At 40.1% G+C, this 288,358-nt stretch overlaps 3 protein-coding genes and 2 long non-coding RNA genes across 14 annotated transcripts in view; 2 read left to right on the forward strand and 3 right to left on the reverse strand.

Annotated features, from left to right (window-relative positions):
- Nucleotides 1-612: 612 nt before the first annotated feature.
- On the reverse strand, nt 613-7,151 carry LOC138067640 (uncharacterized). Of its 2 annotated transcripts, none has more exons than XR_011141892.1 (3): nt 7,085-7,151; nt 3,763-3,987; nt 613-1,486 (listed from the first exon to the last, which is right to left on the reverse strand). It is a non-coding gene; the product is annotated as an uncharacterized lncRNA (long non-coding RNA). The 2 variants fall into 2 exon arrangements; XR_011141891.1 differs by lacking the exon at nt 7,085-7,151 and adding an exon at nt 5,838-6,094.
- A 29-nt stretch (nt 7,152-7,180) lies between these two features.
- PDE11A (phosphodiesterase 11A) lies at nt 7,181-154,351 on the forward strand. Of its 5 annotated transcripts, XM_068948430.1 has the most exons (22): nt 7,181-7,411; nt 27,171-27,329; nt 70,124-70,213; nt 71,951-72,091; nt 75,246-75,310; nt 80,270-80,405; nt 82,914-82,989; nt 84,504-84,571; nt 88,447-88,539; nt 91,920-91,970; nt 112,673-112,819; nt 112,925-113,032; nt 119,027-119,136; nt 121,602-121,692; nt 123,987-124,087; nt 127,649-127,726; nt 129,088-129,155; nt 132,234-132,304; nt 135,169-135,252; nt 144,676-144,823; nt 149,144-149,204; nt 152,076-154,351. In XM_068948430.1, the coding sequence occupies exons 1-22, from the start codon at nt 7,193-7,195 to the stop codon at nt 152,209-152,211; spliced, it is 2,301 nt and encodes a 766-aa protein (XP_068804531.1). In that variant the 5' UTR covers nt 7,181-7,192; the 3' UTR covers nt 152,212-154,351. The 5 variants fall into 5 exon arrangements, with proteins under 5 accessions (XP_068804531.1, XP_068804533.1, XP_068804532.1 ...); XM_068948432.1 differs by lacking the exon at nt 144,676-144,823 and having other exon boundaries at nt 152,076-152,215; XM_068948431.1 differs by lacking the exon at nt 144,676-144,823 and having other exon boundaries at nt 149,144-152,210.
- Nucleotides 127,370-163,885, reverse strand: LOC138067641 (uncharacterized). The gene is made up of 6 exons (XR_011141893.1): nt 163,603-163,885; nt 159,813-159,893; nt 134,535-134,829; nt 132,921-133,025; nt 131,559-131,706; nt 127,370-127,793 (listed from the first exon to the last, which is right to left on the reverse strand). It is a non-coding gene; the product is annotated as an uncharacterized lncRNA (long non-coding RNA).
- IFT70B (intraflagellar transport 70B) lies at nt 156,225-158,822 on the forward strand. Its single transcript, XM_009672756.2, has one exon. The coding sequence runs from the start codon at nt 156,291-156,293 to the stop codon at nt 158,286-158,288; it is 1,998 nt and encodes a 665-aa protein (XP_009671051.2). The 5' UTR covers nt 156,225-156,290; the 3' UTR covers nt 158,289-158,822.
- Nucleotides 163,886-205,106: 41,221 nt separating the features above from the next.
- The window catches only part of AGPS (alkylglycerone phosphate synthase), a 101,220-nt gene continuing 17,968 nt past the window's right edge, over nt 205,107-288,358 (reverse strand). For 2 of the 5 annotated variants that reach the window (XM_009672648.2, XM_068948438.1), the window contains exons 3-22: nt 275,937-276,148; nt 258,235-258,324; nt 252,777-252,867; nt 247,938-248,058; nt 247,787-247,861; nt 246,007-246,078; nt 244,064-244,143; nt 239,975-240,055; nt 236,077-236,202; nt 233,878-233,986; nt 233,325-233,452; nt 228,843-228,894; nt 226,354-226,430; nt 222,993-223,105; nt 220,094-220,163; nt 219,047-219,108; nt 217,489-217,578; nt 216,919-217,018; nt 215,372-215,429; nt 205,107-208,608 (exon numbers count right to left, since the gene is read on the reverse strand). In XM_009672648.2, coding sequence (XP_009670943.1) covers nt 208,487-208,608; nt 215,372-215,429; nt 216,919-217,018; nt 217,489-217,578; nt 219,047-219,108; nt 220,094-220,163; nt 222,993-223,105; nt 226,354-226,430; nt 228,843-228,894; nt 233,325-233,452; nt 233,878-233,986; nt 236,077-236,202; nt 239,975-240,055; nt 244,064-244,143; nt 246,007-246,078; nt 247,787-247,861; nt 247,938-248,058; nt 252,777-252,851 — 1,611 coding nt within the window. In that variant the 5' untranslated portion in view covers nt 252,852-252,867; nt 258,235-258,324; nt 275,937-276,148 and the 3' untranslated portion in view covers nt 205,107-208,486. Of the gene's footprint in view, nt 208,609-215,371; nt 215,430-216,918; nt 217,019-217,488; nt 217,579-219,046; nt 219,109-220,093; nt 220,164-222,992; nt 223,106-226,353; nt 226,431-228,842; nt 228,895-233,324; nt 233,453-233,877; nt 233,987-236,076; nt 236,203-239,974; nt 240,056-244,063; nt 244,144-246,006; nt 246,079-247,786; nt 247,862-247,937; nt 248,059-252,776; nt 252,868-258,234; nt 258,325-271,956; nt 272,430-275,936; nt 276,149-288,358 lie in introns of those variants that run through there. The other 3 variants (XM_009672641.2, XM_068948436.1, XM_068948435.1) reach the window with 2 other exon arrangements.

Genomic DNA, 288,358 nt, shown 5'->3' on the forward strand with positions numbered 1-288,358 from the left:
AGTAGCTCTGGAAAAGAAATAAAGTGACTTAAAGCTACCTTAACCTCTGCAGTTAGGATGCAAATTCTGTAATTCTGCACCTCTCGGAGATGCAGCAAAAAAACTCATGGTACTTTTTCATAATTCTATCTTGGCCAACTTTGTAAAGAATTAATTCGTGACCATCAACAATCACATGAATTCAAGAGATTGTGCAGCTTAACAAAGTCTTATCCAAGCTTAGGTTTATAATTAAGTCCCAATCAAATTTTCATTTGTTTGAGAAACTTAGTTTTTATTGCTGTGCAAGACAAACATTTTCTAAAACTGTTGAAGGAGATGATAAATGTGACCAATAACAGTGATCTGTTCTATGTCGTGCAAATTGCTCTCTCTTATTTTTTCTCATAGGTGAAAATGGGTGATATTGAAAAAGGCAAGAAGCTCTTTATTCAGAAATGTTCTCAGTGCCACACAGTTGAAAAAGGTGGAAAGCACAAGACAGGCCCAAATCTTTGGGGTTTGTTTGGCCGCAAAACAGGACAAGCTGTGGGATTTTCCTACTCAGATTCTAACAAGAACAAAGGTAAAACTAACAGGTGACATGGATGAGGCGCAGTGCTAGAGGGAAAGTATATGGAAAGTAGCCTTTTTCTTCAGAGGTACAATAGAAAACCGTAAGAATTACTCTTGCAACCATCTACATTGCAGTACTGTAGATGAATCTGAACTGTAGTTTCAGAAGCAAAATTACTCAGTCCTTAAATTAAAAAGAAACTTTAGGAATATCTAGCATGTCGGGTCAGAACGTATGCATCTTTTACGTAATTTTGTAGTATTAATGCACAGATTTTCATTTCTGTTTAAGACCGCTTTTAGATTTTGTTTGCTGGTCACTACCCTCTACTGGCATTGTGCTGTGCTGCAGTTTTACTCAGCAGCACTTGACAAAATACTGTCATTGATTAAAACGTTATTACTTGTTTGTGTACTTTTAATACAGACAATCCTGAAAGGCAATGAGACATCTAAAAATAATTCTGTATGTTCATTTTGGGGGTTTCCTTAGTTGGGATTTTGGTTTGTTCATTTTTATTTATAGTTTTTGAATCAAGCTGTTAATTGCAAATACAGTCCTGGGGTTTTTTTTCAGTTACTGAGGTGTTTTAAGAATTCACTGACTCTGATTTTGCTATGATTTCTAGGAGATATTTTTGTAACATTCACTTTACCCTGGATCTTCTCTCATACAAAAAGCCATACACTTCAACATACGCAGACTGCTTTTTTTCTCTTGAAATATTTAATGAACAAATAATACAGATGATAGTACAAGTATTTAAAAGAGAGACAACAATGTGATATCTAAATCCACATTAGACAATGGGAAGAGTCCACTCTTGAGAACAGAGGATGAACTTGGGCATGTTGTTACTGTTAGATACTTCAGTAGTCCTCAGTACTATAGGTGGTAGGCTTCTGTTGATAGAGACAGGATTTAGCAGGGCTAGAAGGAAGCAATAATGTTTTCTTTAATCTTCTGGCAAAAGATTCCAGAAAGTGGCCACTGACAACCCTTTTTCTAAGGCCCTTTGGTTAAGTACAGCCTTGATGAACTTAATGTTAATATGCAGGTTCTCATTTTCAGCGCTTTGAAAGTGTTTTATTTGAAGTTTTATTTGAAATGGTACAAAGAATTGCAACTCTTCACGATGCAAAAAGTATTATGTTATTTATATGATCAAGCTATGAAAGTGACTCCAAGGCAATGTATAAATTGTGCATTAAATGGATGCTGAAATATGAATTAAAGGTTGAAAACTTTGTTATGTATCATTCACTCTCACATGCCTCTTGGATTCTAGGCATATTTTGATATATAAAAGGTTCGGGGCGAGTCTTGCATTTTATTGTGCTTGTTTTTTTAGGTATTATCTGGAGTGAAAATACACTGATGGAGTATTTGGAAAACCCTAAGAAATACATTCCTGGAACAAAAATGATTTTTGCTGGCATTAAAAAGCAGAATGAGAGAGCTGATCTTATTGCATACTTGAAAAAAGCAACCTCATCTTGAAACATTGCAGCAGCAGCTGTAATGTCAGTGAAAAATGTTCTGAAGTTTGACTACCTCTTGATCTCAAGTTTTAGTATTTTATTGTTAATTGTTCATTAGGGACTGGCCTTAGCAAAATCAAATAAAGGTATGTTTTAACATGCTAAGTCCTCCTAACAAACACAACCAGGAGGTGAGCATTATTTATATGGTGTTACATATTTTATAAATCTTTGTGGAGTGTACTATAGAAAATACCGTTCCTTTCTCTAAGGAGATCTGAGAGCTCGATTCTGCAACTAGCTATTACAACACTCATTGAAACGATTGTGATTGTTCAGTTATGGCTATGTATATAGTTATGCAAATAGGAAACTGCCTGTAAGTATTAGGGCTGACAGCTAAATGAAGAGGGTTTTTTGGGAGGAGGGGGGGGAGCCCCTCAGCATATCAGCTGGGAATAAAGGTATTCAGTAGATGACAGACAACGGTCTTATTTTAAGAGAACACTACATAAGGATGATGGGACTGGGATACCAGGAATATCAGGTATTTTTAGGGGACAAGTAACCTTTCAGCAATGATGGTCTGAAAGAATCATGAGGAGGTATTTGAATACCTATGACCTTTTTGTTTTAAACATACAAGACCACTCACTGTATTATTAGCGTTCCTTTGTGTATTGAAACAGCATCTGCCAGCCAGGAGTCTTTTATAGTTTTGGATTTTTTTCACCAGTTGAGTCAAATATATTCAGGTATCCATATCCTTTTAGGTGTAGAATGAATGAGGGCTGACTAGCTTAAGCAACCGATATTAGTAATAGATATTTTCACCACGGCTTGATGAAGGTGATTATAGTCCTCCTAAAACCTCCTCATAAATCTCTCCTCTACCACTTGAACTGTGATTTACAAGTAAATTCTCCGTTTCACAAATGTTATAGGTTGAAATATACTTCACTCAACCAAGGTTTCCTTAAGTCATTGCAGAAAGGAGCACTGCTACAAAACTGATTTGCTGTACTGTCATATCCCAGGTACTCATTTTACCTGTATTGTTCCAATGCTTACCCACTAGGGGTTGTAACAAATTGTGTCTTACCGTGCTCCATAGAGGTGAACTTCTGTTTTTAAATAAGGGAATAAGTGAAAGTCAGGTAAAAAGTTATGTGATACAACTGGATGGTTACCTGCTTTTTTTCTTCTGTGCTGAGGCTATAAGCTGTTTTCCCCTTTCAGTTTTCTAGTTAGGACCTGTTCTATAGACTGTTTTAGACAGTTGAAGTAAAGCATCTGCCTGAATGACGTTAACATTTTCTCAAGTGCTTGTAAATATATTGCTTAAGTTGCATTTTGAAGAGAGCTATGCCACTGCCTTCCTGAATAAAGTAGACTGCCTGCGAAATGCATTGACATTTCTGCTTGTGTTACTCTATGACATTGTCTAGGTATGTTTTATGACTTAGGAGACCAGCTAAGTCTGACTAAAGCTTGCCTTGCTCTCTGAGTTGGCATTGCGCATCCGCACAGATATAAGGTGCCTCATATATAAGACGCATCGAATACGAGCTGCCTGTACCTCAGTGCAGCGTACCTGTAGAATTATGAAGGTAATGCAGAATCCATCTGCCTCTGGCCCTCCCACAAAGGACTGCAGCTAATCTATCTCACGCTCACGCATGAAGCTGCAGCCCAGAGTACATATAGCGTACTTGGTGTACTCACCCTGCAGACAGAGGTAGGCTCTGACGTGTGGCAGAACGCAGGCAGACCTGTTTTCTCCTTGCAGCATCCCTTGAAGCACACCTGAAGCCCAGGCTTCTGAGGCAGGTTTAACTCTGACTGTGTGTCGTGGCCATGCTGAGTGCCCAGAACAGGCAAATCACTAAGATCATCTTTGTCATGTTTTATCTTTAAAAAAAGGATTATGGTTTGAACACAGACTGGGAGCTGTTGAGGGAAATAAGTAAGTAAGGCGTTACATCAAAACGTTCAGTATATACTTTATACAATAGAGACAAGTGTTTTTTTATTTCCTTCAGTCTTGATTCTGCTATTTGAGAGACTGTCAATATGCAGATTTTTGCTGTCATGAAAGCCTGTGCTTATAAAATGCAGCAAATAAACTGTAAAGCTGTCATAAGACTTTATGATGAAATTATAAGGGAAAAGCTTGTTTATACCTAAGCTTACAGAGAAAAAAAACTAAATTGCTTTGTCTACAAACAGAATTGCAGCACAGTAACCATTTTGGAGTAAAGCGCTGGTGTGAATGCTAAGGCCAAACCTTACTGCAGTGAGATGGTAGAAATTATTTCAGGTAACAGTAAGTGTAGATGACCAAGATCCTTGCATGAGAGATTGGGGTCTGTGCCTGCCTGGCATTCTGGAGTTTATGCGATTTCTTTGTGGAAGTGCAATGTTGCAAAAAAAAAAAAAAAAAAACACCAAATACCAGGGGAAAGGCCAGGCAGCGAGCAGAGACCCTGGGCGCGCCGGCGAGCGGCCGCTGCCGCGGAGGGCGCGGGGGCGAGGTGGCGGGCGAGGCGGCCGCAGGCACGGGGCGAGGGCGCACCGCGGCCGCGTCCCCCGAGAGCGTGGGCCGAAGGGGCCTGTGGCTGCTGCCGTGCGGGAAATCCCTGTGCCGCACAGACCTGGCAGCGCGGCAGCAACGCAGCTGAGAGAAGCGCCCCAAAGATTAGTGTTTCAGCCGCCCTCGCTCTCATCAGGAATCATCCTGCCCTTTCTCGTTCGCAGGAGCCGGGCGGAAGCAGCCAGGCTCCCGCAGAGGCGCGAGCGGCTCCGCGACCACCCCTGACGGGCGCCTTCTGCTGCCGCCCCCTCCGCGCGGAGCTGCGCGCCCCCGCCGGGAGAGCCCCGCCCTGCGGCGGCGCGGAGCGGCGCGGCTGCCGCGCGGGGAGCGCAGCGCGCCGCAGCGGCGAGTGTGCAGAGGGCTGCCCGGGCCCTTGCCGGGCTGCGGGAGGCGCTGCACCTGCACAGCGCTACGCCGGTGCGGGCGAGCGCTGCCGGGGAGCCCCCTGCGCGGCCGGCACCCGCTCCCCTTTCCGCGCGGCGGGCGCGCGTCTGCAGCATCGCTCCCTCTTGCGGGCTGCCGGCCCCGCCCCGGCAGCGCGGGGAAGGGCTGCCGCGGGGACGGGGTCCGTGGCCGCTGCGATTCTCGTTGGGTTGAAGATTCGCCCGTGGGTTTTCCCAGCCACCAAAGCTCCCATTCATGAATTTCGGAAGCCGCCTCCATTCAGTCTTTCGTTAGCGCATGAAAGACGTTTTTCACGTGTTGGGATCCATGACTCCGGGTTTTTCAATCGCTTACGCGAAGGCATCGATTTAGCAATGAAACGTGCTCCACGTGCGCATAAAAATATCCCCGGCCCGTCTGCCTCGCTGGATGCGGCCCGTCTCCGTCTGGCGGCTCGTACCGCAGGAGGAGGCGCCGCGCCGCGCGTCGGCGCTCCCGCCCGCCGCAAACCCGCCCGCTGCCGCGGAGCTGCGCGGGGCTCCCCGCCGGCGCGCACCGCGCCGCCCCCTGCCGAAAGCGGCTTTCCTCCACCCGGCCCGGGGTGGCGGGAGGCGGCCCGCTCCCCGCCCCTCGGTCCGCCACGGCGGGCAGACGGGGCACGGCCGGCTCACCGCACGGGAGAGGCAGCAAGCGGCAACTCAAAGATTCAAGAAACGGGATGTACTTGGTTTGGGTCTCCCCCCCCCAAAAAAAAAAGGGGGTGCGTTTATTCCTTCTGTCTTCTAAAGTGGTAAAGTAGCCCAAATAATGCTGTAAATCATACCGCTTCAGTAGCGACGCCGATGTTGCCTCCCCGATCCTCTCTGGCAGACACCCCGCGATGGCGACCCGCGCCGCGCAAGCCCCACGCGCAGCGCAGCGCCGCGGCCCGCTCCCCTCGCATGCACCAGGCAGACGAAGCCCCCCCCCCCCCCAGCAGGCGCCCTCCCCCGAGGGTCTTCACCGAGGAGCCTGCCAGCACGCAGCCTGCTCTGCCGGAGCCGCCCGCGACGCCCCACGCGGCCCCCGCTCCCCGCCGTCCTCCCGGCGCGGACACGCGCCCCCGTCGGGGCGGCTGCCCCCCCGCCAGCGGCACTTGCGAGCCCTCCCTCCCTCCTTCCTCCTCCTTCTCCTCCTCCTCCCTGCTGCCTCCCCGCGCGGCTCACGCGTCCTCCCTCCTCCCCCGTGTCCGCGGCTGGCTACGCAGCCGCCAGCGGCAGCGGCACTTGGCAGGAGGCGCTGCCCGAGCGCTCCCCGCGCATCTCCGGCGGCGGAGCGGGGGGGCTGGCCGGCAGCGGAGAAGGACGCAGAGCCGCGAAGCAGAAAAACACCTCGAATAATAGTAATAAAAGAGTGGGGCCGGGGGGCAGGAAAAGGAGGACACGGGGGAAAGTCGGGGGCGAGGAGAAGGCGCGCCCCGGGGCGGGCTCGGGCGCGGGGCGGCGGCGGTACCTCGCGGGGGCTGCGGGGCAGCCCCCCGCCGCGGGCGGCCGTCGGGGCGGGCGGCGGCACGTGGCGCCGGCGGGGCATGCCTCCCTAAGCCGGCCCCCCCCGGCTCCCCCCCCCCGCACCATGGCGGCCGACGCCGACCTCGACGTGGCGGCGGTGGAAAGTTTCCTAGAGAGGCACCCAGAGCTGGTGGAGAAGTGGCTGAAGAGGAGAAACCCGCTGCCGCCAGCGGCCGCCAGCTCCGGGAGCGCGGCCAGCCCCGCGCCCGGCCCGTCGGAGGAGCAGCGCGGCGGCGGCTGGGCCAGCGCGGGCGGCCCCGGCGGCGGGGGGCTGCAGCGGCGAGCCTCGCAGAAGGAGCTGCGCAAGAGCTTCGCCCGCTCCAAGGCCATCCCCGTCAACCGGACCTACGACGAGCATGTGCACGCCCGGGCGCAGGAGCCGCTGAGCAGCGTGCGGCGGCGGGCGCTGCTGCGCAAGGCCAGCTCCTTGCCGCCCACGACGGCGCACATCCTCAGCGCCCTGCTCGAGTCCCGCGTCAGCCTGCCCCAGTACCCCCCCACCGCCCTGGACTACAAGCGCTACCTCAAGGAGCACAACGAGCGCCAGTTCTTCCTGGAGCTGGTCAAGGACATCTCCAACGACCTGGACCTCACTAGCCTCAGCTACAAGATCCTCATCTTCGTCTGCCTCATGGTGGACGCCGACCGGGGCTCGCTCTTCCTGGTGGAGGGCGCCGCCGCCGGCAAGAAGAGCCTCGTCTCCAAGTTCTTCGACGTGCACGCCGGCACCCCGCTGCTGCCCTGCGGCTCCACCGAGAACAGCAACGAGGTGCAGGTGCCCTGGGGCAAGGGCATCATCGGATACGTGGCCGAGCACGGCGAGACGGTCAACATCCCCGACGCCTACCAGGTAGGAGCCGTGCGCGGGGCGGGAGGGAGGCGGCTGCCAGCCGCCGGGGTGGGAGCCCGCTCCTGGGCGGCTGGCAAGGCTGCAGCGGCGGTAAGGTCAGTGCCGTTGGGCTTCTGGGTTGCAGCGGCAGCGTTAGGCGGCTTCATTCGCTTTCGGAAAGTGCTTTGGAATCCGCTGAAGAAAAGTTTAAAGACGGCTCCCGACAGTGCCGGGACTACTGCTGCTAAATCTTTGTCTCGCCTAACGTTGCCTGCCTGCTGCCGAAATACTCCCGGTGTTTTCAGAAGAGCGTGTGTTTCCAACTTCGCACGTGCCCACTCAGACCACATGGCAAGTATTTTCAAACCTTTTCCCAGGAGCCATGTAACCAGTACTTCTCTTCTCCTAGAAGGACTTTCTGCAACCTCAGCTTTTATATAGGCTTCAGCTTGAATTGTGAAAGTGTGACCCTGGCTCCAGAGCAAAAAATCTCTTGGACTTCAGCAGGGACAGGAGTTCCTTCCTTCTTCTGAGCGCGTGCTAATGCAAAACAGTGCATTCACTTCGTTAGCTCGAAATTTACCACTCTGTCTCAATCTTAGGGATTATTTCTAGTGTTTATTAGTGTGAGACGCTATCATCCATTTAAGGTTCTTTAGAAAAATAAGAACCGCAGAACTCCAGATTTTGTACATTAGGGTCTTGGAAAGACGTAGAAAACTGGGATATATGTGTCTTTAAGAAGTCTAGGAATAACCGTTGTCTTATTTTGCTCTAGAATAGTAACAACAACAATAATGATCATCAACATTAAAAAGTTTATAACTGTTCATAACGCAACCATGCAAGGAAGACACTTGAAAATTAGGATTGGGTTGTTTTTTGTTTTAAATGCAGGAAAGCCAGGCTAAGTGTTTTGTGGGCAGAATATTTATTTATTTGTCAACCTGTGAAAAACGATAGGCACCTCGCAGATCTAGACTGAGGGAGGTTTCCACCACACAGAGTTCAAAGGGAAAGAACAGGGCTTGGCGAAAAGGGTGTAATATTCGGAGTAAAATGTTTGCGTGTTGGCTCACTTTTAATAAATTCTAAACTTACTTTCTTCTTTTCTCATTTCCTCCTCTCCACTATATGTTTTCTTTACCATCTTTTTTTTTTTTACATGACTTTCCCTTCTAAAATAGTACTCTTCCCAAAGTAAATGCTGGTGGTGGTCGAGCAGAAGATGTTCTCAGGAGTCTCAAGTGGCTAAACAGATTGAGGGTATTTGAGTTTGGTTGTGCAAGAGTTTGTTCTCTCCTTATAACTGCTGCCTTTTTCTTGTTTCCAGATACTTTTATTTCTTGTTGCCAGATCCTTTTTTTTTTTTTATTTTTGGAGGCGAGAAGGCCGCTGGAATGGCAGGGCATTTTCTAGTCCTAGGGGATTGTATTATTTTTTTCTAAAGTGTTTGTTTTCTTGTGTTCACTTCCCTGTAAAAAAAACCAGCTACTTTAAACAGGTTATTCTCTGTTTCCCCAGCAGAGAATAGTGAAAAAAGAATCCTTGCAGTTGCCATTCCCAGTACTATTTAGATTATACTTTTGTCTGGCTTCTATTCTTCATTAGATTAAAATACTATAAATAATAGACTTCATTGTATATTTAAGCCCTAAGTACACTCGTTGCACTAGAGGGAAAGGTCCTAAGCCAAGTTTACCCTGTAATTAGATCAGCTGCAACTTTGCTGCCTTCAGTGGAGTTGCTTGTGATTAATTCTAGTGCAAAAGAAACTTTAGACCTTGTAACTTTAATGAACATTTTACTTGACAATAAAATGAAGGATCTGCTTTCTGTTATGTTTCTGACTTAGTACAGTTTATCTTCTGTTACCTGGCATGTATATAACTATTGTGCATCATTAAAAGGAGACCTTTCTAATTTAATAGTCTAGAGTAAAGAGCCCTAAGGAAGCTTAGCTGTGTGTGCGTAATGAAGGGACAGCTGTTCCATTCATTCCAGATTATTGTCGTTCTCACAATACAGTACTTTAAAAATTAATAAATATGGTGATATGATTTCTGTCAGCATTGCCACCGATGATGGAAGTGTTTAATCAACCATCAGGTAAAAAAAAGCACCACCAGCAGACTTTGTCAGGCTGACAGATGGAGTTGGAGGAAAAGGGGTGGCTCTTTTCTCTGTTGAAGAGAATGTTTACAGCGATGCTTCTCATTTGGTCAGAAAAGGCCTTTTATTATGTTAGGTCAGACAAACATCTCTAGCTTAATCTAAAGGCTTTCTGCTTATTTTTGAAATTAACAAACTTTAAACAAAAAGAGGTAAAGATATTTCCCAGTTATCGACTAGCTTACAGGAAAGATAACAGGATTGGGAAATTTATTTTACTGTCTTCCAACCATCTTTATTTTCCTTGAGCCACATCAAATACCAGCTGAAATTACTGGAAGTCTTTCTACCAACTAGTACAAATTGGATTGCCTGCTTGTACGCAAAGTACGGTTAGCCACTCGTAACGTTAATGGGAGTTTAGTGCATTCAGTGCTACATGTAAATCAGGTAATGTCCGGTAATGTGCTTTGTGCGGGCAGTCCCCTGCTCTCATACAAAGCCCCGTCGTTTTGGAAAGTTTGTAAATGACTTGCAGTGGCATCATTTTCAGAGGTAGTATCAGATTTCAATTGCACGTTTATTTTTCTAAAGAGAAAAACAGTGTTAAAAATGAAATCCTATAATGGGTTGGGGCTTTTCCATGGTTCTGGTGACTACTGTTGTCAGGTCTGACTTTCAAAACCTTGCTCATGTGAACAATCTTACTTAATTAAATGAGCTGACTTAGATGTGAGGCTTGGAATTAATGCTAAGTATTGAGGATTGTATAATAATCAGTTGTTGTTAATACGACACACTTGAATAGAAGGCATATGACATGTACCTAAAACATTCCATCAACTAAATATTTTTTAATTCTCTGATGCTCTAAGCATCCAGAATGCTTGTTCAGTCACTGCTAGACTTCATAAATAAAATTACCTTGAGACACTATAGTCCTTGTGCTTAGTATTAACAAGTTGCACAATTTCAAACATGAGATAAAAAGCATTATTAATTACATTGCAAAGTCACCTGATGAAAGTGAGTTTTTATAACTATATGACAGTTTGTAAAATATAGGAGTTTCGTATTAAATATTTTAAGTCATTTGCAAATCTCTGGTGAGTTAGTGCTGCTGAGGATTTGAAACCATGAATGAAATATGTGGGGATACATACTTTCCGTTTAGGAGCCAGTCTGAAACTCTTCTTCCTGTAAGTATAATACACTTGACTTATAAATTGAACTTTTAGTCAGATTAAGTTTTAAAATATGGCCTTGGGGCTTCTTCCATCAGCAAAACATGTCAGGGTTACTTCAATAGTGATACTCCCTGTTTTTGAAAGAAGAATCAGTATTTTATATATTAATTTGGGGGAACATTATTACCTTCCTATTCTTCATGCAAGTTACGCTGTATGTCTTAATCATGAGTGTCTGAAGGATCGGCTCATACGGGCCAGGAAATCGGGACCAAAGCGTCCTTTGAGGCTACTTTTAATAGAGCCTATGTGTAGCTTTTGCAGTAATGTATTAAGAGTATTGACGGAGCACATTGTAAGAACATAGGCAGAGGGCTCATTAAACATTTACCTGCTCTTATCAGTTGTTTAAAACATTTCACTTTTTTCTGACTGTTTTAAACTATGGATTTTTTTTTGTCATCCTTTTTTCTTGTAGCTCTTCCCAGCTGTTTAGCTGAAGCTACTGGTCATTTCAACGTTGTCCCTTCTTGTAGAGCAGTATTTAAGTAATAAAATTTTTAAATCACAAGGAACTTTAGGTTACAATATGTTATTACTTCAGTTGTACAAGATTTGGAAGATAATTTAATAGCGCCCCAAGTCTTTCTAGCCAATAAAGAAGCTTACTCTTTAGGACAGTAAACATACATCAGAAAGTGTTGAAATATATCTTCTGCCATTTGCCAGTGTCAGTTGGAAAAAAAAGTATACCTTCTGTTAAATTTGGAATTTAAAAGTAACTTTAAAAGACAGAAGAAAAACAGCTTATCAGTTGGATAAATGTTTTAATGAAGTGGGGAGGAAGGAAAGAAAAATATTAGGAGGAGTCATGCTAAGATATGTGTTCTGGTAAGGTGGAGAAAGTGTAGTACAGGATGGTCAGAAATGCTTTTTTAATACAATTCAGTCCTTAAAAAGCAAATTTAACCAAATTACTGGAATTAAAATCAAGCAAAACAAAAGACAAATTGAACTCTCCTTGCTCTTCTGGCCTCTCCTCTGTAATAACTTTCCAAGTTTAGGCCAACTGTACTACAACTAATGCAAACACAAGCCCTTAGACTAAACTTAAAAAATCCTTGAACACCTAGGAATAGGTATTAATTTTTTTTTTAAACAAGAACTCTTACTAAATTATGAGTATCCATTTTCTCCTACTGTTACATTGTAATATTGCAAAGTTTCCTGCTTACTGGTGTAAACATTTTAGTCTGGGAGTTCCCTTGTGGGAAGGGCTGTTTATATAGAAGGTCATGAACAGATGGGAGCCAAATATTATTACACAGGGCAACTGTTTGTTACCATCAATATTAACAGCGTGTCTCTTTCAATTTTAAAGAGCAGTTAAAGCATTGAAACTGAGAGTCCTGGGAGGTTCAGTTCTGCCAGTAGGAAGCACTTAAGACCTGTTTTATTCAGCAGCACTTGAGAAGGAGACACCAAACAATTGCTGTGTTCATTTTAGTACTACCTCTTAGCAAGGACAGAGTTTGCTTTTTAAAGAGCAGAGATGAAAAATGGCAAGTGAAAATAATAATTTTTAAAAAGATAGTTCTATGTAATACAGAAGAAATGAGTTAAAACAATTTTTGCTGTGCACTAAACATGGCTAGAAAGTACCACAGGGAATGCAATGGTAATTAAAATAATAAAGAAATATGGACTGCTTTAACGTGCTTTCCACAAAAGGACACTCTATTCCATGATGCAAAAATTAGGGTAACTTAAAATTGTGAGTATGAATCAGCAAATTAATACAAAAAGAATAGTGACACATGAACGAATGTTATACTTAATCCCCAAATCCAGTGCCCAGAACAGACTTGTCCCCAACGTAGTGGGTTGTGCTGGGCTCCCCACCAAAGGCACGGCTCTGCAGGGGGCTTCCGGTCTGGGTCTGGGATCAGCCTGCCTGAGTGCCCACGTCTGCTCCCTGCCCAGCAGGGACTCATCAAAGGCAAGAGCTGAACTTTCGAGGCATGGCTGGCACCTGCACCTCCTTGTCAACAGGCTACCTCTGCTGCGGGGTGCTTGAGGTCCCCTCACCTCTTGTCGTTTCCCATTTGTGATCAGTCCTCTTCCAAGGGAACAGTTTCTGACGGAGGTGTAAGATTTCCTCAGACCTTCTTAGGTAACGCTGCTTCTGCTCGCATCTTGGGAGCGTGCATTAGAAACAGAAATTCCTGTAGCAGGTCAGAATTGCGGAGGAGGGTGTTTGTCCAAAGTCAGCCAAAGTGGTGTTTGTCCATATTCCCCATTTCACATCCCTCTATGCTGCTTTTCCTGGGCGGTACCAGGAGAAAGGCCAGAGCTGCAAAACACAATATAAATTGCTGGTGACAGCCCACAGGTCTCATGAGGGAACGTAACTACCTCTCTGCATCTGTGCTGAGGTCAGGGCTGGGCCTGTGAGGTTACCTTGCTGACCACGTAACCAGGCTGCCTGTCCTCCACAGCACTGGTCAGAAGCTCTTGCTCACGGCAGGAGGGATTGCCATGCTGTTGTCCCATGGATGCACAACACCTGGTGCCTATTCCAGGTGCACCTGCTGTAGCTGTTTTGTCAGTTTTAAGTGAGCACTAGGTGTGCTGGGCTCCTGCTGGGTGTAGGGTGCCCAGGTGGGAGCCATTTGCTGCAGAGCTGCGTTGTGGCAAACGAGAGCCACCTGAGGGAGCACAAAAGAGGCATGCTTTCAAGGACTGACTGCAAAGGGAATCTGCTCAGGTCCTTTCAGGAGGGGCCGTACTGACGTATGAGGAGCTTTCTGTACTTTCCACTTGTGCTGTTGGGTAATTATCAGATGTGGGGGCTTATACACTTAAAATTGGTGCCAAACCACACAGTCCTGCATGACTTCAGCATTAGTGTGAGGGTGTGCTTAAAATGTGTAGGTTACTCTATGGAAGAGATAATCAGAAGGGCTTCATGGTGTTAACAGGTTGGTAGTTCTTTCTTTCTAGTATCAAAAAATGCACTGGACTATACTCTCAGCACTCTTATAGAACAAGTGCTTAGTATCCCAACCCCTTTGACTATCAAAAAGGGGTAACAGCAAGTCTGGTCTTCTGTTTCTTTTTAGCTATCTTGTTTTTTTTTTTTTTTTCTGGGCAGTTAGTTGTTCAACAGTCTAGATAACAACAGTTTTTTTGAGACTTGGGATAGTTTCCCTCTCCTATAAGAGTATCCTTTGTTAAGGTGGGTAGGCTTCATTTGAACTGGATAATCACTCAGCTAATCCATCTCTGTGAAGTTTATGGATAAACAAACACTTTCAGCTTCCTTTCTTCAGCTATTTGTAAGTACCCCTCATACCCTGTGCTGAGATGGGCATGAAAGTGGTGGTTCCATGGCTTATAATTTCCTTGTGAGTTCTAATATACTGCTGGGAAAAGAAGTTTCAGGTTCTCCAGTCATTGTTTTGGTACTGCTAAAGTGTGAGAATAATAGGATAAGAAGGGGTGCAGTTGTACATAATGTGGATTCGAACACTTTGATCTGGTTTGTATTATATCCCTCATAGTTTTTATCATGGAAAATAAAACTAGGGTGATTCCAGAAAACACTTGGAAATGTTCATTTGACAGAACATCTTTATTGCAGCAAGTCTACAATGATTTAAAGGACAGCAAGCTGTTTTGGTTTCCTTCTGTCCTAACTAGCCTGAATGAGACACTTTATGTACAAGTCTTGTTGTATTTTCTGAAATATATTCTGGAAACTAACTGCTGCACCAGTGTTGCCCTGGTTTCGGGGTAATCCAGTACGAGTCTTTACAGATGGCCAAGTGCAGATACTGATACGATCTAGAGGGGATAGAAATCCAGATCCTTCCCATCCACAGCTGTCTCTGCCCTGTGACCCATGGTGTTGCCTTCTGTGATTTCTGGCTGAAGCTCACGGCCTTGGCTATAGAGCTAGTTCAGGATCCCTTCAGGTTTTAAGGGATGGGGAAGAGGTTTTTGGAAATGCCTACTTTTGAAAGGGCCTTTCTGGTTATACTGTGGAAAAGTCAGGACCTACAAAAGGGGAAGCTGCTGCCATATATGCTCTTTTTCTCTCTGCCCTCCCTGGTGGAACTGATGACACAGGTGAGCTTGTGTTTCCTATTGCTAATTTAAAGTTGCTGCCCTTCTTAATTTAGTGTTAGGATTTGGGATGCTGTTATACAAACATCGTAGAAAATGAAATTCGTTCCAGGTTAGAATATTCAAACATGTTAGTACGTAAAAATGCAGTCAAAGCACTCAGCAGTCTCAACTGTATGCCATGGCATAATACGTGCTACTGTATGCACGTGTTACTCGCAGACATGCTTTTTTCCTGGTGTTACTATACCTGAATGACTTCACTATGGATCTAGATACCTGTTTTTAGAAGTAGTGAGCAAGAACTCCAGCCAAAGGAAAAGTAGACTTTCTTTCCCATCAGTATAGCTCAGCATTTCTGCATATCAGACACACTTTTTCTCCCAATCCTTGCACTCCTATTAAGCTACGGAATTGTCTGTGTGTTAAAAAATATACATATATATATATATATATGACCTCATGCAAAATAAGAAGATAACACACAGGTCAGTAAAGGAATCGGGACCAAAGAGGAGACAAAACTAAAAGAATTAACATATAGATAAATTGTAAATGTTAAATGGCAATAACTTTTAAAGGACATGAGAATAACTTCAAGAAATGGGACTTTAAAGGAAAAGTCATCTCTTGCCCACTGCTAGACCAGTGCAGAAAAGACTTGGAGGAAGAAAGCTGATGCCGTGTGATCAGATAGGCAGAATGCTAAGCACTTTTTCCAGGAAGTTGGCTGCCCTCGACTCAATGAGCTGTGTTGATATGCATGTATAATGTTCGTGCACACTGTCTAAGTGAAGGACGCTCAAAGTTCCCATTCAGGTGCTTAATACCTTGCAGGAATTTCATTAATTTTGCCACTGAAAGCAACAAGAACTTTTAAGTCTAAAAGACAAATGTATATGGATACTGTAGATGCTCATTTATGACTCCTCTTTTTCTGAAACCCCCTATTAGCCGCATTTGCTTTCAGTTGTTTTCATGCGCTATTGCTATGAAAATCACTCATTTGTCTAAGTATATCTGTGCTTTTAATCTTATCTAAATAAGTGAATGTCTAGTGTATACTTACTACTTGGTTAAGCTTCTTTCATATATAAAATCCTATTTTTTTCAGTCCTTTTATTTTATCATTGAGCCTAACAGAAAGATATTCTGGAAGATAATGCTTCCTTAGGAAAATAAGAACATTATTTAAAAAGCGTGACTTCATTATAAACTCCCAGGAAAAAAAATGAGGTATTTTCTCACTGTATGGTGCTCTGTGTGATGTGACAATGTAGTATGGCATAGTTCAATTATATATTTGATTAGAGTATGTCAGTGATAAGGTGAACAAAGGGCCCAATCCTGCACTTCTAATTTTAGCACAAATTCCATCAAGTGTAAGACTGAATAAAGTTTTAATTTGGCTTGGTCTTGGATTATGTTATCTTTAATGTTTGCTTGGTTTTCAGTTTTCCAAAACAAATGGACGTTTCATTGTAGTTAGTTGCAATTCTATGTTACTATGTATTTTTCTGTAGCATAACAAAGTTAATATAACGTACAAGTGTATTTACATTATTATACAAGTTAATTGGTTTTACTTTTCTACAGAATCTTACTTGACAAAGTACTGAAAATATAACCATCTCAGGCTAATGGTTCAGCCTCACCTTTTAAATATAGGAGCAGACTACTGTTAATAGGACAGTGTCAACTACACAATCTGAGTATAATAACTTGACAGTGCACCTTTAAAAATGAGTGTGATTCTGTTAATAATACTATTGTTTTATCACTAGAAAATATTTTAAATTTTAGGAGTGCAAGACTCTTGAATAATACTTGAAGGCATGTGTAACTTTAGGAAAGCAGCAAGACCCAATGAATACACTGCAACTTGCAAAATTGCTCACATGGGTAATCATTAGGCTAGATTTAAACCCATAGATTTTGTTGAAACATGCAGGAGTTCTGGTTGATTTGGTCAGAGAAGCTTTAGTTTTAAAGCCATGCAGTGCTTTTATAGAAATGATCATGAATCTTTAGAACAGTTTTAGGAACTGGCTCAAACTGAGGTTGGAATGAGAGGGGAACACAGATGTGGCTGCAGCTAGCTCCCAGGAGAACTTCAGTCAGGCCCAGTGCAGAAAGGCATGGAGACCCACTGTGCTGGAAAAAACCTAGTGAATGTAATCAGTATACGTTTAAAATTAGAAAACTGTGATAATTTTCGGTAAAATTCTGCTTCTTTGATAAAGATCTGAGCAAAGCAAACATTTACAGACATAATTATGCTTATTGTCTTGATATTCATGTGTACAAGTTTGTTTATGCTCTTGAAGTTCACTCCTTTTTAAAATTTAGCTTTATTGTTTTTCATTAATTTTTTGCAAAGTTACAAGAAAATACGTAATAGACAACACACATTGCTGCTTATATCCATTGCCTAACTAATAAACAAAACAGTACTCAGAACAGGGCATATATATCATACCTTCCTCCCCCCTGCCCCAAATTAAACAAAAAGCCTCAAACTACTGACCTACTTTTAAAAAAAAGAAAGAAAGAAAAGAGAAAAGAAGAAAAACTTTATTATTCTATCAGAAAAACATTGCTTTTGATAATAAAGAACAAACACAGCTTTTCAAAGTCACTTTTTTAATGGGAAGTAAGTCTTTATATTCCTTGAAATCTGGAAATGGAGAGTTGTGAGGATAAAAGTTCCCTGCTGCTTGGAGAATTGTTTTGGGAATCAAGGAATAGGGTTGGCTAAGCTGTTTTATGCATTATTGCCAGTTTTATTTGCTTCACCTTATAAGAAATACTGCTGTCACTATATAAGTAGTCACTAGATAAATGGACTGTATTTATTATTTATTTACTTGAGAGAGTTAGGTTTGAGATGAAGAATGGTACTAGTTTGTTCTCCTCTTGTCTTCATCTCTGGAGCTTGAAGGATTTTTTTTTTTTTGGGAGGCAACAGGCATGGCTGCAGCAATCCTTACAAGGAAGTCTCTTCGGAGAGTACTTTATTTGGTTACTTGTCTCTTGTGTGCATGCTTCTTTTATATAAGGTTCTGTCCATATCTGTTGTAGTGATTACTGCTTGGTTTCTGTTTCTTTTTTATGCGTAGTATGATTTATACCATACATGATTTTTATAGAGAAGAGTATCTAGAGCAGACCTGATGCCTTCATTTATTTTTCAAATTTGTGTTTAGTTGTCTTTAATGTTATGCTTTGAGCCTGCATAGCTTACTGTCATTTAGATTGCCTTTTTTTGTTTTCTATTGAAGTCAATAGAACGTAAATTCATAAATTGAATAGGTCTTTTCCAATTAAAATTTCCCTGCTTCTGCAGATCTCAAGGCTCCTGCAGCATGGCTATTTGTAAAGTCAATCAAAACGATCTTAAATCAAATTGGCCTGTCTCATGCAGGTCAGTAATACAATAATATTCAGCTTAACAAAGCTGTCAAATATATTTTACTCTTTCATTACCGGTCTTTGACACTACTTCAGCTAACTTGATCTTGATCCATAATTTAAGTATGGTGTATTCAAAGAAAACTTGCCTTAAGGTGGATGTGTGTGTGGGGGGGGGGTGGTGTTGGGTTTTTTTTGTTTGTTTTGTTTTTTTAATCATAGGCCAGGCCTGTTATATAAGGACCACCTTGTATTCTTCTGTTCTGTATGATTTAAGAAAAAGTACTTCCAAAAAAAAAAAAGAGAGAAATAGCTTTTGCTTGTAGTTCTGTGACTTTAGTTCTGTCACTTAGTCCATTTCACTAAACCTTTCAGTGTCTTTAGGTTTTGGAGAGAGAAAAATGTCTCTTTGTCATGAAGGTTTCATTGCTGGAAATGTATCCAGACAAGGTGTTCATCCTGCATTACACTGTTTGACTCTTAGCTAACTTGTTTTAGGATTACTCTCTTTTTGGTCTAAATCATGTCAATAGTACTCATTTGATAAGGATATGAAAAGGACAGATTTTCTTTTCCATGTTTATAAAGATTATACCTTTCTCTCCTAGCAGTGTGTGGACTTATATTGAAAATCAACCTTGAAATCTAGTTGGTGGAACTTCACCTAGAAATTCAACTGCCTTCATTTCTGTCATAACCCCTTACATTACTTCAGTTATCTTGAGGAAAGAAGAACGTAGATTTAAATTACATAAAACAAGAAGAAAATACTTGCTTTGAGCGTTGTTTCATGGGAATTTCGGAGACATTCTGTGGTCTTCTGGTGAATAGTACATCTCACTAGAATTTTTTGAGAAGAGATTTTTTTGTTGTTGTTGTAAATGAACAGGAAATGTCTAGACTCTTAGTAAGTGATAGAAATAGTAGTCTCTCCATGATGTTTTACTACTTCTTCATGGTCGTCGTGATTTTTGTTGTTGTTTTTGCTTCGTCTAAATGTAGCTGTTAAATTTCGAGGATGTTCAGTGATTGTTATTTAGCAACTCCAGACCCAAAGATACTAACGCCAAGGTAATTGTTATTGATGCCAAAGAAAGGAAGAATAGGCCCTAATGGACTTTTTTCTTATTTTCTAGTTGAAACCAGCTCTAAGGAGATTAGAGGAGATCCTTACTAAATATGCAGTCCAATTTTTACCAATAATACAGCTGATCAACTTTTTCAGTTCTCACCCAATTTCTTTATCGTCTCATGGTCAGATTTACAAACTAATTTTATGAATAAAAGGATAAACCCAGAGGACTTGGCATAGAGGAGTTGAGCATTATATGATTAGGTCCTGATACAAGCAATCTGAAGCTCGAGGCACATCAGAAGACTTTATACTGCTAACAGCTGCTGTTCCAGATTGCAGCATTTCTGATTCTTATGTTCTTGAGCACTTTCAGGTCATGCTTTGAAGATCATCTTCACAGCCAAAAGAACTAGAAACTTCTTTCTTTTAAAATTTTCTTAATGAAAGTCAAGATTCTGATATCATCACATGGTTCCAGAACCCTAGGAAAAAAACTTTTGTGTCTGTGCCTTGATTTGGCCTTTTATAGAATAAAAGCACAAAGATGTTTGGTTTTACGTAAAGATTGTCAATAAGTGAGAAAAGACAAAGGAACTGGGACTGCAGTGTCATTGCTCCTGCAGCTGAAATACCAGCACTTGGATTGATGAATCAAGCCTGCTCTCTTCTGTGTGTTTCCTTGATTGAACACTGTATTTTACAGGGTGATATTTCTCCAAAGAAGAATTTACAATCAATAAATAATTTCAGACGAGACACAGTTTATCCTCTAGAATAACTCTTCCTTATTGGCAGTTCTGAAATTCTGGTTGAAAGTGCCTCAGTCATTACATTTTTGAATGGGTCTCTGACATCTGGAGATGTCATTATACAGAACCAAAACAATAAAAACAATTATGTTTGGTTTTGGTAATGTTTTAATCGGTCAGTGGAAGATTTTTGCATTGGATTTCCTCAGCTATTATTGTATGAAAATACTGCCAGTACAGTTTATAACTGTTGAGGTTTCTTGAAAAAGAAAGAGTGTATTTTGTATCTGTTCTATCCCTAATTTCTGAATGCAAATCTCAACTCTAAAAGATAAACTTGAAAGCAAACGCTCATTTGTATTATCAACATTAATATTCCTTAGCACCCAGACATGCAGTGCAGATGAGGACCCTGTTGTGCCACAGGCTGTCCTAAGAAATGGGATAATACTGTTTGCATCACAAAATGTTTGCAGGTTTATGGCCCTGACAGAGGGCCGCTCTGATTTAGCAGCTTTGTTATCAGCTGCTAAACAGGTCTCCTTGCTCAAGGTTACTACCCTGTAAGTAGAGGTAGATGTAAATTTGTACAAGCTCCTCAGCCTTCACAGTTCACACTTGAACACTTGAGGTTTTTATTGGTGCTGTTAAATCCAGCAGAACCTGTCAGCTTGATCCTGCTGTGTACATCCTGTTGTGATATAAGTGATGCAGCAAAGGGGGGGGGGGGGAAGAAGACCCAAAAAATTAGAATTGGTATATCATATGGGTCAACCAGCCATTCAGCTTTCTTATGCTCATTTTGTATCATTCAGCAATATTAATGCTGGTAGAAGGAGTATTTTGTTTTGTTCACTTCTCTCTTTCCTCGTCACTTTCCCCTAATGCCACTGAAATGAAATTCTTGACTGCTTTTCCACCAAAGCTTGTAGAAAAGGTTTCATTTCATGTTTTGATAAATTTTATTTGTACCCAGTTTTTATTGAAGTCTGATTTTTTTTTCCAAGAATTCCCCCCCCCCTTTCCAGTTAAATGACTGAATTCTCTATAGTATACTTGTGCTACCTATACTATAAACTTGTGCTACCTATACTATACTCTGAAGTCTCTGCTTCAAAGGTGCAATGCCCTTCAGCAAAGGGTGGTCCAGTTCTCTAGCATAAATGGATAATCTGATATTATCAGAGGGCAGGAAGACTGAATTAGGTTGTTGCATCGGTGTCTAATGGGACTAAGGCTTCTGGGACTAAGGCTGTCTGATTGTTCCAGGTTCCCTATGCTTCCCTTATCCTATGTAGAGGTCCCAGCAAGAGATACAAGCAGGGAATTTCCAAAATCTACTTGTAAAGGAGGTGCAGCGGTAGCAGGAATGAGTTGTACTTTAAAACACAGGTTCCAGTTTGCTAGTCTCTCTATTGTAGAGAGCAGCAAACCAGTACAACACCCGCTAAGGAACACAGGATGGACATTTGTGTCATCAAATCTGTTCCTAGCATGGACAGCTGTACCGTATATATCCAATTCAGACAGGTTCACAAGGCTCTGTCCCATGTGCCACCTTTTACTGTGGGTCAAACAACACTCCTGACTGTACGCTAATCTGGAGGCTTGTTGTAAAGGCCATGACTATGTATGTCACAGGAAGACAGAAGCAGAAAACAGGGCCCTTGCCTTGATTTCTGTATCTTCATAGGTAAATTTATTATCCCAGGAAGCTGATCACGGCAGACTTGTTCTGATCATGATGGTTGAGTCAATGGGGACTTTATGGAAGAATTGGAGAGAATATAGTCTGTTCAGCCCCAGAGAGAGTATCAGTGTCTCTTGTCCTGGGCAATGCAAAGTTTGCCATCTTACTGTGTGGTACTGCCGAGAGACAGAGGATCTCTAAACTTAAAGTAGCTATTGATGGTGAGAAGCCATTTATATAGTGGGATAATTTCCTTTTTTTTTTTTTTTTTTTAAAAAAGGGCAGGGGGAAGAGGGGTGGAAACATTAAGTGCCCTATATCTGGACCCAAAATGTGAAGTGGTAGATAATCTTAGTAAACCTAAAATGCTATTTTGGGCTGAACAAAATCAGAGTGGGATCTGTCTCTCTAATGATACAAAGCATGTTAGCAGTATGTCAGAAGTAACTAATTCTAAATAATTCAGACATTAGCAAGAAGTAGCTGAAGAAATAATGTCTAATTTAATCATTGGTGAGACCTACTGTGTGATAATTGCATTGCATCTCACTTTACGTGGACCATTGTGGAAGACAAATATCCTTCTAAGCATGGTCCTCTATGGTGCAAAATGCTTCAGCTCCTAGTGAAGTTAATATGAAAGTGTTCAGAAGCATGTGGAAAGCTCACAGGATCAAGCGGGTCTGGGCCCCGGATGCCATTATTAAAAACCATTCATCATGGGGGTTCTGGGTCTCCTAAAGAAATTGTTAGGCACAAATAACTCAAGGAAATCTCTTTGCTTTATCAAAGAGCGCACGCTGGTAATCTGCCCTTTGTGGAAGCAAAGGCTGTTTAATACACTCCAGAGGCACAAATGGGTCCAAGGAAGAGCAGATCCTAATAAAATTACAGAATTAAACCAAGCAATCAAAAAATTTTATAATTTAAAAAAAAACCCACAAAGTTCAATTATTTTGTCACAGTAGAACACTATAATCTATATGTGAATAACAGACTCGGTATTAATTCTTTGCTTTTTTTTTTTTAAATTTTCTTCAATGGTAAAAAGCAACGTAATAGAGATGAAGATACACATTTGGCTATGCTAAGTGAATGTTGACCATGTCTAAAGCATGCCCCTTTTGAGGTGACAAAAACAGTCTGTTTCCATAGTATTTGCAATGCACAACAGGGAAATAAAAATGAAAGTAAGATTTCTAGAAGGGGGGGGGAGGGGGAAATCCATATCTCCGTTTGTAGTATAGGTGAAGATTTAATTAATCTTCCTCATCACAATCGAATCTTATTGTAGATTAAGGATCGTAAGGGTTGTTCTTTTATCACCTGGGTCAAATGACAATATTTCCCAACTGATACTGTCTCGACTTTTGAAAGACTTGCTTGTTCTTGTACAACAGCTCAGTTTCCTCACATTAAGGAAGTCAGAACGGGCTATAGCTACTGGCTTCAGTGGAATGCTAACTTAACCTTGGAGGATCGGAGCTGCTGCCGGTTAATAGCAGTGATTCCTTGGCTAATGGAACAGGTACAGCTAGTAAAGGTAATTCACTGATAAGATGAACATCTTAGCACTGCCTTTTCTGAACTTTGCAACCTCCTTTGAATCTCTTTGTGATCTGTAATTTGAGTTGCACTCTTCCAGAGAAGAATGATTTTTAAGCCTGTAACCAGTGATCCATTTACGTCACGTTAAGGCTCTCACTAAGGATGGTAGGAAACCTTGGGGCAGTCAAAGCTGTCAGCTGCAGACAGATGTCTTCCTAGTTATAGATCTATTTATTGACTGAGTTTCCAGAAAGTGTAGCTTGTGCTTGGTATTTCAGGAACCCATTTGTTTTGGGAATATAGAGAAAGAATCAAGCCTCCTTCCAATACACAATTCCTATTTAAATGGCCACTTAAAACAAACAAACCATGTTCAGTTCCCTTTAGTTTTTGTCAATCTATATTGAAAGACATTTTCTACTAAAATCTGTAGTTTGTTCTCAGCTGTTTGCTTATTTCAAATGTTAATATATTTATAAAAAGAAAAATTTCAGACTGTTCTATGATCAAAAGTACTTTAAGCTCCACTTACAACTTCTATGGTTACTGGAATAGCATGAGAAGATATTTAAGGAATCTTTTAAACTTTTCTGTTTGCATATACAGTAGTCTTTCTCCAGTGGCAACTAGCTGTATGTATCCTGCACAGGAGACGTAAAATACAAACTGCAAATGCAGTCAGTATGCTGTAGGAGTCAAGTTTTCAGCTAAGGTATACAGTAAAAATATGTAGCAGCACTGGAAGGGACATATATATATTTTTATTAGGGACATTCCTATGTTTAATTTGCTGGAGAGAACCGAAGTTTTTATTATAGATTCTTGAAAAAGCATTTATACCCCATTGGAAACTAGCTCCCGTGCTAGACCCTAGTAGACTTCTTAAATTTAAATGCAACAAGCAGAGAACTGGGACCAAAAAGAGTCTTTGTCTGATCGACGTTGAAATCGTGACCCTCTATAAAACACAGTTGTGAAGTGGCAGCACAGCCTTAGCATAAGTGCGTGTATATATGATGACATTGCTAGCACTAGACATCAGTCTTCAGTAAAAGTGGTAGTATTATTTTTTTTAACAATGATCAAATTTAATTATAGGGAGACTTAACATTTTCTCTCTATGGATATGTTTTGCACTACTAACTATATTCATGAAGACCGCACGCTCCGTCCCGTTGTCCTCACTTACGGTAGCGTTCTGAAGTTCCTACAACTGTGGAAGTACCTGGGCTTTCATCAGGACATGAAGCACTACCTGTAGTGCTTTAGTGTAAAATACGCCATTTGCCCAAAACCAGGGTTAAAACCTGAAGTGAGGTCTGTCTAAACACAGCTCAAATCAGTCAATTTTTCAATGCCTTGGTATTAGTACTACTTCTGAGTCTTCAGTGCCTGAAGTATCTGACCTTTGGGAATAGAAGTATACAGAACGCTTTATGCTCAACGCTGACCCCACATGGGACAGGAATGTATGAAGCAATTGTAGTTTTAGTAAATTATTTGAATGTTGTGTCAAAAAGTAGAATTTTATTTTACAGAGCTGCAAGCATTTATTTCTTATCCATATTTATGAAGATGTGTATGTAACCTTGGACACATTGCCGTAGAAAAATTTTAAATAACAAAACGCTAGTGTTTCTTCAAAGATCATTTTGTTATTAGTATCTTTACTCTTCAACATGTTATGCTACTCTTACTCTTCAACATGTTATGCTACTAACGTTTTTGTTAGCTCCTGAAGAAATTGATTTGTCATTCTTTTGTATGAATTTAAGTTCATAGTATATGTTTTGTTTTTCTCTTGAGGAAAATATGTTTTATGACATGGGAATTGCACTATACACTTATTCTATCATGATTTAAATGCATTACTATAGTCAAAAAAATTTTAGTGTGCAAAGCCTAAATGAAAGCGGATACAAAAGTGCATGAAGTAACTGTGCTAAGAAAATGTTCTTCATATTTGGTGTAATAGCAATAAAAACTGTTCATAATATTCTTGACCAGCAAAATTTTAAAATAAATATAACTGCAAGAACTTAAACTTGCAAAATTCTTCAATAAATAATTACTACTTGCCATGTAAAGCTTACAGGTGAGCTTTCATCTTGGAGATCCAGTCCCTCTGTCCCCATTAACGTTAATGAGTGTTATGCTGTTAAGTCCCTGTACGCTATACTGAAATCCTGCCCCTTAGACTGCTCCGGATCACTGAAAAATTGCTCTGGTTGGCGGATGCTACGTTTTAGGAACTTTCAGGCTACCCAGGTGTTTGCCCCTCCATTTTCAGTGTGCTGCATGGTGATTTACTTGGGAGACTGGGGTTACTGTTGTGGCTGCCTCTCTCCCGGTTCAGAACGGGCCCTTCCAGATGGTCTCTGAAATCTTTCGTTGTTCCGTAGCTTGTGTGGTTTGAGTATAGCAGCTTGACAAACATAACTCTAAAGCATGTGGCACTTTGGACTGAAGCGTTGCAATTCTTCCTGGTATTTTTCATGTGTAGGGTGATATAACATATAACTTAACAATGTGAGAGACATGCTTCTGAAGCTCTTGTGTTCTGAGGCTCGCCGCACCAGGCAGCGAACAGTGAGTTTGGATCCCAAGAGCGACTTGTAGCTGAGCACGCTTGGATCCCTCACCGAACTGAACCAAATGCTCCCTGGACACCGCTGAAAAAACAGAGACTTAGGATGCCTACATAGCATCATGTTGGTACGCTCCCTATTTCATGTTAGGGTCCTAATCCTGCAGCTGCCCATACAGTATACAGCTAATTCACACCCTCGGGCGCCTCTGGGGTAACGCAGTAATTTCCTAGCCAGGGATGGTCTAAGTTAGTACATACTAGAGCTGGCTCCTTCTCTGTGTCCCCAACCGAAGTGTCGCAGCAGTCCTTGCAGCTTGTTAAATCCCTCACGCAAACCTCGCCGCGCTTTGCGTGCGTCGCGCTACGCAAGGGTGTGCGTGGTGAGCTGCAATTAGCTCTGGCCTTTGCATGCGCCTTGGAGGAGCCACGGCCTGTGCGCGGGGGCAGAGCATCTCGCCAGCCTCTGCCAGGACCCTGCTCCTCCCCATGGCTTGCTTCACGGGCGGCAAGATGGAGAGAGCGAAGTGAGCAGTGTTGGTTGAGACTGAAGAAACTGAAAACTGCCCGTGAGCACGTGGTGGGCAGGAGCAAGATCACAGCTTTAGCCCCTGCTAGTTTCCTTATCTTTGAGCTGTGTGAAATTTATGTGGAAGGCAAGAGGTTGAGAGAGGTGGCCTCTGCTTTTGGGAGAAGCCCTGGAGGAGCTGACGAGCCCGGAGCAGGCTTGTAGCTCGGCCGAGGAGCCTGGTGCAGTGCTGCGGCCTGGGCTCTGGAGCCGGGGCAGAGGGCCGTGGCCTGCGCTGGGGCTGGCGGGTGTCCCACCCCGGCACAGCGGGCCTGAGGGAGGGAACCTTCCAGAAGCATCCAGCCTCTTCTCCTCTTTTCCCTCTGGTGCGTGAGGCAAATTGCTGAATCTGTCTCTGCTCGAGTACGGCCGTTGAGCCAGCGCAGCAAGGGCTGCTGAGGGTCTGTTGACGGCCGCAGCCGCTGCGGCGGGCGTGAGGGTCTCCTGTTTTGTCTAGGCCCCGAGCGCGCGATGCAGCATCCCTCGCACCAGCAGATACTGCTGTTTGTGCTTCCTAAGCCTTGCGCTGGTCCTCGGAGAAAGAAAGGTTTCTTTCAGTATCATAACTGAGAAAAACAGATAGGAGGGAATAGGGTAATAACGGAGAAGTGACCACACAATACTGCTGAAATACTATGTAAGACATTGAGAGAAGACAGTACTTTGCCTGAAGAAAACTGAGATGTACGATATGCACGTTAATGCTTCCTTATCTCCTTTTGAAGGATCGTCGCTTTAACGATGAGATTGACAAGCTGACGGGATACAAGACAAAGTCACTGTTGTGCATGCCCATAAGAAACAGCGATGGAGAGATTATTGGTGTTGCCCAAGCAATAAATAAGACTCCTGGAGGTGCCCCTTTTTCTGATGATGATGAAAAAGTAAGATCGCTTCTATCTTCCTATATGTTTTATTTCTATTGTAGCTGGGGAGACTCTTTCAGAGATATTCACTCAAATGTTATGAATATACATTATTAAGGAGTAAATTATCTTGCAGATTTTGTAATCAAGTTGTTAGTTAATTGGTTAACTACTTAGGGATGATACCGTCTCAGAGTCACAGTGGCTTGCAATACGTATTTTATTTTTGTGCCCCTGTTGGTGGGGAGGGAAAGGTTTGGTACTTAATTCTGCGTGTCCAGTTTATATCTTGTATTATCACTTCAGGTTCTCATCTTTACTTGAATCTGTTACTGATCTATTTTCTCATATTTTGTCAAATTAAAAAAAAAAAAAGTCAGTAGAACGAAGGTTTTATGAAGATATTTTTGCAGGTCCAAAGCAGAAGAGCTGAGTCTTGTTTCATGAGATTGAGGCTAATGGTCTACTATTATTCTGTTCTTTACCTCCTGTTAAAAACACTGCCCGCTTCCATATTAGCAGAGTCACTGTTAAGAGGCATCGTTAACCTTAGATTAGTGAGATCTGGTGCTGAAAATCACTTCTGCTACCCTCTTTTCTTAAACAATTGTCAGGCCTTCCATCTTTCCCCTTCCTTACCTGACCTGGAGTCTGTTACTTGTGTTGTAAATTCCTGGTTTTTGTATTAGCTCCTCATTACGTAGTCCCTTTTATATAGGTTAAGGCTTTAGAGGCAGTGTCTTGCAGTGCAGCAGCTAGAGTTTCTAAGGCCATGTCCTCTAATACACTTAAAAGTGATGAACTAAATGTAAGGGCTCACGGTGGGGGAGGGGAGCAAAAAACCATGATATCACTGTGGGGTGTCAGATGTCACTGAGGGGTAGCCTGAAGAAAACGTCTCGCAGAAAGATGTTAGATTGCTGTAAGAAGCAAAGCAAAGACTTTAGAGTTATCAGAATCATACCTTGAACACTTTCCATTTTGAGTAACTTCAGTAAATATTGAAGAAATAAAAGATACTGAGAAGAGAGCAACCAACATAAAGAAGAACGTATTTGTCAAAGATGAAATAGATGTTAGAGAAGAACCTGATCCAAAATCTAATGAAGTCAGTAGAAATTGTTACTTTGAGTTCAGATGACTTTGTGTCAGCCTATAAACTGTTCTATAAAGATCAGATGCATTTGGGAGTCTCTTGTTATTACTAACGCGTAGGGGGCAGTTCTTGAGTTATGATGTATGTTTTGTGCTGAGCACTTTTTAAAATATGCTGAAGCAGTAGTTCCTTCTTTTTATTAAATACAGGTACTCTTCCAACAAAACATTTGGAGAAAAACTGTAGTAGAACAATGCAATGTTTTGTTTGGGAAAGAAATATTTTGTAGTGATAGTAAATTTGCTGATTTTTTTCACTTTGTTCTTGAAAATTTATCTATAAGAATAAATTCACAGGGAAAACTGTCGTAGAGAAGCTCCTAAGCTTGCTGAGTTAAAAATTGTCATCTTGTCCTAATGTTCTCAATGTGATAAATACCTGTAGCGTATGCAGAAGAAACTGTAGTTTCTTTTAGAGCAGATGACATCCCTTTATGTTATCATAAAATACAGGAGAAAATACAAGGTACCTATGCAAGAACAAAGAGGGCAGGAAGGGGGAACTGAGTGTGTACATGAAGTGGTGTTTGGAGAGTAAAGGGAGTTAAAAGGACAGGAGAATAGAGGGAGCAGAAAGGAGGGAACCTGAATGAAAAGGAAGTTGCAGAGGGAAAATGAGGAGTGGTGGTGCTGAAGGCAGATGCATACAAGTTGAGCGTATAGCAGCAATGTGAATGAAGCCAGATGACGACTGGGGAAAAAGAAGGATAAAGGGTAGCAAACTGTAGAGAAATAGAAAAGCAACTCACTCTGCCCAGCCTGTAGGGCAGGGGAATGGAGTTTCCATCAAGCACGTAATGGGAAAAATTACTTCTCTTTGTGTATTAAAACACTGCTGAATCCCATTTGTGCAGAGATGTAGTTAGGCTTTGCCCCTAAGGGCTGCTTGTTTTGATTCAAAAGCAGTTAACAGAGAGCCACTGTTTGTATTATATGTATGCTGAGATTTCTATGCTTTGACAAAAAGAGGTGTTAAGTAATGTCTATCATAAAGGGAAATTCCTGCCTCATTGATCCATCTAAATGGATGGAGTTAACTTTCAGAATCAAGGTAGTATGATGTGAATGAAATACCTTAAAGAAACTAAACTAACAGCAATTGATAAGGACTGTGAGATATTGCATGGATTGAACTTGTCTTCCACAGGAACAACAGTAATTGTATGAGTCCTTTCTGAAGTTGATATTACATGATTATTTTTACTGATAACATATATGGGAGAGTGAATTTAGAGCATAGCGCGTAGCTATTAAATAGTCATTGGAAAAACTTGTTTGACTGGTGTAAGTAATAATATGAATCTTAATATGAATAATATCTGTTAATAGCATCACGCTCTCTGGTTTGCTGTGCAGTGGGAGTAATTCAAAATGGATTGCCTTTTTGAAATTTCATTATGTGATGGGATCTTTTTCAGCAGTACAGGTGGGAAAATGCTTGCCAGATGAAATACTAATAAGCGGGTACACATTAAAGTTGAGAGAGGGGAAGGAGGAGTAATGATTATTTTTACACCTCACGTTAGTTATCAGATGTCTTCAATAGAAACAGTTACAAGCAGGTATTTCTTTATATTTGATATGGTACACTCTTATCATCAAGTGGAGATCTTTGAGGAGTTATTCTTATCTACACCTACTTATACATGAGGAGCTAGCTTGCTTGCCATGTAACACTTTGCTTTCGGGTTTTTTCCTAAATCTGTTTCAGTGATATGTTCTGATCAGCGCATGAGCTGACGGTTAACTCATTTGTTAAGCTTCAAGCTTCTGATTCTCATTAAGTCACAGTTGTTTGGATCCAGTTTGAAAGATTAGACTTAGATTTGGACTACAATGTTATTTAAAGTGCTTTCAACAAATAAAAGGAGTGAAGGAGAAATTAAGTAAGTAAGGACATCTATGGTATGCAAGACTAACAATACAGACAGCTCATAGCTCCCTAATTATTCTGCAGTACTGTTTGAGCTTGAAAATTTTTTAATAAACGTCAACTAGCTGTAGTTATTCTTCACACCAACGCTACGAGTAATTTTATTATTTTATAATCGAATTAGTTACAAGGACAATATTCATTGCAGCGTGTGTATATATCTGACATCCCCTTTCGGTTAGACACTTTCTATACTGTGTCTTGGAATAACAAAGAAAGTCACAGTCCTATCCCTGACAGCAGTATCAGGTATTCTAGCATCACATTAAAGATAATTTCTCTCATGTGAGAGCATATACAAACTTGATATTTTTCTTTGAAAATAATTAATTTTTAATATTTCTTTCTATGAAGAGTCTGAGTAACTGATGGTGCACAGTGATTTAGTTTAAATTTTTTATTTAATTAAGAGAATAACTCACAATTTTCAGGTGCTACCCATTCAGACTTTGGAAAAGACCATAAAGTTCTTGAAAATTGTTTCTTATTAAGTTATCTCAAGTTGTGTAACCATGAGTTTCCTTTTGAATTACTTTTGATTCTTCAAAACTTTCGATGCTCTATATTAATACATTAAACATACATCACAAATCTAGCAGTACGTGCTATGACGCCAACCACAAATGCCAGATGTAAATTAAAGAGAAAGAATGAGACCTTCTCTAAACAGACTTTCTTCTACGTTTCTTTTTCAGAGTATGCAATGCGTCTGCATAAAGGGAATTTTGTATTTAAAATATGGCCTTAATCTTGTATCCTACGTTTGATCTTTAACGCTACATCTGATTATCATATATTCAGCTAGCAAAGCAAGTGCTTATGTGTGACTTGTGAATTTCATGAACGTAGTATGTAAAATTTGATGCCACTACGGAGGTTGTGGCATTTGCTCCCTTTTAGTGGCTACTAAGTATTATATAAGATCAGAGCAAGTTGCCCAAATCTTAATTGTCATTTTATTTTTACTAGTCATTTACAATATTATTATAATTATAAACCAGTATATTGGAACTCTTCAAGAACGTAATAGAGGGTTTTTTTCACATGTACATTTTATGGAAAAATAAATGAGAACGTAACCAGTCTTGTGCTGTATAAGAGATGTTAGATTTAATGAGGTCTGGCAGTCTCTGGGCTGTTCTCTTCAAATCTTTGCTTTTAAGCTTCTTCACTCGCTGATAACCTAGAAAGCATGACATATCTTTGGGAAGCCAGAGAGGACATGCAATTTCAGAAGAGTATATTGCAAGATTAACAGACTGGAAAAGAGACCTATGAAATCCTTTCCAGAACAAGCAAAGAGCTACTTGAGTGTTGAGATGGCTTGTATAGAAAAGACTAATGAGTAGCTAGCAGATGAAGTAAATCCTGCTTTATGCTGATGTTGCAATTTTTGACAATTTGCAGTTTCAGAACAGTTAGAAAATGAAAAGGTAAACTACTCCTCTTCCTTCCCCTCAAACCCTCCCAAACAAATCTCAGTATCGTTTAAGTTTGACTTTTGCTTGCAAGCGTGTCTTTCTGTTCTCTCTCAGCATTGTGCAAAGCAATTGAAATAATCTGTTGGGTTTTTTACAAAACCAGAAAACTATATTGTATAATGAAATGTCACTTGGGGGCACTAGTGTTTTGAGTCAATAGGAAACAAAGAATTATGTTTTCAATTAGAATTAAGTAGATGCTAGCATTGTTTTTATGCATTTTTTAAGTTATTTTCAGGAAGTTGTTAACAGCAAATAAAATATTTAAGATCTGAGGAGTTTTTAATGCTCCCAAGCTGTAACCAAGTTTATATTTTGCTATATGTGAAGTGTAGGAGTATTAGATTAGAAAGTTTTCATACTTTTGTATTTTTCACAGCAAACATTCAGTGTGTGGTGGGTTATTTATTTATTTATTTTTCTTTTAAATCTCTGGCCACTGTGATACTAACATGACACTAATAATGAACATAAGTGAATTTTCTGCATGTAGCAATTGCTTCCCACTGCCAAATAAATTTCTTTTCTCCTTTTTAGTGTAGAGGACACTTTAGTCTTTTCACTATTTGAGGATAAAACTAGACCTGCAAGGCACTGGCATGAGAGAAAGTGCTCTATCTCCCAATTTGTTTTGCCTTGTGATGTTGCTCCGTTAAACTGACTAATTTCAGAGATTTCTAACCTGATACAGACAACAGTGGAATATTTTATTACTTTAGTATAACTTTAGAGGCAGACATCACTTTATTAAATTGAATAACTGATGATTTTTCAGAAAAACAGGTTGGTGATATACTTTGATGTGTATTTTGCAAATGAGGACACCAGCTCATATGAGAAGACATAGACTAGGAAAATTAACCAAACCTTTAGAAAACAACTGTACGTGCTGCTTGTGTTCCCAGTACTGTCCTGAAGATTTATGTAAGTACTTGTGGTGTTTTCCTGTTAGTCATACTTGTTTCTCACCAGTCATGAAGCAACCTTACAAGAACTTGGCTGTCTGTGGCTTAGATTACTGCATGCCCTTTCAGAGTCTTCTGAGATGTGGTGCCAAAAATCCAGTCTTCCGTCGGAGGGGTTTATGGGACAGCAGCAACTCCACAGTCATTTAAACTGCAGACCTGATTCTCTCTAGCTTTGGCATCCTCCTAGCCTGAAATAAGTGAATCAGCTGCAGGAAAATTACACAGGGCAGCCAGTTTGAACTAAATCCTACTTGATTTACTGAAAAGCAGTAGTTTGAATGCAGTGGGGTTCCTCATAGAGGAAAGGAGAGCATGGTTTGGTGTTCTGTGCTCTGTGAATAGTTTTATTAAGAGCTATATATCCAGATTCCAAGACTAAACTAATGAACTTTGTGGTTTGTGGGGGCTTGAAGATACGGTTCTCTCATGCCTCAACGTTTCTATTGCCTATATTCCTGTTAGCAGCCTAGTGGTTCTAAATTGCCCAATTTAATGTGCTCTTCTTGGCCTATATTAGCTAAGACCTTAATGTATTCTATACCAGGGGCTGCTATAGGGACAAATGATTTGAAGAGATTTTGCTATACCTGCTAATTTATCTTCTGTGAATTTTTGCATGATGGGCTTCTTAAAGTCATGCTGGGAGGTGGTAATCTCTAAATCAACTTTGACTGTTTCTTTAGCTTATGGAAGTAATCAACCATAAATAGAACCATCAGGAAAGGGAGTGATCCAGAACAGGCTACCATCTCTTAGTGTAGTGAAAAGGATGAACCCAGCTTGATGAATGTGGTAAACATGCATCTGAAAATGAATTTGATGGGTGTGCTAGAAAGGTGCATAAGAAACAAATCAGTTAAAGAATTTTTTGCATATTTTACATATTGCAGTGCATGATGCTCTTGGCCTTGAATGTTTCTGCTAACATCTACTTTGGTTCTCTGATAAATCTGCATGGCAGTGAGACTCTAAAATATATTATTTAAAATTGGCGTAATCCTCAAAGGAGGTATTGCCTGCACAGTATGTCACTTGCATCCCAAGGTAAGAGACAAACTTGCTGAAGGAAGGCAGAAAATAAGAAAGATGTGAAGGATCAGGGTGCTGAAGCGCTACAACTATCTGGGAAAACTCTAATGGTTTATTAGGCACAACTCTTGAAAAGTACTTTTACACAAATCTATGTGAAAATAAGCCACAGTAACTGAATTCTCTTGCTGGGGGAATCTAAAACTATTTGTCACTAGAAATTGGCTATATCAAGTCAGCTTCACACCAGTGGTTTGCAAGCAACAGCACCAAATGGTTGCACTGACAAATATTTGAGTGGACTGTGCCCGGTCTTGCATGCATTCAGTCATGATTTCAAGTTAAAGTGAGTGCCTAGATTTCTTTTCAATTTCAGAACCCTATACAATATAACAATATATACAATATAACAATACCTTTGTTTCGAGTCTGGCAGTTAATATTTGAATCTGGCATATTCACCTCTAAGGAACGGAAACCTATGTCTGAAAGTGTTTTACATTGTTGATATTTTAGTGAAATATTTACTTTTTTTCACAAACATAAAGATGTATTTTCTAGGGGCAGGATTTATTTTGATGCTATGTGTATTTATGATATGTAGTACACTAGATCCTTGATACCTGTTCTGAGGCCTTTCAGTGCTACCATAAAGCAAGTGCATAGAGGTTTAAAAAGAGGTTTAAACCATGAGGTTTAGCATCAGAAATGGTTTTGGTTTTTTTGTTTTTGTTTTTTGTTTTTTTTTTTTTTTTTACACAGAACAGCTCAGTAAAGATTTTGGGGGCAGGGGAAACTGGGTTTTTATTCTTGTTTTGTACTGTGGTGAGAATGGGGAAGGTAATCTACTGTGTGATTGCTGGTAGGAATCTGAATCTAGTGGTTATTCCTGTGTTTCCTGTGCTTGTATCTCCCTAAATAATACACAGAGAACTGAACAAATACAAGCTCTTTTCTGTAAATCTAGATTGTGATTTGGCAAACACTTGTAGTATTTGTTTCAGAGCCTGACTCAAAGCTCAGTAAACTAAATAGAAGAACCTCTGCTGACTTCATTGGTCTTTGGCTGAGCCCCTAGAACCTCTGTCTATTTCTACTGTAGGAGTATTTCATTAAATTCAGATCTAAGGCTTTCTTTATGAAGCTTAAATTCATTTGAGTCAGAGCACTAAAATAAAATCAATTCAGGATCAATTTCAGCTTCTGTTTTCTTCCATTGGCTGCAAATGGGCCCCAGTAGGCTGGCCACAGTTTCTGTGGAAGACTGTGCTGTTAATAAACAGATCTATGAGACTCCTTGATTCACTGGACATAAAAGATAACTGCTTAATACATTTCATGAACACTCAGAAAATTTGAGAGGTTACTATGCTGAAAAACTTCTAACGGAAAACAAAGTTTGGGATTTCCCTCAAGTTATATATTTTTCTCTAGGTAATATTTTGTCAGCTACTGAGAGTGTAAAGTTGCCTCTGAACTTGAAAAAGGTGATCAGTTTTAGAAACAGTAGCTAGTCCTGGAAACGGAGTCATACAAAGAGCCCTAAGACGGAATGAAAATTTCTTAGCACTTGTTGCTTGCTTGTTGTCAAAACAAGCGGGTTAGCACACTGAAGAACTCCATGTGCCTTCCTTCCCACCGTGGGCCTCATCCCTACTCAGCTCTGGAAGAACAGTGTCGAATCTAAGCACAGTATAGGAGCAGCCTTTTTGTACCGAAAGCTTACGCAGGTGATGTTAAACCTGTCCAGTAGACATGTTAGCAAGATCTTTCTCCTTTAAAACCTTTAAAACAACCGAAAAAAAAAACAAACCAGTAAGAGCTGCTAAAGTTGATACTTAACTGTTGGTGCTGTGCTTTAGAGCTAACGCTCCAGCGAGTGAGGAAATTCGGGTCTGTTTTGGATCAACTGTTTCAAGGTGATTAGGGAATCATCTAGATAGCATTATACTGGTTGAGAAGGCCTTTCCCACAACCCTGTGAGGACTTAAGATGTTAAGTTTTGATTTAAAACCTACTACAACACACAGACATAAAAGGCCCTGAATCTTCTATTGGCTGACAGTAATGGATAGTGCTTATACCTTGAGATGATATTAAGACTTTTTACTGTTATGTTCGGCAATTTGTGGAAACAGCCTAGCTGTTGTTATACATGTTACACAGCATTATGGAGTGCTAAACACAGGAAATCGGAGTCTAGAATGTGACAGCATTAAATGTTTGTTTCCTCTACAACATTTAGGAATACAAACAGATTACTGCTTTGCTTCATTCTTAATCCAGCATTGGTCATTTAATCAAAATTACACTTGCAGTGATTTTTATTAATTATGCCCTTGTTTGAGAGTTATGAAGATAAGCAATCCATGAGAGAGAGAGAGCTGTTACAGTTTTAATTATGAAGTATTCAGTTGCACCTCAGGTTTCGATCATGCTAAGAGACTTTTGGGTCTTCCTGCAAATTCCAAAGCATTAAAATAGCTCTAGTGCTTGCGTTCAGTTCCCTGTTCTTTGGTATTCAGAGGGTTGCAGCAGATCTGGAGAAAGGAGTCCAGATCTCTGCCAGATCTCTACTGGCAGAATGCTTGAACAGTCTGCACAGAAACACTGGTAAGGTAATAGTAGTTTGAACAAAATGTTATCAATGCCAAAAGTAAAGTTCTGTAATCGTAGACTCTTTTGCCTTATCTTTGTGCAGCCATACGTCCACTCTTCAAATGAACAGCAAAATAGTATAAAGTTTTCAACAAAAAGATCAAAAGCCTGAAATTCTGGAGTGCTGATAGTAATCTTTAGACACTGCAGTGACTAAGAAAACAACATCATGGTTCCTAATTTTTTTATTTATGAAATGATATTATTTTTATCATTCTTGTATATTAATAGAATTTTTATTTATAAAATGCTTTAGATAGGAAAACAACATTAACACAAGGGCTCAATAGGATAAGAGGTGTATTTTGTTTGGCTCATTCTGTCAGCAGAAAGGCAGCCTGTCACAAAATAATATGAGGGCTATGATGTGTATTTGAGTTGTATAAGTCCTATCAATATACAGAATTGACTAGAAGCTGTTATTCTGGAGAGGATTCATGTGTGGTTTTGTCCTGAAATAATAATAATCCCTTTCATGTTATTCTGCAGTAGCTTACTATGATCAATTAGTGTGCCTAAAGAAGCCTCTGCGGTTAAGAGGTGCCACTTACCAAGGTGAAAGGCAAATAATATGTACAGATAGATGGTAGTAGCCCAACAGTAGAAAACTTGACTATAGATGAGGCCTTCAGTCTTCCCAAAAAAAAAAAAATTTATTACCTTACCTAAGGAACAGAGTTGTTTTACCTCCAACTGTCTTCCTTTTGGCTGACAAACCAACTAAGTTATTTTGGTCAGGCCATTCATAATAGGAAAATCTTCTTCACTTCAAGCGAAACCTACATCACGGCATAGTTATGGAAGCCTGTAAAAGGGGACCTTTCTGGTCTGCCACTGACGAAGCCTTCATTTCTGACAGTTACTTGAGATGTGCCCTGTAGGCTGGATGGGAGGACTTTGTCCCTAGTGAAGTATTTTTCTGAACTTCTGTCAGCCTGTTCTGTTCCCCATAGCTGCTCTTCATAATAACTGCAAGGCTTGATATACTTTTAGAAAATAGTATTTCCCGTCTCCTGTGAATTGCTTCTCTTTCCTGAAGCATAATGAAATGGTTGTACAGCAGTTTCTGCCATCAAAAGGATTCCCACTGGAATAGTGATGCTGAGCCTGTCTGTAGCTATAGATTCAATGAGGAGATATTGAAAACCGCTTAGCAAATCATTTTGCTAAACAACTAAGTCAGCCTCTAACCTTCAACTTGTTATTACAGATTTCGTAAGAAGCTGTAATTAAAACAGTACTCCATTGTTCTAGCACTGATTTATGGTATGCTCTTGGGCAAAGCACTTACAGGGTGACTCTGTTCTGAAACATAACTCTAAAAATGACATTAGATGGTTCCATACTTACTATCTATCAAAATGTCTGTTTTAGGTGGTCTCACTTTATAATATAAGGAAATGATTTTCCCTGCTTTTTAAGCTCAGCCTGGGGTTTTGAAGTCTATTTGAATGCTTTCTCTCATGCACAGTAGCTGTAATCTGGACAGATCTGGATACAAAATAGCAAAAAAATTCACAAAAAATTCAGCCTAATGTTTCTGTTTTGTTTAATGTTCCCAGCTTTATGTATGATATTTTACATCACAGTGAAAGTTGTGCAGCGTTATTGTCCGTGATTTGTTTGCAGAAGTGTAATTGATCTAACATTGGTGAACTCCTGATTGTACATCAGAAGGAATTCAGTACATCTCCATGTTGCCTTTGTAGTTGTCAGCTGGAGAAATTAACGTCTGCAGTCCTAGCAGTTGGAATATGTAAGCAGTAACGTAGTATAATGCCTGCTAGGAGCGTCTACGGCGATGTGTTTCCCTTATATGTAGGAAAATGGCCATTTAACTTTGAGACCACAAATGAACAAAACTCTTGTCCTCTTCTTTCACAGAAATGTCAGAAAAGATTAACCAGATCAGAGGGAAGGTCCGTTTAACCCAGTGACTTTTCTCTGCCAGCAGCCAAAATCAGATTCCTGGGGTGAGGCAAGCACAGAGTGATATTTCTCCCATATACTCCCACAGTTTTCTGTGGCTTGCAGCTCAGGGCCAGAGGTGGGTGGTATCTTTCTATTTAATACCTCCCCAAGGATTTTCTACCCCTGAATGTTTATCAGGCATTTATTGAACCAAGATGAACGTCTGTCTGTCACAACTTCCTGCACGTTATGTGAAGAATCGCCATCTGACATTCAACAGTTTCGTATTATTCCTCCATGTGCTGCTTTTAGAGAACATACTGAGAAGTTGTTCCTTATGCATCTGATCATGCCAGTCATTTTACCCCCAGAACCTTCAGCCTTCAAAAGCTATGAAGCTCTCACCTGGAATAATGGTCCTCACAGCTGTGACCTGTCGGCTTTGGGGGGGTTCTGCTCCCCAGTGCTCCGGTTTCTGCTTTGGCAGTGCCTTGGGTCTGCCCTGCCAGTCAGTGGTAGCCTCCCTTTCTGGAGGAAAGGAAGGATTTGAACTGATAGTGTTTTTTTTTTTCTTTTGTAAGTTCTAGACTGCAAAAGCAAGTGTCACGTTTTTCTTGTTCCAGCGCTAATTGTCATGTGTGTCTAGAACTATTTTAGAAAGTCGGGGCAAAACTTCAGGGCTTATTTACATTTTGATGCCACTGCATTGCTGGCACATGAAAGAAGTTTTTGTTTTGTTCAGCTTCCAATGTAATTGGTCTGCTTTGCTGATTGTTAATTTTTGGCAAAAACTGTTATTGTCCTTATGAAACATTTCAGAGCTCTCTAAATTGCTGTGGATTTTGGGAAATGTCATATTATTAATAAAAGACTTCAGAACAAAGCGTAAAACACGTCAGGTCACCAATGAAAGTTAGGCAACAAGGATGACAATTGCTGTGCAGCAAGATTACATATTCCAGAGTAAAGCTGATTAGAATTACGAAAGCTGAAGTAATTTAATCAGTTAATGAAAATGATTTCATCTTTCTCCCCTAGCTGGAAAACACTGAACTAGAGTTAAAACAATCAATGTTATGATAATTTCCTCAGTCAGAACATTGTTGGAGCTGTCAGAGATAATTGAGCCCCATTGTTCATAATCATGAATGTGGTCAGAGATTTCAGCAAGGAAAGAATGCTGCACGCTTCGGGCAACTCTTCACAGAGTAAGCAAACTGTGTTTAGAAAAATATTTCCTGTGAACAGCATAGTGATACAGGCAGGGGCACTAGGAAGAACACTTAATTTAACAGTGCTTTGTGAAAGCTATGAGTAAGCACCTTAATTGTCAATTCAGTCTGTGGGGAAACCTTTTACTTAGACTATTTACCCCATATGTTTTTCTGCCAAACAAAAAGTGTTTATAGTGGCAGCCGTCAAGGCTACAGTCTTTGCACTAAACTTGACAGGAATTTAACCTTAGTGTTAATTTTCTGGCAATTTGCTATCTGTGTGGTAGTATTGAATGAATACAAACAAATCTTGTTTTTCTTTCTTGTTTTAAAAAAAAAAAAAAAGAACTAATTTGCAGTATGAAAATGGACTAGTTGAATTTTGCAATGCTGGTGTCATGGTTACAAGGCAAATTCAATGATACTAGCTCTCTGGTGTGACAATAGCTCTCTAACGTTGTGGCATGCTTTTACCCAAGAGATTAGTGCAAATGCTGTGAGCTGTAGTGGACAGGGTGCAGTAGGTAGGGCTGGGTGGTAGGGTCCCATGGCGGCATGGAACAGACCAGTGTGGAGTCGCAAAGGGTCCTTGGCACGATGCCCGAGGATGTTGCATCTGTCATGCACTCAGGTGTCTGGGGGGTGCTCTGGACATGCTCTGCAGTACCAAGGGGCTGTGGCATCGCAGGCTGAGCTGGAGCAGACCTCTGGGCTTGTTTAACAGAGCAGAATAGCTGCAAATATGACACTCCTTCCTACTAAGGAGAGGAGGGCTTGAAAGCAGGATGATTGCCAAGACACGTTACCATAAACACAGTCTGAATTTTCCTTTTCTGTCACACGCAGTGGAAACCATGGTTCACGTGGTTAGCAGGGGCAACATATTCATTTTGCTGCTTGAATCACAAACATTTTTAATCTGTTATAGCCAGAGGTTTCAGTGTTTGTTCCTTAACTTGAGATGTAAAGTCTTGAGCTCTTAATCCTGAACGTCTGGAGGTTTTATTTCTTGGTGATGGCCAAGACAGTTGCTACCATGCAAGACATGCACAGCGGTTGAAATGTGACCTAACAAATACCACTGTCGCAAGAAGGATAAATTCTGCTCTTTAGTCTCTTAAAGAGTATCAAATAATTCTAAACTTCAGAAAGTCAGCAAGGTTTGGCAGAGCAGTACGGTTGTGGATGACTTGCAAAAGCTGAAGTCTGCCTGCAGGAGTGTTAAACCGTCAGGTTGGCAAGACACTTTTCACTAACAAATTATTGCAACAAAAAATTGTATCTGATTGAAGTTTCTGAAAAGTTGACAATGTACAGGCTACATTTTTCCTTATAAACAAAGAGGTGATCTCATGAGTGATTTCATGAGCATGTGACAAAATCTGACTGTGGCATGATAAAATCAATAGTTGCTGCCTTCCCAAACAGTTCATATACAGATGAAAGCATTTAGTTTTTTTGAACTGTGTTTTGGGAAATCACTCTAAGCGGGGAGCAGAGGCCATTGCAGTGAGAAGCAGAAAGGCATAAGCCATTGTAAGAACCTGTTCAAATGGGAGGCTTGAGCTCATTCCACATGCCAGTCTGAGGCTGAAGTTGCTGCATTGATGTTTATATCTGGAAGAATAAATACTTTTTTTCTCAAGCTCTTGTAGTTTCTTGCATATTCTCTAAAAATTAGGTTGAGTTTTCAGACAACAGTGGAAAAAATGGTGAGAAACTTATTTTCTAAGCCCATATAGTCTATGTATAAATAAGATTTAACGTATGTTAATTAATAAAATTATTATTCCATTGAGGAACTATTCAGTGATTGTCTTCCTCATTGTAAATATTAAATTACTACCTTCTGAACATTAAATCGGAATACTTCAATTATTTTTCATCGGATGCTTAGACTTTTTATTTTAATAACTGAATTATGAGAAACAATTTGGAACGTTGATTATAATGTAACAGCATAAGCTAGTTTGTTTTACATTTACTTGGCCATGTTTTGCTTTTGCTGTCAGTTTTATGGATTTTTATGAGAATGGATATGTCAGTTAGGTGTGAAGATCTATTTTCTGCTTACATACAAAGATTAATTTGAATGTTGATGCTTGTAATGGCATGTGATGTTGAAACTGGAAATACCTAACTAACTTAAAAATGTCCACGAGATACTATTTTAAACAGAACCTCCTTTTCTGGTATCTCTGCCGTAATTCTGACAAAAAAGGTGGTGTGATTTTAGGTGAGCATGATTATTAAAGCCATGAAAGTGAACATCAGGAATAGTAACAAGAATATTGCATAGCAGTATGTGTATATTGCTGTAGCAGAGTTAGAGCAGGAGAACTGGGCTGCTGTTGTTGTTTGTTTTTCTTAATAGAAGTATTCTGCATTAACCCTTCTCTCAAGGAGAGCATGTGTAGTTTTTTGAGTCACCCTGCATTCTGCTTTTCTTGGAAGACGGAGGTGTCTCATTGGCTGCTGTTACTGATGGAACAGGGAGTATCTCTTGCCATGCCTGATTGTATGGGTATCTTATCTTTGTTAGACTGCCATTGTGAATACCGAATTAATGCTCAGTTAGGTTTTGATCTCCTCATTCCTATGTTGCATTAATCCAAGCTTCACATTGGTGCTTTATCACTTCCGCTTGCAGTTACCATCACCAAACCCCAAGAATGGGTTAATTCTAAAATAGCATTGAGAAGCACATGTACGAATGCCAGAACCGTTGTGCTTTTAAGCCAGCTTTTTGCAGTGATTTCCTTCTGCAGAGGAGCAGAAGTGGAGGCAGAAAAAGGTAGGGTTAGAGGAGTGAATAGCTGGAGGCAGATCTAGGCTGAGGGCATGGCAACAGGTAACGGTGAAAGCATGTGCTCCCGCACTCCGCTCTGGAGGCTCAACATCCATTTGCCACCAGAAAAGGGGTCTCACCCCCCTCTAGTGGCTTGCTTTCTGACTTTTATTGTGGTATTAATATAAAATTAAATGATCAAGTATAGTTAGAAAGCAATGCCTTTCAGTAGTTTGTTGTGACTCTCCTTTAGCTTAGTGTTTCTGCTAGTTAGTGCTTTTTTTTTGGCACTGCAAGATGGCAACATATTTTGTAAATGTAAATCTAGTTAGCCATATTTATGCTTTTTCCATTTGTTCGATAGACTTTTACTCCACGTCAGTGCAGCTCAGCTCTAGCTTGAGAATGCTACAAGTGTTTGCAGCTCTGACATGCCAACCCAGTGTTTTACACTTCTGCAAGAGCATTCAAACCCTTCCGTGCTTCAAAATCACATTACATAAGCAGAACTAGCCTATTCACACTGCCATCAAGTGGATGCAAGGTATTATAACACCAGCATTATGTTTGGTTTGAACAGCTTTCTCAGGCCTTCTGCGTTACATCCAGATCTTAATAGATCTAACTTCACTTACTTGCATATCAACTGATTCTGACAAAACCTATAGGGGCATCTCCTTTCTTCCTGCGATACTGAAAAAGCAGAGTTAGTTCTTTGAAACCGTGTATTTTACTGAATTATGAAAGCATACAAAAAGCTCTGTAGTTTAACTCTGCAGCTGACTTTACATATGATGTTGAATTTATATCCTTATGAGTATGTATTAATAACTGTGAGACGTCAGTTAATGTAGACTGAAATACTCAAGTGTTAGTACCTGCCAGAATTTAAGTTGCCTTTAAAGCTCTTTTCTGAACCTTCAAGGGGTAGTGTTTGCTTTCTTGGCAATATTTTGCTATGTCTTCTCCTTTGGTTTTGCTGTATAACCTCAGACCTTATTTGCCTCGCACTCTTCAACAACATTCTGAAGATGACGGGATGAGGAGGTGATCAGATCCAAAAATGGATTCAGGCACCTAAAGCAAGACTTGTATATGCTTCATGCATCTTCATTCAAAATTGCAGTTCTGAAAACCTCCACCTTATGGCTACCTACCACAAGAAGTGCCTTCAGCTCACTAGCTACCTCCCTGTTCATCCACAAAGTTCTTCAGTGTGTCTGCATGAGTTGAAGAGACTTCAGTCTGTCTCGGCTTTTATCTGGCAGCATCTTCAATAATTCTAACTGAACAACCTTTTCCTTTATTAGACACTGAATATAACTGAACGTTGTCTAATAAGGTAATTTTTAAGTTATAGCTTTACCACACTTTCAAGGTTTAAATTTTCCATACTGGATTTTTTTCCTCAGGCAGAAGCCTTTTGTATTTTGCCTGTTGTTTTAAAATAGTTTTAGATAAAAATATATTATTTTACCTAGCTTAAAAAATATTTTTCCTTTGTCAAGCTTTTATACACCAAGGTTTTGGCATGGCAGCCTTGAGATTTGACTGTGAGCTGGGCTTGGATACATGTGTGTCGCAGGTACTGTGAGGAGCCCATTGCTTTCCGTGTGTGCGTTTTTTTTTTTTTTTTTAAAAAGTACCGAAGTGCACCCTGAGATAATTTTATTGCTTTGCTGTCTTAGTTTATAGATCTTTGTACATCTTTCAACTTTTCTTCTCTCACTTAAGCAGCTTATATCATTCTCTGTCAAAAGGCGTTATATCCCAGTGCTGTATATAAAGTCTTTCTTCACTCAGTGAGTTCCCTTTTTCTTATCTTGTTGTTTGTTTGTTTGCTTATGTATGTTCTCTCCCTACCCTTTGTGCAAATATGTGTGTACTTAGTGAAGGGGTAGAGTTCTCAATAGACTTGGTATTCAGTAAAGTTCAGCATGTTACTGTTTCATGCTGAAACATGTCAGTGACAGAAAAGGTCATCCCGTAAAATGGGTTTTGGTGTTAAAGGAGTTTCTGCACAGTCAAAGGGCTGTTGTACGTCAAACCAATGAAAACTGCTACTTGAGGTTATCACAAGCTGGTGCTGTTTGTAATACAGAATTGTATGTGACACGGAGCATATGGCTCCACTTTCAGATGTTACAAAAAATAAATATGCTTAGTCTCCACTAAATTTTTTGCAGATTGGGACAAGCAAGTTATAATTCATCTGTATAATGTACATGTCAATAACTCCTTTCTTCTTGAGTCTTTTATTTATTAACCTTTTTTGCCATTTTGTTTTAGTACTGTTTATAATTTTCCTTTATTTCACTATCCTAACTCTGTTGGAATTTATTTTTTATTCATTGAGTACCATTTTATTTCTAAACTTATTTTTCTGTAATACAAAGGGATTTTTTCCTCATTTTCTGTTTTACTGATCCTTTTGTATGTAAATAGTATTCTTTTTTTCTTTTTTAATTGTCCTTTTAGTGGTTTACCTTTTTCTTCTTTACTCTCAACCCTTCTTTTTTATTTTTTCCAAATTAGGAATATTATATCCTTAATATCTACGTTAAGAAAGAAATCTGCTGGTTTCTAGCATTGATTAGAGAAATAGTATTGAGCAGAAAAAGAACATTAGTTAGAGGTTGGTTGCATATTAGTTGATCTTGTGCGGTGGTTCGTTCTGGTATGTACCGGCGGTTTGGATAGAGCTGCAAACATACCCATTTATTTTCTGTTTTTGCAAGATGATTTTTTTTAATAGTTGAAAAGTTGAAGCAGTAGAGCAACAGTTGAAATAACAGAAATGGACAAAGGAAGCCACACAAAACCCCAAACGAAGCAATGCAAATGAAAGCTCTAGCAGTAAAAAAAACAAAAACAAAAACAAAAAAACCCTGTAGGTACAGTATCTCAAAAAGGTGGAAAAAATTAAGAAAAATAAAGAGGAAAATCAATGCAGGAAGAATGGGAGTAGTGACTATTCTTTGCCAAGACAAATTGGAGCACTTTTAAAGACAGATCAGCAAAAGGGCAGCCCATCTCTTAACCAAAAAAAGGGAAAGGGAGTACCAGGCAGAAAGAAGGGAAAAGCATTTTTGATCATGGTTGCCGTAGTGGAGAACATACATCCCAACAAATGTTGGGCAGATAGAGAACCCAAAATGGTACTCCATCTTCTGTTTGCCAGTCTAAATATTGCCAGTCTAAATAAATATTCAGCCAGCCCTCAGCTGGCTAAAATATGCTGAAGTATCCTGGGAGAAGGAATGTAACTTGAAAAAACCCTGAAACCAATTGACTTTCGTGTACAAGGAAATTTAAAAATTGTTGAAAAATACTTAGGGTAATTGCTTCTTTGAACTAGAGTAGTAACAAATTTGTTTTTAACAAAACTTACTTCTCATCTGCTCTGTTATTTTGACCTCTCATCACCCAGCCCAAGTTATCTTCAACGGTCTGCAAAGTCTGAACATTATTGCACACAACAGTGGTGTAAAAATGTTTCATGCAAGTTTATAAAACTCTGTAGGAAGTCACCTTTTCACTCTTTCTTTTTGTATGTAGCTGACAGCTTTGATTAACAGACTGTTAATGCTTTCTCTGGAGCCCTAAATTTGTTCTGTGTTTGTTGTGAAGATGAGAACACTTCCTGCCCTAGGTTACATTGGACAAAAAGAAGTATATGACAGGGAGGGAGATTAAATAGTTGTCAAAAAGAGGCCATAATCCATAAAACAAAGTGGTACATTGGTCTGTTTAACTAGGTTGTCAAAGCGCTCTTGGGTATTATATCATCTGTTTAAAAGAGCGAAATAAAAGGTGATAGTTCTTTAAACAAAAGAGTTTCAAGGATCATAATAAGGAAGTGTTTTTTTGTTTTTGTTTAAACTTAATTAAAACGGTTTACCAAGTACTTAGGACTGACACTGTTGTTTCTCTGACAGAAATGAAAAGAATGTCATTTATTTCTTATGCAGGATCTCTAGTTTGTTTTTCCCTGGTTGTCTTCTGAACTCTTGCTATTAACCCCCGTCTTTTCTCTTGCAAAGGGTTGCCACAAGAAGATCCTGAATTTAACGCTGTGTTTAGACATACTCACTATGTCCATATGGGCTTCTTAGCGTGCTCTTGAGTTCCAAAAGGAGATCCAGGTAAAATTTACTCTAGATAAAATGCATCAGTTCACTAAAAACTTGAAATCCAGGGCCTGGACTTTGGTGTTTGTTTAGCTGTGGCAGCATTCAAGCTGGGATCTGGCATCCCCCTGCTGCGCTAAGGTTACAAGGACAGGGGCAAAACCTCACAACCCGGCTCCTCCCTGGACTTTTTGTGGGAACGTTCCAGAGGCCAAACGTGTAAATAAAGATACTGTATGTTTTGCATCACCATTAATATGCGCTGGTCTTGACTAGTCCTGAATGAAGTTCTATTAGATTTTTTAGTTTCTCTTTAAGAAATTTTAAGTAATACATTGTCTGATTCAGACACAATATTTTACATTCTCTCAAAAGAACAAAAGAGCTAGTAAATCTAATGAGAACGTTTTCAATACAAGGGGTACGGAGATGATGCACCTCCTGCTTTTTTTTAGGGACATCATTGGTTTATTTTTTTGAAAGTGTACCTTCATTATTTCATATATCTATAGATTTTTACCTAGAAGCCCCTTCAGGGGCCCAAGACCCCAGTACAGTAGGCGCTGTACAAGAGCAGAAGGCAAAGAGAAGATAGTAACTACTACAAAAAATGACAAATGGGATGTAGTAAATATGTCTGTTGATATTTTGGCAGACTTCTGTAGACCTTTTTGGGCATTTGGTGGAAATTTAATTTTTGTGCTTTATAAATTCTTTGGCTGAAAGTAGGCCATAAAAAGAAATGTCAAGGGAAGAAGTAGAATTGAATAATAGTCGAGTAACTGTAGAAGTGGAAGCTTGTTACCTCTACCAATTAGAATATAGGCTGGCTCAAGTAATCACAGGTAATACTAAGTCAAAATTTGGATCTAGTCTTTCCAGGGACAGGGAGATGATTAGGTACCTCTGTGATATTATCATTAATGCAGTTGTATTTTAGTGGTTGGAATATAAAAGAAGGGTCCTGATACAGTGTTCTTGTTGCATTAAACGTGTATCTATCTGGGGGTTCTCAGCTGCAGGTGCATTTCTTTGCAAATCAGCCTCTGAGATTTGGATGATAGTCTAACAAGCTGATGCCTCAGTGTTTTCTAGTTCTATTATCTAGTTTTCTAGTATCTTAGAATTGTAAATTCCTTTCTTTCCATCAAATCTGTTTTTTAAAAAAAAAAAAATACCATGCGCTTCCCTTATGTAATACCTGTACTACATGGTTACAGGAAGTAGTCTTAAAACCAAGGCATTTCAAAGAATGATTTTTTTTTTTTTGGAGTAGGTTCCTTTAATTCTGTTTGTTCCCAGTTCATATTTTTGGGCATACTTTAGTATGCCTTTCATCTCTGTACCCCTGTTAGCATACTAGGTTTCATCACAGGCAAGAAGTATCCTGTAACATAGACATAGATTGACATTGTTTTTCCTTTCTTTTGTGGCATTATGTGGATTCTTTTGGGTAGGAAATTTAATTTGACTCTAGCTGGACAAATGCAACTGTACTCTATGGGCAACTAAAGGTAGAAGGAAAAAGGCACTGTTGATAAATTATGCACTGTTAGCTGTAGTAATAAAATTATTAAAATACTATTCAGTGCTGCACATAGGCATAAATATATATGTGCCCTATTGACGTTAGTAGGAATCCAAGATTAAATCCATATGCATTATCTAAAGAAGCTTTCACTGAGATCTTTCACTATCATTTGTTTTCCCTTGTTATTGTACAAACAGATATTAACTTTCTAAAATTAGTGAAGGGAATGAATAGGTATACCTCCATCAGTCACTTTATATTAGTTTGTTAGTAAAGCCATAATAATTAATTAGTTTTGAAGTCATGTTCAAGGTATCATGCTACTGAGGGTTATAAAACACATCAGAGTTGTAGGGGACAAGGTTTCATTGGTGGTTGTAAGCCACGATTATAAATAGCCTATTTACCTGTAACTTCCACTGACTTCAGAGCGTACTGAGGACAGAGTTTGGCTCAAATTGGTAGTCTTCAGCTGAGAATCTGTGCTGTACCTGGCAGAAGCATTGCTAGGAGGTAGAAGAAGGAGAGACTGTTTTAAATTTTCAAGATGGTTTCCTACTCAGGAGGTCATTGAGGACTTTAGCAGACATAAGAGCAGTCAAACCAGCTCTAATGTATTGTGGCTTCTTTGGGCTATCTCTGCAGCTTGTAAGAGCTCTGAATGCCACTTTGCTGTCTGGTGGCATTCTTACTGCCCCTATCCATGTACACATGCAATTCTCACCCATTCTCAACTGCTTTGCAATTATATGCATCTTGTCCTTTGACTTATGAAGAAGAGGAGGTGTCAGTGGTCTTCTGACCGCTCTTTCTGTGACTGGGGAGAAAAGGTCAGAATCTGTCCATTTTAACTAAACATTCCTCTTTTAATTTACAGGGAACACTCCGTTACTCTTTGTGAGGAATGCAATCTGTTTTCCAGATGAGGGTTTAATTCTCTACATGTCTTTTAATGCTATTGAAGTAGGGACCCCAATTATATTTTGTATTATAGAGGATAGCACAAATAATTGGGGTTAATACGGTTCCCCATTTGTATTAACAACTGTAAGAATGCGCACAGCCTACATCCGAAGAGCTCTCAGGCGTTCGGATTATAGACTTCGATGCAGTTGGAAGTAAATGAATGTGTTGTTCTGCTGTATAATTGAAATCAAGAGACTTTTTGTCTCCCTGTGTTTTATGGTGTGAGTCATCTGCACAATCACAACAGTGTTCTTATTCATACCTAAAACAAGGAGAGTGCTTTCCCTTTTATTAGTTAATGGAATAGTAAGTATGTGATAAATGTGCATATTGGTATTGCCAAGTATTGGTTTAAACCTTCTTAAAGTTGGTAGCTTTAACCACTGCTTTTCATTTTTTTGATAGCCACATGAAGCAATTGGGCTCCTTTGTGGAACATAAGCCTTAAGACAGAGGATGTTCCCAAACGGGCATGCACTTACCACCGCTCAGAACAAAGATGCATGCATTGAACATGCCTGGCTGTTTTGAGAAGCCCTGTGTAAACAGAAATAACAGAGACGTTCGTGGGACTAGTGAGGTGGCCCTGAGTAAGAGAGGAAAATAATTTTTAGTCCAAAGCCTTAGCTGAAAGAGGCTTAGCGCCTAGAGCAAAGAAACCTTCTCCTGCTCATTTCCTGCTTGGTTCATGGTGATGAGACTTAATACACTCTTTATATATAATAATTTTGCTTCAAAACAACACTTACTTCTTTCATCTACTCCTCCTTTTAATGAAACCAGCTTGCAACCACAATTAGGCTGAGTAAATGGGTATTAAAAAGGAGGGAGAATCAGTGTATAAAATTTAGACCTTCTATCTGTCTAGATAAAAACAGTAAATGAATACCTGCTACCTCAGTGTTACTTTTTCCCTGGTCAGAAATAGCTCTTTCTTCTCGGTGAAACAAGGCCTTTCCCAACTTTGGAACATCAGAAGACTCAGGCGTTTGATGAAAAGTTTCACTATGTCTTTCTAGAAATTGCAAAGATATTTATAATAGCCATTCATCACCTGACTTGTACTTTTTGGGTTTCAGTACAAGATGACTGATGGCTTCCCCCTTTACGTTTTCCTTGTTTATGGGAACATCCAAAATAAGCACAAAGTATCGGTTTGCTGCTGGTATTGTTATTAATTGTATTATTAATATTATGGTATTATTACTGGTAATGCTGTTCCAGTTGTCTGTCTTCATATACTGCATGGGGAAGGAAAGTTTATTAAAAAATAAGAATTGCTTACAAATTCAAGTGTAGCTTTCCCTCAGTATTCTCCAACAGTCACTTAAACTTCATTGTTTACCTGGAATATTTTCGCTGGTAAACTTGGTTGCAAGAACATCAGTGGAGGCTGAACACTCTGAAGGAAATTGGTTTTATACTCGGAATCAAACTTACCAATGTTTGTGTATATATTTACTGCAGTTAGTCTCCTGGCTTTAATGTAGCCACTAGTGAAAAGTCAAGTGACTATTTTGCTATGGTGGGAAGCACAACATTTGTCATCACGTAAATACATACTTGCAGAATGACTGTGGAAGTGTTAGTTTTCAAAACACTCATCCACATAGTTTGCAAAATTTTGGCATGGAAAGCTACGGTTTCTGTTTCCTTGACTTTAGGTGGACTTTATGGCACTTCACTTGCCAACTGTTACCATCTGAATACAGCTTGTGTTTACAGAGACATTTCCTCCCAAGAAGATCATGGAGCCTTGTCACTGCTACTCAGAGCCCTAGAGAAGGGGAAACTTTAATGTTTTTTTCTCAATTGCAGAACAGTGAAAAGGTCTGGCACTTCTGAAGCCCTAAGCTGTGATCTGCAGTGGTAACTAACAGAGAAAATAAGCAGTGCTTATCCACGGACTTGGATGTTCCTCAGCCTTAGAACAACTGGAGGAGAAAAGGAGGAGCTTCTTCGGGGAAATGGGGAAAAAATACATCATTCACGCAGACAACTTTATCAATGGGAAAATTTGAGTTCTTAAGACACATGGAAGCAGAGAAAAAAATCTGTTTTTTTCAGGGAAGATTACCTGGGAAATGACATTTTGTTCCCTGTACTCTGTGGTATTTTAGTAGTACTTTGAAATCTTACGGTGACTTTCACTTAGCAGTAGCTCACAATAACCCAGTGAGTTAGGTAAAGGTAATTATCCTTTGCTTTACAGAGTAGGTTGTTGTTTTGATTATGGTCATGCAAAAAGTTAGTGGGAGAGCTGCGAAAGAAATCAGAATTCTGTTTACTTCCTTTGTGTCCTAGTCACTAGAATTAATCCTCTTTTCCATGAATAAGACAAAATAAATGTATGATAATTATATTCTCAAATGCGACCGTCTCAGCATAAGTACAGCTTAAGAAGAAAAGTGAATGATTGAATTCAGTTGAAGGGAATGCATCTGTGCTAATTTTGACTTGCTGAGGATCTGGGACAGAAGCTTTTTGGGTTATGTTTGCCCTTATGCATTTTTCCCTATTAAAAAAATTATATATATATTAGCACAACCATGGTCTAGGTCAGCCTGTGGTACTCATATTTCATCTTCTGTGATTATGTGTATGTAAGTAACTGTATTTCTAAATAAAATGTTTAGAGAACCAGAAGTAGCAATGTTGAATGCAGTGGTTTGATTCATTAATTGTCTAGGTGATCCTAGGAAACTGAATGAGAAAAGGAACATTTGGAAAAAATTGTTATCAGCTGATGTATTTATATGTTGCCTTAGATGTCTTTGAGAATTCCACAAAATAGAGTAGAGGCGCTAGGCTCAGTGATATATCAGTTTGTTTCAGAGAGCTAAAACATATGCGATAGCCTAACCTCTTTGATTCAGAATTGATTTTTCTTACTTAGCAAGTGTTTTAAGTCTCTTGTTGCAATGAGATGTTGCTTTTGACAGCAATTAGTTCTGGCCTTGGAGAGCCTTTGAGTAAAGTTTGTCCTTAGTTTGGAAATAATATTATATTTCAACTTTAATCAGAAAATATGAAAACTACTCACTTTTTCTGTATTTTCTTTTACCTCCTGTTTATTTCCTTTCTGTTTTATATGCAGGGTAACAGCAGATGGTATCGTGTAATTACTTGACTTATCATGAAACAGGTATCATCTATATAAATTTGCAAAATAGCAACTAATGTTACATTTGTCTTTATAAAATAATCCTAACTATAATATGTAGTACTGCATTGCCAGCTTACGGATGGAATAACTGAGAGGTTCTGTTCCTGTCTGGAACGCTGTTCAAGCACAGATGCTAAAGGATTGTAGGTGATGCAACAGTTTTGTCAAGTAAGGTTCCTTGACTTAACTTGCTGTTTGCGTATGGTTTAATATTTGACACTGTTGCCATTCTCTACATTTGATTCTTCTCCCTCTTAGATAATCATGGTAAAATAAGGGTGACAACAGCTTACTCGAATCTGAAAAAACGTGTTTAATTACAGCCGTCAGGTGCTCTTTCCAGTTCTATTGATGATCCTCTGATAAACACAGAGGTGTGCGTTAAATGAAATCTGAAGATCTACTGTATTACTTTTAATTCGTACTGATTGTGAGGTTACAGAATCTCCTCATTCTTGGTTTTTCCAGCCTAGTTTTCTGATCGAGGAATTTCTCTTCTATTTAGGTGTTCGTAAAAGTCTTTTAGCACAAGCCGCTAGAAGCTTCAAAGGCCTTGTAAAATCAAAGAGACCTCAAGAGCAGCGTACAAGAAAGCCTGTGCGATGCCTAAGGATAGGAAGTGGTACCGAGCTTAGGGTGGCATGGAGCCGCACATTGTCACGTCTGCTTGCCTCTTTTGTGAACTCCATACTGAAGTGCATAGAAACACTGAATCTGATCGTGGTGTAAATCACAACATTTGATTTTGTGTTTACTTTTTTTTTTGTTACTTCTAGCATAAAATCCATCAATGATCACTTTAACATCCATTTGCTATATGAAGTAGTCGTGAGCAACACAGTAACAGCACGAAAATATGTATTATTTATATTCTTTATAACTATTTTGTGTTTAGCACATAGTGGGTGCCATGATTAGTTGAGCACACAACTTGTCTGTGATACAGGCTTTGACGAGTGAGCTGGAAGTCAACTCTGTAAATTTCTTTGCAAAGTCTTTTATTACTCATGAGCCAAAGTAGCATCTTATAACCCAAAATTCAGCCTGAGATGCTCTTGCGTGAGACAAAAGACCCTTTGACTTGAATTTTGTATAAAATTTCAGTTAGAAATCAATTTCAAGAAGCTTTTAATGCAGAACTTGGTGTAATTGAACTTGCTTATTGGAGAACTATCACATTTTCAATTACTTTGCTAATTAGTACATATGTGCACTGAGGAAACATTGGTCATCGATATATTGTGTTTTATATGCACATGCAGCTTTGAAACGTAGTTCTCTTTTGGTATTTTTACATTCCTAAAGTCCGTGTAAGGTTTTCCTTTATCAGGTCAGCAGCTATATTTGCTAATGTTATCTTATTGGTATATTGGTAGCAGCTTGATGCAAGATCCTACTTGGAGTTACTTCAAAACAAAATGTAACATCTATATGTATTTCAAAATGAATATACTTAGCTACTGATTCCATTTAGAGTGCTTTTGTTAACAAGGCGAGAATAGAAGGGTTTAAAAGATCATCTGAATTCTTACTTGGAAAATGAAGTACTTTAAATAGGGTAGGAGGAAATGCATAAAATTGAGTCATTAAAAAAGAAAGCATGAACACAGACTTTGGCAGAAGTGCAAAATTTTGCATGCTTCATCCATGCAAACCATGCCGCTGAGTTTAAGAAGTCACTTACAGGAATAAAGCAAACAAATTTTAGAAGGGCGGGTGAGGGAGGGAACAGAAAGAAAAACCGTGCTGAGAGCTAAATTGCAATAGTCTTCCTTGCCTGAGAAGGAGGAATTAAACTGTTATTGTACTCTGAGCCCTGCTCAGACTTTGTATCCAGTTTACAGCAAGGCCTGCTTTCTCACTACTTCTTGCTCAAAGCGTAGGTAAGGAGGGAATAGAAAAAGAAGATTGCTCTGGTTTTGCACAAGGTTTTGTACTGTAGATAGCTCGGTGCTTGGGGGTAAGTAAAGCAGTAAGGAAATTTTGACCTGCAAGGTTTCTTGGGGGGGAGTCCATTAAAGGCAGCCCCATGAGAGGTCTCAGGTGAGTTTGTTCACAGTGCGTGTTGCAGGCACAGTGGCAATGTTCCCTCTAGTGAAAGTGGGGCTGTGTCCCTGCACCGTCTGTTACTGCTCTGGCACCAGTGAGACAGGCACCTGGGGGGACAGGGGTTGCCTGTTAGCCGTATGGGTGAAAAGCACATAAAGTCAGAATTACCCCCATACTCTGGAGCCTGCTTTCTCTGGTCAGTACAGATTTAGTCTCTGACTCTCTCACTGAATTTGCATGGGGGTAGAGATGGAGGGAGAGGCAACGCTGATAGAAGAGTGGCTAATGTGTTTTTTTTTTTTTTGGTTAGACCATCAGCTGTAAGAAATAGGCAAATGAAAAGTGTTTTTCCAGCAACTGCAATCTGATTTATAGTTGCTAATTAAAACTGAGTTGTTTTCAGATTCAGCAATCTCTTTGCCCAAAAAAGAAGCAGCAACATTTTTTTGTAAACGCCTGATGCAATTTGTATAAGGATATAGAGCTTTTTAGTACTTCAGATTTGATAGTACTGGCACCATCTATTGGTCTTTTCCAGTGAAATCAATTTATGCTGTGAATTCAGGTACTCAGAAACATCATAAAACCCACCTTCACATAGATATTGGTAAAAATATTGTCACTTTCAATGAAAAAAGTACCAAGAATGAATAATATTTACCACCTACGAAATATTTCAAGACTATTGATGGGCTTGAGTGCAAAATTCACCTGTTGTTTTTTTGGCCTGTTCCTTTATCTATGGATAAAGAGAGGACTTTCTTTTCTGAGGTAGTGAGTCTCTTACCATAAAAATTCAGGAAATCAAATGTATTAAAAATGAAATTAAGATGTGGCTTGGTTTGCTTGTTTTCCCCTTTCAGAGAAGTGGTAGCTAAATTAAAACTCATTTCTTATGTAAAGAGTGATTTGGAGATCAGAATTTTGAGAGAAGAGAGTAAACCGATACTGGGAAAAGAAGACAGAAAAGATGGAAAAAATGAGTTAGTGGGAGGACTGCCACAGGGTTGAATGCCTATGAGAAGAGAATCTAAGCTAAGACTTGATGGTTTCTTAGGCAGATAAAGTTAAGATAAAGACACTGGGCATTGGGAAAATGTTTAAACTCATCTGGAAAAGAAGTAAAAGCAGAAGGAGAGCAAACATGGGCAGATGCGTAGTGAGCCGAATCTCAATTTCTCTCTGTGTGTACCTCTGTTGTGGTTGTACGTGGCCGTAAGAAGCAAAGGTATGTGAGTTGGGGCACTTCCCTGGTTATTGAGGCTCTCCTTGGTTATTCTACCCAAACAGATAGTGTTCATTGCTTTTTTTTTAATAACAACTTTTACAGTCCAAAGTTACAGAGACAAAGGAAGAGCAATCCTACTCAACTCTTACTGAACACTGTTTTTTTCCTGCATTTTTTTAGTAATATGTCTGGGAGGGAAGAATACCTTGTACAATGACAGCACAAACTGTTTCTATTGTTTCTGTAACTTAAAGACCAGACATCCATGCTTGCTTTGGAAGGTGATTTATTCTTTGGTGCCATGGAATCAATTTAAGGCTGAGTGAACTGTGATGCTACTTAAAGGTTACAACTGGAAGCGAAGCATGGTTTTGCTGAGTGCTGTATAAATATTTAAAATAATTTAGCCCTAGATTGAACTGTTAAGGGTTTACTTTAGCCTACGCTATTAACATCAGTAGATTTGCACCAAAAAGACGACACTGGTATATTGATTTGTGAACACAACCTGAAATCAAATGCCCTCCAGTCTGCAGTTCAACAGCCACATTAATATTAATACCTCATCATTTTTCTTTTGAAGTAAACAATGAAGTATACATAAGTTTATGGGCAGAAGAATCTTGAGCTGCTGGAAGCAAAATGCATGTCTGTATAAATAACTGTTGTGGGCTTGCTTCCTTACCCAGTTTTCTATAGAACAGCTTTCTTCTTCTTTTAAACAGAGCTTTGTTTAGATACACGATCACCTTAATCTGAGATCCAAGACGCAGTATGGTTTTTGGCATTAAGATGCAGCAGGCTGTGTTCTTACTAGGTGCGAGTTTAACATCTTTCAAAATTTACACTGCAACAAATCACTGCTTTATTCTCTGAGGATGTAACTCATTGTATGTGAAAGCAGCATTATGAACCAAAGAGGTCATTCCTACAGTTGTTTTGAACTGGTTTTTTTTTTTTTTTTCCCCACCAAATTATCCCAAAGAAGGAAAGGAAGACAAATGGCCTCATCCGAAGCTGTAGTAAAAACACTTCATGGCCACTTGCAGAGGAAGGATAAAAGAAGAGATAGGTAATTGCTACCAAAGGCTGATGCTTCTGCAATCTTAACTAGCAAAAGACTCTGAACACTGGGGAAGCGTCTGAAAGCAGAGATTGTAGTGCCGAGATGTGAATGCTTCTCTGGATCAGTGAATGAAAGACTTCACCAAGGCTGCAATCGCAAACCTTGGAGTGACAGTATTTTTATTTGAATAAAATATCATTTTGTCTGCAGTGGTCGGCAACAGATAAGTCTCCAGGTATAAATAGCCTGTATTGGAAAATAACTTCTTAGCCTGCTGTGAGAGAAGATAGCAGTATGTTCTGCTGTGTCAGATGGAACTCACAGGTCTGTGATTGCCTTTATCAAGTAGCCAGAGAAAGTAGTGCTTCACCACATGCAGATGCCTACAGATCTGAGATAAAATTGCAATGCAGATTTTATCAAAAGAGAAAATGCATCAATTTTCATGGCACCTGAAAGGAGAGGACTTCAATGTCCCCCAAATCCTCTGTGCTTCACAGGCAGATGCTTTAGGTAAATCATGATCTGTGTAGTTATACCATCAGGATTTGGCCCTGCAGTATATAAACATCTTTGCCTAGAAATCAGATGGCAGCATGTGCAGGTGTGAGTCATTAGTACAGAAGACACAATGATGTGTGGAAAAAACATGGCTCACATCCAAACCAGCCCACATGCTTTCATCAGCCCCTTGAAGTCTGCAGCACAGAAAAAATGAAATTTGAAAAGTCAGACTGCTACAGCCCACCCAGTCCTAAGCCTCAAAGGTGCAGTAATATGGAATGCAGTGCTTTTCCTGGTGATCTGTCAATCAGCGGTGCTCAAAAGGCAGGGTTTTTTTTACTGAGTTCATTACCACAATTTCAATTGAACAGATTATACACAAAATAATTGTGTATGCTTACACTGATCTTTAATTAGAAATTTTATAAATGGAAGATGATATTCTTTGTTACCATCTTTCAATAAGAAAAGCTTTTGAAACTTCTCAATGTTATCGGTGCCAGTAATGCCTCTTGAATTATTAGAAAGAAGAGGTTTGCAAAGCAGGGTATCACGCTTTAAGTGTGATAAAGATGTTAACTTTCCTTACAAATCTTGCTCATGTTATTAGACCATCCATATTGTAGTATAACTATTATTAGGACAATGATGTTGAATATGCAGAACATAAGTATTTCTTTATAATCAGAGGAAAGTATTCTAACTATTAAGAGCTATACAATTTGTCCTTCAGTACGTTTAAACAGTTGCAATATCTATGTCATTCTTAATTTCTGAGATTTAGAAATTTATCGTGACTTCTGACCTCAGCTGATTTTTAGGCACGCGTTCCTAGTCGTGTTGCAGCAGGGATTCCAACTCTTGGAATAACTCACTTGGAGCTAAAGCATTCCTCCATATTAAGGATGCAGTAGAGAACCCAGAAAAAGATGTGGAAAGACTCAAATGAACTACATTGTGTTTTGGTACATTTTTTTGAAGACACAAGAATCCAAGAGATGAGAGCAATGTTTGGTTCGTGTTTTCTACTGCTGTTTTTTTTTTTTTTTTTAAGCTGTGCTCATAATGAAGAGGAGAGGTAATGTAGTAAGGCTTACTCAACACACTGATTTTTGAATAGTTGTATTTAAGTAAGCAGTTACGGAACTCTTCTGTAATTTGTTACAGTCTTTCAAAATCCCTTTTTATTGAAAACCAGTTAAGAATGAGCATTATTGTTCTTTTTTTGTAGTTTAAGAAATTGTTCCGTTGCCTTGGTATGACGTTAATTTTCGTCTGTCTCTAGTTCAGTAGTTACTAGCTTTGGAGGACTAAGAGTGATGCTATCTAGCTTTATAGATACATTTGCCTCCAGGAAATTCGCTGTCACTTTGGATGAAAACTATTCTAAAGAGGCTATTATAAACTTACACTTCTCTTTAATATATGCAAATACAACATGAGGGTTTGTGAGCCATTTTCTTAAAGACGAAGGTTGAAGGGTTTTTCCCCCCACTTCCTCATGCGCAACTTTGATACTAGCGATGTGATGGGTAGAAATTACAGCACATGTTGGAATTGTTAAATGTGTTTCTTATCGGATCTGAAAATGCCATAAGAGAAATCAGTTCAGATAATCTAATTGATATACTCAGGTTCAAATCACTGCATTGTCAAGTGTGTCCAGTTCCATCATCAATTCTGCTAGAATAAAAGATATTGCATTTTTGCTTTATGACAAAAGCTAGAAGCATTGCATTTCTAATAAATTTATGGATAAAACCAATACACTGAGAATATGCTGTGTTCCTTACAGTTATTTTTCATCCTAAAAAATGCAAAGGAGAATAGAACCAGCTTTCTCTGGAGAAACGACTGAAGAGCAGATAAGCGTCACCAGCATAAAGTGCCATGACATTCAACTATGGTATTAGTCACCAAGTATACGTGAACTCAAAACAGGCAAGTGTAGAACACCACTGACAAAATTCACCATGTCCTGGAGAAAGTTAGCAAAATGACATGAGGATATATGTCAAAAATATGATGTGATTTAGTGGTAGTGATGCTTTAGCAGTAGTATTACAGAAGAAAGGGTCAATTAGAGCAATAGGTACAGGTGCATCCCAGAGAGAAAAGAGCAATAAAATAACATGCTAAAGGTCAGGTGTGCTATCTGTTGTCCTTTGTTTGTTATTTCCATTCCATTTAAGACTTTTTCTGTTTGGGTGTAAAGTTTCTCTAGCCAAAGAAACACTAGAAATGCTTTGGTTGACAGATAGTAATGTAAGGGAATACAAAAAGATGTTGGTGTACTGAATCCCTGGATTTCTTTCAGACTGTCACCCGCATTCTAGATCTTGCTTACCTAAGAAAATTTGATTTCAGATTTCAGTAGAAATCTGAACCCTTTCCATCCCCTTTGGATTAATGGTGCAAACAGTGGGCAGTCAGGGGAGCTAAACTGGCTTATATCAGCCAAAAACGTAACCCAGGAAATCTGGGTGGTTTAAGCGTTAGTCAGGCGTTCACTATTCCAGTTTCAGCTAAGAAGGAAGCCCTTATTGACGTTAACTTTAGTCAGAGCTGAGATTGCATAGCTCTATGAAAGAGGTGCTTAGCATGGCAAAGGATCAGGCCTCTGCGGTAAGCTGTTCCAGAAAATGTATCTCTCTGTTAAATAAAGAAGTCTAATATGAAAAAAGGTTCCTGTGCAAATATTTTTTTTCTTTGTAAATCACAATACACCTTTTTGAAGTATATGAGAGAAGAACCTGAGGAGAAACTTAGAAATATCACACTGATCTCAATGCAGACTGTTATATATAGATGAACTAAATTCTTCTTGGTTAAACTGCACACAGTAGTTATACAACTTCAGGATTAAGTATCGCTCACAACTGATGCTAATGCATGCCTACGCTCCGTCTCTAAAGCCGAAATGCAATTGGTAGAAGAAAATGAAAGAAGATGTCTTCATTCAGTCCTGGTAAAAGCCAGGAATCGTAGAAATGGTTATATGTTTAATGCTCTAATGCTTTAAGTTTGCAGCAAGGAGAAGTCTACAAATAAATCTAGTTCTCATTGTTGACAAGGATTGGGAGTTGGTAACTGAACTGTAAGTGTAATTGTGACTTGAAAATTTCGTTTCGGATGTATGTATGCATATGACATTCATTCTTTTTTTCAGTATGGTCAATTAGCATGGTTAGTACCTGCCAAAAATCAGATGTGGTGCAACCTGAAAAGATAGAACACAGGAGATTGCAAATGGGAATAATCAACTTTAAAGTTATATTTATTGATTCTTCTATACTAATTTGAAGTTCTGATCCCAGCTCTTTTTTGGCAATGATAGCGTCAGTCTTTACTATGCTCTGTAGTAGAGATGTCCCAGTCTCATGCAGTGGCATTTATAAAGCTTTTATAATAGTGTCATTGGGCAGGCCTGGTCCAATGATTCTTGCATAGTGGGACCCAGGAGCTCTGATGCTTTTCCCTAATTTGACAAAGTCTTCCTTTGTGGCCTTCACCCTCCCCTCAGATAAATCATTTAATCTTTCATTGGTTCAGTTTTCCTATCTCTAGAAAAAAATTGTGATGTGATATTGCTGCTGTAAAACTTAGCCCATGCTATGCCTATATGCTTTGGAATACTGAGATTTAAGGTATTGCAGAGCTGCCTACTGGTGTTCTTACACAATAGCTGCAGACTCCGGTGTCTGGGGACTGGCCTCTAGCGGTTTATCTTCAAATAAGAGAGAGCAGCCAGGCGGTAACAGATCCTTCTTCAATACCAAGGTAGAGTTTACTTGGTCTCGCTGAAATATGTTATACAACTGTAACATCCCCTGTGAACTCTGTCAGCTTGATTTCTATCAAAATGGAGGATTTCGGTGATACAATTAATTTGGGTGAGTCAAAGATTACTGACATTCAGTCTTAGAAAGACAGAAAGTTTAACTGATCAGTAGGTGTTGTGGTTCTGAGGGCGTTTGCATCTCTTTCATGACGCTGCTCATTCATGTTATTTTAGATGGACTAATAATGCTTAAAAGCTGCCTAGCGCTTCTCTGCAAGGCTTTGCCACAAAGGAAGGCGCCCTGCCAATTTTCAAAACCAAAGGATGGAAACACTAGACCTGACAAAGAAAGGTCACCTGTAATTGTCAGGTGGATGTAACGGCCCTCCGACTGCGTGTGGTCGTGCAGATATGATGCATACTGCCGTGATCCAAATTTTGGGGTCCCCAGGAGCCCTTTCAGTGGAGAGTTGCCATGGCTTACAGTCGGCTTGTAATGCAGAAGCATAGTGGTTTGCTGGTTTGATCACATTGCTTCAGCTTTGCTGTTCTCTCTCAGGCTGCCTGCAAGGTGACTTATTTCCTTACTTTCAAGCTGTTCATCTGTTTGACATACTTTTGCTAGACCCCCCGCCCCCCAGGACTGAAAGCTGAATGCTAGGTGTTAGGCTTACAGGTGACTACGCTCCCACTGTGATGTGCTCTTGCGGCAACATTTTTTCGTCTTGGATTTCCACCTCTACTCTTCCTTATTGCTACTTTTCAACACGTCTCATTTTAATAGAACCACTGCTGTTCCTTGTGTAACTTCTTTCTTCTATCCTTGCCCCCCATCACCCTCTTCCTGCTGGAAATCTTGGCTTAATACCACATTTTGAGTAGCTGAGTGACAGCTTGAATTACTTGGTGGGAAGGGGCTTATTAGTACTGCATCGTTGATTTGAATGTGAGTCAAATAAGGAGAAATTTCCAATGACAGTAGTAGGAATTTTAAGATGTTTAGATGTGTTCTATAGAATGTTGTTAAAAACAAGTTTAATGGATCCTACCAGTGTTTTTGTGTGTATGACAGTATAATTCATAATCTAGCTTGTTCAGATATGTCAGGCTTCATCTCCTGTTGGTGATGGCAGATATGAATAATGTTTAACTGTAAAGTGACCGAAGCAAGAAACCTCCAAATATCTGCCAGAAGAATGAAATAGGATTAGCGCATGTGTGTGTAGTTCTGACGGTATGAACAATTTTATAAGTCTGTTTCTATAAATCAAAATCAAATTTGATGTGTTTATTTGTTTTCCCGTAAGATCTTAAATCTTTTCTCTTAGGAAAAAAAAAAAAAGACTGATTTTGTGCTGTAGCAACTGGAAAGCAGTGAGGAAGGCCAGAAGAGGGTCAGAGGCTGAGGGTGAAGCTGTTAAAGTTGTGCTCATGCCCTCCTGCACAGAATAGTCTCCCAGTATCGTGGCTCCTGAGGACAGCGACCTACATAGGAGACAGTTTTTAAAACTGTAATAAATCTCTTCCTACAGGAGGTGTGTCTGTCTGATGACGCAATTACATGGTTTGAACGTGTGCCAGTAATTATATAAGGCAGCCAAGCGCAGTGTGCGTGCTGAAGAAATGTGCCCACGGTCATTTTTAGGCTCTTTGCAGTCACCAAAGGCTTCCACAGTTCAGATAGCCAGCTTTACTGAACTAAGATGTTGCCTTGTATTTGTGAGCATTAGTGCGTTTTTACAGCACTGCACAAATAATAACCACATGCAAATGACAATTTAAAAAAACGTGTCAGAACTAGTAGAAAATTGTTCCAGAAGCCTCGGTAGGTTCACTGAAGTAAGTTATGTGCCCAGCTTGCATGCCCGTAATTCCCGGGGTGTCTCTACAAAGCAATGGTTTGGTCTGTAGGTGGGAGAGAAAAATAATTGTGGACGGTCTTTCTGGGAATTGCAGACCTAGGTAATGATCAGATTTTATCAGAGGCGTGACAGGGGCTGAGGCTGCCAGACGCTGCGCAGCTGGCAGAACGTAATGGAATTGGATGAGCGGTTGTGCTTAACCGTTTTGCAATTGATTTTGGTTTCTCATTTTAGAATTCAGTAAAATATTTCATGCACTGAACCTATTTTTAGCAACTCGGGAAGTGTTTGAAGGGGTAGCTGGCTTGGTTTTGAGTATGTTCATAAAACATTTATGATGTCAAACTGTTGCAAAATCCTTACTTTAAAAAAAAAAAAAAAAAGGTTTTTTTCTGTTTCTAGGAAGCCTGTAGCACTTCTCTTTCCCCACCACCTTACCAAGGGGGCATAAGTGGCTCCTGCTGCCATGAAAGACAGCAGTTGAACGAGATAACAATTTGCTGAGAGGTTAACTGGGAGTTTGTGCCGGTGTAGGTATGCCAGTCTTGCTGAGAGGCACCTTACTTCCATCGCACATGAAAATTGGTGTCTTTGGTGACTGCAGGCAGGGGGATGCTTGAAGTATGTTGGTAGCCATGAGTTAGGCTGTATCTACCAGCTAGTAATGGTAGCAGGTGCTATCCAAGGCATGCCAGGAGAATGCTTAGTGCAGGCTAAAATGCGTGCTGAAGAGGCAGCGTAAATGTCGAGTCGTTTAGCTGAAGCTGAGCTCAGCACTGCTTTCCAGCCAGCGAGCGTGAAGTTCACATTTTACCTCTGCAGTGTGCGGCCATTGCAGCACTGGCTGTCTTTTACAAGTAGCTAATAACTTTCTGCATTGCGGGTCTGCATGCTTGCAGCTTCATTGCTTATATCATTACGTGCCACAAAAAAAATCAGGACGTATTGAGATATTGCAAATATTAAAGCCTGCATTCCTGTGTAGGGTAAGAAAAGTAGTATTTTTAATGCTTTTGTGGTGATGTCCTATTTGTACTGTTTGTGAGGATAAAACAACACCAAGGCTAGGAAGCTAATGGCTTTTGTACCTTCTTCTTTTGAAGTGAAAATGTCCAGACTTAGATTATTTCCCATGAGACACCCAATTCTAGAAAACAGCCTTCTTTTGAACAGTGAAAGTAGGAGCCAGCAGGCTCCCAAGACGACGCTGACGTGGGCAGCAGAAAGAGAGAATTTGCAGGTTAGTAAAGCGCTGTGGTCCCCAGGCTGTGAGACATAGGTACAGGCGGTATCCCCTGAGCCAAGCACTCATCAGAAAGAGCTTAGGCAGAGAACTGATCCTGCCTGATTCTGTGGCAAAAAGATTTATATCACGTATGAAATTATTGTGGAACAGGGTATGGCACTTTTGGCCTGTGAAATTGCGATAATGAGCAGTGGAAACATGAAAGATTGTCCTCTGAAGTTCGGAGGGTGAACTAGTGTGCTCCGTCTGGATTTCAGAACGGATAGCATAAAAAACCAATGAAACAAGTGCAAGTTTTTTTGCAGCTTTCTTGTCTTAGCAGTTAACCCGGTGGAATTCGGGAGTGCTTTGTACTTCCGAATATCCAGCTACTGCTTGGATACTTATTCGTGGATTTAAAGGTCTGACGTTGGTATATACGTAGATAATAAAGCAACAGGTATTTATTTTCCTGCAGGAAGGAGAAAGTAGCTGTGGTCGACACAATCGTTTGCTCTCACTGTTTTAGTTCTGCAGAGAAGGTGCGTCATCTTTCAGCCCTTAGTTGAAAATTTAAGTGGTCACGTAATTGAATATTGCGGCTTCTAGTACTTATCCTGTTCGTTCTGGTGGTAGTTGTGTTTCAGTACTCCTCACGTAAAATAATCCTAAAACAAAATAATAGAATTGAGAAGTGAAGAGAATGAGATATTGAATTGGTGCTCATCACTTCATCTTCTTTGTAGAAGTTTCCTCCTCTGATAAAAAAACATTGAACAGTTTGTAAGTGAGCACAGCTTTTTGGCTTTTATATACCACTGTGAATTTATGAGAAGGGTGGTCACTACCCCAGGATGCTGTAGTCCTTTTTGGAGGGTTAGGTAAGAGAAACCACGTCCAGCTACCTAGACCCTGTCTGCCAACTAATTCAAAGTATAATCTTGCTAACTTGCATTTATCTTATCTGAATGCCTTATAGCTGAAAACAAAACAAACGATGGTCTCTTCCAACATTTCAGCATATTCATTAGATTAGATGAATATTATTTTTCTAAAATATACTATGACATATTTCCCGATTCATTTGTTAACATACTGTGAGGTGGCATGATGAATTGTTACACCTGATCTGTTTGCCGCAATAAACAAGGTGTATCTGGTAAAGCTCTATGCTTGATGTTTTCATATTATGCTTATTTGCTTTCTTAGCAGTTTGCATTGTTTAATAAATCTGCTGACTTTCTTGCTGTCATTAGTGAAAATTAGATATGGAAAGAAATTTTCCTCCCTTCAGATATTTTGCTTCAAAATTATTCTTAAAAGCTGGCCTTCAATATAGCGAGGGGAAATTGTTTTCTGTCTTTTGGAAGGGTATATCAGCTGTAGTTTTTCCACGAGTGTCACCAAAATATTTTGTGCATTGGTCTAATGGAAGCATACTGCTTACCCAATCAGTATTCAGTTGTTGCTCTGCAAGTAACAGCATCAGGTGGGGTTTATTATGCAGTAAAACTATTTGGTAAAACCTGTACAGACCTTGACTGGTAGAGAGAAACTGGCCTTGCCTGTTCAGTGCTGCAGAAGGACAGCAGACAGGGAAGAAGAAAACAGCTCCTTCTTAGCAAGATCCTGTCTCGCTGAGCAGATTAAAATAACCATGTAATTTATATCTGTGTCCTTTACCGTCATCTGCTGCTTAGCAGTGTATCTATGACCAAGCACAAGCGCTCTCCTTTTATACAGTGTATTCTTCCTGCCTGATTTACTTATTGTTACCAAAAATCAGTAGTTTATTACCAAAGTATTTCTGTGCTGGAGAATTCAGATGTTAAAAAACGATCTGTGCTTTATGCTTTGTTTTATAAATTAGATGCTTCTATTTAAGGAGAAATAGTAATAATCATCAGGAATAGGAATAGAATTACAGTGTATTATGGTTCAGTGATGCAGTACTCTCTTACCTTGGAGCACCACAGGGTCTATAATTATATACGTCTCACTTAAAAGGAGGGAGAAGTGAAGTAGCCAGTTAATGGTAAGATGTACCATTTCCACAACTCTTTGTTTATGTTTCCTTTGGAGAGAAGACCCCTAAAGCGTACCTGGCACAACAGTAGTAGCTGCTTACATTAAGTGACTCAGATAGATAAGAATTAAGGACTATGTTACTTCATATTTGTATGGAGTGTCAGTTGCCATAGTGCCAATGTGGAGGTGCTTTAAAGGCCTCTTTTCTCTTAAAATATTACAATATAAACTAGGAAGCAATCTTGAGTACTGCAGATTTCATTTAGCAATTTGAAGTCAAAATGTGATAACTGCTTTCTGCTTCATTCTGCAATTCTGGATTAAAAAGCTTATTTGAAACTCAGTTACTGTTAGAGATGCCTTTATTCTTCATTTCTTTTAGTGTTGCAATTTGCCAAAGGCTGTTTAAGGAGCAGTTGTCCTTGCAGTTCAGAAGGTACAAAAGAGGAATGACAATAGGCTTTTATTTTGTCAGTTGTTCTTTTGTAAACTGGGATAACTGATTTATTTATTAATAGAGGGTGGTTCATCTCCACCTGACACTTGATTTTTTTTTTTTTCCTTAAAAACTGTGGACATTTATTCATTTATTCTACTGATGAATTCTAACTATTCTGTTTGGTAAACAACTTGATACTTGCTGACCATTTGTTAATTGCCCTGTACCTTACACAATTAGTTTGGGTAGTGAAAGGTATGATGCAAGTCAACAGCTTTCCAGACTTTTGGCGTTTTATAAAGCCGTGTTTTATGGTTGTAAATTTCCTTACAGAGTCAGTGCCTTGCAGTCTGGGTTCTGGAGAGGCATGTTTTTCAGTATCGCAAAACTGTATTTTCTTTTTGCTAAAAAAGGTAATCTTGGCTAGCTTTTTTTGTGGTGGTTGAAGGTTCACAAGGTTCTCATATACTTTCCATTGCTATGATGTCACATTACTTTAGGGATAAGAGGTTCCAGTGTGGGGGCAGGATTAGTTTTTGTATTAGTCCCTAGTATTTATACAAGTGAAAACGTATTCAGTCTCAGTATCATACTTATAATTACATTAAAAGTCAGATTTTTTTCAGATGCACATTCTGTTCTGCATCTCTTACTTAGCTATGGCATTTAGTGCTATTACAAGTTAAAATAGGATTTTGTTTCATTTTGAAAATAAAATGTAAACTGAAATATGCAAATTCTCTCAGAGAAATTCTTGTGATAAAGAATGATCCCCCCTTGGGGATTTGTTACACTCCTACTTTTCATTTCTTTCTTACTGAAGTGGTGCAATATTTGACTAGCTTAATTACTGCCTCTCCACAAAGACCAAGTCTTTGATGAGTCTAATATGTGCCATTTTCCTTTAAAGGGAACCCTGGTGCAAGAGGACAAAAGGTAAAGCGTTTGCAAATTAGCAGTATAGGTGTATTGTGTGTATCCTTAAAAGCTGCAGTTACTGTGACCGAATGGTAGCTGTGAAGGTGCAAAATTCTGAGGATTTCAAGATCATCTTTGAAAGCTTGTCTTTAGGCAAAGGCAAATTAAATGACATTGGACCAACAGACAGTTTAAGGAAGATAAGGTAGGACAGCAGTTGCAGCACAGTGTTTTGGTTCCTTCGCATGCTTAAAATTCTTTTTTTTTTCCTTGAATAGTCTCAATAGCCCCCTGTTCTGGATTAGCAGTAATTTTCTAATTGAATGGACTTTCCAAGGGAAATGCCACTTCCGCAAAGCCAAAAATTCTTATGGAGGAGGATAGTTCAAGTGGAAAACGTTTGGGGAGAAGAAAGGTCTGCTGCTGCAGCATTCTTTCATTTAAGATTCAAAGGGACTTTCCGTTTAGAAAATGAATTTGTTTTATACCGGAAAAAGAGGAGGTCACATACCTGTATGATGATAATGATGGTGATACTAAAAATGATTAAATTGTTTTAAAAGTTAGAATGATATCCTTCAGTGGACTTAACTGAAATTGTTTTCAGATCCTACACATTGTTATTACGTAGTTTTCACCCAGTAAAGGATGAAAGGTTTGGGGGGGGGGTTGTTTTTGTTTTTTGTTGTTTTTCCCCCTGAAATCTCAGAATTGCTTATAGGACAGAAAATGGCCCCTATCTGTGGAAAAACACAGTTCAGTATTCCCCATGGCAGTCCTGCCCAGTGCCCTCGCAGACTGCCTGTATGCCATGTTGCCTGCACGTCACAGCCTGCAAGTCCACCTTCCTCCACCCTGGCTTTGGCCGGGTTTGGACAGCCGTCCCAGCGCCTCCGTGGCGGCGCCCAGGCGGTTCTGTAGGCAGGGACATCTGGGATTTCTTTGAGCATGTTCGGTGGTGCAAACATGACACAGGCATGGCACTGGAGGTGCCAATCTTGGCGTCTCTCCTTCTGCGGCAACGGCCTCTGAGGGGAAGCAACCACCCGTGGCTCACTGGCGTCCTGCAGCAGCTCGGTCCTGGCCCATGGCTCCCGCTACTGGTTGCTCGCACCACCCATGTGGGATTGCAGCCTACAGACCGCATGGAAGGAGCGAGTGAGGCCCACCTAAGCAACCTCCGAGGGCTTCTGGCAGTAGCATGCAGTTAACTTACTGTGGAAATCAGGCTTTCTAGTGATTTTGGTTTTACTGCTGCCGTCCTTACTAAGCCCAGAATTGCCCAGAATGTACTCAGGAATTCTTGAATCGATTAGATGCAGCATTCAAAAGTTACTGCTACATGGACAGGCAAATGTTATCAGGCTATCAATATGTAATGTGTATCAGTATGTAATATCAAGCCTGCCAAATCCAAAGTTTTACTGTTGCTGTGACTTGTGTGTAGCTCCATACATTGTAGGACCTTCTCTAAGATGCCAAGATTTCAGTCTACATTTTCAGGAGCTTATTATTTTTATTAAGCCTTTACTTCATAAACAAGGCTGACGCTGGCGTTAACCTTTTTGTCAGCTTCTAGGGCCAGTGAGTTCTCTTGTTGGTGATGTTTATTTCATTGCTTATCATCAAGTATTTCGTTCAAAGATGTCAAAATGGATTGAAGCTTTTTCCATTTACCTTTTCAAATGTTCCAGTAATCACCTGATTAGCTTCTCTCCTCCTGTATCGCTGTAGGCACGCCGAAGAGCTGGCTCTGTAAATGGCAGAGTGCCCTCAACTCTCACTGACGTTGCAAATGTCAGCACATACAAAATTTGCTTAATGCCTCAGAAACCTAAGCTTGGAACTACTCAGTGGTAGCCGTATGTTACAGACTTGTTATCAGTATGTAGCTTTAAAACGCTGATATTGTTGGATTTCAGTCCCCTCTTGTCCTTGTGAAAGTGTCTTGCCCACTGTCCTGCAGGTAGTCAAATATATGACTAGTTTGTTCATTTCACACCCAGAGCCAGCCTAAAGTATGGTCGACTTGTGCCTCTCAAAGTATTTTACCAGTCTTTACTCTCCCATCTCTGTCTTTCTTAATGCATACTGGTACACTCCTTAAGGCGCAGTTTGGTCCTCCAAAAGATTAGATGAGTATGAAAGCTGTAATTCCTTCCCCTCTTCATTCATTTCAACTTAATTTACCTTTCTTCTCTCTGCTGTGGTGCTTTCTCAAGCATGTTTTTTAACCTCCTCTTTTTTTCTCCTTGAGAAGACAATCAGCTCTCTGATCAGTCGTTCAGATTCATGTATTGTCTTCCACTGTGCTCATATTCTGCAAAATAAGTGCCCCTAGAAATCAGCAGGAATGCAACTCTGCCTCAAGCTAGCTGTTCTCTGTTGTTATTTACTTTAGGTCTTAGAACAGGAGCAGTCTAGAAAATTAAAAGAGTTCTTTTACTGGAGAAAGTGCAGTGTCTACAGTAATTTAATAGAGTCCTCAGCAGACAGAGTTTTTAAACTTGAGAATCTTTGCAGTTTTCTTGACAGGTCATTGAAGAACCTCACTGCAGGGATCTGTGAACTCAAATGTGTTTGTACTCTCCTTTCTAGTCTATCTCTTCCATCCATTTTCTGTGCTTTGTGCATGATATTTTTGCTTTGTTTCGTGTTCTGCTGAAGAATGAGTGGGCTGAGATTTTCCTGTGAGATGCCACCGAAGTTTAGGTGCATTGCTAAAAACAAGAGTGTCTAAGTGCACTTGTTTTTAATGACTGGGAGTTTCTTTTGTTACTAGGTGATGCAGATGTACCTCCCGTTCTGTGGGATTGCCATAGCTAATGCCCAGTTATTTGCAGCTTCAAGGAAGGAATATGACAGAAGCAGGGTAAGTAAAAAAAATGTATATTGGACCAATATGAAACATCTTTTTTTCCATTCCTTCAGATTCTAGCTCTGCGTACGTATTTGTTAAGCAGACGTTTTTTAATTAAGTATGTTTCATTGCAAAACAATGCATTTACAACAGGCAATGCGCTTGATTCAGGCAGCAAGCAGAGAAGGTAGGAGGTAAATACGCTCTTACTGGTAGCTGTTGTTTTCTGATGTCAACTTTTTGTTTTATAGTGGTGAGACAATTTGTGTTTTGTAGCACAGACCGTGCAGTAGAAAGAGTTTCGTGGCCACAGATTCAAAATCTCTTAAAATTCCAGAAGGATCAAACCTCTAGCACCCAGGATTTGTAATATTCATGTGCAAATAATGTGGATATATCTTTCTAAAAGTAAGCAAGCAAAAACCTTGTACGTGAAAAAGGTTTTGACAGCATGTGTCTGCATAGATACATTACTCATGATTGCTGATGCCATGCATGAGTTGGGCAGGTGGCTGTGAAGAAGTGAAAATAATACTGACCTCGCATGCCATTTACTTCTCAACTTTTTTTTTTTCAATAAAATGGAGTGTTGGAGGGTTTTTTTTTCCCCTCATTCTTGGATTTTGTTTTAAATCACCTTTCCTGCAATGACAGATACTACTTTTGTTATTATGTGTTGTATCTCACCAAAGCTTCAGTAGAACTGTAGATCTGTAGTGTCTGATTAGTCTTCCTTCATAACCTGGACAAACGGCAGTGGATGGGTTGTAGCAGCTAGCCACTCGCTGTCTTAGCCTCTCTGTATAGATCGCTGCCATTTTCAGATTCAGGATTTTGGTGCCTTGCATGTATAGAAGCCTAGTGCCTTCCATTAATTCAAAACTAAGAACAGCAGTACAGTGTATAGATTTGATGCTCATAAAAAGTTTTACCTTGTCTTCTGTCCAAGTCTGACTACAGACCACTATATTTCAGGGTGGGAGGTAGGGGGGAATGGAAGAAACATTTTTCCTGCCAAAGATTTTTCATTTGTTTGATACTAAAACAAAGTAATTGTTTGACTACTCAGAGACTTAAAATTTGCTAATTTGCTACCGAGTCTCAGCCTTCAGGGAACATAGACAGACCTTGGAGGAGTCGGCATTTAATCTTCTGAGGGAGGCATTCAGCAGAAAAATATTAAGGACATTCTCCTTCTTCATTAGAAAATGCTAAATTCTGGAGGGTGGACACCTCAGGAAATTGGGTTAGAGATACAGGTTCTTTGTTCTTGTTCCTTCAGCTATGGGAGACACAACAAACGTCATTGCCACTTGACAGCTATGTGGCGGCCTGTGGCATACCAGAGCAGCCAGTGGTCTTTGGCTTTGGGTAGTCCATGGTTGGAAATATGTAGTAAGTAACACATTATGGACAGGCCGTAATTTGCCCTCCCTGTCAACCTGGACACCAATGGTGATGTTTCATTTTTGGACCACACTGAAACAGTTTGGGAGATTCCCATTGTTTGCTAGGATTGTGCCCAGTGTTGAGCTAATAAATGCTTACTTCCATTTCTTTCTCAGGAGAACTGCCACACACACACACCCCGATTCAATTGCCATAATCATTAAGAACTGTATTTGAATGAAGATGAATGAATGGATCACTCATATTAAAATCAAGCCCAAAGACTACCCCTCCTTTGCAATGCTCCATGTATTCATTACTTCTGCAACCAATACAAGAGTTTTCTGTCCCTGTATACAGGCTTTGTTGGAAGTAGTGAATGACCTCTTTGAGGAACAGACTGACTTAGAGAAAATTGTCAAGAAAATTATGCATCGGGCCCAGACTCTGCTGAAGTGTGAACGGTGCTCAGTGTTACTTCTGGAAGATATCGAATCGCCAGTAAGTGTGTCTCCACATTTTACAGACGGTCTAGTACAAGAATGGTGTAACAGCTGTTTTTATTGTGGGGAAGCTGTCACATATCATATGTAAGCAGTGGACAGCGAGTATTCTTTCAGCGTATAATTCTTAAATATAAATTAGGTACAGGTCAAATCTTAATCAACATTACTTTTTAAAAGGAAACTGGAACTTATATTTATGATTCCTTTTGCTCGTTTAAGGGCGTTTAACAGAAAATCTGTAAGTTCCTGCTGGATCTGACAATCAGTGGAGTGATCCAGCTGGTGTGCTGTGTGGTTCTTGAGTGCCTGTGTGATACAAGTAGTGCTTACAGAGCAGTTAGGGACAGCTTAACTGAGAAACAAGCTTCTCCTCTGGTCAGCTTAAAATAGAAAAATTGCCTAAATTGTTATCAAATACTTATTTTCTAGGTTCCTTTCTTTCATAGTATAGCCACTAGAAGAAAAGAAATATCCCTTCTGTAGCTTCAATTATATTTACCTGGAACTTACAACTAACTTACAACTAGCTAACGTTTTCAGGCTAACGCCATATAAAATCAGCGTTGCTTGCAGGTGGTTTCAAAACCAAAAACCAAGTTGCATCATCAACAAATCTTTAATGCTTATTTTTAGAATTAATCGTTTCAGTGTACGTTCCAATAAATAATCATCAGCCGCCTTTGTTAATATTTCTACAACGTTCATACTTTTGCGTCTGTTATTATTTCAATGTAGCACACTGAAATAATGATGTAGTTTCTATTCTAGTATATAACGTTTTGGTTTCACATAAAAATCTTTAATTAGATTGCTGGCCTCTCAGAAATAACCGATAAAAATAAACTCATCAAGGCATTCTTACCTGACCATCCTGTGTATTCAGCAACTTGGTGAGCTTTAAAGCAATCTAACCAGTGTTTTTGAAGCGATCAGTTTGTGAACTCATCTCATGAACGTTTCGTGTGAAATCCAGCGTTTTATTGTGGATGAAAAGCAAGACGGTAAAGGTTGAACCTGCAACGCAATGAGTTTTCTCAGCAGCTTCTGGTGGCCAGTGCTCCATGGGATTTGCTCCTTCCTGAAAGATTTCTGTTCACTCTAGCTACTGGGATATGATTGGGAGCAGCTCTATTTATGTTTGCTCATTTTAACAAGTTCCTTTAATATCTTAGGGAAATGCTCTGCAAACTAAATAATGAGAACAGATCTCAGTTCCTAAATGATGAAAATGCTGTGAAAAAATCAGTTATCTTGTTATTTTGACCTAGTAATTCTTCTCTGAGGTGACAGAAAATCCACTGAAAACAACATTTGAATACAAAAGTCTAGTCAGTCACATATTTGTTCCTGTGATAGGAGCAAACTTTTGCATTGAGCAGGCAAAGTGAAAACATGACTTTCAGCATTATTTGACGTGTGCTTGTTTTTTTCCAATTACTCTGTCCACTTGACCAAGGAATAATTATTTTGTTGCAGAGCTCAGTTAAGTGAACAGATTGAGGTAAGCTATATGCAAGTATTTGTGAAGAGTTGGATTTCATGCACCATTTGGACAAGGGCTTTTGCTGGGACTCTGTAATACTACCATTCATAGCGTATTGAGCTTCTTTAAGAATCTTTAACATTGTTGTTATGATTGTCATTATTGTTAATAAAATAAATGAGTGCCTTTACATCTGTAGCCCCTGTTAGTGTTTTGAGGCTGTTCAACACAAATAAACTGTCAGGATTTCTACTGATTGAAGAAACAGTTGAAGGATAAAAAAACATTACTTGTAATACAATGTTTTTCCTCTCCAAATATCTTTGGATTCAATGACTCTGTAACTGGTTATTTGTTGCAGCGCTGTGTGTCTAAACGATTATCAGAGAGACAATCACAAGTGGATGTGTCTGCATGTAGGGCAGAAAAACTATTGCATTGTTTCCTGGAGGAAAGATACGATTCTCATTTCATTTACACTACTAGAAATTAATTAATTTTAGTGGAGTATGCCCTAAATTATACGAGCATTGCACAAGCTTTGTATTTCTTGTATGTATGCTCTGTTATAGAATTTAAATATTTCTGGTTTATTTTCCCATTTTAGACCCCCTACGATGATTTTATAATTATACGATGTAGTTCTACTATGTTTCTATGGAACGTTATTATGGTTGCAAGTATAATATGATTTTTATTTTTAAAGAAGAGTACATTATTTTGGTAGTAAGCTGTAGGTGAGATTGTTCATTTCATTTTTTCCGCTGTTAATATTATTTCTGCCTTTGAGCAGAGAGGTTTTTTCCAGACCACAGGCAATGAGACCTCAGGCCTCATTACTCTAGACCAAATCCTGAAATATGGGCAGCCGAGGTATTCAGTTAAGCCCTTTTCAGGGTCAACACCGTTTCTTTTTTTTCTTTAATTTGAAGTAGGATTGAAGTAGGAGAATAGCATCTTGCCACCCACTTGGGCATTTTTACAATTTATAATATTTTACAATTTATAATACAATACAATAATTTACAATTATTTTCCTGATTCTACCGATTTTGGGGGTGAACCTATATATCAAAATGTATCTGCATAGAGTTACTCAGTTTTAAGCCATGTCTAAAATGTTCATCATTTGTACATCGCATTAAAATATTTTATAATGCAGATTTGAAATGGAAGATGGAGAATCACACTAGCAGCCAAAAACATTAGCTGGGTTCTGTGTCACATCAGCCGGTCTTAGTTACGTGTGGATGCTGTTGGCAGATATGCCGATGCCACACATTCCAGGAAAACTGGTTACCATTAGTCCTGGAAATAGACAATTCTGTGTATTTTCCTATTTAAAAAAAATGTGACGATGCGGATAAAGTTCCATCGTTTATGTTCCAAAGTCCTCTGAAGGCAAGTATACCGTTGCAAAAAAGTTTCGTGAAGGAGTCTTGAAAATACAATTTGATTTGATATTGTTTGCTTATGAATTGTGAGTAGCGTATAGTTCGAACGTGAATTCTCCACTGCAACAATACACATTAAATTTTTATTCTACGATCACAGGATAAAGTTATCATAAAAATACAGGAACCTTATACTACTATTTTTGTATAGATGTAGCATTTTCAGTAACAGTTTTAAGTTCCCTTTTTTTTTTTTTTTTTTAACGTGACAGGTGGTGAAATTTACCAAGTCCTTTGAGTTGTTATCCCCGAAATGCAGCGCGGACGCTGAGAGCAGGTGAGCCCTCGTGTCTTCTGTGGCAGCCGACTTGGGGGGGGGGGGTGTTTCCACCTAGTTTTAAAGTTGCTTGATCTTGGTTATATTTTCATATGGAACTTTATAAGTAGATTTGATTAAAGAAGCCTGAGCCTAAAGCTTTTACTTATGTAAAACTCCTGTTCACTTCCAGTGGAGCATGGCCTGAGAAAACATGCATGCTAGTATTGGTATTTACATATTAACAGCATATCAGTATCTCAGAGGAGAAACCATGAAACAACTGATATCTTTTTATGGTTGATTTCATGGAGAGTATGCGAATGTTGTTTTGTGTGGTTAGTACTGAAATAAAAATAACAAAATTATTTTCGATTGTTGTTTGTTGCTCTCTTACAAAATGCCTCCTTAACAGTTGTGTTGAAAAGTTTCCAATAAGAACTGATTTTTGCTCTAGTCCTCAAGTTGGAAAGCCTACAAACCTCAGAGAACATGCATTTTCTAGCAATTGTGTTCCTGTAACTAAGTCTTGGGTGGGAGACCATTCAAATATATATATATATATATATATATATTTTTTTTTTTTTTTTTTTTTTTGCTTAGCAGGATCTGTACTTAAACATTGATAAAAAGCTAACTGTAAGAGGTGTAGTACAAAGAGCTTTTTCTCCGTGTGGGGTTACTGTCTTAGTTCCTACAAGGTAATGTAACTGGTTCATATAAAAGGTCCTACGTACCAGATGAGCAGATGAAGATTCAGGGCTATTATTGAAAGGTTTCTCTCATCTGTTAGGTCTCAGACTCAGTTATCATATACATATTACATGCAAACCAGGTCATACTGATTTTGAATCAGAATTTTCCACGTAGAATCATTGCTGTAATGATAAACCTAGCTTTCGGTCCATGCTGTTATCAGTAACTTAGCAAGCTTGAAAATTACTTTGTGCCTCTCCGTAGTTAAGCTGAGCCCTTTAAGCAGTAGTATTTTAAAAATACTTCAAGGAAAATTTGCCTTCTTTAGTGCTTTATTTCTTCACCTCCAGTGTAGTAAGAAGCTACCAATTGCTTACTTCATTAAGGTGAATATGTGCATTGTACACCAGGTTATGATAACTCATAATTCTTGATGCTGTTCATGAATAGATCTCACAGCGTTACAAAAATGGATAGCATTGTTTTTAAGATGTGCAACCTGTGAGCAGAGTCCAGGGCCACACAGAAAGACAGGAGTAGAGCAGAATGTGCCCTATCCCCCAGTGAAGAGAGACAAAGTGGAAAAGGAAAACGAGTGATAAAAAATATGACAGTTTAAATATGAATAAGTAATCTACTGATTCATCTGGGAATCACAAGTTACTGCTTTTGACAGAGAGCTTCAGAGTAGCAATTGCTCTTTCCTGGGTCAATTAAAGGGGTGAAAATATGTTCCTGTTGTTCAGGGACAGGAGTATGAATCAAGGGATGTTAGTTGTTGTTTCTGTTTTTCACAAACTTGATCTGTAGCCAGATTAGTCAATGCAATGTAGAGTGATGTCAAGATAACCAAGCTGGCTCATTTCTTGTTACCATAGTTATATTAGCATGTTACCAAAAAGCAGTTTATAGTAGCCTGCTGTGCATGTGGTCAACTTGAGATTGTTCTGAGATGTGAATAAACATATGCAACCAGGTTGCCAGTCTTACAAGATTTATTAAATTATATTTCTGTGCATCTTGGTATAAAGATATATTGCTTTTCTTTCATTTCTCATTCAGTGGAGAACAAAGTTGGTTTTACAGAAATCAAGTTTAGACTGGCAGATATGATGTCACATTTGGATCTAGCGCAGGCACAGCTTGTGTTATTGGCACTATAGTGGGAAAATAAAGGTTATTTAGGATACAGAATAACGCCTGGAGCCCTTGACATTTGAGCATTTTTGTCTAGTGAGTTGTGCCCTTTTCACTCTAGATTCTGCAACCCCAACTGATGTAAAGTCATGAGATGTTTCATGTGAATGAAAATGGCACAATGAGTGCCATTTCTTCATCATTACTCCAGTTAAGATAGATATTATTTCTTTGAATTTGTAGTGGAAATCCAAGGAGATTATAGGCTGAGAATAGTATAAGTTTCTTTCTAGGGATAAGTTTTACCTGAAAGAGAAAAAGCTTTAAGGACAGTATATCCTTCCATGTCCTAACGCATTTCTCTCTTGATTTTCTCTAACCTCTGTCTAATAGCAGTTTGCCTGATAATTCCCTGAATATTACAATGAATACTCATATCTTTTTTTTCTTTTCTGTTTGTTATAAAGAAATACCTTGCAAGACCATACTTGGATTTATATGTGCAATTTGTCCCTTTCCAGCACACCCCATGATTGAGTTCAGTTCTTATTCACGTTGGTACACTGATGCTCTCATTTTTGCCAGCCGTTTTGTTCTACAAGTATGGTTTTGCCAAATCTTTCTTAAATTTGTCCCCTCTTTGAAAAAATACAACACTTCATTTTATTCATGTTAACCTTAGTAGTCTTGAAGATTCATTTCTGATGTATTCTGGGTGCGTATGAGCTAGGGTGAAGTTGTCATGGGCTATGTCTTTCCTGCACAGTAGAAGTCATCTCAGTGGATGCCAGACCAGGATCAGTGTACTCTAACCTGAGTGTCAGTGGCAGAGAAAAGGTCAGCTGCCTCAGCCCCAGCATAGGTTGCTTGCAGAGAAAATACCTGTGCTCCCTCCCAGTTAGGCTGGTAGAGAAAGCACTGAAATCCTGGCTACAGCTGTTGCACTGTCACCTGGGTGAGCTACACTGGTGCTCCCTCCCTGGTATTGCCTCGTACGCTGCAGTCATACCCCTGACTGCAGTGTACTTATGCTTTTTAAGGCATCCCTGTGCTCTTCTGATCCGAGAGCTGAGAAGGGTCATGTCACTGTTTAGAGAGGGCTGAAAATACCGGTGACCGAGTTGGCTGTTACGGTCCCAAACTGCGCCACGCACCTCCTGCCACCTCTGCCAGGGACAGGGTGCTGGCAAGGGGAAGTGGCAAGGGGGGGAAGTGGCAAGGCGCATATTTGGGCAGGGGGAATGCAGCAGCCCTGGAGACCCTTGAGCTAGCTTTTGTGTCCTGTCTGGCGCCCGTTATTCCTGCTCTTGTGTAGGCAAGACAGGGAGGAGGTGGCATAAAGCTGCCTGCATCAATCCGGCAGTACTCATGGCTTTCCATAGTATGGAAGAATTGTTGCTTGCGATTTTTGCAGTAGCTTCTGTTTCTTCAGAGCTGCCGGGGATGGAGAATGAACCAGCTGGCTCTAATTTACATCAGAATTAAACATTGATATTTCCTCCTGGCGAAAGTTGAGAGCGTCTCTCCACAGTGCAGTTTTACAGCGCTTATTAGGAATGTAGATGACCCAGTAGAACATACTTTTAAAACTTCTTCCTGAATTATATCTGGTTTCTTTAACTTGAATTAATTTGCTGCTTAAAATGCTTGACACCCATAATCCAGTCCTGATTTAAGTAGTCTCTCATATAATAAAATCATTCAGATTTCAATCTTTGCTGTACATTTTATATCTCTTACAATTTTATGGTTGGTTTTTCTAAGATATGCACTGAGATCTATGCATCTGTAAATAAAATCCTACCTTTAAAGATTTTTTTTCAAGTACACTGATGTCCTAAAATAATTCTTAAATTATACAAAGAATTTTTATTCTTAGTTCAAGAATACTATATTTAGTATAGGTTCCTGTCAAAGTATATGCATAACATTTACTTCACTCACTCAAAGTTCTTACCTTAAATGAAATTTGATGCACTGAGATTTCTTTTTGTAAATCATTAGTATCATCTTTATTTATAATCTTCTAAGAACATTGAGTTTTCTTTTAAATGAGTGACTTAGTTTGAATTAGTCTTCAGAAAAAGAATACAGCCAACAGAAATCAATCCTTTCACCTTGACTGAGTCCTCTAACCATTCTACTTGCATCCTTCTTTCATTCCTGTGCATTGCCTTGAAGTTTCTAGCCGTTGTAGTCTTCTCCATGGCTGCTCAGAGGCATTTTCTTCTAAACTGATGTTTCTCAGGCATTGAAAATGAATGAAATTTCTCCTCAAAACTAAGATGCCATTAATTCATTTATTCAAGCATAAATAACTACCCCTTGCCAAGGTCATAAACGTGTTTGCAATAAGTCAATGAGAATTTTCCTGCTGACTACATAAAGTATAAGATGAGGATCTTTAGAGTCTGTACAGACATTAAGTTTTCCGCAGAAGGTGCAATAGACTGTGCTGAGTCAAGCCTATAATGCTGGTGTCTTATGCTAGTCCACTGACAGCTTTGTAGCCCTTCAGGAGTTGTGACATAAGTTCAGCCAGGAGAAAGAGGAAGCATTCATGTATGGTATGTCTACCTGAGTCCTCCTGCTGCAACACATGTTATTGATTCCAGTACTTACTTCATGATCCCTTCTTCAGCTGCTTGGGTCCAGAATTACAGAGCAAAACCAAACAATTGGCATTTCACATGACAAAAAATCATATAAGGTATGAATTAAAAATACCTCCAAATTATTAGACTAATTTGAAAAAATAAAGTCTAGAAGTATATCTTTCAGGTAGCTCTAAAAAAATTATCGTTTAGAATGGGTTGCTCGTTTAGAATGGGAGCCGGTCTATAACACGCAGGAACGTAGAAGATAATCCCACTCTTGATTCATATGTAACTGCATTTCATTACTGAATGTTGTATTCAATTTACACAGTAGACCAATGCTATTTTCAGAAAAAAGAATAGTGAAAAGGAAAGCATTTGTGATGTACCATTCTGAAAATATCAAATTATTGTTCCATAAATAGTTCTTAGTAACCATTGATAACTATGACCGATTGTGCTTTTGATATGATTATGCGTATAAGACATATTGGAATTTAAAGCAACATTGATTGTATTATTTTCTTCCCATTACTGTGCTGCATGATAGTTTCAAAGACAGCGTGGAGAAATCATCATCTTACTCTGACTGGCTAATAAATAATAGCATTGCTGAACTTGTAGCTTCCACGGGTCTCCCAGTGAATGTCAGTGATGCCTATCAGGATCCTCGCTTTGATGCTGAAGTAAGAGTTTTTTAGATATGTAAATATACATCATATTTTTGGCATTGTAACTAACAAAGTGCAATTTTTATTATCAAATCCAAGGGGCTGTAAAACATGTGAATGTTTGCTTTGAATTATTTTTTCTCTCCAGTGTATCCTCCTCCTTTTGGTGTTGGCATGGCTTTATAGAGTAAACATAGGGCACTGAATTCGTGTATAACTATAGGCAGTTACCTAGTCTATCCGTCATTCATTTTTTTCTATTTAAATGATGTCTTCCTGTATCAAGTGCTTTGAGCTTTATGCAAACTATTTTTTATTGCTGAAAACGCTGAAATTTTATTGCTGTTGGTGTTCTGTGTTGGTGGAAACATCGTTGTTCCCTGTCAGGGTGACGGGGACTGTACACACACAGATTATAAACAGAATCAGTATCTAAAGAGACAAATGTTGTTTGTAGTCTGATTTAGCCAACTACCCTTTTAATTCAGTAATTTTGCACAAATAAAATGTACACGCTGGACTAGTTATTTCTCCAAGTTGCATATCACTCCTAATAAGTTGTGTGAATATCCTAAGGTGCTCATTCCAGTCTCAGCTAGAATGCTGTAGATATAGATAAAAATGTATACATATACATAGCACCTAAATAGCTGTTGGAGGCATATGGAAGGACAAAGTCTTCACTGAATTCTGTCTGGTGAAACAGAATTACTACAGCAGACTTGGGCAGCCCATTAATCAGTGGACAGAACTGGTCAGTGAGCTTGCCAGACTGCATTACTACAATAAGTATGCTTAGAAGTGTTTTCATGTCGAGAGTTGCCTTGGTTCCAGTTTTATTGCCTATGTCATTATAGGGAATAGCTCTCAAACCAGCAGAATTTGTCAAAACAGAAGAAAAACAACAGGGGCCTGCTGGAGACGTGTATGGGAAAACTGTGTTGAGGCTCATTTATTCAGAACTTCAGAAAGTACAGTTAATGCCTGGGGACTATTTCCTGCCAAAGAGATATGCTGAAATAAAGCATGCCAATCCTTGATATGTTTGCAGTTGTACTTTTAATATGTCATGTCCTGAATAATTCAGCCTTCTCGTATCTGTTTCACAGTTAGTCCCTTCCAAGTTAGAGAGACAGTCCAATTTATATAGAGAAAGAAAAATCACCTAATACACAGGGCAATAATTATTTTCTGTAGGTAAGTTCATATGAAAATTTAATTCTCAATTCAGTTGTTGGTCAATGATTTCAACAGACAGTCGGGTGTAGTAAAAGAGGAGCATATTATCCCTTCTGTCTTAGCTACACTAGACGTACATTTGTAGTTATGAACACCTGCTGCTGTTCTGTGCCTATGTTAAAAATACTCTCCTTCGGCTCTTTTCTCTCCGCTAATTGTCATTTTAAAGTTTTGATGCTTGATTTTTCAATTCATTCATTGAGAATGTAATGCCAAAATATTGTCATTAAGTTTATTTAAAAATATGCATCTGGGGCAATTATCTCCCCCACTCCCATGAATTTTTGGGGGCATTCCACACTGATTTCAGTGTCAAGTTCTGTGTAGGCATGGATAAGCAGTACTCTCAGAAAACCTGAGTTGTAACTTTTACTAGCAAGGAGATGGCAGTAGTTTCATCCTGCCTTGATTGAGTATATGAATTACCGCTGATCTTTTACTTTTCTTCTGTTATCTGTTGCCTTTAGCATCAGCAGTTTTAGTAAGAGAAAAATCTCCTGACGTTTTCCTTTGAGTGGGCTCATCTCACTCTCTTAATTTCTCTTATAATCTTTTGTGAAAAAATATTTTCTTTCTTGAGATTTTGCAGAAATAACCCCAAAGAATAAAGCTTATTCACCATAGAAAATAAAGAATCAATGAAACTTATAATAAATTGCAGAGCTTTATACTATATTATTTTAGTTCACAGCCAACAAAGGAGACAAAGTTCTCTTCCAAACTACAACTCCAGTTAGCATCTACATAGAAAATCTAAAATCTTGGTTTTGATCACATGCTACAATTTCTTCCCAGTTTGCACTTCTACACGGTTCCCTGCTTACTCTTTCCTTCATTCTGCAAATGCTTGTTTCCTGCAAGCTCCCTTTATAGCTGCTTTGCAAACTCAACTTTAGGTTGACAATTGGGAAGAGTCATACTGCGGCACGCTTATCGGATGGAGATTCCCTCTACTAATCCACCAGCATATGTAATCCAGGAATTCATCTGGATGTTTCCCCAGTCACAGTTTGCCTTTCATTTCACATCAAAGTCAAATAGTGTAAGATCTCAGCACCAAAGATGGTGATATTTTATTTGCTTTGACAGTTTTTAAACACGTCCTCGTGGCTTTGAGCTAATCCTACTATGAATGAGGTATGAGTGAGAGCTAATCTATATGGCATGACATGAATTTGTAAATGTAAACTTACTGACGCTCTGCTTGACGTTTCTATTACTAGAATGTAAAAGGCTGTAAATGGAACCCTACCATTAATGGAAGCTCTCGTTTCTACATTTTAGGCTGACCAGATTTCTGGCTTTCACATAAGGTCTGTTCTGTGTGTTCCTATATGGAACAGCAATCACCAGATAATAGGTAAGTTGTTCCTCGTAGTTGCACCATTTTTGTGCTAATGTAAATTTAATTCTATCTTTTTAATTCTATGTTCCTTTTTCTTCTTTTTCCCAGCTGAATATTGTTAAGAAGTTACGGTACCTAGGATGCATGCTAAGTATCCAAGAAGGGATGTTTTGACTTGGATACTGTATGGACTTTTTCAGCTTTCCCGTTGTTCCATTATTGAGTTATATATTGTATTGAAGACTAATGAGAAGAAAACTGAAATTCTAACCACATTAGTGAAAAATACGTAGTGTGCTTTGATAGTTTTCCTGGTTCTTTTTTTTTTTTTTTATGCACAGGTCAGGCAACTGTTTCTGCAGTCCAGCAAAGTGGTCATTTCTCTCTATGATGATAAAAAGACAGAGTCAGGGAAAATTTGCTGGAGAGGCTATGGCAGCCGTGAGAGCTGCCTGTGGCAGAGGTGCATGCTGCATCAGGATGTGACAGGGTATTGCCTGTTTGATATGATGCTTCCCAGCTACGATGCAGCTGCATTTGAACCTGCCTTATTATACAATTTTGCTACCAAAAAAAGCACCATCTGTAAATAACAGCACCAGATTCCTCTGTATCTTTCCACAGAAGACTTCAAGGCAAAGCCATAGCAATAAATAAATCCAGTGGGGTTGGGGGCAAGACTTATATCTTTATTTGGTATAGCAGTCAGTGAATGCTGAGATTAGTAGCGCTTTGCTGAAGGTGCTCAGTGCCATGCAGGATCAGGACGTTTGAGCTTAATCAGCAGAGAAGATGTGGGAACTGAGCCTTTCAGAAATGTGGCACGTTGTTTGTGGTGAAGCATATATCAGCTTAAAGAAGCAGAAGAGAAACTCAGCTTGACTGCTTATAATTCTTACAGTATTTTTCTAAGAGTATATCGTAGCGAAATGAAATAGAAATGGTTGTATTGCAGTGGAGCTCGGCATTAACTCAGCTATGGCCAATAGCTTTGAAGGTTTTTTTTTTTTCTCCCCTCTCCAAGTTATTTAAAGAAATTGCATTTTTTTCACTGGTTCAATAAATTCTTGGATTAGCCATAAAAGCAAAAAGGGACTTATGTACCCAGATTATGCTAAATTAACTAAGATTTAGGAACGAAGGTACTGATTCTGCAAATTATATAAGTAACTTGAAATTATGAGGATGACTTATGTGCTTGCTGCTAGCAAGCGCTTAAGCAAGCGCTTAAGTTCTTTGCAGAATCAGATATCTAAACATTTGTGGAAAGCGTTGTGATTAACTTTGTTTAGATTACCAATCTTATGCTTACAGAACAAAGAATAACAGTTGAAAGTCATAAACTGAGTCCTGGTATCAAAACAATCAAACTTTGAGATATTGATGTCCGTTTAATATATTTCAGAATAGATAGTTGCAATTTTGCCTTTCAGTTTTAAAAATATATTTTAAATATTACTAATGAATAAAATATTCTGCATTATGAATTAATGAATGAAGATTATAATTTATATTAACTCTTTCTAAAGGGGTAGCTCAAGTGTTGAACAGGCTTGATGGGAAACCCTTTGATGATGCTGACCAGCGACTGTTTGAGGTAAGAGGCACTCGGTTTTGTAGCAGCATCTTACTTCTACAGGATTTGGTATTTCTGGGCAGTCCTGCTTCATCCTCCTTTGGGGAGAAGAATACCTGACCTGTATTTGTGATCAACACCTGCATCTTTAATGCGTTTTAGTACTAATTGATTATGACAGCAGATGTTCTGGGGAAGAAGTTAGGAAACTTTCACAGTACTAATCAGCAACAATCACAAAATCTTGTTCGTTCCTTAACCAGGATTGATTTAGAATGAACAGGATATATTTAAACAAAGAAGTTCCATTCTTGATTTGACTTTTTCCAGGCTTTTGAGGTTTTCAGACATAGCAGTATAGTATATCTATAAACAAAAGCAAGCAGTAAAACGTGTTAAATAAGTTTGTGATTTACTAACAACAGTTAAACATTCCAAGTATCCTCTTTAGCAACTCAAGATTTACTTTCTGTGTCAGAAATGTTTTATAATAACTGCTAGTAGGGCTGTTGTACTGTACCTACCATCAGGGTATCAGAAAGAAACCATTTTTACAAGGAGGCTTCACCTTTTATTAAACCTGCTGAGATAGTTGGAAAAAATCCACTAAGCTTTTGACTACACAGAACGTGAAGAAAGACCTTGCTGTATTACTACATTTTTGTTGCTGTAGAAGCGTCATTTATTAGTGTTCAAGTGTTTGTGCTTACCATTGCTTAACTGAAAGATGATATAGTTGATAATCTGTTTTGCCTTACCACCTAAATGCAGAATACTGGTGTGTTTGTCACTAAATATATGTGTGCAAGCACACAGGTACACGCATACTTCATTAGTATGTCTTTTCTTAATTATGCAATTTCACTACACATGAGTTGATCATATTATTACCATTCTTTTATTTGTGATAGTATGTTATGCATGCAGCATGATAAAAGAACTTTGTGTTTGTCTTCAACCTCTGTATGACTTTTGGAGATATCATAATGGTTAAAATTGCTGCAGTTCCAAGTGTAAATAAAGAACTATGGCATTCATTCTGGGTTGCACGCAATCTTATTTGTTGCAGGTCTGCCAGTCATCTGTTTGCATAAGGTAAAACTTTGGTCCATGGACTGCCAAGTTCCAGATAGAGCAAGGATTGTATGTCAAGGGATTTCTCATTTTAGTTTTTGAAACTTATAGGTACTATGCTTAGAGTCTCACTGGAAAGCAGGTTGCTTGAAATATAGGGACATTACATGAAAAGGTTCTTTCAATAACCCTTTTTTCTTGTAAAACAGGTGTATTGACCTGTATTTCCAAGATAACATGCTTCTAAATTTGTATAATTTATGATTTCTAGTTTACTGATCCTCCTAATGTTCTTTAATAAATTAAGCTAGCATTTTCTTTTTGTTTTTTTCCAGAAAAGAAAGGGCATCAGCAGCCTCAATATTAGACAGGTCTTTACTGCTATGACTGGGCATCTCCCTGCCTCCCAGTTCTATGAATCACCTTGCCAGTTCTTAATTGCATTTTTAAAATTGTTAAGAGTCAGAGTATGCGAATATTCCCTCACCATTGCGTTCTCCTAAATTACAGAACCCTACCCATGTTACAAAGCCTTTTCTGTGCTAAGCTATTTATTCAGCCTGCCCCTACAGAGAAACTCCCCCGACAGTATTCATACTGACAGCCTACGGTAACGGCTAATTTTGAAAGGGCAAGTTTCTACATTGATTAGTACTTGCTCGGGATTATGCAAACAGGTTGCGGGAGTAAGTGGCTGTTTGCAGGCAAAATACACGAGCCAGTTTTGAGTTGGCATGAATTAAAAGCCTTGAGAGGGAATAACTCGGAGGGTCAGGCTGAGACAAACCATGCAGTGAGGTGCCCTTTCTCCTCCTCCTCCTCCTCCTCCTCCTTCTGCAGAGCCCACCGCCCCAGTGCAGGAGCGGGCAGCCCTGTGGACAGGGTGCTGGTGGCACCAGCAGGGAAGTCAGAGACAGAGGACTAACTCCTCCAAGACCTTCCCTAGCAAGTCATTTAAAGTAGGTTAGGTACATGCGACAGGGCCTCTCTGGACCGGACAGAATATTGGGAATGAGGAAGTAAGTATCTACCAAAATATCACAGCTGTTGCCCAGGTTGTTCAAGAATAGGTGGCTTGTTGTTCAGGCAGTGGACATAAGTCATAGACACCCTGAACTGCCCACAATGTCAAAAAGTCTAACTGGCAGTATTTTGTGAAAAGTTAGCGAGAGTCAGAAGCACAAACAGTGATTTGATCCAGTCAAAAAGGCCTCTTGAAACACTACCTAAGGATATTTTCCAATTGTGTCTTTTAAGCAGGAAAAACATAAGCCTGAAAGCAAGAGCACAGGCACACCAAATACTAGGTTTAATTTATCGTTAAAATAAATGGCAAGGTGAACTCTTCTCCTGACCAGCCCCTGGGGAAGTGTAGTGTGGCACAGAGCCTGCAGCAGGCGAGCTGGAAACTTCTAGCCTGATGGAAGTAAGTTTAGTTATTGTGGCAGGTTAAACCTCTGCTTCTTGCGGCTTTTCATGGCATTGTGGATCTTTTACTGCATCCTGAGGGATGACGTGACCAGACCAAATGAGAGAGAGCCTCAGGGGAAATCATCATTTACATTGGCTCTAGTAAAGCTTGAAATGATTTTACTCTTTCACTTGTATCACCTATTCCTTCTTTACCTTATTACTTTATCTTTTATATCCTTTTTTAGTGCCTGTTCAATAAGAATCTGGTTTGGATGTTTATTTTGTAATGGCAGATTTTCGTCTTACGTGACTTGTCACTGGGACAAGTTTGCTCGGTCACAGAATAGCTAAGCTTATGCGGTGAGAGTCATGAGGATGAAAATGAGAGGGAGCACCAGAAACAGAAGCTGTTACCTGTTTTGCTGTTTGTCTTCTCTCAGTTTCTCTGCCTACTTGTCTCTTTCTGTTACCAGAAGAGGAGAACTAGAATTAAAGAACAAGTACTGCTTACTAACTTTTTCTTTTTTCCACAAAAAGGACAGTTGTCAGCATCTTAGATATGTTTAAAAAGAAATTGGTGCTCCCAGTGGAAAGCCTTTAGTTAAAGGGAAGTCTAACGAAAGGTACTTTTAAAATGAACACTTACATAATATTTTAGTTTCGAATCCTTCATCTGTTTGGTTTGTTGTGGGATTTAGCAAGTTGAGATTCTTATACTTGGGGCCAAATCTTGTTTAACTGTTTAAAGTTGAAAAGAACATTTTTAACTTTTTGACCTGCCTTTTCCATGAAAATTAACATAACAGAGTGCAATTCTCCAGCCAGAGCATGATGACTGGGTTTTGCTTGAAATTCAGGAACTGCCTGGTTGTGGGAAGAGAAAAAAGCAAAGTTTTTACAAATATGTCTTTGTGGAAGTCATACTTTGTAGATAGTTATTCTCTGTGGGGCCTGGTTCTCTGACAAACTGAAATGAGAAATGCAAGCCAAATCCTACAGAAACTACAAAACATGGCTAGGAACATTAGCATTTGGGAGATGTTCTCCTGGCCTCCTAATCCCCAACCAAGTGAAAAGATGGCAAGGGAGCACCTTGCTCTGGAAAAAATTTGTCCCCAAGAACATGGATTGAACAAGGAAGGATTGAAGAGCTGATTTGTACAGATTATTGCCATTAGTCCTGAGAAGAATTCACTTAATAAAATTGCATCCTAATTAAAACCCATTTCTTGCATCTGATCTTTCTCGTCTTGCTCAGGACAGTGACCTACCTACGTTTCCTAGATAACCTGTCCAAAGAAAATTATTCCTAGAATTTGCATCCACTTTCTTTTCAGTGATTAGGACAGCATGCATTCATCTTGGTGTTCCTATTATAATCAAATTCGTTTTCTTTTTTCCCTTTTTAGGCTTTTGTTATTTTTTGTGGCCTAGGCATTAACAACACGATAATGTATGACCAAGTGAAGAAATCCTGGGCAAAGCAGTCTGTGGCTCTTGATGTAAGTGTACATCTTAATATAACCTTTTCTTGCTCATAAGCATCACATGTAAAGGAACCTACTGCTTCTGAATTTATTGTAGATAGCATCATTTTCTGTATCTACCTTTCTACACCTTAGAACGTTGTTTTACTGACGTATTACTGAAGGGAAACTTTCTCAGGGTGCATTTAGCTGTGGAGCTCACCCACAGCTTAAGCAGTTTTGAACCTGGCTATCTCATTTGATGCCTCTGGTTGTTATATAAAGAGAGGAGAGTGATGATGGAGAAGCTAGTTCCTTACACAAGCATGTGTAGGAATGAATCTAGCTGCTATATGTATTTTCTTGCCCATCAATAACTGCAAATTCCTAGGATTTGGTTATTTTACAAAGCTTATTGTTTTTATTTTCTAGTATTGTAAAAAAATAAGCAAAACATGCAGTGAGCAGGGCAAAATCTGAAAAAAGACTGCAAGCATGATTGTCATTGCAGTTTGTTTTAGTATCAAAAGCAACATCTGCTGGACCCTTCTCAGATGTATCTGTTGCTAGAATAAAGTCAGAGCTGGATGACTGGCAGCTCACTAAGAACTCCGCTAGAGGTCGAGGCCAATACATAATGAAAGATCCTGGCATTCCAGCACACCACGTTTCTATGTAAAATGCGTAGACTAGACAGCCTAAATGGATGGAAAAGTTTCTTTTCCTTTTTTTGCCCATTACTTTTGTAGGAATTTCTATTCTTTCCTTTCCTGTGTTGTGAAACCTGCTAGCTCCTGTAAAATTAACTCTAAAATGCAGAACATTTTTAAAAGTTTATGACACTTCTATAACATGATTCAACAATTAACCAATATTCTTTATTCTGTAGATTTTAAATGTAATTATACTAAAAACAACCTTGGTGAAAGCAAAGCTTTAAACTTTGAGGATAGCCCTACGGATTTACCTTATTCTTACTAATTCAATAGTTGAGAATAGTTTGAATAAAAGTTAGGATCTTTTTGAAACTGTTATGCTAGACGTTTTAAAACATACCTTCAATGAAAGGGTAACTACTGTGTTTTCAGTGTGGCTTTAAATTTCCTATGTGATAACAGAAGAAGGTGATCTAGATATTCATGATGGTTTTTTTGTGTAACTCCGTTGACTTTATATATAGAGTATTCACCATTACTGTAAGAACGGCCAAAATAACATTAGTCTGAACAGAAATAAGAATCTCCCTATTAAAGTGTAATCAGACCAAACTGGATTGCTGTGAAGATGGAATATTTTTGTTGCTTTCCTTAAGGGCTGGAGATATTTATCTGTATATTGGTGATCAATTCTGTAAAGCCTGCAGGCATGTTATTTTAGGTCTTTTTGAAGTCAATAGGACTGTTCGTGTTAGAAAACATTCTAAGCAAAAGTGGGTTTTTTTGGTTATGTCAGTTTATCTATTCACGTAAGAGGACAAACCTTCCTTTTTAGGCCTGTCGCAAGACTTCTTATTCTTTACATATCATAGTCATGAATTACTATATGCCCCAATTATTTGTGCAATATTAAGTTTAGATTGACTGCTCTTCCTGGCAAGAAAAACAAGCAATGCCAGCTATCATTCTCAGGTATACAGGTATGAAAGTTAAGATTGAAAATAGTTATTTGCTACTGAAATCAAGGAAATTTGAATTTCTTGGTTTAAAATACAGCTTCTTTCTTAGATCTAAAAAAGACTAATAGGCATGTTATATGAATGTAGATTATGGATTTAATAAAGGGCCACTCTGCTTCAGTGAGGAGTAATTCTTTCTATAAATGAGCAACAAGTCATGATAATGTTTGTGTAAATTGATTGAAGATATAGCAGAGAAATACTGAACAAAAGAATGGTATATGCTGAAGGACTGTGAGTCCATTCTTCAGTAATAGAGTACTTTATTAATATTTGTGTATTTAGGTAGGATGACAGTGAGTGGCCTTTCAAAGTTCTGATGCATTGGTATCAGATATAAAATAAATCAATGTGATTTATTCTATAATAAGATTTTTAATCCAAATATAGAGATACTGTTTTTCTGATAGAATTCTCATAAGATTAACTAATAAACAGAGGACCAAGATATAAATAAATGATGGGGACTGGATGCGACAAAGGTTGGCGGTAGTATGCCCTATGTTTCTATACCAGGACAAATACTATTGTGTTTTCTAATGATGCAAAAATTGCAAATGATTAAAGAATTAGAATAAGCAACATTAGGGAAGACTGTCTAGGGGAACAAAATGGATGCAGATAAAGTAGAAGCTTGACAGAAGAACTTCAGTATTGTGTAATCTATTTTAGCAGAAGAAATAATTTTTACTGATAGGTTTCTGAGAGAAACTGCAGTGTGGTTGGACAGAAAAATTGATGCTGTTCGAGGAGGGACATGATGTATACTTACTGAAAGTAAAATGTGGGAGAGAACAAGTAAATTGGGGTTTGTTATTTATTCTTTCATAGTACAGGAATGATGCTTTATTACTGTAAAAGGCAACACATCTAAAACTGATATGAGTAAATACATTTTGGGACTTATTGCCACAAGATATTGCAAGCCAAGGGCATTTGAAATGGAGATTGGATATTTGTATGAGTAACGGTAACATTCATAGATGAAAACAATTTCCAAATGAAAAATACATATCAAAGCTTTAGAGCATAGGCAGGACACTTGTTGCTGAGCGGTTAGGAAGACGTGTCTTTGCTAGGAGTGCTCTGGTTCTGCCAGACTCCTGTGGTCCAGCGCCTCATCCCTCGCACAGTAAAACTTTGCTGGGTCCAGTACACAGGACACCTTTTGCAGATGCTAGACTGCTTGTTGAATGTTAGTATCTTCCTATAAGGACGTATTATATTCCTTGTAAGTTTATGCCTACTCATATGTAAGAACGAAGCGTGTGGTAAATTATATTTTAATGTGCTCAGCTCCAGAATGGTACTGAAGAGAATGTCAGGCATAGCATAGAGGTACTAATTTGCATGCAGTGATGTGCCACTAGAAAAGACGTTAAAGCTCAACATTATAGCAAGCAAAAGGCATTATTTAAAGTCTATAAATCTGCAGATTTTTTTACACTAAATTCTTTCTCTGTTAATTGTAGAACTCCAGGAGAACAATGTAGGAATGCTTATAATATTAAATTACTTACTGTCCATGGTTCCCTATAAAATTACCTGTAATGTAAATGCCAAATGTGTACCTGATAACCTGCAATTAGTTATTATATGCTGACATTCAGAACTAAATTATCATGCATAAATATTAACTAAAATTTGTTTTAAGGATTATTGATTAGACTGCACTGTAGGGGCCTATTATTTCTACCTGTCAGGTCTACAAAAATGTTTTTTATCTTTTGTTCTGGGGCAGGTGTTATCTTATCATGCAACATGTTCGAAGGCAGAAGTTGACAAATTTAAGGTAAGGATTTAACTTTTAGCTATTTCTGGAAATATAACAGTAAATTAAAATCAACATAGATTATCTGAGCGAAAAGTTTACTCTTCTATTAAAAGCAGAAAATCATAATTAGCAACATTTTACAAAGGCTGGATATTGCGTATTAGGCTGTCAGGCAGGGAAGATGGAAAAAATCCTTCAAGGTATGAAGAGCTGCAGTGGTAGCTGCACAGCAGAAAAACACCCTGGTCCCACCAGCAGCTGTGGGAACTGTGCATTAACATGCATTTTGTGGCCTCCTTGGCAAGAACCCCAGAGGCAGGTGAGGAGGAGACTCAAGAAGGCAGGAGGGACTTTGTACACTTACAATGTGGAATTTGTCCTAAGGAATGCTAAGAAACTTGGTGGCCTTTTCCTTGCCTGTGAGGATTCTGCATCCTAGAGGGCTTCTCAAAGTTGTTTGGGAAGCTCCTGTGAGGGTTAGTGTTACTCCCCTGTGTACAAAGGGTGTAAGAGACTGGCCAGGGTTGGTAAGGACATGTAGAGATCCCATACTGCTAGCCCTCCCTTGCGTGACTCCCTGGCACTAGTCTGGCTGATAGCTAGCTCATCGATGATCCTTTGACACTTGGCTAGTTGGCTGCAACTTAATCTGTGCACCACAGAGGAGATCTTAGTGGAAGGGGAAGCCATGGGGGGCTTAGCAGAACTGATACTGATGAGTTACCTGGGCTGAGGAAGAGCAGCTATTGCTAGTTAGTTGATTAGCTTTGTAGTTTATTGCCCAGACAACGGCTGTGCCTTAGAACTCTGTTTGCGTCTATAACTGCAGTAAGGATATAATGGTCTCCCTCCACTGCAGTTATTGCTGCAGTTACCCACCCGTATGTAAAATGAAGATTAGATTACTGGATTATTGCTGGAAATAAATATACTTGAAGATCATCCCAACACTGCAGCCAAGAGAAAATACTTTCATATGCTTAATAAATTGTATTTTATGTCTGGCGAGCAGAACGCTGAGGTCTGTTTGATAGAGAGGGGAGAGAAAGGGACAAAGGACCGCAAATATTGCATTATATTTTTTGTATTTTAATTTATGTTGGAATAGGTACCTGTAATATAGTTTCTGTGACTGTCAGGATTCAACCAATATCTTGCCAGATGGCTGGCCTTTTTGGCTGCTGTCAGCCACTGGAAGACAATGCTGTCTCTATCTGATCCGCGTACCTGCAACAGAGGGCCACTCTGTTACGCTTTGGACTCGGCTGCTAGCTTGCTGAGGATCTATGCTACTTGTTTTCCCAAGTGTCCTCGTTAATGGATTTGCCGGCCTCCAGTAAGGGAACATCTTGTCGTTATCCATTTACATTGGAGGCATGCAACTATCCCTTTGACTGTAAAATATAAGGTGAAGGGAGACTAACAGCATTTATTCATATCATCCATAATAGATACATTTTTATAAATGACGTAGGTGAGGAAACGGGGAATATAACCAAACTATGCTTAAACTAATTACATGGAGATTTTTGCGGAAAATTTTCCCTCGCTTTTATCTAGGTGTCCTGTTTTCAGTTCATGACAAAATGTCAGTCGAGTAGTCTTTGTGCATGTTTGACATCACTAGTTATATCTGTTGGAGAGGTCCTACTTGCCTCGCGAGCCTCTGACAGAGAGCGTGCCCTGGAGAGGGCCGCTCTGCGGGATGGCTCCTGATCCCGCTTTGCAGAGCCCTGGCAGCCGGCCTCCTCTCTGAGGCCTCTCTGAGGCATCCAAACAAGCAATCTCCTACCCTGAAATAATTTTTTTCTCTTTGTTATATTTTTATATTTTGTATAACCCCTGTGTTATATGATGATCATCATATAGACTTGACTGGCTAATAAACAATTCCTCCCTTTGGGGGGTGTGGGTTGGATAAAACTCTCCCTCTTCCTTTTGGTGATTTATTGGCACATTTCCAATGAAATGCCTGTTACAATTTACCTTATGTTCTGTGTCAGTCAGAACATTAACAAATATACTTGATAGAAATATCTGGAGGAGATTAATGCAAATTGTTCACTACTGGCTCTTGACTGACACTGGACCTAACAGTAATTAAAGACTTTGGAGTGGCAGTGCATTTGATTTGTTTGCTCCTAAACAATTTTCAACCTTGCTTTTTTTTTTTTTTAAATTTAAATTATGACGACTTCCTAATAAAACTTCAAAACAGGTATGTTGCTTAGTTCATTTAAACCACATAATACTCTTTATATTTTCTGATAGGTGATAGGTATTTTCTAATTGAGATAGGTAGGTTTCTGATGCCGTTGCTCTAGATCCAGGGAGAAAATTTAAACCTAGCTTTTTGTGGGTATTTGTAAACAAAAAAATCCACCTTGAGTGCAAACATTTTATGCACATCTAAGAGTGTCTGAAGTCTTGAGCCTGATTCATCACTGTACTGTTCCTAGCTTACATCTATGTAACTCTACTAGATTCAAACTGAATTTTGGCAGGATAAGTTAAAATAATGCACCACTGAATCATACCCATATCAATCTGCCTTTATTTTTAATGAGCAGGTAGAAATAAAGTTTGTTGCCACAAAGTTTTTAATTTCTCTTTTGTATTTTGAGTTAAAATAAGAGAGAATTCTTTTATTTCTAGTCATATACTAATGCTAGTGTTTAGCTAAAAGCCTCTATGTTATTGGAATAGACAAGATTAATGAAGTCCAATTAATCTAAGATTGATGCTATTCTGTACAGTTTTCCTGTATAGCCACATTTCTTCTCATTGAAATGCAGGCTATCCAAGCCTAAAAATAGTAATTAGACAAATATAGAAAGCCAGGGTGCATGAATAAAGAATTCAGAACTGGGTCCAGGACAGCATATTTATAGCAAGAGTTACTGTGCTGTGAGACAGTAATGAATAAGTCCAATGACTTAGACAGCAAGCAGTTCGGCAAACACACATCACCTTTAAATTCAACTAATGTAGTTTCCAAAGAGAATATGTAAACACCGCCCTATGATGTGTAATATACAAGAAGCTATTTTTAAAAAGCTAACCTAATTGTGCAGCCGTGAATGGTATAAACCAGATCAATATTTAATGACTGATGCATTATTTATAGCCTTGTGAGAGATTCCCATTTTCTAGGGCAAACAGCACACAGGAGAGCCACACAACAGAAAAATAATCAATTCAAAATGGAGTGTTAATAATAATTCCTGTGTTTTTCAATTCTATGGACTGACCTGTGGCTAGTTAAGACCTACCTACGCACAGGTAGGCTTTTATCTCTTAAAATTACAGATATTTAACGAAATAAAGATGAATAGAGTTGAGCCAGACAGGGAAACAACTTTTAGTACTGCTGCTGTATATGACATTGTAAACGGTCAGATACGTGAAAGATGAATGCTTTAAGTGCAATTGATACTGGGAGCGCACTACATGTGTGCTATAAAATGAGTTTGGTAGACATGTTATATGCTGTTACAATTTTATACCCACCTCTAAAAGCCTAAGAGTGGACTACACAAAGAAAAATAGTTATATGTATTTTATCGCTAATCTCTGTAAGGATTGGGTTCCTACACTACATTATTCTCTCTCTGCTGTGTCTCCATCTTTCACTTTGGAACTGTTTTAGTTACTCTTATGGTTCTGGTAATTAAATCGTTTATAGGGGTTTATAATAATGTCGTCATAGTCTTACTCGCTAATTACATTTCAGAAAGCCAAGCAGGCCTTTGTATTTTGGACCAGTGGTGAAATGTTACCAGCATTTAAATATGTATAGCTAGAAGATGAGTTTCTTTACACGTGGCTGTAATGATGCTGCTGCTCTCTCAGTCCATCTGGTAACACAGATTTAACAAGGGCTGAAGGCACCTCATCACACTGTGAAGTCCGAATCTCAAGCCACATGGTCCGAGTCATGCATGCAGTTAAGCACATACAATCCCTTAGAGACCTAGAGTTCTGTATAAGCGCATGACGTTACTCACGTTTGAGTGTTTCCAAGATTGTTACCCAGAAGACTAGTCACACGGTTTGGCTGTGACAGGAGGGTCTGTGCCTGCACTGCGCTTTTTCCCAATGCTAATTCTAACTGCTCAAGGTCTACTGCAAATAGTGACAATGGGAAAAAACAAGGAGAAACCTTGAGGGGTATACAAGGCTTAAGTGTTAATATTGAACTGTGCGTCCTTTTCCTTTTGAGACATGCATGTGGACGCAAGATGGAAAGTAGTTTATTTTCTCTGCTTTTCCACGTACGCTGCCTGCATGAAACAAGACTAGAGCACAAGAGTCTCTCTGCATAAGAGTCTCGTAATTCATGAAACTGAGGTCTTTATTGTATTATATGATTTCATACCCTTTTACATGTGCCTGTGTCTTCAGTTGTCATAGAAACGAGAAGTCAGAAACACATTGAATACAAGGAAAATGATTAAGAATAATAATATTTAAAAAATAAAATACTGATTTTTTTTAATTCCTGTTTCTGGAATGTAAGGCTCTTGCTTGTAGACATCAGACTAATGCTGTGTAATTCCAAGATACATAAGACTGAAAAAACATTTTAAATTTCAGTGAAGAAAGGGAATGGCAAGGCATGGAGGAGTAGGGAAAGATTGTTTATGATCTCTTCTCGTAACAGTGTTTAGGTTTAGGGACATTTAATGAATTTATGAAATATGAAGTTATCAAGGTACAGATTTTAATCTGACAAAAGATCTTTTCAAAAACCATGTACTTAAATTTTATGTGACCTATCATCATAGATATTACCGAGTTAACAGATGATGAATTAACAGAAGGAAAAGTCCAATGAGACCTATTGTACAAAGACAGTCCTCTGGCACAGGAAGTCTCTGAAGCAGCGAAGAGTATAGCAAGGAAGTATGTTTTCTCAGTTCTGATGTTCTTCCCTGAGCACCCTGTCAAGCCCAGTCACAGCTAAAGCACACGGCTTAGATGGACCTTTGATATAACGTGGTACAACCATTCCAATGTGATTAATCAAAGTGTTCCAGTAGCATTGTTTGGGAAAATTCCAGAAGCAATGAGAAACTGCATTCAAGTAACTCTTCTTTGCATCACACACTGTCATTCAGAAAAGGGCTCTTACCTTCTGTCTTTGAGCTGCAGTGGAGTGCTCTATTTTGACTTGGTAATTATGGTCATAAATCTCAGAAATTATGGATACAGAATTTGGAGAAAACCCCTAAGTTTGTTGAATTCTCTTTGTTTTATGCAGTAAGAGCTTTCTCCCCTTCTTTCTGAAGCTCTTGAAGTATTTCTTGATTGGCCTGCTAAGCAATTCAGCTCTTCAGTGCCAGGGTCGGTGATTCTCAGGTGTGTTTCTTCTAACACAACAGCCACTTTCATATAGACGATGTTACCATCGTGAAGTCTGAAGCAGTGTGATAGGTTTTATTGAGAATAAGGCATATAAAAGAGCAACATGACATTTCATTAAGGAAAAACCTGGGGTGGAGGTTGTTTTAATTTGTTCCATGGGGAATTTAATGAGAAATAAGGAAAGTGGGAAGACTTTAGATGTGTCAGAGACATCAGAGACACCTGTTTATGAATTACTGTTAAAGCAATGGTGCCCTACGAGAGGACCGTTCTAATTCTAGGGATGATTAATAGGAAAAAATAATGGGAATTGTGAATTCCCTTTCCAAAATGTAAACACTTAATTTTATTGAAATTTCAAAATTAAAATTAAAATTTTTACTAGCACTGTGGTTGATCAAGTTAAGATTAAATTTTTGCGAAAGGGTCACTGAAATTGTTCCTTTTCTCTTTTTTTAATCACCATCTTCATTATTTCCAGGTGAAAATATCGAGGTTGCAGGGTAAAGGGTTCCCTTCCCTCCAGGGCAGATGAAATATGGAGCTCCCAGGGTGTTGTGGAGGGAGAGTTTGCAAGGAGTAGTTTAACATGGTGAGGCCCGAGTGCTGAACCGCCCTCTGGAGGGGGTCTAGCTCACTTTGGTGGCTGTAGAGGAGTACAGAGAGGTTATGGTAGTCATGAGGAATACATCCGCTCTGTCTGTCCATGTTGTTTTAGTATTTGTAGTCTAACTGGGTAGGTTCCTTGCCCTGACACTGTCGTATCATCTCAGGAGGGCAAGGTACTGCTTTGCTTTGTTTTCTCATCTGCAAAGAGGGGATAGAAATATTTAAAAACCTCAGTGAAGTATTTCAGCGCTTCTGTGAGAGCCTTTGGTAAGGAGATGCTTTAGGACTATGAAAGGTTGTGCTCAGTTTGTGTAAGAAGCCTGCACAAAAAGTTTATTTTGGAGTGTAGGATTCTTGGGTTTTCTTAGACCATAAGTAAGTCCTGTTTTTAAAAGTTTTTCTCTTGAGAAAAAAAACCTTCAGAATTTGAGAGAGTTAAGGCAAAGGTGAGAAACCTGTGGCCTGGACGCTGGATAAAGGCCACAATTTAATCGTGTGCCTATGCCCAGACAATTTTTTCCTGTTAGTGTGTAGGTTAGCACAGGTCACCAGATTAACTTCAAGGGATATTCTTCCTTCAGCAAGGAATAGGTTCAGGTTTGCATATTTAACCAGGGCAAGGGGGTACTACAGGTGTCGATAAGACACTTCCTGTGGAAAATATTTTTTTAAACCTAAATGCAAAATGTATTTATGTATCTATCTTATACAGAATAATCTCTGTGTAAGTTTACATTGTAGGTAAAAACAAGGGATTTTAAAGGTCAGTGTTAAAAACAAATTGGAAAACTCGATATTCAGACTGTGGAGTAAAGGCACACCATAACTAGAAATGTTAAATAATGGAAAAGTACTTCTAAGATCAACTACTTCACATGCAGACTGAAGCTTAAAACTCCCTGTTTTAAAAATACCTTAACAAATAATAAACTTCTTTCTATCACTGAAAATAATAAGAAAAAATTGAAATTACTTTCATGGTCAAACCGGTCTTTTGTACTACTTTTTTAAAAAGCATTCTTCACTTCTTAAAGCTGATTTTAATAAAATGCAAAGCATCTCTGCTATACTGTAATATCCTTTTACAGTCTTAAAAACAATTCTAAGTAGTGTAAAATATTACTGACTTATTGCCTTTAATAGTGGCTATTTTTCAGTTTCTTAGTAATTATGCACACTAATGTAGTGGTACTTCAACAACAGAAATTTTCAGCAGAGGAGTGAGTAATAAAGCAGTTATGGTTATTAATTTACTCATACTTAAAGACAGTGTGTGCTATTCTTTTGCTGCTCTCAAATGCTATATTTTATGTTGTTATTTACATGGGAAGCTTCTTATTTGTTGCATCTTTTCTCATATCCGAAAGCACAATTGCTCCAGGACTTGAGAATCTTAGAAAAAAAATTAGAAACAGCAGTCACTGAGGACATAGCATTGTTCATAATCGAAGGTAAAATGATTCATTATCCTACAGACCTACTGTCCGTCCTTCAATCTGATCAGTCATCATACTGTACAAGAATCTCCTGTCAACTGGAAGGCGCGGAGGAATAAATGCAGTTTAACATTGCTACCGCATTCAACCAACGACCATGCAAAAAGCGATAAGGCATAGAATACATTTAAAATGTCATGCAAACCTGAGCAATATCTGATGAATGGTTAAAAGAAATCAACGCTTGTCAAATGATAACGTAGTATGCCTCAGTCAGTCACAGGCTTGGGTGTTTACATGGGGAAGGGTTTCAAACAGGAAGAAAAATGTGTCTAACAAAGACTTGTGCACTTAAATTGGATCAGAATAATTGAAAAAATTAGAGTCTTTTCAGGTGGTACTTTAGGAAGACTTTGTTATGGGTCTGTTGCGGTTGACAGTCTGTCACTGTCAATAAGGAGCAAGTTATTCCTCAGACAGTTAATTGGCGTCCCTGGGGCTAGCTGTGTATGTAACAGCCTGGCGTTCGGAGCCCTTTATTCCCAAGTTGGCCTAGTAAGACCATTTTACTATTTATTTTAACTTGTGGAAGAAAGAATTCTTCAAAGCAACCCAGCAAAATAGTATGTTATTTCACATTTAAAGATGTATTTATTTAGCTGTGCTTAGATTTGTTTTGTAGGCCTAACAGATTGAAAGTTACAACTGGAAATTGTCTGTAAATTATTATTTTTTAACTAAACTTTATTTGGATAGCAATTTGAAGATTGGCATTAATATTATCAACATCGTTTTAAAAATTAAACAAATTCCTTAATAATGGTACTGATTTTAAAACCAGGAGAGAAGCTATTCTTTTCTCCAGCATATTTGTAATATGAAAAGACAAAATATTTTTCTTTGTTAACAGTCTCTTTCTGGCTATATATAGTGTTTTGGCTGCAAACAGTTTTTTTTTTTTTTTATCATAAATGCTTACTGTTATGATTTTATTAGATTATTAATGGCAATATTTCTATAGGCTTTTTTTTACTAAATGTTTTGCAAAAGAAGAACTACATACGTCCCCTAAATGAACAAGACATTGTCCTTTAAAAGTTTTTGGACATACTGAGCAGTTTATGTTAGAGCTAGTACCTTTTTCTGATTAAAGAGCTTTAGAAGGTGAGGAATGGAAATACATGAGAAACGTTTGTCTGAGATGAATCTGTTTGGCCACTGGGTGCCATCCTTGCTCCATTTTAAAGCTGACTAGTGAGCAGTATTTCTGTTAAGCTGTAAAATCCTGAAAAAGGTAATACCTAGTGCAATATTACACCATTGTAATGTTTATGTGTGTATGCATGGACTGGAATACGTTAGCAGCATTGGCAGGGTGCCCCGTTTGCACAGGTAACTTGAGAAGAGACGCGGGAGAAATACCCTCTCTGGTTCAGCCATGTTCAGCCTGTAGTCCCCTATCCAGCAATTTTTTTTGCAGTCCTCCCTCAGGTGATGCCAAATGAGGCAGTGCTGCAAGACCTGGTCCTGCACACCGGCGTGTGAGTGCGTGACTGTGCTCCTGTGCAGTATTAATTCAGACTCTGTTGGGACCACCTGAAGGAAAAAATTACATGGGTGCACAGTTGTTTTCTGTTTCAGTTCATATATGGTGCCGTATGGGCCTGTGTCATCCACACAGATCTGTATCTAGTATATATTATGTAAAAAAAAAAAAAATTTGTGATTACAACTTTTTTAAGCGTTATTTATGACATTGCTTCATTATCTACCTGGGAGAATTCTGAATTGTTTTAGTCCTCAGAGCTCACAGAATTGCATCTTTTCCTGCTGGCAAAATCCCAAGCAGAGTGAATGCATTTTCTAACAGGAAAATTATCTCAGTAGCTCTGCATTTTTAGTCTTTTAAATTGTAAACACTTTAAGTGTATGAGAAATAGACTTTAGCACTTCTTCTAGCTCCAACTGTATGGAAATTGTACAGATTGCACCCCAGGCCAAAACAGGAAACTGAATATTTTATGAGACCATTTCTGTGAAGTGTTCCATCATCTTTTGCTTTGCAGCAAGCTATACCAAGATTTGAACACAAAAAAACAGCTGAGAGCATCAGATATCATTGTTTTCCTGTGCCTTTGTGATCTCCCTGCACATATACTGCTCTACTTGGCGTGCCTAAATGTAGCAGAACTGACTCCACTTTTTGTGCTGCCATGAGCAGCAGTGCAAGTGCACATGTTATAGCCCAGGCACACAACAAGCTTATGGCCACCAAAAAAAAAAAAAAGCTTTAGGCCTTCATAAATGCTTCTGTTAAACTAATTCCAGATATCTGCTTGTGCATCTGCACTTTACCTGTAAGAGATTTGTTCCTCGGGGTGGGGGCTAAGGGCAAGCTGCAGACTGCGTGGTCACAGCACGGACACAGCAAGCGGTGGGAGGACCTGGGCTGCGGGCAGCGCCTGCCTCCGGGGCCAGGCAGCCACCTCGGGGACACCCTCGCAAGCGTCCTCTGGGTTGGAAGCTGTGTAGTGCAGGGGCTAATTTCTGTTTGCACATTAAGGCAACTATCCTACTTCTCTCCCTCTCTGAGTCGGGGTAGCTCAGGTATTTGTACAGTCCTCGGTGTCCCTAAAACAGCGTCAGGCAGACAGACCTCTTCAGTGGAGGAACTGCCTGAAACTCATACCTCCTCGGCTGATATTATGCCTTATCTGTGCATCAAACCCACCATTTATGGCATACAGCAAGGGAAAGCCCCTCCACTGCACCTTCTGAGTGCATTAGTCTCATTTTACTGGCGCTGTTTCGGAGATAAATGGTGTTAGGCTTTGTTCCTTGAATCCAGTCTGTCGTTACCTGGGCTGCAGTAGCACCTACGGTTATCCTGGATGAGTCTTCTCAGTCAAAATTCTATTTCTCAGTAAAAGCACCTCCAGCTGATCAAAACGCTTGGTGAAACTGAAATTTAAATGTACTGCACTGTTTTGGTTAGGAGAGATCTGTAAAAGAAACGTCCGTGTGTTACGTTTCTCAGGATGAAACATTTTGATTCTTATTTCAGCCAGTGTTTCCTCTTGAAAATTTACCTTAGTATAATTTTAAATAGGGTAGAACAAACCTGGAAATAGAATATTTTATCTGCTGTGAAACAGTTTTAATGCAGCTCAGCTCTAGAAATGCTGTTGTGCTGGGTGCAAAAGAGGCAGCTAATAAAGACAGTCCTTGCCCTGAAAAACGACCAATTCAGATCAGAAGTTTCACCTCCCCAGTGGGAGACGGTGGGCATTTCCCATTAGGCCATGCCTCTCCGGCAGTTATCTCAAAGCAGTCCAGAGCAAAGTGTTTGCGTTCCCTCCCTGCTTGACCTGTCTTTGCCTCTGTCTATGAGAGAAGAAACAACTTCTACTGTTGCTGCAATATTGCTGCAATTGAGTTGACATTTAATTTTAGTAACTAATATGATAGGTGACAATAGGTCCTCAGATCAACTCAGTGAGAATTATCTTCTGAGAAACTGCTTACTGAATCCAGCATGTCTTTTCCATTGCTTAGACGGAGTCTCGAATATTTGTGGCATACGAGAAACAGTTTGATCATGTGAATGGGAACTACAAAACTAAAATTCAATAGTGTGTTTATATTGTGTAGAATTTGGGTATCCCATATCACTAGGCACAATATGTAGGATTAACTAACTCTTCTGAAATTTTAGTAAGTTGTTTTCTTCTAGTGCAATTTCTTGGGGAGTAGAATATGAGGCAGCCAGTAATATGCATGGAAACAGACTGCTACCATAAAGGAGAATTATGCCTATACAGCATCAGCTAAATGTAAAAGTTTTCTGGGGGTAGGAGCAAACTTTTTTATAAAAGAAATAACTGAAGGCATAGCAAGGAGAATATATAAATTACTGGGTTTTAGTTTGAAATCATCTTTATGTTGCCCCACTGTGAAAGGGATTTTTAGCAGTAAATACAGACAGTCAAGTTCTGGCATTGCCATTTGATTAAAATGAGTGAAGGAAGTATCTATCACCGGAGGGACTTTTGCCAGCTTGCTGATTCATTGGGACAGTCGAGCACTGGATAGTGAAGAAAGAATCTTCACAACTAAAGGGGCAAGAAAAGGCTTCTGGAAGAATTATGAAAGAATTTTGTTGCAGCAAAATGGCATCGGATTAAATTGCTGCCTGACTAAAATACTGTAGGATGAGACAGTATAGTCAAATTGCTAATTTGGCAGATCCAAGGTATATACTGAAAATCCCTCAGTAAAAAAAATGTTTACTTTTTACTGCCAATCAGCTGTTTTTCACTGTGCTCAAAGGAAGTGCTCAAAGAATAATAAGGACAATAAGGAGAGGAGGAATGTTATGTGAAGGGCAGCAGAAAAGGAGCAGTAAGACCAGTCAGATGTCGTAAGTATCTTGTGATAGGGGCCATGTAGGACATACTTATAAGACCTTTGTCAAGAACAGCAAAAAACAAATATTTAAGCTGTGTTGCAAGATAGTTGCAGCCTTCCACCTCAAAGTATTCTAGTGGTAGATAAAAGCGACTTCTTTTGGTTAAAAAACATTAATAAAGATAGAGTAAAGTTAGTAAGAAAAGAGCTACGTAACTATAAGGTTAAGTACTGATTAGAAAGAGCAAGACCTGTAAATTTTTTCAATTTCTCCAGAAAAAGGTTGTGATTAGACTGTCAGTCACGTGTGAAATAGAGCTCTGTGCTCTGCAGGTTGGGTGTTAGGATGTGCTGTGCTGGTGTGCGCTGTGCAGACCAAAGGATGCTCTAGAGGAAGGGGAGAGGAGAGGAGTTTGGCTTTGTGTCACTGTGCAGTGTTTGCAGTCAGCTCCTGAAAGCCTTGCACAGGGAAACCTTCCTGGCTTGCTAAAGCTGTAGCAGGATGAGGCTCTGTTTTTTGTTTGTTTGATTTAAGAAGCCTGTGTCGGGCAGCCCTGCCCTGTGTGTCTAGGGAGTGATTTATTGATTCAGAATAGAAGGGGTGTGGTGGTTTTTTGGTTGTTTTTTTTTTTCAATCTGCAGCTGAAATTTGATGAAAACTACGGAGAAAAAGACAAAGATAAAACATACTGCAAACATATTGAACCATTGTAAGGTTCTCCATAGCTTTTCTATAAATGTATGTTCTAAGTGTGAAGGCATTTTCAATATTATTTATTATCTACCTAGCAATATTCTGCTATAGCTGTCACTCTAGCACATCTGAAATAGGACTTTCTCCCCAGTGGAGCAGTAGCCCACTCATATATTTGCATAACTTCCTCCACCTGTCACTGTTCTGCCAGCCTGATTTGTTGCAAGTGCTTACTTAGAAAGCAAGCTTTGGTGGCCAACAGGAACTTCATCGAGCATCTCTGCTGCGCACTCTTCCAGCCCCCGAAGGCCCAGCTGCGACGACAGCATCGGGCTGGCTAGCTCTGCTCTGGGCCCGGCTAGCAGAGGTCCGTGCTGCTGAGGGTCATCACCAGGCACCTGTGCAGTCAGTGCTGCTGAAGTGCCTTGGGGCAGAAGAAATAGTGTAATACCAGCACACACGCGATTGTAATGCCTTTGGTGGGTTTTCTTGGTTTTGGGGTTTTTTTTAATGTCTCTTTGAGGTGTCTTCACTTCTTTCTCCCTCGCACACTCACACACGCTGTGTTTGCTTCTGAGAATTGGGCCGTTTCTCACCAAAGGAACGGGTTCCTCCCCTCTCCCTCACATTATGTTCTGTTTCAGGGGAATCCTGACCTTGTTCTTTCTTTAATCAGCCTTTTCCTCTTCTGGGTCTTCTAGGACCTTTCTTCCCCCTTCCTAGGTCTTCTGGAGAAGGAGAAGACTACCTTATATTCCTCACCCTTCTCCCTTCCAAATTTACAGGCATGAGGAGGTCAGTCCTCACTACCCGTTCTGCTCTTCATGGGAGCAACAAAGTTAATTTTCTGCTGACCGAAACCAAATTAAGACTGTTGTGGGAAATGGCAGCCTGTATGCCTAAGACCTATTTTGTACCATGGAGAGAGACTGGAGCTAGGTTTGCTGCTTGTATCTGTTTAAAATTCTGGGACAGAGACTGAATAGATCCTTTTGTACGAGCTTCTTATTTGCACCCATAGTCATAAAAAAAAAAAAAAAAAAAAGTCAACAGTTGTTACTCTGTAGCATGCGACATACTGGTTATTCCTAATTACCTTCAAAAATAAGCCAAAAGAACATGAAGACTCCCCTGTGCGCCTGGGGAGATCATTGCTTAGAATGTGCATGCCCTGTAAAAGTCCAGTCCTAAGCTGCCGTGGTTCTGTACTTTTGGCCTTAAGAATAATAGATGCTCAGGCCATTAATTGCTTTTATTGTATGTCTCTGTTCTTTTAAAATGGAATTTTCTTGTTCCTTTTATAGGCTGCCATATATTTTGTTCCTATGTGCTAGGAAATAACTTTAACACTGAGGATTGATTTTAGCAACATAAATAATGTGTTTTGTGCCTTTTCTATTATAGTTTGTAACAAAATTTTAAATGTAATATTTTTATCATAGTAGCCTGTGAAATTTATTATTCCTTTTCCTGGGTCCTATTTTGAAAAAGTGACATGTTCAGAAAAGATAGATTGACTGATCAAGAACGTTCAGGATACTTTCAGCTTTTTAACCACAGTTCTGGGCTACCTTTGGAAACAGCATGTGAAAAGCTGTAATGACGTATCTTCCCTTGCCATTTTAAAAATAAAATTATGAAAAGGCAAATCCCTTTCCCACACGCACTTTTATGCCAAAAGCAAAAAGTAAAGACTGTATTTTTGTCCTAAGTCCACTGTGCATGATAATCAAAAAATTACCTAAATGCTATAACTGATAGGTGATGCATTGCTTAATGACTTTGCTCATTCTTATAGAAGGAGCTGAATGAATAGCTTTCTTAATGCCATGAGGTTTCTCTTTTAATTAAAGCAAATACCAGTATTCATGCTAAATGGTAATTATATTCAGCTTAACCATTAACGAAACATAACTTTTTGAAACAAGACTAAATGCACCTTTTTGTTCCACGTTCCCTGTTTAAATGACATGCTACGCTATTAATTTGGTAGCTGGGGAGGAGGTAGTATACACACACGTACGTGTACTTCATCTGCAGATTTCAAAGCGGAATGCAAGAGTAGCAGTATTCTGAGTTTACAGATGTGAAATTTGGACATAAAGGAATGAATGGCCTTTTCCAGTAAAGGGCTCAGTTACCTGCCGTGGACTTTGGGTAGAGCTTAGACATTCAGTTACACGATTGTAACTCTGCTAATCTGCTGGTTTATTCTGGAGGGGCTTAAAATCTGTAAGTCCTGTTCCATGGACTGCTGGTGCCTTTGACTTCTGAACAGTTGTTGAACAAAACCTTGACACAGTCTGGGATGTGGAATTGGGGTTCTGGTAGATTTGAGGCAATCGTGTGAATGGGAGGGTGAGGTCTCCTCATCTCCTGTTTTCATCCAGCTGCCTTCAACTCATGCCAAAGCCCTGCTCTTATTTCCTTCTGCTCTCCAATTCCAGTTACTTGAATATCCCTTCATACGGTGACCTCATTCAGAGAATCAAAATTTGATGAAAGTTGTTGAAGGGCAAATAAGTCGTTACTTTCACTCTACAAGAAAGCAAGGTTACTGTGATAATCCTATTAAAAAGTCAATAGAATTGAAATCCAGAGGAGAATTCACGTATGCGCTTTGAGTTTCTGCCACACCCGCTTCCCTTTATGGTAAATATGCCATAAAAGCTCCCTTGAAATGCCACTGTCCTACTTCTGCTGCGGTTGGTCATTGGAAAAGACGTGCTGACTCAGCATTGTGAAGGGCAGAGAGATGCCGTCCACAGTCTGCAGTAACAGATGGAGGCCTTTAAAACCCAGGCTGCTCTGGACATTAACATGTCCCTGAGCTGAAACATTTAGCTCTTCCCCTTTGGAGAGAGTAAGAAATGTGTCAGACTCTGGAAGATAAAAGCTTTGGTCTTGCACAGCTGTGAATAAGTGTAAAATATTTCCGCTACTGCTAATAATAACAAACGATTATAAAGATTATAAAGAGATCTATTTTAAAAGATGCTTGAAGATAAAAATATAAGCAAGTATTTTTAGAAGCCTTTACACATAAAAGGAACCCCTTGCGAATAAATGTCTGTGCCATCAGCAATTACAGTCTCCCACACGATTTGATAGAAGATGAAGTGTGAGATAAAGAATGCATCGTATTTAAATATTCTTCGCTTTGATGGTTCCTGTGCAGTTTTTGATGATCAGGCTTCAAGGATTTTCAGTTTCTAATCTTCTGAGAAGGACTCAAGGCAGAGGAACACTCAGCCTAGAAAGCTTTAAGTTGAAAGAGGTTTATCACTTTTTTGTGTAAGTTCTGTTGTCTGAAACTCCAGTTTCATTGTTTAACTTTTCACCTGAAAATAATTTACCAACATAAAGTATGCATGAGATCAGGTCTTGGTCCTCTATTGAAATCATAGTGCATGGAGTCTGGTTCAAACAGAGCCCCTGGGAGTTAAGAGGAATGCCGTGTTGTTTTGCCATTCTTTTGATACATTGGCATATGTATTTCATGAGATATCTGTCTATTTGTTATATATATTCAGGTTTCTTGCTATTTTTTCTTGTCTAGCTGGCAGTATTTTCTACTTAGGAAATGCTGTTACCTACTGCAATGTTATTGCCCATAGTGCTGTATAGAAAGTAGACCGTATTCTGTAGGGGAAGTTACTGTTATGGAATAGCTCTGATATCACGTGAAAGAAATTGAGCTGAGCATACCAAATAGCGGAGTGTAGTATTTTCCAAACAAGGAAGGACTGGTAATGTGTTTCCAGATCCTAAAACAGAAAGGCACCTGCCAGGAGCCAATGGCAGCTACTATCTACAAATTATTCAGGAGAGGAAATTTGCCCCCTTTTCCTTTCACCCATCTCAAAGTAGCATTCTTGTACTGTTTATAACTATAAACTGATTTAAAGCCAAAGTGTTTTTCTCCATGGCATTAATGAATGTAAAAGAGCATTTAATGGTATGTTTTGCATATATTTTCTCAATAGCACTTTTGGCCCTTATGAGGTTACTGGGGTAATACATGACAGAAATTGAAAGTAATGCTAAAAGTAAAGTTATCTGCAGTAACATTAACTAAGCTATATGTAAAACCTGTATCTTTCTTGTTCAGGAAACGTGCCCACTAAGAGCAGCAGTTTTCCTTTTGCTTGTGTTGATTGATTGCTGTTCCTGGCAAGTAATTGTTTTATTCAGCCCTTACAGTAAGAACATTTTAAAATGCTCTGTGTATGTCTGTGTATGTATTATACTGCATTTTCTTGACATACATATACAAACATACACGTGCTATCTGGAAGAAAAAAAAAAAAGAGCATGAATCCTTATCTTTATTCTGATTTAGTTCCATGCTAACAATATAAAGAAACTATTTTTATACAGCATACATTTTATGCATACTTTCGAAGAATGATGTGAAATATTTGTATGCAGCAGCACTGACACGAAAACATCAAGTATTAGCTTTTGGTTGAAGTACTTAACCTCCCAGTGCTTCCCTAAAGCTTTGACTGCTTGATTTTGTAGTTTTCCTTCTCAGTTTTTGTGGTTCTGCAGCAGCCCAGAGGCTTATTAGTGCTGACCCAGAACCATGATTTATCTGTTCCCATGTGCTGTCTCTGACAGCAGCCAAAATCAGGACTGTGTTTTTAGTAGCAGCCACTTCGTTGTTCTATGTGATTTGAAGTATGATGATCGCTAATGACGGTAAGCCCTTCAGTGACCACTGATCTAGATTTGATAAGGCTCAAGCAGTCGCTCATCTCTGAGCTGTTCACGTGTACCAAATAGGCTGCAAAGCAATTGCATGCTACCAGAGAGCAACGAGGAAATAAGAATCCGCCTCCAATAAAGAATCAAGCACAAGGCGCTTTCCCTCCTTCCTGTATCCATCCCACCCCCAGCCCACGGATGCCTGAGTGTGGGGCAGCCCCAGCCCTCGTCCCCACGCTCTCGTTCGGGGCCAGGACGTCCGCTTTCTCAAGCTGCCTGCAAATAGTGAGGTGGTTCTCCAGCCTGGGAGTTGCTGAGTTTGTAGTTTAGAAACCTCAACTTGTTTTCATGGCTCCTTTCAAGACAAATTTTTTTTTTAATGCCAAGGGTACTGGGACGTGACCAAAGGAGGCATGTCCAGCTTTAATTTACAGTAAGCTCACACAAGTCATATGAATTTTTCGCAAGGATGAAGAGCCTTGAAAATTACTTGGCCTGCAGGGTAAAAAGACTTCAGTGTATAATGCTCCTAATTGTTTTTAGAAAGAGGAAATTGAACTTCAAAACATTCAAAAGGAAGCAAGCCTTTTAAGTGATCCTAAATCACTGGGGTCCTTTAAAAAATAATTTCAGTGTAAGTTGAATTTTAATTGCCTGCCCCTTCCTCTTATTGTCCTGGTACTTTCATCCCCTCTGTTTTCCCGGAAGAGAGTATTATTGCTGTTTATTTTAAGAAATCCAGTGGAATTTCTCCTGCAGTGCAGCAAAATTTCAGGGCTGGATATGTTTTAATAGTCTGTATTATGAATATTTTTTATATCTTTGTAATTAAAAAAATGAAGTTTTAATGACCGCTCTCCTATAAACCCTGGACGGCTGCATTTCCAGTATAAGAATCTGAGGACAGACAATGCCAGGTGCAGCCAGAATATTGCTGCAGCCCCACAACATATCATTTTTTTTAACATTATTCAAATTAGTCTCAGCACTCATAATTCTGTTGTTTCCTTTATTGCTGTTGTAAAGCAAATGGTTCTTTTATACAAATGTTATCTCCTGGCTATTAATTCAGCAGTTATTTTGGATTATGGCACTCCTGTTAAATTTAGGAATGTTAAACCTCATAAATATTTAAAAGTTTCAGACTGACACGGGAAGGAATTGTTTTTGACTTGCTTTGTTAATATCCTGTTGTTCAATTTATAATAGATTTGGAATATATTGTTATTTCTGCATTGTTCGACAAAGAGGAAAGCAATTGCTGTCGAGCAACTGCTTTGAGTGTTTTCCCTTGAGTTGTAACAGGTTGGTAAGTGTTTGTTTCCAGTGAAAAATAGCAAGGAAAATAACTGTTCTCATTTTCCTTCAAGAGGAGAAAACATACATGAAAATTTTAATCAGAGCTCCCACCCACTTCAAAGTTCATGAAAATGCCACAGGTGGTTTGCAGAATGGTTTGTGAAATATTTTTAGTAAGACAATTTCAAGCAGACCTACTTGTAACGAAGTACTTCTGTCTCAGGACCTTTGTTCCTTAAGCTTCGTCCTAAGGAACAGGTAAGTAAAATGGGCAAATGTGCTTCTTCTGTCAGAGCATTTTATAGAGAATGCGTTTACTACACATAATGAATGTGTTCATAGACTGAATATCAGTATGCATCTCGAGTATCCCCAAAACCTCTGAAGATAACTGAATGATTTTTAAAAAGTCACAATTTTTGTAAGACTGATGAAGGTTTAGACAGCAGAGTCTCTGGGCCAGTGTTTCTTTTTCATCTCTAACAGCATTGCTTTCTTTTCTTTAGCTCAGAAGCAAATATACCGCTTTTCACCTTTCGGGTTGTTAAAGGGGTATTAAGCTGTAACTCCTGTTGGTGTCATTTAGCACTATTGAGGAGTTTTCAATAATTGTTCCAAAAAGATGCTGAATCAATTAGACCTGGACAAATATGCTGGTAGACAAAGTAAGCATGCAGGTGGATCTTGCTTCTCCACCTGCACGTTGCAGAAGTGCTTCAGCTCTATCCTGGGATGACACTTGAATTGGATGGTTTGTTTTGTTTGCCATGTCGGTTAACCTCTCTGGGGTAGGGTAGCACCATGACTTTTTTGTGGTATTGGCATGCTTTGCTGGGCACTGAACTGAAAAGACAGTTTCCTTCAAGCTAGCAAATAAGTTAACACTGCGGCGTTAATACTATTTTATGGCAGGTTTGCACCATCTTGTCTTATGTGGTATGGTGGAACCAGGTTAATCCTAGTGTAAAGTAATAATCAAGGAGGCACTTTTCCTTTGGCTAGAAAAAGATTTGTGCATGTCAGTGACTTGTCGTATTTATGGATACTATTTTAAAATATGGATTTTCAAGAAGGAGACCATAAGGTAATCACACAGAAGCTGTAACTACGAAGGTGAACTTATAACTGCATGAATAAATGGATGCTTTTATGTGCAAAAGACTAGCTGGGTGTGCCACACCATCTGGGTCCATTTAAGTTTGATTCAGCAAGGTCCAGCCCACGGCCTGTGGGCTGGGTCTGGCGCCTGTGTGCGGTTTCTACCTGACCCGTCACCTTCTCTCTGCAGGAGACAAGGAGCAGATGCTCCTTCAGCAAATATGGCCTCCTGCACCTGCCCTCTCCAGGGAGAGGAGAGGTGTCTCTGGCAGCGTGTAAGGAAGGGCAGAGAAGCCCGTGAGGGTTGTCAGCACCTCTGTCTGGCTCCCACAGATGCTACCACTGGGCCATGTGTGTGCACAGCTGTATTAATTAGGCAGGCTTGCACCTTCGTTTGTATGGTTTTGTGTGCTCGTTCTTCTGTTACAAACAAAAAAAAAAATCCACTCTTATATGGACGAGGTAAAACGTAAGGTTTTTGCTATAGTATGCTTGCTTACTAAAGGATCAGGACATTTAAAATGATATTTATATTACTTTGAAAAGTATTTCTGCTAGATGTTTATTACTCTTTTTTGGCTGTACAGTGAATGTAAAGCAAATGTATATAATGTACAGGAAACAATGTAAAGCAAAGAGCACTTGTATACTTGTGGATGTAAAGACATTTGGATGGAGAAATTCTGCAGAGTGGTATATTTACTTTGCATTTCTGAATGGCGACAATTAAAATTCACAGCTGCTGGCTATCCAGATGTTTCTTGCATCCGAGCATTGTAATTTGCATTGGAATATATTGTGTTAGTGCGGTAGCTGTAAAGTGGTCAGCTCTCTGTCTAAATACTGTGTATGGGCTCCATTTGGGATGGTAAGCATATTTCCTACTCTCATCAGATTCCTCTCCTTCCCACTGCTTCCCTGCTCTATTGCTTGGCCTGTTTGTATTTCTCAGGCGAAGGCTTTTGTTGCTCGGCATTCGGATGAAGCAGGGGATGTACTGGTCAGAGCTGAGGTGTGGGAGGTTTCCCTTAAGAGACTGACAAAGAAAAAAAGATCCAAGTTTTGAATCAGAAGTTTCCCTTTCCCTTTGGCATTTTCAGGCAGCAAACATTCCTCTGGTGTCAGAGCTCGGCATTGATGATATCCATTTCGATGACTTCTCACTTGATGTGGATGCCATGATTACTGCAGCCCTCCGGATGTTCATGGAACTTGGAATGGTTCAGAAATTTAAAATTGACTATGAGGTAACCATCTGCTCTGCAGAGATATCTGCTGCTTTTGTCTTGGCACTGCTCTGTCCATTTGTACACATTTAGTAGCCTTGATACAATTTGTACTTTTCATTTCAGACGCTGTGTAGGTGGCTTTTGACAGTTAGGAAGAATTATCGAATGGTTTTGTATCACAACTGGAGGCATGCTTTCAACGTGTGCCAGCTGATGTTTGCAATGTTAACTGTAAGTATCCGGCTACAGACACAATCCCATAAGAGCTTTTATTGTCACGTTGTCTTACCTGCCTAAACACTTTTCCAACCTTTGTTTTCTTTTCTAGTTATTATGAAATTCGTTTATTTTAGATAGAAATGCACACAGAATTAGGATATTCAACTTAAGGCGGCATATATTTGGCAAAACTTTATGGTGTTTTAGTGACAGTGATATCACAGGCACATTAAAGTGACTGAAAACAGATGGCAGTCTTGGAGTGAGCTTATTATAATACATCTTGATCTTACAATAATGTTTTTCTTTTGGAACTCTTTGTTTTGGCATTTATTTCAGTCTCTTAAATTGGAAGCTACAAAAACGTGGAAGATTAGAATCCCAGAAGTAGTACTATTTATTAAGTTTATATTCATCACTTTCTTTTCTTTTCTAGCATCTAAATAGTTGTAGAAGGTATTGCCTTAAAACATTTTAAGATCATCTTCCAACAGAGTCATCTGAGTGAATCTTGTGTCTTCATTGGACCCTGTAGGACTGCTGGTTTTACTAACATCTGTCTCCATCAGGAGCTTTATCTCATCTCCGCCAAGTAACTCCTGTTGAAAGTAACAGTGCTTTATGCTCTCTCGCGCGCTCTGTCTCCCTACACGATAGCAACCTCACCACATGAAAGAATCCATGTTTGTTAGGTGGTTAGTTAATTCCTGTAAGTGTATCAATAAAAAGACTGGGGGTCCTGTAACATTTAAGATTCTGGTTCATACGGCTTGATAGAAGGAATATGGCTGTATGCACACACTACTTTATTTTTCATTTTGGTTTTGCCTTATCTCCAGATAAAAATAGAAATTCAACTTCAAATTTTTTCATTTTTTCTTCATTTTCAATGTTGATGTCAGTTCTGATGTTTTTAGTCACCTGTTGTGAATCTTAGGAAGGTCTTATGACAGGATTTGTGCAGGCATTTCTGCATCTGTTTGAAATTAAAGTTTATGAAAACTTGATAATTTTAAATACATTCTGTGAAAAAGTAAATAGTTTTAAAGATTTGCCTTTGCCCCATGGCGTTCGTTTTAAAACAATTTTTTTAAGTCATACCAGTACCAACGTGGCCATGATTAAAAACTCTTCGTTCATCATTTTCCATGTTTGCACACATTTATCAGGCAGATGCCTTTAACTCTCTAGAGCCCAAGCTTATGCCTGTGGGTCAGTAAGAGATGTGACAATTTTACAGTTTTTTAATCTTGTGAAAAGTGGAAAAGGCTTTTGAAGCTTTTTTCCCCCTTTTGATGGTTTTCCTTGTTTAAAATTGTCATGGATTTTTAATGCTTTAGGGAGTTGAAAGCAATACTCTAATATTCGTGAGTAGATACTAAACAAAAAGAGTAGGTGGCAGATAAGCCTATTTTTTCCAGTTAGAAAGAGTATTTACCACTAAAAAACTATCTCAGATTTTCTTTGTGAGGAACTAACAAATGGAGGCACCCAAAAACGAAGGCTGCATTTGCAAATACTAGAGTATATTTCCTTTCCCAGGGACAGAGAGGAAGCATGTGACACAGCTAGGAATAAAATCCAAAACTTCTGACTTAAAGGTTAATGTGGTTTCAGGTGGACAGTTCCAAAATTCTCACATCTCAACAGAGATGTTGAAGGAGAAACAAGTTTTTCTGCAAATTATTTGGGAGCTGGCATTTTGCTGACAAGAAGAATACCACTGGGCTCCCATTGCTGGGGAGCTGTGTTTTGAAGACACCTCGGTCTGTGGAAATTACCAAGGAAGGCCTTACTGATGCAAAGGATATCGTGTGCTTGTTCCTTAATTTTTAAACACTGAATTTCTAAATTCTCATGGCTAGCCAGTCTATGAGGCATGAATAGCATTCGGGCACTGTCAGCAGTGGTGTTATCCGCAGAGACGGTGCGGCCTGTCCCGTTAGCCGGGCAGCGCAGATCGGTGCTGCATCTGTTGCTCACTGAAATATTTCCACTCTGTTAAATGGACTTCAGACTAAGCCCGTGGCACGTTACACGTTCTTAGCGCACCGCTATCTGTAACGTGTGTTCTCACCTGTCCTCCTCAGTCTGCCTCATCTCTGTGACGCAGCTGTGTACGTCAGTTAAGAAAACACAGGGTATGACGTCACCCAACAGGTAAATGACGTTAGTTCTCGACCTGTCCTGTGAGCTACAGGGTTAGTTGCTGTGAGCTTTTACCAAGATGTAATAGGTTGTATCCATTACCCTGAGGCAAAGTGAACAGAGATGTTAAATAAGAGACAAAGTAAGTGGGAGTGAGGTTGTTCAGCTGAACAGAATTAAAATTGTTTCTGTCTTCCAGCAAACGCTGATCTTTAATGAAATCTCGTGATAATGTGTGACCACTGGTAATTTTTGAAGTTTACAGTCTTCACTTTTTTAACATAGTAGTAAATATAAAAAAATTTTTACTCTAAGAAATAAAAGCAAATCCAGGAGATGGTGTGTAACTAGGAACTATGTTAATTTCTGGCAAACGCTATCACTAGGTGAGTGAAGAGCTACGGTCCCCCAGCTTTGCAAATCTCATTTGTGTGACAAAACGTCCTCTAGATGGAGCTCTGAGGCCAAGTTTTCCGCAGGTTGTTATTTTGGGTGGGAGACATTCCTTCCTCCCAGGCAGCTCCATCTCCTCTAGAGATGACTGCACTGGCAGCCAGCAGAGAGAAAAGAGACCTCAGAATTTCTTTAACAGCCGACAGCAGGCCTGGTAGGCCTAAATCTTAAACTGCTTTTACTGTGGTTTTGCAAAGCATAATTTTAGAATCGCCTTCGCAAGCAGTAGCTGGACAAATCCTGCTGGAGGTGAGCTAGAGTTTTCAACCAAGCTCATTTTACTATCTGCGCATCTGCTAAGTGCAGCAGTGACGGTGCGGTGAGTTTGAAGTGGGCATACGTGCCACGGGGATTTGACTTAGCAGAAGTCTTATTCTGCTTTGCTGCTGTCTTTTGTGAGAACCGAATTAAGTTTAGTGTGTGACCTACTTTGGCTGCTGTCACTACCAGAGACAGGGCGACTGGTCTTGGGGAAAAAAACCACACAAAAGTGATAGTCAAGCAGCTACTAATAGCACAAGGCTTGCTCTTACTGTTGCATGAACCATCATAATAGATATGTACCTCAGTTTTTTTCTCTATAAAAAAGAGAAAAGTAGATCTGATAGTAGTGGAGTGATGTCTAATTTGTATTGTGGTAACCAAGTTCCCATTTAAAGCAGTAGCAAAATTCAGATGGGTTGAACATGCAACAAATCTTGAGCCAGCTGTTTCACTCCTGTATCAGGTTTCCGTATACCTAAACATATATTTTCTCTCTCCAGATAGACACTGGAGAATTATTAGCCCCATCCTGCGAGCCGTACTTCTCTCTTTCAGACTCGCCCAGATATTCCAAAGACAAGCACTGAAGCAAGACCGCTCCTGCGAGAGAATAAACCGCAGGATCAAGCCCTGGCTGGCTTATTACCGATGACTTTGTCTGACACGTTTCATTTAAATACTTATTTTAAAAAGTAAAAATAAAAAAACTAAGTAGTATAAAATTAAAATCCCATCTGGTGTGCTAACAACAAAACGTATAAATGTGGGGCAAGATATAACGAATGCAATTCATTTCCTCCCATGAAGGAATGACCTCCATAACTCACTGGAGACTCTGCCACTCATGAGTTATGGGTCATTCCTTTTCTGGTGAAAATAAATTCTGCTGCACCATCGTCTATCGTTATGTATTTTTTCTCTCTATGCATAAATTGAGAAAATGAGGAAACGTAATCTTCTTTCTTACGTTGTGTACGAAAAAAGATATCCTCTTAGCGTAACCCTGTTTTTAAATTAAATATTTTTATTAAATGAAATACACTATATTTCTCTCTCTGTCTCTCTCCCTCTCTATATATACATATATATGTTCCATGAGAGGATTTTTGATTAAATAAAATGTTGAATTTATTCTTGAGATATTGTTACTGTTAATAAATTCCTTAATCTGTTTTCCTATGTTTATAATACAGGTTGAATCCTTGAGTTCAATCAAAGCTTGTGTTATGCTAAGGACCATTTATTACAGCATCAATTTTCTATTATAAAACTTCTATTTTCAGCGGTTTATAATTCAGCCATGAACATTTTCTCTGGACTGAAGCACGGCAAATGACATGCCGTCAGTTATAAGGTTTCTTTTATTATTTTTAAAGAGACTTTGATTATTATTGTTTGTTATATGACAGCACTATTTACAAAATCAAAACAGAAAACACCATATTTTTCAGATATTTCTTCTGCCTGTGTAGCTGTTACTGAAATTAAAATTTTAAAAGCAATGCAGCTAGTAACGAGAAGTCTTTTCGTAATATTGAAGTTACTCTGTAGACGTGTGGATTCTGTATGAGTGAAACCTTTTTCCCTCATTTTTGATTATCATTTTGGTATGTAAATTTTGAGTCCTGTTATAAAGCTTTCTTAGCAAGTTCTTGTACTTCCTCAATTTCTGCTAACATGTGTTCCTGAGCGCTTGGGGGATCTTGGCCCCCTATACTGCCTAAACATTAATAGTCACATAGCAGACTATAGAGGCAGAAGATATTTGGATTTGAATATGAATTTATTGAAGTGGAATTTATGGTCTTCAGGGTCACAAGCATAGTTTTCACTTGGTGTTTCAAGAATTGACTTGCATCTCTGAGTGGGCTGGACGTTCCTAAAGGAGAGTGAGGACATGAAATCGCGCTGATACTCACTGTCTTTGAACCACCTAACCGTCCCCTTGGCAGTGGGTGAAATTATGCTCCACTGAAAATCAGTTGGAATTTGGGATTTCTTACAATCTAGTGTTCAGCCTAGGCTTAGTCTTCCAATATAAATGTATACTGTATTTCTTTTGCGTGCTTCTTTCATAGTAACTGGATCTTGGCGCTAGTTAAAGAGTGTGGTTGGGGACTGGCACTGTGGAAAGACGAATGTTATGTGACTTTCTAGCTCAGCCAGTCACTTTTATAGGCAGTGCTGCCTTACATTTATGAAAAGTTGAAGAACCAGGTTGTTTCTGCCCTGGGTAAGATGCACGAACCAGTGAGGTGGTATCTCTCACACGCTCCAGCACCTCACTCAGACGTAACCTGCTCAGGATGCTTGAGATTATCGGTAACAGTAGTGTCTCTTCTCTGGCATGAGACAGTTCAGGCAGAAAAACTGCTATGGCAACTATCTGCGAGGAGAAGTAGAGTGACCAAAAAGTGTTTTCTAAGATCAGCTTGCCCGTTCACACAGGCATATCTGGTCCGAGCCAGTCATGGGGAATTTCAGTACATTAAATTTTAAAATTTTATCTCAAATTCAAGGAGATATCTGCAGCAGAATTATGTCATTTGAGACAAAATCTCCTCAAATTATGTCACTTTTTTTCTAATTCCTGTGTCCCAGAGAACAAATCTCTTAATAGATCATCATGGTTACATAAAATATATTTTAGCTAGTTTCTTTTATAGGTCTTTTGATTTAATAACATTTCAAATATTTCCTGTAGTAGGAATTAACTAAGATGGTCACCTCAGGATTGAAGAAATCTTTGTCAAAGGACTTCTCTTGATAATTTCAAAATTGAATCAATTTTGTTTTGTATTGGTCTCGTATGAAATTCCAGTTCCTGTCTTAGTATATAGTTACTGGTTTTTACTTTCAGTTCTTTTCCCCTCTGGTGCCTTCTGGGTAGTTGGAAATGGTAGTGGCTTCTGGCATGTTGGAAATGCAACAGAGAGGTAATAATAGATCACTCCAAGGACATTATCTATTCTGCTAACCATCTAACATACTGCAGGGAATATAATATGACAATAAAGCATTTATCTTCTCCTTACTGAAAGGTTCATGGTATCAAAACAAAGTTGACTGTTGCTCAATGGACCCACATTACTTATCCCTTCTGCTTCTGATAGTTACAGCTGCTATTTTTTCTGTTGTCAGACAGGAGGATTTCAGGAGATTCTAACTGAAATTGAAATCCTTGCTTTGATTGTGGGATGCTTATGTCACGACCTTGACCACAGGGGAACCAACAATGCCTTCCAAGCCAAGTAAGTTTTCTAATTCTTATTACTTTAATTTGTTTTCCTTCCACAGAAGAGCAAAAGGTGACCAGGATAAAGCATGATATGTTAATTTCAGGCCTCCTGGGCCAAGGTCACATATTCTTATTTTTGTATGTAGTGAGGGACTGTCCGTCTTTATGATTCTCTGTTCTTTGAGGTAATTACTGACTTGTCCTTTGTATCAGGCTGTTGATTGCGTTACCCTGATGCACTGAGACCACATGTAGAAATACCAAAGTCTGGTGTTCGTCAGGCTCAGGTATGAACTCTGGTATTAGACACAGGAAACTGAGACTGCCTGGGTTGCTCTTGCTGGCTGGAATGTATGAACTTAAACAAAACCTTGTTAAGCTAGAAAAAGAAAAGAAAATAGGTAAGACTGAAATCGGGCACATAGGGCCATTGGTTTGTATAAATGACTCCTCTGTGGCCTGTCTCGCACGCTGGAGTACACAGAGCCTGTTTGGTGCACAGGGGTGGCCTGGCCACCCAGTGAAATGGTGAGTACCCCCCAGAACATGATGCTGGGTTTTGCATTCAGATTCTTGCATCCCCTAAATGAAATCTTGCTCTCTGGATCTTTTTCAATTCCAAAAATGAATTTTATTCTAGTCAAGGTGCTTAGGACCTGATCTAGCAGCCCGACTTGCACATTTTTTTACTCTCTGGGGTATTGCACTCAGACACATTAGTGAGGTAGAAGCAGGTTAGTGGAAGGTTTAGTGGTACTCCTCCTTACTGGAAGGTGAGCGAACTCCCTTGACCAAGGTCAAGTTGTGCCCAAAATCTGCATTTGAAAGGCAGCAAGAAATGTCCCTTGACAACATCCTGGCTCAGCTCTTAAATGGAGCTGTCAGTCACACAGACTACTTCTCCATATCCCATGTTGTTTTGTTGACTCCCTAGGTCATCTTAAGAGATCTGGGGAGACCTTGCAGCTCTGTTGCCCTGCAGATCCCAGGGTGTTTGCAGCTTTGTCTGTTCTGCATCGCTGCTACTCCTGTAGTCTGAGGAGGAAGTGGCCAAATGGTTGTCCAAAGATGTTTGAAAGATAGGGTGATGTTGTATTAGCCTTCTCTATTCTACGCTTTTATGTGCAAAAGAGGGCCCCATTTGCTGCAACTTGTGTATGCATGGACTGCTGCGTTTCTGGGACAAACTGCCTCACTGAACGTCACTCAAACTGATGTTTCCGATGTTCTCTAAGCTGCCATGTCCTCAGCTATTGGTGTTGCTCTACAGTCTCAATGAAACAATGACACTGTCTGGATCTTCAGTCGTCATAGCCAGGAAAATCAATTGCAGTGTTCAAAAGACAGAGCTGCTGGTGCGAAGGTTACTAAGCACTGCTAGATGTCTTTTTGCAGCAGAGTCTTGAAGAGAATCAGAAAAGATGAGGCAAATAGGAAGCTCAGCTGATTGATGTTTATGTTCCTGATTCGCAAAATTGAGACATAAGATTTGCATCTCCACAAGTTAACCACTTCTCTACTGTAATGTTACACAGCAATATCTCTTGAGCAGAGGGATGGGTGAGTTAAAGGTAGAGGTTTCAGCATTAGAGTGCTCTCAGTTATCCCTGTTGTTTGACAACTGAGTACAAAGAAGAGGCTACCATTTTACGGCTCTATAAAGAAAATGCAAAAAATATTCACAAAAGACAAACATTATCACACATGTATAAAATAACCCTGAAAGCAGAAAGGTGAGGTCCCAGAAGGGAAGTAGTGGTGAACATTAATTGCCCTGACAATCCAGTCCTATTCCCTCTGCTTCCCAACAGTGCTCAGTTTCATAATTATAGTCTATATTTTTTTGTCCTTTAAACTCAGAAAAACCACCTGCTCTATGCATTTTGAAGCTAATTTTATTTGAGACAATAAATGTGATTAGCAAATACATTCTAAGGAGATGTTAAACTTTCCTTTTATATTCATAGCTTTCATTTCTGATTTTCTGTTTACCTTAGTAGTTTTTAACTGCCTAGTTTTATGGACTGTAAAGACAGGAGCTCAGCTGCATTTGCAGGATTTTTTTTAAAAGTGTTTGTAAACGTTCATTTTAAGCTGCTGTTATTATATCTACTAGGAATTGAAAAGACAAAGCAGTAGCAGAGGAGGTGGCCCCTGCCCCAAGGACATGACATTTTGTCCTCCCTGTGCAACCTGGTGTGTCTGTGCTGCAGAGTCACTGCGGCGTTTCTGAAAGTTCCATTCCAAAATTTCATGTTGTTCCAGAATAATCTTTAGTTCGCCGATGATATTTAGCAAGGTCTGGAACATAAATGCCTACTGTCTAGCTTTAAATGAATATTTTGAAATTACCAACTCTCTCAAGTATGGTTACTGAAATAGAGAGCGTGACTGTATGATTACCTGACTAAATTGTGTCTGAAATCTGCTTCGTAAGCAGACGAGCAGCATTTGTTGACTCCCCGTGTTCTGTTCCAGGAGCGGATCAGCCTTAGCTCAGCTCTACGGCACCTCTGCTACCTTGGAGCACCACCATTTCAATCATGCTGTCATGATTCTCCAGAGTGAGGTACAAAAGCATTACTATTAATCTCACTGTAAGCTGTTGGGCAGTTTGAGCCAGGGAGAGGAAATACCACACACAGTACCTTTTTAATGCCCTCTCCTTGAGGAATTATTTATTGGTTACCACAAAGGTCACAACTAGCACAAAATTAAACAACTACGAATGCTGTTCGTATAGCCCAGAGGTTATATCTGTCTCAATCAGCTAGCGGCAAGGAGAACATACCCTAATCACGTGGTCAGCTTTTACTCAGTCTTCTTACATATATCCTGCTCAGTGGCGTGATAGGTAGAGGAGCTCTTACCTTTTCCATAGGTGGTGTGTGCAGTATATCACATTCATCCTTTCCTGGACCAATTCAATATTTTGACAGTTCTTTTGTAATCAGTATTTTCGTAACGGTTTTGAATTATTTTGTTAAATGACTTTTTTTACAATTACTCTCAGTGATATTGTACTGTCCAAAGTATACTAGCTGCTTTGCCAATATGTATAAAGATACAGTTCTTGCCTAGAATATCCTTTGAGTAATGGTACACAGCATGCACTAGCCAAGAGATGGAGTAAGTAGGGGAAGTAGAACGATGGACGCACGTTCCTTACAAAACAATGGTCGCGTTTTGTTAATTCTACAGAAAACTTATTACAAAATGTGTTCAGTATATAGAAAACGAAACTATTGTGCACATTTGCACAACTGGAGACTATATGCTACTCTGCAGTAACTTTTGAAGAGCATTTGGGAGTGTCCTGTGATCACAGGCAAATGGGAACAAGGTGATAACTTTACCTCTGTGTTCAGTGTTGCAGAGATCTGTCATGCGATACTGCTCTAGTATTCAGTTTCTTGATATTAGGTTAAAAATGTAGAGCTTAAAAATGTAGATATGGGAAAGGAAAGCCCCAACATCTCAAATAATCAGCATTTTAAATAATCAGCTCAATCCACATAGCTTAAGCTAACTTATTTGGAGGGTGATAACTGGAATTAAACAGCTCTTTATACTAGCAGAGAAAGGCATAACAAAAAGCTAAAAGTTGAGAGTTAAGCAAATCAATTCAAAACAGGGAAAAGGGAACTTTTTTTTTTTAAAAAACTAATGAGACTTCAACCTTTCTTGGGAAGTGGTGAATTTTCTGGTTCTTGAAATCTTCACCATAGCAGGATGTCTTCCTGGAGACAGACTCAAGACAGGGCTAATTGGATGAAAGTTTATACCTCATATCAGAATAGATGTTTTTTTAACCTTTACCAGTTTTAAAATCAAGAAACTTATGGGGGCGGGGGGTCTGAAATATATTCCAGCTTCTTTCCTAGATATAAAATACTACCTCCCTGAAATGCAAGTCCCCCTCTTTGATCATCAAGCGTCTCGTTCTCCAGGTCCTTATTTCTAGACCAGAAAATTAATCCCATTGGGATTTTTATTCAATATTTATTAATGAAACACAGCACCCATCAGTTTGGAGTAAGTGTAGTGTTTTTTTTATGTGAATTTAGTCATATGTGACTGATGTTACAGCTAGAATTCTCCATTAATTTTGATTCTTACAGCTTGTTTTCGGCAGGATTTTATGGAGAAATTATAGAATCTCTGTCCCTCTTACTTTTCAGAAGTTGAGTTACAAAAGCACCTTCCTGCTCCCAAATATCAATATTAAATAATTTGTTTCCTTTCATTCTGTTTATGGAGCATCTTCCAAGACCTTAATCCATGACTCTGAAAAGTAATGTATTGGGCCTTCAAAGGGCCTTCAGGCTGCATAAGATTGCTGTTCTTCCGGCTGGGTAGCGAGGGCTTGTAAGACAACCTCGTAATAGTCAGAGTGAGCAAAGATACTGTTTTGAATGAAAAACTGATTTAGTGTCTTTGACTGCTCTACAAGCAGTTTGTGTGCCTGCAAGCAGCAGCAGAGATAAATCTATTAGGAGCACAACTCAAAAGCTGCAATGCACAGCTCCCAAAAACATTTAATAAGAGGAAAGATTGAGTTGTATCCATAGTTTTTCTCCATAAACTGAATCTGTGCAGAGTCAGATCAAAGAGTAAATCTTTTCTCGAGAGGCTATAATTTCAGCAGAGTTTGGAAAACCATCCCGGGTGCTTGATTACAATGGTCAACTCTTCCACCCCAATGTAATCTCAATAGCATTAACATTATTATTTTGTCACAGTTTTGCCATGAATCAGAAAAAGCCTCTGTTACAGAGAAGTAGTAGACGAAAGAGTTAGAAAACCCTTTAAAAACCTATATTGATTGCTAGCCCTTTACCTCCTTTATCTCTTTCATTATAGGGTCACAACATCTTTGCTAACTTGTCCTCTAAGGACTACAGTGACCTTATGCAGCTTCTGAAGCAATCGATATTGGCAACAGACCTGACTCTGTATTTTGAGTAAGTATTGGCATTTTTTGTACTTGACAAATGAAAATTCGAAGAACATTCTCTAATGACCTATTAAATACCAATAAGGATATATAATATGAGAAATTAGTGTTTAGCTGTGGTTGAAGAGATTTAGTCTAATACGTAGTATATCTAAGCCTAATAGAAATATCTCAAGTGTCTAAATAAGTTTTGCTTCAATGCATAGCGTGTTTGTATCAACAAAAGGCAAGTGAAGTCATAGGCTGATACTTCAGAGCAGTCCTAGGAATCAGCTACAGCTCAGCTCTGTAATCCCTCTGTTCCTTCTGTAATAATTTCTTTGGGCGTTTAGAAAATCAAGGGTGTTTCGTAATTTTTCCACCATTTCAAATCTACAGTAGTATACACACCTGTGCTAACAAAAAAAAAAAAAAGTATATTTAATTACAGAGCCAGATGCTGAGTTAGTGAAAGTACATGTAGCTTCTCTGAAGACAAATTATGCCAATTTGCATCAGATGAGGGTGTCTGGCAAAGTTAATCTTTAGAATATTTAGTTAACTTTTATCATACTTAGAAGTATGATGGGATATTTCTCATAAAGTTTTCTTTATCTTCCTTGTTTGCATATCAAGTCTCCAGGTAGTCTTCAAGTTCGTGCTATTTCTTTTCCAAATTAATTAATAATTACAAAATATTCACAGAGAGAATGCATGCAAGTGTTCCTATGGTTGGAGGAGTTGAAGTGTCATGGTGACATTATGCTTTTGGAATCCCACTCTCTAGCGCATGCGTGTGGCTGACTTCCAGAGAGAAGTGCTGTAGGTGTGCAGTTTTGTGTCCTACCGTCCCAGGCTTGACGTTTCATTCTTAGGAATTGCTATGCATTAAGAAATAGCTTGATTGCCATTAGCATCCTGCTTTGTACAATGCTGCATTGTAACACTGTAGCATTTAGTTACAATTTCTTAACTTTTAGGGGAGGAAACATGGATTTTTTTTTCTTCCATCCTGAGTGCTGATGGTTTCCAGAACATTTCCAGAAAACTTTAGGCAAAGTCCTTAGCTTGTAATCTGTTCATCTATCTATACTAAAAGTGTATCTTTAACTGAGTGCTAAGGGGAATGGTGCAACGTGTCAGTTTGCTCAGTATTTGATTACAGTGTTAAGGGCTCTTTCCTAATAATAGGTGCAGTAACTGAGACGCTGCTGTTCTTTATTTCCTGTAAGTCTTTTCTCACAAAAGCTGTATTAAGAAAGTATTTTAATCAATAGTGTTATTATAAATGACTTCTAAAGACTAGTCTATTAAGTGCTGCTTATAATTTAGCATAAAAATCTGGAGCAGGAAAAATAAACCCTTTTCAAAATACTCTTTCTGACGCTGTCTGTTAAGATTGCTTGTGATTTTGAGGAGTAATATGACAGTGGAAATTGCTGACAGCTTTTCATAAGAAACGAGGACCACAGTGAGGTTTCAGTATGGATTCTCTTGTCTAAACACAAATCACAAGGGCTGCAGAATTGGTTTGTGCAGCTGGTTGTGAGGGTTTCCTCTTCGTGGGAGGGATCTTCTGCAGCTCTTGGAAGAGCAGGAAGCCCTCTCTTAGAGAGGGCGTGTTGCAGTGCCTCAGGAGGAAACCCAGTCCAGACTGAGATGTGACAGAGCTTTCTCTCCTGCCTTTCTTTGGCTGAAAAACTACATGACTGAGTGGTTTTTTTTTTTTTAGTTTTTAATGCAGAGAAATAATCTTCGAAAAGAGATATCAGCTGAATTTCAGGATTATTCTTCCCTGGCTTGCCTAATTGATTTTTATGTGCTACATAAATCAGAAAACTTTTAGCAAACAAAGCCTCTTTACTTAGAAGTCTGCAGATAAGTTATCTTTTCTTCTCGTGGTGTTATGATTCATTAATCAGGCCATTGTTGTGCTACTGTACTTCCAAATGTCAATGAAAATCATTTGCCAGAAACAATGATTTACACCTGTAAGAGACACCCTGTGTGAATAGATATTTCCATGCAAATGCCTTGCTACCCAGACTTGTTCTTTCCGTTTGGTACCTGTTAAATGTTTTTGCAGAGAAGGAAATTTTCATATCGGCATTCTTAGAATGCCTAAAACTAATGATCACAAAGTCCGGCTAGCACCCAGGATAGCAATCAAACTCCAGGCACAGCAAGACCTTTATGACCTTCTCAGGGTGCTGCTTTTCTACACAAATTTCTAGCAAATTTTGTAATGTGAAACCATTTTATATCACGTTTCATGAAACATAAAGGAATTAGATCTCATCATGTAGCCTCTGTGTCTCTCAATTCTAGTGTCATCATGAAATCCATTATAGAAGGACCCTAGAGTAGGAGTGACTAGTCATATAATGCACGACACTCAAGGACCAGAATAATGCAACATGGGCCGTGTTAAATTTTGTCCAGTGGTAGTGAGCAGTGTTCCCAAAGGTATGCATCTCCTCATGTGTAAAACCTGAACTCACTGCCATCACACTGCACTTTCAAATTTATATGTCACACATTGAATATGAATGGAAAACAGGGTATGTTTGCACTGAAGCAATGTGCAGTTGAAGTAATTACTGTTTCAGTACTTCAGTCCAGCTGAAGTAAATGTAGAAAATACAAAACTCTCAGCTCTCTCCTGTTAGAAATCTGTCTACGTTTCCACTTGGCACAGACCCCTGTGAGATGGGGCTCTGGACTGTCACTCAGAAAATAGGTATTCTGTGTCCAGCTTTGATGTTAGTATGTTGCGTCACCCTGGGCAAGTCACTTCATATTTTTTCCCCATTTATTCCCCTCTGCTAGGACAGGATCTGTTTCAGACTATGTGTGTAGTCACAGTGTGTGCAGTAAGAGCCCCTTGGATTCTCAGTGTGCGTTACCATAAAAAACTATAAACCATGATAAGTCAAAATTTTGATACTTAAAGACTCCAAACAATTGTTAACGTGTACTGACTCATATTTTATCAGTCTTTGAGGAAGTAGGTGAGATCTTCCAGAGGACAAAGCATGGGACCAAGCAGGGTGACCTAGTTTCTAGTTGATAATAACTACTAACTCGCTGTGACATCTGCAACCTCTGTGTCTCAGTGTTATCTTCCATATGTTGGAAATAACACTGCTTAGACATCTCTGAAAAACCCTTCAGTATCCAGAGGTTAAAAACAAAAAAAAAAAAAAAAAAAGGGGGCATTTTGCAAGGACAAGTAAAGACAAGTGTGTCTGTTTCAGGGGTATTGCTACTGTCTGTCTGTCCACTGCTGTAGTCAAATATTTCATGCTTCCATGGAAGACTGAACATTTTGATATCCTTTATTTCCTTATCTGTGGAGACCATAAATACAATATCATCTCTTTTATCAGGCAGCTCTGACATTGATGACAGACATTTATAGAACATGTTCGGAAATTAGTATGTTTCGCTTAAATGGCCTGACAGCGTAACATCTTTAACAATAATGCATGGGGTGTGATGATTTCGAATTGTCAAGAGAACAGTGTTTCTGCTGCAGCGCTGCCCTGAAAGCGTCTGTTTCCTTCTCTGATGATCTGTTTTGCTGCAGGAGGAGAACTGAGTTTTTTGAACTTGTCAGTAAATGTGGTTATGACTGGAACATAAAAGACCATCGAGAAATATTTCGGTGAGCGCCATTATTTCTTGTTTTCTGGTTATTCCAAGTTGTAGCCGTATTTGTCAGGGAGAGAAGACTGCAGTAACAAGAAAAGGTAGCTTGTTTTAAAATAAGCAGGTGATTTCTAAACATTATGAAACCAGAAATTAGCAGAAAAGGAATCAGTATGCTCACCTTTTCCATTCCTATTTCTGCCTTCACATTCTCCATCATGTTTTCTTCCCTTTCTCCCAGCTTCACCAATTACCTCTCAGCCCTTGCACTCTCTCCAGAAAGCACCAATACTCTGGCCTCAGGGCTCAAGGACCCTTCCTGCCCATTTCTCTTTCCTTCCTCATCTCAACTGTTTATTTTCATTGGCCGAGTGTCTCTCTTTTCTAGTCTGTACCTGAGAATTTGCATATGCACTGTACTCCTCTAGCCCTCGAGAATGATCTGGACATGCATACTGTAGGAAACCTCAGACATTGTGGGTGGTTTGGGTACGCCCCACTTTTGAGACACTAAAATCCATGTGTTTGCATATGGATGTCTGATTAGGTCTCGATTTAGTTAAAATTTCACAGTTTCATTAAAACTGTGTTTCCTTTTGATCCTTTGGCTGAAATATTCCCCATTTTCTATTTTCCGTATCATTTCACCCATCCTTAATTTTAGATTTGGGCAATGTATTTGATGCTTCATTTTCAGTGCCCTTGTTCTTCATTTAAACTTTCTCAGACTTTTATCTGCATCATGTACTGTACATAAACGCTTTCTACAGCTGAATGGTTTCTTTCTTCTAATGCATATAAAACATGGTTGCAGCCTGGTATTAAACTACAGTGCAACAGTATAGCTCATATAGTAAATCTTAAATTTTTATTGCAGATGAGCAGTAGAAACTGCTTAAACAGTGTCTGGGATGCCTCTTATGATTATAGGTTCGCTTGCTACAGCAGTCACTTACAAATAGGCAAATAAATTAATCCAGTTTTCAGGTATTATTATATAATAATGCCCTTACTTATATCATGTGAAGCACATGCTTTCTGGTATATTGTATAAATTAATATAAATAGTGTTAGGAGTACTGCAAAATTAGCAGTTACTCTCTTGCAATACCGTTTCTTTTCTAGTGTGCAGTGCACAATGCCAAAAATTCGTCTTCTGATGACCTGCAATACATTAGGCTTCCTAGGCACAATTGTGATGTAAAAGTAACGCTGATGGCTGAGATTTCAAACATGTCATCCTTTTTTTCTGGAGGAAAAGGAGGTGCCAGGGCTGACATTTTATATATGTATTATTTATTTATGCATCCAGAACAGAGTTGTTTAGAAAGCCAACAAAGGTTGATTCAGCCTGTATTGTTCATTTCTGTTTTTCAGATCAATGCTAATGACAGCCTGTGACCTTGGAGCTGTGACCAAACCGTGGGAGATTTCGAGACAGGCAAGTCATGATTAATAGCAGGGCTGGGAAGAGGTGGGACTGGTGGGACAATATTCCCAGGGCCCTGTCTTACAAGGGACCAAAACTGGAATCAATTTACAGCAGTATTAATGCTGTAAAAAAATAGCAGGAGGTTTCTGCAAGGAATGCTTTATTGCATAATCTGTTCATTTGCACATGCTGGTGAGCAGTATGTAGGCACCTGAAGAAATCTGGTTTTATAACCTCTCTCCCTCTTGTGAATCTTTTAAATCTGTATTTAAAAATGGGTAGATTAAACAAAAAAAGTGTTAGCCATATGTAGTTTTTGCTTGCTTGGTTTGTCTCAAAGCTTTTCTTTGTAGTGTGCATGGCAGAGGCAGAATCTTCCCTAAAGCAAAAATACCAGCAGATAATCTGCAGACCTTGATTAATATTAAATCTTCAGTTTTGATAGGAGAAATGTGCTAAATAGCTCAACAGTGATGGGAACACTGCAAGTGTAATATAGAACCTTATGTAGCATCCGGTACTTAGAAGTAAACAAAAATTCAGGCTTTTGCTGCTGATTAGGCCATGAGTATACGTAATACTCAAGACCAACATTTGGTACAGCAAGCAATTAAAATGTGAGAAAGCAAGCTGCTGGGCCAAGGCTTGTCCCAAGAGTCTTGTCCATTACCACATGATTTTCCCACTTTGAGGCACCTTTCCTTACTCGACATCCATCACTAGTATTTCCTCTTTCCCCATGCTAATAATGCTCTGTCCTGTCTTCAGGTCCAGAACAAGTGGGCAGAAGGCAGGATATGTTGGGAAATGGGGTTTTGGAGGAATACACAATATCAAGAAGCAAACAGAAAATATACCAGTGCAGTTCAGTGTAGGTAAGAAGCTGGAGTGAATTTGACTGGCTTAATGGCAAAGTGATTGTTTTAAAAAATAAATAAATAAATAAAAAGAAGGGATGAAAAGACAAGCTAGACAAGAGAACTAGTGAGATGGGAGTAGCCAGATTTTTCGGAGAAGGACAAGGAAGGCAGCAGAAGCTGAAAAGGACTTGTATGCTTTTGCAGTAGTACATGCACATTAACTCAGACAAAAAGCATTCATGTGGTAAGGGCTTCAGCTCAGCTTGCAATTTTGTCAAATGAATATATTTTGCTTTTATAAGCAGACTATGACAATAGTCCTTCTAAGGCTGTTATTTTACCCAGCCAGAATATGATTACCTCTCACATAAATTAGGGAGGTTGCTGTTATCCTGCAGTGGGAAAAAGGGTCGCAAGTCTTTTCAGTACCACCAAACCACAGCTGTGGTATGTGGAATTCCCCCTTATTTTTCCTCTTTAACCCAGTTAGCTTCTCCATTTTCTTTGACAGCTGAAATGTCAAGTAAGATCTGCTTTCCATGTTGTGAATCTTTGTGCTACGGTCTTGAATCAGTGCTGAAGCCTCTGGCAAACTCTTTTTTAATTTTAGCACATTCAACGTCTGCTGAAAATTCCCATGCAGCCTTGCGTACAAGTTTACTTCATGTTGAAGAGTCCAGGCTGGGATTGCCTGAAGCATTATCTGGTTGAGCAGAGGCCAAAAAGTCCATAGAGGGAAAAGCAAGGGAAATACTTGGACCTCAACTGTGCATAAACAAAAAGAACATGAAAAGTGAGGGAGAAAGAGATTGAAACATATGAATCAAAAGGAATAAAGATTAAATGTGTAAAGGCAAACTGTAAGAAGACAAGATAGAAACAGACAAAAGAAGAGGGAAAGGGACTTAAGGAGAACAAGATCAGAACAACAGTGAGAGGGCTGAGAATACCTCTTGATTACTCTTATACAATATACTTGGCAAATCCTTAATTGCTGCTAAGTTGTTAAATTATTCATCTCTCTGGAGTATTGATCCACAGTTTTATTGGTGTGCTGGGATTTCATACATTATAAAGTTCCAAACTATGTGGTAGCCTGGCTGAAGATTTAACAGCACTTTATAACATCACTTCACCTACTTCTAATTTATTTTGAAACTCCCTATTTCAATTGTAGCAAGCTTAGGATTCGTGAATGTTAGCTACCAGGCAATTGCTCAACCAAGAAATTTTGAAATTTTATGAAGTGCAGGTTCTCTCCTTAGTTCACCGTGTTGTGCTGTGGTATTATGAAATCATTTTCCCTCAGTGCACTTGAAAACAATAAGCAGTCATGGTAAGAAATTTCCTGGAGGCTACCTTCAGTAGATAAGTTTCCTTTTGTTGCATCTCAAATGTCACACGTGCACCTACCTTCTCAGCCCCCACATATGGGGAAGAGCAGAATTCGTTTAGGCTGCTATATCAAGATTGCTCATTGTATGACTTCTTGAAATTTCTGTTGTTCCCACAACTAATTTGTTTTTAAATCTCATATTCTTCCAAGAAGCACAAACCTCTGCTGAACAGAATAACATCTTCATTCACAAAAATCAGAAGGACACATTCCGCCTTCCATCCCACCAGTTCCTGCATTTAATCCAATATGGTAATCATAATCTGAGTTCACATTTAGGTGTTCAGGTCCTACAGCGATGACAGGCGCTGAAAAAAAAAAAATAAAGCCTGGTGGAAAAAACCCTTTTATGATCTCACTTTAAATTTAGGCAACAGGCATTACTTGTTAATTAATTTTCTTTGACAAGTGAAGTTGTTCAATAAGGTAAGAGCCTGTAAATACCCAGAGAGCTCTTGCACACCTTACAAAGCATTTGTACAGAGACAATTATATATGCCAACAAGAAACTATAATTCTCCATTTCTTTCTCAGTGCTTGAATAAGTTACATGGACCTGCAATGAGTGTTACCTCCACAGTGCAATGTAATTCCCCCAGTTCCTTATCAACAGGTGAAAAAAATGTGCCTGTAGGTGGTTATGGCTATCTATACCCACTGTGTGCCCAGTTCTGAAAGGTTTACAAACATGAGCCTAACATCAGTAATGTAGGTGGGACTATTAACTTGTTTACAGTTAAGCATAGGCTGAAGTCATAGCCTGAGCAACAACTCATGGCTCTAAAAATTATGCAACAAGAACTCTAATCTTTATCATGATTTATGTTTTAGGCAGCTGAACTGGTAACCAGCGAGTTCTTTGAACAAGGAGACAGAGAAAGATTTGAACTCAAACTCACCCCTTCAGTAAGTTTTTGTCACTTCTGAAATAACTACCCACTTGGATGGGGTAAGAAAATGTCAGTGCATTCATTCAGGAGAACAAACTGCATTTTGTATGGAGAGAAATATCTTGGAATAAATAAAAACTCTGTCCAACAACGAGGTGCATGTAGAGCCACATATAGAGCGCTCCAGTCAACTCAATTACATTTGCATTGAGCCCTTCTCTCCATCTTCTGCACCTATTCCCAAAGCTGTTTTGTCTGTTAATTTTCTAAAGCAACAAGTATTATTTCTAATGCACAGTATTCAAACCAAAAACCACCAGATAGATAAGGACATCAAAATCTTCAGGTTTACTTTATGTTGTGGCCATCTACTATTTGTGTTATTTGATGTATCAAATGCTGAAAAGGCATTTCTGTAAGTATGCAACTAAATATAACACTCTGGACGATAGATCAGTGTTAAGTGGAACATAGGCAGATGAGTATAAAGTGTCAAACAAAAACTAAGCGGAAAGAAAGTTTCATAAAGGTTTTCAGTGAATGGTTTGAAATACCCCAAAATGTTGACAAACCACTATCTGGGTGAAACAGGAGAGGGGAAACAAGAAAGTTTTCTAAAGAATTTAACTTACAAGCCATTCACAAATATGTTTATGCTTCCAAAAATAAAAAGAGAGAGTTCCCCATTGGTTCAGGCTTGTTCTCGCTTCGGTAATACTTGCACATGAGCATACTCCCTGTGGAGATATAATGTAGTCAAAAAAGTTAATCAGTTTGTAGTAAACAAGGCTCAGCTACAATAAATGGCTTTCCACTTGTACACTATCACAGCTTGGGAAATTAATGGATTTCTCTATAGTAGTTCTGTGTGTATGTTTTCCCAGCAAAAGAGTAGCTAAAAATCCAGTAGCATAGTAATTAGTCAGTCACAGCACTTAACAATTCTGGGACCAAATCTAGTCCTGAGTACCTGCAAGCTCCATTCCCTATAAGATGTGCTTTTTGTACTATGTATATAAAAGTTACAAAGTGCGTTTCTCACGCTAATTAAGCATACAGGTAATTTTTTTTCAACACATATATTAATGTTAATGTCTTCAAGTAGCCATGATTTCCAGTGCAAATGGCCCAGGTCCAGCAACCGTACGAATTATTCTGAAGTGTGCTGTTACGTCTGCAGTTTAGTCATACTGTGGACTTGGTGGAAGTGCAGAGAAAGACCAAAGCCAGAGCGTTCTTATGGATTCCTCATATCTTTTGAAAATCTGCATCCAACAGCCTAGATAGGTGGGGAAGAAGAATGTATTGCTATTGTAGTGTATCATCTTCAGCATTTCCTCCATCATAGGAGCCCTCTCACTCTTTCTTTGGGCTCTTCAGTTTACACCAAGGAATACTATCATTTGGGGCCCACATTTGGCTTGCTTTGAAGCAGTACAACTTGAAGGAAGCTTTTAAGGTTTTCCTCTCTGTTTGGCCCTTCAGTTTCCAAGAATCCGGTTTAGTGATGTGTGAAGTGTTTTATGTTGGAGATTAGACCAGTAATTAATAAGGAAGTTCATCAGTTCTAACATCTGATGTCTTAGGATCAAAATCATGTGAAATTTTACCATGTTGATAAGGAGGAATTTTTAAACAAGATCAGCTGCTGATGTACTTCGTGACATATCCCTATGAAAAGCCACCTAAATAGGTATTGCTGCTAGTTGGATAAGATAGAGAAGGGAGCTGTCAGTAAGATAATGTGATATTCTGTCTGGTAACTCAAGGACTGAGTTCAGGTATTATGCAAGGATTGCGTTATGTTTAAAAAATCTGAAAAGGACAGAAGTTTTCAAAATGATTTGAAGAGGAAACATAGAATTTTCCAAAATCCCACTCCAGATTCTCCTTGTAAGATCATGTAGTCCTTGAATCTTACCTCCATGTCTTACTTGTACTGGGATACCTGTACAGCAGGCTACAACTATATGAATTCAGGCTAGACATTCAACATAGTATAACTGAATTTCTGGAATATAGAGAGGTTCCAGAAAAGTAAGTTATCAAATCTAGAGGAGATAGATAGGCCCAGAATAAGAACAAACTTTCCATAGAAAAAGACAGGAAGGTTTAAAACTTAGCATATTCAGAGTGAAAAAGAGACATTAGGTGAGTGGTGTGGGTAAGCCAGTAAAGGAGGACTAAGATCCTGCAGAAGGAAAGCTGATAGACCCAAGTAATCTGAGGTCACGGAGGAAACTCACATTCAAAACTCTTCATAACAGTTTTCTCCAGCTCCTTTCATAGGGCAGTGCAGCCAGTAGCTGAGCCTCTTTAACATCAGCTTTGGCCTCCGTAATTCTCTCCTTAGAGGTGCCCAGCAGGCAATGAATTAAGCTGTTTCCAGAAGAACAAACTGGTAACAGCTCCCAGGATTGATCTGTTGATTCCCCACCCTTCGTTTCACAGACATGGTTGGTTCTGCAAAACGGGTCTGTAATCGTGAGGGAGGGAGTCAGCCCAGATCCTTCAGTGTTCATTTTGCTGATCTGGAAAAACCTGTGTGAGAAAAAGAAAATTTCTGCTCCAAGTGATCTACTTTACATTTCCCCAGGATGTTTCTCACTAGCTGAACGTCAACTGCAGGGCATTTGTTTTACATTACAAATTATTAAATTTAAATACGTTCAGCCTGCAAATTTCAAAACAGGATTGAAAATAAACAGTTTATTTTTCATGCCAGACAAAGCAGTAAGAAGGCTGCTACAAAGACTGATTATGGTTTACAAAGTGTTCTGTTTGTGAGAATTTGATCGTAGCTCCAAAGTGCTGGATGATGCGTCTATAAACTACTTCAGTGTAATAAAGTGTGACAGTTTTGTTCCCTTCTCAATTCAGGCCATTTTTGATCGGAATAGAAAAGATGAACTACCCAGGCTGCAGCTGGAATGGATTGATAGCATCTGCATGCCTTTGTATGAGGTAATTTTTACTTACTGCTCATGTCTGTTTTTCCCTCTCTAGGGAAAAAAAAGTTAGCTTACAGTGCAGCCTCGGAGGCTGTTTGAACTCTTATCTTTCTTTGACTTTACCAAAAGTCTGAATTCTATGCAGAAATTTTCAGCTTCCCTGACGGTGGTAATATCTGTAAATATAATTTCTCTTCAAGTTCTAAAAGCTGTTAAGGCAACAGTTTATTTCTAGCTGAGACAAAATGATTCTCACTGTAGCAAGATGCGGCCTGTGCTGCGGAGTAGTGCCAGTGGGATGTGCTAGGTAGGTGCTGCTTGTCTTTGGCGCAGGTCTGCGTACCTGAGACCCAAAGGGAAACTCGGGGCTGAGCCTTTGCGCTCGCTTCTGGCTCCTTTCCAAACTGTTAAGGGGCACTGTAGGCCAAGGCTTTAAGGTCAGTGACAAAACGATTTGTGGTTTAACCTGTGTGCTGTTTAACTTGGAGTTTACTCTTTTAATCATTCATCCACAAAGGTTGTTTGGGTGCCTGGAATAAATTATAAGCCCTTAAGTACTACTTTACTAGGGCTATGAATGACCAGGATAATGTTTCCCTATTTATTTTGGATTAAACTAGCTTCAGAACTTGACTCGTGTAACATAAGCTTCACCATTTTTTCCTCTCTTATCTGTATACAAAGCAGAGCTATGCGGGCAGGATGATAAATGGAAAATAACACTGTAGAATCTTAACCATCAATAACTGTGTCAGCCGATATTCCTCCTACTCACTGAAACCACAGAGACTGCCTTATGCCGCTAAAGACTGCCACTTCAGTCTTCAGTATCTGAGAAAACATGGAGATGTTCTCGCTAGGCATTTCTGGCGAATGCCAAGAACGTTCTCCCTTTTACCGTTGCACCCAGACTGCCACAGACCTCCGTGGAGTGAGTCAGTGATGATACAAAGCCAAGTGCCGGGCAATGGGTACTAGCTCCCCTGTTCACGTTATGCTATTGAAAATGTTTGTGAATGTAGCTTCCTTACACATATGGAAAAATGGATTAGTAGTTCCTTTTCATTTTTATAGACCAGATGTGTCACCAACAGCAACTGAGGTAAGAAGGATGATGTGTTTTCTGCCCTCTGAACCCTGTGGCATCTGAGCCTGCAGTTGTGGTAATAATGAAGGGACTGCCCAGCAGCAAAGACAACTCCTGTTGCATGACATGATAACGCCAATGCATGTTAACAGCAAGTGGGCTACAGCTTCACCAGTATTCTTGTCCCTTCCTTAGGACAGGTCAGTCTTGCTCATGATGAAATAAACTGTAAATGTATGGCTTTTCAACAATTAAGACAAAGTAAGCACAGAAGACCCACAGTGACTTACATTTTGTAAACTACCAGATTCATCTTGGACATTATGTGAGGTAGGGAACTGACCTTGGAAGAAAACTCTTTAAAAACAATGTTACTTTTAATGTAACAGTTACACTAGAATGCATATTATACCAGAATTCATGATTTGTAATGGCATCTGTAATCCAAAGAGTACAATAAAGTTGGAAGAGCTGATAATCAGACCATCCTCTGCATGAGAAGACTAGATCTGAGCACTAAAGCTCTGGTTAGTTAGCTCCATCTTAGCAGGAGATCTCCGGGGAATATATTCACATCTGATTTCCCTGCTTTCTGCTGTCTTTGCATCACGCTGTGCAGCTATTATCCTGCTGCTCAACAACTTAAAAAAGAGACACCATCAAACCTCTAAGTCATTGCAGCACCAGCCTTAGGGGTAAACAGAACACTTGATGTCATAGTATCACACTGCGTGAGAGGCTCTCTTGAATAGGAAGCCAAGTTTTAATTTTCATATCTGGCTTAATCAAACCTCAATACACATATCACATCAGCAGTGTATTCAGGCACTGTCAATCCTCTGCTTAGGGCTGGCTAAACACACTACAACTATGGCTAAGTCCTGGATTTTTTTTTTTTTTTTCCTTTCTAAACGCGTTCTTTAAAATTCTAGCCTTTGTAACACATTGTAGGGACTGCATGTGGGGACAGAATGGGTTACATCATTACAAATGCAATACAAAGAGGCAGAGTGGCAGCTGACAAATTAGTAAAATCTTAGTGGTGCTTATGCAGCTCAGTAGCATAGTGCTTATAGAAACCGTATGTTTGACATAAACATTTGACACTCATTTTGCTATCAGAATTACAACATTAAACCATAGAGAACAAAATCAAGGCTTTTGCATATAGTTATTTCTATAATAGGGATTAGAAGTCTTTGATCCATGTGGGCAGATGCCGGTATCCAAAGCCCTGAAGGGAACTCTGTGGGGGGGGGGAAACGTGTGCGCCCATACCAACCCAACTGCTGCAGCAGGACTTTATGCTGTGCCCCGTTCTACTTGACACCCACACAACAGAGACGGTCTCAGCAGTCAGTGAATGCTGGCAACTCCCATTAAAGTCAGAGAGAAGTTTTGCTTTAATCAGAAAAGCAGTAAGTCTGGCACATCAGGGTGACTAACGACACACACATACATTATTATTATATAACAACTGTGCAACTCACTGATGCTTCAGAGAAAGCCGATCAAAAAAGCAAATGTAAACTCAGAAAATGTCACCGCTGTAGCCGAGTTCCTCCTGCAGCATCAGGCTAGGTGACAAGATCTTATTTGTTTGAGGCAGTCCCAAGAGTAGGCTATTCTTGGCACCTGCAGCTTTCTAAAGTACACCTTCCAGTAGAGAAGGCACTTTAGAGCCCAGCTTTCCAGGAGCGACCACTGACCTCCAGACACCACACCAGTGCCACTGACCACACCATCGCATACTTGGACTCTCCAGAGTCCAAGCTTGTGGGCACTCTGGGTCACAGCTTTAGCTCATGAAGAATGCTTGCTAGTTAAAACACTTAGCATATAAACTGTGCAGAGCTTTTTACAGAATTATTCCTTGCACAAAAGAGATATGGATTCAGATTAAAAAAACACCACATATATGATCTGCCTTGCCTCATTTGTCTCTCTACTCTGAAACAGTCTTTGGGATCTGATCAGACGTCTGGGGAGCTTTGGCTCTACCGCTCCGTATGTGTCTGGGCTCCTCTCTGCCTTTCCTTGGAGTAGCTGATGACAAGCTGCTGAGGTGCAGCATTTTTTTGCCCCATCACGATCAAGTCTCTTTTATCAGGGAGATGTAGATCTCAGCACTGCTCACCTGTCTAGACACTATTATTTGGCCCCTTCTTTTTTTGTGAGAAGGTTTACAAGTGACTAGCAAATCCTCAAGCTTTGCACCATGTTCCATGAGCAAGCCTGTTTTACTGTCCCTTGGGGATAGGGACAGCCCGACCCTGAAGAAAGCCAAAGACAGAGCTAATGCGCTACATGAGCTAACCTGAAGTTTGAAGCTGAATACACACACACACACACACACACACACACACACACACACACAAAGAGTGCTGAGGGTATTAAAAAAAAAAATTTCTACACCCACCCACCCATCCCTAAATTTCCCATATCCAGGCATCTAAAATCCAAAACCTTTTTGTGTTTGCTAATGCAAGGGCACTCCAAGCTGACTCCTCTCTTGTCAGAAGGTAAGCCGTGACTCTGCTCCCTTGAGCTGTCCCACATTACACTGTTTCATGTGGGAACGGAGCCATCTCCAATTTCAAAATACCTTAGTAATCAAATCTGTTTCCTTCACCCTGTATATTAAAGGATTGTGAAGATAAAAGCTTTCCAATTTTTTGTTCATTGCTTTTTATTACACTTGGGACATTATAATTTTATTGAATTTACTTTTTTGTTACTGTAGTGATCACTGATCAGAGTATTTTTATGTGCCAGTGGAATTTTGCCCTGAGTAGCAGAACAGCCATCCATTTACTCTGAAGCTCTAATTTTAGTTAGGGACTTTAGTTATGCTTTACTAAGTAACATTTGCTCTTCATTCAAAAATGACAGCAAGGAAGACGTTCATCAGTAGAGATGAGAAACAAGCTTATTAGAATAATCATTTATATGGAAAAATACATTTTTTTTGAACTATAGAGCATTTGAAATCTACTAACGTACCTTCAGTATGACATTATCATCCCCTCCCCCCCCCTTTTTTTTTTTTGGCTAGAGCGCTCTATAAAGGGGGAATACATGCAACTAAAGCAGAAAGTCTAAAACATGCCACAGAAAATAAAGCACTATGGCTACACTGACAGCTGCATTCACCATGCAGATAAAGTATTCTATACCTGTTAGCCATACGTGTTTGTGTAACGGAAACACACAATTTGGAGCATTAAGACAAACTATTTCTCTGAAGCTGCAGTAAAGAGAGGCTAGCGTTTTAACACCATCAGCTTCCTATCCCGGGGACTCTGCTGTCTGTGTGTACCTAAGAGACTCCGTCACAGATTTTTCCCCAACTCAGATTAGATTTCTCTGTGGGGAGCAGACAGAGGGGGAAAGTGCAGATCTTATTCTTTTTATCGTTAGTTTTCTCACAAACAACATCAAAGCTTCAGTGATTCACTTCAAACAAAAGAGGGTAAAAGAAGCCAAGCTCTGTTCACAGCATTGTCAGGCAGAGACAGTAGCACCATGAATAGCAGGGCCAAAGGCCATGCACTCTGCTTCTGGGCAGATAAATACATAGTCAGGTAGTCAGTGACAATGACAGCAGCTATTTAAATTTAAGGGAGATGCCTTTGTGGAAGATAAAGAAGCTCACGACTTATATGTGCCTGAGATTGCCCTGCTCACCTCTACCTTGGTGCTTCATTGAACTGTTCCATTTTACTGCTATTTTTAGTACTATTCAAGTTATTCTTAAGTATTAAGAGCTTCAGACATATAATAGAATATACGGAAGTGAATTTGCATTACTCCATCCAAGAATCTAGGAGGAATTTGGAAAGAGTAGAAACATTTATGTTTATTCCAGCAAGTGTTTTAAATTTTTTAGACTTACTGTGGATGGACAGTAAAAGTCCTTCTTTATCACATTACTTGACATGCTCAGAAGGTAATATAGTTACTTATTCTACAACTCCAAGTGCTCTTATATGCCTGTCTTCCTGCAGAAGATATTGTCTAGCCTTGTAATTACATTCATCTTTAGAGTAATTCCCCTATAACAGTGTAGCTGCAAAAGCATCTATTCTGCTCATAAGCATACATTAAAGGCCCAGGGTATTGCAAGTGGTAGAGTTTCTGCGAAGGGAGAACAGAAGTCTCCAACAATCATGCCTAACCGTGTTTCAGTTTCTCCTGTACAAGAGTTGGCTTTGACACCTAAATTGGACATGTAGATGCGCACACAGTAATTTGTGCCAAAAGTTTAAACTTCAGTTACACTTAGAAGGCAGCAGCTTAACCTTTCAATATTCCTTTGCAGAGAAGAAGAAAAAGCTGTGCTTTAAGAATCACGTTTACAGTGCCATGTCCCAATACGTCGCCCTTCTAATTACCACTTCTGCCTCTTCCCTCATTCCCTCAATAACAATTCTGCCTAAGGAAAAATTGTATAAAAAATTCAGGGTTTGATCACTGCCCTGGGAGCATGTTCCTGTCCGGAATAGACTCCATGGGACGGCTTATGCTTTACTCAGGCAAAAGTGGCTGGATGTAGCCAAAACGATGACATTTTGGTTCAAATGTGTCTGTCCTTTCTAGTCGCAAGTAAAGAACTTTTAAAATGGTTTAATAAGGAAGAGCTTATCTGTATGAACATTTTGGAAATGGCTTACTGTACCTTTCATTTAACCCATGACTGCATCCGTTTGTACAAAAGTCAGGGTACTGCTGCTCTATTTTTAAAGTTTCCACCTAGTTAGGGGGCAGGGATGGCAGGGATAACATTAAGTAGTGAGTTGTTCACCATGAACAATTTACAGATATTCACTAAAATGTGTTCACAAGTTGTTGAGAAGTGTTTTAACAAAGAAAAAAAAATACTAAGCTATAAAGAAAACATGTTCACAGGAAGCGCTTTGTTCAGGTCTGTGCAGTTCTCGTTGACATCAACTTTATAGCTTGTTGAAGGAAGAAGAGGATAACTTTCAATAGATCCTAAAGAATACAATAAAGACGCACACTTTTGGCAGCACTTCTTTCTGACATTTGACTTGGACACAGCCAGTGAAAGATAACGCATCTGTGCTTCCTGGGAATGCTTGGCTGACGAGGGTTAGTAAAGCAGGTAGATAGTGTCAGCATGCAATATGTGACACGCTAAGGCTGTACAGAAATTGGCAGATTAAATCAGTTTCACTTTCTTTGGCGATCCCAGGTGTAAGTTTACCCATACTTTCCAAGGAAGAGCAGGTGCAGCTGTGTTTGTAAGAAATTTGCTGCAGAAGAAACTTAATCAGGTTTATTATGCCACATGACTGGGCTGGGGGGAGTTGGTAGCTAAGGCTCATGTTTGTCCCTGGGAAAGGAGATTTTAGTGCTGCAAAAGGATCTCTGTAGCCTTGAAATAGGCACTCAGCTAGGTTCAGCACTTCTGTTCCCATGTCAGTTTTTTTTACTAACAATGAACCTAAACAAGACAACCCAGAATTAATTTTCTTGAACTTTGAGAAAATTCAGATACCATGACTATTTTCCAACTCCCAGGAGTGAAACAGACATCAGCGGACTGTTTTTGTCACTTCACACCATTAACCTAAGAGTCTGTTTTGTCTGCTGCTCTTGTATTAATGGAGAGAAGAGGTGAAGAAGAGTAATACAACAAAAGGAAAACTAGGAAAAGAAAAAAGAATGTGTTTATTTGCAATTTCTCTCTAAATCAGTCACTATTTCACAGTGTAATACGGCATAATTTAGGAGGTTTCAGAGCAAGGATTTCTGTGTCTATGAGTATCACCTACACCTTTTTTTTTTTTTTTTTTTTAAAACAAGGGACACAAAGATCCTGGTCTTCTTTTTTTGTTTCCTAACAGCGGTGAGGGCTTTTTGTTTTTGAAATTAACCAAGTGTTGCATTTGTTAGGGTATTTGTAATTTAGTGAGATTATTCATGGGACATTGTATTACTGTTGACAGTTTCAGGAATTTACAAAGTTCTCCCAAATTGCTCAGAAGAAGAGACAGCAGAAACATTTATCCCTTCAAGTGAGAGTACTTCTACTTCTTCAATTTCTCAGTTAGTCATCTAATGCCAAAAAGGAAACGCATAAAGTTCTCAGCTGAAAGACTGTCATCAACCAAGACATTTTAGAAAATATAGGTGGGGGGGAAGCAACATATGCCATTGACTTCAATGAAGCTAGGCTTCAGTAAAGGCTTTCACCGTAATCTGTGAGAAAAAGTGATTAATCCGTAATACTGCAATTTCTGTTGCTGTTTTACTTAGAATTATCTGCCCAATGCATTGCAGAAGACATGCAGTCATGTGTGGAAATGCATATAAAGATCTGAGGAAGTAGATTGAAAAGCTGGCAGATAAGGTAGAAGAGACAGCCAATAGAGGGAACTCAAATTGTACAGCAAATCCGAAAGAAGATAAATGGATAATTTAACAGCCATTCAGTTTTCAAGAAAGACAAAGCACAAAGTACATTGCATCAGAAAAGGACTAGAAATGATGATGGATGAAACGCTTCAAGTAAGTGTTTAACACAACAGAATCACAGTTGCCTGCAGAATTCCCAGCTGAGGGCAAATTCAAAGAACTAAATAAGGATATAAGAATGATACAGTTTGAAGAGATTTTCAAAATCCATTTAATTGCAAGGCAGAAGACATTGATCAGCTGCTTGGTTAAAATGGTGAAAGAAAAAGAGGTAGAAACCTTCTCTCTTTTGCACAGACCTTAGATGTAGAATCAAAACCATAAATAGCAGAGCCAAGTAAGATGTTGCTTACGAAACAGTAGCTCTTCCTCTTGTGGGCAAAACCTCTATTTTATGCAGTTATAATGAACAGATATGTTAGTTGTTTGTCTAGCAACTACAGCAACGCATCAGCTTAGCTACTTCAGCAGGTACCCAGTCCTTCACTAGTATTCTTTCCCTCGGACAGAAAAAACACCGTTGGTGGTCAGAGCAGATTTTGTTACCAGGACCTCAGTACATATTTTGCTCCCTGAAAGTATAGGGCACGTTTTACCAGTGGAGAATCTTATTTTGTGACTCATCCCTCCATACTATGTATATTATTTACAAAGGAGTGCAACATTATTCTCACTAGTATACTGTCACCAGAAAGAAACATAACTAAGTCATACCAGAAGAGCTGACCGCCTGTGCGTGTATTAGATCCGTTTCCAGTTACAGTTAGCTCCCTTTTGCCCTGATAACAATTTCTATAGAAGACACACCAGAAACTCCTCTCTTCCGTCAGAGAAGTTAGTGCTATTAATTTCATCTAGTTATTTCTTTAGGCACCAGAAAAATCTCTCTGGCTGAAATGCAAAAGCAAAGCACTGATGCGTTGTGTACTTGACTATCTGCGGTCCTTCTCAGTAAGGCCTAGAAAGAAAAACAAAGTCTCCATCAAGAGTAAGGAGACTGATGGGAATTTTTTGTCATTTTAAATGATCTCAGCCTCCTCCCAAATACAGTAATTTATTCAGGAACGTAATGATTAAATAGGGCCCTAAACCAGTAGGGCAGTTACTTAATTCACATACGCACACAGCCATAGGTTCATAGAAGTTAACCCCTGTATCTTCCAGAGAGGGCCTACTGAAGGTAGAATTTTAGTGATCTTTTTGTTTCTAGTACATGGGCATATGTGTAGAAATGATTTTGGTTTTTCAAAATATTCTTCATCAAGTATTTTTATTATGAGGATCAAGTCTGTGGATGACTGCAATATAGGTCCCAGTTTATCTGAACTAATCTGAAGTTCAAGGACTTTCAAATAGATGGCTCACCTTTGGCCTATGTATTCTCTCATGAAAGCCACCTCAGCAAAACTCAAGAGTCCAATTCAGCTTTGCTGTAGCTGGTCACGACTCTCTTGACTTCAGCAATGCTTCATATGCTTACACCAGGTCTGAATTTATCCCTACAGCTTCCCGGTCACTAGTCCTCCCTTTCAACTCAGAAACTGCCTACATAATAAAAGTGATTCATTAGAAACCACTGGGTTCCAAAGTAGAGTGAACACTGTGACCTATAACTTTTTGATATGTGCTCAGTAATAAAACTGAATTTATATGGTCTTATTCCATAAACTCACTTTACAAATATTAGACCCACAACCATACTTCTGTGAGCTGTAATCTTGTCAAAGCTCATAAGTTAAGCAAGGTCAAAACTGGTCAACATTTGGATGAGAACCTCCAAAAAAAACCCCAAAAAACAAAAACAAACAAAAAAAGCCCATTGTGGTCCCACATTCGTGGGTTAGGGAGTGCCATGCTGACCTTTGAAAGGATTTGGTATTAGAGTACAAGGTGTTGTATTTGTTTTAGCAGTTTAGACTCTGGCCACATCTGTGCTGCGTCTTGGATGTTTCGAGGGATGTCCTTTCCGAGAGCCAAAGCTGCCACAGCAGATTAGTCCTCTGCCCCCCCCACACCCCCTCACTGCCCTTCCATCCAGCAAAGAGAAGATCTAATGGTGAGTGCCTGGTGCCACCCATCGCCCCCTCCCTGAAGAGGTTTTTTGCTACTTCTGCTATTACTGCATTCTCTTTGCTTTATATATCAAAAAATACCCAAGAAAACCCATTCTCCCCTTCCTCCACCGCCATAAATACCTGTGTCTGCATATCTCACTCTCTCCCCTTTGGAGCTCTTCTCTCAGGCGTCCCTGCCCCTCTCCCAGGTGTCATCACTGTAGTGCTGAAGGCCCCTTTAACCTCGTTTTGTTGTGGAGGAGCTAATTTGTGAGAGGAGATGCACCTTGTGACAATATCTCATACGCAGAGCAGTACATAGTGACAAAAGGTACTTAAAATTGTTGACGATGGTAGGAAAAGTCTGTGCTATACAGTAAGTTTCTGAGAAACAGCTTAGTCGCTTTTTGAGGTCTGTAATACATAGACGCAGAAAGGAATTGCAAACTTAGCTGGCTTTTCCTAATGAGGAGCGCACAGCCAACAACTCCACTTCTCTCACAGCCTGCTTTAACAACCTGTGATTCAGAACAACTTTTACACTAAATAGGATAAAATTGGAAAGGTTACCAATCTTGTACCTATTGCTGTGTGACAAGGCAATTACATCGCAGCCCAAGGAGTACATACGGGCATCCAGGTCCCAGGGCCAAGTCCCTGAAGTGGGGAACGGAAACTGCCCCCAAGCGCTGGCTGCCCTAAAGCAGCCACGCGGACGCGGCAGCTAGATAGCGAGCGCTCCTGCGACGCAAAGGAGAGACACGACAAAATAAGGCATTTCTAGAGCTGTGAGATTATTTGGTGGCGTCTCATGTCAGACAGCTCTTGAAGACCAATCCTTTTCCCACTGAAGCAAATAATAAATCGGGCCTTAAGAACCCATATACCAAACTGGACAAATCACTAGGCAAAGCAGTTCCTGTGAGGCATGCATCAAAAAATAGTAGCGTGAAGGAGCGGTCTCATCAAAGCATTTTCATGCAATAAAACAGAAATAAAAAGTGCAGCCAAGAGTTAGAGAACCCTAACTAGACTACAGACAAATAAACTTAAATAGCTTTAAGAATAAATTGTTGGTTTAATTCGGATCAGAAAAGGCTGCTATGCATGTAATTCAGTAAATGGTCAAGAACCTGCCAGAAGGGAGAGAAATGTGTTGCCTTTGAGATAATTTCCCAGAAGCTTCATAAAAGAAATTGATTACGGGAGTTTAATAATTAAAAGAGTCAGAAATATAGTAATCAAATGAGTTTTTAATTACATCTCAAGTAGACATAAAATCCAATTGGTGTACTTTCTATTGGAAAAGTCCTAGTGAAATGCTTTGGTAGCTGGAAAAAATAAAATAAAAGCTAATTTCCATAGGAATTATAGTAGTAGGTTTAATTAAAAGACTAGATCAGAACGAAGGAGTCCCAAAGCGAAAAGGCACTAAATACGTAAGCAGTGGTTTAAACATCAAATCAATGTCTGAATAAAGACACTTAATAGACCAAATGCAAAATCCGCACTGTCGAGTATCCCTAATCTAAATTAACGCGTAAAAAGATAAAAGTTTCTTAAAATTACGCTATATATTTTGTAAGTATTCAACAGAATTAATTGCTTGTGCTGTAGTAAAACTGAAAATCAAAGATATGGTTTATTCTTTCTTAAGCACTCCTTTTTATTTATTTTATCAATGTTTAATGGTATTAGTTAACCACGGGGAGTACATTAAGTAACTTTATTCTTGTTATTTAACTGGTGACCTCTGTTACATGTGGGTTGTTAGACTCTTTGAAACACATTTAGGTATACTTTTACAGGAAATCTACATTTACTTTTGGATTTAAAAATGCGTCCACAGATCATAAGATAATGATGATTAACTTGAAACAGAAGTAAAACTGTGCGGATGCTTGTTGGATCCATGCCCAATCTACTTGGACCTCAGGGCTCTGCTGTAGCCAGTGCAAAGCAAACAGATCTGAGCAGTTCAAGTACCCACAGTCCTCCCAGCACCCCTTGGTCTCTGCGGGGGGTGCAGAAACGGAGGCAAGAGGGTTTTCTGCTACCGTAAGAGCACGTGTCGGTCTGCAGAGACAGGCACAGCACTGGGCCGTGCCACCCTGGTGCTACAACTGAAAACAGCGTGGTCTCGTGGCAAGTTTTGACAACAAAACGGTACAGAAAGGACACAGACATAGCCTAGAGTTGAACAACCCCACTGAGACTGAGCTGGGGACCCAACGAGCTCCTTCTCCTTTACGCTGCCTGTAAGCAGGTACTGGTTGCTGGTATACCATTTGTGACAGGGACAAAATGTCATGAATTTCGTGCTTACAGATCCTGCGGCTGATGAGGTCAGAGTGCAGAATGCCCTCTTTGGGCTTGGGGATGTTTGAAATGTCCTGATTTTTAAACATAGGGAAAATGTTTTTGAAGTGGAAAAATGTTTTTAGATATTGGAAAAATATTTGATGAAAACATTTTGAAGATTTAAGAAAAACCAGCACGCTCTAACTGTCAGTGGATGGATGCTGGCATCACTCTGACAGGGCCCTCCGCTTTGCACAGAGAGGATTTGATGAGCTGCTGTAAAGATTTGAATATCTTATTTCCTAAATCTAGCCTGCGTTGGTAGCAGTAATGCAGGTGCTAATGAGCATCAGCAGTGAGCTTTACACACAGGTATTTATAATGGGTTACTGCTCCTCCTCTTTTTGGATGGGCCCAAACGAGATTTGGGAAATACATGATGATCTGAAACTAAAAATAGGGAGCTCTGAGGTATGGTGACAGGAACGTTGTATTTCCAAGTCCATTAACAGAGAGGAAGGAAATGTCACCAGTGAGCAATACCACATGTGGCAGAGACCGCAGTGAGCTCTGCCTCTCACCCCAGGCCCAGGGGGGCAAAATTATCTGCCCAGTCCATGCCATCTTCCAAGGAAATAATTTGAAGTGGATTTGCTTCAAGTTCCACACAAATAGGATAGTTATGGCATGATTTTTAGAAGTGCTGAGCATTCATATTTCCTACTGAAGTCAACTGAAACTGCAAGTTTTCAGCACATCTTAAAATCAGGCCATTAACCCTTAATTACCATATAATAGCTCAATTAAAAATCTACCAAGACTTACTTCAGTAGCTAACCAAGCTCCCACAGCTTGCAGGCTAGCTATAAAAAAATCTAGTTCTTTAGTGGTGTCTGGGCTTCTGAGGCCATTTAAAGTGGATGCTGTTAACCCTGCTATTTAAAGCAAAAAATTAAAAAGATCAACTGCAAAGATACCTTCTTCCCTTCTCATTTCCTTCCAGTTTTCTGCACTTTCAGAGCAACTTTTGTTGTCTTCTCTATCATTCTTTTAATTTTTTTTTTCCCCTGCACCAACCTTTTTCTTTTTAAATGGCAATTACATATGTCCCATACTGTCAGAGAAAGCAAGAAACGCAACTTTCAGCAGAACCCACTTCTTGCTAATGAAAAACGCTGCACACGAATAATGCAACAGTAACTCCCTTTGTGCTGAAACTGAGCACATTAGGTGACTGCTTTGGAGGTAACTGGCTAACCCTTTCTTTGCATCTGGGTGTTGCTGTTAGGAGGCGCTGTCTCTTTTTAATGTGGAGATAAAATTCTACTCTCAATAAAGATTTGATATTAAAGAAGGTAAAATAAACTTCTAGCAAAGGTATGCAGTGTTTATATCATTTCAGGGCTGATTCGGAGCCTAGTGAAACCAGATGATTCTCATTTGCTTTTCTGAACTCTGGCTTCGGTATATAGAAAAGAGGTCGTTACAGTGAAATTTTAAAAGGCGTTTTTTTCTTTATTTTGAGCACAGAGAAATGGATGCTCTGACAGCTTAGGAAAGCACACTACTGTTGTGGTTTCCTTATCTATAGCAGGAAATAAGAATCTAGCACACGGGAGAATCTGAAGATTATTTCAGTTTTGTCCATCCTGCCATCCACCTCGTGAACCTCCTGCTCATAGACACCAGCAACCAGATAGCCTCAGGCATGTTTGGGGGGTGCCTCAGAAGGAGGACTGTCTTCAAGGATTAAGAGAAAGCTAAACTGTCTGAAGACCTTTTTGCCATTTTTGGTACCTTAAAGCCTCAACCCTCAGGTCAGATGAGTATGCGATAAAGAGATCCCAATGAAAACCGAAAGCCTCACCTGCACAGGAGCGTGCAGCCGGGGGGGGGGGGGAGGCAGTGTCCTCTACAGACTAGACTCCCTTCACCCTGTTACCCTCTAGACTGTGAAATCAGAAAAGTGGAAATGTTGTCAATATTTTCTCTTCCTCTTTTTTTTTTTAATCTTCTTCCAGTGCCTAGTGAAGCTGAATGTGAAACTGAAGCCCATGCTGGACTCTGTGGCAGTGAACAGAGGTAAATGGAAGGAGCTGCACCAGAAAAGACTTGCCTCCCAGGCAGCATCCTCATCCTCGTCTTCTTCTAGCTTTACTGTGTCTCTTGAAGACATAAATTAAGCCTGCAAATGTCAGCGTTGGTTTATGGCAAGAGCTGTCTGAAAGGCTTGCGTATGCTTAGGCATGCCATTTTTTTTTAAAAAAAATGCTTTCACAGACATGCTTAATTAATTGGATATTATCTTGATAGCAGTAGTTTGCTTTTACTTGGAAGCTTAGTGGGTCTGAAAGAAAGGCCTGCAGTGAGGCTGTGCTGGTATCTGGAGCGACACGGAAGACTTAGCACAAGAAGCATTCATTCAGCTCCACTACATTTCAGCTGCTGCTGTAAAAATCACACAAAGCTGACAACAGCCTGAAATATAAGAACTTATGGCTTAATAAAATTAATAATACAGAGCAGAACTGGGATGCAAGTTGGTCAATTCATATGCAAGAGCTGCAGGAAAAGAGAGTAGTATGTGATTACGTTATTGTTTTGCATCTCTTTAGTACATGTTATGAATCAATTATGCCTGCTTTTGTGATGTTCCCTCTCACTCTTCCTCCCTCTTTTATGCTTGAATGTTCTGAAAAGCCTGCTTTGTATTCTAAAGAAGTATTTTTTTACAACAAAGCTTCTTAGTGATTGATCAGGGCCTTTAGAATTGCCTACCTTTGCTACATTTAAAAACAAACTTTATTATCTTTAAAAATACCAACCTGTCCCTGCTTTCCTGAGAAATTCATATTAACCATGCAGTAAATCTCCCTGCAAGGGGAAGTTTGTATAAAGGCAAAATATTGCATGGTAATTTGGGGGCGAAGGGGGGACTTCTTTTAAATATTCTCCTTTAATGCATTCATTTTTTTAAAGTTACAGTGTCCCCTGAGGAAAAGATTAATGAAAATAAAATAAAAATAAAAAATGAAATCTGTTGCCTTGTGCTTCAGGTTTACATTACATTGAAAAGTTTACCGTGGATATGCCTTTCCATGTGGAATCTCCAGTTGAAATGAATATTTTGAAATGGTAGAGGGAAAGAATACCATCATCCTGGACTGACTACCTCTTATTTCTCTTGCTGTTCTTTCAGTACAATTTCAGACAATGTTATTAGAGCTAGCAGAGTACTAGTCAAGGCTTACATGTAGATGCCAGTGGTAGAGGTGTCATAGAAGTTGTATCACACACGATAGGTCACAAAACCAAATGCGTGTAGTTCTGTGTGATGACACCAGTATTAAGTGAAAGTTGGTCTCTTTCCATTAGCACAGAGATTACTAGCGCAGCAAAACCGTGACCTATGATTTGAGTGTGCTTTCGCTGCTGCATGACTGGATACAAGAGGATTCGTGTTGCAACATTTAGGAGTTCCCATTCGTAGCCCGGAAAAAAGCTTTTGTACTCTATGAAAAATGTGATTTTAAAGATTGGATTGTCTGGCCATGGGTAAAAGTCACATAAGAAATTAGAGCTGGATTCAGTTCTTAGTTTTACACCTGAGCCAAACTCCACTTCCTTCAGTGGAACTACCTTGAGCTGCCACCAACATCATGGAAATCAGAACCTGCCCCAAGTGACCAGATGCTAAAAAGAGATTTTCAATTTGCAACTCTAAGGAAAGTGAGTTGTGAGCACCTTTGAAAAACCGGCTACATCTGTCTGACAGTCAAACAGAAACAAATCTGCTGATCGTTTCTTACAGGAAAAAAAAGACAAAACAAAACCTCTATGCTACTAGTTGTGTATAGGAGAACAGCTGGAAATTGCAGTACCATTGCAAGGAAATCTGTTAGTACACAACTGAAACCACATCATTTTCTCTAATAGCAGCAGAAATCCAGGCTACACAGCAATGAATACATGCACCAAACAGAAACGTTTCTATTATTATTTTACCACCTTTTTCTTCCCCAAATAAAGCTAGATGCAGTATAGTAAGCAGCAAGCCATATAAAAGGTGCAATATGTGCTTTATGGAAGAAACAGATACTAGAGATTGACGTAGTACTGCTGGAAGGTACACATAGCTTTCCTGAATTTTGATATTGCATATTGCTAAGTATAACGTAATTTATAGCGCATACCCTACAGCTTTCCCCAAGGTTGAATTTCCCCTCATTTCCTTTCCTTTTTATTGGCTTCAGTGCGCTGTTGCCCATAGCAACACCCACCGGCAGTGATGGGAATTCAGCATCACTGCAACCTGACATACAGTTGAAGCTCTAACAATGTCAACCATCAATCAAATCACTGCTTGTAATTGCCTCCATCTATTTCTCCTGTCTTTAGGTATCTTTCTTTTGGGGGGCCAAAATTCAGAAAGTGCTGAGTAATGTTATGGTTCTGTTCTTCCATCAAAGGAATAAAATGAGAGCGCTCAGTTAGATCTTTATCAAATTGTTCTTTGCCAAAATGAAGCAACTCTACTGAAATTAGTGGGTCATAGTAGTGTATCTCAGAACAGAATTTGTTCTGAGTGTGATCCATCTCAGTCTAGGGGGAAAAAGATCTTAGAACATACTAAAATTTTCTCAATGTTCAGCTTGGGAATCAGCAAGAGACCTGCATTTTTGAGAGAAAAGGTTCTTTGTGGAAGCACGCCGTGCAGTAAAGAAACATCTCTTTCAAGTTTCTCATATTTAAGATGGCGGGAAGCAATTTTTAACTAGTGTTTACAAGCTTGATATATAGAGACTGTATCTGCTTTTCATTATTTTCTTCTGATACTGAAACACTTCTCTAGTACTTCAGTCAGTTTTGTGAAATGTGCATATGAGAGGTTTCTGTATAAATTATTAAGTCTGAATTCTCCATCTTTTACTTATTTCCCTGACCACTGCACAGGCAGAGATCAAAATCCATTGATACCAGCTTATTTCTGCAATTGTGTATAAAACACAGGACCATAAGAAGGGAGGACAAACGAGAGGCCATGTGGAGAACAGGACAGAAAATCCACTGTTACCTAAGACAGCGCTAATAAAGCCCTGCTTGGCCTTTCTCTGAAGATGCCCAACATGCTGTTACATCCGAGGAATAGAAGCATCATTTATTTGCTTCTGCTGATAGTGGAAATTTTGCCTTGAATAAGGACTCTAATACTTACAATTCCGGTGCTAAGATGTGGTGAGCGCAGGGAACATCTGTAGGACCATAGGGGCTTACATCTTCCAGGCAGGTGCTTTGAGCTAGTTCAGCTGCAATGCCTTTTTTTCCTAGGTGCCCTACTGCACCTTTAATTCTAGCAGCCTGAATCCAGTCAGGTTTCCAGTACCATGCAGTACAGGCCAAGAGCTTTCGCAGAGGCCAGCCACCTGCCCTCACTTCATCAGCAGAAGAGGCTAGACCTTCATCCGAGCCCTCAAAGATAGTTCAGGCCACGGAGTAATTCCACTCAAGACACTCACCTTTGAGAGCCTTTACCTAAACAAACGTGTAAACGCATTGCCTAGGGTGATCAGGAGGGAGACTTGCGTCCGAATCCTTGAATGCTCAGTTTGGAGCAAGCTTTTGAACTATGGTTGCACCTTAGCCTGCGGCCTCTTGGGAGACACAAGGGTAGGCTTGTCCCAAGCCCTGCTGCTGGAGCCACTCCGCTTTAAGGAGCTGCATATGCATTGACAGTGGAGAGACCAAACTCCCCCTGGTTACAGAACCAACTTCCGTTTGGCCTACTTCACTTTGGTTATTTATACAAAGCAGAATGGCTCCAGCCGAAGGGCTGGAGAGGGGCTCACACGTGCCGTTCTCACAGGCCTGTGGTTAAAGCTCTTTCCTGGGATGCAAGATTGTGACTTGCCAAGAAAACCAAACACTGGTTAAGGTCATAGGAGACGAGGTCAAGGCTCTCCTCTAAATTTAAAGACTGAAGAAGGGCTTCCCACCTCCACCCACGTGAGAACAAGACTTCCAAGAAGAGACTTTGGCCATAATTCTAGTAGTAAAATAAGACAGGGATTTGCCCTAAAAAGGCACAGTCGTTTCGCCTCTCTCCCAGGCTGGGACCTGGCAAATCAAAACTGCAGAACTTTGTCCAGACCCGGACGTGTGCGTACATCCAGGTACAGTTTCGTTCCTGCTCCAAAGCAGCTCTGGCATAGCCAGCTCCTACTACTTTGCAGGACCGGGGTCTTGCTGAGAAGGCTGCTAGTGTGTTTTGTGCCCTCAAGAAAATAACCAGAGAGTAGATGAGTAGGTTTCATTTTAGCGCAGGTATTCATCAAAAGGTGTCCTTGGTACGGTAGCTGCATTTTCTGCACTGGTGACCTTGCTAATTGCTCCTTCTTTTAGTGTGCTGCAATTTCATAACATGCCTACAGTTATCAGCAAAGCCAATAATAGTGCTCACAAACTGTTTCTGAAAACTGCAACCAGCAGTGCCTACCATAATTTGTAAGATTTAGACTAACTAATCCCAATGAAAAATAGGACAGTGTTTCAGTCTACAGGCTGAATATTTAATTTCCCTTCATAAAACGAATACAATTTTATAGTTAGATATTTTGTATATTGAGTGAGATTTTAGAACAGAATTATTTGGAGGTTATGCAAAACATAACAGACGCTTCCACTGCTTAGAATATTCTGGGCAAGAAACCGTAGAGCAACAAAATGATATTGGTTTTATCAAAGAAACTGAAGATTTTAAGAATGAAATTATATGAATGGTTTGGAACAAAACAATGAAATGTAAGTTATCAGTCAGCTGAAATAAGAGACTCCAGAGGTTTTAATGCCTTGAATGTGACGGTAGCGGAATACATACCGTATATCGCTTATTACCTTTTCTTTCTTGGGTTATCTTGTATTTAATTACGAATTTATGAGCATGTTGGACACTGGATCTTACAACTGTGTAGGGAACACCATTATAAGCTTTCAACCTTTGTGTATGGGAAACAATTGACACATGCACAGACACAGTGTGCATGTTTTCTAATGCAAGTGAATCCTACATACTTTCAAAATGCATAGCTTAGGACTTCTGCATCTATCTCTTTTTTGCATTTTAAGATCATTACCCTCATTGTTTTGCTTTAGTAGATTAAACAATGCTGATTCAGCTTTTTTAAAAGCATGTTTTTGAAATTAACAACTTAGTTTTATTGGCCTCACTAAAAAAAAATAATAAACCACTTCAAAGGCTTCCTGTGATTTTTTTTTATTTTTCATTGAAACTATTTTGTCAGGTTGCATCAGAACTGTATCTATTAATTATTGAATCACACAGAAGAGTAGTGAAAGCACGTGCAACCAAGCAGCTCAAATATAATTTCTGAAACACGACCTTGCAGCATTCATTCCTGGGAACAAGCCCAGCCTCACTAGATACACTTGGCATTATTTTGAAATGACTAGAAACAGAATCTGGCCAGTGACTAGAACTATTTATATCTTCAGAAGTTATACAGATTAGTACAAATCCTTGGTATTGAATCTTTAGGAGGTGTCATCATTCAGCAGAAATACTTTGCTGAACACTCAGCAGAATACCTCGGCAAAAATAAAACCCCCAAACCAAAAAAGCCTTCCAAAGAACAATTCCATTGTTGAAATAAGCAATTTTAGAAAAGTACTAAAACATATCATCAAAGATGATTAGAGGGCTGGAGCACCTCTCCTATGAAGAAAGACTGCAAGAGCTGGGCCTGTTCAGCCTGGAGAAGAGAAGATTGAGAGGCGATCTCATCAATGTGTACAAGTATCTGAAGGGGGAGTGTCAAGAGGATGAGGCCAGCCTCTTCTCCGTGGTGCCCAGCAACAGGACAAGAGGCAATGGGCAGAAACTGAACCACAGGCAGTTCCATCTGAACCTGAGAAAAAACTTCTTCACTGTGAGGGTGACAGAGCATTGGAAGAGGTTGCCCAGAGAGGAGGTGGAGTCTCCTTCGCTGGAGATATTCAAAACCTGTCTGGACGTGATCCTGGGCAATATGCTCTAGAGGTCCCTGCTTGAGCAGGGAGGTTGGACTAGATGATCTGCAGAGGTCCCTTCCAACCTCAACGATTCTGTGATTTGTTTTACTCTATTAGGGCTCTAGGAAAGCTGTCAGATTCTCTTAGGATACAAACATCCTTCCTTTCATCAGGCTTTACAAACTTCGGATCATGATAAAGGAAGTGTTTCGTGTTCAAAAAGCCCAAGACATCAATAAAATACAAGTCCTCTCTTCCAGGACTGTGTATTTAGCTTAAGGCTTTCTTTTACAAAACAATATTTAAAGTCCAATACTCAAGATACACAAATAAGTTTAAAAATTGGAAAAATTGAGAAAATTTCTTTCTTTCAACTGCAGGGAGTACTGAAAAGAAGAAAACATTCACATCTAGCTAGCATTTTACGGAAAAGAGATCTTATTCGAGCTGATTTGGGATCGTTACCAAACACCCCGCGTTCCTGCCTGGTAGATTAAAGCACAAAATGAACAGAAAACGACAGGCAAACGTAGGAACAACCCCATTTCTTCTCCGGCAGCAGGAAGGTGCTGCCGGAAGGGTGAGGACCGAGCCGCTGTAAGGCATCGGGCGCTGCCAGCGGCACGAGGTCGCAGCCCGAGCGTCGCGCGCGGCCGGAGAGCGGGAGGCGGCGGCAGGGCGAGGGCGGCGGCAGGGCGGTCCTGGCGCGGGGGCGGCCGCGCTCCCCCGCCGGCCCTGCTCAGAGCGGGGCCGGGGCAGCGGCTGCCGCTCCACCGGCGGCCTTTGTACTCGAGGCTTTGCGAGCCCGGCTTCCCCGGAAGGGAAGAAACACTCAGCCCTGAGCCGCAAACCCCCCCCCCGTCACTACGTGACGACCCTCGGGCGCTTTGCCACGGACGCGGCTGTATTCCCCGGCCGGGAAGAGCTGCAGGACGAGCGACCGGCCGCCTCCCGGCAGCAAGGGCCGCCCGGCGGGCCGCGCCGCCACGGCCAGCCCCAGGCGCCGGCGGACTACAGCCCCCAGCGCGCCCCGCGGCGCCCCGCCGCTTCCGGCGAGGCTTCCGCCACCGCGGCGGCGGCGGCCGTTGCCACGGCAGCAGGAGGCGCTTCCGCCGGGGCGGGGCGGCGCGGCGCGGCGCGGCCATGGTGGCGGCGGCGGCGGACGGGGAGTACACGGCCGTCGTCTACGGGCTGATCCGCGCCGGGCGGCTGGGCGAGGCGGCGGCGCTGCTGAGCGGCGAGCTGCAGCGGAGCGGCCGCTCGCGGGGCGGCCTCTCGCTGCTGGGCTACTGCTACTACCAGCTGCAGGAGTTCGCGGCGGCGGCCGAGTGCTACGAGCAGCTGGCGGCGCTGCACCCGGCGCTCGACGCCTACCGGCTGCACCAGGCGCAGGCGCTGCAGCGGGCCGGGCTCTACGGCGAGGCGCTGCGCGCCGCCGCCCCGCTGCTCGACCTGCCGGCCTACCAGGGCCGCGCCCTGCGCCTCCAGGCCGCCGTGCGCTACGCCCAGGGCGACCTGCCGGCCGCCAAGAGCCTGCTGGAGGAGGCGCTGGCCTCCGCGGCGGAGGGCGGCCCCGGCGCGGCCGAGGACCCCTCGGCGCTGCCCGACGCCGAGGTCAACCTGGGCTGCCTGCTCTACCGGCAGGGCCGGCACGAAGAGGCCTGCGGCAAGTTCGCCGGTGCCATGCAGGTCTTGGGCTACTGCCCCGAGCTGTCCTACAACATGGCGCTCTGCTCCTACGCCGCCAAGCAGTACGCCCCCGCCCTCAAGCACATCTCGGATATCATCGAGCGCGGCATCCACCAGCACCCCGAGCTCAGCGTGGGCATGACCACGGAGGGCATCGATGTCCGCAGCGTGGGCAACACGCTGCTCCTGCACCGCACGTCCCTAGTGGAGGCCTTCAACCTCAAGGCCGCCATCGAGTACCAGCTGCACAACCTGGAGGCGGCCAAGGAGGCGCTCACAGACATGCCGCCGAGGGCCGAAGAGGAGCTGGACCCGGTCACGCTGCACAACCAGGCGCTAATGAACATGGACAGCCAGCCCACCGAAGGGTTTGAGAAACTGCAGTTTCTCCTGCTGCAGAACCCCTGCCCACCAGAAACGTTTGGAAACTTGCTGCTGCTCTATTGCAAGCACCAGTACTATGACCTGGCAGCTGATGTGTTGGCAGAAAATGCCCACTTGACCTACAAACTGCTCACACCTTATCTGTACAACTTCTTGGATGCCATTATAACTTGTCAAACTGCCCCTGAGGAGGCTTTCCACAAGCTAGATGATTCAGCAGGGATGCTGACAGAGCAGCTGAGAAAACTCACAAAACAGGTACAGGAAGCTAGGCAAAATCGGGATGATGAAGCCGTAAAAAAGGCAGTTAATGAATACGATGAGACTGTGGAGAAATACGTGCCGGTCTTGATGGCTCAGGCAAAGATCTACTGGGACATGGAGAACTATGCGATGGTAGAAAAGATTTTCCGCAAATCGGTGGAGTTCTGTAATGAACACGAGGTGTGGAAGCTCAATGTGGCTCACGTGCTCTTCATGCAAGAAAGCAAGTATAAAGAAGCTATTGGCTTCTATGAACCGATAGTTAAAAAGCACTACGACAACATTCTCCATGTCAGTGCCATTGTGTTAGCTAATCTCTGCGTTTCCTACATCATGACAAGCCAGAATGAAGAGGCAGAGGAACTGATGAGAAAGATCGAGAAGGAGGAAGAGCAGTTGTCCTACGATGATCCCGATAAAAAGATCTACCATCTCTGCATTGTCAATCTAGTCATTGGTACCCTTTACTGTGCAAAAGGAAACTATGACTTTGGCATTTCAAGGGTCATTAAAAGCCTAGAGCCATATAACAAAAAATTGGGCACTGATACATGGTATTATGCCAAAAGGTGTTTCCTGTCCTTGCTGGAGAACATGTCCAAGCACATGATAATGCTACGTGACAGCGTTACTCAAGAGTGCATCCAATTTCTGGAGCACTGTGAACTGTATGGAAGAAACATCCCAGCTGTTATAGAACAACCACTTGAAGAGGAGAGGATGCACAGTGGGAAAAATACAGTTACCTATGAAGCCAGGCATTTGAGGGCACTGATGTATGAGATCATTGGGTGGAATATGTAAACGATGTTCCCCTACCGTAGGGGTGAGAACTTTGTACCTGTTATTTGTCTTACACCTGCGTTGATGCTGACCTTGGCAGTCCGTAGTGATAATTTTTTTTTTCTGATTACTTGCATTTAAACATTTTATCCTGTATTTTAGCAGTATGCCATGGAAAATAGAATACTTGCATAACGTTGACATGCACTAAATAACTAGGAGCATTCTTGATAATCAGCCATATCAAATATGCCTTAAGATTTGGGGGCCAAGAACTTCATTACCAAAATATCATAGAACTTCCACCTGTAAAATATTTCATCCTCATGAAATTTTGACCAAGTTTCTTTTCACTGGTTCACAATTAAAAGTAATTTGTTTTCCATCTCTCCTAGCACAGAAATTGAAGAAACAGAGTTGTTTTAATTCTCTAAACTTGTGCATGTGTGTGAAACGTTTCTTGCTTTTCCAAGTTATACTTAATATCTTATAGGCTGTGTTGATGTATATTCTAAACAAAAGACAGCTTTACAATAAAAATCAGTCCTACAAAGATTATCGTGGCCTTTTGCTAACTCAGTAATAACGCCTAAGTATTCTGGCAAATTATAGATCTAATGCAGAGACCGAGAAGGAAAAGATGTATTAACAGTAGGAAAACAGAGCTGACTTTTACAGAAATGGCAGCTTTTTCTTTCTTCCACAAGCACTAGGAAAGATTCCTACTTGTGTGCACTCTAACAAACAGTATGTTATGCCAGCAGGTTAACGATATCCCTGCATATTCAAAAGTAAACCAGAGGATATGTCTCAAGCCTGTCTTCATGGTGTGTCAGTTTAGGACTACCCTTGCAGTAAACGCCATGATGGCTCCACGTAACTAGCCTTTTCTTGGTTTTAGTGCTACCCCTTAGCATCTTAGTGCTAGGGTGTCCGGTGCTACCCCCTCATCTGCTGTGATCCCTAGAGTTTACTTCACAGCCCCGTCTAAGCAGCAGCTGTTGCCCTGTAGATCCATTTGGTAATAAGTACTGCAAGCAGTCCTTGATTTACAGCCTGGCCTGCCCCTCTCTCATTCACATGCCATTCTTAGAATTTACCAGTGTCTGCTAAAAGACCTTGTGAACATACAATTATATTATTTTCTATATTGCTCAAAAAAGCACGCAGTTTCAGTTTCATGTGGGGCTTCTGGCTTCTACTCTTAGATGGAAGAAATCTACTCAGTTTTCTGCTTTCTTACTTTTCTTGCCTCTCCAACGCCCCTCTGAAATCCTCTTTATTTACACACGTTCCTTTTCTTTAGCATCTCCATCGCACTGGCATCGAACAGTTTATATTCGCTACGGTATTCACATATTTTTTAAAACATATTACATGTATGGGTTCCTCACAAAAGCAATTACCTTTCAGTATTTTTACGTGGTCTAGTACTGCTTCCCTGTCTGCCCTCCTTTTTGTGTATTCTTCCTTCTGAAGCAATAGGTGACCTGCAATTTTCTTGAGTCAAGGATCAAGACCTGCAGCTTTAATGCATTTGCTTACCTTTCATGCTGGCTCCCCAAAGTGCTGTCACAGAATCAGAATGCACCTCTTTAAAAATCCAGTTTCTATGCCATAGTTTACCTGGAAAGAGAGAGGATAGCATTTTTTGAAAGTTGCTTTACTATAAAGCAATGGAATACTTAATATTTCCAGAGAATTAGCATGGGTGTACATATATATTAATAGAGAGCGAGTGGGTCTTGGTCTAGCAGCAAGCCTGTAACCATTTCAACACAGAAAGTCAACTCTGCTTATCCCCCGAGCGAGAAGCCTGTTGTGACTGGAGGTGTCCTCTGCAGCTAAAGGAAATGGTTGCAAGTTAGGTGCAGCTAACCAAAACTTAAGTATGATAAAATTTAACACAGTTGTCTTCAATGTCTGCAAAGGGAAAATATTCTGCTATAGGTGAGACTAAGACACAGGCAGTAATACGTAACAAGGCATTCTAGGAAGGCCTCTGGAGCTTATTACTAGTCCATAAAGCCATCCAGGCCCCCTGTTAGGGAGAATAACATATTTTCCACAACTGCTTCCACATGAGAGAGAGAGACCTGTGATTTCAAATTTTGTTCACCTTCATGAAGCACAGCAGCAGGCTATAAAGTATGTTCCTAATTTACAGTGGAATTGTATTATATATTATGCAGCATAAACAGCATGACCTTTAAAAAAAAGTTTTTAAAAGTCACACCACATAACAGAGAATGAAGCGCAGTCTGTGGGCAATGATCAGAGCTTTGTTTAATATTCATTGCGCGTACTCTGTAAAAGCCAGTGGACGTTTACAAATTTTCACTTTGCAGATTTGTGTCAGTGCAAGCGTTGAATGCCCTCTAAACAATTCAAAACGGAACGGAGAGCAATTTAGAGCTTTATCCACGGCTGGCTGTTGGGTAACGTCTGCATGCTCTAGCTGTTTCCATACAGCCAGCGCACAACATCCGCGGGCGTTGGGTAAGCTGCGTTAGCCACGCTACGCCGCGCTGCATCTCCTCCTCGCCTTCCACAACCATCCGGGGCTCCGCCGCAAGGGGTCTGGTGGCCACGCGGAGGCAGCGGCGCCGGCCGCCTGGGGCTCGCGTTCCCCCTTCCCCTCACGCTCCGGGGAGGGCACTGAGCCCTCGGCTGCAGGGCGGGGAGGGAGAAGAGGGCAGCTGCTTTCCCTGTGCTGTACATCCCTTTCCTGTTCCCTTCAAACGGAGGGGACAAACATCTGACCCTCTGCCGCAGTACAGCCTGCAGAAGCACGAGCAACGCTCACGTCTGCGACACGGCAGCTGCCCAAGCAGGGGGAGCTGAGGACACGCTCTCCTCACGTCTTGTGGCGTTGCCGTGCTTGTGGACGGCGCTGCTGAGAGACCACGAAGGCAAGAGGCTGGGCAACAACGTGGAAACAAGAAGCACTTGCAGCAGATACCCTTTACCTGTGAAAAGCTCTTTGGAGTTCACGTTAATTCTAGTGGATTTACTGATTTACTGAGTTGCCACTTTCCTACTTGGGAAAAATCCCCATACAAGGAAACGGAGCTCTTCAGCTCTGCAAGATGCGGCCATTTAGAAAATACAGCCAGAGGGCAATCAGCACGACTGGGATTTGCTTCATCCTCTTACACGGGATCAGATCTGTCCACGTACAAACAAAACCACTGGAAACCCCTGGGGAAAATGCCAATAGCAACATTCTCCTTGTTCTTCCCTTATACCATGCTTTTATCTACTTTTTCCCTCAGAATACATTATGCACCAAGGACTGGCCAGACTTAGCTCAAGGTTTCCTAGCAGATTCAGTGATATCGAGCATGGTGACCCCAACGTCACGAGGCCTCTGATGCTAAAAGGAGAGAGGGAAGAGGCAGAGCTGAGAGCCAGCAGGAGGAGACCTGGGACGCGCGCTCCTGCTACTGCCCAGGGATTTGACTGATGCTTCTGAGTTGGGTCTCCTGCCCTTCCCAGTAATATTTTCCCCCTGGTCCACCAAAGCTGTTTGCGCAGCAGCAGCCCACCGACCTTCCCGCGGCTGTGGTGCCAGAACAGCCACCCTGGCCACCATCTGTCCAAGGCAGCTGCCTGCTCCCCTGCGCCTCGAGGGGTTGTGCCCAGGGATTGCGCTGCTGGAGTGCTTTGCAGTATGAAGGTATTGCTGCTTTCTGTGAAAAGCATGCATTTATAGCATCCCCAGCTGCAAAGCACTTTGGTCATGAAAAAAAAATATAAATGTTACAACCAGTTTTATTACTATCTTTATACTGCATTTAATGCTATCACTATGTGACTTACACACAAAATACATTTTTAAAGAAAGGCATATACGTTTTTATTTGGTGAGAAGGGAGGATACCAAATAATGATTTATGCTGCTTAGAAATATAGTAAAATCTGCCTAAATTACCTATACCAGCACAGTTCTACTTTAGTCTATAACCAAAAATTATTGTTTTCATCTAAAAGGACGCAAAAACCCTACACCAAAAGAGCTGATCATCTTCCTGGGCAGTCACAGGAGGCAAAGATCTGGGGGAAAATATGAATGCATAAGCAAGCGCATCAGCTTTTTTGGAGGGAGCGAGGAGAAAGAAGCCAGCACCCCTTTCCCTGCATCATGCTCTGAAAGACCAGCAGCACAAGTGTCCTCTCCTGTCCATCCCCACACGCTCCACCAAACTGAGACCGATCTCCTGCAGGGATTTAACTTGGACTAATGTTCTCTTTTGTACCTTGTCCTTACAGTGCGTCTTGCGCGATGCTCTTGTCCTCAAATCTTACAAGGAATTGCAATGTTTTCCCATTGTCCTGTGCCGCAGGCGACAAGCTGTACTGTACCGTGGTGGGCAGATCTCCCACCTCCCCCAAATTACCCCTGCAGTAATTGCAGCACCTCGCGCACACAAGCGACGGCCCCAAACCACCGTTCTGCCGAGCCCAGAGTGCAATCGCAGGCGAAGCCAGGGAGGACTGAGAAGCCAGGGGCAAGATTTGCTTCCTACCCCCTTCCGATCCCCTTGATGTTCCCAACTCTGTAGTTAATCAAATAGCTGCGGACACCGCAGCAGAGCGGAGGTAAGGGATGCCAGGACCGTTTGTGTCACTCTGCAATCAGAGCTGATCAAAACAGCGCAGCAATCAAGGGATGGCTGACTTTACAGTGACACAAAGAAATAAGACAGAAAGGTTTTATATTGTTGCATAATTCTAGCAAGAGCATGATTAGAGACTTCCTTGGCCAGGATAGGGGTATTTCTACAGGGTAAGCCAACTCCATTAGAAGATGGGAGATGAGAGGAAAGTTACTTCTCTAAAAATGGTGAGGTTCCTCACAAGATAAAGGCTGGTTTTGGCAGCCCATTGCACAATATCTTATTTTGCAACCAATCCCACTTTAGATGCCAGAGTTCAAAACTTCAGTCCAAAAAACCAAACCAAAACAAAGTCCTAGCTCAGCTATTTCATAGGTAACTTATGTTTGATTTCAAAATCCTCCAGTTTTAAGCTGCTCTTGCACACACATGAGAACCAGAGCAGCCCATGCAGCTCTGCATCCACCCACACTTAGACCTCCTTAGGATCTAAAGTCCTGTCTCTTGAGTCTTAGTACTCTCAGTATACGCCCAACACACACCTTCCTCCCCCGCCCCAAACACAACCAGAGGCAGAAATAGTGGTACTTTTTGTATACTATTATGTAAGCTGCCTTAGTGGTTACGCTAGAGCTAGGCAACGAGAGACCTGGATGGAGCATGAGTTCTGCACAGTTTTTTGAAAATCTCAGTTAAAAAAAAAAAAAAAATCTCACCTTCATGAGAGGGTTCAGGGTTTGGCTCCCAAAGAGTGCAGTGGCACCTCTCTGCTGCCGAAGCAAGGCAAGTCAGTCCCGGAGAGGGGCACGTTTCAAACACAGCTCAGTCTGTGTTACAGCCTATTGTCCAGCTCCAGGTGACTCAGCAGTGTTTTGGGGCCTTTTCAGGGGTAACGGACATGTTCTGCGAGCAGCACAAGGCTCAGAGGAGGGGATACAGATCCAGCCTTTGGCACCCCCCATATGGCGCCATAGCAGGTTTAGCCACCAGCAAGGCAGCAGAGCAGGGCCCTGACTAATGGTTTGCACGTTCAGGGTGCTGATGAGATAACACAGCAGTGTGGGCTGAGAGATAAGCACTGAGAGATCCATCTTCTCCTCACCCCTCTGATTCCTTTCCCTTTTATCTCCTTTTGGCCTTTCTGTCACAGCCCTCCAGCGTCCTGCTTGTGCAGCAGGGCTGCCCGCAAGGGGCTGCACGCCCGCTGCGAGCTGGGACTTCCCTGGGAGCTGGGAGTCTCGTGGGACCCAGAGGGATTCAGCAGTCCACCCTCCAGCAGATTCAGCAAACAGCTGTAACCTTTAGAAATTGGAAAAGGCTGAAACCATGTGAGAGCCGTGCAGGTAGCTGAGAAACAGTGACAACTTTGGTCTTTCTGAAGCCCGTGCTCCAGCTCCTAGGTCCCTCTTCTCCTTATGCTGAGATCAGGAGGCACTTTGTTCTCAGTTCATTTGTGGTTACTGAGTGCACACACTGGCAGCCCCCCCCCTCCCTTTTTTTTGGCAGTTGAAAATCTGAGATATTAATAATTTGCTATAGATTTCGCAAACCTTCTGAAAGCAAACAAATAAAGCCTCTACTAAATCACACTGTCCTATAAAAGTAAGGAGTGGGTATACCTGGGACAATGTGCATTTTCACATCATCACATGTAATTCATAGAGAAAAGATAAACATGCCAATACCATCTGGTTTGCCAAGAACTAGTCTGCAAAACAAATTTCCTGCCAAACTATCTTTACTTCCTACACAAAGAGTTTAGATGCGATGATAAAATACCATTTTCTTTCACAATTAAAGCATTGCAGGAACCTTTTCTTGAACATCTACCACATTTAAACGTCAACGTCCAGTACAGGAGACTCCAGTGAAGTGCACCGCGTGCCTGCAGAAGCCCTGGTGCATCGGGCCAGCGCACACCGGGCTGATGCTGTTTGACACGCACCTTGGCACAAGGTGCCGCATCGGCTTTCATGAGCCATGGGCTGCCCTTTCTCCGAAGGAGCTGGTCGTTTGGGTTTCAGTATCCCCAGAAGTCTCCCAGCACTCCTGGCTTTGTCACACTGTGCTGATGTAGGGGACCCAGAAAATTAAAGCCTGTAGCAGCAAAAGTAAATCTGGCTGGTGTCCTACTTGGGATAGACTGGCGGGGGGGGGGGGGGGGGGGAAAGAGAGGAACAAAGAGGAATCACGGAAGTGGATAAAGGGTGAAGAGTGAATTAGTATAAAAGTCTCCCAGCTTGAACCAACTTACTTATCACTAATCAGTAACATAAGGATATCCAAGTACGCACACGTTCTGAGAGGCGCTGCAGAGAAACACGGAGACTCAGCTGATAAAACAAACAGCTGTTTTTCAGTCCCCTGAACCTTATTTGGACAGTGCAACCCAGCCATAACTCCCAAAGAAACAGTTTCTAAATAAAGTAAGAGAGACTTTCAGTCCTGACAAACTTTTAGGATTTACTTTCAGCAAACAACTCTTTTTGGCTGACATTTTTCCATTAAGTAGAAAAAGGGAGACATTTGGACTCATTTTACAAAGGACCTCTTGATTAGTTTAATTTTCCTAAACCTTGCCTGAATTTAAACTAATTATGCCCTGTCATACAGCAGACCTTGCCAAATCCAATAGCTTCAGTCCAGGATGTTTCTATCTTGGGGATTCTTCCCCTAAATTCAGTATAGTTTATAGCCCAAACTGAAGCCCAGTAAAGCCAATAAAAAGTTCCCATTGACTTCAGTGAGCTTTAAACTGGCACCTTAGAAAATACCATTTTCACAGACTGCTTTTTCAGACCATCCAAGAGCAGCTTCTTGCAAGTACTGTAATGCTGAAACTCTGGTCAAGTTTGGTGAAAAAACACTCGTTTCCACTCACTCAAAATGCTGCTTGGAAAGCAGCTTACCCCCCCCCCCCACCCCGTTTCTCATGGTGTAACTCATGGTGTAACTGCTGCGCGTGGAGAAAACGTTGCTGTCGCAAAGCGCGAAAGATCTGCAGAGGATCTTGATCCTCCACGTGGGTGCAGGTAGGTGCCGTCTTCACGGCTGCCGCGTGGCCCGCAGCAGCTGCCGGCACGGGACGGAGGCCTCCGGGCAGCACGCCCCAGGTTTAGCCCCGCAGCACCGCGGTGCGGAGCGCAGCGCAGCGCCCGCCTCGCGCCGCGGCCCGGCTGGCACCGCGCCACGGCAGGGCTCGAACGCAGGCGAGTCTCTGCAGCGCCTCAGATTTACGTCTCAGAACTGTCGTGGGACTATTCAGACGTTTTTGAAACCAAGTCACCTTATCCGTGCGAGCAATAGCGTACTTGTCTCAGCAGGACAGGAGGCCGTCAGCATGGGGACGGCCGAGCGCGACAGCGGAGGTGCCGCGAGCGCCTCGCGCGCCGCCTGCTCAGCGCTTTTGCAGCCCAGCTCCGACCCTCCCCGTCCCCCTCGGCTCCCCCAGCAACGCCTCCTGCGGCGGCTCCCAGCACCCCAGCCCTCCCAGAGCAGCAGCTCCTGATTTTCTTCTGTAACGTGGGGAAATATTATCACCCTGCGCTGCAAACTTTTAAACTTGCCCGGGTCAGTTCACACCCTGGCTCTGATCGGTCTGGGCATTTTCATCCTCTGCCGCGCACAATCCTCCCCTTCTCTGAATTTCAGCTTCTCTTGCTGCTTACCTTCCCCCTTCTGCCCCAGCTCTGCCCTAGGAGCCTTGCCATCTTATGTCACAAGCAGGGAACAGGTTGACTAACAGCTTTTTATGAGTCGGTTTTATTTTATAGCCCTCTTTCCCGTGGGAGAGGGCAAAAGGAGTTGGCTAACACTCAGATCCTGTTGGGTTGGAACCGTTTTCTAATGGTTGTCTCCCAAATTAAAATTAACACAGCTCGGATTTTTCTAAAATGCATTTATCTGATGCCTCACAGAGCTCTTTGTGTCCTCGTGCGCTGATTCATGGCCGCTCAAACACCAGACAAACCGAAACGCAGCAACTCTCACATGGCGTATCTGATTTTCCTGCTCTGTCAGTAGTATTTATCACTGCAGCTCCCGCGTGGAGTGAGAGGGTCTGCTTTTCCATCAGGGCTGAAGGATAGGGTTTGCAGAGCGCACATAAATCCTTTGCACTACCACTGCTGAGCAGGTCAATGCACATTGCATTTTTAAAACAAAAAAAGCCACATCTTCATACGGCTGTCATCTGACTCTTACTACAGCCATCTCGATAGCAAAGAGATAACCATCGCACCAATATAACGCACGCAACTGTCTGGGGGTATGAGGCAGGTGTGGAGACAGCTCCATTAGGAAAAACCGCCTGATTTATAAGAGTGACATTACTCTTCTCCTGGCAGCACACGCCTTTGTGTAACCTTCAGCGAGGACCGGCGCATGCCGTTCTCCAGGCTTGCTACAGAGGGTGCTGAGGCGCCGCGTGTTGCCTCCGAAAGGCCCACGCTGGGCTCCCTCAGCGCCCCGCAAAGCGCCAGACGGCTGGGACCCCGCGTGGGGAAGGGCGAGCCGCGCAGGCCGGCCGGCCGGCAGCTGCCCGTGGGCCTCTCCGGTACCACACCAAAATGGGAGCCGCACCACCAAAATCGCAGAGAGGTGCGCAAGGGGCTTGCGCGCCCCGGGTGCGCCCAGTCCCTCCTACGAGATGCTGCACTCGCCCGGATGCCCCCGAGAGCGAGAGGAAGCGAAAGCACCCGGTACCTCTGAAAACAGGGGCCCTGCGGTGGGGTTGGCCGCGATCTGGTTACTGGAAACGAAACGCAATCAAATGCCAGCAGCTAATATTCATTCCAGACAGAGAAAGTAACGTAATCCCTTCTAACCCACGCTAGAGCTCATTGCTCATCCTATTTGGAGAGGAGGAAGGAAAAAGGGTAGCTAAAAACGCCGTCAGATTTATGAAAGTCAGTGGCACCAGTGCGGCCATCTCTGCCAGAAAGAAATTTTGGCTCCTGTAAGTCCCGACTTTGGCCTTCCGCAGGCTGCCTAGGAGCTCCCTTCTGCTGGTTTGCCTATGTTAGGGGACCGGGGCTCACACGGGCAGGCAGAGAGGTCCTGGTTTGCCTCCCCGGATCACCGCCGGCCATGGCGGGGGGTTCGGCTGCAGGTACCGGTGCCTTCACCCGGCACCCGGAGAGGCCGGAAATGCCCTGCAGCCCCCAGGCCTCTCGCCTCCCTCGCGCACCCCTGCGGCTTTTGCGCGTGGGTTGCGCTTAGGAGGCAAGCCTGCCCGTAAGGAGGTGTAGGTCCAAACCGCGCAACACAAGGCACGACTGACTTCACCAGAGCTTCTCTAGAGTTGTACTGATTTTACTGATTTTTGCATTTGCTTACAAGCTTCAGCAGGCTATGAGAGCATCTCCCCAGCAGTCGCTCACAAAGCCTTACGACCCCGCGCAGGACAGGAAACGTGCTTTGTGCAGAGAAGAGGGACAGTCACAGCTTTTCCCAGCATAGCGAGCAGCAGCTTCTTTTGTGCCTCACTTAAGAGCCTCTTGGCCTGCTCCTGCCCGAGAATCAAATCAGTGCTTTGGAAGACATGAAATGCCAATAACAAGAGTTAATAGCAATGAAACAGTCAACAAAACATAAAGCTGTTAGAGAGGGACTGGAGTCTCTGGGACCGGGGCTGCAGGAGCCCTGCCCGCAGCCTTTGTGCTCGGTCCAGAGCAGAAAACGCAGAGACGCCTCCCTGATCTTGTGAGATGCCTGCAAGTGAGCATGTGTAATGTACTGCGAAATTTTTGCGACTTGCTAGGTTATAAAGCTGGTTACAGAAGAATTTAATAAAAAAGGAAACCAGTTTATCTCTTTCTGATAATTTCTCTATGGCTTTAGGGTCTCATTCTGGCTTCCTCTCCTTGCCTGGAGAGGTGATCCTAATATTCACTGTAAAATGTGCAGATTCCCTAAAGGGAACTTGAAAGAAATTCTCTGCTTCAAATTCAAACCTGACAGTACATATCACATCAGGGGATCCCTTTTATCAGCAGGATATTCAGAAGGGATGAATGATTTACTCACATAATCTCTTAAACCTTTCACTTGCAGAGTCTAAGATAGAATTTATAGCATTTTTATCATTTGGACCTAAAAAAAAAACAGTAAAATTCCTCTATGAAATCTGAAGCCCTAGTCATTGATTTTCTAGCTGATGAAATTTCAAAGGAACGTGTTCTTCTGTGATGGAGTAACAGCAGGCCTCTGCCTCAGCTTTGGTGTTTTCTCATGTTAGAAATTAGATAATTCCTCCCTAGGGAGGCACATTAAATAGACACCTCCTATCTTTTGCATTTGAAAACACTAAGGATTTATATTAACCTCCCAAAATTTAAGATTGTATCAAGTTCTCTGGAATTTATTTCTCTAATTTCCTTTTGCCAAATAGACATAAATTTACCCTAGAAACCAAAACAACTGATTCTTTCATTTTGAGTTTTAACCTAAGTAATCAGCTTTATATTAAGGATGAGAAAGGCAATTTATGTAACATTTGCTTAATATTTCTGCCAAGAGGCTACTGCAGAAAAATAAACCAAAAGTGGGCAGTGATGTTTTATTTCCTCTCCCAAAAATCTTTTTGTCTGTCAGATATGTTCTCCCTTTATCTAATGAAAACGTAAGCTGCTCTGATTCCAAGTTTTGCTTGGCCTGCGGTACCAATAGAATGGTGTCACTTTATTATTACTAAGTTATTCTTGAATTAAACTGGGGAAAATGAAATCTGAATGAGAATGCAAACAAATTCTCATCTCATTTCCTGTCACTGCTTTTTTGTTTGTTCTTTGAACCTAGAACCATCGGGTATTAACATGTGATAAGGACTAATACAAAGAAATAGGTAATAATACTAATAACAATTGTGTCTTCGTTTGGATTTTACGGAACTATCAGATACAGGAGCAAACAAGCACGACTAGATTGATAGTTAACGCATTAGAAATATTTAGAGTACAAGTTAGAGTTAAGGAAACCGAGAACTCATTTCAGCTCGTACTCAATACGAGTTCAGCCCTTCAGAGAGGCGTTTCTGTGTGTGAATTAATCCCTGTTAGGTTTTCTCTAAACTGTGATGAGGCTCAGGTTGGGACTTTATAGTGTCAAATTGTCACCTCAGACCATGTTTATATCAAACTACATCCAGTGCTCCCTGGGGTGGTATAAGGCTAACTTTATGCCTCACACCTACTTTTTTTGTTTTATGATGGTTCCTGCGAGAACTCCATATAAGCTAGTGATTTGCTAAGCCGGGATACCGCTGACCTCTCCTTTGTGCGAGGCTGTGATCCTCATCGAGCCCTAAATCATACTTACACTTCGCCTTTACCCCATTCAAGCCCCAGTACTTCCATTCAATTCAGCAAAATACAGTCTGATTTACATCAGTGTCAGCAACAGCAGGATTTGGCCCTGTGGAGCGGGCTCTGTAAGGACAGATCCTCCACTGGTATAAGTTACCAAGGCTCAGTTTGCATTTACAGTGCCAAATTTACTTCTTTCCATTTAATATCTGCCCCAAGGTCACGTTAAGAAAATACTTCACTGTCATAATTATTCACATGAAATCCAGAGCGCTTTGTATTTGGCAGCCAATGTCATTTACTCTTCCTTAAGAAGCTGACATTAATTTCCAGGCGCTGAACAAGGATAGATTCACTTACCCTTTTTCCTGACTGCTACTTTCTTTGCCTCCTGCATTTGAATCCCTGCACACTGATTCAGTCCTGGTGGAGTGTTCATGGGTGCTCCTGCAGCGCCCGCAATAACCGTCAAGAGCTGCACCTTCATTTGGCATAGATTTGTGCAGGATTTCAGGCAGCTGGAGTTTTCCCTCAGACCCTGGCAATAAACCTGGTGACACCCCCTCCTGAGAGCTGTTTCTTCCTGAATTTTCTCTCCAAAAACATCCCTGTCCTCATTAGAGGGCTGAGATGGCCATCTCACAGGTGGGTCATTTCAAGCCTATTGCTGTGCATCACTAACACTGCAGTTATCTAACGTTGTGTCGTTATGTAGCCCTCAGGACAAGCTTATGTTTCTTATATGGACCCTCTGTCATCTTCCTCATCCAAACAATGTGCTTATAAGGCAGAGCTGAGTGTACATTTCCCCTGCGAGAAATGCCCCATCCAAAACGAAACCCAGCCCTGGCGCAGCCGCGTGCAAGTGCCACTGGCAGCGAGGGCGTTTGCACGGGGAAAGGCTCTCGGTGGGGGAACCAGCACACGAAACATGCATGGGGACATGGCCACACGTGAGGCACGGAGAGCCCGGAGGAAGCTGGCTCTCGCAGCAGCGCCCCTGGAGCCTGGAAGGGCCGGGGCAGGGTTGGAGGAGGACTGCCCGCGCCGCCACGGCGCGCTTCAGTGCCTCCGCTACCACTGCTCCGTGTACAAATGTACTTACTAATAGCCACCTCCTTTTCTCTTCACATGAGAGGAAATATTTCAGGCCGTGACATGTAGCTAATATCCTCAGCTGATGTCAGCTTGCGTGACTCCCCTGAAGCAATGAATATTTATACTAGCTACAAACCAGCGTGCGTTTCATATACTCTAGATTATTTCTCACATCTATTTCTTTTTATTTTCCCATAGCACTCAGAGGGCTGACTGTCCTTTTCCACCTAAAGCAGTCAGCTCTCACCCTATTCCCCCCGCCATAGATTTGCTCACTCTTACACATCTTGAATTCTCATCACAACTTCACACTCATTTAAACCGGATCAAGCCAAATTACATAAACATGTTTGCCCCACCCTGATAAACATACAAACAAAAGAAGGAATATAAACATCCAAGTCAAATAATTATGCACATCCTTGATAACATCACCTATACGAGAAAGGCAGCGCAAACCCTCCCACACCCTGGCCCGTGCTGCAGGTTTTCAGTAAAATTTCCCATTTCTCAGGATATTAAGTTTGACTGCAAGAAAATCCAGACATCATGTAATCTCACTTCAGCGTTAGAGTGGAGCTAATAAAGATACATAAAACATGCCACAGCCGGGAATTTCACCGAGAGGCATGTGTTTACGTTTTAGAAAATACAGAGTGACGGAGATAGGGACAGAAAGAGCGAGAGAGAAAGATTAAAAAATAGCTTAAGGAAAGAGCAAGGCATAGCCTTTTGGAAAATCTAAACATTTATAAACGGCGAAGGACAAACGCAACTCAGATGTTGACCGTACATGTTCAGCACAAAGGCTCGGTCACACTAGCACCCTTTCACACTCTCCTGCCCTGAGCGGAGCCTGTCCCAGGCCCGCGGGAAGGCGCCAAAGGGCTCCTGTGGGGCGATGCCGAGATGGGCCTGGCCCATGCCTAGGCTGCTCGGGGCGGCAGCTCTTCCCTGTGTTCGCGGGAGTCAGGGAAGCGGGACATGAATGAAGCCACCGCCAAGGCTGCACCTTTGCCAGCATGGCCTGAAAACGTGCCAAGTACAAACGTGGCTTAGAACGATCTTTACATCCTCTCTGCCACGTACAGCGCTGGCCAAGGACAAAGATGAAGCAACCGTGGGTGAAGCAATGAAGCCCCAAGACTGAGATCTGCATGGCATGTAGGCACCTGATTCTCATCATTTCACTGAGAAATCTGTGGATCTGTGTTTGGAAATGTGTGTCTTAGAGCATGGCATGCTGAGACACCACCCACGTGTGAACAGCCTCATCTGGGACACACAACCTCTTTTATAAGATGGCTCGCCTTTAGTGAGAATGAGGAACTGGCCAGGTTACTCCTCCTGATGCAGAGCAGGATACCAAGGAGGCAGACCTGCATCTCCCATTTTGGGTCCTGGAAACAGGATCAGGGGCTAGATGGGCAGCCGACAATATCTTTCAGTGGCTTCATCTATTGCCCTGTCTTCCATTCTCTGTTTTGTTCCACACGTGGGCTGTTAGTTTAAACTGATGCTTTAATGAAGTATGAATTGGGGCTTGTTTTTGCCTGAGCTGGTTCTATTGTTATATATAATATTAAGGCAGATCTCACCAAATCCACAACCATCAGTTATCAGAGAGCAACTGGAAAGTAACAGGGCAAAACCCTTGGCGGAGAGGAGAGGGAGAGACACAGTCCACAGCCTAAGTTTACAGCACTCAAGAATAGTACTTCATTAAGTGTTTAGGAAGTATTAAAAGGTCTTATTACAAAGTTTAGATGGAGAACAGTATCTGAGTAAGGACTAAAACTGAGAACCAATGTCCTGTCTGAGCACAGCGTACCAGGAAGGACAAAGCGACACAGGAGAGCAAGTCTTGCAAACAAATGCGGCAGTCCTGAGCATGTTACAGCTGCTCCTGACAGACACCAAAGTCCTGGGGTCTTCTCCTTGGACTTTGGCAACGCTTGCAAAACTTGCCATGTCAGGAGGGACGCCCCTGCATAACTGGCTTAAAAACATCCTAGATACTTTTCGAGGGCTTTAATTGGGATAGCTTTCCTCATCCAGAAATGACTCCCACATCAGTTTTCATAGGGGTGTTATGGCAGAATTTGACAAGAGGCATTGAGAAATCTGATGATTTTAACAGAGTTTTGCAAGTTTCACACTCCAAGGCATTTGCATTTACTCCACTCATTTACAGTAAATAACTTTATTTTTTCTTTTCTTCCCTCCCCCTCTTTCCTGTGCTGTTTTCTTTGAAGCTGCCCCCTCTGTTCAGTCACCAAAAGGAGCTGCTTGTGCGTGTCCTCTCAAGGAGGAAATTTCTAGCTGGAAACAGACGATTTGCTATTTTAGATGGAAAAAACAGGAGCACAGTATATATTTCACCTTTGAATCATGGTGATCTAAGGATTTAGTGAGGAAATCTATCAACATGTTTGAGCGTTCAGGAGTTAAAAACATGCTGTAGGGGCTGTCTGATGATTTTACAGAGCTGCTGGCAGGAATTGGAGTAAGGGAAATCCCACTGGTGATTTGTAGTTTCGAAACGGGAGGACCCGAGTTGCTGAACTGCCAGGAATGTGATTTCTGGCCGCAGCTGTTTATCCCATCTCGTGCTGCCCCCCTCCAAGGCAAACCCGAGCCTCCTGAAGACACTACTACATGCGCTGCTCCCCTTTAGCACATCACACAAACCTTATTTTGCTCTTGCTCTCTCTCTTTAATACTTGCCAGCTCTAACACCTCAGATATTGAACTTTCAACCCAACCTCTGCTCAGGTTTTGCTTTTTAATTTGATTTTTCCCTAGCAACAGGGCATGCCCAAAAATATTTCTAACAAGAGCTACTCTCCTCTTCGCAACTGGGAAGACCTTGCCTCTGTATGACATACACCCTAGTTAAAGTAAACAATAACATTCATATTTTCCTGCAGGCTGCACAGAGCACTGGTCAACCATTCAGTAACTAGCCCATATTTCTTATTTCAATTTATGGCCTTGAGACGGACAGGAGCTAATGTAAACGTCCTAAGCTTTTGTGAGGGATGATGCAGGGTGCGTAATGGCTTTGTAGTTACCTTCGCTGAGCAGATACACAGTTCACTGAGCTGTTAAGCACTTTTAACATCATGCAGTGTGCAAGGTGGGGGGGGGGGGGAACCCACACTACGCACTTGTAAATGTCAAGAGGAGTTACTGGTATTTAGAGAAAAGAAACTGTTTTACTATTTCCAGTTCTGTGGAGCAAATACTCTGTATACTTTAGGGTTCAGCTTCAGCAGCCCAGTAGTTTCTGTGTGGATAAGATTTTTAAGGTCATAAATAGACTGAGATGACCCAGGCGATTCAGCACCGTGCCCAAGTCTTTCAAAACCCAAGGAAGGGCAAGTGACATTTAACGGTGGGAAAGAAAGCAAAGCAAAGCAAAGCAAACAGAATGAGCGGTTTTGTAATATGATATAAAAACAAGGCATGTGCATTTCATCACTTCAATTTCATGAGGAGCTTAACCTTGCTCCCTTTTGCAAAATATGCCTGGGCGTACAAATTCGTATGTTAGTCCTGAAGCCAAACAACCTGCTCACAGCACTTGCCAAACTCCAAATCAAGTCAAGGAAGCAAAAGGAGGATCAAGTTTGACAATAAACACACGGTCCAGAAATCATGACTCCCTAATTTAATGCACCACATGGAAGTCTTTGTATTTTAATTTATCAGTTTCCTTTTAATTGACCAGATTAATTATTACCACCTTGCCATTTGGCAGGTAGGTCACTGTTCCTTTTCACAACATTAATGAACTAATTCAGTTTTTCCCCTTGTAATTAAAAGTGTGAGTTGGAGAGATCACATTTATAAATTGGCTTGCTGCACAGCAAAATTTATTCTTTATTATATAAAATACAACATCACTTATTTCTCATGCCCAAAGGGATTTCTTTTCTTTGCATTTCCTCAGTAGCAAAAACATGCCAAGAAAAACTCCTCAGCCCTAAATTTTTCAATCACCAATAAAAATGGGTAAAATAAGATTACCTGATGAGTCCTGAACACCCACAAATCTCCTTGAGGACACCAAGCTCAGCTACAAATGCGAAAGCAATTGAAAGATTCACATTATTAACATTTTAGGCACTAATCAAGGTCTCGTGTGATCAGGTCAAAAAGACAGACAGACTTGCAAATATTCGTCTACATTTGTAGAGGAAGATGCACTGCAACTGGCCCATTAGCTTTACTTGTTTGCTTTAAGAGAGACTGGAGGAACATTAAGACTTGCTCACTGCAATCAACACAATAGTCAAACCCACAGGGGCAGGCTGATTTGGGGTCTAACTGCTTTCAAAAGCTTGTCTTAATTCTTAAGCTGTCCTCTCAAATCATTGTGCTTAAATGCAAGCTCTTCCTGACTGGAAATATTGTTGCCCAGTGAACTTATGTTATGGCACCTGAATTAGGTAAAAGCTAGATATTGTATACCCTAGATGCACTGGCTGGAGATACAGGGCATCAGAGGTGAAAACTGAAATTGTTATGGGAGGAGAAAGAAGCAGGAACAGGGCTTGACAGATATTACAACAATTACCTGAAAAAATTGTTTTGTACTTTTAATGAATTCCCTACTGTCAGCCTGAAGGTTCTGCTATGTTACTATTGAGTAACGAATGTAGTTGTCTAAAATACTCCCTAGAAATTGAAGTCCACAGCTATTCATAGCATCAAAATCCCCTTGGTTTTCAAATCCTCTCATGTATGCGCTGGCACTGAACATATCTGTACTTGTGCAGTCAGAGGACAAAAACAACCGATGCTGACCATTCCCAGCTAAGCAATATATCTAACATTTAAGATATTCATGATCTAGCTCCAAGGCAAAAAAAAAAAAAAAAGTACATCAAACATGTTTCAAAAAAGAACAAGAAACAAGATATCTACTTGTGGGTTCTCATGCACAAGAGAAAAAAACACAGTTCTTTCAAAATATTTTCTTACTAAATTCCTTGTCTTTCTCTGGTGAGTCAGAGTAGATAGCACCTCCAGTCTAAGCACTGTGCTAAGTGAAGGACAGTCATAGGGAGGCAGAGAAAAGGGAAACTGTAGGGATTTGAGAAGGTAAGGAGAAGGCGGAGAGCTTTAGGAAGTAGGGTATTAATGCTGGCCTGGGAAAATAAGTATCCCAGTCAACAGAATTAGAGCTTCCTAAGTACAAATATGGCTGATAGCCCCCACATCTTTCTACCCTGCCACATGCATTTTAAGTCCAGCTGTTTAAAAATATTGGTTTTGTCTCTATAGATTGCATTTTTTCCACAAAGAAAGAATAGGCAAATACTTAAACATATAAAACAGCCTATGGAACGGTTTTCTGTGCATCTGTGAGACTGAGATGAATTCAACAAAACCGTGAACAGAAGTGCAGCAATTGGTATTTCCAATTCCATTTCTCTGTGGAAAGCTTCTAGTAACAGCTAATAACTAAGTCATACTAATCAACTCGGTGACAAAACCTCTAAAGTATGTAATATAACATAGTTTCTGATTTTTTAATGGAACCTACATGTTGCAATCTCCTCCTCTACAGTCATAAAGTTTTATAGCGTTCTCTTTCGTCTACTGAGGTTTCAGGTGTTTCACCACTGACTTCTACCCAAACAAAGTCTAAAGCAACAATAATGCTATCCATGTGCTACAGTAAATGAGCATTTCAGCTTGGCTTGCTGTTACAGCTTTTACATGCACACAGATACAGCAGTCCAACTTTTGTTCAGAGTTGGTGTAACTTCACTGCAGCGCTCATGGTTGTCAGTGGAGTTACTTCTGATTTACTTCAACAGCACTTGGCCCAGTTTGTATACATTCATGGAAAGAAATCTAAAGGACACTGTCTGTTCTTGTTTAAAGTATAACAGGAATTACAGTGTTGCTGAAGAAAAGCATACAAGCCTTGACTGCAGCCAGCAGTGATGTTGCTGCACCATGCCATAGATGTAGTGTTCTTTAAAGGCCTGGAAGTTTGGTATATTGCCCACTGCCTGTGGGACTGACATATGTTAAAGTATTTACATTAAATGAATTTTCAATTCAACTTTGACCCAGAGGCACCTCTGGAGGGACAGTGCTGAAGGAGGAGGGACAAGGTATGGAAATCTGAAGCGATTAAAGCTGCTTCATGCACTCCTAGCACACCTCTGTCCAGGCACTGTGTCATATTATGTTGGAGCCTGGGACTCTGGAAAGTTTGGTAATAAAAACACAGCAGTTCAATTAAATAAACTCTCCAGGCATAGGAATGTAACAAAGCTAGGGAGTCACCTAAACTCATTACCCATCCAGACTGGCCATAGTTTTGCTGCAATGATGAAGAGTCATTACAAATAACTATAATTTATTTTCCACATCTTACCTTGTAAGAATGGTCAAGGGACCCTCCTAGTAAGCACAGTGCCATTGACCATGGGGAAATCTTCACTTGCTGAAGCTCTCTGCTTTTCCTGCAAACTGGTTTTCCTTTGAGTAGTAATAGAGAGCAGTCACAGCACTAATAGTACCATTATGTATTATTGCAGCTCCTGCTAGCATCGCTCCAGTTAAAGGCCTAACAGTACATTCAATAAAATAACTTGTTCCAGGGTTTTGGAACTCGGTTACAAAAATCTGTTTGAGGCTGAAACTTTGTGTTCTAGTGCTCTGTCAATGGAGAATGTCAAAAATAAATTAATAACTAAAAATATAGCTTGACAGTTTCAAGGTAATAATGCAGAAAGAAGGAAAACAGGGCCGAGCTGGAACTACAAAAGTTGGATTCAGTTCTGCAAAGTTCAGGTTTCTGTTTTCTTAGCTCTATCCGAGATACAAAAGGCTTGAACTCTAAAGAATTGCCCTGAAATCACAGGAATTTATATCTTGAAAGAATTGTTTTGATTTTATTACCCTTCTCCCAAGTTTCCTGAATTTCCTGGAATGATGCCATTAAAATTAAAGACTGGTCTCTCTTTTTCCACAAACAGTCTCTGGGTATTTCAGGCAAGAGAAGCCTGTATCCTCCTTCTACCATATTACATTCGCATATTCTATTTCAAAGTATTGGTACTTTCTATTCACTAAACAAAACAACGTGCAAAAAGAAGGCATCCTAGCTTGAATGTACAGCTTAAAAGTCCTCCACCTTGCACGCACATAGTCCAAAGTGTTTTTTCCACAATCTGTTATTCTCAACTTGAACCAGCTCAAATCTATCCAGCTTTTTGGACATGATCAATCTGTTTTCTTGGACTAATACAAAACCCACCTATGCCTCTTCCCTTCAAAACATTTTCTCCTGACTCTGGTTTGCTCTGCTCCTCAGGTGTTCCACTCCTCACAGCTTCTAGTTTTCTCCAAGCTCTCAGGTGCTCCACCTCTCATTTTCTTCCTGAGCTGAAGCCAAATGGAGTCACCAAGCCTGGTGACAAAACGCAAATGCCTACTCTGAAGCAGGAGGGCAGGTTTGCCAGTTTCCCCTAAGCATCAACATGTGAGTCTTCATGCTGCCAGTTATACGACAGGAAATAACACCTACTGTTTAGAGATCACACCAACGACATACATGGTGGGAGAGAGGCCCCTGCACAAGGCACCAACCTGGAAAACGTTTGTCTCGTGCTCCAGCAGCCAGTGCCCTGGGCCAGCCTAGAGCCAGCGAGAAGCGGCTGCCCGAGGAGTGCAGGAGGTGCCAGTCCCGTGGCAAAGGGCAATGTGAAGTGGCACCTCAACCTGAAGTGGGCCAGCATCTTACGCTCAAAAAGCAACTCCTGACAGGCCCAGTACAATACTAGTGTAGCTCATTTCTGTGGTACCACATGTACAAAACAAACTCTGTAAAAAACAGGTTTCAGGAGGTTGTTGAACTGGTGCAAACTGCCAGATAAAATACCTCTAAATCAAAATAACGCTGGTTATTTCAGCTTATTGGGTGCATAATCCTGATCTACTTAAGGGAGGGGAAGGGGAAAATAATCAAAATACGTCTGGTTTAAACCCAAGCTGGGACGTTTATGCAGCAATCTGAACCAGCTGAATTTCACACATCCAGTTAATTTAGTGCAACTAACTTATCAACACAGGGCCTGAGACAGAATCCAAACAGCAGATGCCAAAGAGCCAGCGCCTTGCTCCATCCTGCACATGGCACAACAGGAGCCACTGCGGCTCCTTGCACCAGCAGGAAAAGACTGAGGATGAAGAGCAACCATCAAGTAGAAAACAAAGCACACTCAGTTACTGTTAAAAAAAAAAAAAAGACCAATAAGAAGATTTAAAACATTTGTGCAGCTATTCCCCGGAAGGTAAGCACTCACCATGTAGTAGCAAGAAAAATTAGAAAACACTGACGGAAAAAGAAAAGAAAAACAAAAAGCCAGTGCAAGTCACTGGTTCCTATTGTTTCTAGATCTTCTCATTCAGTCTGTCTGCAAATCTACAGAGAGCTCTTACAATTTTATTAGTCAGAGCTGTCCTCACAACCGACTTACTAAGCCCCTATAAAAGTGGCATAGACCCATATGGCCTGGCTCTATCTCAGGTAATTAGTAGCAGTACCCCTGAAGACAGCCTTGAGGTCACTTCTGCCAGCTTGGCATTTTTCACAGAACTTCCTGTCAAAAGACCTTCTGGTTAGCCTCAAACCAACAATCAGACCACCGCTCAGATTTGAAGTAGAATACAAATTTGGAGTAAACGGGTGGCATTCTGCTCCTAGTACATGAGATGATCCCACACCTTTTCACCTGTCCTCTAGTATCCAGGTTTGAATAGCAAATCCCACCAGCTTGCCATTCTATTTTAAATACCTATATGCAAGTATAGCAGGACCTGACACCAAGCCCCAGCCCATCAGAGGAATAAAACAGGAAGCCCTGAGCTACTTCAAGCCCTGTGGCAGGCAGTGGGGTTCAGGTAGAGTTTGCACCTTCCACAGCAATCCCACAGCACGCAAGTTCAGAACAACAAGGCCCCAGAAAACTTCTCTTTGTTTTCTTCTCATGTCAGGTTTCCATCGGTTTGGTGAGCAGAACCCGCTCCCCAAGGGCTGCCAGGGACCAGGGGGGTGGCGGGACCCCAAGGGCGGTCAGGGAGGCCCGACCCTTTCGGCCGTAACTCAGCATCCTGTGCAGGACCCCATCGCATAAACTGGCACCATGGAAAGGAGGCTTTTTGTTTAAGTGTAGTAGCTATTAAAAAGACATTAAACTCAAAAGTAAGGAAATTAAAATCTTTAGACTCAGCATGGAAGCTGTTTAAGAAACTTCAACATAATCATGGAAAGCACCAAAAAAAAAAAAAAAGGGGAGGTGTGTTTGGGGTGGGGGGAGAAGGAGACAGGAAAGTATGGGGGAAAGCAGTAAAACGTTTAAATGGTAAGATATTGTTCAGGCCAAACAGGTGCCTGTCAAAATATGAACACCTAGCCCAACTGAAGCCAATAGAAAGGAAATATGAAGTAGAACAAATAAAATGTCAGAGCTTGAAAGCTAGGAAGGCTGAGAGTGATTATGGACAGCCAATAATGAAAGATATAAAAATAAATAACTAGAAATTCTTTTAGTAAATCGGCTGGTTTACAAGGGATTAGAAGAAGCATTTCATAGTAAGGACACAGCAAAGGAGCTGTGCAATTTCTTAGCCTCAGGGACAATTTAAGAGACACCTGTTGCAGCTGTATTCTTATTCATTATTAAAGCTGAGAGGCTGTCAAAAGAGTGGTTAATGAAATAATCCGAAACATTAAACCAAGGAAGAGGAGCGCACTCAGGAGAGGCTCATTATTCATAAAGCCAGGCTCAGTCAGACACAAAAGGCTAAATTTTTCCCCTGTGGTTGTTAGTGTTGCCATAGTAAGTGTCAGTATGTTTACTGGTGTGAACTAGAAAGGTTTGAGCGATAACACTAAGGCAGGTGATTCATATTGGCACCCTCTTGAGAGGGCGAGAGCTTCTATCCAGGAAAGAATAATCGCCATCCAATATTGCTTTAGTAGTCCAGATACACACGTCTCCTTTCCAGAATAAGGCACCACAGGGTCCTTCAATGGGCTACCCACTGCACCCATTAAAAAAAAAAATGCCCAGAGTAATATTTTGCGTAGAGTGCCTTAACATCACTCACTTTGCTTCTTGCTAATTTTAAATAGCAAATAAATATCTGATTTCAATGTCCAGTCTGCAGAACAAACCTGGTTACAAAATATCTTAAATGTCAGCTTTTCCTAATTGTTGCATACATCTGGCAACATTAGTTATTGGTGAATTCATATCATAGTAAGCTCGGCCACTGCATTGATTGTATAAGGCCTAATACAGTCTCCTGTATCCGCTAAATAGCCTAGAAAGCAAGCTATCACTTACCAACAATATTAAAAAAGTAATATGAATTCATAGATTAGCTAAATCCTGCCAGACACATGCAGACAGGCATGCTCTATATCTATTGTCACTCTAATTCCAAATAAGATGAAATGACGAAAAGGTGAAACAGACACAGAACATTTGGTGTGCATGTCTGAAGAAAGTAAGGGTTTCTGCATAATAACTTAAGGTCGTCATACTTGCAGCATTTGGATTGAGTTGTGGTGGCCACAAGGTGTGATTCAATTTGTTTTTAAACTCAGTTTTGCCACACTGTAAATGCAGTCATTGCTACAAGTTTCCATAAAATCAAAAGGTGGGGTGGGTAGGCAGACATGTGGGTAAAATATTCCCCTGGGACCTATAAATGCAGGGACTGTATCCAGAAAGCATTAAACAAGAAAGCCATCAAGACAGAAGGAAAAGGGAAAAAAGAGAGAGAGAGAGAGAGAGAGAGAGAAAGAGCTGCCCTTTAAAACCACATAAATATTTAAGAGTAGGCAGCTTGTAACTTCTACTTAATTTCAAGAAACTGAAGATCCAAAATCTCCATTGGTTAAATGCATAGTCAGATCCATGCACATTTAACTCTGACAGAGAGCTGGAGGGGGTTCAGCACTAGGAGTTCTGCTCTGCACCCAAAGGCTTATCCATGGCTGTGTATAGACCCCCCCATATGAGCTGGCCCGCTGCCCCCCCACACCACTGCGAGGGGATGACCCACATCCCCAGGAGCTCCTGGCTGCCTCCACGCCATGAGCAAACCCGGCAAGGATCACTGCAGGCCACAAGGCCCAGTCCCGTGTTATGGTCTGCAACTGCATGGCCAAACTCCCTCCAGACCACACCAGGAAGGCAAGGACTCCAAAGCACGTCTTGCAAATGATCCCTGACACGCGCTGTTCCCCAACCCAGGCACGAGCAAAAAGTGTCGACCAAGAGCGAGGCTGATCCCAGGTCCTCAAGCCTATATAACCTCCTCAGCCTTCCAAGATAGACACTGCCCCAGTGACTGCTGTGCTGCTCCAGGCCCAGATATCACAGGCATCCACCTCTATGCCATCTCCTCCTGGCTCACTAATGGGGTGTGCACTTCGCAGGTTACAAAATTTATGAAGTGGAACGTAGTTGTGCGAGGAAGACTTCTTTCTTGTCAGTAACCCAACTAGACAGCCCCAATTAACTGCAGAGCTCCCGGTGGGAGCCTGTGCCTGGTGCACAGCGTAAGCATTAACCGAGTCACTGCAGGGACCCACCTGGCATCGGGGTGCTTCAAAGGGGACTCTTTTGCTGTGAAACAACCATATCCAGGATGGAATAAAAATGCTGAGACAGGCTGTCGACAATACAACTGCAGTGTAATACAGTTCCCCCACCATCACTAACCACTAACTCAGCACTTCTAAGTGCCCACATACCCACTTCTAAGACCATGCCAACCTTGGGTTTAAAAACAACGCAGAAAATCAGAAAGGAAGTGGGACAAAGCCTCAGCTCCAAACTGCTGATCTGCTCTTGCTGAAATCTTCTGTTGCAGCTAAACAGTCAGGGATCAAGCATGAGGTTGTTTTATTTATTTAAAAAAAAATATTGACCTACTCAGGTGTTTCAAGATTTTGGGGAGAGGCCAAGCAGAAGAAGAGGCGTGAGAAGGGTGTTGTGAATTGCAGCGGTAACGGGCTGGACAGCAGGTAGTTGCTTGGCCTGGTAGGGCCCAAAAGGTGTTTAGAGTGAGATTTCAGCTTAGTCCAGGGCCTGTCAGTGTACACTGCAAGTGATCCCAAGTCAAGTCTTCATATAAGTTTTAAACAGTTATAAAAAATAGCAATATTATCCCAGGAGTTTAAAGCTGAGTGGCTTTAAGGTCATGGCTGAAATCAGAGTGGACAGAATAGAATTATGTAGAATTTTCCTGTTTTTGGATCATTTATCTGAGAAGAAGAGCCAACATGGAAATACATCGCTATGGGCTTGGAATCAATCCAAACATTACAGAATTTTACCTTATACTGAGGACTGGTGAGAATATTATCAATAGGAGGAAGATTTTAATCTTAGTGGTCGAGGTCTCCCCACATTCTTTTGAGTTTGTTAGTCTAAAATGCTGCTTAGACAACTCAAAAGTTCACTTTAAGCAGAAAGCATTGCCAAAAAGAACACCACCCAGTTTGAGGCAGCCGTATTACAAGAACTTAACTATTCTGTGTTTTGTATGATGTGTGTTCATCAGTTTATACAGAATAAATCAAATATTTGTCATCAGTTAAAAAAAGTACATTGTATCTTCAAATAGGGGGAGGACAGAACCGAACCATATATATGTCAAAGCACAGCCCTATTCTAAGACTGCTGTCAGTTTTCACTGTTGACATTATGCAAGAGAAAACAGCACCAGCCCCGTAACAGGAATAGATTCTTCAAGGGAACAACTCGCTGGGAAAATACTACACCTAGTCACAAAAGCATAATCTGATGCAATGCACACGCTTTATTTGTGGGGCACAGCTGAGAGGGTGTAAGCCCAGCAGTCAGGCTGTAAATAGCCTTCAAGCGTTTGCTATGGGAAGTTAAACTACAGAACCCGGTGCGGAACTAAACGTGACAGAAGTAAAAGTGAGGACCTTTACTGTCGTCCTGTGCAGAAAGTACAGCTGAACAGTGAAAGCTACAGTGTTTGCTCCCTTAAACCATTCACAATCTGATCACGTAAACTATACGAGAAAAACAGATTTTGCTTTGTGCTAATAACCCATTCTAAAGTTATTTAAGCTCTTTTATTTCATATAATACTGCAGTATGAAATGAAAAATAATCAGATGAAGGTTACTTGTTGGGTAGCCTTTGAGATCTGAAGTCTAGTCATTTAAAGAGAAGTCTGAGACAGAGCATCTGTAAAATATGTACATGCAACTGTAAAATTCCTGAGGCAGTCTGAAGATATGCCTAAGATTTCAGCATGTTGCTACTTTTAAAACACTTACACATCAAGGATTGAAACTCATGCTGGCTGTTGAAGCAATGGTTGTAAATAGCATGAGGAAGTATTCACAGAAGACTGATCCTTCTTATTTGCAAGGTAGTCGGCCAGAATTACTGCCATGGAAGAGCGGACAAAAAAGGTGATGGAAAATTCATTACAAAATTGACAGATCACTCCAAATCATAGCACAACATCACTGCCACTCGCACTTCAAGACTTGCAAAACTGACATTTCCAGCACATCTAATTCCATGCTGCTGTTTCTGAGCCTGGCGCCCTCCTCAGAAACTGCTGCTACTCAAGATAGCCAAGCTAGAGAGGAAAAAAGAAAAAAAGCCTTACTCTGTGAACAACATTAACTATGAATCCTGCTGATTTGTTGAGCAAAGCTGTGTTTTCATCAGCTAATCTAATTATACAAAGCCTTCTGTATTAGAAACAGCCAAATTGCAGCAATCACATTTCAAACACACACGATGCATTTATAACTCTCGTGAGACATGCTGTCCACTCCATTAAAAATAACAACCTTTATAGTTCTGCATACTAAAGTAGCAGTAATCAAATCTCATGCTTCATGGTGTAAGATGATCACTAGAAGTGTCAGGAAGAAATTATTCTCCTAAGAGATGGCACAGCAAAATATGTTTGTTGCTTTTGAGTCATCCCATGTTGTCAGTAACAGCATACTTGTTGTGTTAGAGCATTGATCCAACAATTTGTTATAGCAAATTCTATAATTCCCTACTCAACAAATCAGTCAGTTCAAGACAGCCAAAATATAAATCTGTTTTCCCCACAAAGTAACCAGACCTAAATTTTGACATGGTGAGAAATCCAAATCTGGCTTCAAAACAATTTTTGAAGAAAAGACATATTTCTAAAATTGGCTAAACAAAACTGCAGATCTAAAGTGTCCTCAGATTTGTGAGCCTGGAGATCTGGCTCTGGAATTTGCTACTTGGGGCTGACCTGTCTTTGCATAGTCTAAATTTTCTGTAACCCTTTAAAGCTGCCCAAGCAGAAAACCTACAAGGCCAACTGTGTTGGAGCAATTTGAACTTTCCTTGCTGAATTCATTTCCCTTTGTCCACTGCTTTTATGATGATTTCTAGTGAAGTTAATGTAGCAGAACAGCCACTCACAAAACAGATCAACACCATATAACAGCTGGAATTAGGTAGGGGGTGGATTGCTGACCCAATGGCATATTTTAACAACTCACATGAGCCTCGTCTGCCACTGGTAGACTTTTGGTAACTATAGGAGTAGAGAGAGAACCTGTAGTTGATGGACTTCTTCCCACTAGATGAAGACAGCAATAGCAAAGGTGCTCGATTTCTGTCACTGTAATATGGATGCTAGTTTCTGGTGCCATCTGTTAATTAATCCTACTGTAAGTCTGGTTGGTATTTTAAATTACTCAGAATATTTCCGGGAGAAAAGAACAAGAACATTTGCTCTTTGGTGGATTAAAATATTTGCAGAAGTGCAAACTCTGACAGTTCTGTAAGGGTAATTTCTAAAGCTTTGGGATAGATTTTTTAAAATTAAAATAGATTGCTAATTTCTGGAAGTGCTTTAGAAGCAGCATTCTATTATCATCCTGGCACTTCTTGCTCATGCTGACTGCTATTCAAAATCACCTTGGCACCAGAATCCTGGCCTGGCTGCAGTTTCAAATCACCTGGCATCAGTAGACTGGAAAAGGTCCTTTGAGATAAATGACCACAGTGCCAAATAGCAGCATAAAACTGGACAATAAAATGCTTTCCTTTCAGGAAATAACTCTGACGCTGTGGAGCTTCGCAGCTTCTCCTTTTCCTCTCCTGCAAGCTCCTCCTGCTCTCCGGAGATGCCCCATTGCAGAGCCCAAAGCCTCCCTTCCCTCCAGAAGAAAGGTCCTCAAGTGGCAGGACAGCCCAGCACGGGATGATGAGGATGATCACCCCTCTGTTGTCACCTCTTCCCTCTCCCGTTGACTCACACAAAACAGAAGAGACCGGTAGCTTGGTCTTCAGAAGAATAACAAAAAGGCTTCCCACGTCCAGGCCACCACCAGGCAAGACATAACCCACAACAAGCAGACATAACCCGCGTTATAATAAGGAAGCATATATACCTTCCTGTAAATGATTACGTAGGAATCTGTTCCATTAGCTCATTTTTACTTTATGTAAGATTTGAAAAAGTCTGAACCTGTGCTTGTAACAGCAGCAGTTCTTCAGGACTCCAGAAACACGTCTCAGGATTGGAAACAAAAAGATAGATGCAAGGAGGTTTGCTTCTTTCGAAATAATAACGTTCTCAGTTCTAGCAGTGTTACCTTAGTCTGGCCACTATTATATGAACCAACATTGCGGGCGCTTGCAGACACCACTCTGTGTCTGTATACATTGAATTCAATCAGTTCCTCTCACCCTACCTCACTTGCTTCTGATTCAGAGAGTTCACAGAAAACTCCCAGAACAATTCCAAGAAAAGTTAAGAGACAAAGTAATGTTTTGCTCTCACAGTAAACACTGTGGTTTACACATAGCTCTCGAAGTCTTTTGCAAAGGTAGAGATAACAAGTAATGCTATCTTACAGTGGGAATAATTGAGCTGGCAAAGACCAATACTTCCAGATTTGACTTTGATTCCTAAATACTGATATGGGTGCCCAGAAAAATAATCCAGTTTTCAGGAATCAAGGTGCTTACATCCCACTGTAATTCCTAGGAACTGTGGCTACTCAGGGTTTCTGAAAATTTAGGCGCCTATATACATAGCTATTTTAAAAATTCAGCTTTACACACCTGTTTCAGTAAGGGCACCAAAGGAAGCTACAACCCAGGTCTGCTGACACCGTTGCTGCTGCTCAGCCCAGCGTACCCACCTACACTGGTATGTTTTACTTACAGCTTCTTCTACCAGAGTTAGTATATGGGGAAGCTTATCTACGCTCTAAAAAACTGCAAAGCCTTTCTGTCAGCCCACCCATGCTAGCCAGAGCCTGCAATTATGTTGTTTATACAAAATACCTTTTGATTAATGGTTAGAGAAATAAAAACCGTAACATATGTTGTTCTCCACAGAAAATCATAAGTCTGTCAGGCTTTTGGTGCATCTGGCCTGGAAGGGGGGACAAAGATTTATGCCTTCTGTTATACCTTGTACCCTCCACATTTAGGTTTGAGCTCTCTCTATCATTTCACCTATTACACTCTGAGCCAATTCATAGAAGACATCTAAACACAGTCTCCACAGCAAACTCTGCCAGGATGTCAGAAAGCATTAGGACAAAGGTGGCATGTGTACGGGCTGACAGAACAAACAGTAAATCTTTAATAAAACAGAGCCCTCTCTGGCAGAGGCACCACAGGGACGCCGCCGGAGCTGCAGGAAGCGAACTAGATTACAATTCCAGATGAGACATTTGTTTCTTTGAGGAATTTGGGAAATGGCTTGCTTTCTTGAGGAGGTTTACAAAAAGGCCTGCATTATATGCAGGACGCTGAACACTCAGTTCATGCAAGTGCTGAGAGGCAGTATAACCATCTCTGCTTAGAGGGTGCCTCATTCTGGTTATAACTGCAACCAAAATCAAACCTACACTTTATATTCACAGGCACTAACCCAGTAAGGTCTGTCAGTTCAGAGAAAACGGACTGGATCCCTCACCTTCCTGTGTGCCCCCAGAAGCTCTCCATGCCACCACTGCTGACCCAGACCTCCCGAAGACCCAGCAGAGCCCACTCACTTAGAATGGTGTAAAAAGAGCAACCAAGACTCAAAGTCCCATTTGAGCAGATAGTAAGTTAGCACTTCTGTGAGTATGTTCAAATTCACATTTTCTAATTGAATCCCATTACCTTTGAGGGGCGAATAGCAATGCTGGACATAAAGCAGCACAACAAAGTGAGACTCATCCTAGGAGCTGGTGAAGAGGCTGAAGTCCCCGATCACAGCCTGTTTACACAAACCTAATAATACGGCCTTGTGTGCTCCCTTCATTCAAAAGAAGAGAGAGGAGACACTCCTAGGGAAGCTCCTAACATTTAAAAGGGCACGGCCAAGTACCACCTCACCCCTAACAAGCAAATCAGCAGTAGGTGCAGGCTGGAGAGCAGAGATGAAAACAGAACCAGCTACATCAGAAACTCTCAGATCTGGGGAGAACTGAACAAAAGCTATCCCTCACCCCCCGCTCCAGTTAAGACAGATAAGATAGAGGGGAAGGGCTCAGTGCTTTCTGAACAGCGCAGGACCCAGAACAGAAAGTTCAGTGCTTCAGCAGTATTCATATTTTCTTCACTCATGTCCTTTCTGGAAATCTCTTTGCTGTGGATAGACTGTGATACCAGTTTTTGTGGCATTCTCACAGATATACTTCTCCCTGAAGAAGGACTTGCACGCCCAAAATCTTGTCTGTTTATTACTCTCAAATAAACCAAGGGGTTCTAACAAAGGATAGTACCTCTCTCTACAGATTTTGCCTCAATTATAAAGAAGACATTGGGCCAGATTCTCAGCTGGTATAAATTTTGGGTAGCTGAATCAAAGCCCAGTGGAGTTACACTAATCTGGCTTATTGTCTGTAATGCAGATTAATGGAGGAATAGGATTCTAAATCACGTGTCTGTAGCCAAACCACAATCTTGGGCACTTCTTTGCCAGTTCCTTGTGCCTGGGGCTACAGGACACAGAAGTTACCAAGCAGATCAGAACAAAAATGTAAACGCATGGATAGCCTGGGCTTTTCCGTGTTTGAGCAAACCCTCAAATAAAGCAGGGGAGGAAGAAAGCAAAAACCAAAGCTTCCAAAGGGAGAAAGAAATGGAAAGAAATAGAATCTATGGGCACTGAGAAATTCAAACACAAAACAAAGTTTGGATCAGAATGATTCTGCCTATAGCCTGGGGAAACACAACATTTATCAGCAAGCTGCTAGAAATGCTGCTTCAGAATTCCACACGCCAAATTTCTGCAAGGCAGAAATCCTGTTAAACTTCTCAGCCCAGCTGAACAGAAACAGAAGACAGTGAAAGTGATGGAACAGAAGTAAAGCCAAACAGCAAACAAACACATATTCAAGCTGTAGTCTAGATAGAATGAAATAAAGGCCCATATCAAACCCAAACATGGTCCAACACACGATTGCTCTGCCAGGGCCTATTAACACCTCATAACCATAAACCAGCACCTACAGAAAGAATTATGTTTTCATATAAAACAACAGAACACAAAAACCAAGTGCAGCTCAACAAATCACCACAAGGTACACTAGAGTAGCTAACAGAAAGAAGCCAGTCTCTATTTCCAAAAAAGTTGCAACACAAAGCAAGGAGGTCATCCCAAAACTTTTGAATGGTCATTCTGGAAAACTGATTGGTAGTCTTTGTTTCAGAACCAGTCATTAGCATAGCTACTCAACTTGGACCTATACTTTTGCATGGGAAGAGTGATTTCCCATAAGGAGCAATTTCCTCTTCAGTTACATGCCTTGCTGAGAGTGGAACCACAGTATAGGGAGAGACCAGGAGAAAAAACTAATGAAACTGGAGGGCTCATCAGAAGAGGTAACTGATAGTCACACTGACTCTGATAGTCACAACAGGGAGAAGAGGGTGACTGAAAGCCTAAGTTAATTCATCTTTTGGACTAAAGCTAAGTTAATTTATCTTTTGGACTAAAGCTTTTTCCTGCCATCTTTTTAGAGATTAGTCCTTTCTGATGTTGGGGCTAGGTCCCAGACAGCCTGGGAGTTTCTTTATCCAGAACCTCTCAAGGTATTCAAGCCTCTCTGTCATTTGCTAAGGGAGCGAACCAAACCAGTTGTCAAGATTAGGGTTGTGGAAACAGTAGTTCTTACGAAAGTGGCTAAAAATACAGAGTGTACTTCCCTTATTTTGTTTAGGAAGCCCATAGAACAATATAATACAAGGCTTTTGATTGCTGCAGAAACCTTCAGTATGCAAGCAATTGCTAACAGATTGTGAAGCTTTGCATCTCATTGTTGTACCTCCAGTTCTTGTCTAGGCCAGAGATGATTAGAGATAGTCCTGAATTGCAGTATTTGTACCCAGATTTTGAATGTCTTCGAGTTTAGGATCTTTGGAGCCGATCTTTTGGCTCCATCTGTGAGAGAGAGAAAGATAACTGCCAGTGAATTCATGTTCACAGTGAATTGCCCTGTGCAGGCTGGATTCACATTGGAGTTCGTCAGTACCTACACCTGGGCTAGTAGCCCAACAGACATTTGAGGAGCTGTTGGCCTTGCTAAGGTCATTAAAAACAAATAGCACTAATAAACACTCCTTTTGTTAGGCCCACAAGAGAGCTCAAAGCTTATACCAAGCAAAAATCTTCCTTCTTATCTGACCAAGGTTTTTCCAGGTCACAATTGGCATTGTAAAAGGACTGATAAAAGGAGTCCGCTAACCTAGGCTGGTGCTTCCCTAGCGTACACTGACATAAGTAGTGATCAAGTTGTTTGGCTTTTCCTGTGAAATATGATGATCATTGCATAGTATGCATGCAATGGGAAAACAAGGAAGAAGATTTTCAAAGGCATTTATTCAGGGGAGAGGAGGAAGCTTGCTAATTCTGGAAAACAAAGATCTCAATTACAACACCTCAAATTCACTTCAGTAAACCAAAGTAATAACATCAGCCTCGTCTTTGGCTGCTGTGTGGTGGCAATAGCAAACACGTTTTAGGGAGAATAGAAGAGAAGCCCAGCAACAATAAGTAAATACGTTATCATCCTGGTTGTTCTCATTTGTTTTTCAACATCTTCCTCTTTCGCATTCAAACCTGCACCATCTGGCTTTACAGTGAGATTTAACTTTCTTTGCAGCTGTAAGGTAATCTTTGATCTAGAGTTACATGAAGATTTACTGTATATTCAGACCATTCTTGGCCTGTGCTGCAAGAGACAGAGACCCTTTTGCCCAATATGTGATTTTGGCATGGCTGGTAGGAGACAGCGGCAGCTTTATCAGTCAGGGGGTGTTTAGATTAAATGCTAGTAAATGGGATTGCTTGCTCTGCCAATATGCATGCTGATAGTTTTTATCGTCACTCTGAATTATAAAAAGGTAAGAGTCTTTCTGAAAGCGACTCAGGATAGAAGCAGACCAAACTACAGAACGTGTAGCACTTACAGTAACAGGCATGCTTAGAAAAGGGGCCAGAAGAATCCACTTTACTCCACTGTGGCCAATTAGAAAATAATGATACACACATGCAAAGCAGAGGTGACCAAGTTAAGTTCTCATGCCATTCTACACTCAGACTGTATTGATTTATAGGCTGACCCACGGCCCACTGACCTGGCCTCTGGTGTGGTCACTGCTTACCACATCGATTAGATATATACCTATTCATCTTGTTGCCTCTCTGGTTTATAGCCTTTTTTTTTTTTTTTAAGGGAAGAACAGAGATAGAAAAAAAATTGAAGGTAACATCATAAGCATTGCTGGTCATATCGTGATAGATTTGTATCACCTAACAGAGCTCACATCTTTTATTCTTGCTGAGCTCTGAACCACACTCTTCTCTGAAAGCAGTCATTCCGCAGAGCAGTTAATCTTTATCACACCCATTGCTGCTAAGACATTTTAAAATCTGATTTTAAAAAAAAAAACTAAAAAGAAAACTAAAAAAAAGTCACAGGCAGGAGTATGTTAGGCAAGTTGTGTACATTGTGCACAAACCAATTTGTGCACAAGTGAGTTTGCAGGTCTGAATTAAAAAATAGGCAAGTTAGAAAAAAAATAAAGATTCATTTTGTTAGAAATGCATTGACTTATGAAGAACTTGTCGCAGATACCAATCAGATATGCAGTTTTTCCAATGCAAACCTAAGATACGCTTGCTCATAAGTATGCTGCTAATGTAAGCTTAGTTCAATTAAAGTTCAAGTTCAGCTCCAGATTAGTACATCATATATTTCTCAGTGGTTTAGATCAGGGATGTATCATCACGAATCCCAGCCCTTCCTTATGGTTATCTAGGCTCTTTCATGATGGTCATACCTCTCTCATTTTTTGCTTTGTACATTTTTGATTTTTGCACATCAGATATTTACTTCAGGGGAGACCATTTTTAAGGAAAAAGTAAACATTTTAAAGCAGTCTTTTAATGGCCCATCAGTTTTTCAAATAAGAGGGAAAAAAAAGACGGAAGTTAGTACTACACAACTGCAGAATTTTACAAGTTGTCAGCAGGCAGGTGGCAGAACCCCGGCTGGGTCCTTGCTCAGAGCCATTGCTCTGAGCTAATTCATCTTAGTGTTGAATTGGCCATTTTTAGATATCTTAATTTTTCATGTGAACTGTTTCATCCTTGAAACAAAACCTCCCCTCCTTGGAAGCATCTACCAAATGCTCCGTTTTATTTTTACTTGCGTTTGTACGACTGAATTCTGCCCAGCTTTGCCCACCTTGAAGCCTTTCTGGCTTCACCATTGCAATCACTGGGGCTCAATGCCAGGGCAACCCTCCAGAGGTGCCCGCAGTACTGGTGGGTACTGTGTAGATGAAACTTGAGTGTTTTCATTTTATTTCATCCTATTCCTGTGAGGAATTTTGATTCCAAAGTTTTCTAATGTTAGGGCTACCAGTCTGGCCTGTGTTAGCAGGGAAAGCAAATCAGAGCAGAAGAACAACTTTGTGCCAAAAATAATTCCCATGCAAGAGATGTATATGCACCCGAAACTAGCTGTTTCTGGCATGCAGTGTGGGTTTTATAAATTTTGTACAAGGTAGGGAATTTGCTCATATGTCCTTCCTGAGTATAACACTTAAAACATTTGAACACTTTGAAGAAACACATATATACTCATTGTAGCATTTGGCTCAATTCAGTTAGGTTCACACACTTCTCCTGCAATTGCCCATCCTTTCGGTGAACAAAACCTTACTAACAGCCCCAGTACATCAGATCCATCTCTAGAAACATACTTGCACAGACTGGAACAGCCTCATTTCAAGCTTAGCTGCATTCCTACAGCCAGTATTCTGATCCAAAATATTTCGCCATATGCATTTGTACCATTTTTCTTCAGCTATTGCTAGAGGCTTGCCAAATTTGTAGCAAAGCTTGCTTGGTTTTAGAAGTCAAACAAGTTCATGTTGCACCAGACATTATTTTAATGATTTTAAATAGGGTTTGGAAAGCTTTATCATTTGGGGATAATTCTATTTCCTTCCTTTGTTTTTTCATATGCAAAGTGATCAGTATGGACATTGGCATCTGTCTTTGCTTTTAATCTGTTTAAAACTTTATTGGCACATTCATATGAAGTAAGTAAATATTTTTTCATGAGCCTATAAAACATCATTAGTTTATTTTTTCATCATGTCAGGTTGAATAAGTATCTCACGGTGCCTGTACATCTTCATGAGGATTTTATTATTTATTTTGATTTAGACTAAACTAAAATGAAGACCTGTCCCAAAGCTGTGGGCTTCCCTGACAGTCTTTAAAATATACAGCAATAAAATTAAATTAACAAGCTCCCTCAGTGACTTCCAGATGGCGATATGCTGCTTACAGCAAAGAAGCCACGAAAGCTCTAGCCTCCTCTGTTGTGCCCCAGCATTGCAGCAAACACATCTTTCACCTCTCTCCCTTTCCAAAACTGAAGGGCTGGAGGGCAGTAGGTGAGAACGGGCACCCTATCATCAGAATAACAACCTTATCCATTCCTGAATGCCAGAAGGGAAAAACAACTTTGCGGAGTTGTGCTAGACTATACAATTTTTGAGAACTAATAGCTTCAGGATAGATAATTTGGCATTTTATCCACACAGAGACATTAACACAGAGTAAGATGGAGAACGTGCTAGCAACACAGTAGTATAACTGTGCCTAATCTGCACTAACTCCCTGTGTAGACCACCTTGATGTGAATTAAGACCACCACTGAGCAGGCAGCTTATGCCAGTTTTGCGGAGAGGCAGGTCTATACCTGCAGTCTCAGGAAACAGTATCACAGAACTGCCATAGATTCTTTCTCTAGTAGAGGGATCATGAATGTCCCAGAACGGTCAGCTCTGAATCAGGGCACTTTTTTTTTTTTTTTTAAATTCCCTTTTTTTCCATTTGAAATAGGCTAAACCTTTTCCCTTCAGCTTTGCAAATGTGGTAAAACAGACAAATTGTTTTCTTTGAACGAGTCAAATGCTAGGAGAATCAGCCTTAGGGAAAGTTTTGTCCTGCATGAGAAAACTTGCACAACTCTTATCAGCGTAGACCCCATTCATGTCCCTATCATCCAAAGTGAAAGCCACTAACAGAGCACAGAAATTGCTTCTGCTGGTGTAACCTGAACAAGAAATTCAGAAGAAGAATGCGGTATCTTGGTCAGACTGAGCAAGTCTGCCCTGACGCTTTAAAAACTATTGCTCCTGCAGTCCCTGCTAGCAGACACTGTAGAGAAATAGGGCAACACTCAATTGCAAATAGGTGGAAAATCAATTTCTGTATTCAAAAGCAACTCTGAGACCCATGAATGAGGGGACTGATTAACTTTGCCAGTCACCTATAGATGACACCACTATGGATGCAGAGCAGTATTTTGGACTGACTATGAGACGTAGGCTTGATCCACTACAACTAAGTTGTCTTTAAAGGCAATGGTAATTGAAGGGGCATGGTAGGTTGCTGGACTGAGACTGCAGTTCTACAAAAGGATGGAAAGCGAGAGAGAGAACAAAACTATGTGAACTGAGCTCGTTACTTTAGATGAATTCAGGTTTCCGTTCCACTCAGGTTCTTATTCCTCTTGCATCCATGGCAAAGACAACATTACTTTTGGGTCCGAGATGCTCCACACCTATTCAAGCACCTTCTCTTCCCTATCCTCCTCCAAACTTCCTCTTCCCTTCCTCTTAGGGTACACTGGAAAACGTTCTTTCACAGGAATTACCATTTCTTGCACGTAAAGAGAATTCATTCTAAAGAATCCAGAAAGGGAAAAGGATTCTCCCTCCTTACCCCAGTGGTCCTGAAGCTAGAGTGAAGATCCTCTATTTTACCTTCAGTGAAAGTCAAGCAGTGTACAGCAAGTAATACGACACACTATTATCCAGATGTTTCACTTCTGCTATCACTATTGTTGAACCAAATGGAAACGAGGCCTTGGACTCTGAGCCTCAGTGCTTAAATGTTTTTCCATATTGCGCCTGGTAAAAGAGGGACTTTTCTGGGAATGAAATTGAACATGTCCCCCTTTTCTGCCTTCCCTGCCCTTGGGAGCAACCCGCACATTCAGCGGGCCTAACGCCACAGACAGCCTGTGCCTCCTGGCATCCACAAATAACATTCTCACCCCACACTCATTCTTTCTCCCTCAGCTGCCAAGTTTCTATTAGTCATGAATGTGTACCGTACTCCTAAGCAACTGCATGGCCACACAGCCAGGCCTGGAAGACAGGTGACTCACTAGAGGAACCATTCCCGTTTTGTTCAGGGGAGCGCTGACAGCACATCGTCCAGCCCATTCGGGTCCCCACGCTGGCGATGGGGCAGCAGCAGGCTGCCTCCAGGGCCAGGTCTCCACCTCCACCACGTGCTCAGCTGCTGCCCCAACGGGGCCAGGAGCTGCACACGCAGAGGCATCACGGAGCTGGGTAGAGGCACGAGGCTACTCCCCGCACGTAAAGCAAGGGCACCCTGGGCAGCCTCAAACGTGTCGGTGCCAGACGGCATTGAACAAGGGAGCAGTAGCTACCTCTTTGCAGTTTCCTTTTTCTGCTCTCCTCCCCATACTTTCTCCATGGCATCTCAAAAGCTAACAGCATCGAACACATAAGCTACCATCACAGTTGGAAAAACACAGGTATGCAACTTAAGTAAATATAATTCAGTTGTACCAATAAAATTGAAAACAGAGGAACGACATAAAAAGAATGTACGTTATTTTAAATTGCAATTTTTTATATGTTCACTTTTATTGCCTCACTCTTTAAAATAAATCCAGGACCTTATTTACTTTTATTAAACTTTAATTTCACATCTTGGTTTCAGTTCTATACTCTTAATTTATTCTACAACCAACCTTCTGAAAGGAAAAGAGCTAGAACAGCTGGGAAGTTTTACAGGCAGGTTATACTCAAGTCACTGTAGTACAATGGTTAAGAGCAAATTCAGTCGTCGCTTCCACTGTATGGAAAAATTTTTTTTTCCCTGTCCTTTTTATGTATTGTTCTCAAAAAGCAGCAAAGACTGAAATTGTACAGTTCATAAATGAGATGTGAATGCTTGCATCAACACTTTACAGTCATGTGTTTCAAAGTTGATGGAAATGGAATATGAGAAAAGGAGTGTTCTAAAAAACAAATCAAAAGTATATAATAATACACAAATGGCATATAGCAGCAGCACAATCCAATAGGTAAAACGTAAGTACCCTGTTTTCAGAAGTCTTAATATAGTAAGCAAAATTGGGAAGAAAGAAGTTAAAAGAAGTAGAATCCAAAGATCAGTAAGTGATTTTAGAGCACAAAGGCATACGACAATTACTGTCCTTGCTCCGCAGCAGAGAAATTGTTAAACTCCAGCTCATTTAACAGTTTTAAAGAAAATGCTAGGACTAAAACAACTCTCCTGTTTCTTTCTCCTGCAGCCATTAGGAGCTTTATGTGAATGACGCTGGATGTGAGCTAAGTGGCATTTTTTTTCCCTTGAACTTTCCTAAGTTCCAGTTTTATTAACTCCTTCAGCAATTATCATTTTAGTAAGTACAATCATATCTGGATTGTAAGAAATTATCAAAAAGCCACTCTATGCTTGCAGGCTATGAATAATCCCTGGGCTTTCGTCATCATGCAGTTCTACTGGCCACTCTCTGTTTAAAGAGAAATATTTTTCTTTGTTAAGGTGACGAGTTATTGGCCATAGACAAGCTACTATCATCAGAGGGCTTGTGGGGGGAAGGGGTTGAGCCTGGAGGATGACCAGCAGAAAACAGCTTGCTGTGTAACACTGAGTAATTCCCCTCTGGTCTACTCCACCGCTATCAAGCACCAAGAGGAGTTTCCGGCAGGGGCTCTGCGTCTGTGCGGCTGCAGCCCGCTCCCAGGCCGCGCAGCACGCGGCCCACGCTCACCACCCGCTATCCTGGGGGTGCAGAGTGCCCGGAGGGCTCCGAGGCTGCAGGAGGCCTCTTCCTCCTGCCCGCTCAACCACCTCTGCTCTCCAGCGCACGGAAATAACCCAGGCAGTAAGAGAAAAAAGAGCAAAACTCTATAGCCTAGAGCAGTAGCTTGGCAGCTCGCCCCGAGGTCACCGGGGGGGGCCTGCCCCGCCGCTCAGGGGCAGCTGGGCGGCAGGGACATCTCTTCAGGCTGGGGTGGGCTGATAAGCACAAGCCAAGCAGTAGTTTGCCCTGGATATCAAAAGCTTGGGGAGCACTTCCTTCACGGTGGTTCACTCGATACGGAAAATAGATCTGTTAGTGAAGGCAGTTTAGATACGCTAGGGTTGACAGGTTATAAATAAGGGCAGAATATGATCTGCAAAACTATTATCATAAACATCTATCATAACTGGACAGAAGTGAAATATCATCTCCAAGTCATTTGGGACTCAAAGGTTTCGCTGCTTTCTCAAGTGTCAGTCGTTCAAACCCTGCCTCAACACATGTGAAACGCGCAAAAGCCGAGAGATAGACACCTTGCGGGGTATGGGTACGTTCACAGGTATTTAAACAACCACAGCTGAACTCCAAGTTTCTACATTCATAGGTCTTTCTGTATTATTAATTCTGAAAAAAATCCCCGTATTATTTATAACATGTATAAAATTACTGTAAGACAGAAGATAATGCTTTCTTCTACAGATAGAGAGAGAAAGAGAGAGAAAGAAAAGGAAAGAGCCTTTGAATTATAGAGCTGAAGTTATGTTTGCGGGCCTGGAGATACAGACCACCAGGTAGGATTTACTCGTTTTACATTTTGTACTTGGAGTGTATTTTTTCCTTAAAGTTATCGAGACATGAGCTACTACGGTGCCATTTGTTACGCAGAAGAACAGCAATGCAGGAAAAAGATATAATGCTTCCTGACATGAACAGGAACAGTAAATATTATCCAAGTGATCAGTATAACAGATCTTCACTCACTTCTCATGAAAAAACTGCAAGTCAGGCCACACATCTGTCCTTGTTGCTGGGTCTCCCCCCACCCCAAACCCTCCTCTGCCAATACCGCCTCCAAACAGAGCGGTCAGTGCATTGCACGTCATGAGATGAAGCAGAAATCATACTTTTTTCCCCCAAACAAAAAGCAAGATAAATTGGAAGGCAGAAGACAAACTGTAGCACGTGAAATCTAAAGGGTCGATGTTCTGGTACTACCGACATCCTGTGAGGCTACAAACAGGTAAAATCACCCCAGATCCTTGCATGGCTCATCCTGCGGGCCTGAGCAGTGGCGGTAACACAGTCGCAGCCGAAAAGCAGCAAGCCCTGCCCTGACAAACTGGCCAGCGGGGAAGGCGCCTCAGCGGCGTGCCAGCAGGCTGCCGGGGGCTCCCGCTGAGCCCAGGAGTCACCCTTTTTGGCGGCGCAAGGACATCGGCAGAGTCGAGCACGCTCTGGCACCGCAACGCCACCCGCGCGGCACGGCGGCCGTCGCTCCCCGCAGGCTGCTGCCGAGACCAAGAGCCACTGGCTGTGGGGGAAGCGGAGGGGCGGCTCGCGCGCCGGCGCGAGGGAGGGAGAAAAGGAGACCGAGAGAGCCTCAAGCCACTCCGTGTTTCCACCCCTCGCCCCGAAGGGCACACGCAGCGGCAGCGCCTCTCCCGCGTCCGCAGGGAGGAGGCCCCAGCGGCTCCATCTTGGCCCCCGATGGGGGCACCTGCGCCCCCTCCCTCTCCCCTCCACGCAGGGGCCCGGCCCCCGGCAGTCACTGGGGGCTCCTGCGGCTCCATCGTGGCTCCTTTGCTCCCTCCCCGGTCCCTCTGAGCAGGGGCCCGGCCGTGCCGGCACTGAGGAAACGGCCACTTCGCCCGGGTTTAGCCCCGCTCAGCCCTCTACGGCTTTTCCCCCTCTTCCCAGTTCACACCCGCATCCACCCCCAAGCCGTCGCGCTCATTGCAGCAAACGCCGCAGAAGGCGTTAAACTAAGCAGAGCCCCGGCAGGCGTAGCCCCTTACCTCAGCGCAGGGGGAGGCCTGGTTTCCCCGTGCCAACACCGCTCTGTCGGGCTGCTCTCCGGCGGCTGCCTGCGGAGGGGCCGCCCCGGCCCCGGCCCTCGCACCTGCCGGCGGGGCGGCCCAACGGGCCACAGGTGTGCGGGCACCTCCCCGAAGGCGAACGGGGCTCGCGGGGTGGTGGGGGGGACGGGGCGCCCGGCCCGGCCTGCAGCACAGCTGCTGCCACGTGTCATCTCGTTGACCTGGGAAGGAGAGAGGACTGGAGCCCCCGGGCGCAACCCCCTCCAGCCCCAGCGGGGCGGCTCGTCCCCCGCCGCAGCGGGGAGTGCCAGGCTGCCCTCAGCCACCGCGTCCCCGTTTCTTTCTCCTGTATCTGGGGGGAGTTCAAAATGCCCGGGCTGTCTCCGTGTGACTCCGCAGCCAACGCTGTAGGAAGTCAACACACGCTCATTTTGTTTATTTGCAAGTTTACTTGCAAGCAGCGAGCAAACACTGCCATCGCGACTCACAGTAAGAGCGAGGCATCACAGCTATGGTTCAAGATGCCGAAGAGCAGCACCACACACAGGGCTGAGCATGCAGAGGCTTAATAGATACAAGCACGGTTCTTCCTCAGCACTAGGCCCTGTATTCATACAACCTGCTTGCAGTCAGGGAAACTTGCATTTACCTTGAGTAGTAAATACCAGTGCTTCAGGTGCTGAAGATCTTGCTGATCACTGCAGTGTCTCTGCACTTGTGCAACACATTGCACCCGCATCCTTCACCTGTGCTACTCCCAGGTGTTTTAGCTTTGCTGCGCACTGACTGGTCTGCACCTGTAGCATATTAGCACGTGGCCTTAAAACAAACAGAACAAAAAAATCCTAGACCAAAAGTTTTGCTGTTCTATTTTTTTCTTTTTAAAGCAGCAAATAATAATCAGGCCATCCTTTCTGCAACAGCCACAAGGATAATTTTGGCTTTAGTAACATAAATCACACTGTGATAGAGATCGGGTGGAAGTACCCAAAGCTCGGTAGAAGGGCTTAGAGGGCCAGCCTGCAAAAGCTTAGCAGTAAACACCTGAACACCGACAACTAAAGCCCAAATATGTAGGGGAGCGTCATAAAAGAACAGGAAATAATGCCACATTTCCTTCAGGTCCACAGAGCAGCATATAGTTCTACAAATGAAGAGACAGAGATTTCCTCTCATCGGCCTTAAAAAAGTACTAAATTTTAAGTAAGGCAGCAGATTTGTTACCATCCTAAATTTATTGTTTCTCTTTAGCAACCAAGTTCCTTCTGCTCGGCTGTTGCTACCAGATGTTCATTTCAGTGTAATTTAGTCAGAGAAGCAAGACATTCGCTTGCACTGCCCTTGCTCTGTTTTCCCAGTTAGTAATTCTCTTTGCTTCCTGGTCACTATTTCATCTGCTAAAAGTCATGCAACAGACAGGCAAAGTTGTACAAAGAAGTTTTTATTAAGCATGCTGACGAGCCATGCCGCTTGCTGAAGCTTTGCAGACGGGAAGCGAGCAGCCTGCGCTCCAGGTTGCAATTCTCACCTCAGTACCATGCGAAAGCTCTTCTCAAAATCCTTTCTCCACTACCTCTTGTATAGCTGTCACCCATGTCCTCCACCTAAAACTGTAAACCCCACTTCCTTAAGCCCACGCTGGGTAACAACACGGTAGGAATGCATACTTGTAAAGCTAGCATAACTCTTCATTAGGAGAGCGCTTTCTTCATAAAGATGCTGGAACCACAGTCAGCAACACAGGTACAGACCTGGCTTACTGCTGGCTCCTTCCAGCCTCTTTTCTCTTCCCGCTCCTGCCCAGTGCCCCTTTTGCAGGTTGTCCCAGTTCCCTGCAGGCTGTCATTAATTCTGTGCTTTACAGGGATCTCCCCTCTTAAGGAGAGGCTACACCCAAGCTCCTTTTGAGACACAGACACACACTGTGTGTAAACTAGGTCCCAGAAAAATCCCAAGGAAGCCAAGTCTCTGTTCTTACATGTTCCTGTGCCAGAACACAAGCTGTAAAATAGCACTGAGCACAGCTGAGGAAGACGTGGTCATGGCATAGTGACAAGCATGAACAAAGGTAAGACCTTCCTTTATTAAGGAAATCTTATTTCAAAAACACTAACTGGAAGAATAGCGTTGTCCTGTATTTCCAGGAGCAGCAGTATTGAAAAGGCCTCTTTGCAATGGCTTTGCCTTGTGTTTGACCCACTCACTAAAATATTTCAAGGCTCCAGCTATTAGTAACTGGAGAACCACATAGCATCTGAAGTGGAGTGAATACCAATTCATTTCTCTCATAGTCAGAGCATTCATTTTTCTACCACATGGGTTTTCTGGTAGCTAACAAGGGTTGAGCTAACGTTTCAGCTCCTTGCCAGCACAAATTAGAGTTGCTGCCACACGTAGTTCCACAAAATCCTCTGAGAACTTAATACATTGAGACTTCCATCTATTCAAGTTTGGCTGAAACTGTCCACAAGGCTCAAAAGCTTTGGTGGAGACATAGGGAGAAAAATGAGGAGCAAACTCAGCAGTAAAGAGATTGCATATGCTTTGTTTCCTTAAAAAAATTAGGCTAAAATCAAAATCCTCTCATCTACCCAGGACTCTGCGCTGTAACTCTGTAGCCTGCTCAGACCCGTAAGTATCGTGGCCAAGGCTTGTCAACAAACGCCATTCTAAAGCCACAGTTTTCAGGTAGCATTCACCTCGCCCAGGTCTTTTACGTTTGCTTCCTAACATTAGCCAGATTTACTTTTTTAATGACTGGCTTTTATTGTCTCACCTCTACGTGTATTTATCCAGCTGCTGCGTATTTGCAAGGTGAGTGTGTGTCACTTGACATTTCAGAATGGCTTTTAACCCTTGCCTCTGGGCAGTCAGGATTTCCTGCACAGCAGCAGTAAGAGAGTGAAACAGGAAAGACTGATGGCTGCTGCCACCGGGTAAAAGGAATAAAGGTCAACTGCCGTATTTGTACCTTTTCACTACTCCCTTATCCTCAGCAATTCTAGGTTGCTGTTCAGCCATTTATCAATACCAATGTCAATAATCAATTTATCAACAATTACATTTATCAATTTATCCTGCCTGTGCATGGATCTATCCAAATCAACCTTCTATGTTTTCATTTTCAGCATTCAGTGCTGGACTTCAATCATTTGAGTACACAACATCAATGCTATTCATTGTCTTCAAATTGCTTTGAGTATTTATGTTGCTCAACGAGCACTGACTGGTGTGATGGCAGCACCAGATATCCATATCCTCAGAGTGTCTATGTCATCCATATGAATGGATCCAAGCCCTTCCAGTAATCTGAAATGAGAGTACCTTTATCAAGGCCCTATCTTTGAATCTGTCCATTTAGTATTTTATTTTGTAGTAGCACCTTGGAAAGCCAGCCACACTAAGATAAGCCATGTGATACTGAACTGCAAAGTTGTAAAAAATCATTTGACATTCTTCATTAGAAAATATAGTTTAATTTTTAAATGAATTTTAAACAAAGACTGACATGTATCACTCTCTTCTGATTTATGATTTGAAGTCCTAGAAGCTTGTACTTTACACAATTATAGTCACACCATCAGATTTTGTCCATCATCATCTTGTACACATACAGTTTCATTGCTCTGATCAACACTTCCATTTTATGGAACGAAGGCTGCTATGAGATACTTTACAGCGCTACCACAAATATAGTCATTCAAAAGCTGTTATGTCTCCATGCTTTTACCATGAAGGTAGAAATGGACTGGATGCTCCCCAAACAGCATTATTTTACTGGAGTTCCTGAACAGTCAACTGAAACAAATTTAGCTTTATTCTGAATCAAAATGAAACATTCATAAAGTGTCCCATAAAAAAAGGTTTAGTTTTTCCAAAGTGCAAAAACAACTTCATAAATGAAATATTTCACAGCATTTCAGTAGAGGTACATATTATTGCAACTTGTATTGGTAAATACTGCAAGCAACAACAAGATTTCAAATTAAGTTCTCAAATATTTTTGAAAGTTTTAAATTTCAAACTGACAGTACTGATATTTTTCAAAGACGCTATGCCAAACATTTCTGAAAAAAGCTTTGACCACCTCTGCACTTGAGCACCACAGGAGACCTGAAAGCTGAACACGAACAAAGCAATCATCTGCCAAGCGTGGTCTCCATAAACAACCTAGTGAAAGACATCAATTTTCTGTCAAAGGTAATGTGGAATTGAGAGTCAGTTTTGGGACTATGAAACCATGCACAGCAAGCTACAGTATTTACACAGCTGCCAATTCAGATCCAACTTTTTATAAAATGCAGGATTTTTTGTTTAAAAATGAAGAGGACGCTAATGTGATCTGGTTCTCATCCTGAGAGAAGTATTACATATCACTCAAGATCTTCTTCATCTAGAAAGTAACTAGATCTAAAACTAAACAGAAACACTGCCTTTTTATGCTGCTAATGAGAGGGAAATAATACAAACCCAGTGCTTAAATACCAGGTAGTTTTCTCCTTCCTGTGAAAAATTACACACAAAAAGTTTTGGGTAACAGTGCAACGTTGTCATTTGCAATTTCACAGATTAAAGCATTTCATTACCTCTCCTGTCCCCTGCATAAAGTGCCTTTTATAGTTTTCAAATGACACGCGTTAATGAAACTGCATTAGCATAAGACAATTCAATAGACCTTTCAGGAAGATGCAATTTCAGTCATTTTAGGTTAAAGGACATAATAAAAACTTTACAGCAATGATAGACATAACTGAAATATGCTTCTTCTGCTCATACGTGCATATTTGTGCACACAAAACTCTCAAATAGAGATTTATGGAGCTTTAACAAATAGTTCCTGACATACATGCAACAGCAAGAAACTAAATCACAGCTGTTGCAATAACTTAATACGACAGGTCTTTGAATAAGGGTAAGCTACTAAGACAAGGTGCCCTCCTGTGTCATATTGACAGAGCTTTCCAAGAGCAGCAGAAAGCAGCTCTGCTGTCCAAACAGGGGAAGAGAAACCTCTGAACTGAGTAGACTAACAAATTCATATAATCCAACAGAAGCCAGCTATTGTTTTGCCCTTCCCTCACTGAAAAGATACTATTTTAGTATTCCTATTTTGCTTTAAATAGAACACAAAAGTAAATCTTCTATTAGCATACATTCTCAAATTCAGTCTTTCTCTCTACAAACGCCACAGCTTTCCTATTAGTTTCCCTTGGAAGTTTACCACCAAATTAAGATGAACCAAAGGTGATAAGTTAGGGGAACATATGTTTTAGTTTCAGCACAAAAACACATAATGGTTTAGGCCCTTTTTTTATTATTATTAATGACATAAGGTTCAATAATCTCTTAACATTACAACTGCAGTTTTACAGTTAGTCTCACACTAGAATGACAAACACTGTTTGGCTTTACTAGCAGAAAGTTGAATTACAACCTTGATAAGCATACATTTTCCAATACCAAGAAACAGTTTGTGTTTTCTGGATTTCAAGGCTAATGCATCCCTGCATCTGAAGTTGGTTTCAATTAATTTACAGTGCTATGGAAGAACTATTTGGCCTGGCCTCTGTTCCCAGCTGTAAGGCAAAGATGACATCTTTAATGCAACCAATGTACTGTAAGGAGTAACACCCACAGTATTAAAGTCAAAGAGACATGCTTTTCTTTAAGATCTAGACCCTGTGTTCATTTCTAACATATGTTCTTTGATGACATTCCCCTCAAAACTTTTACAAAACTGTCCCTCTCTAATGAAAATAGACTTAGCAGTTAAGCATACTCATTCTGCACCTTTCTTCCGTTCAGAGAGGAACAGCAATAGGTGTGTAATTACAAGTCGTGACAAGTTTAACTAAAACTTGTATCTTAGGCATGGCCAAAGTAGTCCACACAATGAAAGAGTAATATGCTTTGTCAAGATGCACTGCTGATCTGCATGGAACAAAATCCATCACTGAACAGGCTGCAGCTATGGGAAGCGTAGCCTATGTAAGGAAAACAGAGAAAGGAAAAAAGGGGTGGAAGACTTCATTTACTATTAGAAGAGGGAAGATTTCTTCTAAAGGGGTAACGATTTGTATATATCTAGGTCTCCTGTATTTGCATTATTTGTTTCTCTATTTTCATTTGGAATTTTAAAAGTAAAAGAATTAAGGACAGCCAATAAAATATGCATTTTGACTGTGGAATTTCACTAAGCTCTGAACAGTTCATAAGATAGAAAAATATTTAGGAAGACAGCTGCAGGGTGGCCATTAGAAAAAGAAGAATTCTATGGCCTTTGCAGTTGAAATCCTTTCCCCAGGGCTATCCCACGTTGGAACTGTAGAACTCTCATAACCTGTTATTTCACCTTCCTATAGGACAAGTGATGTGCAGTGAAAGTTTTTACTGCATTTTAAATCATTTCAGAAGCCACTGGCTATTCAAAGATTGAAAATAAAGGGCATAAGGAGTTTTGGCTGTGTAACTTCAATAAAAAGTTGGGAAACCACAGTTAGCCAGCTAAGAGTTAGGGAGGAAACTGTACTTTATGTAGTACTTTTAAGTCAAATAAGTCAGCCTCTTAAGAGAAAAGTGTGTTATGAGCTATAATGACTTGTTTTAGTTCCGCAGAATGGTTTCTGGTTATCCACACACTTTCCTTCAAAAAGGTTTGTTTCGTGTTTGCATACCATGCTTTCACTGAGGCACAGAAGAAAAAAAAAACAAAAAAACAAAAAAACCACACACCCTTCATATTTACCAGCTTCAGAAAGGTCTATTTCACAGTGACACTGGTCATCAGCAAGATTCCAGCTGTGGCCAAGTAATCATTGTTGTGCACTGTGCAAAACGAGGAAGTCCCCTGCAGAAACATGTACAAATTCACTTTGCTGAGACAGCCATTGGGCACATATGAAATAAGGAACACTTAACCACAGTGCCAGATATCAGTTTCCTAAAACAGGCTAGATATCTATTGTTTTGGGTACTGCTGAAATATGACCTCTGTGGGTCAAACTATTAAGAAGAAATGCAGAAGACTAATTTTTTTATATTGAAATGTTATGAAACAAAGGCCATTAGAAATAAATCTAACTGCATGACAAATACCACATTAACATCCTATTTGACTTGTGGATCATAAACAGCTTTGATTTGGTATGTTAACCATGTGCATTTTAAAGTGATGTTTTGACTGTTCATGATTTTTGTTTACATACTTGAAATTTAAACAGTTTAAGTTGTTTGATATGCAGTATTTTTCAAGCATGTGTATTAACCTTTTATGGTATATTACCAAAATTGAGAACCAATTAGACAGTATCCTAAAGCAGTTTAAAAACAAAATTGCAATTTTATCTTCTTCTCCTTGTTAAGGGCACTACCAATACAAAAGGTGTCCACACTGTCACTCAGAGCAGTGAAGCAGTTGGCTGGAGAGAGCGTCCTCAAAGAATTGTCTGTATTTTGTTTCTATCTTATGTGATCATATACTTTATCAAAAAGTTGGATAACTTGCTTTAAGAAAAGAACCCACCTTAAAAATGGATCATGAGTATTGACAAATGCTTCTAGTTTGTTTCACTGATTAAGATTCAAGTTTCAATGTAAAAATGCTTACTCATACTGTACTGATCAAGAAATTTTTTCCTACAGTTAAATGGACAATTACATTTGTGGCTACCAGTGAAGTAAACAAACAATTCATAAAGGTCATAGGAAACAGTACAAAATTAAAATGGGAAACCTCACTTTTAGGATGACAGTATGTTGTCTACTTCAGCTTAGTAAAACTGTTGAGACTGTTTCAAAAGACAGTGCTAGGCAAACAGTTTCATTTGAATAGCTAAAACATTTTTTACTGGAAAAAGATATTGTGCACCTCTGCAAAACAAAACGGGAGCAAAACCATATACACGAGGACTGTAGTACAGATGAAGGCAAAATTTTATGTTACAAACCTGTTTTAAACATACAGTGAGAAATGTCCATTGTACAAAACATATAGTGACTGACCTAGGATTAATTTAAGCAGATTATCCCAGCAATGCAAATACAACTCAGAACACACCAATTTAAGATTTTCAGTAGTGCAAACGTGGGAGACTGCTGAGTTTTTAGAAGCAGTTTGACTTGCCTTGTCTCTTTTGATCAAAGCCTACACTTGTGCTTTAAAGGGTTGCTGGTTACAAGTCTATTACATACTTAATTCTTCAGCACAGAGAAGTACTCCTTGGTGTAATCTCATCTGTCTCCAAGCAGCCTTCCTTTAGCAAGGGGCTGGGTTGAGCAGCTGCTTCTGTAGACACCACTGTTTTCAGTCTTTGTTCTCCTTGCAGGGGATGCTTTAGTAAGAAACAGCTGGCTGTATCCAGCATGGAAAATACTTTCAGCTGTGTTGCCTAACCAAACTTGGAAAACCAAATTTGCATTTCCTGGTTGGTAATATACTTTGATGCGCCCAGTGGGTTGTTCAAGAGTTTAAAAGCATTGTAAGTAAAAATCCATAAACATTAACAATGAATGAAGGAATTCATTCCACTTTATTGGAAGGAAAAAGACAAAGTAATATAGTAGTCTTAAGTTTAGTCTAAGTTATATTTGATTACTGGGATATCAGTACAATGAAAATGAAGGAATTTCAACAGCAACTGTGAAGTTTTAGTACATCATATTGTACAGGGCTTTATAAAAGGTTTTTGTTTCCAAAGATGTTATTGGGGTCCACATATTCTTTAACAGATCTCAGCATTCCCAAGCCAACATCAGAGATGCTCTCCTTCATCCAGCGCTTCCGCAATTTGCCTACTGGAAAAACAAAAACAAAGCATTTCAATATATGGCAGGATTCAAGGAACCAATCAATCTTGTGACCATGAATGAATAAACACTGTGTGATAAATGCTTTTATTCAAAAATGAGAAATGTTTTGCTTTATTTGATTTATTGAGCCCACTAGACTATCAAGCTCATTAAGCTCAGCATACTCCCAGAGGAAGCCTGTGTTCCACACTGTCTACTTTCTTTAGAAAGTATGAAATTTAGATGAAGCTTAGACTGAGATCACGTTCTGTTAAAAACAGTGAAACAGTAATTATAAGTTCTAAAAAGCCAAACTCATCTTAAAAGTAGGAAGCTGAAAAGATTAAAAACTAATCAGAACTTACTGCCAGAAGTAAATTTTAAATAGTATTGGTTTAAATAACTAAAAAATGCTTTCAAAAGCCCAGCTCTCTATCAGTAAAACATATTATTTCATTCAAAACTTCCACATAGGCTGGCACTTGCACATGCTATTTTACATAGGAATTTAGTTTCCATATTAAAATGGATGTTCACAACATATACCAAATACAAAACAAAGCATAAACACTAGCTGTTTAACAACTCATTGCACCAAAATTCTCACAATAGCCCTGATACATGGCCAAGCGTTCATATATTAACCAAGTCATCAACTCCGATTTAACAGATCATTCAAAATAGAGGACATTTTTTCATTAAATACAGTATAGCATCTAGCTGGCCAGCCTAAAACACAGTCCATTTGTCAATATGATGTGATATAGTGAAGGCTTGAGAGGCAGATGCTTTAAGAGTATCTGAAGCTAAATTCAAGCCATCTTTTGTACCCTGTTCTCAGGGTAACCATCAAACTGTCATCGGAATAATAAATTACAGGGACACCCCTGGAGAACAGAGCATATTTGTTTACACCTTAAGGAATATGAGCTAGCCACAATACCAAACTGAAAAAGCAAATGTGAGAAAGTGAAATTTGCAGTTGCATAGAAAACAACTATTACCAGCATGCTTGTCAAGAGCAAGGATCATAAGTGAAGGACAAAAGCCTTCAGCAGCAGGAACTGTAGTAGTATTTTGCAACCCACCTCCAAAAAATCCCCATCTGTAAATATACCACCATTACAATTTGATTGTCTGAGCAAGTTGATCCAGTTGAATTATGTGGGAATAGTTTAAAAGGGGGAAAAAAAATGGATGTGGCTTGACCATCACCTCAAGTCACTCACACTCTGGCTCTTGCACAAGAGGCTGAAGAACAGTCATTACCATTCTCAACTGTTATCTGTAATATAGCTTCAGTGAATGTGTCCTGTGGTTATGGATGTAATTGTCCTGAAAAGACTGCAAACAACTGCTCCAACAAGATGGAGCACATTAGAATCACAGCAGGATGCCCAACAGCTAGTGCGCTTGCCTCTTTTACACCTCCAGTAATAATGCAATTCCATGAGGAACTGAACCACTGTCTGAGCAGCACCAAACAGTCATTGCATATTTAATGAAGTCACTCACCAAGTGCTGGAAAACAGAAGGTGCTTGGAGTGCATCATTAGTTCTGTCAAAGTGATAATTTACACATCTATCTTGTCAAATTTTCTATGGTTTATACTTTTACAATAATAAATCTAACATACATTTGATTAGTGAACTGGAAAGAAAAAAGCTGTACTACAGATACCAGTGGTCCTTCACAAACACGTTTAATGGAAAGATTTTAACCCCTTGATAACAGCAGGTTGAGCCCCTAACTCCTGCTGTTCACATCAATGAGATGTATGTGGATTTGTCAGCTACTGCAAATTTTGATACCACAGGGTTTAAAAGAGTTGAAGCAATTCTATTCTTTGAGTTCTAAGCTGGTCCATCTGATTACATGGAAAAGTGAAAGGCTAAGACTTTGCACAGATAAAAATGCTGCGTTTCTATAAGGTATTCTCATTTTTTTCATTTCAGGTTAGTACTGCCCTATGGGCATTCTGTTTCTCCTGAATACAATAATCCAATTAGCTTCAAGTAAGAGAAGGAAAAAGGAAGAAGAAAATTCCATAAGAGCAGAAGATGTTACCATGAACATAAGATAATTCCAAATGATAAAGTTTGGTAAAATATAACCACATTCCATGTTCTTCCTGTGGAATCCATCCTTTGCAGCAACCAGGTACTGACATTAGTCTCTGCCACAGATGACAAGTTTCATAGTGTTAGATGGGCAGCTTGCTGCCCACAAAAGAAGCTAGAATGAGAGTAAAGCTCTCTGGCTCATCAAGGCCACGCTTGCTCATCTTTGATGATATGCCTGGGTGGCTGCAGAAATCTGGTTGCTAAGGATGGAGCTAACAAACAGCAGGAAGCAATCAGTTTTCTCCCTTTACGAAGGGGAAGTACTTGAGCACACATAGATAGGCTTGTAAGGGAAGTTCAAACACAGCTGATGAACTATGGGTCACAGGAATGACTCTACCCACACAGAATAGATTTATAGCGGTGTATGGTCCCAGCTGAAATAGGCTCTAGTGGCACTGCATATGGCCCCAGGCTTCCTTTGCTCCAGCCCTTTAAACTTAGAGAGGCAATTATTGCAAAACAGTTCTGCAAAAGGAAGAACAGCAACTGGGTCATAAGAAGGATGGGACTCTTCCGGCTGTTGCATGCTCTTCCTGAAGCTGGTTCTCTCTATGGAGAGCATCTTTCCACTCTTAGAAATTGCTTAGCAGGTTATTACTTTTCCAGAGATACCTCTGCAATTCACTGAGAAAGGTCAGCACATTAATCTAATACTGCAGAAGAACAGGAGTACATTGGACCAGTATACTTGAGACCCCATGTCTGCTACATAATTAACACTTCTCCTATTACTGTCCAACATCCGGCAAGTCTGTACTTGGCATCTAAACTACCCAAATAAGTACTTTCAAATTCTGTGATGATGAATCAAGATCTTCTGCATTTGTTTGGGAAGAGGCACTGATGATAATCCTGTTAAGGCCTTCAGCAGACCAAGGAGGAAAATACAATATGAGCAACTATATTATTTCACATAATAGGGTTTCCTTGGTGTTTGACAGAGAATGGCCACAGTTGAAATGCCTCACTCTAAATCAATAGAGCAAGTTTACAGATCAAAATACGATCCACCTCCAGTGTTTAACTTGCAAAAGTAAGACGACACTTTTTCTGTGTGCCCAACTCCTCCCCTTGAGGGAATTTTATAATTCCAGATGTTGTGATTTGTGAGGGTTATTTAATGGCTGAGAAAATAAAGCTGCAGTTAATTACTGCCGTGTACAACTAAGCCATGGCCCCTTAATGATACAGAATTGCAATGCCAAACATGCAACTGAATGCACCTTTTTTTAAGGTTTTACATCAACTACCAGGAAATTGCTATTATACCTGACTAACCCTGTGGGGCTTAGCCTGCACTAACATTTATTCTAGTCACTCTGTCTGTAAAGTGGAAGAAAATTAGTTCTATTAAGTAGCTAAATGAAGGTACTCGCTCAAACTAAGAGGCCAAATAAATAATTGTTTCCTTAAGTAACTGTTTCTTAGTTAGAACATTTTCTGCAAAGGAAACAGTTTACCATTCACTTTTAAACTGTTCCTTAGCTCATTTTACATGGCTGCTTAACTTGGTAATACAAAAAGTATCAGGCCCAAATCTAGTCAGTGCCTTTATGATGCTGTACTTCAAAGAAATGATTCTGTTTATACACCAATCCTACCTAGTGATACTTCCTCAGCGTGTGCTATTCTATGTATACAACAAAGCATATATTTTATAAAACAGGAATTCAAGAATGTAAGGTGTGACATTTCATACACGTTTTAGGGCTTGCCATTAGAAGAATTTATTTACTAGAACTGTATCTATAAAGCTGTCATTTCCAAAGTTCCTTTTCTAATGAGGGGTATCTAGAAGCAAACTATGAGACTCTGGCAACCCTTACATACATGGCTTAACAGACTTAAGACACCCACAGCTGTTGCCAGGAAAGCAGCAGGATCAAAGCTGTGTTCAAAGATGTCCACTATCACTTTCTACATGCAGGACTCAAAGGCAAGGGGAAAGCTATAATGAAGGCTGTAAAAAGCTCAGGTAAGAAAAAACACAAGGATCACTAGAAGTAGGATATCTAATTCCTGAATCCCTTTCAAAAACTTCTAGCAAGCCACAAATTATATCAGAGCACTGGTTAAGAGACAGGAGTAAACATAAGAAACGACTTCAAATTCGCACATCAAAAATAACTCCTTTAAAACCACTGAAAAGCTTTTCAGCAGTTTGCTCTCAACAGATTTAGTGAGAATCAGACCCACCACATTTACTTAAAACTACTGGGCTCATGAAAAGTCTGACAGCCTCTTCTACAAGGGATCAGTTTCTGATGCATCGGAGCATGACTGAATTCCCCCCACATGTAAAGCACCTACTGGTTCAGTTATATATTTCAGGACTTATAGCAACACACATGCCCAAGAGAGTATTCCTAAGTGTAAATCCTCTTTATTACATAATCCAAAAACATATGCTCAAGTGGAAAGCTAAAATTAAAGTAGAAAAATCATTCCTGACACTTTCAAATATTTAAATCTAATTAATATTCATAAGCCAAGAGTAAGAAATCAAATTTGGAAGGAAAAGGCAATATGGTTAAAAGAACAAAAAGTCAGAAATCATATCCAGCTTTATAAAAACAAAAACCCAGATACCACACACCAAAATACAAGTCAATGTTATATTGAAAGGAGAAACTGATTACACAAATGCATACTTTAGTTTTGCTAGAACTTCTTGCATCCATGAGATTCTTACTGAGAGATTTTTACAATTTCTTTCCTGGCATGTTCCTCTTACATACTGCAAGATATGACAAAGCATGGCATTACGTATTGCAGGGTCCTCAAGCACAATCCGTTAACAAAGAAAAATTACGCTACTTGCAAGTTTTAAGTCTCAAAAGTCATCATGTGTGTGTGGGGGGGAATCTTCAAGACATTGCTAACATTTTCCTGAGTCTTGCCTAAGAGTTACAGTACTTTGCATTAGCAGAGGGGGAATTTTGGGATAATATAAAACAGAATTCAAATTAAAATCTCTTAAGTTACACTTTATAAAATTTTATCATCATTTTAGTTCTCATTGCAGGTGGTAGGGGTTTATCTGAAATTAGTATTTCTCCAAATTTAAACTAATTTAGAGCTTTACATATACCTAAAACTGACATATATGATCAGTCTTCACTCAAGGAGTATATGAAGATGGAGTTAAACAGGCTTCGTATTTTCTATAGCCTCAAGTCCCAGACTACATCTGTTTTCTTTGATACACAAAACCAGAGTTAAAATAGCTCCATTTATCACAGCATGATTGTAGGCAGACAAACCAGCCTGTCTGTTTCCAGATAGTGAAAACAACTGTTATTAATCACAATTACAAGACAAATACTAGAAGAAATTGCACCACTATTTTCCTTTACCCCATACAATAGTCTTAGCAGCGCTAAGAATGAAAAGGCCTGAAGGTCACTAAATAAAAGCAATACCATTAGGCTAATTCTCAGCAGCAAATCTACTAAACACAGGAAAAAGGATCTTGCATATTGTACACAATGCACTGCCAGACAGAACACACTTACAGCAGAAAATATTTAATCAGGAAAGACAACAAAGTTGAGGGGAGGATGAGAAGTTTAACAGAGACCAAGTTTCCTGTATCTGTTAAGTCAGAAGTTCAAGTGTGCAGGGGTATGAAAATGCCATACAACAAGTAATTTCTTTTCTTGTCCAACACATGCTGGAAGCAAGGTTTCATATGGTGCACACAAACATTAATCATATGGTAAGGTACAACTGCATGCAAGTTAATGAATGAAATACTAGTCACAGTAATACAGGTGCCACAGCAGGGGAGAGCACAATAGCAAATCAAGGGGGAAATTCCACACCCTCTGTGCAAGAGCTGACCTATCCACTATAATACCACACTAAAAATTCAATCAGTGGACAAGGAAAGCACATTAACCACTAGTTCTTTTTTCCCCTCATGTTATCACAGCCTATGAGCCTTTCAACCCCTTCCTACTCTGGTATTGCTGAAGCAGAGTCCATTAGAGCGTGTATTAAATCTGTAGGAAGAAAAACAGGCCTAGATACAAGTCTCAAATTTCAAGATGCTCTCCAAGTCCAGAAAAATCACTAAGATGTTTTAAAACACTGTTTCTGCTCCAGTTTTGCCCCCACACAAAGCTATATGGGAATTTCAGAATTATAATGTAATTTTAAACCATTAGGCTTCCTTCTCTTTGCTCTTAACTCTGTGGTCAGGCAATGCCCCAAAAGAGTAGAGAGACAAGAAACATATTGCAAGTCAAACAGTTGAAAAGTTAGTTACACACACAAAGCTGAATCCAGAAGTATTCCTGACATCTGAGTTTATAGCCGAATTAAGTTGATTACATAATGTCCTATATCAATATGTGGGAAGAGCATACATAAAGCATTAGGGTAACACTTTAGGCATAATGCTTGTTTTTGAACCAAGTATTAAAGCACAAAATAGCTTGCAAAGAGACCAGTAACTCATGACAAATCACTTCCAAACTACAGCAAGGAAACAATCATCAGAAGTTAGCAGAGAGCAAGACAGGTATGTCAATACTCACATTAATGCCTTTGAAATATTTTAAGTTCCATTACAATTATTTTATACACTGGTAAATATTTGGCACTATAAGACAGATAAGCATTATACTGGGAAGTATACCTCCATGGTGATGTGACAGACTTCCTCCATTGGCAAGTATTTCTTCTCTAGCCGCCGTCTAGATTGGAAAGAAGGTATTTATTCAATAAACGCATAAAATAATGCATTTCACTAAAAATACTTGATATCATACTCATTTACCAGGTATACAAAAAAAATCTCTGAAATAATTAAGGTATACAATATAGACCAACATTTTAGTTTAAGCTTACAGATAAACGCGACTGGGACTTTTCCAAATAAACACTGACAAAGCCAAGACATTTCAAAGTCATTGTTCCAGAATGTAATTTCAGAACAATTTCCCCCTTGCAGGAACTAGTCTAGTGGCCAGGGTGCTCACCCAGAAGAGGGACAAGATCCTAATGACAGGAAAGCCTTAACACAGAACTTTTATTGCTCTGCAGAGAATGTTTTCAAAGTTCTTTATTCCAGCTCAGAGTTTAGACCCAAGTCTCCAAGATTCTGGCTGAGAAAAGAGACATTCTACAATTGATTACTCTTGTGTTGAAGTCTGTAGTAGGAAAGTTTAGATTTTATGCTAAGAAAATCATTTGAACATTTTCAAACTCTAGCATTTTCTTCTCCATCCAGCTCTGATTAGGAATAGACAGCTGCCTAAGAAGGCTGTGACAGAGAAAGCTTTCCTAAGCACAAACCCTATGTTGTTGGTGGTAGGTTTTTTTGGAAAAAAAGTCTGCTTTTTCTATATAGAACTGATTTACCTATGCAGTTACAGATTTTTTCAATCTTCCACAGAGTGCATGTACTTTATTGGCAAAGTCATTTGTTAGGTTAAATTTAGCCATCTACAACGGAAGGCATGCATCAGCATGATCATGCTGCTAATTCCAATAAATGGTTATAGTGAAACTCACTCATACTCGCCTAAGTAAATGCTTTAGAGGTATGTTCTCCAGTGCCCTAAGTTTAACAGCATAAGAAAACCTAGGAACTTGTAGATATAACTTTGCATCCAATTGCCAAGTTCAAGAAATTTCTAAGAAACAAGCATGAGAAGAATCATATCCTCATTAAAGTTACACTATTTCTCTATAGTCCTGTTAATTATCTGCTACTGAGCATATGAACCAGAAAATAGAAAGAGAAGCAGTTTAGCCATAGTCCTGCTATGTAGAAGTACTACATCTTTAAGAAAAAGGATATTAGTTTCCCCCCTAAATAAGTATAGCCTCTCACTAGCCAAAATGTTAAAGCTCTTAAGCCCCTAAACTGGCTCTCCTGTGGATTTTTATTAAACTTCCAGGCCCAAATAGGGCTTCTCTGGTAAAGAGTTATTCCAGAGGTTTTGGTAAACAAAAACTTAGCACTAGTTTAATATAACATTTCTTAGACCAGGTATTTATCTGGTCTTTTCTGTTAGGGTGCACATTTTTCCTTGGCTGCTGATGAACAAGCTCTTGATATCTCTCTCCTGCATTCAGTTAGCTTGGCCAACAGGTTCAAAATACATTATGGGACAAACAGATCATATAACATCAGCTTCTCCCCCATGCCCTGTCCAAACATTGTTCATACTACATTACCTCAATTTGTTCATAGACATGAACAGGATCACTGATTCCTCTGTAGTTAAAGGCAAAGTAGAAGTAGACACATGCACCTGCGTCGTAAGTCTGTGTCACCCTGTTAAAGAGAACTGCATTAAAAGCAGAGCTTTATGGTATTAAACCAACAACTATATAACACTACACACTTCGCATGGTAACTCATTTTATTTAAAAAGGAAGTATCCACTTTAAAGTTTTGCATCTTTTTTACTCATACTTTGAGAGTGATTCAATGCTATGACTTTGAGGTGAAGCTCTTAAATCAGTCTTGTAATACTTGACTCTCTGGTGCCCATAAGCAAAAAACAAACGCCAAGACTAATCAAGTACCACTAATCCCCGGAAATGATTACTTTGCTACATATTCTACTGGCAGATTAGAGAAGGTCAAGATTACTAATGGCTGTACTAACAGCTTCACATTATCTACTATATAGCAAGTTTAATGACCTCTTTTTAGTGTACTAAAGTTGCAAATTGTTCCTTAGCTACTTAACAGATAAATATTCATTATTCTGGAATCTTTTAAGTTGGTACATAACTTACCTGCAGGTGGAAAAAGGTGCAAACTGAACACCCTTTTCTTTGCATTCTCTTACTATCCTTTCCTTTACATTCCTACAGAGGTCTAAAACCCTGTAAAAGAAAATAGTAAAATAGAGTCTTACGATATTCTCTTATATAATTTCCTTTAAAGGAAATCTTCAGCTTTGGCATTTTAAGGGTATAAGTTAATAAAATAATAAGACAACTAAAAACCCATGTTAAACTAGTTTAGATTTTGTCCTAACAATAAAATAGTCCTAACCAGACTTCAGTAGTATTACTCTTCCTGTATATCTCCTGAACAGGAAGTTTAGTATGAAGTAGAGAGCACTGAACACTCTTTTGCGTAAGGAATAGGACTCAAAAAAGGGAGATTATTCAATTCAGTATGCCTTTTCAGGCTGTTCTGCTGAGAAAAGCGTGCAATGTTCCACAACGTAGCTGATAAAACGCAACTCACAGTAGAAGACTTTAGAATGCTATGGCCTTGTGGTAGCACTACACCTTTGATACATTGCAAAACAGATAGAAACACTTTCCAGGTGCGTATTAGTTTGTTCCAGGTGTGTATTAGTTTGCAAGTCTGAAATGTAGTAATTCTAACATGGCAATGAGCCATTAAAGCTTGTCGTGAGCCTTTTTTCCCTCCCTTCTCTCCCTGCCCCCCCCTGCCCTGGCCGCCAGAACAGACCTAGGCATGTCCAAAGCGCTAAAATACTTAAACATTTTCTTCCAAATATTTTTCAGATGACCATTTGTTCAGTTAGTACATTCTCCTATGCAGATCGGAGGAGCTATCGACACTGTATGATTCAGACTTGGCCATTTCATGCAGGTTTAACAAACTATTTTGTTGGCTGATGGAAGTGAATAATATACAAGGGAAATGTATCCATTTCTTGAAGAGTATGCATAGCTAAATATTTTATTCCAGTATCTTTAACTAGCTTGGTACAGAGTAACTGATCAATTTGCACAAAACTGTGTAACTGAGTTTAAGCCGAAAAAAATGTTAAATTGTGTTGTTGTCAAGTGTTTCTCTACTATAGCTGAGAGCTAAGTTAAACCTGAGAGAAAAGATCTTCACCTTGGAGATAAGTTATCCTTTTCAGCTCTCTTTCCCTGCATCATGGCAGGGGCAAAAATACAACTTCCAAACATTATTTTGCATAAACTTAAGAGCTTTATTAGACACTTTTCTGCTTGAAATGCACTGCTGATTCCACACACATGTGACTGCTTAAACAATACTGTTATTGTAGTCATTTCCCCCATTCTCAGCCTGGGCATTTTAAAGTCCTGACTTTGTTACAGTAAGCTACCCTAAATAGAAATGTTACTGCACGCTTGCCTACATTGTGCATACAAACCCTAAGACGTAATTTACCAGCAACTCCAGCAAGAACATGCAGGTGCAAGACTTGAGGCACATCAGCAAACCTTTACTACACATAAAACCTAAATTTAATTCGGTTTCCTCATGAGCAAGCATGAGTTAGGAGTACTTTGAATAAAATCAGGTACAAGTTCCAAGCAATTCTGAAGTATCACAGTTTACCTATCCCAAGGAACAGATGTCTCAAATGATTCTCCTATTACATAGTAATCCAAGCCCAAGTCCTAATAAACAGAGAAAGGAAATTATCAATAACATTCAGCATCTACATCTGAGATTCCAGTGTAGTAAACATAGTTAGTACTTGAGCAACTTAAGATAATTTGTATGAGAAGCAGAAAGCCCATTTAGAAAAAACATCCAGCTGCCCCAGCGACATTAGTTAATGGTTTTGGAAAGAGGGTCACTCTCCCAAAACATGGATGATTTCAGCATTTTGATGTCATGACCACAGACAATTTGTCAGACTGTCTCTATGCTTACACTAATCAAAAGCTTGATGCTATAATGATACCAGTAGAAGAGATCTGTTATGCAGAACAGTAGAAGTAGAACCTGGCAGAAGCGTTTATTTGGAATGTAAGCTCTGTCTAGGTAAAATGAAGACAAGAAACTTTTTCCCATTTTACATATAGCTTGCTGAAATAAAGGGGGATGAATGATTTGCCCCATACTATAAGAGCTAAATAAAACATAACACTGAGGATGTTCAGAGTATTTGGAAAAAAATCACTGAACAGAGAGTGGAACTAAAATTCCTAAGAATTGCTGCACATCCCAGTTCAGACTAAGGTCCACTTATCCTGGAATTCTAATTCCAATCATGGCCATAAGTGGATGCCCAAAGGAGCAAGAGCTGAGGAAGCACATGAGTATTTTGAGTATTCCCTCAACCACTGAGTACTTTCAAGCCCATGGATTTTTAAGTCTGACCTCATTTACCTAGCAACTTGGCAGTGGATCTCTAATCTCATTTTCCCTAGCCTTTACTGATCTTATTCTTAACAGGTGCATAAGTTAATGTTTTTATGGTGTTTTTGTAGATGAAGTGCTATAAGCAAGCACTACAGAGTTAAAAATGGAAGAGAAAATTCTCTAGGAGAAATTTGAGATTATACCAAGGCAATTTGCAGTTAAAATTCAGGAAAGTATCTTGAAAGAAACATCTTTAGGTTTTATTTCAGTAATTAACAGGAAAAGGTGACCTACCCGAAGGTAAGCAATGACAAATGTCAGCATATATCCTCTCTGTCCATTATCTTCTCCAGCTGCCAAGCCACTGCAATTAATGATATTTAATTAGCTTTTCAGCAAAGCATTCACAGGTTTCCAAAAAGAATTAAAAATGCAAAAATACTTCAAATACATGCACAAGTTTAACTGTCTCAAAGCTGTGCTAAAATAGTTAAACTGAGGTCCCTATACTTAAGTGACGTTTTCTTCCCTTCAGTGAAAGCCTCAGAAAGAAGGAAGTTTTCTATGGAAGGCAGACCCAGAAGCAATCTGAGTGAAAAAAAGCAGATTTCAGTAGGACCAACTTTATAGCAAACATTCATAAGTCAAGAACCTTCAGAGTATTCCTTTATACCAGCTCTGCTAAAATATGTCTGAAAGCGAGAGTATTTCCGATCTGTTTCAGTGCAATCAGAAACTAAAGCTAAATCTGGACTGATGCCAGTATAATACAAAGCCAAACTATAAGCAATTAAGTAGTTTAGAAACCTTAAATCAGATTCTTTCCAGTAATCAGCTTACCTAGAAAATAAGGGTTAATTTCAATATTAAGATCGCCATAATAAAGTTTCTCCCTTAAACATCATCTGCATTTAACAGCCATATTTCTATATTCTACTTCAGAAGAATGCAGTCTTCCTTCGGACTAGAGATGCAATAAGAAAAATTTCAAAGCAAGACATCTGGAGATCACGTTAGTCTTCTGAATTTAGTTTCACCTTTTGTCTGTAACAATGGTGTAGCTGCACCAACACATAAATACACTACTACTCTAGTGGTAAAGAAAGGGTATGGTATCTGGATAACAGAAATACAACCTTTGTTTTGTGTAACCTTCGCAACTTTGAAGTAAAGAAAATAATTTAAAATAGCTTATATTTCAATACACTCACTGCAGGCATGCAATAAAATGAAGTATATATCTAGGAATTAAATCTCTTCAGGAAGCACTAAACTGCAGACTGATATTACAACTGTATTAGTTAACTACCACTCTACTTAAGTACAGTCGGAGTGGCAAATGTCTAGCTAAACAAATCCCTAAAATCATTCCCTAAAATTGGCCTAAAATCAGTGAAGCCATTCCTGTATAAGCTCTTTAAAGAATGAAATGTCAATACAATAACTTTAGACTAATTACTTAGTTTACATAATGTTTGCATATAAATGTTTATATGGTTTTGAAATTATCTTCAGAGCCTACTTAAAGATTCTTGCAAAGTTTATTAAACCATTATGACTAATTTCTCCTATTCCTTTTAGAAATTTCAAAAGTTTAGGAACTGAAGTAGATTGAAGCGCTCTAATTTGCATTAAAACTTGATCCATTACTTTAGTGTAGTCCTTCTGATCTGTTGAAGAGCCACTACATTTCTTCATTATAGAACTGCTGCACACTCCTGAGCTGGTAGGACAATACCTTAAAGACTGCCACTTGAACATAGTGAGGTTGTATTAATTATTCTTTTCGCACAAATCTGTCAAAGATAGGGAGGTGTGACTGTAAATTAAGTCAAACTGCAACCAAAACCAAAAATTATTATGTTTCCTGATTAAACAATCAGGTCAGTCATCTCAGGTTTAGTTTTGGACTCTTTTTTCATTGTATAGAGCACATCTTTTGCATTCCAGATATTGATAAGTACTGCTTATCTTTAATATATTTGCATTGTGATGACTTATTAGCACCTAATATTCTCAGACACATTCATTTCCTTAGAAAAACAGTTAAACAGACCAGGAATTGTTTTCTTCACTGGAAATGACAGCTTATTGCAAAGTAGATCTTTAACTCCTCACAGTTCTATTTTTATTCAACAATCTCAAGAGAGGGGTAAACAGTAAAACATTTGAAGTAATCTTAAAATAAGTGCCTTGTTTCCTCTGCTTTTTCGTGAAGCTTCAAAACTGGACAGTACATTCTTCACATCCATCTACAGGAATATGTGCAATAACATTTTTAAGAACATGTTGGCTTTGTGCACTTGCGTGCTCACAGGTCACAGCAGCAAAGCTACTGATTTAAGATCCCAAAAGTGTAAGTGATATGAACAAAAAATCTGAGCCCCAAAAATCACTGAATGATATCAAGCTGCACATGTGAAATTCCATCTTTGTAAATCACCTAAAGTGGTAGAATCAAAGCACAAATATCAGAAATATACATAAATGTTTATTCTAGAGTATTTAAGTAGTTGAGACTAATACCTGCAATACTGTTCTTAAAAAGAAAAAAGCACATTGACAAATGACACTTTCAATGATGGCTTTCATTGATTACTCTTCTAAATCAACTAAAACGGACAGAAATCACTCGATCATTAATTACTCAGTCTGCTACTGGAATGAAGCGTTCTCTGTTCCTTTTTAAGGGTACAAAACAGTCTGAGGGACAGGGTGGGTGGGACAGATAGGTCAAATTCCTTTTAATTAAACACAAACATTTTTAAAACAAGCTTCCTTTATTCATGTGCTCATGATGATTCTACAAAACATTTAATATCACCCTGATGATTTTGTCTCATCATTCTGTAGCTAAAGGAAAAAATTTGATCTAGTATTGCAAAACAAGCAGCTTCCAGGTCTGTAAATTATAATGGCTAGCTTAAGTTCTAATAATCTCAACTGTATATTTAGTCAAATATTTGTTCTCCTCTAATATCAATGGATGAGTGTCTCTAAGTTTAACTATCTATTGAGAATTAGCACAAACTATATTTAAAGAGAACATTAAGTATTTAATTGATTATTTCCACTTCAAACTAGTAAACTGAAAAAAGATCCATAAAGCTATTCTATTTTTATAGCAATTACTGTATTTTCTCCAGACAGTTAGCTTGCAGCTTCATATGAAAGAGTTCTTTGAAAAGCATACCCAAACTTGGTGGCAATATCATAAACTTGCTTTTCATGCTGAAGAACCTTCTCTCTGTCACCCTCAAAGAGTAAAGTAGCTACACACAGTATGTTGGGATCAAATCCTTTAAACTGCAAAAAGAAAAAAATGTTATGTCATAGCCTGTGTGGTAGAATACAAGTGACAAGTTCTTAATTTGCTTTTCAAGTACATACAGTGCACTCAGGCTGTTAAATGCTGTTGCATTTCAGAGAAAAGGAAAAACAATTTTTAAAGTTTGCTCCCCAAAACAATCAAGTTTTCTTTGTTTACGAACACCTCTGAAGAGGACAGGTTTGACTTAAATTACAAGCAAGAGTAGTCTTACTCAGCACAAGAACAAAGGCATTCCTTAGACACATATACAACTCCAGCAAAAACACTACTCCCTTGATAGGGCAAACACTTGCAAGCCCACCAAAGTGGCACAGAAACACCTCAGTCACCTTTGTTTCCCTGCCAAAACAAGCAGGATAAACACAACAGCTGGAAAACGAACAGTTCTTAAATGCTTTGAGCAATAAGGAGACACTTATATTCGATTATTCCATTAAAGTGTTAAGATGACAATGAGCATAAGTATGTTACACCGCTCTTGAAATAGCGGCATTAGTAGCATACCACAGGAAAAACTCTAAACCTGGGAAAGCATTATGGAAAGGAAGGAAATTAACCTTTAAAATTGTGCAGGGAGCATATCCCATCCCAGTAGAAATAGGAAGAAAACAAGTTGAAGAGGCAAGAGTCAAGTCTTCATGAGCAGCCCTTAAGAGCCTTATTTTCTCTACACTTTTCTGATTATTAATTAGATCCAGTGAATTACTAGAGTAGATTTCAGGAAGAATGGACAGAAATTAAGACTGGAACATTGGCTATATTTTATTCTGTACAGGGGCAAAAATTGACAATCTAGAACCATGTATTCCTAATATGTGTACTGACCTATAACAAGCTTTCAAGCTCTTTTTTTTTTTAAATCCTTCCCTTTCCAGGAGCATTCATCTCCATCTCCAATCTATTTGTGGTAACTTCTTGCTTAGGGCTTAAGTAATGTTATACAAAGCTGCATTAGTTGTTGAGAGATTCAAAGTAATCTTTTGTGTATCATAGTTATGCTGGGAACACTCCAGTTAACGGCCATTCCTTTCAAATACTTCCTTGACTGAACACATTAACTGTACTGCAAGTTAACTGAAGGTAACAGGAGCAAACAGTGAGGAGGCACAATATCTCATGGGTGGCTCAGTTCAACTGACAGCCTGAAAAGTCTACAGTCATCCCAGGCCAAGGATGTCCTAATTATTATTTCAGAAAAGGAATATGTCATCTCAGGAAAAGGACACCATGAAAATTATTGGGAAACAAAATACATCTCCCCAAGTAAAAGTCTTATTCATTAATCCCACAAAATGAGCAGAGCTAACATAAGTAGAAAGACTTACTACATTGATAAACTGCAAGAAGTATAAAGGTCTATTAAGGTGCCATTTACTGTCCTTCTCGGTCTAGAACCATTTGTATTTCATCTAGCATGCATTCTTTTTTCTACTCTATCTACTACAATGATCAGCCAACACTTCACAATTCTCTTCAAGAGGCATTGAAGAGACTGACGACAATGTGAACTGGCAGACAGGCAAAATACCTAGAGCATTTATGAACTAATGAACAGTCCCAAACTTTATGGAGTAAACCAGAAGGACTTTGCCCCTTTCTAATATATGTATTAATATAAACATTTAAGGTAAGAGTGAGCTGACACTACATAAATCTTAATGGCACAACATTTAAGTGAAGTACGTACATTTTTGTACTTTTGCTCTGTGATTTGGCAGTGTAACTCAGTGGCGAGATACTTTGCTTTGACTCCTCCATTTTCTTTCCCCCTACCCAAACAAGGAGGAATAGTAGCACCAGTTTCATAACATGCTGCATTAAAGCCCTCATACGTACATGACTGTCCAAACTCTGACCCTCCAAACCACACAGAAGTCTTCATATGGCAAGGGATCACAGTCCCTAAAGAGTCACACCACAAATTACAGGGAACAGTTCATATATGAAAGGTAATTGTGGGTTCCCAAGGACCCTACTACTCCTCTGCATGATGGAGTTGAGTATCTTGGTCCCAGGGCATCTGGGAATGGCAGCCACCTCAAGATCATCAAAAGTGTTCCTTTCTCTACTCCTGCCTCCCCTCCCAGTTGGGAGTTTTACTGAAGTAAGAGTTGCTTGTATACTCCAGAGGACTGACCCCTAGCATGAGAACTGCAAACTGGTCACTAACTTGGAGTCTCTGCATCAGTATTGCATAGCATATTTCATATTTTTCCAAATGTCTTCTTTCTTGCAGAGTTAAAATTGGAATTGTAATACAACTTTCCTTAGTAACTGATGCTTGTTGCAGTAGATACTGCTTACTAGGATTATGGTTTCAAAACTGATAAAGATCATGTTGCTAAAACCCTCATTACAACAACTTGGGGAGGGCAGGTGGAATTATTTCCAGGCCATCTCTAAACCTAACATGGTTTCCAAGCAAGAGAAGCCCATGGCACTTTCTGCTGAAGTGGCAGAAGCAGCAGAATCCTGCTCAAGAACACTCATGTTAGCCATTAAGTCTCTCAAGCAGGCCCACTCTCTGAAGATAATCAGTACTATCAGATTAGAATGGAATCTTTACCATCTGCTCCTAACAGGTATCCAAACATGGGATGATATAATTTTCTACATCAGAATACTTGTATTTGTGTAAGCTTCTTAGCAATTGTATTTTGGAAAAAAAAAAATCAGTAACAAGACAGGTTAGTTAATATAAAAGCCAAGGTGAAATCATTCTTGAACCTACTGATTCTGGATTAAAAAGAAGTATCTATTTGGATAAGTTCAAGAAAGAACAATCTGTGTGAAATTCAAGAAAAATATCTTGAGGTTCTTCCACGATTCTAGTTTAGTGCAACAACAAGGTAGGTTACAGCTTGACAAAATCTGGGAAGATAAGAAAGTTGTAAAGTGCTACCCCCACTCCACCAGTATTAATTTAGAGTTTACTGATTAGTTATGTATTTTGGTTCCAGTCTTGCTCTGTCACTTACTCATTGTTAGACAGGACACTTATCTACATACGTTACTGGGGAGAATAGCTCTCATGGAGCAACTGTTCAAATAGATAATCTCATTTTGGATTAAAACACTTTGAGATCATCCAATTAACTGGCACGCAATTTCCTATAATGTAGGGTCTGTTAAACTCAGCTGCACTGGAGACAGCACACCAAAATCTTGAATTCTGAGAACAGCATGCAAAGTTCCAAACAGTATTAAAACCAGAAATGGATACCTTTGTGATGTAGAATTTTTTCAGTCCATCCAAAAATGATGTAAAAATGGAAGCAACTTGTGGTTTAAGAGCATGACCTTCAGCAAGAGAAGTGGAAAAAGATGTATTTAGGCAAACGGTATTCTTAAAATTCTTAGTTCAACCAGCAAGCGAAGAAAATATGTTGGTAGGTAAAACCGCAAGAACCACTCGGACTTTGATTATCGTAATTGAAGGAACTTTTCACTCATTTAGAAAAATGATTTGAGCAGTTTTTATTAATTTTTAAAAGGCATGTGTGTAACTGCATGAATATTCCACTTAACACTTCATGCAGAGATGTAATTAAGGCTGACCTAGTTTAGATCTTCACAAGTACATGGAAAGTGTTTTTTTTTTTTTTTTTTTTAAAAAAAGCACTTCATTAGTTTTTATTCTCTAAAACAAAGCAAAAGCAGCGACCTTTTTAAAGTTATGCCAAAAACCACTGAAACCAATAGCCAAAAATGGTGCAAGTAAGGAGTTAAGCAATTTTTCCTTTAATGGTTATGTCACTTGTGCAAAATTTTCTACATAAAACTAGTAATTGCTTCCTTAATCACATACAGAGAACTACAATTACCAGGATATATAAATGGTGTCTTGGAGTCTGTTAAATTAACATCTCTGCCTCAGGACTGGGTTTAATTGAGATGAAAGCTTTTTACTATTTGTTCCATTGTTTTCAGTTACAAGCAACTTCTGAACTCCTGTAACTGCTTCATTTTAAGAGTCTTGCATCTGGCCTACATGCTGTGAGCCCAATTCATAAAAAAAGTTATGCACCATTTACATGATACTTCCTTCTAAAATACTTCAAAGTATTTCCTCCTGAATAAAGCATGAACTTCAGCAACTGATTAGCCTTCATTCCTCTTCAGAAAGAGGGAACTCCCTTGTATGCTATGCAGAGAAGAGCAAGCACACTTAAGCAAGCAAAAAACAGCACCAGATAAGGTAATGAAAGGACATGAACTAATGAATTAAACCAATCTGTAAAAGCAAGCGGATTTAAGTCTACTTAATGACTACAATAAAAACTTCTTAATTATCTCAACACACCTAAAACTCTCTCTCATGGGTAACCAAACAACCACCCTCATATCAAAGCTGCAAAGTAGAATATTGATTTTTTTCAGTGTTGGGTTTAAAGCTTGTAATTGGTCAGACCTGTTTCCAATTAAAAAGAAAGCACAAACTCATCTGCTTTCTGCTCTCAGTGTCCAAGAGAAATAGTGCCACATAAAAGATGGCCAGAGTAAGCAACAAGGCTTGCTGGATCAATTTTTTTTTTTTAACATATCTTAACATTCTGGGATCAAAAAAGTTCAACTTTCTCAATACCATCAGATTAACACCATTTAAAGTCAAGACTCATCACTGAGACTTCTATCCAAAACTGATTTCATAAATACCAACTCTTTCAAATGGTATTAAAATAAAGGTTTAACAGCAGTCACATTTCACATTTTCATCTTTTAGGCACAATCAAAATACCACAGTCTCAGCAAGAACTTGAAATACTGTAAACTATTAGCTCTTTACAGAGTGGAATTTCAAGGACTCTTCAGAAGCGTCTTGAGCTATAACACTACTTTTGTCAAAGTTCCTACAGTTTAACCTGATCGCTTCCCCTAAGCTGGGCTCAAGTACTATCACTCTGTATGTCTGACATTGTTCTGCTTCTGTATTTAAACTAGTTAAAACTTTTACCAAATCTTTGGGTTTACTATTCTTCTAGTAGCTGATTTTTATTTATATAGGCTTAGAAACTTAGACAAAAGCAAATGCCACAACTGCGTGCAAATACAATTAAGCTGTAGGCTTTTTTCTTTTAAAAATATACAGCTCACTTTTGACAAAAGTGTCTTCAACTCCATCCCACCCAAGCATAATCATTGGCACATTAGAATGAATATACATTTCCAAAATAAACTATTGCTTCTCAGGAATCTATATACTTTTTGACAAACTTATGAAATTTAAAGGAACCAACCAACTTACCTTCAAAGTAATAAGGTGCTTGTTACTACTACATACCGAATTTTCCTTTTCTGATGCCCGATTTCTCATAAGTGCTTTTAGCAGCTATGTGTTTCAAGTACTATAACACAAAAATATGATCTCCGTTCCTTCACTGCAAAACAGAGGTAGTACCTCAAGAATTTCAAAGTCCCAGGAGACTGGCTTATACAATTGTGATAAGAAGGGAAAGGTCCCAGAAGTCTTATGTATCTATATGCAGAGTATGGTTCTTTACTGACTGTTGTATCCAGTCTTGCTTTTCCAGAGAGGAAGACTGACTTTTCCAGACAGTAAGCATTACGGCACTGTCTGGAGCATGATCTTGGGCTTCATTGCTTTTTGTCTACTTTTGAAGGAAAAAGAATGCCAGATAAGACAGACTTAAGCTACTAAAAAATAAAGAGCCAGAAACAGAGGCTCATCTGAGACAAGAGGTATGAACTTACCAAACTGGAACTGTGCATTGTCCACAAGGCGAATTGATGCAGGAGCACATCTCTTGAGGGCAAAGTTACAGGAATTCAAGGGAAGAATTAAAACAGATTATAAACACAATTTTACTAAAACTCACGACAACCACATTTTCATTTAAAAATAACACAATCGTAAGTTTGGTAGCAGAGACATATGGCCATAATTAAACATTTTAGTTTTCATCATTGAAAAGGGGTAACCTTTTGCTCTTCTTCACTTGAAGAGCAACATCCATGAAACCTGTTCAGACATACTACATTGAAAATTTTCAGTTTAAGCTCAACTCTGGTTGAGCTTAAAAGTGGTTTTAGGTTTAACAGTATATACCCGCTTGTAGATACAACACAAACTACTACTGGTCTTCTTTGGAAGATATACCAGGTATCCCAACTAGAACAGTTTCTGTTGAAATCATTCTGTCTATATTGGGTAGGGATGTTTGTGAGGATGCTTTGGGGACTCAAAAGACTTAAGGTGACCTGAACTAAGGATGCTTAAATCTTCCACTGGATTGACTATGAAGTCTGCAAATATATTCCTACAGAAGTTAGAAAAAAAGAACCAGAGTTAAGAAAATCTTCAACCTTGTGTACCTCTCCTTGTGATATTATGTTTAAAAAAAAAAATCAAGTATCTTGCCCAATTTTCTTAAAAATACTAACAAGACAGACCAAAACTGATTTTAGATTTACCGACTTCCTGATAATTGTTATACTGATTTTCAGAATGTTCAGACCATATAATCTAAAAATATTATTCAAGTAACAAGCAGTAAGATTAGAGTCCCCAAAGCAACAAAACTCATGTTACAGGACAGTTACTAGGTATTTGGGATTCTCTCTAGGTTGGCTATTTAATTTTTTTTCCCCAGAAGAGAAATTAGGCTACTCTCACCCATTCCGACTGTGAGAATTAATTCTCACACAACAGCACAATTTATGCAAAGCACTTCAATGCTAAGTATCTGAAAATAGGCTAAATTATGTGAATCACTGCATTTCCTACAAAAGTGATTTTACATTTGAATTTAGTTACCACAAATTAGAGCTCCACTAAATTTAACTCTAGCATGGGAAAGCAACTGGCACTTATCAAGTGTGTTCTTTCTTTTCATCAGAAACTCCATGCCGATACAACATACCTATTTTTCTACAAGTCAGACATTTGTTTCACTTCTGTGTGGGTTTTTTTGCTTGTTTCTTTGAAGAGCCAGCACCTGCACTCCCCTTCCACCACACAAGATACAGACAAGGATCCACTGGTTATTACAAACACTGACCAAAATGCTACTACCCTTCAGACAACCCTGGAAGTTGATATACCAAAAACCTTTAGGAGAAGCACCTGAACAAAAGCAAGAGTGCCTTGCAAGTCAAAATTTAAAAAAAAAAAAAAAAAAAAAAAGGTCTTCTGCATACATGACACTACCTGTGACAGAAACCTTGAAACTAACAGGAGTCCTAATATGCATCCCATCACTGTGATATTTAGATTGAAGACCATGATGAAGCAGAGGAGGCTGTCCTTGCATCAGGACAGTATATTTGACTATGTTGGAGGTAGATACAGTGTCTTCTCAGGCAACAAGCTGCCTTTTCCCAATTTTCATAAGACAAAGCACAGCAGTGAAATACTAGTAGTTTGTACATGCATGATTTGCTAAAGCAAGGCAGACGCACTTAACTTTTTGTGTAAGACAGCAAACGTGGAAAGCTTTCCCTAACAACAACATTGGAGAAAGGTGCAATTTTGCCAACCTGGAACCACACCTGTCTTAATCTATAGCCAGTACTTAGACTTATCCTGACCTATGGGGAAGTGCAATTCAGGTCCCAGGCTACTCCTGTTACCCTAACTGTGCTAGCTGAAAACGTCACTGCCTCCAGTTTATCAACTGCTGGACGCTCCGTAATGATTTTGCTTCTGAATGAAGAATATTCGCATTCTCGGCAGAAATGTACAGTAAAGATGGGAAGTTTTTAGCCCTAACTACAAATACAGGAAAAACTGAGTACTAGCGTATGGCAATAGAATAGACGTCAACTTTTCCGTCTTTCAGGAAGGGTTGAGATTAGCCAGCAGCATAACTGAAATCTCTTGAAAGTTCCAAAAACAGAAGGAAGGATTACATATAAAAATAACTGAATTGTGATGAAAGACAGTTAGTGTAGTGCTATTAAAGGCAAGGCTTCCTTTATACACATAAATATCCACATAATACATAGCCTTTAGAACACAACACAGCAAGATCTCATTAGATTCAGTGACATGAAAAGAGTAGATATACACTGACAAGCAGTTACACGAAATAAGATGGCTCATATCAGAGGGATATATTCTGACAGAGCTTCAGCTAACTACTATATGACAGGGGCTGGGAAGACTTTCCCTCCAGGCATTTTCAACAGAAGACCTGTCAGACAAGTCAAGTCTGCATTTGATGACTATACTTCCTGTTCCTTTTGATGATAAAATCAAGCACAAAATAGTTTAAGGCTAGAAACATTCTCATTCTAATACAGTTACTACTGTAAGAATATCTATAACATTATTGTTCAAAAGATTTCAATTTTGTCATTTCTCAATCCAATGGTAGCCATAGTCTGAAGATCCAGAGATCAAGTCAAGTATTCGGTATATTATGGCAATTCAGAAAAACAGTGAAGATAAGTTAATCAAGTTGCTTGCCAGAGATCAATTTTATGTTGCTATGTCAAAAATACATTGATTCAAAATCAGTGAAAAGTGATTATGTTCTGTCATTAGATGGTGATTAAAACCCGCATCTGGGTCCAATCTGGATTCTGCATTGCACAGAAGCCTGGAAACCAGTAAGAACAGCTACCTTTCATTAGGCTAACAGGTCATACATATGTATACATGCTACATCACGTAGTCTGAGATTGTCATGTCCAGTTATATACTAAGATGCGCAACCAACAAAAACATGACAGATTGCCTGAAATTTGAGCAAGTCTTCATCCAGTCACATGGCACAGAAGCACTCCTCTGTCACTTGATTTGACATATTCACCCCCATCACATGCTTATGCATATTTGGTCACATGACAAAAAAGGGCACAAGAAAGGAGAATTAAGAAAATAGCTGGCCAGGCAGGTTGACAGAATAGGTGGGATGAGTTTTTATGGGACCGATAACCTACAACGTGCAGGTTGGTTACTCTTACATTAAAGTGGACCAATACAGACAAACCATAGCTTTTCAGATAAAGATCATTGTAATTACTCCCACGATTGATGTGAGCGGGCACAGAGAAAGGAGTAAGTAGTCTAGGATTAAGTTGATTATGAAACAGCAACAGAAGTTTACGAAAGGAACGTAAGTGATGAATACTGCCTTTTTCTTCCCTTTAAGCCCATAGGGGGATAAAAGACAGTAGCTCCTTAAATTGACTTAAACTGTTGGCTGGCCATATAATTAAGTGTTCCCAGTCCGCTTAGGTACCATTAAGAGGAAGGACAAGCACCAACAGTGGAAGTATGTGACAGAAGAATTGGCAAGTGCTGCTGACCAGCATACATATCATTCACATACCAGTTTGAACATCTGGCTTGGAACATTAAATCTTTAATTTAGATCCATCACTGGAAAAAGCATAAAGCTGTATTTAGTTTGGCAATAATTAAAACATTCTGAAATGCCTTCCCCAATTCAAGGTGTATTCTAGTATGCCCAGAAGTGATTTGGTACGTTTTATACACAGCTAAGAAAAAGTTAGTCTAAGATCATGAAGAAAGTGACTATACATTGCAATATTTGCTTGGAAGCAGAGCCATGAGAAAAAGCATTAGGACATATTGGACACTTACAGCCAAGTTTCACCACCTGAAGCCTCTTCTCCTATTGTTTGACCACACTATTAAGAAGGTTCTATTTAAACACTGCGGTGCAAGCACAATCTCAACTGAAAACATGCAGCTCATCTGAACAGGTCACTGGTCTGCAATAAATGTTTTCTATTCCTGTAAGCATAGGCTATATCCTTCCATTGCATGACTTTTGTTCCTATATCACTTCGGACCCATAAATCTCGCTACTCTTTACAGAAATTAAGTTGCAACATACAAATAAACACTGCTCCCTTCTACATATTCCTGAAGGAATCTGAGGACAAAACTCTCCACCGATGGAGAGAAAGCCAAATTCTGCTCTGGGATATGCTAATAACTCCCACTGAACAAGCCATCAAAAGGCACATCCATCATTCGGCTCAGTAGCTGTCTAAATGCAGAACCTGCTCATTCCTCAGATGGATCATTTTGGGGAGCCTCACAGACCATACACACTTATTGACTTCCACATGATCTCAGATCTTCGTTTACCAATTGCTAGAAGGTGGCAGACCGGAGCATCAGCATATCCCTAGCGCTAGACTCAGGACAAGACCAGAATCAGCGTACTTGCACAAAGTCAACACATAGCTTCTCTTTACCTGCTTTGCCACTTCTCTTAAGCAGGCCACCCCTCTTTCAAAGTTGGGGAAGACCACAGAGCCATACTTCTGGTACTCAGGGACTGGGCGAATCTTTATTGTAACTTCAGTAACCACTCCAAGAGTTCCTTCAGGGAAAAAGAAAAAGTAGACAATAAAGTGCTGGAAGACACTCGTCTCAGAAGTTACCCAACTTCACAGCAACTGTTTACCAAGAAGTTATAAGTTAATCTGAATTTTGAGGGCTTCTAATTTATAACTGAACTGCTAGATTACTTATCCCTGACAATTTACATAGTAAAAAATCTTACCAGCTACCCTCTAAATCACAGGGTTTGTTACTAGAAATATAGGGTAACTCCATAGATCTGTTCAGAGTTGCATAACTTCAAGGCCCTAATTAAGGTCTCAATGTGTTATCACAACACAAGAAATCTATGCCTGTAGAATGTCACCCATAAACACACTGAAATCCAGTGTTGCATGTACTCATATCAAAGTCATTACAGAAGCTGAATTAAGATGCAGTTATATAGTATTACTGTGCTTATACCTTCAGATCCCATAATGAAGTGATGGATGTCAGGTCCTGTTGACATGCGAGGTACTTGACAGTTTTTTTCTACTATTCCTCTAGGAGTTACCATTCTTATATGAATCACCTGTTTAAAACAATATACAGTGACTATACATTCTAGCATTAAGCAAAGATTTTTATTTTTATTTTTTTACACGAGAATACTCATTTATTACAAAATGCATGTTAAGCTTGATGTAGTTCAGCTTTGTAGGCTTTAAGTGTTCCGTAGGCTGCCCCAAGAACTTGTGGGATAACCAGAGAACTGCTAATGTTAACAACCGTTATTTCTAATGCAATATAATTTGCCAACACAGATTATTTCATTAATGGTTAGGGAAATAGGAACAAACGGTTGACCACAGAGATAGTCAGAGCTGCTTTGTTTCTCTCCGTGTAGACAGTGCCTCTTTGTATACTAGGATTTGAATCTAGGATATGCATAGTGCTTCAGAGGAAAAAAGGGATTTTGAAGCAGAAGGAACACACTTTCTTGCCTAAGTTATACTTTAAAACTGCTGCTTGATAGAGAACGCAAGTCTGATTCAGACATCAGTTGCTACAGAAAGATATTTCTACAGGAGGAAAGAGAGAAGACAGCTTTGTGAAATGGATTATCAATATTAAGTTTGCCATAAGCCCAACACATACGTAAGGCTAGAAGGTTTAAATATTTCATTCCAGGTTTGTTGCTTCCAGCTTTATTCATGAACTTCCAATACAGAGCATTCATATTTTTCACACTGCATTCAATTTTTTCATAGCAAGGAAGGATATACTTTGCTCCATTTGAAGGCTTTACTGAAGTTACTGAATTTCCACTAACGGCTTTAAAACTTTCAAGCACAGGTAGCTAAATCATTTTCATCTTGTTCCGAGTTACTCAAGAAATTTGTTAAATGCATTTTATGAACTGCTGATTCCATAATAAGAAGGTGGATTTTAAGCAGCTTATATAACAGCTCATTTCTAGATAAAAAGTTTTCCCCTAGAAGGTAAACACTTCCCCTTTCTCACTGGGGCATTAAGAGACTCATGAACTGCTCTGAATCAACTTCTGAATATATTTTCTCCCAATGACAGTTTCAGAAGCTAAGTTTTAGCTTGAAGTTTAGTCTCATGACAGAAAAGCCTCCTGCCTCACGTCTCTTAAGACCAGCAAAACTCCACTACACAGTTACACTTCAGGAGTAGGCACAGATGATACTTTAAGTGCAAGTAGTTTTTGTTCAAGTCACACCTACTGAATACAATTTAGTTCCTGCCAAGCTTACTGACAGGAAAATGTTATGTCCGTACACAGAAAGACACATTTGAACTATGAGCTGATAAGAAAGCCCGAGCTGATAACAACACAGTGCCTCAGCATGCCATGGGAAGAGAAAGGAATGAAAAAGAGTCATGGGTGTGGAAGGGTTCTTCAACCTAATGGACAATTAGAAAAGGCTAAGAAGATTAAGCCAAAAAAATAAGGCAAAGTCTGAACAGTGATGTGCTTTGCTTTTATTCATTAGAACACAAAAAGGTAGTTTTTAAAAATAAAAAATATGCTTAAAGATTACTTGTCCCAATATTTTAATGCTTAAAAGGGATTTAAGGGCAGACTACTGCCATTTCCCTTCCCTTGCTTCTTTCCTCATCACTGCTGCATACCATGTGGTAGCATACAATTTAGCAAGTGTGTGCCCACAGGGTTAATCAGATCGGCTTGCTGATTTGAAAAGCTAATAGCTCAGTGAGGGGAGGAAGGTGGAAAGAACTAGCTTGCCGGCAGAATGAGCTGATCCAACCAGACAACTTCAAGAACACACAGATAAGACTGTACTTTGAAACCACCCTAAAAATAGACTAATCACAAGTTAAGGCAGGATCAGTCACAGACAGCACTAAATGGTGAAGGATGGCAGAGTCAAGAGAAGGAAACAATTGCTTAAGCTAGCCACTGAGTACTAAAAAAACGAAACAAACCAGTTCTTCAGATCAGCAAGAACAATTATCAGTACCAATAAAAAAAGCAAGCAAACAAGTATCTCAGACAAAATTTGATGCCAAGACCATATCACTTGATAATAGAACTGCAATTCACCCTCCCTTTTCCCTCACTATTAGTCATTAGAAAAGTTAAACCTTCAAGCAATCAATAGATTTATTAGAACAAGCATTGGAAATATTTACCAGGTCTTCAATGTTTCCATAGATGTTTTTTTTCATGCCTGATGCTCGTGTTGCTACCCATCCTCCTAGGGAACTGAATTCCATGGAATCTGGCTCATGGCCTGTACAGAAGCCGCTTTCAGCAAGCTGGAGAAAGGAAACAACATATTCCACACAGAGCCTGCGTTTGCTCAGTACCCCAAGGCTCAATAGTTTAGTTTAGGGATTTTTTTTTTAAAATACAAACAAGTATCCTGAACACACACACACACACACCCCTCACTATTCAGTCACAAATTTATCAGTTGTGCTTTGATTAGTTAAGCACAGTTAAGCGCAATGCAAATTGATTCTGCTCTTACTGTGCATATGCTGCACTATATATCAACTGATAATACTCCTCCCCCACATTTTAAAACCAAAACCGCTATTGTTTTTAAGAAGGTACGATTCAAACGCATATGGAAAAAATAAGTAACTGCCAACTTTATACAAACGTTGCCAATAAATAAGGCATTTAATCTCTTGTGCTTTCTATCCTAATGTGATACGCAGCATGTTTACAGAAAACGTGACCAAATTGCCTGTACTTAATTCTCTCAAGGAGTGATGTGTTTTAATATACAGCCATCTGGCTGGGCTTCCTGTATGCAATGCTGTCAGCTATTTGTTATGCAGATCATGCATTCCTGTACATTAAATAGTCACTTGTTTCTCATTTTTCTGTATTAGCTTGGCTTTGCCATCTGCACAGCACCTGAGGTTTACTGAATGCCCTTAGAATTGCAACACCAAAGCAGTCCAACAAAAATAGAGATCCAGCAGTCTGGCATTGAATAACTGTATTAGTGCAGACTGGTGGTCTCAAATGCACTAACTGTTATAGTCTAGGTAGATATAGGTACAACATATACAGAAGAACATAGCTAATGATCCATGTCTAAAATGGTTCTAGCTTCAGTGATTCAAAGTCACTTCTGTGTAATGTCCAGCGATTCACCCAGTTGACGGCCCTTTCTCTTACCAGAGATTGTGGCTTTAGATCCTTATTGGTCAGATATTAGGAAAGGGTTGAAGCCTGAACTCTCCTCATTCCTCATAACAAGAGGTTTTGCTTGTCACAACTTACCAATTTGCACAAGTTGTGTAAGGACAAGCACAGCAAAAGGCAATACTTTCGAAAACTTAACTATGCACGTACAATGCAGTTGGTCCAAACTCCCAATGGAGTTTGCAAATGGCAAGATCACTTACAGGACAGGAAAGGAACTATGCCATGTACTTTCCAAATACAAGAGATTGCCAGCATAGCAAGATCATCCAGAAAGCATGAGCACATAGTAGCTTTTCCCTACAGAATCATAATCTGATGGATAATGTTCACTACAGAAACAGCAAATATTGTTCCATCTTCATCACCCTTTCTTCACCTCTAGCCTTTATTTACCACCTATTTTTTTCATGTTCTGCTCTGGCATAAGAACAAGCCACTTCAGCAGCCTTTCAGAGTTCATCGCTGTAGCATCTGGAGTTATGAATCTTCTCATATCACAAAACGGTGTCTTAATCACGCTGCAATCAGTAGCTAGATGGACAAACGTGTGAAGCATACACTAACTGAATGTCCCGTTACAACTTTTATGGCCAAACTCGTCAAAAATCAAGTTCTCAGTCTTATTTCCTTAGAGTACAGTTCTTGATTTTAGTTACTGTTAAAAAGCTTAGAATATCTGTAAATCAGATAGCATAGTGGTTAACTTAAGCACGCAAAGAACAACAAGGAATAGAGAGGAAGACAAACCTTATGGCAAAGTATCCTAGGTAATGCTGGTAAAGCCACTTAAACTGGACTTTCCACTTACGGCAACAGAACTGGATTCCTTTCCTTGCATGCTCATCAACATTTCATGTTTGTACTGTCTCCTGGTACATAGTGAAGAACCAAACTAAGATCCCTTGCTACTGCTGCTAATATAGCCCAGATTTAAAAAAAATTCATTCTATTCTTAAGTTCACTTTTTGTTTACTACTGCAACATTAAGTTTTTCTGAAAAAGCCTTTTCCATTTTGACTGTTACTCTAGTGGAAACTCACGACAATTCCATTTTTCCTCAAGCCTCCAGAATCCGATGTCTTCCCTTCAAGTCTTGCCCATTTCTTCTAGCTGTATTTGTCACATGTTCACAAGTACTCACCTTTACTCCAGTGACGTTGGGCTTTCTACCCTACTTATCTTACTCATGCCACCCTCTTGCGAGAAATCCTTCTGTGCACTGACAGCCTCCCATTCTACAACTCAAAGCTTAAGGCTAGCAAGTTACAAGCCAAATCAAAAAAACTTTTGGGTAGTTTTCTTTTTGCAGTGTCCAACTATGTATTCCCAGTTCCACCTGTATTTCAGTTGAAGTTTGCACTGGCAAAAACTACACTACTAGTCATAGTTATGCCTGGATTATACTAGACAGAACAAGTACAACTAGCAGTCCTAGTCATCACATCCCACTCATTAAAAGTTTTGTAATTCAAATATGCATAACAACCTCTAAATATAGGCACACTTTAAAGTAGATAGATGTTCCAACCCTGTATTCATCACTCATTGAGGGGGTCGCATTGAAGCTCCTAGGGTACTCAGTCATTCCGTATGCTAAAACCTTTGTATGAACACAAGTTCATATTCAATATGAAACAAATTGACAGCCAGTACCCTTTTACATAGCTGAGGGAAGCCTGACTGAAAACAGTTTAGTTTCCCGATCAAAAAGCAGATTCAAATTAAAGAACCACAACAGTAGTATTTCAACTTTGAAGAGCCATAATAGGCAAAGGAGCATTGCGCCTTACTCTAAGTGATAGAATAGTAGTGAAATACCAGAAACTACCACCCTAGGAAAAGAACTTCATTTAAAATTAAGGGAATATACTACTTGCATTTTAATTCTAACCTTTTAAAAGAAACTAGTTTGGCAAGGTTAAAATACTGCATTGAACTATAAAAGAGAATATAAAATAAGAGGCATGAAAGGCCGTTTTTCTCATCATAAACTGCTCTGTTGGTAAAGCCTGACAAGTCTTCCTCCCTTCCCCCCACCAAAAAAGGGAGGGGGGGGGGTGAAAAAACAGCTGTTCAAAAGAAACTTTAAGCAAATTTTGGCATATTTGTAAATATTTGTAGGTACTTCAAAAAGTTTAGATGACATACAGCGGCCAAAAAAGGCAAGTCCTAGAATCCAACAGGTTTTATGAACAGAATGGTGCATCCTGAAGAATAGCAAACATCTGCAGCTTGCTTGATTATAGAGGAACTCTGAGAAAGACCCTGAGACAGTGCTGTGACTTGTCTGATAAACCAATTGAGAGTACCTAAAGATCACTTAGAAATGACTAATTTTCCATTGGATCCATGTTTTGGACTACTCTACATCCTTCCCTCAGCTCTCCTCTAGAACTTTAAGCAGCATTAAGTCTGCTATACTGCTATACGCCCCAGCCTTTCTGAGGAAAATACCTCTGGCCAAAATATCTAAAACATGCACCATAAAATGAAAACTCATACTTTCCCTGGTCTGTAACTATCTGGTAAAGCATTACGCCTTGTAATCACAAAAAAGGCATAGCTAAGATCAGCAAGAGGAAGCACAGTATTGCGTCCTATGAACTGTCAACTTATTACTGCACATATGTTCCGTGGACGGAGCTAACAATAGTTTTGATTCAAAAACGTAAGTGTGTGTATATATATATCTCAAATACAGCATCCAGTCTGATATAGTCCATAACCATGTTATCTAATGCCTAGTAGACTAGAGCCTGCAAGAAAATACACAAGAATTAAGTCACAATTCAATGATTTAGACAAGATATGAGAAGCAACTTTAAGGATGATATGAAGAAACACTGCGTGACAAGTTTAAAATACCCGTTTTTCCAAATCTTGTCCAACAATGCCAGCTTCTACGCAAGCTGTTAAGTTCTTCTCATCTATCCAGAGAATCCGATTCTGTTGAAAAACAATCAAAATTAAGAATCAGTGCTAAAGATTTGTTTACTTGCTTCCATAACACTATGACCACTACACCTGCTCATTAAATTTAATACAATTGTGCTTGCAACAGCAGTGGAAGCTGAGCTCCCTCATCCGCTCATACAGCTACACAACAGGTTACAATATGTATAGTCACTATTATAAGTGGATATAAACAACATTAGACTTAGTCATAATTTACACTGGGAATGCTTAGAGAAGCTATGCAGAAAGGCCAGAAGAAAATAAGTCAAAGTTCTTATAGAAATGAAAGAGTGATTTTTCACAAGTAAAACAATTTAAGGCGCCTGAATTCAAACATCTGGACGTTAAGTGTGCACCAAGAAAAGTATTCCTGAATATACTTCATGGGTTAAATAGAGAGAAGCCAATAATCCACCTCAGCTTGGATGTTGATGCTAAACTAGAGGCAAGATGCCTCCTCTGACATGCTGTAGTTTAGGTACTTCAGAATTTTAAAATACCTGAAAAGACTATTTCCTTTTGCCTGATGGTGACACTCACTGTCCACCAGTACATTCTAATAAACAGAAAAAGCAGCAAATAATATGAATCACATGCTACACTAAGCATCATTGTCAAAAGAGCAATCCATGTGAAGGAAAAAAGTCCAGTTTTAGCTCTCTTTATACTAAGGACATCACAGAAGATTCAACTTCCACTTTTCAGTGTCAATAAGGATTGCAGAGCTATTATCTGGGACAGAGGTCAGACAAAGCAGTATTAAGATAACTTAAAGTCATTAATGGACAGAGGCAACATGTAGTTAACAATCCCTTTGCAAATTCTGGAACAAAGAAAGTGTGAATATTAAATTCATATTAATTTCATTTCTACAATGTCATGTCAAGTAAAAGTAATTAGTATTTGTATCAAGTGTCTGTCTTCCAGAATGAAGTTCATTTGGTTCGGTTTCAACAAGGAATTAACATCTGTGAAGGACCACAATGCTACATGTACATCTAGCATGGGGCAACATCTCCTAGACAGCATCCGCACGCTGACAAAGTAACAGTATACGGTCAGTGGTTTCAATTCAATTCCAGTTTTCAGAGACATCTGAGATATGATCCAGAGCATAAATCTGCAAAATCTGGCTTGTTGACAGAAGATATATCAAGCTTCTTCTGTCAAAAACAACTTTGCCCACCCTTCAGTTTTCCAGATACGGGTCTTCAGCAGTCACCACAGTGAGGTCTACAGCTTCCATTTAGTAAAATTTAAAATCCATTGAAGTCTACAGCTTCCATTTAGTAAAATTTAAAATCCATAAACAGTCGTAGCATTAGAAAATACTCTGAACTGTTATGTGGTACTTCCAGAGTTGTCTGCCGCAACAGCAGACCGCTGATTCTCCTGCTCAGACACAAACTTTCTTACTTTCATACCTGTCTATTCCAAGTCACATTAATGGCTGGTATTAAAATCCATACAAGTTTCATGAAAATGAAAGGAAAAGTGAAGCTCGCACATTCTAAAATGCTTAGTGCAATACCAGATCAAAAAAGCATTCAGTTTGGTTTCTGGTTTTCAAGTACTTACATACACTATGCATTCATATTTCATTGAAGAGAAACAGTTCTAACTTCAGTTTGCCTCAATTTATAGAAAGACAAAGATGTGGGCATCTTGTAGTCCAACTTAAACTATCATTTAAAACAATTTTCTCCCCTCATAACAGCTGGGCTAGTTAATTATTCAAAGTCAACTCTTTTAGCTCCTTTCAAACACCTTCAGCTGCAATGTGACATGATTAGGTAAAGCACAAAGTTTAACACATTAGTAATAGACCCTATATGTAAGGCAAAGATGATCAGCTAAGTTTTACTATTTCAATAAATGCTTAATAGGTATCTTAGTTGTTCTGAGACACTCAGCTTTGAATTCAGATAGCGCACTTTTTCACCTTGCCTTATTTCCCCTACATACTAATGGCCACAGAAGCTATCTGGCTGGGCCATTCAAAACACATTAGCAGATAGTGGTCTATTTTCTGACTTGATACTTACTTACCTATCCAGCAGACAAAAGCATGATAGTAAGAGCCAGCTGCATTTCTTCCCCACCCCCAAACCAGATAGAAGTCAAAACTGCAGGCTACTGAGTCACAGTGAGTTCAAATGAGGGCCTTAGTCAGTATTGTACTCTTTGGATTTCACTTGCACAGAGAGGCCCAAACAATAAAGTAGCTTCCTTCAGTGTGTAACTACCACTCTTGTAACCAAAAAAACCCCACTCACTTTGTAGCCAGAAAGAGTGAGAAGCAGCACACAATTGAACCACCACTGAATGTTTACAGAGAAGAGCCAGAATTCAGGCCTTACTCTCAGGTTGAAGGAATTAAAGCTCCATGGGAGCTCAGAGACAGTAGAGCCTTACATTAAGGACACAGAGCCATGGCTGAAGCATCTCTACCATGCAACCACAAAATAGATTTTACAAGAACTCCTTCCAAACAGAAAGCTGGAAACTGAAAATTGACACTATGAATTAGAAAAACTTCATTTCCAGAATGCCAGAAAGCTGTGAACTTCATATTCTCAAGATGTTATCTACACAAAATCTAGCCTTTGGTAACTTAAGCTTTCCCAAGTTGAGTTACAATCTTTGGTCATCCCAGCCTTCACTGTTCAAGTATTTGTTAGTCTGAAAAAAAAGTGAAATTTATAACAACCTCCCTCTAGGCTTCCACTTAACCTTGGATATTACTTCTTATCATACAATAGAAGTTTCTATACAGAAGAATAGTAGCTTCCCCTGACTTCTACTTAGGTAAAGCTACTAGGACAAGGCTTAACAGCATATATGTTTAATTAAACAAATACACAGGCTATATGAAGTGGCATAGGGCTAACATTAGCCAAATACCATTTGAACTAAAGGAGAACTAATTTAGTCACACATGGTCCAGGTACCATGATCACAGAACAGCTGAGGTTGGAAGGGACCTCTGGACATTATCTAGTCCAACCCCCCTGCTCAAGCAGGGTCACCTAGAGCACACTGCACAAGATCACATCCAGGCAGCTTTTGAATATCTCCAAGGAAGGAGACTCTACCACCTCCCTGGGCAATCTCTTCCAGTACTCAGTCACCCTCACAGTAAAAAAAGTTTTTCCTTATGTTCAGATGGCACTTCCTGTGCTTCAGTTTGTCTGCTGCCTCTCGTCCTGTCACTGGGCACCATGGAGAAGAGTCTGGCCTCATCCTCTCAACACCCTCCCTTCAGACACTTACATTCTGATACACACATTGATAAGATTCCCCCTCAGTCTTCTCGTCTGCAGGCGGAACAGGCCCAGCTCCCTCAGCCTTTCCTCATAGGAGAGATGCTCTAGTCCCTTAATAGCCCCTTAGTAGCCCTTCGCTGGACTCGCTCCAGGAGTGCCATGTCTCTCTTGTACTGGGGAGCCCAGAACTGGACACAGCACTGCAGATGTGGCCTCCCCAGGGCTGAGGAGAGGGGGAGGATCACCTCCCTCGACCTGTTGTCGATGCTCTTCCTAATGCAGTCCAAGATACCATTGACCTTCTTGGCCCCAAGGGCACACTGCTGGCTCATGCTCAACTTGTTGTCCACCAGGACTCCCAGGTCCTTCTCTGCAGAGCTACTTTCCAGCAGGTCGGCCCCCAGCCTGTACTGGTGCCTGGGGTTATTCCTCCCCAGGTGCAGGACCCTGCACTTCCCTTTACTGAACTTTGAGGTTCTCTGCCCACCAGCACAGCCCTCTGGTGTATCAGCCACTCCTCCCAGTTTAGTACCATCAGCAACCTTGCTGAGGGTGCCCTCTGTGCCTTCGTCCAGGTCACTGATGAATAAGTTAAACACGGGACCCAGTAAATAATACTTCTCTCTCTTCTTTATTCTTGCAACAAGCACAGAAACATTCTCCAGTGATCATCTTAAAGTATTTGTAGGCTGTTTTTAATTTCAACGATTTTCCTCTTAGAAGGGCTACATACCATTTGTGAAGTGTCCAAGGAGACAATTGTTCTTTTCTCTTCCTCAGGACATTCAAGAGCACTAGAGACACTCGTCCCTCCTGAAAACATGGGAAATGCATTGTTCAGTAAAAGTTACCTAAGAATTTTACGTGCACCCCTCCTATTCTTTCTACTTCCTTTCTCATACTGAGCTTATTAAAGAAAGACCACTGAAATCAGCTATTTATCTGAGGCTAATTATCAGTGCTTTAAGGCTGTCCCTGTTCTCAAGTTGAGTCTCACAAAATCAAGGCAACATTGAAGCTGACTGAGTGCTTTCACAGCACTTGATAACAAAACCCATTAACGAAACCACCTCAGTTGCTCACAGTAAAGTCCAGAATAGAATTTTAAAATAGGAGAGGATGGGCAACGTCAAAGCCATCCAAGAAACAGTTGTTTCTATATACCGTATGACAGAAATACACAGATACCATGTTTTTATCTGGAAAGTTGACTGAAGAAATCTACTTAATATAAGAATGCAATACTTATCTTTAATCAAGTATGAAACTGAAAGGGTTTAACCACAGATAGATGAATAAAAACAAATGGGTAACCTCTTTGGAGTTTTCTAATGCATCTTTAATGTATTACAGAACAACCTCTAAGAAACCTCTGGCTTCTCAAAGACTACAAAAGTTGTAAAGGGAAAAAAAGACTGGAATACTAAAAATAACCACAGTAAGCAACCATAAGAATTCCTCTCAAGCAGCTGCAAGTGCAGAGACAGTGACAGCTAAAATACAAACACCCCACGAACAACATCACCAGTCACCTTTGTTTCCCATGATAGGAAAGGAAATATTTTCCTTAAATACCCCTCATCTCCCAAAGTAATAACTTTGGGAAGTAAACTGTAATTAAACGTTACAGACTTGGACAAAATCTGAAGATCTTCCTGTATCCTGTCAGTGATCAAGAGCTAGTTAAAACTTCTGCTTTTTACTGTACTCACTTACTGGTACCAAAGGTATTTTGTAGTGGTCATATACAGCTCTCCAAATGCATCTGACATTTGGATGACAGTATTTTAAGGAGGTACAATACCAGGCTAATGCAGCTGGTTTCTGGGGTTCTTACTGTCAAATAATAAGCATCCTTGCTACAGTCCGCACCGTCTATATTCTTACAGCATAAGCAGGTATGAAATAAAACATGCATAGACTTATCCCACAAACAAGTTAGTGAGAGAAAGCTTCTCAAAATGAGTTCATAAAAACTAACATCCCTTGTCCCCTGAGCTCTAAGTTAAAACAAGATAGCTCACCCCCTCAACCTCAGCAGGCTTAGAGGGACAAATTCCACTATTAAAGTCCTTTAGAAGTCTTCTAGACTGAGAAGGGCTCAGATTATTCAACCAAAGAAATAGCCTATGAAAATAGGAACCTTTCCTGCAAAACCCTTACCAGAGGAACCTCTGCTCTAAACTCTCATGTCCAGCAGTCTGAAAGCAAATTAAAATTATGGTTAATGATTCTGCAGAATGGTGCCCAACCATTCTATCCTCCCTGGACCTATGAGCTTCAATGGTACACAGCACTCCAACAATTAACCAACTAATTTACCTTACTTGTGCTCTGTGCTCACAAGCATAAGCATCCAAACACACAAGACCCCTAACAAACATTTGAATCTCACGTTCACTATTTCCTAGAAGGCTTCCAAGGTACAGAGCTACAGAGATATTTCAACCTCAGTCACTGCTCTTACACATGCAACGTTGAAGCTGTTTAATTGACTTCTACTAAACTGAACATAGCAGCTCTTAATACAGCAAGATCACTCAAAGTTCACTTAAAATACCATTAACAGCTCTAATTTTTGAATTAGAGGCACAATTCGTTACCACTACACATCATAATTGATTTCAAGTACATTAGCTAGTGACATTAAGACGACTGAGATTTGATAATACTTACCACCAAATGGTATTATACAGACACTGTGCTTACAGGCTAACTCCACAATTTTAACTACATCTTCATGGCAGACTAAAAAAAAAATCCAAACAGTTATAAACAGGATTTTTGCCTATTATTTTTGTTCAAATACAGCAGTATGAATAAGCAGGAGCCTTTCAGACATCAGCAAGGAAGACATTTCAGAGAAAGTTAGGTAACAAATACAAGGCAGGCTCAAAAGTATCAGAGCTCCAGACTGAAGTTCAGACCCGAAATAATTCTGCTTTTAAAAAACCTAACTCTTGGTTTCTTGCTCTGCTCATGGATTGAGACTTCCTGGGAATTGTCGGGGCAAAACAGGCTAGCAAACATTTCAAAGTATTTGGGAGAATAAATTTAAGCTGAAAGCTTCTTTAATTTAAAATAAATTGGGCAATCTACCTTAAGTGAGAAAAGTCTCTTCTGAGAACTGAACACCACATCTTTTTCATCCTGGCTCACATTCAATTTCAAAATTAAAGTTGCTGGTCATATTTACTTTTTTAGAATGCATTCTGTATCTGGTCAGAGGGAAGCAAAAATGCTCATGCACAGGCAAGGAAAAGAAGGAGCACCAAAAAAGATGCGATTAGATACAGTACCTACTGAGTTTGTGCAAACAGCAGAGAATGAACAGGGCTGAATAAACAGGCATAGGAACCCTGGCTACTTTGCTCTTGCCATACAGAGCAATTTTAAACCAAGGTAGTGAACCATTCTATTTTAGTTGCTTTTGGAGGTGCATAAAATAAAGCTGTGAGAAATGCTGTTCATAGTCACCAGCGCTGACATGTCAGTACTTGTACTCAACTAATCAGATACGTTTTATAGCATCTCTGCTTTTTTGGTTCCCATATATGAATTTTTTCTAAATAAAATAAGCAAGACTGAGCTAAGACTAAGTTCTTATCAGGAATCTTGGGATTTCTAATACAGCGCAATTATCAAAGTATTAGAGAAAATTTAAAAACTAAAGTAAAAAGGCTGGATTCATATAGCTTAAATAGAAATTAACAAGTACTCTTAGATCAAGTGACTATTAGAGCACGGCATAAGGAAAAAAGTTCCCAGGGACCAGAGAACTGTGACCTAGCAAGTAACTTTATTTGCACACTCATACAAGTTATTCTGTATCACTCTAAGTACTCATATCCTTCCAATAGACAGAAGTAAGCATACTCTGTTACATACCGTTATCCAAAACGACATTACTGAATACACTGTTGAAGGTGCATCTAGCCTGCACTCAATTTGCACTGCCACTTCTACAAAGGATAACTGACTTGATAAGGGTTCTCGTAAGAGTTACAGGTGTCATGCTCTTGTTTTTTGAAGTAAGACAGTACATGTCACAGAACCAAGTTATTCAACACGAGCACTTCACCACCCATCTACTATCATGTATTCCATTAAAAACAAGATTTAGATCGCTTTTTAAACAACTACTCCTAGGGCACTAACTACAGTGATTTTGAATTTGTTTAAGTGTTGAATTCAGCTGTCCACAAAAACTTCATTGACTACATTTAACAATGAATTTGACTACCTCATAGTGATATGAAGTGATGGGATTTCCCAGGCACAACCTGTAATCTAATTAAGTGATCATGGTTACCACTCATGAAAAAGCTCCTTCACTTCTGTTTTAACAAACATGAGTGAAATCAATGAATGAAGAGAGCTTCCCCTTGACAAGAAAGCACAGTTTAGGAAACATCGTCCTCCCAGATGCAAAGGTAAAAGAAAAACGAAAGCTTACCAGGCCAGACAACTATATCAGGAATTCGCCTAAAAATTCCTTCCCTGAGTGCAAATATCTCATGTAGGCAGTGACCTGAAATACAAACAAGTTAGCAAGTTAGAACAGGAAGCATCTAAAGCACACAGTTACATAAATGAAGTTCTCTTACCATGAGCTCTGAATACCCTATCTTCTGCATCTTGTGAATATGAGATTTTAGTGGCTCTAAGATCCTGAAGGAATTCTTCATTTACAACAGATGGAGGTACATCATTAACATTTAAGGATGCCTACAAAACAAGAAGTTCATTAAAGGCAGGCTTATTCTTGCAGCATTTCTGTTCTATAAAAGAATAAGACTGAGTTACCACTAACTGAGGAACTACCAAAGCTTAACTACTTAAAATGTAACATTAGAAACACTGAAGTTATCAAGCATAGATCCTATTTGTCCTACCATGCACTCAACTGACTAGACACAGGAAAACTAGGCTGGAAACAGGAAGCTTTCTTTCAGTAGCACATTCTGACCCTTTTCCCTTCAGATAAGTTTGGGGAAATATATTAGCTTGCAAGTACATGCTGAACAAAATACTTGCATTTTGAAGACTTCCCAAGACTCAGGAAAAACAGGGCCTGAACAGAACCTAAAGATCTTCCTACTGACAAGAGATAATAACTAAAAGTTAATTTTTTTTTGTTAAATGGTAGGAGGAAACAATATTCAAAGAAACACATGCTTAAGCTTTTCGCAAATTGCGGATCTACTTCTGTTTCTGCCAAACCACTTCCCTTCCTTCTGTCATGAGCCGGAAGCTAAATCCTTCTCAGATCAAACTCTAATCAGAAACCAGAAGCAAGGCAAAAATATACCTAAGTTGGAGTGATCTAACATAACAGGCACACTTTAAGCAGATCTCACACATTAGAAAGACTACACAAAATACAAGTGCAGTCATCAACATGCAGGTGTTTCCAGAAGCCTCTAGCTAGTCCTGATCAGCTCTTTGGGAAAACAGTTTTGGACATCTTCAGAGAAACTACACTGGACTTTTTGCCCTACCAGCAGCACTTAAATCAGGGATGTACAAATCCAGAGGGGTATCCCTGTGTTTTAAGTTTTCTAAACAATCCATTCTTCCATATGCCTACTTAGCAGGAAGAATGTTTCACATCCTATTCTTATGGCTTCCCAAGATTCAGACTGAGGCACTTAATTCTTCTTTTCTGGACTCTGCTTTAGATAAAGTAGAAAAATGAAATTCAGGTGTAAAGCTTTTGAATTCTTAAAATCCATCTGAAGACACTTTATACGCACCAGCTCCTAAAAATAAAGTTCTCTGTGGATATTAAGTGTAGTTGTACTTTGAAGACTCAGAAAAGTATCTTTTTTAATGTAATGAACAGAGGAAGTTCCAGGTTCGTTTAAGCTTTTCCATGGGTTACTTCTCTAAAGAAAGGCCTATTACATATGGCCTCTAATTAAGGAGTTTAATTGAATATAAAGTTTTAGTCTTATCCCTTGAAAACCTCAACTTTCTAATTCACTTCTATCTGGAAAAAAGTGACCGCCATCTTTCCAATTATCTAAGTCCCCCAAGTTCAAGGACAGGAAAATTTTCAATTCTCCAATATCACATTTATTTTAAACATACCCCTAAAAAAATTAAGTTATGCAAAATTAACTGAAACATACTGCCGGTCTTTTGGAATTTCAACATGAAGTCACTAGTAGTAAGTTAAGTGACATCAGCTTCAACTCAAAAGGAAGAACATTCTTACCATTTTGTTATAAAGTCAACAGGAAAGACTGTATGTGCTGCCAAATGAGCTTGCTTACAACTTCACTGCCAAACATTTTGTACAAAATAATCTACATTAAAAAAGCTATTTCTTTGATTAAGATTAGCCTATGTTTATTAACAAGTAAAAACTAAGTTCACTCTTCTTTCGCTTCTTAAGTTTCAATCTTCTAGAAAAAAGTGCATCCACCCATCCAAATTTCCTTTCCTGGAAGGAAGTTTTTCACATGTCTTTGCTCTACACAGCCTCCAGAACAGCCTATGCTTTCTGCTGACATGTAATGGGTGGCTTGTTAAGATAAAACACAGTACAGCACCAGTTATCAAACTAGTAGTAAGGAAAACAGATTAATAGTCTCTTATCTGCCACCATTGCAGCACTCTATTCTGAACTGGCTGGATCTCAAGAGTAAGAGACCTGCAAGAAGAAAGATTTTACCTTCAATAGGTAAGTTTTTAGGTAATTAGTAGACCCATGATGATGCAGCTTGCCTAACAGTGCCCATTAGAAGAAAAAATGTAAGGTAACATCAAGATTTTAAAAAGTACTTACAGATTATTCATTGAGGAACATCTACACGAGATAGGTTTATTAGCAGATGATCACGTCCCATACGGAAACTGTAAAACAGCCACTTGGCTACCTTTGAGCTTCCAAGTTTTGTGAGCTAAATATCAGTTACAAACCTAGCCTTAACACTAATTTCACTTGTTGACGGGGATATGTGCTGTTTTGACTTGCTTTTGAACGATGATGTTATACTTCTTGAAATACAGTGTTAGACATCTGAGAAAGGAATTTGTTTGTTTTCCAAAAAAGGCTTTTCCCTCCAACATAATCACTGTTACTTACAGACACAGAAGTCAGATCAAGTGTTGTGGTTCAGGTGAGAAGCACATTGCTACCAAGAGATGATGACTTTATGAGCCTATCACAACAAGCATAGAGCAAGTCAGGATCAGATTTCCCGTGTACTGTTTCAATACTTCGTCTCTAAGCTTGATTCTGTGACATTTTCTAGGAAAGTATGTTCAGTCTGAATAGACTCATCCATTTGATGAAGTTAATTTGCCTAAGGAAAGCATTTTCAACAAGTGAAGTCTTAGAGGAAAAAAGGGAAACCTGTGGCAACACTGCAAGTACAGGCTCACAAGGAGACTGATCCCAGGTGACAGGACCTCTGAAAGATTGATAATTTCTCAACTTTGTGCTTTCTGCAACAAAGTTATTGTAGAAAGCAGTAAGTTTTCACTTGTGAGATCTAAGAATGTTAACAGAACTGTCCACAATGGTGCTGAAGAAAGTTCTAGTAAGAAAGCCACTCAAAGAATTAGACAGGACATCTTCCCCTTTTCTTCCCTGGAACTGCTCCTAATGCACATTCACACCGTGCTGTTGCTAACCTAAAAGAGCACTGCTCCAAGGGAAACTGGGGCAACTTGAGAAACACTATCAAACAAATAGCTATCAAATGAATAGAAATCTTTAAAGTGCTGTTAAAAATCCCTGCTAGCTGTGCTTACACGTTAAACTTTAATTTCTCAAGGATTTGTGTAGACAGAATCATTTATATCATTTCAAGTTGAACATCAGATGCTTAAAGAGCTTGATTCCCCACATAAGGGGACAGTCTACTCAAAACTAGAACTATTCCTTGCATATAGCTTTAAGTACCTTGATTCTGCTTCTCCTGTAAGGTTTTTTATCCTTTAGTTTTTCATCTTTAGGCTGAAAAATTAATAACCATCTATAACAATGTCAGATGAAAACATATTTTTATTCCTGTGGGACTGAGCTATTTCAATAGGATTCATATACAAAGGTTGGAGATGAAGCCTACTTGAGCCAAGCCCAAACTGCTTCTGTTGATGAGTCCTTTCTAGTCTGAAGAGGGGAGAAAAGTCAAGCAGCCTTGAACATCAAGGAAGCAGGAACGTTTACTGCTTGCTAATGATAACAGGAAAGTGGCATACACTAGGGAAACCTCCAGTCTTACAGAACAGAGGCAGAAAGAGAAGCTAGAAAGACTAATGGACCAAGAAGCGCCGTTCCAACTGCTGTTCCTATACCTGAGTGCCTTTATGCCCTGATGATAGTAGATAGTAAAAAGCAACATAGCATGACAACCTGAAATATAAACTAGAAACTATCACCGAGACATTAGAACAGAAGACCCATGGTAATAGTTGGGAATTTCTGTAAGTCCAGAACAGACTAAAGACTCCAAAGGGGTCTTCTATTCTATGTCAAGGTTGCAACAAAATTCAGATTACAAGAGCATCAGAACTAGGCGTGCATTACATAACAGGGAAGCACTCACATTGCTGGCGGAGGTCCTGAGGAGCTGATTTGCAGTATGCGCTGTAGAAACAGGATAATATTTGAGGAACTTCCCTTATCCTCTGAATACACTTTCTACATTTTCTCTATCCATAAAAAGGGGAACAACTGCTCTCAGGGCCATTGGTCACAAAGTGAAAGCAATTTTGCTGTGAGCAGAAGCCACTGAAAGCCTATCTTGGTCAAGGAAGATGCTCAAACGAAGACAGATTTTTTTCCAAATGCATTGGCCTGCAAGTTGCAACAGATGAAAGCAGGGCTTGGTAAGCAGAAGCCTGAAGAAACGTTCAGGTTTTCAGGTCCTAAGAGAATACCTGCTTCAGAGAAAACGCAATCTTGAGCTAACTGAAGAAGCTTTCCCAAAGCAGGGTCACTTCACAGTATGAGCATAGCCTGCTTCCAACACTGCTAAGCTGCTATCTAGTCAGGGACCTGCAGCTTCAAAGGAATCCTTAGAGTAAAGAGAACTCGGATAACATTAAATGCACTGAAAACACTGCATAGTTTAGTTCCACTGTATCTTCTTTGTTCTCCCAAAGAGCCATTAAGTTATCATACATAACTCCTCCTAGGCTAACAGCTTCAGTGAAGTGGGGAAACAACCTACCACTACGGACAAAAATAAGGAGGCTTATTGCAATTAAAGTATTACCAGCTAACCGAGAACAAGTTTTGCTAAAGTCACTGAAGACTTCCTGTAGTAGTTCTATAACAAATAGCAGCTCTTTAAAGTGTTACTACACTGTTTAAGTCAGCCAAATGTAAGGCCATCTGACAACTTCTGAATCATCTTTAACAGATACTGGTCTTGAGCATCACTAAGACTACTGTTCAAAGGAACTGAATTTTTCAGCTATTTACTTACTCTAGAGGTAGATTTGTGCTCCAGACTTGCTCCAAAGGTTTTTTCTATCCATTCCTTAAAAGTTGGCAATACCATACCACCTAACCTGTACCTGAAAAGTCAATATTACATATGGTCATTTTAAATTAAAACAATGCACGTCAGATACACTACTTTTGATTCTGCATAACCACAAATATTAAGTTTTAATGAAATGCTTTTATCTGCAAGGCCTATATATTCAGCTTTCATGGAACTGCACACTTCATAATATTCAAGTATTCTTTACTTAACATAGAAAATCATATCAATTGTTAACTTTCACTTTAAGATCTTTGGGAATTATAGCACTTTTAAGAACTCCCAACACTACCATCTTCTCTTCATTTTTAAAAAACGTCTCTCCCTTTCAGTAAGGTAGGAGACTGACAATTTTCATGCCAGCTACTGGTAAAGAGTGGGTATGCAAGGACACACTGCAGTGTAAACAAAAGCCATCTTAGACACGCACAAATCCTGCTTTCAGCACAACTTGCATGTTGTCAGGAAAAACAGTATTAAGTCTCTCCCTCAAACTCAGAATCCATCAAGTGATGCGAAAGTATGTCCATCTGAGACTCAGAGAAGGAGTAGTTGCAATATTTGTTTGGTGTTTGAACTGAAAAGGAGGATTTTTTGTAGGGAGTACTGCAGAGGTTATCTGCAGCAAGTTCTAGTCAACTAGAGTGATTAACACTCAAGAAAAGCATCACATCATCATTACAATAGCAAAGCATTTGATGGAATTTGAAGACGTGAGACCTGAAAGCTCAGACCCAATCCAAAAACAAAGACATTCTGCAGGAATGTCATCAGCAATTCTGCACCAGAATTCCTAGAACTGGTTGCTTTTCTACATTTTTCTAATCTAAGCAACTTGATCTCCTCATTAAATATTTCAAGGAAAAGCTAGCCGTCTTGGTGAGCACAACACTAACACAAAACAAAAAAAATCAATACTTCCCAGGCTGTACAGCCCTCTGTACTATCTGAACACCACAGAAGATGAAGAAATCATGTACTGTCCCAGCAGAAACAGCTTTATGGCATGGGGAGTCCAAGGTCAAACCCCTGAAGGGGATCATGGAAATTCAAAAGTATTTCACTTCTTTGACAAGAGCTTATCTAACATGACAGATGTGAATGAGAATTTACTTTGAATCAGCTGCACAGACAAGGGACAGATGAGCTGTTGATGGCCATGCATACTGCATGCAGAACAAGTGAGCCTGGGGACACACTGCTGAGGTAGAAATTGTTGCTAATAATTATACATACACACTGCGCATGTTTAGGTATGTACAAACATCCTCCAAGGAGAAAAGAACAAGGACTTTCTTTAGTATTAAGAACTTTCAGCAGTTGAGAATCCTTACTACAGCTTGCACCTGGATCAATGCATTAGGCCTGACTGGCGTTCTTCAAGATTTTTTTATTCACTGTTAACCCAGTTACAACACTGCCCTTCACAACTGTGGCAAACTCCACAATTAAGTCAGCTACTATGCAGAAAGATCAATTCCTTTGTTTCCTCATCTCCTAGTTCTCTTTTTGGAGAAAAAATCCTGCATCTCCCCATGCCATTCCTAGTTAAAAAAGGCTACAATCTTATCTCTCAACTCAGCTAGACTCTTCAATTTGAAAGATAGCATCCAGTCACTCCTCCTGTGGCAGCCGTTTCTGCATCATACCTATATGGAACTGTTAAATGAATTCTGTGGAAAGGAAAGTGCACTACGCAATAAAAGGTCAATGTATTTGCATTGGAAGTCTGTAACAAAGATAGAGATCCTCAGGTTAGCTTGGTGTGTTCCTTCTCCTGGTATTGCCCACTTACTGTTCAGTAAGGGTAATCTTCACCACTTATTCAGAGGACAAACTAGAACTACCACAAGTCCACCAAGTTTAACTCAAGACCCAGCAGTGAGTCGGCAATGCATTGCCCAGAACGCAACTTCATATGGTTACCTCTCCAGTAACAAGCTTTGTGCATATGCAGATAGTGCAAGGAACCCTCTACTTTGGGAGTATAGGTTTAGTTCCTCACACTAAGCGTATTCTACTCTCAGTGAGATGATAGAGTCTATAGCAAAAAGGTTGTCTGACACACAGATATGCATGGCCTGCTGGGAAAGTCAGCATGGCTTCTAGAAAGGGAAGGCTTGTTTCACTAACCCTCAGAGTTCTATGAAGATATAAAAGCAAAGTGAATAAAGGGGATACAATGAACAAACATTCGTATTTCCACAAAGGTTCCACCCCAAAGATTATCAAAGAAAGTATGCTGCTACAGAACTGAAGGAAAGGTTCTCCTACTGACTAAAAGATTGTTAAAACAGAAAGCAAAGGGCAGGGATTATTGATCCCTACTCAAGACAGGCTCAGCAATGCAGGTCCCCACTCAGCAATACCGGGACCAGTTTCTTTAAAATCTTCACCAGTGATCTGGAATGAAGAGCAGAATCTCCAAACAGGTGGAGATTAAGTTATTTTGGATAGACACATACCACACTGATAGCACAGAACAAGAACCTTAAAAAAACTAAATGTGCAGGTAAATGAAGACAGCAAATAAGCTTTGATGTAGATAATTGCAAGAGCAAAAAAATTTAAGTGGTATATGCATATTCTGCTGAACTCAGATTGGTAGTTAATCCAGTAAAAATCTTGGCATCACTAACAATTCTTCGAAATCACTGATAACATACAAGAGCAGCCAGTGTTAGGCATCATCAGGAACGGTTTGAGGAGCAAGACAGAGGATGTCTTTTTGCTGCTGTATAGAACCTTCACTCATCTACATCTTGAGTAGTGTGTGCAGTTCCTGCCCCTGTATCAAGAAAGATGTAGTAGTGTCAGAGAAGGCTCACAAAACAGCAACTAAAAGATCAAGGTGACAGAGCCTTGCAAGGAGAGACTGAAGGACCCAGGACTCTTCCGTATGGTCAGAAGGCTGAGGGGATATGACTGAGTCTTGCATAATCAAGAAGGCAGCAGGTAAGTTGAACAAAGAACTGTTGTTCGCCTAATCCTGCAACACAAGAAATAAGGGGCACTCCCTTTAACACAAAATTACTTTACACAGCAGCAGTGACCTGCTGGAAGGTGCTGCCACAGGATGCTATAGAGGCAGACAGTATCAGTAGACTCAAAGGGTATTAGGCAAGTTTATGGACGTTATATCTGTAAATGGATACTAAAACTACTAGGCCTCTCCAGCACAACCTTTCTGCATGCTGAAGGACTACAAAGGTAATTGGTCACAAAGAAGTCAGGCTCCCACTCTTTTCAAACAGCCTCTCCTACCACTGAGAGGGACTACTGCATAGAAGCTAAACTGGTGTGGCCCAAAAGGGCCCTTCTCATTTTATCCACCACTTAGAGAATGTGGATGGGGAAGAGCAGCACCATTCTCTCCCCATTCTGGAGAACGGACTGAGAACTGTTTGACTTTAGTCAGACAAGCAGCAGCTGCAATGGTTATTTCTCAAAGGAAGTCCAACCCTTCTATGCCCTGTACAGAAGCTTTCTACATAGCATAACCTACCCCAGATGAACAACTAAAGAAATACCAGATGAAAGAACGAGATGTCACTCAAAGTGACAAGAGCCAAAGTCCAGGCAAAAAAAAATCTCTTCCATGCAATCCTAAAGAGGAAACTATGGAAACAATGACCTATTCTTATTCTGATTTTGTTACTGTGGCACGTCTGCATCCTCAAACTCTATCTGCCCTCAGCTTTGTGAGCTATAGCTATGAAAGTAGCTCTGAATACTTTTTGCCATTTTCCAATTCTTCCTAATTCCTTTCAGTGGAAGGACCAAAGCAAAGAAATAAGGACAAGGGATACGCTTGGATAAAATTCAGGCAAAGGCAACCAAAAAGTGAAGTCTCAAAACTTCAACCCAATCCCATAAGCAAGCAAGTTTTCATCAATAAATCTGCCTGGCTTCAAAGTCCTGTTTCTGCGGCCACCCAAAGCGGCAGACAGGTTATGGCTGAGCAGGTATACTTATTCAGAAGTTGTGCTTACGGCATGCTTTGATCATGCCTTTGGCACAAGCTTCTCACAAAAACAAACAACAAAAAAAACACATGGCAGCAGCTATGCTTACTAGTAGAAGACAAATCTGGAAGAACTTCAGTGTTCATAACTAGTCAGCAGTCTGGTGGCTAAAGCAACTGCTTAAGGAATCACCTGGAATAATTACTGGAAATCTTACAGAGGTGAAGAGAAGGTCCTATCTGAGGTTTTTTTAAAAAACCTCTAGAATAGCCTTTTCTCCAGAAAGGCTTCACAGATCCCATTAGTTCCAGGAAGAAAGCATAATTCTGACAGATGTCAATACGGAATATTGAATATTGAGATATCAGTATTGAAACGGTATGAAGGGCTGGTTTAAAGATGAACTTGTCAATATGATGTATAGAGGAAAGTTACTAGTTTCTTCCTAAATGTATTAGGACATATTCCAAGGCACCAGGATCTCTCTAAATAAGGAGGGCTGAAGTGCCTAAGCCAAGGTTTTGTATTTCAATCTGAGCCTGAAAATAAATTAGGATTAAAAAAAATACTCAGTTAGGTTTTTACTTGACTTCAGCTCAAACTACCTCACGCTAGTTTACACAAACTCACAAAACTAGAGGGAATTTTTCTGAAGGACAGCACACTAATAACCTTACTTCTCTTCCCCCCTTTTCTTTATATTTAAAAAGAGCATACTTATATTTTAAGATTAGGGACAAGACAGTAAGACTTCTTCCCATTCAGGCAGAAAGATGATGTCAAGTGGTAGACTTAAATCCTACTGGAAGAAAGTGAAGAGATCCTTTACTAGACTTAATCTTCCTGTTATTTATTCAAAGATGACATTTCTCAGAAAAATAAGTTTGCTGAACAAAGGGCTAGGAGGTAATATATCAGAAGAGTATGTTACCACCACAAAACATAGCAATTGTTATTTTTAAGCGCAGGGGATTGTGTAGCTCCTCACACAAAAGTTTTAAAAAATAAACTGAAAGTTAAATAGTAAAGCAACTTGTTGACGCTCGTGAGTCTCAAAACTGGCAGAATTGCACAGGATTGCCAAATATTACCTAAACTTTTAGGAGGCAGCGCAGATTCTCAGTCTGACCCTATTCTTCAAGGGAAATTTAATGCTCAGTGAATAAATGAAGTTATGGAGAAGACTGATTTTGTCTGTTTATAATACTTTTAATAAACCCTACCATAAGCTACATAGACTATTTCAGTACACATGTTAAAGATACACAGAGTTCAATAAACCCGTTAGATGCCAAATAACTTTATAATTTGTTCTGAGAGTAAATAAGGTGAAGAACTTCCTGTAACTAAAAAATGAGTTTAGATTTATTAGCTTTTCAAAAAATTACTCCATATACTTTATTCCACTTCAATGATACAAGTTTCCAATGTACCTTCTTCCTGTGAATTCTGCTTGACCCTTCTTATTGAAGATGAATTTGGAGTCATTGTATCCCCATCCATTCCACTTTAGAAGTTCTTGCCTTAAAGGGAGGAAAAAATACAAGTGAGAATGTTAACATACTGCAAGCCAAAAGTATCCCTACAATTTGCAGTTTTATGGATTTGAAAAAGCCAGTACTTCAAGAAAGCAAGAGCATATCACAAGCACATACCTTAAGACAGCACAAAAAAAAATCTTTATGCAGTCACAACTATTATTTTTTCAGATTGCACACATGACATCTTAATGTTTGAAAAGCACTGTTTTGCAAAACAAGAACCAGCTGAAAACAAGAACCGGCTGAAATCAGAGTATGGTGATATTTTCAAATCAGCAAAAAAAGGTGATGCTTGACAGATGCCCGTTTTGAGGTCTATACACAAATGCTAAAACACAGATAGGCAATAGCAGAATTTCAGAATGAAAGAGCAGGACATTAGCACAGTTATTCTCTGTCAAGAAATAAGCTCAATTGCAGTTTAATATAACATCAATACTGTAAATCCACTGCATTCTTAAAACATGAATGTAATGAGGCACTCTTAGGAAGTACATCAAACATCCAGATTAAAAATACATATTGGAAAGCAAATAAAAAGGGGCTGCAGGAATAATGTACCAAACAATCTGGATGTGATCTCAAAGTAATAACATCATAAGAAAGATTATGTACAAACTATGTAATTGCTAAAATACAAAATCGAAGTACTTCAATCACAACTACCTTAAAATAGAAAGTTTTAATTATGATAAAGTCATAAGAAGTCTATTACATCTTAAATATGTTTATGTTGTTATTATACATTAATCTAACTTTGCTTGAAAAATTACTCATTCATTTGTATTAGAAATGAAGTTCTAACTTAAAAACTGTGCTTTAATTAAAAAGGCATCTTCCAGAAGCTAAGGGCAAGTGATCTACCTCAACCCATTGTATACACAGTGAATGTAGCTCTTAATCTTTCAGTATATAGTCCAAGGGTAGAGACAAGGATCAATTGTGACCGTTTCAAAAAGATTTTGCAAATTTAAAGAAACAACTGCAATGAGTCAGTAATAAATTCAGCTTTACATATAAGATAACCAGGTGCTAATTGATTACTGAAGGCCTTTATAAAAATAAAAGTAACATAGGCTGCTGACATGACTGTGTTATAATTAAACAGACTCTGCTTAACCAGAGTTCATTTTCTTCAAACAGCCAGTACACAAGGTTTTAACTAATCAAATGGAACACACATGGATACCTATTCCATTGCAGTTTGAAACAGAAGTGTTTCATCAGGCACATTGTGTATATTGCTCCTCCATACTGAAGTGATTCTAAAGTTTCAGTCAAAATTAAACCGTTTAGCCAAACAGCGGTTAAGATATATAAGTCCCTCTATTCTGTTGCCTATTTCAATAGGACCAGTCTTCACACTTTTAATGTTCTCTCAGGAAAGGGCAAGGATCCACTCAAGTTCTATATCAAAGGAATGTCTTGTCATCACCTAGAACATGGCAATGAATTAAGAGGTAACAAGTGTTTGGATTTAAGCATATTATAAATGCCATATACACACACATAAGTATATTATATATATATAGTTCTATATTACTTATGCATTACATAATCTACAAAGATGTAAATGTTTTTATATACATTTTAAAACAAATTCCACACAGACACTAAGTGCTACACAGTTGAGCTACTCCTAGCTGAGAGCAGGCTGACATGGAACTGACCAGCTGAAGTGGTATTTGCTCAACTAAACCTCCTCCTCAAAATCCCCAGGGCTAGAGTCCTCCTCAAAGCAAGATTTCTCCCTCGGCTGACTAAACACAGTACTTCTATACACCTGACCTCTTTAGTCTGTTGAAACACAAAGTCAGGACAGACTTGATATTAATACAGCAAGTCTGTGGAAGGCTCAAGCAGCTTTGCCCTAATTTAGGGAGATTACGTCCTCTTGCAAGGCAGTGCCAAAGCAAGCTGTTAAAAGGGGTGCATGAAACAAAGGCTAGAGTAAGAAAAAACAAAGCCGCAGGCAATCGGACAGACCAAGAAGCAAAGGGCCAGGTTCTCTCTCAGATTCCAAAGGGACTAGTGACATCAGACAAATTGATTAAGTGCAACTTTGAAACTATCATTAGTCCTGATACCTGCACAGAAACCTCTCTCAACACTCAGGAGGAGATATTGTTAGTTAAGGCACCGAACTGACACCCAAATATGGGGTCCTTCTTCTAAACTGACTCTATTCCAGTAGCTTGCCTTTTTTTTTTTTTTTTAAAAGGCCTGCTTGCTTAGGCTCATGTTAAGGTACTCGGTGTTTTCATCAGAATTTAAAAAACCAGTAACAGCCAACCAAGGCTGAGATGTCATTATTTAATTTTTTCCCTGAAAACTCTTTAAGGTTGAACTATTTCTGAATGTAATAAGCATATAATGCTTTACTCTGAAAGACAATATGGCTCTTGTTATTGGAGTGATGAGCGTAATTAACTTAAAATCCAGTACGTAACAGTTTTAAGGTGTTTGCTAAAAAGGTGGGGGGGGGGGTTAGAACCAACTCTGATAACATCAAGTCAGGAGACCTTTGCTTCTGGCACCATGGGCAATATTGCATCTTGTGATAGGCAAACGAGCCATCAAAATGATTCAGTTGCATTTTATTTTATATTCAAAACTATCCCAAGAAAGTTGAAGGGTTTTTTTTAAACCTCTGATGCAGAGGAAAGTAGAAAACCACCAGGAGACACTCAAGTCCTCACTGACTGCTGAGGCAATATCATAATTATGTAATTCAGTCCAAAGCTGTAGCAGAACTTCTTGGAAGAGTGGATGGAAAAGCCTTCACAGTTTGTGGGATGTCAGGTATTTGTTTAGGTATTATTCAGATGAGGTGCAAGGTAAAAAGCCCTGCAAGATATAGGCCAGGGCACAATGCTGCTTCTCTGAGCCACTTCACCATCCCAACTCCCTCAAATAAGGAAAATACACCATAACACACCTCCTCTACATTTCCATGCTTTTCCAGCTTAAGTTTGGAAATTTAATTTGCAGTTTGCAAGCATACTAAGAAAGAGGTAACTGAGAAAAAAAAAATCATTCTCATCCGAAGTGTGTGCAATAATATTCCTACCCCTTTCTTCATTTTTATATTAACCTTTTGTAGCACTATTTGCTTCAATATCCTTCCTTAGCCCAAACTTTTCACACCACTACTCCAGTGCAGCACTCCTGTCCTCTGTGCAACGCCACTTGTATAATTATCACAACCGCTTGGCAGATTAGTATACCACCTTATGTTTACCCTGACTCTCAAATACAATTCAAGTTACAACTGAGTAAGCAGGGTAGCCTTCTGCATCTCCCAGTTTTTAATTCCTCAAAACCTCAGTGTTCAACTCTCATTCCAGAAGAGTACAAAGACTATAAAGAAATGCTGAGACCCATGCGTACGAGTATTGAATGTATCAAGCGCTGAATGAGAACAGGGAACTCAAACCACACGTTGATCTGCAACTGATCTGCACTGCCATTTTTCCTAGACTTGTACAGAGTTGACATCCTCTAACATCTCAGCATTCTGTGCTATGTCAAATGCAAAGTTCCCCCTGCAGCAATATCTTAATCTCTATCTTCATTTTTCAAAAGTCCAAACAGTTTCTTAAGCTCCTAGCTAAATAACAAAAAATATTTCCAGTATTATTCAGGGTATACCGACTGATCATCTCAAAACATGTTAACAAAGTTTCATGCCTCAGCCTGAAAAAATCGGAAATTCATTTTTTTAATTGATCGACGTGCTCATGTTAAACATAAGGATTATGTCTTGCTATGTTATAAAACATATCCTTACATTTTTCTTCCTACCATCCTTCCAAAGAGTATATACAGCAAGGTCAAGGATTCTCATCAGCACTTGGTATTGTTCTTGTTTTAAACTGTACGCTACTCGCTCTATATTCCACCTGAACTGTCTCATTTACAGATAGCTTTTCTATTCACTACCTTCATATTAATTGAAAAATCAATATAATTAACCTCTATTTCTCTTAGAGATGAAAGCAGGAATATTTTAGCCAGAAATACCAGAAGAAAAAAAAACACATACATATAGGTTTTCCTTTCCTTCTAGCTTTGGCTTTTAGCCAGAGATGTGCTACAAAAATGCATGAAGTACCGAATATAAAGCAAAGCTTGCTTTTAACATTTATATAATGGTATTGCCTGAAGGGAAAAACCTGAAAGAAAACAAGTTACCATGGAAACAGTGACAATAGAAGCTAGCATTGCAAAAACAGTGCAACTAGGCTAAGTTATTCGAAATATTTCACTTTAATATTTTGATGCTAGACACTATAATAGTTTGATTAATTTTTACAGCAAAATATTTGTTAAAGTAGTCAAGGATTGTCTTCACTTCTCTTCCTCTGAAGAACTTGCTACAGAATAATCAGGAGTCACGGGGCAGGAAGCTCTTTAGATTATAACACGAGATACTACTACACACGAAGCCGTGAGGCAACTGAAGGTATCCACAATTGGAGAAACAGGCCCGCAAGGTGGCAGTATTTCCCCACACGGAGGCGGCCCGGTCCCGCTGCTGGCAGGCGCGGAGGCGGGAGCGCCGCGTGCCGGCCCTGAGGCGGCACACAGCAAACGGCGGGCATCCGCTCTGGGCGTGCCAACTGCCCTCCTCACACCACTAGCCGAAGTAACGCTCCTGGCGTATTATACTCACTCAGTTAGGCAGATTAAAATGTTTAGTTAGACCTGGAGGCCTTAATTAAACCAATACCGGCTTCAAATCTCCTGTTTTAGTGGTAGACACCGTTTGAAATTATGTTTTCCTCTCTCTAGGAAACCAGTACTAACCAAAAAGCAAGCACAGAGCTTCCAGCAAGTACTGCAGTTCAGCATCCAGATGCTCAGCCCACATGGAAGTCACACCATGGATTAGTTTCAGTTGTTTCAAATTCAGCTTTGAAAGTACATATCAAAGTACACAAGTACATATCAAATAACTACATACACAATACACAGAACTGCCAATTAAGTTTTTACTTCAAATTAAAAATACTGTAAGCAGTTACTCAGCTCTTTATTTTTCCTAAATGTCTAAAATGCATTGATCATCACCTTTAATGCCAGAAGGCAAACACCAAGTTTTCACTTACGATGAAGCAATGAAATCACCCGCAGTGAAATATCAGAGCCAAGTAATGAACGAGTTCCAATTCACTAGCATCATGATGATCCACCAAAGGATGCCAACACTGAATTACTTACCTCTTATTACACAGATACACCATCTAAACACAAATATCAACAAAACTTCCCCCACCTCTCCAAAACAACGTGGAGGACTGCTACACTATACACAAAACTGAAGCAAACTTGAGCTAATTGGTTAAAAGATCAAATGATCCAGTTCCATGTTTTTCTTTCAGAGAAGCCACGCTACAGCAAGATGGGCAATCCAGGGCAACGGAATTAACGCAACTCGGCATCAGAACAAAAATGTTACTTAATTTCCTCACCATAACCACCAATATTCTCAACTCAACCATCAGCTGATGCCAAGCATTAAAATATATACATAAAATGGCATATATTCAGAGGCACTCCTGTCACCCAAAAACTAGCATATTCTTTGAAGTGAATTTAATGTGGCAGTTCTAAGGACTACCACTTTGGCTAAAACACTAGTATTTGCCTAAGGTGGCAAGGCAAAAACGTCTTCTAGATTGCACAGCTCTTGCAAAACCCAAGATAAGTATGCAGTAAGATGCAGGCAGTATTATGGGGTTAAGGAGTTACATCAACAAGATACCATCCAAACAGTAATACCTCAAAGCCCAGCTTAGCTGGACTTAACGGTTACTGATTCGGAAGACCTATGGAAATTCAGAACCCATTCCTTCAGTGATACTGGAAGGTTACTCTCCCTATCTGAGGTAGAGACCCTATTTAGGTTATACAGTCACTATTATCAACTACCAAGCCAGCCAGCCACTCAACCTTTTTTTAAGTCAGTACTGAATTAGCATTAGGTGCCTGGAAATTACGAAGAAGAACGTAGCCCTAGGAATCTCTTCAAGAACTGCTTTACAATAGCATCATTTATCTGGAGAAGAAAGACATGCTGTAGGCAGGGAGTATCTGCTACATTTGTCATTCCTCTTGGAGGATCTTCCCTGCAGCAAACCTGAAGTGATCGCTCTGAAGTCAAGTAACCTCTCTGTTTTACAATTTTAGACACATTCAGTTTCTGTAGCCTGAGCTTTCAGCAAAACCCTTGCAGGTGCATATGCACCTAACTGTTGCTATTCTGTTTGCCAAATATCTGATATAGCAACATGAACCAGAGTTCATATTTAAAATTTAAGAACTAAGGTAAGCTGCAATGCAGTTACAAAAGTTAAGGCATAAAACAGACGTGTTGGAGGTACTAGGTACTGAAAAGCAAGGTGTGCTCTCCTTTCCAGCTGTTGTAATAGAAAAACATAAATTCTCCTTACACGTTACTAGCATATATGGAATAAATGAAGTCCCAAAGGAGGAGGAAATTGGTCTTTTTCTAATGTTCTCTTATAGAAAGTTTAAGTCCATATAGGTGAACGAAATATGAAATACTACAATCAGCATCAGGAAAATCAATATTATGAAGCTTCCAAATATGTACACTTAGCCAAATGAATTCTTATGCAATGGAATACTTTACAAGAAGCAATTTCTATTGTATCTTCTACTTCAGAAGATACCAGTTTCATTTCTCTTTGAAGAGACTGTTATACTACAAAATGCACATGACCTCTTTCAGGTAGCAGTGAAACAAGCACTAAAATTTTTACTTTTTGAACACTAGAAATCAGTCCTGACAGAAGTATTTCTTTAAAGCTTGCAGAAAAAGAAATCTGCTTCATCTTCAAAACTTCAAGTTAATAAATAGATCAAGAGTCTATTTTTTTCAAGCAAAAAAGCTCAGCTCCTGGACAATATTGCTTTACCTATTACGCAGAAAATTTTTAGCGTGCTCTGGGGCACATACAGATAACTGCTAAAGAATACTGCTCGTCTGTCACGTCAATTCCTAAAACCTGCATACCACAGCCACTTTTGGATTTAACAAGGCATTATACTTGTCCATCACATTCAAGAGGCACAGTAACACTTCAGAGAAGTCTAGTTGGCTGCAATGTGTTACACCACAGATGGTCTTAATTTACTTCAATGTAGAGTAGCTTTTAGGAAGCTGAAGTAATTATTCTAATCTGTTGCCTCTGCAGAAATTGTTCTATTCATTTTAAATAAATTTCAAATTTAAATAAATAGCTATACATAGTCTTCATTTTCTTGTGCATAAGAATTCACACCTCAGTAAATATTGTGAAGTTGATGTACAAAACTTTTTGCTGTAACTAGCTGCTTGCTTTCATGTAACACTTCAAGTTTTATTTTATGCATTAAACATACTTTATACTTTTATTAGCATATACTTTTTTGCTGCCAAAATTTAACCAGTGAATATACCTACTTTGGTTTACCTGATATCAAAGATTTAACAGGATACCTACTAAGCTTTGCATAAATTCAGTTCTGACAGATTTTTTCATCATCTAAATATTTATCTCTTCAGACAGATGACATGAAAGTACTGCTACTATATATGAAGTCACATTTGCCTTTGCATTGTGATTTTTTCAGACTAATGTTTAAAAATGAGAATCTTATCTGTTTGCTCCTCTATTGTGAACATTAACCTTGATTAGCAATTAACAAGTCCTTTGATCCAATCATGCAAGCCCCTTATGACCTGCCACACTTTCCTCAACGCAATAGGCTTTTACTTTTATGATGTTAAGACTTCTGAGTGGCACCAGCCCTCCCCTTCTATAAGTTACCACTAGCTTAAGCTCAACAGTCAGTTATGTCAGGATTCAATTTAGTGTCAAGCTTTGCTTCAGAACGCTGTTCTCTAAGGAGAGTTAGATGTTTTCGTAACTGCACTAAGTGGCATACAGAATCTAACCTTTCAAACAAAGTTAAGTTTAGTAGCCAAGTTCAAGATACACAGAGAAGACAAGCTAAACCTGAGGGGGGAAAAACCAACCAAACAAAAAAAACCCAAAACACTCTTCTCCCTGTCCCCCAACCTCCTCCACCCCATCGCTCACCTTATACTTTGGTATTGTCATCCTCCAGTCTTTAACCTAAAGAAACTCTGAGTTCAGTTTGGAATAAAAACAGAATCACACAAAAAACTTCAGACATGAAGGTAGTCATATGAGCCTAGTTGCATATTGCTCTGAAAGTCACTTTTAACAACTGTGGTAAACTATCCTAAACAGTTCACTAACTATTCAAAGAAAAAGTAAGCCCATCACTCAAGATAGGTTGCATAAAACAGTAGTTGCAGATGAACTAGAATTGACTAAGCAAATGGGAGTTATATAATAGCATTTGTCCTGGCCATCATTTAAATTTACAAGATACAAAAAAATTTTCTGCAAAAAGATGACTCTGAGTATTGGTAGCAAAATACGAAGCATCTTTAATGTCACTTGTTAAAGTCAAGTAATACTAACTTTTTGAGCTAGTTCTACTTGACAGTCATAATTGCTACCAGAAACCTCTGCAAGAATTTCAAGTCTTGATGAAGATATGGTTATATGAATAAAGTTACCCTGAGGCGAGCTTGGCATGAACATGATACAGAACAGGTGTCTGGCTATAAACTCATCCCTTAGTCTGCCCTAGTAGCAGGGCACCTATACTAAGCACAAAAGGTAACCCAAACCTCTCTTCATTCCACAGGGAAGAAACCACCCCACAGAGAGGGGAAAGTCAGGAAATCCTGCCCTGCTTTTTTTCTTGCTCCAGGAGAGAAAATTTTAAGCCCGTGAGCTAAGGAGTCAACATTTAACTACACCTGCTCAATACTCCCTTTTAACAAGGCACATACTGTGTAAAGTTTGATTTGAATTAATTGTAATAGACTATTATGTATAGATAAATATCAATATAAGGTCCACGTCTGAGACGAAACAGATTTTCTAACATACATATTAGCTATCCTGGTACAACTGTGTTCTGAGGAGTCTGAGCACCTTAGTCACAACATTTTCAATACAGTACAAGTTCTGTACAAGACCCCCATCCCTCACTTCACATTGAATTAAAACAAAATTCAGACCAGTAATACCACCAAGATACAACATCTCTCTACCCTTACAAGATGTTCCTCACTAGGAAACTTAAAGTTTATAGTAGCTTACCTTTGACAAAGTTTTCCTCTAGGTAAGAGTCTTTAAATAGGAAGCCTACTACAATTTGTAAACATGCCAATTTGCAAACTCATACTGCTTAGCCTTCAATGAGCACTTTTACTTGGAAACAGAGAGTTAGATAGGTACCCACAGAATCTCAGTCAATTCCACAAACTCTCCTCCTTGGTGCCTTCTCTGGTGAAGAAAAATGACTGAACAAGATGCTGAACATTAAGTCTTTGGACTGTCAACAAGAAGAAATCAGTATTTCCCCAGGTCAATTACACTGGTCAGTGTCTAGTGACTACAGTAGGTAAGTGGTCAGAAGAAATTTTCAGTGATCAGAGACATACGCTTGAAGTACTGCAAGGATGCAGTCAAAGCAAGTTTCCTGCTTTGTAGAAGAAAAACAGATGGCAATTAAATCTTGTGCAACAGAGTCCCTACGACAAATGTTTTGATGGTACTATTTCAAACACTACTGGAAAGATGCAACAGGCATAATGAATACAGAAAATTCTTAAGGTACCTTTGGCTACAGCTTTACTAGGAAAAGTTAATCTAGGAGCTCAGAAAGAGGCAGAAAAGCTGAATCATCATGTACAGATTTAATAGGAGACTGCAAAAAAAGAGCATCTTGGTTTGGATTGTCCTAATACTGCTGACAAAAAGCCACGCAGCATCACTGTAACTACCTATAGATCAGTTCTTTTTGTAAGACTTTTCAGCAACTTATAAAAACATTATCTTGAAGATCTTCCCAACATGAGGTTACATTAAATCCTCACTGTTGTCCCCTTGATAGATGGAAAAAACAGTTTAGTATTGCCTACCTCTGAATTTGTGAGCATGCTAAGACACAGGCAAAAGCCCTTAAACAAGGCTGAAAGTCAATTAACTTGATAGCGATATTAAATTTGGTACAGATTATTTTAATCTGCTTCAACCTAACAGGATCTTCCAGCCAGGTGCAACGGTAAGTGTGAATATACATATAGCTCAAAATTGAGCAGAAAACTTTGGTAAATCAAAATTTTAAGAAACTTCAGAACCTTGTAATCTGTTCAAAGACCTAAAAACACTTATAACTCTGACAAAACTTGAAATACTTAAGTGTCTTCTATTCTTCGATAGTGCAGCTTCACAAGATTTGCAGACACCTTTGGACTGAAATAAGGAAGAAGCTTAACCAGTGCAGGTTAAACGCTGGACATAAAATATTTCAGTAAAAGATATTTAACCAGCTGAACCACTAAACAGCCACACCTCCTTACACCCAGGTTTATACTTCAAAACCTATTTTATTCACCTAGCTTCATTGCTCTGTAATCACAGCCCCAAATGCAAATTCGGCTGTAATCTTTCAGACCTAACCCTTTACTGCATTTACTACAGCCTCCATACAGCATAGCCAGAGTGTTCCAGCCATCTGACAGTTCCTAACAGATGTCTGATCATCAGCTCAAAACTCTTGAAAAAGTTCTAGACATAGCATCTTTATTTGTAAACTACCTATTCACAGTCAGATTGTCTTTCTGTCTGGTTCTCCATGTTTTCATTTAGAGGTGCGTTTGGTTTTGCTGCGTGCGTGTGCAATTTTTTTTTTTTAAATCATCACCCTTGAAAGACTTCCACCCTTAGGACTGTTTTTAATTATCTGAACAAATACGTTTTAGGTACTCTCAGCTACTATACTACCCAAATGGAAAGACAAACAAAAACCACCCCACAAATATAATAAGTCATTGCTTGAACACATTCGCCCAAGAATGCAAGTCATGCCTAAAGCAAAGAATTCTGGGAAAACTCCCCTTAGCACTGATAATAGCCCCTAGCCTTATACCAATGACCACGCCACCCAAGCAAGCTTAATTTACTCATGTAGCAATTTTAACTAAGTGCTAAGAGAGCCCAGCACTTAGCCCATCAATGGAAAAATTAAGTTGGTGATCATATAAATTGATTTTCTAAAATTCCTCACTTCTGGTAAGCTTTAAAGACATCTGTTACAGTAACTACGTAGCTTTTTTCAATTTCCTCACAAAAATCTCTTTACCTTCTCATTCCACCAGGAACACCTTCACCAGAATCTAATAATCTCTCAACCGAACTTCTGAACTGACATTGTCTGCCTTAAAACGGTATTTTTCAATATATTTTAACTATGTGTTTATAGCTTCTCACAGAGGATCTCCTCACTCTCTCCCAAGTTTCTGCACATATTCCAGGATGACCTTCTAGGCCTTCTCCACCTTTAAGCGATTTCAATCACCTGGACAGTCACTCAGATTACTCTACCACAGACTTGAATCCTTCTGTCCATTATGTTCTATATCTCTTGAATGAGTCAACCAGCTCCAGATTAGCTTAGCCAGAACAAGGCTCAGCCCCTTTATCACTCACCACTCTATGCTGCTGCCTCTTTCTGAATCACTACAGGCAACAGAAGCCTCCTCCCCCATCACTCACTCCAAAACCTGGGTATTATCCTCAACTACAATCTCTACCTAGATCCTAATATCCAAACCATTAGCTAAGTCTCACAGACTCCTTGTATGTAACGTCTCAAACACATTCCCTCACATCTCAGGTATTCAGAGGGTACATCTAAAAACAAACGCACCTTCCTTTAGGTTCTTCTGTTTCAATACACATGAGAACACCAGGCTCTAGCTACATCATGATAGTTGAATCTACTGCACTAACCAAAATTTTCAGCACCTCCCTTATGCTCTTACAGCAGTTGCATCACTTTAATTGTAAGCTCCTGGAAGCAATGTCATATTTATTCTTAATCCAGAACAACATATTTGGGATAAAAACAGCAATATATTATGTTCCTATAGCAAAGAATCAGTATGGGAGAATGATGCTGCTAACATGTTCTGTGCAGGTGTTAAGTTTACTAAGCCTGCGTTTCCATGGAAAAATAATCTACCCTTAGGATTATGTGCATCTTCACAAAAGATTTTTCTATCCCATTTTTGCCGCTCTAAGAATGCAATTATTGGCAGTAGAAGGTACTCCCTAAACCTAGCTAGATAGATACTTTTCAAAAACATCGTTTTTCAAAAACGATGACAGCTTCCTACTGAACTCTTAAACCAAGGAGTAACTCAATGCAGAAGCAGAGAGTTTTGGAACAAGCCATTTCTCCCAGCGAGCAACATCATTTGACATGAGAACGCATCTCCTACGTGAATATCAAGTCTTCTGACAACGAGAGCTACAGCCTCTCAAAGTTCTTAACATTTGACTTCATGCACATGACATCCCAGTCTTCCAAAGGAGGCATGTTCAGCTTGTAACCCCTGGACAGAAAGCATAGCCTGCTGGAATAATTCATACCTTGGCTTGCTACCACAAAGCTCTTGCAGGGGCTTGAGCTTGTCAGGGAAAAACAAGTTCAAAGCAAACCATGGGCTGAATGGATTAACCACTAGTTACCTCTAGGCCTCCTCCATACACCAACAGGCACCATACTAGTGCCTATACACAGCTCAATGGAGAGCAGTTAAGTTGTCTATAAACCAAACCTTAAGACACTCTTACAGGATAACAAGCCAACAGACACATAGAAAATCCACATCTGGGAGAGGAGAGACTGCAAAATAAAAACAAGACCACCCATCAAAAAGGCTGACCTTATAAAAAGTTACAGGAAGCTATACCGGGGAATTATAATTGCAACATTTAAAAGAATGTAGCAAAAGAAGATTCAGAAATTAGTTATTAGTTTGTTCAGAAAAATAATTTTTAGGTTGATAATGACTATTCTTCTTCCTGTGGTCTCACGGGAACTAAGATTCTTTCTTACTAAACACTATAAGAAACACAAAAAACCCAGATATGATGACTATTCAGCTCCCATAGACTGCGTTAGAACTTATGAGTACATTTTTGGTAGCATTCATATCAGGTGAAGATTTCACGTGACTGTGAAGTGGGCACAGCAAAAAGCCTATATACAAACCTTGCTCTTCCATGCATGCTGCACTCTTCATTAGAGTAGCAGGTTATTTTGCAAATATGAAACCTCTCCTGCAGTTATTAAGGTGACTCTGCCCACACACAACCCCACTTATTAGGGGAACAAAACAAGAAAAAAGACTGAAACTCACTTTTCTGAGGTTTCATGCGCTCCCTATAACCGCTAATCACTTCAGCACTTTACCCAAGGCTGCATCTAACCTCGCTTCCCTCCCAACGGCTCCCTGCTGCTTTTCTGACACCCCCCGGCTGCTGTCAAACCCGGAGGTGCCCCCACCGCTCCGCTTAACGCCGCACAACCCCCCGCCGCGGGGCCTCCCGGACGCCCGGCCCCGGGCGGCAGCAAGCCCGCCCTCCCCAGCGCAGGCTCCGCGGACGCCGACCAGCCCGGCCCCGGCCGCGCCGCCCCCCCGGCGCCTACCGCTTCTTGGGGATGGAGCCGGAGGCCGGCCCCGTGGGGGCCCCCTGCGCCTTGCAGGGGCTCGGCGAGGGCGCTTCCCGCCCCGGAGCCCACGGAGAGCCCCGCAGGTGCCCGGAGATGATGCGCAGCCTGCGCCGGGCGGAGGACGGGGAGCCCGAGCCGCTTCCCTCTGCCTCCTCCGCCGCGGCCGCCATCGCACTTCCGTGTTGTGCCGCAGACCGCTGCCGGGTGAAAGGTCGGGGCAGCGGAAGGCGCGGCCCTGGCGGGCCCGCTCATATAGGCTGTCCCGGCATGCACCGCCCCGTCCCGCCCCGCGGCCCTGCTGGGTCCCCCGGCCCCGGCCGCCCCTCGGCCTCGCAGAGGCCGGGCAGGGCGTCAGCCTTTCAGTTGCGGGCAGTGGCTTTGTAAAGCTGCGGAGCGCAGAGAAATGCTTCGCATCCGAACCCCAGCTGCGCTTCCCTTAGGCAGTTTCAGGGGCCGTGGGCGTTATGTAAAACGGCTGACATCAGCCGCGCTTCCGTTTCCGCTGTGCGGCGCAAATGGGTGAAAGGCTGCAGGTCAAGAGGAGAGAAATACCAGAAGGGGAATTTCCTGACCTAGATTTGAAATGCTGCTTTCTAGCATGTGACCCAGACAATTTGTACTGACTAGCTGCAATCTGCTGGAGTCGCTTCTGTGTTGTCCAGAGTGGAGCATGATTAAGTGCCAAAAAGTCACACTGCGCTTTCCTCTACTCAGAAAGAAGTGAAGAACACATCTGTTACTAAAAGTGGAACGCCTAGGCCTGTTTCTATGTGCAGTCACACAGCCCGCCAGAACAGCCTTCTACGTCAGCAATCCACAGTTCGCATTAAGAAACAAGGGAGACAAAGGGGTTTATTGCAGATTGTCCTATAATTGTTCCTATCTACTTTGATCTCTAAACAGACTTGAGACAATACAAAGATGCTGTTAAAGCAGAGGATTGCACAAGTGAATTACGAAATGCTCATGAATGGCATTAACATAGGTGGGATACTTAAGAAATAGGTGGGTGAGGTGACATAATCCTACAGCAGTTACAGATGTTATAATAATATTACAGTTGACAAGAACCAAACAGCAGAGTCTCAAAACAAGGCCCTGGGTGATGGATGAGGGGCTGCTTAGCCATGTACCTCTCACTGTATTATATAGGCTGGCTGCTCTTCACATACCATATTTTGCTAAAAGAGAGGCTCCAGGCTCCTAATTATCCATTCCTCCCAGGAAACCTGCACCACTTTCAAAATCACTTTTATTTGAAAGTAAAGCTCACTATCCTACTTTTGTTACTACAGACTCCTCTCTCCTTTCAGGCAGCTGAAAGAAGTTGAAGACTGCTTAAACAAATCGGAGAATGGTAGACTGCTTCACATGCACTGACTAAACCATAAAATAAACTTTGGTTAACTAGTCAACCTAGATTCCTTGTTGTCTCTTGACTAACCTACAGACTGAGGTATTCTCAAAAATGCATGCTTTTATTAGCAAAATTAACTTCTAAGAGAAATAAATCTTTGAAGTCAAAAACTGGTAATAGTAAAAGTATCAAAAATATAGCTTTCCAGAGCCGCTAATCAATTAAATTACTCCAAGATTTCACTCTAATCTTGCTACAAATTCTATTTCACAGCCATTGTTCTGCTAGTCTATACAGGTACTCTTGTTGAAGTATGTAGATAATCTGTAACTCAATATAGGTTACAGGGGGACTTACATGACTGTGGAATTATGAACCCACTGATACCTGTTCAACCATCAATTTTACTGTAGATTGCTAGTTTAAAAAAAAATTACTTATCAGAATATATCAATTCAAGTAAAATTATTTGCCCAAATAATAAACATAACCAAGCTTTTTCACCTAAATATACCAGACTGTCATACTTTAAACCTAAAACACAGTCTCCAGGTAATAATGTTGAAGTTATTCTAATTTCTGTCATAACTACAATGGTTATGAAAACTCTAACCAAATGTTCAAAAAGTGATAAATATTTTGTGATCCCATTCAAAGACTCTTCTTTTTTTGTTCATGAACCCTGACAGATCTCTTGTTGACAAAACCTGTATGGTTTCTAGACTGAAGTCTGAAATGCTTACATTTTCTTCCAGCACCTTTTGCTGTGGGACAAGTCAAGTTCCTATTCCAAATAACAGCAGACTTAGCACAGTCAGGCTAGTGTTGTGTACTTATCCTGGGGAATGCCTCCTATGTCCCAGTTAAGTGATGTGGACTGGCTTGCATCTATTCTAGTGAAGTCTTAGGGCTTTCAGGATGGTCAGATCCATTTTATTTGTGTCGAGGAGTGCACTGAGTAACACAGACCCTGCGATCAGAAACCCAGCCTCCACTTGTCGGCCTCAGACATGACTAATGTCCATGTCAACGTGCTCTGTTTAAGTCCCAGCCTGACACAGCTCATCAGCCTCCACTTCACACTTGGTGCAGAGCCATGCTGCCTCTTGCAGCTGCTGCAGTCATTCTGGCAAGACTTGCACCTTTGAGATATTCTCAGAATTGCCCGCAGGCTGTACGACAGGGGCTAGGTATTGCCTGGCAGGAGAACGTGGGACCACAGGCCTCTCCTTCATTCTAGATAGGCTTGGAGGGCAAACAACATTGCCCCATTCTTTTTTTCTGTCACCTCCAGACATCAGCCTAACCCATAGCCATTGCTTAGTCAAATCCCCTCATGTTCGAGCGGCAGTTTTAGGGGAGGGAGAGAAACAGTGAGTGGTAGGATTACATCCCTCTCTGCAACTGGGACAGCCAGTGCTAGGTACAGAACCGTTAAACAATCCTGATCACATATGAGGCCCTATGTGAACAGCTGGGATTCATCCTGAAGCATCAGCACCATCAGGAGATGGCACTCTTCAGGGAGAATGATCCATCCTTGTACCCAATGGGGTTATTATAACTCTGCGGGGCAGAGCCTTTCCTGATTAGTGACTGGTGGGCAATCAGTTCAGCTTGTCCAAATCTACCGTCAGTGTAACTATAACATTGTGTGGCAGATCCCTCCATCCTTTGTAATTCTCACCACTGGCACCTTTAGGTAATGGGAAAGGCAATCCTACACAGGTTCCTGGACCATGAAGAGGGAGAAGAAGTGAGATTTAAGAGGAGATACAGATGTGATACCAACCCCAGATGGAGTCTCCTACAAGGAATTTGTAGCTACGTATTGATGGGGCCTCAGCTATTCCTGGAGTGCTTTCCTCTGCCTTGAGTTTCCACCTCAGGAAAGATGTGAGAACTGCAAAGAATTTAAAGGAGAACAGAAAGAATAAGAACGGAAGTGGGCTTTTTCACCAGAGGATGAAGGCTGTACAAAATGAGTCTCTTTAGCCTAAAGAAGAGAAAACTAAGGATATGATAACAGTCTTCAAATATGTAAAAGACTGCTATAAAGTGAACAGGAGCAATCAATCTGCCCTTCATGCCTCTGGTATGTTGGTAAGAAGTAATGAGCTCAAATTGCAAGACATAACTTCATTATTATGAAAGCTTTCTGATGGTAGTGAAAATGAAACACTGCTGTAGATTACCGAAGTAGACTATGAAACCACCTTCCTAAGACAGCTTTAAGAACAGACAACATAGCATCTATCAGAAATGGTGTCAGTATAAACAGTTCTGCTCAGGGCAAAGTGACCTACTCAGGTTAATTCCAACATTTTCTCTGTGAAGTGGAATACCTCACACAGTTGAAGCCTGCTCTGTTGTCCCATGGGACCTATTTTCATGATTAGCTTTTGCAGTTTGATGGAGGCAATCAGCTTTATGGAAAGCTTGAAGTGGGAGACTAATATCTATGTGACTATTAATACTTTCATAATGATATTTTGCCTATCAGTGTTGATTTATGCATTCGTTCCTTCCTCATGCATCCTTATGCTTGTTCTGTCATGTATATGAAAGAAAATAACTTCAAAAATAATAAAGCTCTTACCTTATCCTCTTTCAAATTCCTCTCAAGGGCCTATTTCTCCCATGATACTTCAACATGATGCCTTTCCATTAGCTAAGCAACCAGCAGAAAGTTCTCCAGGGAGCAGTACGTGGCATAGGAGCAGCGAGACCTTGGTTCAGTTCTCTACTTCAGATGCAATATTGGTGCCTCCTTGTGTCATAGCTCCCCATATAGAAATCAGGGATATCTCCCTACAGAGATTGATTTGAAGATAAATACACTAAGGATTGTGTGACAATATGCGATCAACCAGCATAAGACCTACTGATGAAAAGCAGTACATAAAAGCCTGATAGTAGTAGTATTTGTTTTGCTTTTATTCTCACTTTTGTCAATTCATTTCATGCCATTTGTGTAGTTTGACTAGAAAATAGTCTGTCAGTTTCCTGGAGCAGGAATTGCACTAGTTACAGTGGGGTCTCAGCCTTAGGTTAGGTTTCTGGTATTACTGCAATATAAATAGCTGTTCCAGCAGTTTGATAGTTTGGTTATGGAGTTAAGTTCCCCCTCGTGAATAATTTGTATACTACTTTCTGGATTAACTCATGTGTATCTGCATTTAACTATCTGCTGCTGTGAAATAACAGTCTTTAGGGAACAAATGTAGGTCTCTTGACTGAGTTCCCATTCACATTGTGTACACTGAAGTTCTGGATGTAGCTGGAGGGCTTTTAAATCACAGTTATCTAAATCTTTTCACATTGTTGAAGGTGTGCAATGAGATACTAGACTCACTGTAGTGGACTTCATATTTTGCTGGAATGTTTCTTTGTATCAGTTACTTGTAAGGTGCAATATTTCTTATTTGACCCTAATCATAGTAGGTTCCAAGTAAAAAATGGAATTTAATGAATATCTGGTCAGGAAAATTTATCACCACTTCAGGACTTAATTCTCCAAAAAAATCGCAATTAATTTTCAAGTCTGTGCATCTAGAGTTTCACCTATGGGCAGGAGGGACATGGTGGCATAGCTCTGAAACCTGTGTGAACCTCTGTGTCTTGCAGAGAATAACAATACAGCTAAAATACAGCTAATCAACACCTTGTTCCTGTGCAAGAGAGTGGTCTTTGCGTACAATGAGAACAGACTTCAGTGGGAACACGCTGTCTTTTTCTTACCTTTTTGCATTGACAGGCCTCTGCTGAGTTCCTGTTAGCACTCTGAATGCAATTCTCCGCTCCCTTGGAAGGATAGCGATCTTCACAATTTAAAAAGAGGTAACATAACGTACCGACACATTGTGGGACTGCTGTTTCTCATCACTTCCCTGAGGTGAACCACTGACATGTTTTCATAAAATATGCCTAATTTATTCATATAAAATCTAACTGATAAGTAGAAGTGCTGAGAAGAAAACCTAGCGCACAGAACAATTTTGGAAGTACTATTATTGTGGCAACAAAGAGAACTACCATTTAACTAAATAACGCCAGCAGATATACAAAGTGGTAGTTTGAAGTGTGCAATTATTGCCAAGCCAATGCCGCAGCATTTCTACAGTTCCATAAGCTTTTTTTTCCCACATGCTCCTGAGCACATCTACAAGGATGAGTGTAACACCAACTCAACATGAGATTTCCTCATGTCTTCAAAGATGTGCATTTTTAGAACTGTGCACAATGACAGTTTCAAATAACATAATTTTTAATGAGTTTATAGTGTAATACAAAATAAAGTAGCAAAATACTTTACACTTTCACAAAGGTCTATATAACAAGGTCTCTCAGAGCTCTATAATGCAGTAGTTCCTCAGGAGAGCAGAGAGAAAACATGTTGCTAAGGACAAAGACTACACTCTCATGCAACCCATACACAGGCTGTGAAAAGAAAATATTCTTCTCATAAATTATCTTGCCCTGTATGAAGTTCAACAGATCAATGAACATCACCTAAGGTAGCATGAGAGCCTTTGAGATGTAGGTATCAGTTGTGTAAAATTAATTGATGGAAACACCTCCAGCCTTAGATGGGATGATGAAACAGCAACTGTACACACATCTAGATGAGAAGGTAAAGAGTACAGTAGTCAACTTAAAATGCAAAAAGAATTTTGAAAAAATTCAACAGAACTTTATTGCAGCCTGAAGAAGTTCATGACCCTAGTCAGAACTAACTGGGGTTGTTAATGTAATAATACAAACCTGCGCTTACTGACCTACCCTTACTGACTAGGTAGCAGGAAAAGGTTTTTTGTTTGCTTTTAAAATAGAACATTTTTAAATTACCAGATAATCCTTCATTCAACTCCCTGGTTCTGAGGGCAGCAAAAGAACAACATTCTTATCATAGTAAGCAACGAGAAAGATAGGAAAAGTCGGCTTTCCATGACATGAACTATTTTTTTCCTACCCTGGTGAAAAATTAGAAGCTGAAAAGCACGAAAAACATGCTGATCTTTAATTTTAAATTGCCAACTTTTCAGCAGGTGTAGAGCAAAAAGCATGGAGCATCAAAACCATCAAGTCCTTCTATTCTAGTTTAGAAGTGCTAGGAAAGAACAACTCAAATACATTGTGGAGTGTTACATACTGTGTTTTGTATAGCAGCCACTAATCTCCTGCACCTTGTATTAGACAGGTCTTCCCAAAGTAAAGTTATTACACATTAGGTGCTTAAGATTCTGTCAATAGTAGTACCTATGGCAAACAGACAATGTGACTTCAAACAGAAACAGAAAAAGTAGTCCAATTTACAAACATACAAACTGCAACTCAAAAGACTTTAAGAATCAAGAAAATTGTCAACAATACAGGCAACCCTCCCCCCCCCCCAAAAGAAAAAAAAGGTTACATAAGTAAACAAGCTGCTAGGCCCTAGAGGCACTAACAGACCTTAAGGAGACCTTAAGGGCCCTGAGCAGCCCCAGCTGGGGCCCCCACCCACATGTGCCCTTGACCCTAGGGCTGTATTTAAGCTCAGCCTGGGGCTTGTTCCAGTGATGTGGTAACAGTGCTGGGCTTGGGCTCTACCCCTGCCTAGCCATGGGTCCTGCTAATCTGGACCCTGACCTGTGGACTGACTACTCAGCCTAGGTGCCTGATGCTGGGGGCTGCCCCTAGCCTGCCCCACTCCCTTGCTGGCATAGGGAGTCCTAGTGGCTCCTGGGTTTGTGCCCCGGCAGAGGGCTGGACAAGAACTTGGAAGAAAGGTCAGTATCAGCTTAGCAAATAGATTGCAACAAGTCTAGGAAAATCCTTGAGCTGAAAATGGTTACAGGATGGCAGAATATTATGGGGAAGTATCATACATGCTTTATCTGTTCTTACTCTTCAAGTTGTCTGCTTGTGGCCAGTGCTAGAGATAGGATATGTGGTTAGATGGACCATGGTCTGAAGTGGTATGGCCTTTCTTCTGCTCTCTGAGAGACAGCAATGTGGAAAAATGCATAACTATATTACCCTGGAGATGATGTAATGAAAATGATTAAGGGAGCTAAATTGAGTAACATGGGCAAGGTTAAATATGATAAATGTAACTTACATGACTTAGCATGCTTTTGTCTTAACTTTGGGATATGATTTTATTTTTTCCTATCCATAATATAAGTAAAATATAGTTTTAGTCAAACTGTAAACTAATGGCTTATTAATCTTCTAAATGATAGCTCAAATAACTTATTGATAAGAGGGCATTTCTCTACTGGATAAACTAATACAAAGCTAGCATGAAGGTGTGTTCTTACTTTCTCACTCCTTTAGTGTACAACAAAAGAATTAATGAAGCTTTCTGTAACAGGTGAGATGGATGTGAATGGAGTAGAAGAATTCTTTTTAAGAGTCTTCACTTAATGCAACTGTTTGCATAGCTAAAACAAAGTGAACGCCTAGTGAATAAGGTATGGATTAGATGCCATTTTCTCCAGTTCTACTTCAGCTCAGATATGAGTGACACTAATGTGTTGGCAACACCTTTTTGTTCTGTTTCTACAACTCTGTACAAAAAGCCACCACCTACAGAAAAGGTGGGGTTCTGGCTGCCTTGAGTACAGAATGGGTGTGGGACATCTACAGCTGAAGCATGAGCTTGGAAGGTGCTGATGAGATAAAAGGGCATAAACCCTTGAGCTTACCAGGATTAGTCACTTTAATACCAGAAATGCAGGAAGCATAAACCCATTCATGAACGTATCATTCACCACTGTGTAACTCATCCTCTGGGAGGTGTTTTGTTGATATTTGGATGGGCCAAGAAGCCTTCCTGAAAGGAATCAATTTGTCAAAGAGCTACTTAAGCTTTGTGCCATCTTTGTAGAGTCAGTGGAGACTGAGGGTAAGGTATCACATCTATCTATCCACTACCAGCTTATGAGGTTCAGCTTTCAGGATTCAATACTACAGGACAAGGAAGGCACAGGTCTTGGATGACAGCTAGGGAGAAGCCTGCTGGACCTCAAGCCATGCTTAAGGATCAGGCTGCATCTGGAATGGTAACACAAGGACAGGAAGAACTGAAACCTGGGAAAAGAGGGTAAGAACCTACAGGGCCCACGAATGAAACTTCCTATCCAGGGGTCTCCTACTAGAAGCTGACTCATCCTTATGTGGAAAGGTTACTGGGCAGCATTGCTCTTCAGTGGTTTTTATCTGCTACTGACTGACATGTTATTGCAAACATACAAAAGAAAGATGTGTTTGTACAAGTGCTCAATTCTCTCCTAAGGAGAGATGTTGTCAATGATAATCAACTAGTTCAGCTTTCATTCAACCGAATGATCTGAACATACTATATGAAACAATACACCTGTATTTGGGCAAGAGCTGGTAACTGAGAAGCAAGTACTGAATCCTTGTCAAAATATTAAATGCATTTCTAGTCCTCTGAAATGGCTGGGATTTTACCAAGCCCTTCACTGGTGTCCCAGGGTGGAGTTTAAAGCATTGTATTGGTAACATCCAGATTTGACTATTGTGCATCACACTCTTGCATGGAACAATAATACTTGCTAAGCTCTTAGTTATGCATGGATGAGTCTGTGTGTCAACCAATGCAAGATAGTCCTTGCAGACTAAGATACTTTTATTTCCATCCACTCTGTTTACTTGCAGTAAAACCAATTAAACTATCACCAGTAACAACAGTGGTAGCTATGTTAATAAAAGCACATGTTCGGCAGGTTCCTAATGAATTATTTCACTTCTTTCATTCTACTGTGATAACAGTCCTGCTGCATGCAAGTTCCTGAAAGGAAGGAAGACAAGCTTCCTCAAATTCTCAGTTGTGTGAAGATGTATATCCCTGCCCAGTTCCAACCCTATCACAACACTGAAGCCTATCAAAAGAAAAAGCTTTCATATTAGTTTGAGAGAATTCAATAAAACTAAACACATAGTTATTGACAAAGCTAAAGGATGACATGTGTGGTGAAAGTAAGCATGCAGAAACACTTAGCTTTCAAGGTACATATCCCAAAGGACCTCAAGAGTTTTTGTGTTTTTTTTTACCCAAGACTTTCTCTCCTTTTTCTTTTTTTGAAAGCTGTCAGTTGAGGGGAAATGTAACTGCCCAGCATAACAAGGAAGACTCTGTGGAAAGTATTTGCCTGACTACTTTCTTGGTTGTTGCAATACCTACACACCTGCATTTTATCTTGGTGACTTCATGTCATAATTACTCTGTCTTTATTTGCTTTCATAACCTCCATTTTTCATTTCAGTTTTATACCTCTTTTTGGAAGCCTGACAGGAACTGTTGCAACTGTGAAAATCCCCCTTTGAGAATGAGCATTGCCTCTGTTAGTCCAATTTATGAATTTCTCCTGAAGAGAATTGGTAGTTTCCTTCTGAGGCATTTACTTCATATAATTTTGATTCTTTTCATTCAGATAGCTATGTATGTATGAGAAGATCTCTTCATATATCTTCTCAAACACATTGCTTTGATAGCCAGCAAACAAACTCTAGAGAAATGTTCTATGTAAAATGGAGGCAGCAGGAGCTGAATATAGTAAACATGAACGTTCAGCAATTTGTCTTGACAATTCTATGCCCTGACATTCTCCTGTATTCTAATGTGTGTGGATCCTGAGGTCAATTTGGGATATAGCTAGGATCTTTATGTATATCAGATCATTGGGGAGGTACTGGAAACTAGACTGCATTATGGCATTTTGTAAAATCATCCATTTTAAGTACGTAGTTTGCAGTAAAATTTTCCCAATCTGTCACAATTCCTCAGAATTTAAAGAAGGAAGAAATGACCTAATAATAACATCTATTTAATTCCATATTTTGCTTATGTCCTTAGATATGTTATTGATAACCATTCTTTTACCTCCTTAAGGCTCTATAAATACATAAACTGTATTGTGGAAGACAACGTTGCTTGTGTTTTATATTAAAACTCAATGTGTATCCTTTTGAGAAGATTCTGTTTTTAAGAACTTGATGGTTTCTGGGTGGGAAATAACATCTCAAGAAATGAGGGGAAATACAAGGCTATGGAGAGGGCTGATTTTGCTTGAATGTAGTTCCAGTCTATTGGGTATTTACTTAAAATGAGAAAAAGGTGCTGATGAAACAATAGTAGTACATTTGTGCAGTTCTTAAGATTCTTGCAGTTCTTAAGATTCTTGTGCCAGAATCTTATTACAGAATTCTTTAGTGCTGGAAAATAGACATTTATCAGGTAAGTTAGTAAAAATGTGTTTGACCTTCTTCATTTAAAGGTAAAACACTTAATTCCTGTGGTTAACTCAAACTCTTTAGCAAGGCAGCATAACAAATCAGCTATTGCAAATCTTTCCACAGAGTTTAATGAGAAGGAACAATTTCTTCTAGTATCTATTAAATTTTAAGAGAATTACCTGAGTATGCTCTGGGGGATACCAAGGTATGCAACATCAGACACAATTAAGCAATGTAATTGTGTAAACGTACTTGGGATGGGAGGAGTGTTTGAATAGGCCATGCAAAAACTGCTCATAAATGGAAGTTGGCAAATAATCATATGACTTTTTAAAATGAAACACTTTAAATGGCAGGTGTTAGCATTTGAATTAAGTGTTTGATTCTGTTATTAGGATTCCCTTCACATAATTTCATTATTTTGGTTGCTTTTTTTCCTGAAGACTTGTGTGCAACCAGTACATGGTATGTGCTTTGTGAAAATGGTAAAGACAGGATACAACTACCCTGAAGTCTCTGCATTTGTTCTGATGCATGCAGACACCTATATCCTCTATAATTCAAACCCACTGCCTTTCAATGCACAGCAAAGAGTGAATATTATCCCTGCTATTAAGATCTGAGGCATGGGTTAAGCTACGTCCTTACATCCTAGAGCAGATTTGCAGTTCACAGACTAAACTTTATGGGCTCTCGTCCAAACAGCCCACTGGTTTCATAATCTGCTGTACTTATGTTTTTTAGCCCTAGGTAATATCGCTTCCCCCTTAGTTTTTATTTTCCCAAAGTCTCCTGCAATGCTATATCTTCCCTCACAGAGTTTATACATTCACTCCATGTACAGCCTTCTTTCCAGTTTGACCCAGCTTATCCCTGCATTGCCAAATCATAGGTGCCTACTGACAAACCAAAGGCTCTTTCCCAGCATGTACTAACTAGATATAGGAGAACAATACAATTCACATTCATTTTTAGAGACACCTTAGGATCATAATTTTAGAAAGATATCCAAGAACACAAAAAGATAATGATAACTTAGATAATAGGCAGAGTGTAGACAGGGACAGCTGGTGGTACTGAGCATAGAACTAATTCTCTTGCTGTGCCAAGAGTGGATCAGGTACCCTACAGTTACATCACTCGATAACAGAGGCAAACTGAACGGCCAACAACGCTTGTGCTATAGAAGGCTTCAGCGGGAGAGTGCCGGTGCCATAAGCACAAAATCTTCTGTGTAACTAGTGCAGGGTTCTTTTGTACCTCATGGACCTGCTATTCCCAGAGGAGTGGAATAACAGGAAGAATTCCAGTCACTGAAAGAAGAACTGGAGGCCTGTGAATAGGGAACTTTACTGCAGGCTGGTGAGCGCAGCCCACTGTGTGTCTTTGCAGTCAGGTGGCTAACCACAGCAAAAGGAGGGAGGGATCTCCTGGTTTACATTCAGTTATCATTATACCAGTACTATATTAAATACAGTGCACTTAATTTTGAGCAGAAGCATGCAACTTCCACACCTCATTTTCATTCTCTTTTTCCTGGACTAGCAGCTGAGCTCTTCAGTTTTGCCCTGTCTGAGAAACAAGCAGACTGAAACTGAAGTAATAGTAATAATAAAAATAATGAGATCAAGGAAGTCTGATAAAATGTGGTTAACTTTGTTATTCTATGAAACAAAACAAATGTTGATTCAATGTTAATTTAGGCTAGGGAGTCAAAGGCAGCTGAACAGAATACTTGTACAAGTGAAAGCAACGTTTCTGCTCAGATGTAAACTTGCTGCAGTTTTGAAAACAGTTTTGACATCAGAGATGCCAGTAAAAAAAGATGATTTTCAGGATTTTGTAAATTACAGTACAGTATGTTAAGAGGAATGAGTGGCAATTTATGTAAATATGCCAGGCTATAAACTAGAGCAGTTCAGCAGCTGCTCCACAGAAGGATAAACTGTCCTTGTGATGGGAGTGAGAGCCTCCTAGAGGAGGGTAGGGTAGACAGTCATGGGTAAGAACCATTAAATAGCAGCGTTACCTATAAATAAGCAAGCAGTGCTAAAACAGACTGAATCATATGAGTCACTAAGAGGCAATTTGGAGGACCTTTAACATTTGGAATTAACGGTTATATGTTAATTTTTTCTTTTTAATTTTGCTTCCTTATGATGAAGTGATTTGAATTCATTGCAGATTCAATGACTGTGTTGTACAATTTTAAGTATACAAAATTAAAGCAAGGCTTTAGCTCATACTCCAAAATTTGGACCAGCAGGACACCTTAAATGCTCTTACTGCCACAGCTTTGTCAGACCTGAGGACTCTGGTCTCAAGCACTGTCAAGCCAATGTTTTTCACCAGTGCTTTGTTTCAACAGAGAAATGTGGTGCATACAAGGGATAACAAAGGCAGCCCCTTTCTTGAAGAACACAAAATAGATTAAGCTGGTCTCAGCTGAAAAGGATGCCATCAATTTAGACAGCAGCCTGCTCTTTCAGCTGAAAACACGGGAAATGGAGCAGCACAAATGGGTGAACTGCTTGATTCTCCAAAATATTTGTGAGATAATTAATCTCTACTGCTTTCTTTGTTTGATGGGGGACCAGCTTACTGCTCCATTACATGCAATGATATTACTGAAGAAGGTAGGCACTTTCATATGAGAGAGAGAAACAATTTATTTTCTCTTTAACACAACATGCTTTGTGTTTTGAGAAGTAGAAAACAAACTGTCCTTGTGTTCATGGCTCCTCAGCACTGCAGCACTGGAAGTTTAGGGGCAAGAAACAGTTGTAAAATAGAAAGCAGGGGTAAAGAAAGCAATGCCAAACTTTGAGGGAGAAAGTACTACTGTAAATATACCTAATGACTAGGCATAAAAAGAAGTACCAAGTCATTCCTCCTGGTTCTTGTGACTTGAAAGCGGCTTGGTGAGAAATCTCAGGGCAATCATTCCCCAAGCTTGCTGGAAGAGGGCCTGTTAAGACACGAGGATGAGTGCTGGCTCCCGTGCTACAGCACTCCCTCCTGGCCAATGTATAGATTAGTTTTAAGAGGGTGCGTAAGGAAAATACAATCTTGTGACTGAAGGAAAAATAAAACCATGACAATAAATTTAGCAGAGGGAGAGTTAGAAAATTGAGACGTTGATCAGGGAGATTGTCCTGCAGTGACAACAATAAAACGCTCTGGACATCTTGGCACAAAGAAGCTTGGGCCAAGAGCATTACACTGCCTTACTCCTATTTAAACATTTAATTTTAGCTGGAAAGGAGAGGGTGAGACTCCTGGTATAGGGGAGAGCAAGACAGAGCTGGAGTGCTTATTTTTGAGCCCCTAACTTGAATCTTTCTCCTGTCCTTGTATTATTCCTTAAATGGCTAGAGATAGTTTCTCACTCATTCTTCCAATAAGATGTTTTAATTTCCTCATTCACTGCTCAGTGCATTGTTCAAACTCTCCAACAAAAGAATCCCTGCTGAAAGCACTGCTTTGTCATGCCGGATCTTCAGTGGAGAGTTCGCTGATCCTGCAAGGGGAACGCAGAGACGTAGCACGTCTCCTCTATAGAAAGCTCTTTTTAGCATTTTTTTTATAGTTAACTGAAGTGTTTATTAACAAAATATTTTCTAAGCACTTTTGTTACAGTGTCTAAACATTTTATTGTAGTTACTAACCAGCTTCTAAGCACGATTTAAGAAACTGAAAAATTACTTGCATCAGATTTCTTTTCCTGGTGAAATTATGTATTCCTGGTTCTATACCTTGTACCTGACTTATATGGCATTGTTGTTTGCTGTTAAAACAGGTAGACTTGATCCTTGTGCCTAATCAATCATACCTTATCATTTCAGTCAGTTACATTTTGACTTCATTCAACCGAAGAGCTTTTGAAGAATTCCAATTACCTCATCTCTAATTTCTTTATGGCAAGTTTTTTGCCCTCTGTTAACTGTTCAGTTTTCACTCCGTCTTACCTTGTGCATTGGCCCCAAGAGACCTTAAAATATACTAAACGTTGGAGCAAGACCCAGGAGTCAGCAGCTCCTGAACATGTACATCTCCTAAACTTCTGGAATGCTTAATTGTGAAGAATCAATTTAAATCAATGCCTCTGCATAGGGGAACTTGTGAAGCAATATCCTCAGTTCTGTAAATCCCTACAGCAGGACCAAGGCTTCTATCAGACTCTATCATCTTAAAATTCAGCACCAGAGTGCTCTTTAAGGAATACTGAACACTTGTCTGCAGATGTGCCTGCCTTGAGGAGTGCCAGATAGACACGGTTGGCCACATGCGCTAGCAGCAAGCTCCTGGCCACTGAAGACTGTGAAGACAAATCCAAATAGTCCCAGCAGAGGCCAGACAGAGCAGGCAGGGATCCCTGAGTAGTGCAGACATCACTTCATGTGCTGGCATGCAGAGGCTGAAGTTGTACCTCAAAATCTGGTGACAAAAAGCAAGCCTCATCTTTTCATCTGTCCTTCCACACCTGGGGACAGCAAGAATCTTATACAGACAGCATCTCTAAATGAAAGACGTTTTAAACTGCATAGTACTGGATTCTGATCTAAGGAGATCTTAATAGATAAAACAGAATGAGTTAACTTTGAAAAAGTCAAGGCATTTTCTGATCAGCATAAACATATCATTTGCAAAGCACTAGGCTGCAGTTATTTGTAACCTTTGCTTCCAAACGCAACAAAGCAAAGCTTTCCTTTTACCCAGCAGATGGCCAACTGCTCTTGGTAACAGAAAATAAAACCTAAGTAGAGGCTTTCTCGCTAACATTTATAGCTCTGCAGATGGACGCTTCAAAGTAAAGACAGCTTTGTTAAAAAAAAATGAAACAAAAATCTATGATTTTAAGTTCACGTACTGATTATTTTGTGCTCTGTGACAGATCTTTCTTCTCTACAGATAACTCTCCTTGAGCAGTAAAATAGGAGCAAGACCTCAGGCAACTGCAGGGAGGTGTGGCATTTTACTTCCAGCAGGTAGTGGGAAAGGCTGGAATAACAGACACATTAGGCTTTGTATCAGTGGAAAATCTTAGAAATATTAAGCTTCATTAAAGGAGAAATCTTTGAAGTTTTGCTGGATAAAACTCTTATCTACCATTCCCTGATCTAGTTCTTTCTCTGAAAGATTTTTATGCACAAGGGCATTGAAGATTTGGCTAGACAACTGGATTTGGTGACTGCAGTTATAACGTGACTATGACCTTCATTACAGTCTGAAGGCATACCTAGAAGGGAATCTGAAGGTCTAAACTTGAACGTTATGCAGTCTAATCCAGTACAGCAGCCTCTAGAAGAGGTTCAAAACCTGGAGCACGGGATGCTTAGGAGGCTTAGACTGACCACAATCACAGGCTTTGTCAACCCATCTCTCCAGGCACTGCGGACAGGGTAACTGTTTATCATCCTCCTAGAGCTTTAATTTTTTATTTGCAGTAATTTTGTCTTCTACTTTTCCATTAACACGCATAGCTGTTACAGTGCTATTTGACCAGTGGGGAGGTATATGTATGCCCCATTAGAGATTATCATGGCACAGAGATTACAGAAAGCAGTTTCCTGCTTTATTTCATACAGTTTCCAGCATCATTTGGGTAACTATTTTACTGTTTCTCATGTGTAAACAATCAGCTTTTTCTGTCTGAGAATCTCTTACATGGCAACACAGCAAAGAACATATAAAAAAAAGTAAGAAATTATGACTGTGTGCTAGGAAGCTAAGAAAATTGGCAAGAATCTTACAGGCAGATAAAGTAACTGAAAT

Source organism: Struthio camelus, chromosome 6 (genome assembly GCF_040807025.1).
Source record: "Struthio camelus isolate bStrCam1 chromosome 6, bStrCam1.hap1, whole genome shotgun sequence".
Classification (NCBI taxonomy): domain Eukaryota; kingdom Metazoa; phylum Chordata; class Aves; order Struthioniformes; family Struthionidae; genus Struthio; species Struthio camelus.

Bases quoted from the DNA above. Each gene is read 5' to 3' on its own strand.
- IFT70B (XM_009672756.2), top strand. From the start codon at position 156,291: ATGGTGGCGGCGGCGGCGGACGGGGAGTACACGGCCGTCGTCTACGGG.
- PDE11A (XM_068948430.1), top strand. From the start codon at position 7,193: ATGGTGGACGCCGACCGGGGCTCGCTCTTCCTGGTGGAGGGCGCCGCC. The intron at 121,693-123,986 runs GTACAAAAGCAT...CTTTCATTATAG, and splicing joins TCATGATTCTCCAGAGTGAG to GGTCACAACATCTTTGCTAA. The intron at 132,305-135,168 runs GTAAGTTTTTGT...TTCTCAATTCAG, and splicing joins AACTCAAACTCACCCCTTCA to GCCATTTTTGATCGGAATAG.